This window comes from Sinohyriopsis cumingii, chromosome 13, assembly GCF_028554795.1.
Source record: "Sinohyriopsis cumingii isolate HCF-2022 chromosome 13, ASM2855479v2, whole genome shotgun sequence".
Classification (NCBI taxonomy): Eukaryota; Metazoa; Mollusca; class Bivalvia; order Unionida; family Unionidae; genus Sinohyriopsis; species Sinohyriopsis cumingii.
This window is the reverse complement of record NC_142973.1, coordinates 58,069,543-58,357,900: the sequence shown is the minus strand read 5'-3', so window position 1 is coordinate 58,357,900 and position 288,358 is coordinate 58,069,543. Positions and strand designations below refer to the sequence as shown.

The 288,358-nt window shown below is 36.5% G+C and overlaps 5 protein-coding genes across 8 annotated transcripts in view; 1 reads left to right on the top strand and 4 right to left on the bottom strand.

Moving 5' to 3' along the window:
- Nucleotides 1-13,961: 13,961 nt before the first annotated feature.
- Nucleotides 13,962-56,950, bottom strand: LOC149785647 (uncharacterized). Its single transcript, XM_089979477.1, has 7 exons — nt 56,701-56,950; nt 42,242-43,794; nt 33,965-34,013; nt 30,371-30,615; nt 28,050-28,195; nt 22,818-22,972; nt 13,962-22,515 (listed from the first exon to the last, which is right to left on the bottom strand). Exons 1-7 carry the CDS (start codon nt 56,762-56,764, stop codon nt 21,563-21,565), a joined length of 3,165 nt encoding a protein of 1,054 aa, XP_089835603.1. The 5' UTR covers nt 56,765-56,950; the 3' UTR covers nt 13,962-21,562.
- Nucleotides 26,038-26,684, top strand: LOC149785648 (uncharacterized). The gene has a single exon (XM_089931223.1). It carries the CDS (start codon nt 26,086-26,088, stop codon nt 26,674-26,676), a length of 591 nt encoding a protein of 196 aa, XP_089787349.1. The 5' UTR covers nt 26,038-26,085; the 3' UTR covers nt 26,677-26,684.
- Nucleotides 56,951-116,678: 59,728 nt separating the features above from the next.
- Nucleotides 116,679-195,907, bottom strand: LOC149785646 (retinoic acid receptor alpha-like). 3 transcript variants are annotated; one of them, XM_089979474.1, is made up of 9 exons: nt 195,743-195,907; nt 191,502-191,590; nt 186,557-187,022; nt 179,223-179,415; nt 167,117-167,258; nt 134,526-134,791; nt 130,989-131,193; nt 121,744-121,986; nt 116,679-117,237 (listed from the first exon to the last, which is right to left on the bottom strand). In XM_089979474.1, the coding sequence occupies exons 3-9, from the start codon at nt 186,868-186,870 to the stop codon at nt 116,993-116,995; spliced, it is 1,608 nt and encodes a 535-aa protein (XP_089835600.1). In that variant the 5' UTR covers nt 186,871-187,022; nt 191,502-191,590; nt 195,743-195,907; the 3' UTR covers nt 116,679-116,992. The 3 variants fall into 3 exon arrangements, with proteins under 3 accessions (XP_089835600.1, XP_089835599.1, XP_089835601.1); XM_089979473.1 differs by lacking the exon at nt 191,502-191,590; XM_089979475.1 differs by lacking the exon at nt 191,502-191,590 and having other exon boundaries at nt 121,744-121,962.
- A 2,561-nt stretch (nt 195,908-198,468) lies between these two features.
- On the bottom strand, nt 198,469-221,516 carry LOC149785645 (retinoic acid receptor gamma-like). The gene is made up of 7 exons (XM_089979476.1): nt 221,237-221,516; nt 219,326-219,790; nt 215,895-216,036; nt 213,772-213,992; nt 210,214-210,430; nt 203,877-204,095; nt 198,469-200,969 (listed from the first exon to the last, which is right to left on the bottom strand). Exons 2-7 carry the CDS (start codon nt 219,779-219,781, stop codon nt 200,794-200,796), a joined length of 1,431 nt encoding a protein of 476 aa, XP_089835602.1. The 5' UTR covers nt 219,782-219,790; nt 221,237-221,516; the 3' UTR covers nt 198,469-200,793.
- A 62,185-nt stretch (nt 221,517-283,701) lies between these two features.
- The window catches only part of LOC149785644 (retinoic acid receptor gamma-like), a 32,283-nt gene continuing 27,626 nt past the window's right edge, over nt 283,702-288,358 (bottom strand). For both annotated transcript variants that reach the window (XM_089931221.1, XM_089931222.1), the window contains one exon: nt 283,702-286,835. In XM_089931221.1, the coding sequence (XP_089787347.1) occupies nt 286,594-286,835 (242 nt within the window). In that variant the 3' untranslated portion in view covers nt 283,702-286,593. The remainder of the gene's footprint in view (nt 286,836-288,358) is intronic.

Sequence of the window (288,358 nt, the reverse complement as noted above, 5' to 3'; positions counted from 1 at the left end):
CTTTAGATAAGTTTGACGAATTGTTTGAATTTGTCGTCTTGTTCGCATAAGAATTAGGTTCTAAGAATTTCATGCATTACATTAGTTAATATGATTACGAGAATCTGTGTAAATTCACCGAATTTAGAAGGTTTCACGTATGATTAAGGGAGAGTGTGTATTGACTGAAATGACGTAGAAAGGCATGTAATGTATCTCATTTATTCACTTGTCTAAATTGAAGCCGGATCGGAACCGTTATACTTCGTGTGGTGTTAATGTGTGATGTTAATGCGTGATGAATTAGCCATTAAACTAACTAGGGTTATTATAGGCCGTGTGGAGCTGACCGATAGCCTTAGCATCTGTTTAGCACCGATAGTAAGATCTGATAACGAGTGGAATAATGCAAAAGCCCCTGTATTCATAAACAACAGGAAATTTAGGTTGTCTCTATTTATATTTTTTACAAGGGAGAAAATAGCTCCTGCGACGTATGGTGCGACGTGTTAATCGTGCGACATATGGTGCGACGTATTAATCCTGCGACGTATGGTGCAACGTATTAATCCTGCGACGTATAGTGCGACGTATTAATTCTGCGACGTATGGTGCGACGTATTATTCTGAAAAGTACAGTGAGACGTACTTATCCTGAGATCCAGGTACTGTGAATCTACGTGCTACACACAGAGTGAGGACCGAAAGAGGCAAGACCGACGAAAGTCGAAGGAACAGCTACAGTGGAAGTGGAGTGAACGAAGAAACAGGTTATGCAATTGTACAAGGCATTGACTTCGATTGTTCACTCGATCCTATAATGAACTAAATCTATCAGTAAAACATATCATCTATTTTATTTAAATATATTTGTGTTTTTTTGTGGTAATTCCGTGAAAGTTTTATATCTAAAAGCAGAGTATATTCCTGATGTAATGAATTCTCAGTTTTATGTAATTGATTAAATTGTTTTTTTCCATGTACGGGGATTCGTGTTGGTTTGTTCTATATATCTGCTTAGATCTCTATGTATTCCACCTATAAGTTTCACCACTTATATTTATATTTACTCGAACCAGGCGGTCAACCTCTAAATAACGAAATCCAAATTAAGCGGTCACCTTGAAAGAAGGTACAATCCGCCACCCCACACCTCTTGCAAGAAGAGGCGACTTTGTGTAAGGTTTCTACAAAGAGAACCATGGGTAGCGTGACACCATCACTTACATAGATGAAGCAGGCACTAGGGCACCTTTTCTAGCCCCTTCCTCAGGCTATGGAGGTAAGCAGCGCTATCCTGTAGAGGTCTGCTTAGTCGCTCAGACGGCTGCCGACATCCATTTCTGCTTCAGATCAATGGAAGACGACCATATGGCCTGAGCCGCCTGAGTGCAGGTCCACCACTACGGCTGCCAGTGTACTCGCACCTGGCGCGTCGCAGATCGCCCATCGCCGCAGGACTTGGGCACGGATGATGACATAAATGACTTGCGCGTGAGTTGGATTGAAGAGAGGAAGAGTTGCGCTGCGTCAGCCTCACTCTCTCGTTGAGGCTCCGCTTTCTCCAGTTGCAAGACGTAGTCAAGACGGCTGGAATGGATACTGGATGCAGTGGATGACCAAGGTGTCCTACGTGTCTTGCTGTGCTCTTAGCGCTCCACATCGCTTTGCTGGGTCCACCTTCCTGCCCGTTGACCAGCTGCTGGTTCCTCTGGGCAGTCCGCCAAGTCCACTCTTCACATGCAATGGGTGACAATCCCTGACTCACCGGGGGTTTAAGACCCGTTGGTTACCCTCAACCTGGTATGGCCGGCCAGTCGAAGCCGTTGCCCGTGGTGTGGCCGCTGCGCATGCTCAGCTTCTTGGAGCCACAGGTGAGAGCTGAGCGCCAAGTGGAGACCAAAGGTGGACTAGCTACCCCCAATGGAGTACGACTGCTACCCACCACCAGAGGTGCTACGCCTCCATGAGCACCCCTTACACCTCTTTGATAAACTATTGCCCTGGTGTAAAACTACCAATTTGTTCTCTGTAAAGAGCAGTCGTCTTGAGCCCTAGCTTGGGTGAACATTAAACATTGGCTGGGAATATACTTTGTGTTGGATGTTATTGTTTGCACCTTTTGTACCCCGTAACAGTGGGACTCATGTTACATGTCTGCGGCATGATGCCCCGGTGCTAGATATCACTATAAACTGTCACATAGCAGACATCGTAGCGATATGATTGAAAAATTGTTAAAGCTACATTAAAAATCCAGATTACACACACCCACGCAGACAGAGGTGAGATGGCAGTGATCCTTAACGGTGAGTGCTTTAGACCACTCGGGGCCAAAGACGTCACTGGGGGGGGGGGGCATGTGCCCCTCCCCCCCCCCTCCGAATTTGCATGTGCTGTAAAATTGCTGTAGCATATATACGAAAATTAACAAGCCCGTCAAGTTTTGCCCCCCGAACCCGGAAAAAAGTTAAAATGACGTCCCTGCTCGGTGCCTCTTCTATAGGCAATGAAAACGTATGTATGTATGTATGTATGTATGTATGTATGTATGTAACACTAACTATATGAAAGGTGAAATTCTAGCAATGTAACAAACGGAATTGCTGAAAAATCTATGAATATAAACACCGTAAAAGAAACATACAAATAACACAAAATATAAAAAAACAAGTGAAGATGCTAAATGTAAGTAAAAGGTATCAAAGATTAAAGATAATGGAAACAATGTATAAAACCCTTAAATATAGTCAACAATTTTAATAAATCGCATTTTTGTTTTCAAACTGTTCCCGGGCATTTGTTAAAAATGTAGTGATTGGTTACATGTTTCAAATACACAAGCAAAATAGCGAAGTATCGACTGAAATAATTCTAGCTAAGGAAACCACGTTTCTAGTTGAATAAATCAAGACGAAGACGTCTATACTCAAGAACCTAATACCGAATTCATTTAGAAAGTCACTAGAACGGAAGGGAAGAACGCTTTACTGTTCGAAGTTGACAACCCGAATATCACAAGAGGTATTTTGGTGAAAACCATCTGTCGATATGACTCAATTCTGGAAAAGTAGCGATAACAAGATTGTCATCATATTAGTAGCGATAACTAGATTGTCATCATATTAGTAGCGATAACAAGATTGTCATCATATTAGTAGCGATAACAAGATTGTCATTATATTAGTAGCGATAACAAGATTGTCATCATATTAGTAGCGATAACAAGAGTGTCATCATATTAGTAGCGATAACAAGATTGTCATCATATTAGTAGCGATAACAAGATTGTCATTATATTAGTATCGATAACAAGATTGTCATTATATTAGTATCGATAACAAGATTGTCATCATATTAGTAGCGATAACAAGATTGTGATCATATTAGCAGCGATAACAAGATTGTCATTATATTAGTAGCGATAACAAGATTTTCATCATATTAGATGTCACACCAGCATTGTTTTCGTTCACGATTAACAAGACACCAGCAGCAATCTTCTGATGAAATGAATTTCCATTTAGAAGGAATAGGAACAATACAAATTTGGAGATGGTTGCATTTGCCACCTTATTTTATATCAACTCGACCCCATTTTCATTCAGAACTAACCAGATATAATAATCAGTCGTCTTGTGAAAATCCGAAGTAGATTTGTTTTTCCATGTGGGAGGAGTAGCAATAACATTAGTTTTCAAGATGTCTTCCCTGACAGTCATACCCGATGTCAGATCGGCACAGTTTTCATTTAGAATGAACTAGACATCATAAAGCTTGCCAGTAGCTTCTCGTGGGTCGGTGGTTCTTCCTCCACCATTAATACTGGCCGCCATGCATAGCCTATCATGTGCTGAAAAATGGCGTTAAACCTCACAAAAACAACAATACGTCATAAGAAGAGTTCTGGTGAAAACCCAATGTCGATAAGACTCTCCATTAAGGTGTAGCTATAAGATTTTCAAGATGATTGCTTTTGACGGCCATATTGGATATCATATCGGCGCGATTGTATTTGAGTCCATTACGACATTATATGAAGACCTATCCAAAAATTAGCTTGTATTTCAAAATTCTTTTTCGTCAATTATAAATTTAGATGCTTCAGATGTATCAGTTACCAAGTAACCATATGTATCAATACTTTTATTAGTGTCGTCTTTGGTTACTCCAACTAAACTTGTGTAAATTGGCATGACTATTGTTATTGTATCTATCAATTACCGTTGTTAAAAATGCAAAATATATTTTATGGTTTCAAGTGAGCGAAATACTTTCACGTTTTTGTAAAAACATTTCCACCACAGCTGCTTTTTAATACAAGATTTTCTTTTCCAATAAATCCTTTTTTGTTGCAAAAGTCTCTTTCCTCACAAAACTAAATATTATCAAGTTTTTTCTCTCTGAAGGTTCTTTACTTTCTTTTTTGGGGGGGGAGCCTCAAATAGATCTCCCACCTAATTTTCAAAAAATAATAATAAAAGTGTTGTTATATGTTTGTGTATCCCCCAAAGGTGTGTATGTTTGTAAAATTTTGATAAATATTTTCACATTTATAATTTTTGATGGGGCATTTATGTCCCTAGTGTGATCTATAGGGTTATTCATCCGACTCTGGGTTTTAATCCCCAGTGTTGGAATTCCTTCCCTTGTTTGATTGGTGATCTTTGCCAGAGATCTCCTTAGTCTCGTGTATGCTATATGTGGTTGCTATATTGTGTATGTGTGCTATATATTTCTATGTTGAGACGGCAGACATTATCAAATTATTCCCAGTTGTCTTATCATATAGTATGTTTTTTAATTATTTGGAATTTTTTTCCAGATTATTGAGGTTTGCTTGGATTTTAATTAGTTTGATTTGAATTATAAAGAAAGTTTGAATTTTGTCGAGAAAACGGTGTAATATTTAGTTTAAAAAAGAAACTTATTGTTTTAGTTGAGTGATCATTGTGTGTCGTTTTCTCGTTATATCTTAAGTACTTCAGACTGAGGGGCTATATTTTAGTAAGGATCCACATTTTTCTTTGTTTGTTAATGTTTCTCCTTTTGCAGAAGTTAGCCTTCTCTTTTATTTATGAAAGGTTATACAATTTCCAAAAGTATATTTTTTAAAATTATTTTTTTTTAAAAAAAATGATGTTAGTCCTTACAGGTTAGTATGGGTAGGTTCTTATTTATTGTAAGTTTTTACTTCCCTTGTTTTATGTTCTGTTTGTACATTTCCGCCATATGGGTTTTTCTGTTGCTCTTTCGCAGGCCTGTTCACTTCGCGTAGCGCTTTGTGACATAGCCCTATGGCGTCTGTGCAACTTACTTCACCCATATGATGGTTCCCTGTTACCCTTAATCTATTTTATATAGTGGGGAAGAAAAAAGAAAATTCAGTTCTGTATTTGAGTTTCATATTTTGATACTTTGAGGTGAGAGATGGGGGCCGGGCTCCAGCTCGCTTTTGCGTTACTCGCCCCATACCAGTATTGCCGAAAATCCTCCTCCTCCGTATCGAAGCTTCACCCTTTTTTTAATATTTAAAAAGTCGTTTAGACAAAAATGTTTGTAATAGCATCAATTATTTGATAATTTTTATCACCCGACCACAGGAAAGCATTGTTGTTGTTATATAATCAATTATTTTTGAAACCACTTTATTTTCATAATCCACATCTATATATAATATATTGTTTCTATGATATTTGTATTTTTTTATACATATTTCCATAATTAGTAGTATCCTATTATTTTTTGTTTTATCACATTGGGCAATGGTATGTAGTTTGGTAAAATTTGCTGTTTTACTTAAAGGCATTTCGGTATTATCCTAATCATACGACGTTTTACAGCTTCGCCTGTAATCCAGGCGTTGTGTAGATATTTAAAAACAATACTATGTGTTTTACAGATCTTATTTGCTCCCAGTTTTTCCAAGTTCTTACCCGGGTTCTTTACGAGCATCATGCATTTCGTCTCCACTTTCTGTTACTTTTTTCAGTCCAAGTGTATTTTGGCAAGACATCACTGACTTGTTCTTGCATATATCGTATTTTTCGGACGTTGATGCGTCACCTGTGCCTGTTATTGGTTATTCACGTGGCTAACTCTTTAGAAGGGAAATATTTTTTTTTTCTCGTTTGATTTTGTAATGTATAGGTATATTATTTTTAATTAAACATTTTATTTTTGGTTGTTGCCACAGTTGATTGAGATTTTCATAAGCAGCTGGACAATATAGGAAAAGAATCAACGTATCTTAAATATTGTTCTTTGCAAATCGTTGCGGTGGTATTTGGTACATCATTAGAAGAGGTATTTAAAAAATCCAGAAAATATTTATTTCTTGATAAGCTGTATTTTTGTGTTATCAAACCATCGGGAAATCCTGCTATAGCAGGTATAATATTTTCAACAATATGCAACGTTTCTTCAATTCTTTTAAAGTCTGGAATTAATTCTGATTTTTCTCAAATTTTTCCATTCATATCGTTGATTCTGAAATAAGTATTTCATAAACTGGATCACAACGTGTTTAAATATAACGTTGTTCTTTAAGAATAAAATCTCATGCTGTAAATTTAGCCAAATACAATACTGCGTATTTTTCTCATGTCATATACATATTCCTTCCTTCCAAACACTCCAATTTATCAACCATTTTTCTGTTACTATCAATGCAATTTGCATTAAATGAAACAAATCGGGATACCTTCTAAAAACATTGCACAATATCCGTTTCATGTTTGAAATAAACAAATGAACATATTTTCTCCTCTATGCTTTTCATCAATCAAACAAGCTTCAATCACATTTTATACTATCTAAACTTGTAAACAAATATGCATCACCAATTGTTATCATTATTGTTGCAGTTATAGTAGCTCATCAAATAACGTGTTTCGGTCAGCTATCTGAAAATTTGAAATCAATACACCTAAGATGCATGCCGTGAAGAAAACAGACAACCAATGTTGTGCTTTGCACGAGTTGTCATATTTACTGGCTAAATAATTTGACTGGTCTAGTAATTTTAATGACTTTCAAAATACCAAAATATAGTGGTGGCCGAGTGACATCAAGTTTTCTATTTAAATGTTTCAGTATTGGTGTTTAGTATTCGGAAATCTCAAACAAGCATGGTGTTACAGAATAAGGCAAGAACTAACTTGGTTTCGCCTTAGAGCGATTTGATCATTTTCGTCGTACATGCGTACAACGTTACCTAGGGTGGCTAATTGTTTTTCTAGGAAGCGATTGAACGAGCATGTATCTCGTCGTAGGTCGCTTGCGGCGAGAGACACAAAAAGCACGGTATGCACGGGTATTTTTTTACCCTTACTTATAAGGTAAGTCATTCTCCAACTGACAGATTGGTCTTTTGGATCTTGTCAAGGAGTGTACGTTCTCCATTTATGTTATGCAGCCATAGAGGTAAATGTTGCATTTTTATTTTATTTGAAAAGTGATGCATATTCAGCATTTAATGTTGTAGCGTGAAATGTTGCCTTTACCACTACGCGGATTTGAAATGTTGTGAACTTTTGAATTGTTACAAGTTGTTACTAGGAGTATAATTTAGTAGCATGTATCTATAGATTTCAATGCCAACCTGTTATTATGACCAGTTTGGTTTTATTGTAGCTGTCTCTGTGTATGTGTCTGCGGGTATATCATGCTGTTGGTCTGCCGTCTGTATGGGGATGGAAGCTGGTGTGACCATCAAGGCTATACAAGGATGGAACCGCTGATTTGTAAACTTGTGCGCATGGTGGATCCACGAAGGGTGTCCATGGCCAGTACAAGTGTAGACCAACCCAAGAATTCAGGAGAACTGTGTGGTTTGTCAGTGGACACGTTTGCAAGTTTTCACTTGTTTGCAATTGAGTACAATTGAGGCATTTTCATTACATGAGATTATTTGAATCTTACTTTCATTACATGAGATTTTAATCTTGGTCAATGTCAGTGAGCAGTTCCAACTCGACATGGGGTTTTACAACAACTGATTCCAGTCCATTTATGGTGGTAAGAAATATTGTGCGGACTTGAGACTGTATATGTGCATGGAAGTATTGCAAAATGCCTCCAAGACATCCGTGAGTAACAACATGTTGGTGCGCAAATACAAGACATGGTAGTCACCAAGGCTTTGACAACTGAACGCAGACCAGTTGTTGTGCATGCATGCATAATTGTCAGTGGAAATGCTCTAACGGTGAAAAAATGTCTCATTTAGTGACAACTGAGTTTCAGAAAACTTTTTTCCAGTTTTTTCATTTACTTGTATGGGTTTATTCATTTGTGAGTGAGCAACTTACACGTTTCATTGTCATTGGGGGCAGCAGCATGGTACACATATGAGTGTTTATTGCAATTGGAAGCTCTGCTTCCTGTTGCAAATTTGCCCATAAGTTTGTCCAGACTAGATTTTAGGAACTGCAGTGAGCCAGTGAACTGCAACTGACCTAGTATTGAATACGTTATGCATTTTTCCATGATGTTGAGACATTTAATAAAGCATTCGATGCAGCTGCGATTCCTTGTTTGATCAAGTGACCATCATCATCATACTCGTGCGGGTTATGAAGCACAACTTGAGAACCATGACCACGCTAGGTCAGAGTATCGGTATCTTGATTGGTATGCTACTGCAAACACTGATTATGTCCAGACTAGATCAACTGTTAATTGCGTTACAAAGTTGACTAAGTTGACTTCGCAACTTTGCGTGCAGTACGTGCGGCCTTTATCAGTGTTTCCAATTTACCAGAGAATATAGCTTGACAAATTCATAAGAACGACCTTAGGCCTGAAGCGCAGCTTCCTCAAGAGCAGGGCCTGGGGTGGTCGCCCCACTTGCCACCCCCAAACGCCGTTCATGTTTGCAACTATAAGTTGCACGTGATGTGTGCAGCTCCTAAATGCACAAGTGATGTGACAGTAATCATTAAGTTTTTTGTTTGTAAAGCTGAAACCTCTTTCACAGATCCAGCAATGCATTGCTGCAGAAAACTCGCAAATGTTATCACGGGTCATAATCATGTAAGCATGTGAGGAAAGTTGCAGTTGAATCCAATCCACTGTAGCATCATTTCGCCATTGCTTTATTTCCTCACGTGCATATTGTGGTACATGGATGATAAGGTCAGGCAGATAATCCAGATTATAGTGTGGAATTTTATGGAGTCCATCAAGTGATGCACAATATTGTTGTTTCATGACATTTTGAAATTTTAAGTCAGGATTGTGCAAATAAACAGGCTTGTTCCTTCCAGGATCTTTCATTAGCAACTCTGGTTAAAGTAATAAAGTTGGTCTTGGCCCAAATGATCCATCACCGAGCTTTTACCGGTTTTGTATTGTTACCAACAGCATTAAATGTGTTGGAGTGCTTATATCTCAGCCATGGTTTTTGCTTCATTGGACTTCAACATATCTTGAAGAATTCTTTCAAAGACCTGTGTTTGTTCGATTTTTTTTGTTGTTGGTGTTGAATATCAGCTCGTACATCCTCTGAAACATGGTGACGTTGGATCCCATTTATATTTCACAAGGCATTTTCTGATTGATTTGTCTCTGGCGATCTTTGCCATCTTTCTCATCTTCAATGGGTATTTTGCTGTGTTGTGGCTGTGTATTTTGTTATCTATGTCATCAGTGGGTAACTCAGTCGATATCAGTGACATGAAGTTTCCTTGCACAATATCATAAAATGAGTTTTCACAGTTTTTTATATTTTGATCAGAGCTTCCATCATGATTGCTTCAATCTGATCCCTAAACCAGTTCACTTTGCAATGTGTTCCAGATATATCTTTGAAGTATCGCACAGCATAGTTTGGGCCTCTCTGACAAAGCAATATGATGCATTCAGGATAAATGCACCACTGGGTAGGTAATTGAATTTCCACATCAGCTACGCTTATGAATTTTTGGTAAGTACTATGCATGCCAATATATCTGCATTATATAATACTCACTGGGATCATTTAATATAATAATATTATATGCTCATTTTTGTCTCTGTTAATTTTACATTGTCATAATCATACAATATTTTACGATATTGCACACCGTCAATAGCACTCACATGCACGACACGTGTGCCCAATAGTGTATTAGGAACTACTTTGTAAACAACTCCTGTACACTCGTTTAGTAGACTCTCTATGGTTTGGTTGATTACATTTGTTTCTGAATTAACTAAAGCAGACGTTTCGTGGACTGCCACATACCAGCTGCTTTGCAATATTCTGCGTGAACTTATTTGATACAATGTTTCGGATTAGGTTAGCGATAGATCCTAGACAGTTCATACATTTTCTGTGTCCCTACAAATAACATGCAAGTGAGAAGGCATAAACATGTCTTCTTTAGCTGGTAATAAGAATGGCACGAATATACTTAGTTTTACATCCTGAATTTCCTCAAAATGTACTTTCTTAGTTCTGTAAATCCAATATGAGCTATGTCATGGGTTCTAAAGCTTGATTACACATTTCAAAATTTGATTGTAATTTTGACTACATTCCAAGCGCAATTACATCCTACTTACTGCACTCAAAATAAAATGAACATTGTATTCCATAGGGCCTTTTTGATAATTACAATTGAAAGACTTCATATTTTTCCCACATTATGATTCCAAACATTCAATAACAGAACAGAAACACACTTGCAGATCTCAACATTCTGCTGAAATCAGGTGTACATCATGTAGAATTGACACATAAATCCAGTCCATAATCAAGAAATTTAGTAGAATCAACAAAAATACCAAAATGTATTTAATTCCAGACCAAATGGAAAAGTTTTTCTATTCCTTTCGAAAGTGATGTCAAGCCAAATTTATCTGGGTGGAGTTATGTGCACATTAATAATGTTGTGTACTGATGAATCTGTGCTTTTGATTTAGTTTGGAATACAGCATAACTTCAGTTACTTTGTTTCTTGTAGTGTTATATTTGTTTATATAATTAAGCCTTAGGTGGAATAAGAAAGTGAGCATACAATGACAAAAGGTTACTGCATTTGTATGGGAAAATATGAACTACTAAGGTCATGCAGCAGCATATCCATCCAAAAAACTTCACATTTTTCCATACAAATACAGTAACCTATAATTCTCACACATAAGGAAACAGTCTCCATTATGACCGCGCATGTTGATAGCATTTCTTAGAGATCTATCAGCACAGACCCGCTATCTGAAACTGTTGTACATATTTTTCTTACAGTCAACAGATGGGATCAGTGTCATTAAGCTACTATGTGTGTCTAGTAAGTAATGAATACCAATAGTACATAATCAAATTTAATTTTCATATTTCATGTACAATTCAAGCCAAGCTCCATGTTTCCTCAAAAAATAAATAAAAATGATTTTCTATGAGGGTGATTCGAATCTGAAACGTCTCGATTAGCAGTGTAACACACCAACCAATTACACCATGGGGAACACCAATTACACCATGGGGAACCTTGGGTATGAAGGGAAAGTCATATAAACCTAGCACCACTGGTGAAAAAATGAGTGATGCACTCCTCCCTATTTTACTGATGTGAAACCAAATTTTAAAATTGTGGTCCATCATGTTGTGTTAATTGCAATAACGCTTTCTGTAACTGTAGGTTAATTTCTGCCTTAAATTATTAAATTAGCATGCCAACAAAGAATAATTTGGGTCAGTTTCACATTTGCATTGATCGACTGTTGTGGACCTTAATCTAAAAAATTTCCATCCATCTTTCAGAATTACTAGGGTACATGGACTACCATCTTTTTCAATGACATAATTAGCCTTTACCTCAATAGTATCAACAAAGTTTTCCACATTTATGTTAGCAAGTTTACAGATATGCTAGCCCATCATCCAGTCCAGTATGCCTATCTGATCTCACCCATATGTACACACCATCTAGAAACTTGTGCCCCTCTTCTGACTCGTATTCTCATTCTTTTCACTGTTAAAGCCAAGTCATGTGGATGTTCTTTTGTGTAACAGGGCCCTACCTCTTGGAACAAATTGCCCATTGATCTAGGATACAAGGACAATGTGATCTCATTCTATAATGCACTCATAATTCACCCATTTCAACTTCATGAACAGATATAAAGACAATAATGTTTACTTAGTTTATTTTTGTTAGCTTTTTTAATTTCATGGTGTTTATTTTTGTAATGTTGTCACTGTACATGTATGTTTTTATGTGTTACCTAATATTGTAAAGTGCATAGAGCTTCTAAAGATTAGATGTTGTACTAAGTCCACATTATTATTAACTAATTAATTAATAAAGCTCACAGGAGGAAAAATGTTTCAGATTAATCCAGCTACCATGTAACAAACTTGTAATGCCATTCTGGGAATTCAATTGCTATCATGGAGCAGTCCAGAGGCACTCTTTGGGCAGCATTGCAAACTGTGTTTTGTATATGTATGGGAAATCCATGTGCTGCACCCGTGTTGATCATGGGGGTAAAATTGTTGGGAGTAGAAGGCTGAAGGCTACTAATTGCAGTCTCAAAGCCAAAGTATATATGCTGCCTTCATGTCAAGATCAACACTGTACTTTATGTCAGGATGCTTTCTGCAAAGTCTTATTGAAACTGGTCGAGAAAATTCAGTTTCAAAAATTTGCAAATAGTAAATTCTGATGGAAGGCTGAAGCAATGTACAATAAATACATGCCGGGTGCACCATAAGCTCACACTGCCTCATGGCCAGTCAAGCCAACAAGTCAGCTGGAAGCAATGCAACAAAAGGCAGGAAAATGGGCTAAAAATGATTTTTGAAAGACCCCGACAAGAATGAGATGATTCACTCTTTAAATTGGAGATAAATTTACCTATGGTATCTTGACATAGACTGCTACACAAGATCTCTAATGGACTGTTAGACATTCACAAAAAAGTATCTGAATCCAACCAACGGAACATCAAGACATTATTTTCCTCTTTCCAAACCTTCCAGATTTGGACCAGTTCAATAAGGCTCTCTGTGGAACTAAACAGGTCTTCGTCCCTCAGTTAGTATCTTTGATTTTTTGCTTTTATCATCACTAACACCCTTAATCATCCTTCCTTTTTCATTCAAAATTTTGTCAGTTATATGCACACACTCTTGATCACCAGGTCAGACAATATATATGGAGAGATGGATAGAGAGATTAAATAAATTGTATCTAGTAATTGTTGTTGTTATAGGGTTTAACGCCATTTTTCAGCACACGATAGGCTTTACATGGCGGCCAGTATTAATGGTGGAAGAAGAACCCGAGAAAACCCCGGAAAGAACCACCGACCCATGAGAAGCTACTGGCAAGCTTTCTCACATACCCACATTGGCTGAATCCGAGACTCGAACCCACGCAGACAGAAGTGAGATGGCAGTGATCCGTAATGGAGACCGCTTTAGACCACTTGGGGCCCCCTATATCTAGTAATAAAGTAAAAGCTGAATACTGTATGCCAGAAATAAGTTATCCACCAGAAAGCACCATGCAAGGGCAGTTCCGAAGGGAATTGTTCCAGTCTTGTGTGGTGAGGTATGCCCCATCAGACAACACTGCATGAGGAGTTTCCAAGGAGAAGACAATAATGGATTTAGTACATCATATGATGTCACATCCTGTGCATTATATAATGGTAGATCTGGGTCTACGGTATTGCAGTCTGAGTGCATGTTACACCCAGATACAAGCTGAATCTGATTATCCAGTACATTATGTTGTGGTAGATCTCAGTCCATGATATTATACAGCAGTTTGAGTATAAATGTTATATTCAGGTACAGCTGGAAATTGGAGTAAAATAAAGGAAAGAAGAGGTAGCATTGCAAAAAAAAAATTATAGAGTGTAAACAGGACATAATGCAATGATTTGCAATTCATTCATAAATTATTAATATACTAACTTACTAAATATAATATAGATATTAACCATAGTATTCGGATTGTTATCTCCACTCCACTATAATAATATACACATTGCAACTTGAGACCTAAATTTTATTACATAAACTCTATAAAAATGTTTACATTCAACAGTAGATGAAGTTATTGGATTTGTAGAATGAGTTACTTCACTTTCATCATTTTTACAAGTCATGTTATATATTGCCTAGCTATGTCAATGAAATACACTTCATGTTACTACAATGGTTGAAGAGCACATGGTTATACAGCACATAAATGTTGGGCTGAAACAATATGCCAATACATATATATTGATATTAATTGCGATATGCAACCTATGATACGATACACACTGATATATGTAAAAAACAGAGAGCCAACAACTAGTAATTATTCATGGGAACTAAGATTAATATTAACTATTAAATTGTTATATCATTCTGAATAGATTCTCCATCCTTAGTATCAATGTGTATCAACATGGATCAATGTGTATCAACATGGTAAAATTACTGATATATAGGTGTATTGTGCCACTCCTATTAAACTGTAGCAAAGAAGTTCTGTGAATCATAAACTGCTCATACAGTAAAATATATCATGAGGTATATACACTGTAATACATACGATAGCGGGACCTTTATATTAAGATATGTATCATAACATATTTGACATTAAAGAGCTTAGTTAATATCGAGGTGCTGAAGTTGGTGCAGGAAAACATTTATTATCGAGACTCCTCAGAAAATGTGGATTTCATCCCAATAACTGGTTTAGATAACCGCTCAATTTATACAAATTACATTAGAATTATGCAATAAGAAGTAATCAAAAGCATAAGCTATTAATAGCATCATTGTCAATATTTTAAAAGGAGCTATAACAAGATGCCAGCCTTTCTAGTGGCCTAGTGCTACATGTCTGTGGCATGATGCCCCAGTGCTAGACATCACTTTAAACTGCCACAGTGCAGACATCGTAGCAATATGACTGAAATTTTTTTAAAGCTACGTTAAAAATCAAAATCACACACATTTAACAAGATTCCAAATCACAAACCCTTCTGACTGAAAAATCTAAATAAGTGATATCTAAATTACTGATGTTTAAATGCACTAGAACACATCAGGAGTAAACCATGAACTCTTCTATGCTTTACAAATGTAATCTAAAACTGAAAGAAGTTTTAAAATGTAAAAAAAAAAACTGAATCCTCAGTTGCCAAGCAATTTAATTATCACTTTAGACATGTACCTATAAAACAACAAATATTCCATTATCTGTGTATGCAAAAAGGTAAAACAAACAACAAAAAGTCACAAGTAATTGAGAAGCAAAATATTAAGAACTGCATTTTCTTTATGCGGACTACTCAGTAATTGTAAATGGTAGCTATGAATACAAAAGAAATAATTAAATGAGCTACATTTTCTATATTTGAAGAGAAACCATAAAAAGAAGCACAAGTGGGCCTGGTATTGCTCACCTGGCTTAAATAACTTAACAGCTGACAATTTCATTAAGCATGCTTAGTTAGAACTGTAAGGATACAACTTGTCCAAAATCTACATCTCCTGAAGTTTATTTCTTGTTCAATTTACATATTTTACATTATCCTGGTAAAACTTCTTTAAAAAGACAAAGTTATACCTAATATAATAGAATAATCCTCATAAAATCAAATGAAAGATTACCTCATTAACATTGTGGATCTTGCTCATTACAAAACTTGTCGAAGACCATGAAATTAAAAATCCACATTCCAAGTTTGATCAAAACTGGATCAGATCATGACTTCTAAACTGGTAAAATGATCAGCCATTCAAATGCAAGATCACTCCATCAGTATGCATGGATTTAGTCCATTACTGAACTCATCCAACAGCTTGATGATATAAGTATATATTCCAAGTTTTATCAAAATCAGACCAGAAACATGGTTGCAAGTGTGGTAACAAGTTCAGTCATTAAAATGAGATCTAAGATAACTCATTATTATCAGTGGATCTTCCTCATTTTCAAATTCATCTAAGGGTTTTAATGATACAAGTCAATATTTCATGTCTGAAAAAAAATCTGAACATTATTATGAGTGGATCATTTTTTAAATAATACACAATTGTAATGATGTAACCTGTATTTAAATTTTTATCAAAATTAGATATTTCATCAAAATTTGGTTCAAAATACTGCCTCCTGAGTGGCTATAAGTTCAGCCAATCATATGCAAGATCATCTCGTTAGTATGTGTTATCTCACTTATTATCGAACCTGTCCAAGATTATGATGATACAAGTGCATGTTCCAAGTTCAATCAAAGCTTGATTAGAAATGTCCCCCAGACTCCCTTAGGAGTAACAAAGTCAGCCAGTCAGTTGTAAGATCACTTCATTAATTTCCATGAATCTTTACCATTACTGAACCTGTTTGAGAGTTTGATAATATAAACATACATTCCAAGTTTGATCAAAATTGAATTGGAAATATGGACTCCAAAGTATTATTACAGAAAAGTGCCGAATGACACAGAGCCATACCATAAGCTCACTTGGTATTAAGGCCAGGTGAACTAAAAATACAGTGATTGTATTGCATACAGGATAATTCAAGTGAATCTACTGTCCTCTATCAGGCGGACAAGATACTTAAAATATTTTGCATCACACAAACACTTCAAGGAAATACCACTAAAATGTGAAGAAAAATTGTCCTCTCTTTCTATATACTTAGTTAAAATAAATATTTATGTCACCTTATTTAGGTCATAAACTATCTAACACTTTAAATAGGTAAAATGAAGTACCATAAGACATCACAAACAATAACACCCTTGCCAAAGAAAAAAAGGGATAGTAAGTAATGTACATCAGCAATAAATAATACTACAAAGCAACAATTTTAATGAAAAACAAAAACTAACCTTAGTTATGACTAATAAAAGTCATTACTTAAAAAATTCTAGACATAACTTTCTCTATGACGTGTTCTAGTTATTTAAAAAAAAGGATATATATATATATATATAGTTTTAAGCAAGAAACCCCCTTTCCCAAATCAGATATGGTTGGTATGCACACACACAAAGAAATGATTGTATGGCAAAGTTAAAATCAATTAGCAGACCAATGTGTGTATCAAGTTACATGCATTACTTTTCTTATTATTAGAGTTACAGAATTAACTACAGCTATCACTGATGGATACATCACAAGGGAACCTGCTCAATAGGGGGCCTTAAATGGACATATGGCTGTATGAAAGCAAAGCTGGAATCAGCATACAATTCCTCTCAATGTTAATTTCAAGTCTACCAATCATTACTACCAAATTGCACAGACCCAGATCTGCCACCGCATAATGCAATGGCAGATCTCGGTCTGTGCAGTTTGCAGTTAGACTCGACTTCTAAGTAAGTACATGTGGTAATTTAAAGTCTACTAATTACCCTTAACAAACTGCACAGAGAGAGATCTGCTGACACATAATGCACCAGCAGATCTGGGTCTGTGAAGTTTGTGGTTTGACTCGACTTATAAGCAAGTACATATGGTATTATAAAGTCTGATCATAAAAATGCATGATAAATTCTGCAATAATCCAACATTCTTTAGGTAAATTTATTGTGCAGAAAGCAAAAGAAGGATGGGCAATCGGGGAACATAACTGTTCGAAAGGTCAAAGTGGAATGCTGGAAATTAAGCTGATACGCTTGTACCAAAGTATGAGATTACAATCAATTCTTCCAACACTATTGAGTGGAACCTTAAGAAAGTGAACTTTGGGCTGGGGTTGGAAAATGTTTATGATAGAATGTGTCATAATACAGCTGTATATCTAACTCGAGAGAAATGTGAATTTATAAATGATATCTCATCATGATGCCATGGTTGGATTTATTTTAATTAAGAGAGTGAACAGTGTTAATAGTACTGAAGATTTCACATATCCTCTACCACACACAGGCACACACATATACAAAGTAACATACCTATATATACACACACACACATACCATATATACTTGCTTATAACAGTCCAACTGCAAACTGCACAGACCCAGATCTGCCATTGCATAAAACACAGCAGATCGGGTCTGTGCAGTGTATTACGAGTAATCAATAAGTAGAACAATCAACATAGGCCCTAATTTGCAGGCGCATTATGATACAGCAGATTGGAATATTTGTTGTTTGCAGTCTGTCTTGACTTATAACAGAAAATTTTGGTGGTACAAACTCATACAGACATGGAATAACACTCAAATTCATAAACAAAGTGAAGATATTAGTGACATCACCAGTAATACAATGCATATCATTTATTTTAAAATACTGTTTCCCGCTCTTCTCATTCATCATTCTCAGCATTCAAAGACAACAAAGTACATGGCTGCATTAAGAAATAAAGACACACACACGTAACTTCACATCATTAAAGATAGGCATGTATATTACATGGTATGAAGAAACAATAAGTTACTATTTTTGTTGTGTCTCACAATATCAATTTTGTGTCTTCCATCATGAAATCATCAATAATACAAGAAGGAACATAATTAGCCCAAGCAACTAATATTGGTATAGACAGACAATTTTTAAGTTTTGCATAAACAAAAAAGAGTTTTCCTTGCACTGGTCTTTTCAAGGATCTGCAGGTACCCCATGCTGAGATTGTTTTCTCATGTAGTGCTCAGTCATCGAGTAATATACATATTTTATGACAAGTGTTTCACAGACTCTGGAATCTTGCATATTGCCGATGCAGCACCAGAAAGTTGTTTTTGAAGGAGTTTTCAAAGAGTTTAAATAGATTTTCAAGAAGAATATTTTCTTAAAGAAACTGAACTCAACGTTCTACTTTATTACTGCATAAGTACAAAAGTAGAACTCAATCACTAAACCTAACAATAAATAAATAGAAAAAAAAATTAAAATCACACTTCCTGCTAAACAGGTCACAGAGGCTCTTACGAAAAAGAATGGAAAAGATGTTATTTATGATGATCAGTGTACTGTTTTAGTTATACTTGGAGTTCATTAATCAAGCCAATTTACGCTGAATGGATAATTGCAACTCGTACAATGAGTGAAAGAACGAGCCTAATTATCAGTGGTTTAGAGAAACCTGGATTTTGGTAATTCTGCAATTTAGGGATTATTTACCCGACAATCAAGTGTGTAGCACAAGAACTGATTGACACGATGTTGATACAGTGGCTCTGTCCTAAATTATGTGAAGTTGGAGCTACCATATCGTACAATAATTAGTGTATATACATATAGTTTAATACTAATGGTGTTTCAAGCTATAGCTCTAGCATTTTACAGGCTCTTTATTCTCTTTGCTTCTTGAGGATTTAAATTTTAAACAGTTGCTCTCAAATGAAGTATCAAGTTGAATAAGTATTAAATTGAGTTTTCATAAGCTAGTATTTTTTATTATTCTTTCTTTCATTTTCAGTTTTACTAGTATTTGAATACCTTACGCTTTTTGTTTCTCTCTATTCGTATCAGCTTAAGGCAGTGAGTTGAAATTACAGATGCTGGATACATAATTGATATATGTGCATTCAAATTAACATTAATTCTTTTTCCAAAGGGTTAAAATAAAAACAAACACATGCAAAAGCCAATACTTTATTACCAGTTTACATTATTGATATTGATTTATTAAATACTAGTACCTTTGTTAATCTGTAGGAATAAAACACAATTAGAAAATGGGGGGGGGTAGTCATTATAAAGGGCTAATTTTTCTGGCCTTTAAATTCTTGGTTTGAAGCAACAATAAAAACAAACAAAAAATTGTCCCCCATGTATATTTATGATATTAAAGTATATTTTATTCAGTTTTAAATGTTTTGTGGGTTTAACATTTTTTCAGCACACCATTGGCTATACATGGCAGCCAGTACATTTGGTGGAGGAAGCACATTGGAAAGCCTCAAGATGAATCACCAACCTGAGGGAAGCTACTGGTGAGCTTTAATGGTCTGTACACCTTATATACACTCTTGGGAAAAATTCAAGTAGTTTTTCAAGAAAGTTTAGGATGTATCATGTGTAAAACCAACATTTTCAAAATTCAAGGAGTTTTCAAGGCAATCATTAGAATTCAAGGATATTTCGAAGGTTGTTTGAACCATGTCATATGCATCGATGTGTCCTTTACACATCATACTTGAAAAACTTCACCACAAAACTTTACTGATAACACTTCCATTGGAAAAGTGACATGTCTGTCTTGCTATGCTAATGCACATGAGACAAAATCTCGTCATGCTAACATTAAGTGAGACAAAATTTTACCATGCAACAAGTGAGACATAATCTCGTAATGCTAACATGAGACAAAATCTCACCATGCTAACATAAGATAGTCAAAATCTCACTGTGCTAATGGAAGTCAGACAAAAATGAATTAAGAGCTCTCACATAAATACTGTGCTGCAATAGGGTCTATTCAGGTATGCATGACTGAGATTCATGCTAATATCTAACCAGGAGACCCAAGTGGGCCTGATATCACTCACATGTATTACATCACATGATAGTTCAACATTTCACTAAGCCATCTTATTTAGTATTTTAAGAAACTACTTCACAGACTTTACATCACAATGATTTTACCTATTGTATTATATGCTGATAAAATTTCTTTCCAAAGAAAAAGGTATAATCAATATGCTGTCTCTTGCACTTATTCCTAAATGAAGACATCCAAGATTTGTACGAAAAAAACACAGTAACTAAGTTTTACAGAATTAGGTGAGAAATATATTCTCTAGACGTAGACTTGTAACAATCTCAGCCAGTCAGATTCAAGGTACTAAACTCGCTCATTTTAAAACCCATGTCCTATTATAACCTATTTCAATGACATACGGTTATGGTGGAGCAAAATGGTATTCAATTTCCAAAGTGACAACACACTCAGCCAATTAGCCAATCAGATATAAAGGTTACATCATTAAAATGCGTGTAGTTTTTTCTCATTATCAACTCTTGATTATACAAAACTATTTAGCAAGTTTGATCATGAATATCCTTACTTGAATGTTAACAAGCTCAGTTAATCAGATCTGTCATAACAACCATGAATTTCACTTATAACAACCAACCAAATTCTTTTTTTGGGTAAATATGCATAGGTCTTACTTGTAACATAAATCATCCAACTTATTACCGAGTCGGACTAAAATTAGGTTGGAAATTCAGTCTCTTAAGTGGTACGAAGCTCAGTCAATGAGATTTAAGATCGTCTCATCAATCTTGCTCATAATAAACCATCCAACATCTCGAAGATATTACCCTATTTATCAGTATGGCTAATATAAAGGGCAACAACTCTTAAAATCCTGATCAGACAGACTCCACATTTTACAGGACTTGATGTTTAGGAGGCAATAACCAATGTATTTCATGACATTATGTCACAGAGTTCTAGAGATATTAAGTAAACAAAAGTGTGATGTATGGGTGGACAGATGGACAATATCAGTATATGCAGAAACTTAATTTGCATTGGGTAAAATTATATGATCTTTAAAAATTTGAAAAAAGAGGAATTTGTCTGTCAGTGGTCATCAGTTTTATAGATTATATGGCACTTAATATGATGGAAATCATGGTTAAACTAAGCAAGCATTCAATTTTATCACATTTTTATGCCATTTAAGATTGGTCCCCACTTGTGTACTCTATTAAGTAATGGGGATATGCTTGTGCACTGTCAAATATCACAAAAATCTGTGGGAGGTTTATATCATCTACACAGGAGTCGTAGCACTTTCCAAATGGATCATTCCTAGGATCTAATGGTGGTGGCTTACGATAGGTGCTATTTCCTCCTACACACTTTCCAACCAGAACCTGCGCAAGAAACATTTTGCAAGTGTGTCTGTCCTCCATCATTGAATGCATGTCACTGGGACTTGTGAAACCTGTTGTTGCTGATGTATTTGCTCCATTTCCTGGTTGATGGTTTGATGGTATGTTGTAAGTTCTGGGACAATGACCAACATATGCATTGGATTGTGTTGGGATCATTTTGTATCGTGGTATTATTTTGGTGGCAAAGGTATCTGCTGACAAGCTCACAGACATCCCTGGATGCAGAAGGGATGTAGAACTCATGGTTCCAGAAGATGAGGTTGGTGCCCCATTAGGTAAACTGCTTGCCATTGTTGCCATGGACGGGGCAGCAGACATGATTACGGTTGTTGAAAAACCAGAATTGGATGTTGATAGTGATGTCAGTGCCAGTGGCTGATGCTGTACAGACCCTGTGTTTTGTTGGGACATGGTATTAAAGCTATGAGGTAGGGATGGAACAAATGAACTGAGAGATATTACAGGCAATGATAATGCCCCCTGAGGCTGGGATAATGGGGAAGGGGCAGAAGCAAGAGGGGGAGGGGCTGCAATAGGAGCAAGTGATGAATGGGAGATGGAAGTTGAGTGGTGGGCTGGTATGAGCAAAGGCTGAATAGTACTAAATGTAAAAAAGGAAGATTGAAGATTGTTGTACAAGTGGCCAATTGCAGGGGCCAGTTGTCTGGTTCTTGGTCTTAGTTTCTTGTCTGTGTACTGGTGGGAGTACTTGGCCTTCACTGCAAAGTAGGAGCCTGTAATGACAAAACAATCAATTTTCAGATGAAAAATTGTTCTGAAAAGGGTAGTTACAGCTAACTTGTAAACTGGGCTGGCAACTGTAATACATTACCTTTTATTTTTTATGTTGCTCTGTACAGCACTGTTTTAGTGATAATGTTATCCAAATATTGCTTTAAAACAATACCTTGGAAAGGGGGATAACTCTATTAAGTATTTCTGAAATCATTTTCAATTTAAATTACTTAAATGGAGGAACCAGTCCAAGATTTGCTGACTGATCTGTAAAATTTTCATGCCTTATTTATTTACTTACCCTGACCAAACATTGTGCCATTTTTCCCACTAACTCTCCAGTCAAATCCCTTCTTGCAGATGGAGTCAATGACAGATGACACTGTCCCATGAAACAACTGTAGCTCCTCCACTCCCCCAAAACCCTCATTGTCACTCAGCATCTCCATCTTCTTCCTACAACCAATCAAGTGACATTATTCTTCTGGCACAAACAATGAAACAAGGTGGTTATGACCTGCATGTTGAGGCCACCCCAAACATTGAAAATGAGGATATTATTCAGCTGAATAAAGTAAGTACATAATTAATCTTTTTTCTCAATCTGAATGGAAAGAAAACACTTTAATATTGTTGTTAATCAAGGATGTGGATGGATCTATGATGAAACAGACATGCCCAGAGATACTAAATTAATTGCTATTATAATCTGCCATCAAGTTGGGCTCGACAATAAAAATGTTGACTCAATTCATATATTACTTACAGTGTCACATATAATGACATATCAACCTGTCATGTATGTGTCACATATGTTGATTGATGATACTGTTGAAGTGTTCTGAACATCTTTGAAATATTTTTTCTTTTCAGCACAAATAGACAGGTGTCACACCAGTTGTCCACACATTAAGTAAATTAGTGTGAGTATTGTCAGAACAGTCTTTGTGCACATTGAACAAACCTGGTTGTGTCACTGACTCAACAAATAATCTTTAATTATACCAAACAATGCAGTTTAATATTTATATCACTGCTTAACAAACATTCAATGTATTGTGCGGTTATACTTATAAACATTTGAAAATATTTTTGGAAGGTGTGCAGCTACCACTGAAACAAGGTCCTTAACTCACCAAACCTTCGAGGTTTATAATCCAAGAGATACCATCAACTTGTGGCAATATTCATTGATGCATCAGATATAAAAAATAAACGTGAACTTCCAACTTTCAATGAGTCTTGTTTGTGTGTGTGTGATTTGGATTTTTAAAGTAGCTTTGAAAATGTTTCAGTCATATCGCTACGATGTCTGTAGCGCAAATTTATAGTGATGTCTAGCATTGGGGCATCATGCTACAGACATGCAGACTAATTATTAAATATTGAATTAGAAACTGAACTGGTTTCTGTTTGATTTTAACAGGATCAATGAAAGTTTGGCAAGACCAGCAAAATTTTTTTTTGGTTATCATATCAGTTAGTGGAAAAGATTTAAACTGTATGCCTTGTACAATGCACACAAAAGAAAATGAAATCACACAAAAGATATTGGTCCATAAAGAATGACACATGGCCCTTGAAAAAATAATGAAGGACCGTCAGTCCTATGTCACTTACTATTAAACTGAACGATACACATTTTTCATCAAGCATGCGTGTCACTGGCGGTGACTGGCGAGCTATGAAATATAGTGTTATTCAACCCCTTGCATTATGGCATCATCCAACCGTTAAAAACTTATTTGAACTCGTCAAAAATATGTATGGCATCATAAAATAAATCATGGATGATGTTTAGTAAAGAATAATAGAGCATACAACAAAAAAGAATAAAAGAGAGTTATAACAGTGTTTGGAGACTGATAATTGAAGCTAATAAAGCTGTTAAAAAGTACCTGAGTACATACCTGTTCATAATCATCCAGGTAATACAAATGAGCTATAGGGTACAAATTTACCGTATACAAGTTTTTTGCCAGTGCTTATTAAAGCAGCACTCAATTTGTTTTCAAGTTAACCCTTTACCTCATAGAGCATAGTGACAAAGTGCAGCACGCTATAAATAGAACACCTGTTACCTAGCAGACCGCATCCGCATAGGCATGCCTGTGAATTGTTAAGCAATGTAGTGGTGTTACGTTTAACAGCAGTTTTAACCATTTTACGTTTTAGGTAGACATCTATTATATGTGGAAAAATTGAAGAGTAAAGTCCGATTGTTATAGCTGTGTAATTATTTTTCACAGAAGAATATTGTATGTGCTATAAAATTGAGAGAACTCGTTCACCGTCATGTCAGTGAGGCCACGTGACCGACTGTAGCTGCCATTTCCGATACTCGAAATTTACAAGGTTTTCATGTGCGTCTATATCACTAAGTCATCTGAATTTGATAATTTATAAAAACTAATTGCTGCCTACATCAGCATCAGAGACTTTACCTAATTTATTGAATCTTTCGTGGTTGTTATTCTAATCATGAAAACTTCTTACGTACTGAATGAAATCCGCGGCTGCCATTTTGAAGAGTGGAGATTACGACCCAGTTACTTTAAATAGCAGATATCGACCAGTGCATGAATAGCGACCACGTGATCTGACATAATTGTCATTCGCAGAAATGAATGTAGTATGTAATAGGGGGGTTTTCCCTGAAGGTGGCGCTACGAAAACTAGCTCAAAATGGCTGATGTTTGCTGCAGGCGTCAAAAGGCGCTTCTATGCGAATCTTGTAGAGGCGTCAAAAGGCGCTTCCATGCAAATGGAGTAGAGGCGTCCAAAGATGCTTGTATGAGGTAAAGGGTTAACAGTCCTCTTGATTAAGCCTCGAATATGTGTACCTTTTTAGTGCCAAGGTCTGACTCTCACTGTAAATACCTGAGCTTAATCCAAGAGCTTGTGACAATCCGTTGATCGCACCATAAGTGTGGTTCAGTGGCAAGTAACAGAGAGTGGTTATTCGATCTTGCCACACAATTGACATGTCTTCAGCTGAAACCTTTATAGCTTTCACTATGATTAAAGTGTTACTTACAAAGCTCAAGCTCAGTCACTAAATAAGCAGCCTTCCTGAAAGCCGTCGGTCCGTCGGACATGACTGACAAATTTTTACCCGGACCGACAGTTTGTTAGTTGGCATTGGACTGACTGTCAGGCAGTTTTCTCACTCTGCACCGCTCGAGCAGTCGTTCTTGAATCTAGTTTGTTAAACAGATTTTCATTGGTTACAAGCTTTTCAGCGATCCAATCGCTACACCTGTTATAAACAGTTATGCGGCTCACCTGTCATCATGGCATCGTTGAAATATTACGACGGAGCGAAACCAGGGAAAAAAAGAAAACTATCTTATGAAGAATTGAAAGAAAAGAAAAAGGATTATGAAAAACATAGGGTTGAAAGAACCTTTAATGATAAATAGAAAGAAAACAGAGACTGGTTAATATTTGATGAAATAAAGCAAGTTATGCAGTGTGCCATGTGTCTCAGTTTCTACGGCGAAAAAGCAAGGTCGGATGAAAATTTGCGAAACACAAACGCGTTTATCGTCGGATGTACAAATTTTAGAATGTCAACAATAAATGATCATGAACTTTCCAAGTCCCACAAAAAAGCATCAGAGTTTGTTTCAGGCAGACAGAAAACTGCTCAGGAAAAACTAGGGTCAGAAGCCGGCAAAGCACTTAGGCAATTAAAGGCAGCTGAAAAAAGTAGATTAGTGCATTTGTTCAGAAATGCACACGCAGTAGCCAAAAATAATCGTCCACTATCAGATTATACATGGCTGTGTGAAATTGACAAAGCTAAACAATTAGACATAGGCAGTACATATATTAATGACAAAGCAGCTGCAGATTTCATACACAGTATAGCACAGACAGAGAAGCAAAAAACTATCAATCTTATAGGGTATAATCCATTTTTTGCCTTTATGATGGATGGAAGTACAGATATCTCAGGAGATGAACAGGAGACCATATACATAAGAACTGCAATGAAAGGTGTTGTTAAAGAAAGGTTCCTGAACATCAGCACTCCAAACTCAACAAAGTCTCTGGATCTCTTTGAGAATGTTATGCAGGTCTTCAAGGAGAACAACATCAATGAAAGTATGATTCATTATAAAAGTTTAACAAATTCTGTAAATTTGATTAAATAAGATCAGATTTTTTTTAATTCTACAGAGTAATGAATTTGACTTAACTTTACTTGATTAACATGTGTTATTTATACTTAGAAAATAGAAAACAAAACACGTTACAAAATACCTCAATTTTGTTATATTTTGTCGGTCTGACAGATTTTTTTTCGGTCTGACAGATTTTCAGGTTTTGTCAGACCGAATGTCTGACACTTTTTTTTAGCTTTCGGGAAGTCTGAATAAGCATCTGCATATGACAGTAAGGCCAAGGAAAGGGAGACACGTTTTTTAATAGAAAAGTATTCTCACACCATTCCATTTGTTTGTACCCCCTTAACAATTATAAAAAAACAGAAGGTATCAAGAACATAAAAAATGTACAAAACGTAGTCATTTCATCTATTGATTTATAAGTTCTAACTTGATTACTGCCAGAGGGTCAAAAACAATGTCAACTTGTTGGTGTTTCAAATCAAAAGGGAGTTTCTCTGGCCACATGGTTGTCATATTTGCTTTGGCCAGTCTATGTTTTCATGCAGCCGATGTGATGTAGTTCATCATTTTTGAAAATCTCAATAATTCCTTAAATTTTGGATTTACATCTCTTTGTAAGCAAGAGTTCCTTGTAGTATTTGTTCAACAGTTTTAGAAATATTGAAACTAGACATTGCAAATATTGGATGCAAACAACAAAGTTCTTACTGAAATAGACAATTCTAGAAATAAGAACTAGACAACAAGCAGTCAGTTTCCTTGTTCCATTTGCATTGAAACACCAATAATTAGACATTGTTAGGGACAAGAAACTGCTAGAATTAAGACCCAATACTGACTGAAATAGGAGCATTACTTTGCCCATAAAGAATAAGAAGGGAAGTTCGTACACAGTTTTACATGACACTGAATTTTTGACCAATGGTAACTCCACAATGTTGGTTAAAAAGATAGTCTGAACCATTAATTTTATTTCTCTTAGATATGGTGGCTTACAAACCTGGCTGTGTTTAATTTTGGCTGGATTCACCTTAAAAGAAAAAGTAAAAATGCTGATCCTTGCATTAATTCATGCTGTGCTGGTCTAAGGTTATGACAATAATGATGATACAGTAGAACCTGTCTTGAAAGACCACCCTTTCTGCCATAAAATTATGGTCTCTCAAGACAGTGGGTCTCTCATAACAGGTCACAATGCTATATAATCATTATATTTGTGCAATGAGAATACGGTTTCTCATGACAAGTGGTCTCACATAGCAGTGGTCTTTTAAGACAGATTTCACTGTACTTTATGAAAAATGACACATTGTTTCAAATCTTGCTTTGCACTTTTTCAAGACAAGATAAGTGTGTATGTGTGTATGTGTTTGCAAAAGCAATAATTCTCAACTTACACAGAGTAGTACCTCCAGAGTATAGGGTTTTGTATCCTAGTGACTTTGACAACATCATAAATTGGAAAGACCATAGTTTGGTGAAACTTTAGGACGACTTGAAGGTACTCTTCAGATTCAGGCTCCAGTGTCACCAGCTCAAAACCCTGTCATGAACAGTCAGGAAAAGATAAAAATTACAAGCATAAACCACACCTGTACACAGGAACACAAATGATAAAAATTACATCTGTAAATCACACCTGTACACTGGAACACAAATGAAATAAATTAATGTGTAAATCACACCTGTACACAGGAACACAAATGATATAACATGTATAAATCACACCTGTGTACAGGAACACTGATGATGAAAATTACATGTATAAATAATACCTGTGTACAGGAACACAGATAAAAATCACGTATAAATCATACCTGTGCACAGGAACACAGATGATAATTGGGAATAGTTCTTTGTAACATTTTGCTATTCAAATAAATAAGCTATAATACTGGCTAGGGTTCATCTCTCAAAGATTAGCTGGAACATTATTTATATATGTACTTAATCAATATGTTGCTTTTAAAAACCTTGTTTTTAAAAACCACTTAAAATTCAATACATACACGTAAAGTTAAACCTGTGTATTAAGATATATGTATGTTTCCATTAGTCATAGCCAGTGCAGTCACTGGCTACTACATTTTCTCTTAAGGATAATAAATTTCCTTATGTGGCTACTAAATTTCCTTACATGGCAACTAAATTTTCTCATGTGGCTACTAAATCTCCTCATGTGGCTACTACTTTTTCTCTTAAGGCTACTAAATTTCCTTATGTGGCTACTACCTTATCTCATCTGGCTACTAAATATCCTCATGTGGCTACTACTTTTTCTCTTAAAGCTATTAAATTTCCTCATGTGGCTTCTGCCTTTTCTCATCTGGCTACTAAATTTTCTCATGTGGCTGTGAAATTTTCTCATGTGGCTTCTACTTTTCAACAGATGGCTATAATATGTTACAAAATAACCTATTTAGGTTAGTACTGGTTTCCCTTCTTGGCTCTTTATAAAAGACAGACCTGTGTTATTATTACCTACAAAAATGTAGTGTAAAGCTAAACTGATCACTCAGAAAACCAGATGAAAGTGGTCTGTATATACAGGTTGGAGTTAAGTGTTCAAAAATGAGGATGAAGAACAGATAGAGAAATAAATAAATTGGTATGTAGAAAGATCTACAGATAAACAAGAATAAAGATAATTAGAAAAACAGTCAACAGAACTAACAGAATAACAAGAAAGTCAAAGTAAACATCCCTTACATAATTTGATGATTGTCTGCCTAATACTGTATACAGGACAAAGGAATTGAAAATATAGGTCACTACACATACTGGGTTAACTATGTCTCATACATGTATATATATATATATATATTTACATACACAAACAAAGCATATAAAAAAATTGAAGGGGGTTTGAAAATCTTTTGTGCAGATGTGGTTGCACTATTCTGTGGGTATTTTGACCAAATTATAAAGTAAGTCAGAATAAATTTGTTTAACAGAAAGCAGGCAATCTTTACAAAATGAAATAAGATCTGTGTTTATCAGTATGCAGGTTAACACTGAAAATTAGAATGAAATTTTTGTTTATCAGAAAAACGGGTTGTCACTACAAACAAGAATGAGATTTGTGTTTATCAGTATGCAGGTTATCACTGCAAAATAAAATGGAATGTGATTTGTGTTAGTCAGTATGCTGATTATCACTGCAAAATGGAATGCTATTTGTGTTTATAAACTGTCCATGCTCCCACAGTGAACAAAATATTTAAGTAAAATAATATTCAATTTTAAAAATGAAAAACTTGTTAAGCATCACTTTAGTAGCAAAAGTATCTTATCAGATTATCTAAATAGATTATGAATAAACACAATTTCCTTGTCTACTTCAAGTGGTTTTCTAGTCATAATAATGAGGTTTTGATTAAATGCACAAGTCCAAAAATGTATAATACAGCAGCTGGAAAAACCAGTTTTGTGGTTCTAAACATCTAATAAAGCTATCTCATAAAATTATGCAAACAAACATGCCATTCAAATTTCTTTGCCTACATAGTGTTATTTTTATGAAAACTTACTAATGATGTTTTCCCCTGGGTTCTTCGGTCTCATGCATCCCACATCATGATGACATCTGAACCATCCAAAGCACATTCAATCAGTTCTGAGAACTTAATGTAAAATCAATTTTATGATAAAGTTTTCAAACTTCAAACCTACACTTGATAACTGATTTTTCTTTGAAAACATTCAGCATATGACTTACAGTTTCTTTCTCCATGCGTTTCCAATTAGCTGGGAGATCAAAGTTTCTACTGGCATTGCATGATGTTCCCAAATTCTGGATCCCTTGTTTACAATCTGATTCCATAGCAACTGATTGGTCTGGTTTGCTGTTCTCATTTGTGTCTCCTGATAACATCATGTCTGACAAGAAATCAACGTAGTCCTGTTCCAGTCTGTCCTCCAGTATTTCAACAACCATGTTAGGCAGTGAAAATTTCAACTCACCTGGGAAAGGATTCATGGTAGAATCAACGCAGATATAAATAATAACATACATGTAAGACATTAAGCTTTTTCTACGCACTAGAAGTAACCATAAATATAAGTATTACTGATTTTTCCTTTAACACAGTATCTCAAGGTATATAAGTAACTACCGAGTGAAAGATCTGATGAAAAAAGTGAAATGGGGAACAAGGCTGAACCTGAAAGTTTAATTCCAGTTATTCCAATGCCAGTCAGTCCCACTACACCTCTCCAATGATAACTCTAGTACAGTGCAGCCCAAAACATTGACTGAAGCATAAGCAAGGGCAAAAGTTACAGAGGGACCTTAATAAAATTATGAGATGAACATAAATACTGAGAGTTGGATTGGGTGGGTGTGTTAAGTGGTTGAGTACATGTACTTGTTTAATAATCAAATTGGGGGAAAATTGTCAATTAATAGCTTTTGCTCATCAAATTATTCATTTCTCTGAACAAATTACTTTTATTTCAAATGTATCTAATCTCAGAAAGATTGTTTAAAGCATAACTACTACCATGAGAACCAGCAAAAAAACTTGGTGTATTACATCACTAATTTCAATATTTAAAAAACGTTCATAATAGTAAAATACTTTAGTTGCAACTTCTTTGCTAATTAAAGCAAAATTTCTGCTCATCCTTGTGCAAGCTTGTGAGTGTCAAGTTGGCAATTTTAAGTTCAGTGTAAACATTGGAACTGACTTTTCTATAATGAATCCTAGATGTGAAACTAAGTTTTTCATGAAACTAGCACACCTTTTTTATGGTTCCTTTGCTATTACTGATTGATAAGCCATGACTAATGTGAGACTGCTATCTCTTCTTACACTGGTAACACTGGCCTGCCTTTTGACTTTGTTTTATTTTACCCCATTTATTTGATTTTATGTAAATGACTAACAAGATCATTCAATGCAGGTCAACTTTCACTTGACTGTAACAATGCAATCAACACTTCTACAAGTCCGAGATCAAAACACATTCAATACTTAATTAGGTTGTCATGGAAACGCAGGTGTTGCCATGATGGTCGATTGTGACTCTTCAGAATACTGCATTTATGATGATTAAACTGAAACTGAATTTAATGGCAAAACGTGAACACAAATTTCACTTGACAAGACTTATTTGATTGGTATTTATTTCTTAATGTACTGTCACCAGCAGGCACTACTGACATTTTGTCATTTATTGCATACCCATTTAATCTTAAATGCCTGATCTGGCATTTGATATAACTGTTGTTCAATCCATATTGTTGTATGACTCACCCGATTCAACTACTTAGGTGTTCTCTTTGATGTCCACAGGTAGATATTTTTTGATGCAGTGAATCAGAACTTTTATAAATACCAATTCATTTGAAATTTCATTCATACAGTAAAGCTAAATATATTTGGAAAGCATAAAACAGTGGATATATAATAAATACAAAAATGCTTTTGTTTTCTGTTCTGAGTTGAGGGAGAGAACTTGTTTGATATGGCTTACAAATATGACTCTACCTGACATACTTAACACATCCCTATGTCATATCAAATTTGTTCTTTCCATCAAATCAGAACAAAAAATATATGCAGTTTTGTGTATATATTATTTACAGTATAATGAGAATTGTTTTGCTTTCTACAAGAAAAGTTAAGAAAATATAAGCTTTTATTAAAAGTTGCATGAAAAAAACACCATTCTGATTCAAATTTCCAGGAACTAACTGTTTTTTCTTAATCATATAATAATATATAAAAGATTTAATTTACAATTTTTGATTATGATTTTATTCACCATAAGCAAATAGGGGCTTAATTTTGGTGTAGTTTTAATAAGAAAACATTGGATCTGTACCTACCTCTATATTATGAGCAGGTTCACAAGTCATCTGGGTCTACTATAATGAGGGAGCAGTGTACGCATGGGATTTCAACATTACCCATGTTGGACTTGCAATGGTTTGTGGAGCCTCTGACGCAGTAAGAATGTGCCCATGGCAACAGTAAAATTTTCTTCAGAACAACCAGTTCCTTTACAAAACTGTCAGTGAAGATAGCTAATGCTTCCCAGACACAAGAAATTACATTGAAAGCCCTAGTAACTTATTTAAATGACAAACAGGAACATCCAACCCCCACTCATTTTTCACTTCATGCATATTTTTTAATTGGAGAAGTAATCATTTCATTGACTTATGACTTTATAAAAATAATCAGATGAAGAACAAATTTTGAATTGTGTATCTCTAACCCATAATGACAGGGAACATTTACTACTTTAACACATTAACCCATGGAGGTTTTTGACGTTTTCGTCTGAAATTTGAGTAGGAAACACATTTTGAAAGCTATTTCTGAATACATCCTAAAATACCAACTTCCAGGTGATCTTCCAATAACATACTGCCTAGTTGTGTTAGAAACATCGTTTTTCATTGGCTATTTGGCTTGTGCATGAGCAGAAGGGTGAAAGTTGGAGTTCTTTTATTATTTGTTTTATTTTGCTTAACGGACCCATTATTTTTGTATCGAGACCACTCTTTATTCCAAATGCCCATCTTATCCTACTTTTTGAAAAGGTTCATCTGTCTGTTTGCAGTTCATACCAGTCTGCCTTTGATCTGAGACCAAAAAAGTCTAAAATCCAGACACAAATCAGATTCCGACCATGGGCGAATTTTGGGTAGAAAAAAAGAGGGTCCAAAAAATGAGGTTTTTCCCTCTGTATTTTGTAGTGCAACTAGAAATTCCAGATTTTTTTGGTATCAATGTAGAGCTACATCTGTCTACCTTTCTATAATACCACCCACTTTAGTGTATCATACATGACCTTGATGCTACAGAGCTCGGCAGTAGGCTACTACCTCCTGCCACTTAAACTCGTCACCAGAGTTAAGTGTGTTAAATGCATAAGATTACCATATATACTCACTTATAAGCTGAGTCAAACTGTGAACAACAAAGATCCTGACTGTCCATATGCCTGAAGATCCAGGTCTACCTCATTTGTTCCACTGACAGCTCCTAACAAACTGTAAAGACCCAGATCTGCTGGCACATTATATGATATAGCCAATCTGGGTCTATTCAGTTTGCAGCTGGACTTGTCATAACAGTGAGTACATATGGTAGCTATATTGCTTGTGACATCGCCAAGAGTGGATATGGTTGGCCATTGCAGCATGACAAACCCTATTGGCATCATTTTGTGGTACATGCCACAGATCACTTAAAAATCAAAATTTTCACATTTTCTTTAAGAATCTCATTCAAGGTGTTTGCATTTACTTTACTAATGTCATCCATGAAAAGATAAGTAATTCACAAGTGGTACTTACTGATGGGATAAAAACTATCACAGCTGCGAACAACACATCTTATGGACTCCTGAAAGACAATGATTAAATTGAGAATGTATTGAAAGATAGAAATATGCTGAACAAGGATACTGTAAACAGTACATTTTATGCCTGTCCGGTGCTTTTAGAGTTTTCTATGTGGGCTCTAGCGGGGGCATGGTTCAATTGCAAAATTCATTATTTTCTAATTTGATGTACCATAACACTGATTTCTGACTTTAAGATCACAGCATATAAAAGTTTCTTTCTTATCCTAAGCAATAGCATTCTTTGGTCAAGTACTGTGCAAAAATGAATTTGACTTTGAGTCACAATGACCTTGATTTGACTAAAATCAGATAGCATTATCCTTATCCTAAGTGCAAGCCATCCACAAATTACAGTCCAGATTTGTGACATACAAATGATGTCATTATGCACAAACTATTTTTTTCAGTCATAGTGATCTTGTCTTTTGACCTTATAACCCCAAATCAACATGCTTCTTGGACCTTTTAACCCAAAATCAGTTGGCTTCTTTGACTTTTTAATCCCAAATCAACAGGCTTCTTTGGCCTTTTAACCCCAAATAAATAGGCTTTACTGACCTTTTGATCTCAAATCAATAGGCTTTTTTGACCTTTTTAATCCCAAATCAATGGCTTCTTTGACTATTTAACCCCAAATGAATAGGCTTCTTTGACCTTTTAATCCCAAATCAATAGGCTTCTTTTGACTTTTTAACCACAAATCAATAGGCTTCTTTGACCTTTTAACTTTAAATCAATATGCTTCTTTGACCTTTTAACCCCATATCAATAGGCTTCTTCCTTAACCCTAGTGCAAGTCATCCACAAAGTTAGGTCAAAATAGACTGTGTAAAACTACAAACAAATGTGTCATAAAGACATACAGTTGGATAGACACATGGATCTGTGACACACAAATATCAAAACAATATATGCTCTGCCTTTTTTGTCCATGTATAAAAGCAATTAGGTGTATAACCTGATTTTTAGTTGTTTCAGTTAATGCCTGCCTAATATTAGTTGCATATACATCCAAAGTAATAAACACATAGTTGGATTCACAGCACAATGTAGGTAATTTAGTATTTAAACAATGGGAATAAAGTGCCATGCCCAAGGACGCACCATGGTAACCAAACAGGGCTGATGGACAGATAGATAAAAGGACAACAATAGACATTGTAGAATACACTTAAAGTATGTGCAAAAGGCATTCCAGATTATCTAAATGCCTGTCATAGTTAGTTTGGCACAATTTTGTTTTCCTTTAAGCTTTATGCTTTGTAGAAAAGCTGCCATTCAAACAACACTACAGTCATTCTGGTCTAAGAAAAATGAATTATTAGCAAGAAACAATGTTGTGAATTTTACAATTGCTTTCACACAATGTACCAGGGTTTGCAAGAATTTCACATGAACTCCACATTTCATTGAATCTTTTCCATAATATACATCAATAACTGACTGTCATAATTACTACAAGATAGATCCAAGCATAAACAGTATTGACCATATATACTTGTGTACAAGTCGAGCCCAACTGCAAACTGCACAGACCCAGATCTGCTGGCACATCATATGCCAACAGATCTGGGTTTGTGCAGATTATTAGGAATAATCAGTAGAACAAACAATGCAGGCTCTGATCTGAGTCATATTAATCTATGGCAGATCAGGATCTTTTTGTTTGCAGTTTGCCTTGACTTATAAGTAAGTATATACACTGTATGGTTCAAAGTGTCTTCAAGGTTGTATGCTGGTATTGTAAAATTTCAGAATATATGCCAAGTAATACATTCCACAGGAATACACAGTGACTATGATCTGATGATAATTTGTAGGGTTTCATTTTATTTTTCTCACTCTTTAGGCATTTTAAGATAAGTTATTGAAGCATTTTTTAGCATTCAGATGGTATTCTATTCCAAAAGTTTGTGTATATAGTATGACAAGGAAACATCTACTATAGCTGCATCTGTCAAAAGGAAAATAAATTAAAGATATTGTAAGAATTTTTTTGGAAAATAAGCCAAACTCGAGAAAAGGAAACACCAAAGTGAAAAAGAGACAAAAAAAACGAATATGAAAACAGAATTGCATGTTTTGTTTGAAAATGAAAGCAACAATTAACTGTAATAAGAACTTTGTACAAGAATGATACTGAATCAGTGGATTGAGTTTTGTGAAAAAAAATGGAGCCAACATTCACTTCAACTTATTAAAAAAAAAGACCTTTTTGGACCCATTTTTGAAATATTTCACAATGAAGGACTGTTGTTGATGGTGGAGACAGGCATACATTTTTCTGGGACAAATTTTCATTGAGTGTCATTCAATGGACAAAGTGTTTCATTACCTTATATATGAAAAACATCTGTGATAGCAGCCTGTGGTGCAGATAAGAAACATATCTATAAACAGGCTATAAATCAGTGTACAGAAAGTTAATATTTTTATGAGTGGACCAATGTGTACAAAATATTACCGTATAAACCTGCCTAAAAATCGAATTCATCTGCAAGTTGCATAGAATCAGATCTGCCACTGTATAATGTGCCAGCAAATCTGGATCTTATCAGTTTGAAAGGAGTAATGAGTTGAATGTGCAACACACCCTGATCTGCTAGCATATTATGTGATGGAAGATCAGGGTTTCTGTTTGCAGTTGGATCGATGGTAACTGCAAACAGCAGGAGGTTAATTTCATCTTTTGCAGACCAAACTTAACCTTCCCACTCTGAATAAATCATTTACACCATTCCTGATCCACATAATTAACTATTAACCTTTCCCCTCTATGCAAGTCACTATTAATTTTCCTGTAAGCAACTGACTAATAACTTTCTCACATCAAAATAAAACACCATGAACTTAATGTTTGATGGAAAGTATTAGAAAAAAAGTAAGGACTGACGCTTAAACTGGCCGAAATAATTTCCTGGATAGGCAAGAACAAGAAGAAAAGTATACAGTCCTTGTATCAGCAATATCTATGATTACCCCTATGGATGAGCATTCACATGAATATAGTCAGTGTATCAACAATTTCTTTAGGTATCCCCTATGGATAAGCAATGACATGCATATAGACACTGTGTCCACAATTTCTATAGGTATCCCCTATGGATAAGCAATAACATGCATATAGACACTGTGTCCACAATTTCTATAGGTATCTCCTATGGATAAGCAATAACATGCATATAGACACTGTGTCCACAATTTCTATAGGTATCCCCTATGGATAAGCAATAACACGCATACAGACACTGTCCACAATTTCTATAGGTATCCCTATGGATAAGCAATAACATGCATACAGACACTGTCCACAATTTCTATAAGTATCCCTATGGATAAGCAATAACATGCATATAGACACTGTGTCCACGATTTCTACAGGTATCTCCTATGGATAAGCAATAACATGCATATAGACAGTGTCCACAATTTCTATAGGTATCCCCTATGGATAAGCAATAACATGCATATAGACACTGTGTCCACAATTTTTATAGGTATCCCCTATGGATAAGCAATAACATGCATATTGACACTGTGTCCACAATTTCAATAGGCATCCCCTATGGATAAGCAATAACACGCATACAGACACTGTCCACAATTTCTATAGGTATCCCTATGGATAAGCAATAACATGCATATAGACAGTGTCCATAATATCTATAGGTATCCCCTATGGATAAGCAATAACATACATATAGACACTGTGTCCACAATTTCTACAGGTATCCCCTATGGATAAGCAATAACATACATATAGTTATTATATCTACAATGCCTCAAGTTTTCACCTGTGGACAAGTAATAAGAACATAACAAGTATATAGTCACTGTATCCTGAATGTATTTAATTATCCTCTGTGGATAAGCAATGACAGCAAATAATAAATGTATAGTTACAGTATCACTGAGTAGGAAATCTTAAACTAAATAATTATTTTGAACATTGTTCATACTGGAATTGAAGGGTATATATTCAGTTATAATTAGTAACAATTATGAAAATAATGTATGCAAATTATGTCACTTAACACTAATGAATGCTTCAGTGGCTGTTATATACCTAGTGGTAAAAATGAGCATTTCACAGCTTTTTTTCTCTTCTGAAAATAAACTTTTGCTTGAGCATACAAAGATTTTTTCTGTTTTATAAGGGTGCTGAAAACCTAAACATTAGATACAATCTCTCAAGTTATTTGTAACCATATTATGCTTTTCCGAAATTTCAAAGATGGTAACAATGTGAGTGCTCTGATCTGTGTTTCACAAAGCTTTTCAGAAATGAGGTCAAATTAAAAAAAACAAAACAACATTGATTGGCGTTGAGTGAAACATCGCTTCATATACCATTGACTATACTCATCTTAACTTACTGGATGAAAAGTAAATCTGGCTTAGAATGGATCTATCCAACTTTCCAATGTTGGGCACAAAATTTAAGAACTGTTTGATGAAGTTATTGCCAGTGTCTAAATGGTCAACATTCAAATTTAATTATTATTTTGATTCTTTGGATGTCAACTTATGCATCAGGTTCTTCTTAAACAACTCTCCATATTTACATGAAACAACTCTCCATAGTTACAAGAAACAACCCTGCATATTTACATTAAACAACTTCCCAGATATACCAGATACACAAAAAAGAACTCTACATATTTATATCAAACAATACTCCATATTGTATCAGACAACTCTCCATATTTACATAAAACAACTATATATATTTACATAAAGTAATTCTCCTTACTTACATCAAAAAACAACTCTCCACATCTACATGAAACATCTCTATATATTTACATGACACAACCCTCCATATTTACATAAAACATCTTTATATATTTACATGAAACAACCCTCCATATTTACATGAAACAACTCTCCATATTTACATGAAACAACCCTCCATATTTACATGAAACTAATCCCCATATTTACAAGTAACAACCTCCATATTTACAAAAAACAACTCTATATTTACATGAAACAACTCTCCATATTAACATGAATTAACATGAAACATTTCTATATATTTATGAAACAAACAGCCATATCTACATTAAACACCTCTCTATATTTACATGAAACAACTGTACATAGTTACAAGAAACAGCTATCCATGTTTACAACAACTCTCCATATTTACATGAAACAACCCTCCATATTTACAAGAAACAACTCTCCATATTTACAAGAAACAACCCTCCATATTTACATGAAATAACTGTACATAGTTACAAGAAACAACTCTCCATACTTACAGAAAAACAACTCTATATTTACATAAGACAACTCTCCATATTTACATGAAACAACTCTCCATATTTACAAAAAAATTCTACATATGTACATGAAATAACTCTCCATATTTAAATGAAACAGTTCTCCGTTATTACAAGTAACAGCTCTACATATTTACATGAAACAACTATACATATTTACATGAAACAGCTCTCTATGTTTTGCAAGAAACAACTCCATATTTACATAAAACATCTCTATATATTCACATGAAGCAACTGTCCAAATTTACATGAAACAACTCTCCAGATTTACTTGAAAATATTTTCTTTAAAGTATGCATGATTTTCACAATGATATTGAATAGGGGCACACAAAAAACCCTTGTCATCAGATGGTGAAAAGAATTGTGGTATTGGATTGCAAAAATGATTGTGGCATTGCATGGGGAAAAAAGTTGATGAGAATCAGCTGTAATCACATTATACAACAATTAATTTACAATCAGGTTGATTTGATAATAAGATTTTTATTCAGTGTACATTGTTTGCTAATGAAACATATTTGTTTAAAAAAACTTTGATTAGTAACATTATATTTTAAGCAAGCAAGCAAGCATTGTTATAGGTGTTTAAGCCACTGTATAGTTTCATGGTCATTGTAGATCCTACAAAGCATCCCTACCACATGGCCACACAGAACATAACAATATTGCAATGATCTTAGGGACGTCTTTTCTAACTTGCAGTATATAGTCAATAAAATCATATCTTACATACTCAGTCCTGTCATAATAAGAATCTGAAGCTATACATTGTAAGGCATGCACATAAGAGTAATCACCTGTTCTGTAAGCCGAATGTACAAATGAGGGAAAGGTTGATTTTCTAACAGTTTTAATGAAATGGCTTCATTTTTGTTATTGAAAACCACATATACATTTAGAAATGTTGGTAAACATTGCAGCCTTACCAATAGCAATAGATCAGGGACAGAAAAATTCTGAAAATCGGTTTGTCCCTGGCTAACCCACTCTAAAAACCAGGCTGCCACTATGACTGCATATGTCTAGTCCTACAAGAACACAAAACCGGAAACTTTTAATCAGTCTTGCCAATGCAAAACTTGTGTCAAATAAGCTTACACATTTATTTAATCCATTTAACAGGAGGCAATAAAAAGGATAACCGAGCACAGTTGTTTTGCTGTCGATCAGCTTTCTGTTTGCCATCCCTACCACAAATGTATCCAAAGTTTACATTTATCTGAGTTCACATCTATCTTTACAGTTCAAGTTATTGTTAATCCAATGATATTAATCCAGTGTCTAAACTGTCAGGAAAAAGTAATCCACATGGGATATCTGTTTAGACATTAAACAAAAATCCAACACAGCATGCAACAGCAACTGTGATTGGATGATTATTTAAACCTGCCATATTCCTTTAGCTAAAGTTAGCCAACAGTAAAATATGTCATATGCTCTAAAGCAAATGCCCATTTCTTCAAGGTCAGTGAGGATGCATACTAGATCATAAGCACTAAGCATGTCAAACCAAAGATGAAATATACCAGTACCATATGTTGGTGTATTGACAAAAGTTGTTTCTGTAAGAGTTTACCCATCGGGCTGGTAGAATGGACTGTGATTCCTTAATCAGACACTGAGGACATGCGAGGATTAGTGTGGCCTCTAACTGATCAACCATAGATTTATATAATTATATAAAGATGTTCATAGACGTTGCTGTTGCAGACATGCCAACCTTTAGAGAGGAATAAGTGTGATTATTACTGGTATAAGTGGCAAGAAAACATAAAAAGTGTAATCTATATATCACATACTGTAAGCACAGGAAACTGAAAAATGAATATTGAGTTTGCTATTAACCTGGTTAAAAGCCACAATTGGGAAAAATCCATATGGATTAGTAATAGAAGCAAAAACAAAACATACTGACAACTAAAAAAAGGCAGTTATGCTTTCTCCCAATAAAATCTGGCTCAAATTGACAAACATAAAAACCCAATAAGAACCTGATGCAGCAATGTCCAACAATGGAATTACATGAAGGTGGGAATGCATGGATTGACTAATTAATAATCAATTAAAAGAGTTTAACTGAATGGTCAGAAGTCAATCCCAATCAGTTTTATACAGCGGAAGAATACTATTTCCTGTTTACGCAGATATCGGTTTTCTTTGTAATAAACTGTTTTGAATGTCAAAACTTGTCAAGTGTTATATACGGCTAATATAATAGAAAATACGGAGTATAGAGGGAGGTCTACAATAGAAAAATGTACTCTTACACTATCCTTTTAAATCAGTCTTCTTTTTTTTAGAATATTCATAAATTTATAAGACGTAAGAACCTAAAGATAATAATTACATTATTTTATTGCTTCATTTTATTTTTATGTACCAAAAACAAAAAAACTTATTAAAAGGCAAGCATAAGACACGGATGAAAAACTTGTAATCATTACGACAAAAGCGCAATGGCTGGCAAAAAATTTTTTAACCAATAACAGCTTCCTATGACCTTGACCTTCAAAACTTTTACCATAGGTTGACTCCAGATGGATGGATAGATGAATGCTGTATTGCCTTTTGCCAAAATGAGGTAAAGGCCACAGAAATGTGCAAACATTTTAGAAGGCAAAAGATTCTTGGCTGGAAGATTTAAAGTTGAAATGTATTGATATAAAGAAATTGATTTACATAAAGTCATGGGTTCTGTAGAACACACAGCCTCACCTATGACCTGTGCTATGATGTCTCTGACTCACAAATATTAATATAGAATTTTACATTGATGCAGCTACTGCTGTCACAGTTTCTACCAAAAAAGTGATACATGTGGCTCACCATGCAGCTGCAGATGGGACAATGACAAAGAGTATGGTAAATGTAAGCACAGAATTAAGGAATATTAATACAATTCTGGCAAATATATTAAAATATTTTGAGGCAGACCTTAGTTTTCCCAGTAAGAAGCAGCTTTGCTTTTTCCTCCAGGCACTTAGCACAAGTAGCATGGCCATTCGGACACCGTGAATACTTCTCATAGGTCAGCGAGATGGAGCACTGTGCACAAGCAGATATTTCAACAATCCTGCTCCCTGAAGCCATATTTGCCCTACTGGGGCTCGTGGCTTCCTTGGGATCACTGAAACACCTCTTCTGTTTCTTTGGTGGAAGATGGTATGGTTTAGAACTCTGAGTATAATCAGGGCTTAGCAAATGTTTTGTTGAAAAAAAACCTGATCTGTCCTTAGATGATGATGCCAACACACAAGGACTGATATTTTCAGTTTTGATGCTGACTGAGGTTACCTGAATGTTGAGTGAGGATGCTGAAGTAGCACTGGTATTAATACCTGTACCTGAGCACGACACACCTGGGTCAATTTTATAAGGGTTTGAAAGACTTAACGACAGTTCTGTTTGCATTGGCTGCAAATTCAGATTTGTTGCACTTCTCCTGTCAGATCTTGAATGACAAACATGACTTGTGAAAGCACTGTGGGTTGAAAGACTTGTTGGAGTGACTGAACAGAGACTAGACATGCTTCCGCCTGGCAGGCCAGTTACGGTCTTGGTCAATGGTGGCATGGTGGCACTGGATCCAGCAGAAGAGGTTGCAATTACTGCAGTGTTTGACACATCGGCTATTTGTGATGAGGGCTGCCCACCATCACCCATAATGCTTCTACCAGAGCTGCTTCCTCCTCCAGTTCCTTGAGATAATGTTGTTGACCAAGAAGGATCTAATGTACTAAGGAGAATATGACTTGCCGTGAATGAGTCCATCAGAAAACTGTTGCCTACTGAGGTCTTTGGAATAGTACTAGATGGGTTCAGAGGATCTGCTAATAGAGAGTCAATAGTAAAACTAGCAGATGTTGATTTTGAATTAGATGTTTCATTTCCTGTTGATGAACTGACAGTTCTTCCAGTTGTTGAAGACTGTGGAAAATGTTGCTGTTGCTGAAAGTGGGATAGGTTTTGGGTCAAGAGCGAAGAACTGCCTGTTGATGAAACATCTGAACTGTTTTCTAACTGGTTAACATCAGACACAGATGCACTTGACCCCAATGAACTCTCCCCTTTGGAACTTGACAGCAAATATTGAGAGAGTATAATTTTATTATCAGATGATGAAACATCCATTGATGTGTCATTACTACAAGATGCAATATCTGTGTTTCTTGATGCAGACAAATTTTTAACATCCTGGTTTTCTGAACTAGTTATGGGATGCTTGGATGACAGATCCAATGGTGAGGTGTCCACATGTACGTTTGTGAGAGAAAGACTGGTATTAAATTCACTACAGAAGCTGAGATTATGGCCCATGTGTTGCTGTGCAGCACTACCTGAAGAGGAGCCAAATTCTGAGGTTACAATAACACCAGTGGCCATTGCTGAAGACTGTTCACTTTTGATTTCTGAGAGAAAAATGACATCATCACTGTCAAGTTCAATTTCTTCGCTCACAAACATAACATCATCATCATCTTCATCATCTGAAATGAGAAAAAAGTTTACTTATATAACTTAGCAGTGGTGGCTTTCAGTCTTGAAGCTTCTGATTAGAGTGTTCCTGCTAGTCAAAAACAGAATCCGACTCTTGTTTCTTCTGTGTACTAGAAATGTGACCCTAAACTTTGCTTTTAAAAATTCACTGAGATATACATGCATGATAAACATACATACTAACCTACAGTAAAGTTATAACACACCAAATAGACCAAGATCTGCCGCCATATTAAGTGAAAACAGCTCTGGGTCTGTGCAGTTTACAAATGGACTTAACTTATAAATAACACAGTAAATAATTGTACATGCATCTCAGCAGTGGAAAATACTAACTAAATGATTGTATGTATTGTCTGCAATTTTTCGTAAGATATAAAGTTTTATACACCATTTCCATTAAAGTACTTCATAAGATATGTTTTATACACCATTTCCATTAATGTACTTCATAAGATATAATGTTGTAAACACTATTTCCATTAAAGTACTTCATAAGATATAATGTTGTAAACACCATTTCCATTAAAGTACTTCATAAGATATAATGTTTTAAACACCATTTCCATTAAAGTACTTCATAAGATACAATGTTGTAAACACTATTTCCATTAAAGTACTTCATAAGATATAATGTTGTAAACACCATTTCCATTAAAGTACTTCATAAGATATAATGTTGTAAACACCATTTCCATTAAAGTACTTCATAAGATATAATGTTGTAAACACCATTTCCATTAAAGTTCGTCATAAGATATGTTTTAAACACCATTTCCATTAAAGTACTTAATAAGATATAATGTTGTAAACACCATTTCCATTAAAGTTCGTCATAAGATATGTTTTAAACACCATTTCCATTAAAGTACTTAATAAGATATAATGTTGTAAACACCATTTCCATTAAAGTACTTCATAAGATATAATATTGTAAACACCATTTCCATTAAAGTACTTCATAAGATATGTTTTATACACTATTTCCATACTAATTCCTTTTAGTATTCTAAGTTTTCACACTGAGAACATTTTTCCCTTTCAAATTAAAAATAAAATAGGTGTCAAAGAAAATGATTTAGTTTCCAATGTAATTAAGGTGCACTTGCTAAAATATAAACTGTGTGTGAAAACTAGATATGAAAAGTATGACAAATGTCCACATTTTTTTACATTAAAATACAAGTGTGCTCTTTATCTGACACCCCACCCCATCTCACTCAATCCCTTTGGGCTGCATCTATGATGGATCTGAAACTCATGAAACATAATACCAAATATGATCACTCTCTCTTGATCAATGTGGATGGAGTCCATATTACAAGCTTTACTTTCCTGCCACCCATCCCATCCCCTTCCCAGCCCCAAGCTTCATCCTGGACCCAAAACTGTATTGCTGTCTACACATCTTGTGAAAACACCAGCCAAATATAAACACTCGGAAAGGAATCTGGGGTAGACATAAAACCGACATATCAATATTTCACATGGAGAAAGATGCAATGACAATGGATGGACAAGATTCACCAGTTACCACAATATATTTACTGTACAAATGTGCATGAATAATGAAAGCTGAAGAAAAATAAATCCAGACAAAAATTTTAGAAATGGTGCTGTGGAGAGAACTTTTATTTATCTATTTCATGCCAAACTGGCTGGCAATGAACAATCTCTGAACTCACCCAACTTCAATACTGTATGCAGAATATACCTTGATGTACTACCTAACATCAAATCAGTGAAGATCTTAACAGTAGTTTGAATCACGGATAAGCTGCTTAACTTAATGGATTAAATGAGTCTCAGAAACCCATCATACATGTATTCCTTGGACAGGATTACACTAAAACAGATGTAAGCCAATTGGAGAATACATAATACACAAACAACAGGAGCAAATTGTTCTGCATGTACCCAAATGGAGCTAATTGTTTCATATGTAGATTAACATTATGGAGCTATGTTCATACAATTTTCAGTGTGCTCTTATTCTTATTAGCTTTAATCATATGAAATATACTCTTTATGATAAAATTTCAAAAGCACAATGGCTATATTAAACTGAATACGAAATAGTACTACCATATGTACTTGCTTATAAGCCGAGTCAACCTGCAAAAATCAATGTTCCTCATCTGCTGAGGCACAATGCACCTACAGATCCTAAAACACAGGCATGTTAAAAAGAGTAACTTTCGGTGACCCAACAATTATTAAACTGTTATAAAGTACTATGATTGATTTTGTTATTATTTTGCATATGCATATTTTCTGATTTCTCCAACACGAAGTTAAATAAAGGTAAATACAGACTTCATAATTCGCAGGTTGGTTGAGTTCACCAGGGAGACCATGCTGAACTATAATGTACAGTACTTACACAGTGCAAAGCATTCACAGCGTCACTTAAATCCTTACTTATTCCCAAACATATTAGATGCATATTATGTTTTATTCATTGTTTTGACCAAACTGCATTCTTCCAGATAACATTTCAGCTAGTCCTTAACAGCTGTTTTATTTACGATGAATCACATGCTCACGATTGACTCATTTTCAATGATATAAGCGATGCTACAAATTGAGGTAATATTTTTAAAAAGGTATGTACGTTTAATTGTACAAGGCACATAACCATCATAATTTACATGTACACGAAGAGTGGTAATAATAAAGGCTAAAATTCTCATAGTTCAACTAAGATCAACATCAATCAATTTTAGTTTTGTGTTTTAGCTGAACAAACATCATAACTTTCCATACAATGGAAAGCTTGATGTTTCGACGAATCCTATGTTGATAATCTGCTAATTTCTTTCGTTTTGCGACAGAAGTACAGGCAAGATAATCATTAAAACCCTGAAGCTGGCTCGTGATAAGCAGGAATTTTGACCAGTAACTAGTCAGGTACACTGATGTGTAATTGCCTTTTATTCCTTAATATTAGTACAACTACTGTAGTTTTGTAAAATGGGGTCAGAGGCATACCTATGAACTTTTCAAAAGCCAAGTAGGGAGACTGAATAAAATTAAACAGAGACTTGGACCTAAAATTGGGAGGTTTTTCATGGCATTTTTAAAGCACTGTTTTCACTCAGTATTGATCGATCTTCCTGGTCCAATATGCATGAAATTTGCAAAAAGACTTGCTGTTTCTCCCTGTGACGTGCCCTATTTTCATATTCTGGTCAGCTGTGGTCAAACTGCAGAATAGCTAAAGATTATCAGTAGTCTTAAATAAACAAGCAAGAAAGCCAGAGCAACTAATTAAAAGTTAATCCCTATCCATGTAACTATTTTGTGAAAACGATTGGCCCTCCACCGTAATTCAAAGAAACCACGTTCTACACTATTGTGTTACGCAAGCACCAATAAAGCAATAAAGGATTCTCAATTTTGTTGAACTAATGGTACTAAAATAGCCAGCCTCATGGTACCATACTTTTTTCCCCTCTTTGTATATCCGACCTAATTCCCTTATTGTCAAACTTGTAATGCATTTAGTATTGTTTATTATACAACATGTATTCTGAATTAGTTTTTTGAGGACACATTTGCTGCGTGGTATTTTCATTCCTTTTAATTTAACGATGGTAATTATCATTGGTATATATGGTATAAAAATGCCAGGTGTTCACCCATGCAAGTTTCTTTCATGGGAATGGCACTATAGCAGATGGACAGCATTCATAGTGACCATTCTTGGGTATGAAATTAATTGTGGAAGATTTTAATGTTGTGGTTTACTTTTCTGTTCTGGTTTTTTTTTTATTATTGTAGTGGTAAAAAAAAATCATTAATTTATGTGAATACTATTTAAACTTAACATTCTATTAGTGAAAAAGCCAATTCTTTATAGAAAAGTAATTATTTCGTCACAACAATAACTCACAGGTGATACAACAGAATATGTCAGACTTTTCTTGTTTAGAAGAAATAAAGTCGAAGACATAATGTAATAATCGAGAGTTCTCTGCAAAAATCAGAAGTTATTATGAAATCGGGACGTAGACGTGGAGCAACCCCAAAAATCGGAGTTTTTTCCCCTCACAGTGTGAAAGTTAACAAGTACGGTGTAAGGTCGCTGACATCAAACTACAACTCAGCTTTTACAGTATTAGCACAGAGCCGTACTGTTTGTTCGTTGTATTGTCATACTGGGATTACATTTAGGTATGTACAACTTCAAAGCAAAGTATAAATGTAATTACCGGTGCACTGATATAAAATGTTCAATGCAATATTGCATAAACAAACAATAATCAAGTCAAATGGGAAAGACTTGTTACAGCAACTCGCGATTGCTAAATTCTTGTCATAGTTCCATCAAATTATACACAATACTAAATTAGGCAGAAACAATAAGAGAACAGAAAATTAAATAAATTACTTTTCAAACAAGTTTATACCATTTCTTTTTAATTATCATGCACAACAACCAAGATAAGTATACATGTATTTTTTAAAAAATATAACTTTGCCTAAATAAATTGATTTAGAACTTGTGCATCTTGAGATGTCTCGAGGTTGTAGGTCGGCTTATACGCGGGTCATGCACTTTTCAGTGTTTATACCTGTTCAGCTTGGGGGTTGGCTTATACGCAAACAGGCTAATATGCGAATATATATGGTACATTAAAAATCCAAATCACACACACAAATTGTTTGTACCAACCAATATCTTCTTTTGATATGTGTAATAACATCAGAATTAAAATCAACAGTCCATATTGACTGCATTTTACTGGACTGCTGATGAGATGCATGAGTGATGCTATCAGATGGGTAGGTGGAGGTTTCAACACTGAGGAACCTATAATGCTATTTAAAGAGGGCTTTTGAAAAAATGAGAAGTCACAAGCAACATTCATGTCAGGTCTCACTGGATAGTTTCATATTTTGACACCCCGCTAATTTTTAAGGTAGAAGGCATGAGCCTAATTATTACAAGCCTAGCATTTATAAATTCACACATAAGCTAAATCTGTAATGTGGTTTAGATTTACTTTGAGTTAGGCTTGGAAATGGGTTGGCTTGTTGGTGACTGCCTGTCATAGTTAGATGAGCACTGGAGATCATATGCGTAACTTGGCTTACGTATTTACATGTGTCTGCTACAGAGGTATGCTAATTTGTTATAGTACTAGTAAACTTTAGTCATGCATAAGGCACATACTGATTCTTTTAGCTGCCTTGTCATAGGAAAATATTCAAAATAGCTGTCTCCTGTCAAAAATGAATGTAAACTTATAAGGTTGGTGGCAGTGTTGGTTCAGTATAAACACCACTAGTTGCATCAGGAATTAACCTGATTACTGCAGTCCAAATCTCACACATATGCTTTCTACAAAAATCATTAGTTTGTTTTTATTTGTATCTCCAGTGTAAAATTATTCTCATTTTTCTGCAATAGGCCATTGTTGGATGAAAATTCACCAGATAAACTGTCCAGTGAGACCTCAGTTACAGACACTTCTTATAGTGTCAATGAGAAATACTGGCACAGCTCTCTGTAGGACTTTAAAAACAGAAAGCCATGACCTAAATTCCTCATATGGTACAGTAAGTAGAGTACGAGTCCATGACATGGAAAACAGAAATTCAGGTCAAAATTTCCCCAGAAACTATGCATGAGACCAGTATACTGAAAACAGACATGCAGGGCCACATAAAGCTATTAGTCCAGCATACAGAAAGCAAGATCAAATCTTGAAAACTTGGAGTACCCAAAACTGAATGTCCTGGAAGCACGGACTTTGCACAACAGAAACCTCTGCATGAGTATATTACTGATTTACAAACTTAATGTGGTACCACCTAGATAATTAATAATTATTTTAAAAAAATTAATTTAAAAAACTGTTTTACCCTTAAATACTCACATGCAGATATATGTTTTCTAAAGTTTAGAAACACACAGGGTATCAAAGATCTGAATTTCACCTGATTAATTAATTAACTGTCTAATGTAATGTTTATAAATTGACCTGACTCAGCCAGAACCATTCAATTATGTACAATGATTCAGTGACATCATTGAGGTTCTGTCTGATTTAGCCAAACACATCAAGTCCTGGTTGATCTAATTTGGTACCAACTATGCACTGGCATTATGTTTTGATGAGTGCAAAGGAAAACAATGATTCACTTTTACAAAATAAAATGAAATAAACTTAAAGCCTTGTAGTACCTCTATTTGCTTATAAGTAAACCCTGATTGCGACTAAGGAACTGATTATACATAAAGAACAGGGCACAGGAATTATCAAATTTCACCCTTATGTGCAGCAGCTTGCATGTATGTACTTGAGGTTAATTTCAAATATACTCTTAACAATAATTCTGAGGTTGCCCCATGGCAAATTTCTTAACTTAGGGCTATGGTGTGACTTTTTCAACTATTATTGTTTACTATCTAAAGATAGGCTATATTTGTGAACTAGGTGTTTCGGGCTTGTGTTGTTCTTGAAGTTGATGTCAGGCATGTACACCATCCATAGTTACTCTGCAGTATGTTGATAGGGAAATACCAATAGTCAGTTAGGAAGAGATAGCCTCCCATAGCAGTAAACACATGGGTTTGGGGCAAGTAGAATATCTCAAATACGGCTTGGATGACAACTATTTTCAGTTGCATCAGTCTGTTTAGTACATACTATTTTGCAGAAATATCATCTAGGAAAAGGGCTTGTGTTTGTACTGTCAGCATCACATAGTGTCCAAAAATGACCTTTGTTTTAATATAGGTATCCAAAAATATGGACCTTTTTGACCTCAATTGTGTATTTGATTTTTTATGATTTTTTATACTAGGTCGCTGATTGTGGCATTAAATTTGTACATAAAAACTGGACCCTGTCCCCTAAATACTAGTGGCAGTAGATAGGACTGATGTCAATAAACATAATTATTTTGAACAATTTGATAAGATATGCATTAATCAATGGCTAATATCTCAGATTCAGTTACTATATATACTTGCTTATTCCAACTGCAAACAACAAATATCCTAGTCTTCTGTAGTATAAAGCACCTGCAGATCAGGGTCTATACTGTTTGTACTACTGGTTACTTCTAACAAAACTGCAGTGACCCAGATCTGCTGACATAAAATGTGCCAACATATCTGGGTCTGTGCAGTTTGCAATTGGACTAAACTCATAAGCGAGTGTATACGGTATTCACTTATCAATGTCTACACATGGTTAGCCAGGTAGGAAATGACATGAAAGTTAGCATTTTTTTCTTTATTGGATATTGTATATTAATTAACAGGCACAATTAACTGACTCTAATGGCAGAGGTAAGTTGCATTTTGGGACTCATGGGATGATAGGCTTAGTATTTGGCACCAAATAAAATGCATGTCTTTAGGCTCTCCAGTGGTAGAAGTTTGTATGTCCTTTAGACAATTCGTCCCCAAGTAAAAGCACATGCCTATACTGATCAGTGCCATCACAAACCTACCTAGGTTCAAGTAAGGCCTGGCCAATGTCGGTATATGAGAAAGTTTGCCAGTAGCTTCATGTAGGGTGGTGGTTCTTCCTCCACCAGTTACATTGGCTGCCATGTACAGCCTATCATATACTGAAAAAATGGCATTAAACCAACAAAAAGACCAAACCAAACCTGGAGAAGAAGTCAGGCATATAATATGTTGAGATGTCTGCCAATGGGAATGCTGTTAATTGATACTGTTTCATACTGCTGCATGTAAGTACTGAAATTCTGTATTAATTTAGCCCTTGTACTAAATGTTATATAGTCTTGGTATGTGCATGATTCAAAGTAGGCATTCAATACAGTTGTTGTACATTTCTTTAATAACGTCAGGCTGTTCACTACAATTATTTCTCTTCACTTTTTTTATTTCACACAAGTGATTTTCAACTGGATGCTATAAACGGCTTTCCCAAGTCAAGCTGACTAGAAAACTGAATCTACCTTTGGATGATTTGAGCTTGCCCCAAAGTGAACCTGCCCTTGGGTGAAGTGAGCTTGCCTCAAACTATGGCAACAAAATATCACGATCAAGGTAAAAAATTAAGTAAAATAAAGTTGAGGTTGTTGAAAGAAAATTGCATTATACTTTCTTTTTTGACAGTTTTGTTTGCACCTTAAATAGGACATGTAGGCACGATATTATAACTCCTAACATCAGGTCCGGCATGCAGAATCGGCTGGTCCACTGGAATCTTATTATGAAATATCATCAGGACAACCAGGAACCATTCTCAGTAATGATTGTAATATCAAATGCATACCTTTGAGATACACATTTCTGTTGTTCTTGGCTTTGGGGTGAAACATGTCTTTGTTGTTTTAGGGTTTGGAGTAATAGATGTCTTTATTATTTTGGGGTTTGGAGTAATACATGTCTTTGTTGTTCTTGGAATTGGATTGATACATGTATTGTTGTTCTTGGCTTTGGGGTGGTACGTCTTTGTTGTTCATGGGTTTGGGGTGGTACATGTCTTTGTTGTTCTTGGAATTGGATTGATACATGTATTGTTGTTCTTGGCTTTGGGGTGGTACATGTCTTTGCTGTTCTTGGGTTTGGGGTGATACATGTATTTGTTGTTCTTGGAATTGGATTGATACATGTATTGTTGTTCTTGGAATTGGATTGATACATGTATTGTTGTTCTTGGCTTTGTGGTTACACGTCTTTCTTGTTTGTAAGTTTGGAGTGACACATTTCTTTGTTGTTCTTGGGTTGTATGAGTGATACACATCTTTGATATTCCAGTGTCAGTGCAGAAGGCTTTGTGGTTGTATATATGCAGATCTTTTTTCCACTAGTTACCTTGTCATTTCTTCTTGTTCTTTTAGTAATTATGTTTTGTTGCAAATATGCACATTTTTCTTCTTTTTCTCTAACTGTGGGTGCAGGTGTTTCTTGGACTTAGTGAAAGGGTCCAGGTTCAAATTTGGGTGTTTCTTGGACTTAGTACAAGGGTCCAGGTTCAAATGTGTGTGTTTCTTGGATGTAGTACAAGGGTCCAGGTTGAAATTTGGGTGTTTCTTGGAAAAGTACATGGGTCCAGGTTCAAATTTGGGTGTTTCTTGGACTTAGTACAAAGGTCCAGGTTCAAATTTAGGTATTCTGATTCTGATGCATATATATGTTCTGTTGTGTCTCTTTATTCAAGATCAGGGTCATATGATGGTCTGGATTTGGGTCTACATCGAAGTATATGCCCTATCATGTGTTCTAACCATAATTCCTTGCTTTATTCAGTGTAATCTTTTCATATGTATTAACCACCTATGAAGAATGTTTCCACTTAGCATCGGTCACGTATCTCTTTCCAAACTTCCTGAGTACTAGTTTAGACCATTCAGTGTCCATCTGTTTTGGATCTGTCTTTGATGGTACTTTCAACATGTAATCTTTCCAGTTGGGGAGCCTGTTAACAGTCAAATACATTGAATTCATTAAGATCACTTGATGATTTGGTTCTTTAAAGTACTGAGGTCGTGTTTTCATTGCTGACTTGGGTGGTGCAATACTTAAGACGTCTGCATCAAGCCCCTGGGTACTTTCTGCAGTCACATCAACTTCTTTTCCCACTTTCTCAGATGCCCTCCCTGGAATCTTTCCATCTGTGCTTGCAAGTGTTTAATGACATAGGCTGACCTGAAAATTGGATAAGGTTCTTCTGTTCCCACCACTGCTGCTGTGATTTTCACAACTGTCTTAACTTCTACAGTTTCTGTGGTCTTGGCTACAAGTTCTTTTGTTTGTTTAATTAGTGATGCAAATGTTTGCTCAAAGTACTCAATGAAGTTTTCCTGTGCAGTTTGTCTTAAATGTAACATATATTTGATATGTTTACAGACAAGTTTATAACCGCCAAGAAGTTCCTGGTGTTCACCAGCACAATTTATACATTTACCATCGTTGATAAATTGTCGAGTCCAAAACCCACATGATATTATCTGCAAGTTCAGGTCAAGTCATTTGTGAGAAAACTATGGGTCCTGGGTGACCTCTGCAAACACATTCCAAAACTCATCCATGACGAGTGGTTGGCAGCACACCCGGTCCAATGGCTGTTTGCAAGGTTATGCATATCAATACCACAAAATATCAACATCTTGCAGTTGTCCCAGATCATTGTAGATCACATCTGTGTTTTTGTGTCAATCTTGGGACTCTGATCAGTGACTGACAAATGCAACACAATGACCGATGAAGAATATGCCCATGTCTTTGATCGACTTAGGTGGTGCAATGGTATATACATACAGTATAATTCTGCCTCTCTCGTCCCTTTGATACCAGTTTTGTCATGTGTAGTTGATTTCAAAACAAAGCCTGAAGCCTTTAAAGAGATAAGCTCATTTTCCTTCCAGTGCTGTTGTGTGACTAATTGCTGGTGCATGAAGCAATAAGAATTAGGCACACCTATTTCTTTTTCATAGATGTTAATCCAAGCTATTTTCTTGTTGCTCAAAACAAACAAATAACCTTTGTTTTTTTTGGGGGGGGGGGTTGGGGGGGGTCCCTGAGGGACTAGCATGGTTTGGATTTTGCTGCTTTTGTTTATGGATGAGTCGTGTGATCTTATGAGCCATGTTGAAGCTGATGGCATTCACTCAAAATTTTACGCAGTGCATCTAAATAAATTCAATACCTGTATTTCTTTTATAAGTGAACTCTGAACCTAAGTTGTTAAATGTGCATGGCTTAAGTTGGTGGATGAGAGCAACAGTGGTGGAAAGGGATTACCAAAATGAGAGTTTTCTCTGACCCATCCCACCTCATATATTTTGACATTTATGTCGGAGAGCCATACGCTCAGTGAAAAGTTGGAATTCGCTGTCACCTGAAGAAAGTCAGATTCATGAAGCATACAGCACTTGTCAGCAACATATTTTTTAATCATGTGACTGGCATATGATCTCTACACAATGAATATATTTTTCTCCAAGTTGTCCTAACCGCAACATGTTTTGGTTGTTCTTGTTTGAATAATTATGTTGAGAATTAAATATACTTTAGTTCCTTTTACCAACATACTGTGACTTTCACTTAATACTTTCAAACTTTTTGAACAACAAAATTGCAAAGAGATTTGTAACTGATATCAAGTGATCCATGGACCTCAGATGTCATAGACATGTAGGTTGCAAGATTTTAGTCATGTGACAAGCAACATGTGACAAGCTGTATGTAAATGAGGAGTACCAGGTCCAATTACATCAATGCTAAAAGTTTCATCTCATCTGTTGGCAGACTAAAGACACAGCGAATATTATAATAAAAATGTCTGAGAAACTAAATCAGCTCCCTATAAATTTCATGTAAGTATGGCTTGCTGTAAGGTTATTTAAGTTTGCTATGCCAATTAGTAAACTGATATCTTAAGCCACCACCATACCATGGTGGCAAGTTCCCACTTTCAATATGTAATTGGGTCTGACCCCACACCCTACTATATTGAAAAGGTTCAGAGAAAACTCAGACTATGGATTACAATACTGTTATGGTATTGATATGTGATGTTGTTTAGTATGAACTCAGTTCCTGTAAATATCAGAAACAAATCAATAAAAATTTCTTGCTTTAATGTATTGTTTACAGAATAATTTCCACTACTTGATGCAAACGATAAACCAAGCATTAATGATATTAGTTGATTATTATTTGCACTGGTAAAATCTGATGTTGTAAAAACTTTTTACATCCTTGCCGGTATGATGTACTGGCATTGTGCAACCCTAGCGTAATCTCTGATTTGGTGTGAATGCACATACCACAAAGAAGACTTTATCATGTCTTCTAAAATATTTATTGATTTACTGAATATAGGCAGTTGCTAGTGGCAACGTTGCCAGGGTAAATCCCCAGACCCCAGCACCTAATGATATCAATGATGTATATATAATTCAAAGCAATTAAAGAAACCAAAACCAGCATACTTTCTTGTCGTTGTCTTTTGGGTCTATCACTCCCATGACTATTCTCTTTCCATATATATATGTGTGTGTGTGTGTGTGTGTGTGTGTGTGTGTGCATGTTAACAGAACCACCTAGTCCTACAGTGTAAGACATAGCACATGTTTGTTTTGTTTAAGTGCTGACACCCAAAACATAAATATCAGTGTCAAGGTCTTACCTGTAGGGCCAAAGAACCACCATGCTCCCTCAATTTCTAAATGTAGTACTATGTTCATGTCAGGGTTTTAGTTTCCAGGAATCATGTGTTTATCTTCTGGGTGCTTAAGTCTTGATTTTAACTCGTTGAGGTAAAAGTACACTTGCATCCAATAACTGGAGAAAAGGGTGGTTTTTAACTGTACTCTTAAAAATTCCAAAGCCTGGGTAGGTCTTTAGTCTCTAATCTGAAGATATCCTAAATGTGTCATTTAAATGGGTCTCCCCAGCGATGAATATATCGCCAGTCGTATTAAACTGTTTATAAATTCCTGAGTGAATGTTCTTAGGGGTAACTTAGGGGCCTTTTAGGAATGGTTATCAAACATCATTTTTTCATTCCAGAGTGTACTTTTTGCTTAAATGTTATTGTTTGTATGTAATGACATAAAACTCAGCGAATGAGAATACTACCTGTTTATATTCATGGTGATGGAACTGTTAAAATCTGTCCCCCATAATGACCCCCACCCACCTCACAGAAAGCCCACATTCTTGTTTACACTTCCTCGACACAATTTTCCCCAATCTAAAACCAATTCTGCTGTTACAAATATATACAATATAAAAATAAGTGTGTATGTATTTTCCGACCAGAATGGCCACCGACTTCTTCCATATAGATGGACTGGGGCCTATGGCCTAATTACAAAATCGATACGTCATCCAGTTTCATACAAACAATAAACACAAATCCAATAAAATAAAAAAAGGAACAGGAAGATCTCACCGTCAGATGCAACAATAATCGGGCTTGACTCAGAATCTATTGAACTGGATTCTTCTGCCGCCATTTCTAATGTCTGCAAACTACTTCATCGCGTTAATCTGACAGAAAAATACAAAAAGGTTCAACACTATCAGGCATACACAGAACTTGAACTTGAACCATTAGCCTAATCATTAGGGGGTCATTTTACAGGAAATAACGTCTACATTCGGGCTCTCTCTGCTATTTCTGCGAGACAGTAGATACCAAGATATGACCCGTAGGATTGACCTCGAACTTGCGAATAAACGTCACAGTGGGACAAAAACAGTCGCAACTTTGAGGTCGATCCTACGGATCATATATCGATACTGTGTCGCTAGCTACCATTCGAACTACTTAAGATATTTTCGAAACAAGGAAGTTACGAATGTTGAACTATATTTGTATTCGTAACTTCTGGGTTAATCCTACTTGTTTTTTCAATCGTATAAATAGTAGAATTAATCCGAATAGCTCAGCTTTCCTTTTTAAGTGGAGAAACTTTCAGCGAATAAAAAATGTATTATTTTTCTGTAAATTACTGCGTCAACAGGTATCCGAGGCATACTATTTTTCTGGCAAAAATAGCTAAACATCTTCCGAATGTGTGAAACATTCCGACTGAGTGAAAAATTAGCTTACTGAGAAATTAGAGTTGTTTCCCTCTACAAATGGCAAAATCGAAAGTATATTTCCTCTCCGATAAATAATAATCTGTACATTTCATTTCTTGCTGGAATAATCTAAAATAAGGATATCAAATTTATTAGTTGGTATCCCGATTATTTCATATATTATAAACTTGATAACTTGTTAGGGTTTTTTTTGTTGTCATAATTGTCATGCATCATTATCAATAAACATCTTAAAATCGAAACTCGTATGCATACTCAATATTTTTTTCAAATACTATCGTCACTAACAATCGCGTATTCAAGTTAATAGAGATGTTTGGACGGTACAGTCGAAGAAAGAAATGCTAATGAAGTTGTACTACTGAGAAGCGGGGGTGGTGTGGGGTGAACAGACCACTTTTTGGAAGGGTCCTTTTTTGAAAATAAAGCTTCCTACGAAAATGAAATTACAAGCGAAACCGGAACCTCTCTAACCGGATTAGCTCGTTTTTGTTATTTTTTGCTTTGACGTTTGTATTATGCGTTCTCGTTTACCTCGTAAACAGCAGCAGAGAGGGCGGGCAGACCTCCATTATTTTACACTCCGGTTCGCAAAATAAGCCTTCCTCGAAAATCGCACCCACCCCCCCACCCCCCCCCAAAAAAAATCGCGATTGTCTCAGTACCTGGTATGAGACAACCCTGTCAACGAACTTAATAAACTCTAATTGACTTACCCAGCCTATCTCTGATAAGTTTTTCTGATCGAGAAAAATCGCAGGAAAAGTCAGCGATCGCGTCGGTGCCAAGTTGGAGGCAGCGCCCTCTCTGCTGCTATTATCCAAAAATTGTATCAAGACCAGTTCGATAACATGGCCGTGGGTCATGTAAATTTATCGTGATAAATCCATGCGGGGTTAACTGAGCCTGACTAAATAAATTTCTAAACTTATTTATGTCCATATCACCGCTGCACCAACTCTGATGAATATTTCGTAACGTGTGAGTGTCAACTCCGTTAAACACAGCAAGAATATTACAATTATCCCTGATCACTTTAGGAATTTGTGTATACCGCTGGGTTACATAAATCACATCTGTGTTTTTATGCTTGCCTCGGGAAAATATCCGAACAGGGTTTTGCCTGTTTATCAAACATTACATCATCGTTCACGACTAAATTGTTAATAAACCCATCAATATCATCATTACCTGGTGCTTCATCGATATCAGTGATAAATTCAACAACATCGTCTCCGTTTTCATTTAACAATTTTGCATTTTCATTAAAATCCTTAAGTACATCATAGCACCGCTGGTCATCTACAGACGGAGCAACCAGGTACAACTTATCCCACTTGAACAATCTCATTATCAAATTAAGTAACAGTTGCGTCTTACCACTTCCAGATGGACCTATGATAATCATACGAACATAATTTGGTAGCGCAGCATGATGCTTGGCCGGCTCTTGCTTTCTTGTTGCAGAAAAATCAATTACATTCATGTTATATAAAAGATAAATAAATATGGATTTATATTGTGTGAAATGCATTGCGCGTACCCCAACAAGTACACTAACAACTATTACAACAAAAATTAACAGATCAGCACTTACAGGTAAGTGAGAACGATGTGGTACAAAGAAATTTAAATTTATTCCTGCTGACATGTCAGGTGACAAGTCAGTGTCAAAAAGAAAAAAACAAAAGCAAACGAGGAGGTGATATTGCAGTAAAATTAGGAAAAGTACCCGGGACTCCGTGGGCTAAATACCCAGGAGAAAAAACACCTTCCAGGATATAATTATTGTGGCCCTGGAACCAGACTTGATATCAAACTTGATAATCAAGATCAAGCAAGACCTGGTGAATATCCGATAAATGAAATTGATAAAGCGTGTCATGCTCATGATGTAGCTTATAAAGGTAAAGATCTACAGCATAGACATATCGCAGATGTAAAATTAATTCATGCGCTAAATTCCATAAAAAAATAATAAATCTTTCAAGGACTCATTAGCTAATTGGTTAGTAAGATCCGTGATGAAAGGTAAGCTTGTATTAGGAGCTGGTAATTAATCAACCGATTATTATTATAATGGAATCAATTTATTATTCTCCAAGAGGATATTGGAAAGGTAGAGCAGCGATTAGTAAACTCGCCGAATCAGCAGGTGGCGAACGTTCTACTGCTGAAGCGTGGTTAGCACGACAGGCAATATGGCAAATTTATTCACCACCACCTAAACCAATTCACTTTGCACATTTTGATGTCAGCGTGCCAAATGAAGTTCATCAGGCTGGTATATTATTTTTACCACATGATACCATTACAATACGAAGACGTCAAATAACATACAAATATGCGTTAACTGTCGTTGATGTTGCAAGTACATATAAGGAAGCAGAGCCGTTGTCAACAAAGACAGCAGCTGAGGTAGCTTCTGCGTTTAAACGAATTTATCAACGTGGTAGTCTACGATGGCCACGGCTGCTTCAGGTTGATCCTGGCAAAGAATTTCAGGGTGTAGTATCATCTTTAATGAAAAAACATAACGTCATCATCAGACGAGGACATACTGCAATTCGTCGTGATCAGGCAATTGTTGAACGATTTAATCGAACACTTGCTGAACGGTTATTTGAATATCAATATGCGAAGGAATTCATTCAAGACAAGAGACCTCGCGAATGGGTTGCAAGATTACCAAGTGTGATAGCTGCGCTAAATAATGAAATATCTCGAACAAATGCGTTGAAACCCGTTAATGCAATCACAAGCGCGCGTACATCAATAAAACGACGTGATTTTTCAAAACAACCTGTGCTGGGTAATGTGACTGTAAGGTCTTTATATGAACCTGGTGAACCTGAAGGTGGTAAAAAAAAGAGAGACTGATCCTATTTGGAGTATCACATCACATAATATTTCCAGCGTGGTAAGATCTACTGGTAGACGTGCAATCTACAGATTAGATTCAACTTCTCCTCAACGTGGATTTACACGTGAACAATTACAAGTAATTCCCGAGGATACGCAATTATCACCCCGATCACTTAACTAGCATCTCGACGCCGATTACATTCAAGACAGGTCAACATCGTATTTTCGCGTGTATGACCGCGACTTGTTATCTTTTCTATCCACGGTAAATTGTCTTAAATTATTACTCGAGTACTGCAACAACATTATACAATTACAACGTGCACAATGATTATTCTGCTGTTGTTTCAGCGCGTTGATAAATTCAGCGTCAAGATCAAAATCGCGTTTATTTTTTTGGCTACATTGTTTATAACTATTTTTTTCATATTATATCGTTGTCAATATCATCATTGATGGTTTCTAACGCATTCATGACAATTCTCCGCAGCTGAGAAATTCTTCTGACTCGAGACACTGCGAGATAAATTAAGTTCGATACGATCATCAACAATCCAAACAACTGTATCAGTAATAGTTAACCCCTGAGATGAGTGAATTGTCATCGCGTATCCTAGCGTCCACGGAGATTTGTCAGCGTGTAGCGCATCCTCAACAACATTAACAGGGACTAAAACAACATCATTTATTACAAGATTCTGTTTTTCAGTCTCTCCTGGTATGTCAACATCGATATTCTATCGTCGCGTATCAGCTGGTCTATAACACAACGGTACACGTAACGCTGAGAATGTTTCCTTGTGTAACTGAAATAACCGCTGTTGAAGCGTGTCTCTGACTATCTTTCTACTTGCCAATATCAACTCGTTTGGTCTCCAACTTTCCCAAAAGGCGTTCAAAGAAGTTTCTGGAATTATTTTACGCGCTATTTCACACTGAATATTATTCGGTTGTAGTCTGATTAATTTTTTAAACTCCTTTAATTCTTCATCAAGAGATATGTGATCATCAGTTATCTCCAAGTAATAATCTTCAAAATTCTTCAACCAATCGTGTGGAGATAACCCAACAAACGGTGGTGGTTGGCCGTGATCGCCGCACATTATCACAGCTGTATTTTTCAATAACAACCAATCAAGATATGTTTTTAATGTTTCTAAAGACACTGTACATACTTCATCCCAAATGATGATCTTTGGAATATACTTCTCTCCCATTCGGTCAGGAGTCCATGTGCCACCGCTGTATCGAAAAAAGCTGTGATAAGTACATGATTGCACTCCTCGTTGTTTCATTTCTCTCGCGAGTCTGTGTGTAGGTGTTAAAACAACCATGTCATCGCAATTCTGTCGAAATAATTCGATCACTCGAGTCGTCTTACCAGAACATCCCGGCCCGTTTAGATAAACCGTCTTATGTCTGGATACCGGATCATACACGGACGCTGCATATGATAATTCTGATGTCTGATCGCTGCGATAACTATCTTTAATGTAACATCCGCGGATTCTGAATAATCACGTAACGTTTCTTCTTTTATTCTCAACGAACCCCATGATGCATCAATACTTGTAAAACGAGCCAGTAATTCTATAATTTTTTATCGATATTAAATGAATCCGTGGCAACTCTGACCGCGGTGCGAGGAAATCTATTTATCATTGATAATAAATTTATAGAAACATAAGCGAGCGTTGAGGATCGTAGATGTGTATATTGCGGTGATTCTCCAACAATGTAACTAACAATTGTGCCTAACTTTTTCCGTTGGACAAGTAAGCGTTTTCTCGACTACAATATATATTTCTCGCTGTTGCATCAGCGATTATAGAATCATATTCAGCATCATCTAGAATTAATCGTGCGTGATGCCGTCGGTGATCATCTGCTCCACCTTGGGTAAATTTGCCAATTATTTTTCTACCGAGATTCTTTGCAATGTTTTCTTCGGTGGTATTTTTCGCGAAAATGTCTAATCGCGCATCAAAGTCGTCAGCGTCAGCAGGATAAGGGAGTAGTTGAGGTGTAGGTAACCAAACTTCAGTTTATTTCCGATATGATATAATTGGTTCACTGACCGTCAACGATATCAGTATTGCATTATCAATCATATATCGTAATAACACTATTGGTGTCCAGCGTTTTCCTGAGAAGTGTCTATCAAACCAAACATAATAACACGGGTGAAGATCTTTAGCTATCTCAAATGATAACACACGAGCAAATCCAGTTAGATCAATATCAGGTAATGGACCATTAATTGCCACTCTTACCATTTCATGACATGGATGTCGAAATCGCTTAAAATATCCAGAACAATCACCCGCTCCAAGAAAACTTCCTGGATAACACGCGACCATATCCACCGAAATAACATCATTGTGCTTGTACTTGGTATTCCACAAACCGCCATGTCCGTATTCGATACAACTTAACTGCACATCTTTAAGAAATTCAAATTGCGTTGGCTTCCATGAATTTCTCTCTCTGGCAGTGTGGGCAGCAATTGACGGAACTGTAAAACAATTTTTTAATAATTGCTCAGTATTTTTTGAATATCTCTGCGTAAGATTTCTCATCGTTTCATGAAGAGATTCTTTACGGTATAAATCGCCGTTGGGTCCAACAAATTGATCATATTTTTTATCATCTGAGCTTGAAAATAACCATACCGATACAGGATCGTTTTTACTTATTTCGTGAACAAAATCAAATAGATTCCCAGAGTTCTCTGGGTAAAATTTTACAGTTCGATCTAGTGGAAATATTGTTACTGCGTTAGTCCACTCGTGCGCATTGTGATCAATAATTTCAATTGGAGTTCCCTTCGATTTATTCTTTGAGTCATATAAAAATCTCTCCGGTTAACGTTTTTATTATCATTGGAAATTTTAATTTACTTGATAACACAGCGACATCATTTATTGTAGCTCCGGTATCCTTCACCGATTCAGCCCATTTATTTATTTTTTTCGCGTCGCTGATTAGCACGTACTGCATTTGTAAAATGTTCGATTACTCGTTCAGCCACACAATTCAGCGATGAAAATCTCATTGGTGCAAGATATCGATGTTGGGTTTATCATTTAGCTGATAAATTCCGTAAATAACCGGGGTCACAGGATACGCTCGAGCGTAATATGGTCTGTCAATACCAGTCAGTGTTCCTTGCTTGGAATTTTTACTTAACACAACAGTTTTTCCATTAGCAAGGACAGGGTCAGGTTTGTCACGGATAATCCACTCAGCGGAATCTGCTAGCACAATAAACTTTATTCTGAAAATATATTTCTGATCGTTGATATTATCGATAATCGTTTTCGCACGTGTATCGTTCATTGTGGCATCAATGACAGAGTCCTTGATAGAGTCAAGGCGTATAATTTTAAATGTCGACCACGTGTGAGATGCTCCATCATCACGAAATTCTTTTTTTAGCACCCCTGATACTATTAATCAGATTACTAGTCGGATCAGTCAGAGTTCGCCTCCGCAAGTTAAGAGTTAGTCTGTCAAGATCGAATCTGGAAGTTTTCCAAGGCTGGATTGTAGATAATCTCGTAAACTCATCCATGCTATAATTAAGACAAGTATTTAAATAAAAAATATTATATATAATGACTCAAATAAGAAATCAGTGCAGGTGGCTGATGATAGGGTCTGCAACTCCTTGTAACAAATCCTGAGTAAATGAATTTTGCGGACAACATTCGCCAAGCGTAAAGCGAGGGAGTCTAGGTCCAAAACCCTGCTTACGGTGTGGTGTTGGAGTTAGAGGTAAAACACAGCTGTGTGTGCAGTGTTGTGGTAAAAGATATAGGGAACTGAAGCGATATTACGATAAAAAATAACAACTCTGTCATTGATAAGGTAATAAGAACCCCGAAGACTATATTACCAGATTTGGAAAGATAAGTTATAATTTAGACAAAATAATATTACATATAAATGAAGCAAAAATAATTTGTACGACATCCTATCATTGAGAATTATGAAGCATCTCGTGATAGTACAATAGAACACTGTCAGCGGAAAAAAAACAGTTGGTGCAGGTAATAATGGTGGTTATCTAACGTTTGCCGTTGGGAAAAAGAAGCATTACAATCATTGGTTCATATTCGAGGTTTTTTACGGGGAGATCAAAGACGGTCTTGTGATCGATCATATTGATGTCCAAAAATTTAATAATAATTTATCTAACCTGCAAGCTATCAAGCAGAGCAAGAATTCTGCACGTGGAAATACCGGGAGATGTAAAACAATTACTAGGAAAGCAGTAAGATCTGTTAATATTGAAACCGGCGAAAAGATAATATTTCAGTCAATGAACGCGGCTGGCAAATATTTCGGTACTACCCCGCGTTCAGTCCAATGTGTTGCAGATAAAATAACCAGATCATCGTTTTCATACCTGTTTGAAAACTGGATTTGATTCTCTTATGTCCCAATAGTGATAGATACAGATAACGGAGATAACTCTGCCGCGATTGTGTAAAAGTTGATAGAATTCTCTCCCTTGACTTTCAGAAGATTGCACAATAAGGTTGAAATACACACCATTTCCTATTTTATAGGTATTATATATTATCCCAAAAATAAATACATTTTCAAATCTGACTTGTTAAGTAGAACTAAATTCAAGTTGTATTATTTTTTGGCAATACAAACGTATCTGTATTATTTTCTTGCAATCCAAAAGTAACTGTATAATAATTACTGAAACATATATCAATAACAAGGTTCCGTGGCGCATTGGTAGAGCTCCGAATTATCGTTCTCGATGCTTCGAGTTCGAATCCAGTGATTGGCATATTGTCGACGTATGCGATATTTCGCGATTTTATATATAATTGAGGGTTTACTCCAAGCTCGAACTTAAACAGAAAAAATGCACACTCTCCCACGTCGTCATCACGGCGTGGTGCTCTTTTGCACCCGCGGGGTTGATTTCTGGTGTGTGTGTGTGTGCAAAAATCTGTTGAATGTAGAGAAGGCCTCCATATGTTGTGCTGTCCTTACAATTAAGTTATAGTTAAAAAGTACATGTTGTGTTGTCCTTAGGATAAGTTAGAATTAAGATTATATGTACCTGCTGATCCTGCTAGCATATCGTTTAGTAAGCTAGGTGATCACATACGGTTGTGCTGTCCTTAGGATAAGTTAGAATTAAGATTATATGTTACCGTCAAACCTACTAGAATGTCATAAGGCAATCTAGGAGAGGTACGTTAAATAATGCAAATATATATGTTGTGCTGTCCTTATGATAAGTTAAAATTAAGATTATATGTATTCCTCTGAGCCTGCTAGCACATCATTTCATAAGCTAATAGTTCACATGGGAAATGTTTTGTCCTCGCAAACACACCCTCCGGAGCCTTCTAGACTGTTGTTTGACAGGTTAGGAGATCACATGGGGGTTGTGTTTCCATGCCCCTGAGCATGCTTTAATATCATAAGGCAATCTAGGAGTTCACATGGGGTTGTGTCGTCTTTAGTGTAAAACAAAACACAATTATGGACTTGCTAGGATGTTATATGGCAACCTAGAAGTTCACATAATGGTGTAAAATATTTTTCTTTCAAATATATATTTAGTAAATAATGAATTACGAAAATATCAATGATACTATTTCTGCTATTAAAAAAATAGAGCGCGACGGCATAATTTTATCCGATGAACTAAATCCTGAAAAAAATATTTCTGATTTTGAGACACTGCAGGAAAGAAAAAAAGACGGAGCATACAAGCTGCCATCTGAGTACAGAAGCGAAAAGAAAATTCAGACGGCAATGTGTCAATCGCTGGCTACAAATAAAGTGAAGTAAAGGAATTTGTCAGTCTCTCTCGGGCCATTCAAAACATTAGATCAGAATTATCTCGTGAATATGAGGTAAAAAAGACAATTAATTCTCGCTTGAGGCAACTAAGAAAGATTATATCCGGAAATGAAAATGAAAGTTAGACTCATTCGAGAAATAAAAATGAAAGTATGGCCCTGACTGTCAGGAGAATTTCGTCTTGTCCTTCACAACTAACCAGTTTTCAGTAAAATGTGTTTTTTATGTGAAATCTGTCAGTTTTGCACGATTTTGACTACCTATTACCCTATCAGAATTGAGAAATCAGTCGATTTACAAGATTTTTACTACCTATTACCCTATCAGAATTAACAACCAGTCGATTTACACGATTTTTACTACCTATTACCCTATCAGAATTAACAACCAGTCGATTTACACGATTTTGACTACCTATTACCTTGTCAGAATTAACAAATTCGACAGATTTGCATCATATTCAACAAAATAATTATTTTTATCACCGTGATGAGTACAATATAAAATTATTGTGGTTTTTTTCTGAAATCTGAGCGACAGCTTGGGTCTAGTCCATTTGTCAGTAAAAAAATATCCACCTTGACTATCAAGAACAAGGAGGAGAATTATTTTGTTTGATACTGTTTTCTTGATAACACTCTTAGAATCCTTAGGATTTTACATATAAATTTATACTTAGCGTTACAAGCCTTAAATCCAGCAAATGCCCGGACTGGTCAGTTAGTTTAAAATGTATTCTTGACAACAGTGGATTATGACATCGGAGATAGACCGGATTGATCGGTTTTTGTACAATCAGATATCCGGGTGGTTCTTTCGGTGTGAACGAATAAAGAATAAATCCTTGCTGGGCTTGATTTGATAATGTTGTGTCTGTGTTGTAACTTCCATCAATTACATCACACACAAGATTGACCGCGACCGTTGGAGTTATATTTACGATTTCTGGAGATACATAGCGGCCTTCTCCGTGTGGATTATTGTTGTATCGGAAAATATTTGCCGCTGGTAGTGTTTTTTTCCACTGTTCAAGTATATCAGAAGAGCTCATCAATGATATCGTTGACGGATTTTCTTAATTCGGTTGCATCATACCAAGGAAATTTATAATTCGGTAGATCAGCTTCTGTTATCTTGCATGCAGTTAAAAAAATTTGTTTGCTGTCTATAAATCTAGTATTAATTGTTGCCCGAATTATTATCTGGTTAATATATTCCTTGTCGTATACGAGCTGATTTAATATTTCAATTTGTTTAATGATTTCACTGCGTGAACTTGTTAGATTAAAAAGATGTTCTTGGAAATTTTTCCGTAGTTAGTCTATTTCTCATTTATGATTTTGATTAATTTCTTTAAAATTTTCAATAATATTATGTAAGTAAATGCTTATATATCTAGCTCCTGTTGTGGATTCTGGTCCAGCATAAAAAGACCACCATACATTATCCTTATCACTGAAGGTAAAGTTACCAACCTGATTGTATAGTTTTATGTCACTTAGTTGTATTCTGTATGATGGGTCAATTTCGTGGTATGATTGCTTATCCGTGGTATAATCAGACTTTTTTGGTTCGGGTAATGGCGGTGGTACTTCAGGCAAAATTTCAGGCCATCCTAACACTGTTCTGACCGATGACTGATATATATCCACGACATAGTCGGGGGAGTTCATCTCTATCGCGGCAGACAGTGTTGGTTCATGGGCTGTTATTGCTATCTTGGATTCCTTTCCTGTGATACATTTTATTCGACGTTGGAATTCCTAATTGATTTCTTCGATTTGATAGCACCCGGTGGATATTCGAAAACGTTGCAGTCAGGTGTACCATCTGGTTTATTTTTATTTGCAAACACCAACGAATTATTTGCTGGTAATCCACCAAACGACGTTGATCTGATATTTGGCCAACTATGGTATACTCGCAACTTAGCTAACGCGATCTCGCTTACCGGAATCGCAGTTGGAAAATTAATACCAAATTCAGGCTTATTTGAGCTTACTGTTACCATTGTTGTTCTTGCCAGATTTGTATTTGCGGCTATCTGCTGAAGTAGTTCTGTCATTATTATTTTCATTTTCTTTCAAATGGTGGTTTTCTGCCTCGATTACTTCATTGTATGTCTTAACCATTAAGATAAATTTGGAATCTGATATCGTTATATCGTCGAGGCTTGATGATATCAGCGACGATAATTTCGAGAATGCGGCTATGGCTGTGTTTAATTTTACAACGTATTCTTTGAGTTTTCTGCTCGTGCACGTGGATATCTTTTTCCCAATAATATTAAAAACACCTGCAAACGCCGCTGATGATGAAACGCATATTGTTACTGCAACTGCAGTTGTTACTGGCGTTAGCGCTGATAATACTACCCCGGTGGACGCAACTAATGCAGATACTGAATAAACTATAGCATCCAAAGCAACTACACGCCGCTTATATCTTTTTACTTTCAACGTATACTGGTCAATGATGGTTTTTAACGCTGATTGCCATTCACGTACTTGATTGTATCTATATTGTTGAACATTTAATGTTGTTGTTGACGCTGTCAACGACATTATTATTTTACGCAGTAACCAACTGAGGTGTTTCAGCTACAAATTCTAGACACCACCAGCAAGATGTTGCGGTTAATTTCTTATCAGCTGCTTCAAGAATAAATATTTCTTCGTTTCCTTTATTTAATATGATAGACACAACTCCAGAAAATTTGTCGTTTGAATGACGCCAGGGATACTTTGTAAATATCTCAAATTTTGCAGCACTGAACACAGACAGCCTGTAAACACCAGTGACTGTTGCGGTATATTTGAGAGTTTTATTTTGCTGTGACCATGTTGCGAATCCCGATGACACCGTTTATACTATGTTGGTTATCTGTTTGTGTGGGATGTTAATCAGACTAATTTTGTTAACGATCTCAGGAATCCCACTTACGACATCTTCTAGTGTTTTCTTAATCGTATCAATGTTTGTCTTGATATCAGAAAGTTTCACGTCAGCGGTGAGCGATGTACCAAAGAAAACATCTGCGGTTTCATTAATTTTTCTAAAGTTTCTGCGAAGATTTCTAAACATGTTTACGTGAACATCATACTCGGCCCGCAACGTGGATAATTTACCATCTACGGTGCTGTAGTTAACGTCAACATATTTTTTTGTTGCGGCATCTTCATCAGATGTTGGATCTGTTACGGCTACTATTTTATTTCCGTTTATGCCGAGTTCACCTGTCATTGTATCGCCAGTTGAATTTTAAACGATTAGCAACACTTTTTGTGATTTCATCTCTGATGGTTGTAAATGATATACTTGAGTCCCTGATTTTTTCGCTGTCAGTAAACACAGGGATGTTATCCGTGACTGCACCGAGTACTCGTCGAACCATGTCATTCCATTTGATATTGCTGGTTTTAACACACAATATCAGTCCTGAAAAACAAAAACCTCATCTCGGTCAACCCCGGAGAGGTTCATAAGATTGTCGATTTCATCTTTAGTCGCATATTTTGATAAATCAATATCATCGCGTTTTTTCCTTTACTTTTGCTGAGAGATCTTCTGTAAATATCAACCATATTATCTTTAAGGGTAGTTTAAAAAGACGACCTACCTGCGGTATACTCGTGCACGACTTTGTGAGGTTGTTTGGCTGATTTTGATAACGCGTTAAGTACATTAATTACTTCACGGCCACATATTGGTGGATCGGTTAATGTTTGTGTTGGTAGCGTTGAGTACCAAACTGGAGTTTGAAATCCGTTGATGTATTTTAGAAATTCAACTGGTGGTGCTAACCCATACGAATCGAAATAAACAATTCCACGTGGATCAATCGCGTAAGCAACCCAGTGAGTTCCTGGACCATCGCTGTTATCAAGAATAATTCCTGTTTTTTACGCTGTTTGGTTTAGGCGGTAAATGATCTCGCATAAAAACACCTCTAAAATTCTTTATCTTGAGTTGCTTAGCAGCATCAAGTAAATCAAAATTTGACATCGGCGTCAAAAACATTTGGGGTACCATGAAGGCGGAGTTCCTGGTAGTCTTAGTCCCGCTCCCTTTTTTTTATAACCTTTCCCAGTTGCTTTCTTTAATGCCATTCCAGCAGCGGTTCCAACAGCGCCTAACGCAGCTGCTTTTGCAATAGCTGGGGCCGCAGCTGCAATTAATGCTGGTATTGCTGCGAGAAGTGGAAATAAACCACCGGTTTTAGCCATTTTTTGACAGCCCTTGGAGCTAAATTATGTTGAACTCCGGTTTTTGCTTCTCGTACTTTATTGAAATATTTTAGTTGAGTGTTAGTGAACGATAACTGGTTTGGACCACCATTAGCAATTTGTTCTGTTATTGTTGCCCCACATATGCTTGCGGTTTTTTTTTATTGCAATTTTTTCACCTGACCAGAAGTAAAAGTGATATTGACGTTAGTATATGACATTTTTATAATCAACATGATTGGTCTAATTGTCTACATGTTTTCTACTGGCGCGTCAACAACTTGCATTCGACCACCAACACCTTCAAGTAACATTGCTTTATCACTGAGTATGACCGCAATTGCTCAACCACCGCCACCTATGTCATTTAAGCGAGCTCGAAAGGTTACCTCAACGACAGATTGCTTAAATAAATCCAGATTTTCCAACGAAAAGTAATAGTTCGGATACAACTTTGTAAAATCAAATTGAGATATCTGCAACCAGTGTCAATATTTCACGCCCCAAATAAGACATCAATCGATAGTATGCACGTGAAACATCATTATCTGCAAAATTTAGCGTTATATCTTCAGAGGGTTCTTGATGTCCGTTTATCCTTAAAGAGACTTCAGAAGCCCAAAATGTGTCAAATGCCATTGAATTTCTTTCTTGATTATCTCTTCTGTTAGCTTTCTGAAATGCAACAAATATATGTCGTGGTGCTGAAACTCCTCGTTGTGTTGATAATTGCCACGTGAACAAATTAGTGTTAACTGCGACGCTATCTGTGCTCATTGACAACCATGATAATTTAGCGCCCTTTTCCATAAAAGCAAGTAATCGCTGTTCTACATCGATCGATGGAGTCAATTTTGGCATCCACAAAGATATTTTGTTAGTACTACTTTACTAGCAGCAACTGCTTTATCTCCCCATATTGCATTATTGCTAGTGCCTTTCCTAACAAGTGAAACTTCGTGCTTAGCACCAAATATAACCTTTCGAACATCTCTGCAAAATCCAGAAATATGAGACAATGAAATCGTGCATGAAAACTTTCTCTCATCACCTTTTAACATTGATGTACGTGCTGCAAAACCTAAGTTAAAATTTTCATTCATTGATACTACTACAAATGTTACTGCAGTTCCAGCCTCATTTCTCACATTACCTAAGGTCACATTTTTGTGTTCTGGATAATCAGATGTGTCTTTTGCAAACATTAACGCTAGACCAGACGATCTTGTGTAGTCATCGGAATATATTGCACGACCAAGGATCGTCGTGGCAACGTCGACATCTTCAAGACATGATTCAATCTCCTTTCCATCAATAAAGTATGTAGCTTTGCTAAAAAACGCCATTACTCCGTTGTTAACAAAACCAATTTTATCATCACCTGCATAATTAGTATTATCTGTCTTTACGATTCGACCCACGACTTCAATAAATGCTTCATAAGGCAAAAAATATCTACTTGTATCATGAACTTGTAATTCAATTTTTCCTTGCTTGTCGGGTGAGCGCTCAGTATAAGAGTAATATTGATAATCACGCACAGACCGATCTTTTTTTACTGATGCTTTATGAGATGCTGTATCAGATACGCGCGTAAACATTTTTATTATAATTACCATGGTTTAATACCAAGACCACTTCCTGCTATCAAACTCGAAGTTATATTTTTTCTATTTCTTCACCAGCCACTACTGCTAATGTTTGATTTGCGGCTTGATTTATTATTTTACTGACATTTGCCGGCATATCTTCAGTGCTCGGTAATTTCACTGGTTGCGATGGTCTGCATATTAATCGTACAAATCTGTCTTTGATTGCCGAGAGCGCCTTACCAGCAAAGTCACTGATTGTACTAGGAGCTTTTTCACGAACAATATTCATGGCTTTCATTGATAATTGTTTTGCAATTGGGCCTGCCTTTGGAGCTATCCTTGTAAACAACCCCTGAATAACATTACCGAATCCATCCCCTTAATACGTTGTGTAAACGGGGTATCGTGAGTTTATTACTCTAACCATTTATGCTTTGCGGTGAGAGTCATGTACTATCATCTTATCTGATAGTTATTAGTCTAACAATTAGTCACTATAGTATCCTTCCACGATTTCATCAACAAGTTTTCGGTAAATATTAATATCCATGATTCCACCTTGAAATAATCGTTGGCAAATATCAGCAGCTTAATTAATTATTTCCGGAGAATTATTTCCAGCACGTACTCCTCCTAGGAGAACTTCTAACCGTTGCACATCCCCGACACTATTATTAGGACAGTCAATAAGACCACTTCCAGTAAAACCACTTCCGGTTACACCTTCAGGTGATGGTTGTCTTCATGGTCGAAATCGCTGCCTTGTTGGTGTTGAAACAACGTGTTTTAGAGGCAGACTCCATAGCTTCAGTTTTTTGTTTTGGTAATGTTTCGATAACCTTCTGTGATGCTGTTGCAGCCTTGGCGATCTCTTTGGTTGGTTCAACAATTGGTTTAAATAATTGTTCTGTAGCTGTAACAAATTCAGCTTAAGCTTCCTGACGTGCTTGTAATTTTTGTCTGACAGTATCTTTTAAAGGTATATACTTTTTGAGTGTTTCTAGTCGCTCTCGAGTTAATCGAGCGGAATATGGTTCTCCGATGTTTGCCATTATTGAATAATACCGATTTAATTTAAAGCAGCAGAGAGGGCGCTGCCTCCAACTTGGCACCGACGCGATCGCTGACTTTTCCTGCGATTTTTCGCGATCAGAAAAACTTATCAGCGATAGGCTGGGTAAGTCAATTAGAGTTTATTAAGTTCTTTGACAGGGTTGTGTCATACCAGGTACTGAGACAATCGCGATTTTGTTTGGTTTTTTTTTTTTTGCGATTTTCGAGGAGGGGTTATTTTACGAAACGGAGTGTAAAATAATGGAGGTCTGCCCGCCCTCTCTGCTGCTTAAACACACTACCCCACCCCTACCCCGCTGCTATGTGTGTGGCTTAATTAAATCATTGTTATATAAATAATAACGCTAACCATGGAATCTCACACATATAAACTAGCTCGACAGTGACTAGAGGCGATTAAGAAATGTCTCCCCGTCCGTGATTCTGTCAAGATCAACTACAAGCGCGTCAGGAGTCTCATGAGGAATTTACAGAAGGTTCAGAACAGTTACTCAAACAAATTGTTGAACCAACAAAACAATTGTTACAGCAACTGAAGCAGCACAAAAGACTCTTAAGACATTACCTATTGATATTGCTGGCCGTCGTCTAGCAACTAGACCACCACCCCGGCAACCTCCTCAACCTCAACCTGAAGTTCAACCACAACCTGAACCGCCAAAAGCTAGAACCAAGATAATAGATAAATTTACGGCCTTATGTATTGCCGCTATCCATGACCCAGACCAAATAATTATTATTGCCGGGTTTGTATATCGTGATAGAGATAGGTATGTAAAACCCGAATATGTTAAAACTATAAAAGCTGCTGATTGGGCCAAGGATTTATATCGCGTCGTTACTGATACTCCGCATATCAGATCTGGGGAAGATGTTAATCAGTTTGACATTTTTAACCAGGCAGTAGGTGAGTATATTAAACAAGCAAAGCAAGAAAGGAGACTCAAAGAAGAAGAAATGAGGCAGGAACTCGTAGATGCAAAATCAGAAAGGAAATTGGCCTCAAGAGCAGGGAAGAAAAAGCAGACAAAACAATAGATGAGGGAGAGGAAGAATGGCAAGATGCAAGTTCTGACACCCCCGGTGCCATTGGAAGTGGTATTCCTTCTCGAGGAAGTGGCCTTATTACCTTATGCCCCAATAATGTCCTTGATGATGTTAATCGACCAGAAACGTTGATTGGTAGAAGAAGAGCTGGCAAGAATTCCCCAGAAATTATCAATGATGCAGCTGATATTTGTCAGAGATTATTTACAGGTGATATCATGGACATTGGTGTTTATAGGTCCCATATTGATAAAATCGTTGATGATTACCACGACGATGAAATCGTTGATAATTGATGTAACTAGATCAGTGACAAGAAAATAATATGATCATATATAATGCTCAACGTAGACCTGTAATGGTCAGAGTGATAAATTCACGATTACCAACCTATAAAGCAATCTACGGAGATGGACTTGGTGATGTTGCTCAGGGTCTTTTCAAAAGGATAGCCGCAAAAGAAATGCCGTTTGCAAAACAGTTATCAATGAAAGCTATTGAAGTTGGTCGTGATAAAGGTATTGGTGCTGTTGGTGATGTTGCAAGTAAAGCATTATCAGCAATCGGGGATAGACTAGAATGATTAATACGCAGACCGCCGCAGACCGCCACCAGCGGTCCGACCTCAGCCAGTAAAACTGACAAGCACTAAAGTTATGTCAGCAGGTGTCACTAAAATAATAAATCAGGCTGCAAATAAAAAAACTAACAGAGTTGCTGGTGTACCCTTATCAGAAAAAGAATAAAGATATAACTGCTAGTCTGATAGCATACTGTGGTATTCGTGTTAGACCATAAAAAGTATAATAAAGATGTTCAAGCGTGTATCTGATCCAGCATTTTACATGGATGCCCCTGTCTTCAAAGATGGATCGGTGCGTGATTATCAGTAGTATTCTTATGACGCACGAGAGCCAAATCAGCATGGGAGAATTGAGCTGCAAGTTCAGGATACAAGTATATTTCTTACCCGCTGAGGCATTTGTTGAAGTAGAAGGTAAAATGTTAAAAACAGATTATACTGAATATGGAGCTAATATTAGGGTTGGTTTTGTTAATAATGGCATCATGGCGTTGTTCGACAGTGCCATACATATCACCAGTGGAAGAAATATTGAATCAATTCAGAAAGACGTCGACGTTGCCACGACGATATTCGGTCTAGCAAGATATTCCGATAATTATTCAAGATCATTTGTTCCGTCAATGATGTTTGTGAAGGATACTTCTAACCACCCTGTCAAGAGACAGTATAATATGATACGACCAAGAAACAATGCCGACGCCGCTGACCGTGATATGTGGCCGGTGGTTCATGGTGTTAATCCAGAATTCAACTTATGATTCTCAGCACGTCGATTCAATTCTGAAAGATGGAAGTAGAAGATTTTCATGTGCAATTCCACTGTCACATATCTTTGGATTTTGCAGAAATATCAGGAATGTCATTCTCGGAGCCAAGCATACAGTTGTACACGTAAGAAATACTACTGACGATGATGCAATCTGGCGGCCTGCTAATGATGGTGGTAAAGTAATACTAACTAAACTTTTAATGTGGATGCCAACAATGATGATACCACCACTCACTGAAGAACAACGGCTGCACTCTTTTATGGATTCAGGTGATAAATCAACATTATCATGCTCGAAGATGACCACAGATAGTATTCAGAGTACGACTAATGTTTTATTCACATGACAGATAGCGTGACAGCAAGGTGTCTCTGCGCCGCGACATATATTTGTTGCTTTCCAAGATGCGGTACGTTAAACTAACAAACACACAATATAATGAAATTTGACAAATTTGGTGTTACTAAAGTTTCACTGAAAATAAATAGACACCAAGAACCATCCGAAGATATATTATTAAAGTTTGATAACAATCACGTAGCACGTGCATATCATCGTTTGATGACATTCATGAGATTTTATCAAAATATTGATTCTGGTCAACAAATATCACAGTTGGATTTTACAACGCTATACTCGGTTTATTACTTTTCTTTGGATCATGTAGATTTATTTAGACATCGAGCTCGTGTGGCAAGAAGAGCTATTGCTAATTACAGAGCAATCGCTGTTATACTCTCAGACAAAGCAATATTGCTTGAAGGTGTTGGTGGACGAATGAACCATTGATGCCCCACTGGAATACATGTAATAAAATCGTCTATGTTATTACAATGTCATATCATCATGCTAGTGTCAGTCTGATTCCTGGTCTGATTAAAAAGCTACAATCAGTACCAAAAAGGAACCGTGGAATAAAAATATTACTGAAATCAGAACAGATAGCAGATGGTCCAAATAAACTATCATTGACTGAGGGTCAGCTCAAGCACTTAAATGACTCCAAACACTCGAAACAGGCGCTAGATTTAACCTTTCTGCGGGTGTCATTAAAGACGTAGTCAATACGGGTGGTATATTTCCACTTCTCTCAGCTATACCAGCGTTGATAGCCGCTGAAGCCACAGATGTTGCAAACGCAGCTGCATGTGGTGCTGTTGGAACTGCCACTGGGATGGCATTAAAGAAATCATCAGGCCACGGACCAAATACTTCCATAAGACTGCCAAAATCCCATTATTAGTGCCACGGTCAGTCCACGGGGAAAGGCCTTACACTGCCCGGGATACTTCGTTGATACTTCCTATGTCCAATTTCGATTTACTTGATGTTTATACAAATTACACATCAGAGGTTTTTATGCGTGATCAATTACCAAAACAAGCAAACCGTGTAGAAACCGGTATCATTAATTCAAAAGAATCGGAGATATTATTTATGACGATCTCAACATGAGCAGAAATACAACTATTAATGTGAGAGAAGGAAAATCAGGCGATGATGTGGCAACAAAAAGATACTTAGACACCAACAAAAACACAATCAGAACTGAGATCAATAATCGTTCACTATCCATCGGTGATACAATAACTAGTTCTCTCAATATAGCTAATAATAAAATTACTGGTCTTAGAGAACCAGAATCAAACGATGACGCTGAAACGAAGAAAGACGTTGACAGTAGCAACATCCCGACGATGACCTCGTTAATTACAATCAATGATGAAATGACAACATTTAGATCTGATTATACTAATCACGTAAACCTGTTTTTGAATTTTCGTAGAAACGTAAATAAAGCTATTAATGAATTTTTTTAAAGTCCAGCAGTCATCGACATTAAACTCTCTGACATAAAAAAGATTACCGATAGTGTAGCATATACAGTAACGTCTGGATCAACATTATGGACACCACTCAATAATTCCATCAAACATCGCGCTGGGGTTACCGGCATATATAGATTTCCAATACTCGGCACTACAACATTTACAGTATCTACTACAATTTCGCGGCGTTATCCAGTGAATGGATCTTCTGTATCTACGTTAGTGATATTGGATCAAAATGACGAAGAAACATTAGTGGTGGAAACCGAAGAAAAAGACCTCGGCTTGTTGCATTATTGGTGTCTTGAATTAGTCGCTAAACTACCACCTATTTAAAGTAATTGGAATCTACGTAATGAACCAACTGATGGGCGTTCTTGCAGCGCAACATTACATATACGAGCTAGTGTGTTTGTTGCTGACCCAACTGAAAAATATGATTGATGGGTATACAGTACAAATAAAAAAATACCGCATACGTGCCGAGGTTACTGACATAATTGTATATTCTGCCTCTACCGTAGTCGCTGAAACAGCAATTATAATCGGATCATTACCAGTCACATAAATAATAACACCAGTAATAGGAATTGGTGTTCCAGTTATAACCGGTGTTGCTGATATTCTTAATATCATCGCAAATATATCCACGTGTGCTGGTGATAAACAACACAAGTATACAACGTTTCTATCAGCGACAACGCACGCACACGCCAAATTATCTTCACTGATATCATCAGCGCTCAACGATGGAATATTATCAGATCAGGAATTCGCAGAAATGATTAAAGTTTATTATAAAGCAACTGGAACCCAAACCCCCTTTGACAGAATCAACGACAAAGTCAAGGACAAAGATCCCTAATTCAAATCAGAAAGTAAATAATAATGTCGCAAGAATTGCTAGCACAAATTGTTGATAATATAACACCACCAACAACCACGATGCTATTAGCAAGCTTAAACAATCCTGAATTTGACGTTAGCTTTCCAACGGCAATTTCAGCCGAAGAAATAGCGTTAGCACAATTGCAAGCATTTTACAGCCGGCCAAATATTGGATCAAAGTCATTCGGCGGGAGGCAAGCAAATAACTCATTAGTGTTTTCGCATAAAAATAAATCTGACGAAACCTCCGATTGGCAAGTTGTAGGTATTCCTACGGTCAATATCAAATAAAATAGATTAATAGTGAATTCAAACGCAGGATTAAATATATGACAGTAACAGATAAAAAAATGGTTATTACGGTTCACAAACCAACGTTATTTGCCGCGATATAAATATCGACACCCGACTACGCCGTAGATACATATCAGTCGTCGATTCGAGCTGTGTTAGGATGGCCAGAAGTGCCACCATAATCAACTGCAGCAATACCATAACCTCAACGCGGCGATTATATCTCAGACGAGCTTGTGTACCTGGACAATTTTCCAGAGTCTGATACGTGGAGAATAATTTAAAAAAATAAAGGTAAATTCAAACTTGGTACGGTATTCTCACTTTTTCCAGAAGGAAGATCCCTTAGTTACGTGACGTAGAATCGTGACAGAGTTATATATATGGAACATAATATCAACGATTTGTTCGATAAAATTAAGAGCGAACATAAACTAGTCAGAGAAAAACTGCACCAGTCATTCATTAGCCATATAAACAATCATCTCGCCGACTCCAAAGAAATTATCGGGAAAATAACGTATCTAATCAAAGTCGGATTATGACATTTTTTCATCAGAAAAGTATTCAAGCGGTAATTGAATCCACAGGTGGAAAGAACCAATTTTTCCTGGAGAAACATAAAATCGCAGAGGCAGACTTGCCAGCATTTAAACTTCCGGAATTTAACGTCTATGAGATGAAGAAAAACGTCAATGATATTATCGATGAATACTATCCCCAGATTATTGCCGCTTGGAGAAAAATATCCATAATGGCAAACTCGGCCGCTTCAGTTATTCTCAAACATAACAATGATCCAGACAGCAGTGGTCGTCATATATCACCATGTGTTGTCAATATTACATCAACGATCGCCGTCAATCTTGTATGTGATGCAATCCATGGCAACTATCAAGTAGATCTAGAAAGATCAAGGCAGGCACACCAGGGATATATCCTATATTCACTCACCTCCGAGGTACCTCCTGGATTTTTCATTGTGTAAGTACCTGTTAATCCATTTTATCTTATATTTATATTTCAGAAGAATGAATCTGAACAAAATCTGAGTCAGAATACTTATCTGACAAGAATAAAAAATAAAAATAAATCTGACAAGATTAACTTTAAATCAGTCAGAATAAAAATTAAAAATTAAAAATTGGCAAAAGGGAGTACCTGACGTGCAAGTTGAATGATGTCGAATATATCTCATCTTGGGCGAGTCGCTAATTGCGAAACGATTTTTTTTTATAGAGATTCAGAGGGTTGTCTAGGTTGAATCGCCAAGCGCTTTGAGGTTCGGGGGTGACAGGCGAGTTACACCTAGAATTATTTGTGTTAAAAGAATTTATATACAATTTTACAGTTAACCGTACAAGTATGTCTCGTCATCAAATGATGATAGGAGCCTCCCTCCCAATTATATTAGCATAATGTCGCCGAATGCAATACAATATGTCTATCTAATTTTTCGAGACACGAACATGTGAAGTAGTTTCCACTAGTCGATCTAATGTTGCCCGTACGCCTTAATACAGGACTACCGAGCTCTTACATATATACAGGTGACCGCGCGTTCATTTTCACAATCCCACTTGACTCTGTCATGGTGTTTGCAATCGTACATACATTTTTTCAGTTTTCGCACACGTGAACTCACAATCTTTTTTGTTTCGTACTCGCATGATAACTCTGAAACGCATTTCCTGATGTTTTTATCATCATCAACATAAAGTAACGATTGTTTCATGGCTTGCTGTAACAATTTAATAAACCTTTATGCAGCTACCAGAGCGTATCTTCCATTGGATCTCCGTTCCTGTAGCGCTTTAAATCATTTTTGAATTTCTCAGGATCCAATTGATCAGATAATTCTATATCATCATGATTTAAGTTTTTTAATCTCAGGAATAATTTAATTAATATTTTCGGAATTAATTATGTAAGAAATATTTGTTCAGATAGACTGTTACACGTGGTCGCCCACGTATACCTAGAAATCTGAAAATAACATACCTGGATTACATACAGACGTTTTATACTATGCATGAACGATAACACGCGAACCACAGAAAAGTCGTAGCCGTCGTAGTTACAAGCAAGGCTACTGATTAATCGCTCTACCATAGTAAGTTTACCTGACAGAGTTATCTCCCTTCATAGGGTGTTTTTTGCATACAATTTAAAGACAACTACAACAAAATTCAAAATTGAGCTATAGTAGATTTAGCGTCTGTTAGAAAATACTTAAATGTTATTTTTTGTTCATATTTCTTTTTAAAATGCCGACTTGTATATTTTATTTGCGACATTTTGTACCGAACGCGTGCAAATATCAAAATATTTGGCAGCTGCATTCATCGATTGAAATTATTTTTTTTTCGCCCGTCTCCACGTTCATATATATAACTGCTCTCGGATATTTATTATATTTCCCAGTAACTACACATGCAGAATTCTGACTTTGTGTACTAGCTCGTAAATTACTCAAATAATTATTTTTCGGATCTGAATTAATATGAGTAATCACAAAACCATCTTCAATCATTCCTTGGAAATATTAACATACAAACCTATGACAAAGGTATATTTTCCCTCAGCATTGAACATGAGATACCCTGTATTAATGACAGCACCGCCTGTTTTTCTTTTAGTCGACATTGCCTGATTACATCAGTACAAAATGCCCCCATAATTCTTGATGATAGGATGTGCTACAAATTTATTTTGCTCCATTTATATAATATTATTTGTCTAAATAATTATTTTATTACTCGAGAAAAAGGTGTTATGGTGAAAATATGGCGAGATAGTCTTCAGCGATTTAATGGGAGATTCATTACAGACGCCATTGGTGTTATTTTTATATATCATAATATCGTTTCAGCTCTCTGTATTTTTACCATCGCATTCTACACACATCTGCGTTTCTGTTTTAACCCCAACACTACATTTAAAACACGGTTTTGGTCATAGACTGTGTACGTCGCACGCTTTGCATGTGATATCCACAGAATTCGTTTACGCGAGACCGATTACAAGGACTTGCAGAACCAATCATCAAACACTTACATTTATTCTTTGCTTAAATCATTGTATATATAAATTAATCTTCAATTTAAATATATATTTGCCTTAATTATAAATGGAATAATTTACGAGATTATCTGTAATTAAGCCATCTAAAGCTAGAATTGATATGGACAGAATAACCCCTGAATTGCCGTGGCGAGCTCTAGTTTGTGTTGATTTGAAGAATAAGACTTTAATCAATCGTATCAGTGGCACCAAGAGAGAGTTTCGCAACGAGGGTGCGGCTCATATGTGCTCAACATTCAGAATTATGCAAGACGTCGATGCTGCAATGAATGACAAGCGAGCAGCGATGATTATTATCTCGTCCAACAAAAATATATTTTTACAATAAAATGTATTGTATCGGTACTGTTAGATTATATAAGGGTGATATGGTCGATTTTATCAGAAATATCAGTAAGTAAGAGCGACCCTGTATCCGTAAGGTTGATTCAAAGTTCAGAATCAGTGAACTATGATCAGTTTGTATGGCCTAATGTAGATATTTATCGTGCGGAATCTCTTTATAACGAAATTAAAAATTTGCGTTGAAATACTCGAACGATACTGATGTTATCGAACGATTACTCAATAATTGCTTCACCGTTCCGTCAGTTGCTGCTCACTTTACTCAGAAAGATAATTCATCGAAACCAACACGATTTAAATTTCGTGAAGATATAAAACTCAGCTGTGTGGAATACGGACACGGTGGATTGTGGAATACTAAATACGATTATAAGGATGTTATCTCAGTTGATATGGTTGCATGTTATCCTGGAAGTTTTCTTGGAATGGGAGAGTGTTCTGAGTATTTCAATATTTTTGGACAACCAACACACGAGATGACCACAGTTGCGATAAATAGACTCCTACCAGATATTAACTTAACTGTATTTGCATGTATTGAGCGAATCGAGTTTGTATGTAATCGTATTCCGATTTTTTATATTTAGTTTGGAAGACATTTTAACGAAAAGGTTGGGGTCCAATAGTTTTATTACGATATATGCTTGATGCTGAAATTTTAATATCGTTAACGCTCAGTGAAGCAATAATATTGTATCGTTCACAGAAACAAGTCTGTTTACCAGAAGAAAGGAAATATTCCTCTGATGAAAATTTGGATGTACCGACTTTGACAATAAACTCCTAAAAGATTTTGGCAGAAAAATAATTGGTAAAATTACCCAAGAAGGATCATATGATCTTAAACGACATTGTACATGATTAATTATCGACGATGCTGAGCTCGATTTTATAATTGCTGATACAACAGAGAAAAATATATTTATAAGTCGGAATAATGCTTACTTGCCGGACTGAACTAGATTAGTTACAATTGTGAGCTACATTGATAGTGACTCACCACATTTTGCTCATTTAAGATCTTTGATGCTCGCTGCCGTTTGGATAAATTTGTTATCGATGATAAATAGATTTCCTGAAACCGCAGTTAGATTCATTCATTTTATATCCACCAAAAAATACGCAGGATCACTAAAACAATTACATGTCGGCGCTGATGCATCATGGGGCGAATGGAGAAATAAAAGCGAGAAAACATTCTCAGTTATTCTGAATCTGCTGATTATATTCCCGAGGATATTTACTATACAAATAGTCTTACGTCAGCGTCGTCATCTGCCCCATCTGTTTATGATCCCGTAGCTAGACATAAAACAAATTATCTTAACGGATGAAACAATGCGTGCGATTGAATTATTTAAAAAATCAGATTGAGTAATGTTAACCCCCACATATAGACTCGCCAGAGAAATGGGCGAACGTAGAGTTAAATCTCATACTTATTACAGCTTCTTTAGATGAATAGGAGATGCATGGACTCCTGAACGAATGGGTGAGAAATATATTCCTAACATCGTTATCTGGGATGAGATGAGCACGGTGTCTGTGGAGGTATTACAAATGTTTCTTGATTGGTTGTTGACGAGAAATACTGCTGTTATCATGTGCGGCGATCATGGTCAACTACCACCCTTTGTTGGATCATCTCCGCATGAATGGCTGAAAATGTTCGTAGATTATTATGAGGTGATAATTGATGATAATAGAGTTATTGATGAACCCATGAAATAGTTTAAAAAGTTAATCAGACTGCAGCCAGGTAAGATTCAATGTGAGATAATGCGTGAAGTAATTCCAGAGACTGTTGTGAATGATTTTTGGAATTTGTGGAGGCCTGCTGATTTGATAGTTGCAAGTAGAAAGATAGTTCGTGATACACTTCAACAGCATTTATGTTACATAAAGAAAAGTTTTCAGATTTACCTGTGTCATTGTGTCATTGTGTTATCGGCTAGCAGATACACGTAAACAAAATATTGAAGTTGAGATTTCTGGAATTAATAAGAAAAAAAACCTCATTCTTAATGATATTGTTGTTGTTTCTGTGAGTGCTGTTGAGAGCGCGTAAACGATGGATAAATCTCTGTAGACTCTAGGATATGCTATAATGATTCATTCGTCACAAGGATTAACTATTTCCTATACAAAATATTATGATTGTTGAATATAGGATATAATGATCAAATTTAGTTTATCTAGAGTGTCTCGAGTCAGAAGAATGTCTTAGTTACGGAGGGTTATCGTAGATTGCGCAATGACTCAGGAAACCACTGCTAGCGATGGTGATGATATGGTAAGGAAAAAACTAGCTGGTTATCAGCGATCTGACAAGAAAAGTAAGCGTGACTTTGATCTTGATACTGAATTTATCATGACGCTGCAAAAGCAAAAAAGATCACTGTGCTTGCTATAACACAGTAATGTTGTGGCAGTATTCTCGTACTGACCCACGACAGTTTACCATGGATAGAATTATAAGTAGTCTTAGCCACGCACGCGAAAATGTGATGCTGACCTATCTTGAGTTTAACCGACGTAGGGGTTCTGGTGTCTTTCTTTTAGAGAAGTGAAGGCGGTGGTAATTGTGTATCTTCAGGAATTACTTGTAATTGTTCGCGTATAAATCCACGTTGAGGAGCAGTTGAATCTAATCTGTAGATTGCCAAACTGGAAATGTTATGTGTGGCTACACTCCAGATTGGACAAGTCGCTCTTTTTTACCACCTTCAAGTTCACCAGATTCATATAAATATCTGAAGGTCACATTACCTAATACTGGTTGTTTTGAGAAAGGCTCTTGTCGCTTAAATGGTATATATGTTTTCGTATTCGCATCGATGGGTTTCATAGAAATTGCACGAGTAATTTTAGTACACACATGGAAATCTTGCAACCCATTCACGAGATCTCTTCTCTTTCTGAACCTTTTTAAGGATATTTCCTTCGCATATTGATATCCAAACAGTCGCTCAGCAAGTGTTCAATTAAATTGCTCAACGATTTCCTGATCGCGATGAACTGAGGTGTGTCCTCGTCTGATCTTGACGTTATGTTGTTTCATCAGAGATGTTAGTGCACCAAGAAATTCTTTGTCAGCGTCAACCTGTAGCAAATGTGGCGATCATGGACCACCTTGTGGTCCGGGTGAAAGTTGAAAAATTCGTTCAAACGCAGATGAAACTTCCGTTGCTGTTTTTGTTGATAATGCTTCTGTTCTTTATATCTACTTGCAACGTTAACAACATTTAACGCGTATTTGTATGTGCGCGATTTACGTCTACCAGTTTTAATAATATTGTATGGTAAAAACAAAATATCTGCTTGATGAACTTCATTGGGAGTACTGACATCAAAATGTACGTGCTGAATTTTTTTAGGTGGTGGAAAATAAATTTGCCATATTGCCTGTCGTGCTAACACCAATTTGCAGCAACGGAACGTTCGACACGTGCCGCATCAGCAAGTTTACTAATCGCTGCTCTACCCTCCAATATCCTCTTGAGCTATAATAAATCGATTCCATTATAATAGTTATCTGTGATTAATTACCGGCCCCCAGCAGTAGTTTACCTTTCATCGCAGATTTTACCAACCAATTAGCAAGAAATTATCTGGGATATTTATTTTTTTACAGATTTCAAAGTATGATTCAACTTCAGGTCTGCAATATGTCGTTGTCGTAAGTCTGGATTTTTATACGCTACATCATGAACATGGCACGCTTGATCAATCGCATTTATTAGATACTCTCCAGTCTTGGCTTGTCTGATTACTGTTTTGGAAGTGTATCGTTTCGTCCCACGGAGAACGCGTCTCTGAATAACGGTTTGGTCACAACACTGGTAGTCGAAAACCACTTTTTCATATCAGCAAAAAGATTTGTGGAAAATCAGTTCATTATCAACTGCATACCAAGACAAAAAAAATGCATTTCACAAATTCTCTCGTTTCCCCAATCTTTTTTTGTTTTTGTCTTAAAAGTTCTAAGTAACTACGCTCTTAGGTCAATTCAGCTCTGCTAGTTCTTAGAAAAACCAGCGACATAATTATACTTGACAGAATATTAGTTCAAAGGTAAGACGTTGTACTAAAAGTTATTTCATTATCGCAAGTTTATTTGTCTTTGATTCTGTTTCTTTTCAATGTAATTCCTTGGGGAAAATTATTTTCGGCAATGGAATTTCTCAAAATGTATCAAGCGTAAAGCGTAAAGATCTGTGTCTCTGTCTACGTTTGACGGTACTTTCTATTCTTGATCTTTTTACCACTGTGTACCTTGCTTCTCTTTTCAATAATTGTTGTGTTATGTGTTTAGGCTCTAATAAACAGGAACAAAAGAAAGAGTGAAAACGACAAGCTTTGAAAAATGTAACAAATAATTTATTTCCCTGGAAATATACTGTAAAAATGAAAAAATAATAACTAACGGTTTTAAGAATCAAATCCAAAAATAATCCAGGAATAATCCATGAATTAAATTTTAGAAGTCCTAGTAATGAAATGTTCTAATGAATTCAAGTTCGAGTCTCTACGAGAAATCCAAAATGGAAGGCGATGACGTATACTGTAGCCTTTATGGTGCTGTATCGTCTACAGTTCTTTGTTTTTCCACAGTCAGTAATATTCCTGTGTTTGGAATTCCAAATAAAAGTTAAATTAATGTCTTTGTCCAAGAATTCTGTATGAGCACTTATACATGTCCAGGAAAAAGAATTATTCTTTCAGAATCTAAATAATTTGAATGAAAATAAACATATAATTCCAAACTGGTCACAAACAAACACTTTTCCAGTGTCTAAGGTAAAAGCCAAAACTGAGAAAAATCGCTATAAACAAAGGTTATACAGAAACTTTAGACGCAAGACAGATTCCCGGATGAGGGTCACGTGACCATATTCTAGAATGATTTAGAAGGTATCATCAAATCTAATGGCACGTTGCGCAGTACAGCCTCGATTTCACCACCACCATTCGCATACCAAACATGAATAAATAAAAAAAAAAGAAATTGCTTACTTGACCACCAATCAAGTCCAGAAACTAGGTCAAAAATTGAAACAGTGTTTCTATTATTAGGTATTTATGAAAAGATTCAGGTCAAACTGAATTTTCTTGAAAATATTAAATTTCTAGTAAAGAAAATTAGATTACATTGGCATGTAATGAAATTAAAAATAATTTTTTTTAAGAAACTTACAAACAACCAATTAAATTAAATCAACTTTAAATTAAATCAAAAATACATAACAGTTGTTTCAGCTAAAAGTTAATTTTCATTTTAATTTATAAGAAAAAAAGAGTTTGCTTATTAGACTGACATATATTTGTTTTCACTGAATCCCTAAGTAATTAGATCTCGAATAAAAAGACCGACTTGTATAAATTCTACATCGATTTACTTGTAAATTCTTTTGCTCTACGTACAACTGCTCTCGTCCGGAGAAGCAGTAGATTTAATAAAAGATAAGTTACCCCCCATCGTCAGGGGTCATGTGGTTGAAATGTAAACCTCAATCGAGAAAAACGAATTAAACTCTGACGATTCATATTTACTTGAACAAAATTATATAAGCTTTCAAAAGAATTCTTATGAATGTTAATATAACACGTCTCTGTATTAGTTCAGAAATAGATTACAAAAAGTACATATCATAATGTATAGTGTTCTACAAGGTACTGATTAATGGCAGTAGTACGGCCTAATATAGAAGCCTTGGATTGTTGGCAACACGAGGGCCTAAGATGGAAGCCTTGTATTGGTGGATGTAGGTGGGCTCAATGTGGAAACCTTGGATTGGTGGCAGCAGGAGGGCCTCAGATGGAAGCCATGGATTGTTGGCAGTAAGAAGGCCTCAGATGGAAGCCTTGGATTGGTGGCAGCAGGAGGGCCTAAGATGGAAGCGTTGGATTGTTAGCAATAGGAAGGCCTTGTATTGGTGGCAGCAAGAGGGTTTAAGATGGAAGCCTAGGATTGATGGATGCAGGAGGGCCTAATATGGAAACCTTGGATTGGTGGCAGCAGGAGGGCCTAAGATGGAAACCTTAGATTGGTTGCAGCAGACGGGCGTCAGCTGGAAGCCTTGGATTGGTGACAGTAGGAAGGTCTAAGATGGGAGCCTTGGATTGGTGGCAGTAGGAAGGCATAAGATGGAAGCCTTGGATTGGTGGAAGTAGGAAGGCCTAAGATGGAAGCTTTGGATTAGTAGCAGCAGGAGGGCTTGAGATGTGATCCCTTTTTTCTCATTTAGTTTCATGATTTCTGCTGTACCTCTTGTTGACAGTCTGTCATATTGGTCTATTTATTTTGCTTGCGGGTAGAAATTGTTTTGATCTGAAATCGTAGATCACAGATATTTGATTTATAAGCAGAACAAGTACTTATTTTATACCACCATTTCTAATATAGTACCAAAAATGTACCCCATGCAATGACAAATCCAGTAAATCACTGTATTGTTCTTCTCCCACCCCGGATCTGTGCATTACATCAGGGAGATATTTTGAAAACTTTTTTCATTATGTGTGCATAGTTGACAACTTCACATACACCTCTAAAGCGGAATACTTTTATTTAACGTAAAACTTAAGAAGTAATGTATTTTTTTTTCTTCTTGAGAAATGTGTACTGATATTTTGCTGTAACAAGTTTGGTTTTTGAACGACATATTTTGCAGTTAAATTCATTCTTATACGTGCATGGAATAAATTTATATAAATGAGTATATATTCTTCAATATCAGGTTAATTTTATTTATTGTGGCTATTTTCTCTTTTCATTCATTATTAAATAACTAATGCTAGGAGGAGATAAGCAGAGGATTTGGGTGACATACTGAAGTAACATTAGTCCATAGGTTTTACATGGGTGAGAGACAGGGGAAATGCTATGTTGAAATTGTCCATAGGTTTAACATGGGCCTGGTAATATAGGGACAAAGGTTTTATGGAGACAAAAGTTAATAGGGAGTAAACTTTTATAGGTTCATAAGCTTATAGGGACAAACATTTTATAGGTTCAAGGTAAAATATCACGTTGAAATTTGTAGACAATCCATCAAGCACTCCTTCTATTCAAACACACATCCTTACCATCCATCAACCGCTTTTTGATTACAATCCAACACACACCAATACACTCTTACTCAACGGATGGGAGTGTTTACACACACACACACACACACACACACACACACATATACATACATACATACATACATACATATATACAATTACACAAAGCAAGGAGTAGGATGTAAATAAAGAGGGATGATCTTTTTAACCAGATATGTAAATATCAGCTCTTCACGCGGTAGCATGCATCTTAAAACCAATGACTGCATGCGTTAAAGTATACAGCTTTAGCGCAAGAAAAATAATTTCTTCAAAGCGTCCTTATTTTCAAACACGGTAATAAAAAAAACTTTCATGAAAGCAGGAAGCAATGTTTTGCTTCAAACTAGGAAAGACATTGTGGTCGTATTGAAACCCTTATAAATTCACTTCATTTTTCTGATTGAGGCATTATTTACTTCTCCTACTCCACAGCAAGGACAAAGCAGAACAATACGTTGAACCCTCTTGAGATCAAATAAACACCTTCCAAAAGCGAATAAGAAAAGCATAACATTTCCAATACTGGCAATTACATTACCTTAGGGAGGCATTGGACGTCGGAGTAGGTTTTCAATGTAAATCTACCAAACTTCGGCAAAAACACAAACGCAAATAACAATTAGCCTTAAAAAGTAGGACACCGTTAAATTTTGTTTATAAAAAAGAAAAGAAGGAACAAAAACTGTAAAAAGGAAAATTGTAAAACCTAAACGGATCGTTAAAGGCCCTCAACGTTCCACTCCACAAGTTCGTATTTTGCAGTGTTAAGTTTCTAAATAACAAGTAATCACAACATGCTTAACTTGGTATGAATATATTATATTTAAGCATCCAGCACGCATGATAAGATGCAGGCATCCAGCTTAGTATATTGATCACAGAGATCGAATGCGATATTATGCGCTCTGAGTTAATGCCCGGTTTTATAAAGTAAAGCGCGTATCAAATGGCTGAAGTTTTATTTTCTTTTTCGGTATAACCTATATGTATAGAAAGGAAAAATCAGCTACGTAAATCTCTATGTAAATATGGTTATAGTACACAGTTTGTTTTTAGAATAGGAACTGGGCTAAAATAGCGTGTTTCTGATATTTCTGAAGGATGTTTGTTAGTTCAACCGAATGCGAACTAATTCTGAGAAAAATACGATAAAACCATGAGCTAGATAGAGAAAAAAAAATCTGTTTGGATCGTTATATATGAAAAATTCCCAATGTTTAATAGTTTTCACCTCAAAGATAGAACCTATGAAGACGACGACATGCGTATAATAAAGGAAAATTGTGTCAAAACCCTAGAGCGTAAATTAGTGTTGTTCAGTGTGAATGGTCTAAAGAGTTGTTCATTTTTCTTTTTAATAGCGACAAACGAACAATTGAATGGTTTAGTCACGTTTTAATGATTTTGCGAACAATCCAAAATCTTTCTGGTCGAGAAAAATTATGATTTTTAATTTCTTGTTTATGGATACAAGAATGTGGTATACCAAAAAATGGTCAAAGATTTTTTTAAAAATATTTGTTATTTTGGTGTTATTGTATAGTGATGGAATATGTTGATTTACAATATATTTGTGATCCAGTGAATTCCATTTTTGATGTTTCGCAGGCTTGGATATACTGATTAACAAAATATTTTTGGTCTAGTTTATTCTCAGTTTTGATTTTTCGTATATTGATTCGAGATAGTGATACACAAAATCTGCATCCTCCCGTAATTTCTAATTTTGACGTTTTGTATAGGGCTAGGAAATGTTAATTCACAAAATATTTGTGGTCGAGTTTTTTAAATTTTGTTTTTTCGTATAGGTACGAGATGGTGATACACATAAATGTGAGTAGTTATGAAGTGTCAAAATGTTTCCTTATTGGGGGAGGGGATGGGCTATGAACAGTTTCAAGTTACAATCCAGTGACCAATCCTCAAGGAGTTGCGAAACCACCGAGGTTAATACTAGCTGCGTAATAGTGCGGCCTTTTTACAGCGAGAAAATGTAAATATGGGTATAAGGTGGGGATCTCAAAAGTTTAAAAATTATAACTCAGGGTGTGGGCAGAGGGTATGAACCGTCGTAAGGAAATGACTCACGGGCAATATTGTTTTGAAAAAAGAAGCTCAATTTCGGTGTATGCAATATTCAAAAGACAAAAGCACACATAACTGTAACTATGTATGATATATGGAATTAGGAAGTGCCTACTGTCCACCACCAGACTTCCCAGTGGGAACAAAATCATTGGGCTGGAGATATAAAAAAGCCATGGCCCCTTTCTTAATCAATAATCGAAGCATTATCGTGACATTCCGTACAGACGGATATGGTCTTGAAAAGAATTTTGCCCATGGGCGCGCACAAAAATCTTTGAATTCGCATCATGCCGCCGCATACGACGATATCAAGATTGTAATGTCTTGTACTTTTCTCCAAAAATGATGAGACACAAGATAAGGTAAACCTGCCCATAAATGTATTTAGATTAAACAGATTTAGGACAGGAACCACTGGATAATGAGTTACATTTTTATTCACTAGTTATACAAATATTTTATAGTAAATATACTACATAAACTTACAAACAATTTTCTGAAACACAAGCGACAAACGTACAGGGAGAAATTCTCAGAAATTCTCTCTCTCTCTCTCTCTCTCTCTCTCTTATATATATATATATATATATATATATATATATATATATATATATATATATATATATATATATATATATATATATGTGTGTGTGTGTGTGTGTGTGTGTGTGTGTGTGTGATATCTAAGATATAAAGTTCTGAATTGAATTGTAGTCTTTGTTCGTACTTTTGTGTTTATTACTGAAAATTAATAAAACCATGTCCGTCTAATTGAAAAGATTTTGTTATGACCATCTTAATAGTCAAAGCAATGAGCTATGTAACAATCCTTAAAACTATAACAGGACGATATAACGGTAATAGGATGAAGGTGGGTGGGATTGAATTTAGCGAAAAACATTTAACACAGTTACGTGATTTGGATGCATATTCTTAATGCATTTAACTGATCAATGAATCTTACACCTTACCTATGCACATAAAGAGCAACAAAAAATGATATCGTTCCTAAAGGAAACCGATCAATGCATTGAAATTCGACATATAATTACAAACTACCCGGTATGCCAACGGACATGACCATCAGTGTATGGAAATTATCAACATATATGATTGATGTATAGTCAACATTTGTGACCATCAATATATGGAACTTGAACAGATATAATTGATGTAGATCTATCAATATTTGTGACCATCAATATATGGAAATTATCCACAGATGTGATTGATACATGTGATTATAAAGACGTCTGATTGAAACATGGATCTATCAAATGGTCCAATCAATGTATGGGATTATAAAAAAGTATGGTCTATGTATCATTCATCAAGAAATATAATGAATATAAGATTCATTTTCACACTAATCTTGACATTGAATATTATTGATTTTCATACAAATACCGACATTGAATATGATTGATTTTCATACAAATAGCGTCATTGAATATGATTGATTTTCATACAAATAGCACATTGAATATGATTGATTTTCGTACAAATAGCGACAATGAATATGATTGATTTTCACACAAATAGTGACATTGAATATAATTGATTTTCATACAAATAGCGACATTGAATACGATTGATTTTCACACAAATAGTCACATTGAATATAATTTATTTTCCTACAAATAGCGACATTGAATATGATTGATTTTCACACAAATAGCGACATTGAATATAATTGATTTTCATACAAATAGCGACATTGAATATGACTGATTTTCACACAAACAAATATCGACATTGAATATAATTGATTTTCACACAAACAAATAGCGACATTGAATATAATTGATTTTCACACAAACAAATAGCGACATTGAATATAATTGATTTTCACACAAACAAATAGCGACATTGAATATAATTGATTTTCACACAAACAAATAGCGACATTGAATATAACTGATTTTCACACAAACAGATAGCGACATTGAATATGATTGATTTTCACACAAACAAATAGCGACATTGAATAAAACTGATTTTCACACAAACAAATAGCGACATTGAATATAATTGATTTTCACACAAACAAATAGCGACATTGAATATAATTGATATTCACACAAACAAATAGCGACATTGAATATTATGGATTTTCACACAAATAGCGACATTGAATATAATTGATTTTCACACAAACAAATAGCGACATTGAATATAATTGATTTTCACACAAACAAATAGCGACATTGATTATAATTGATTTTAACACAAACAAATAGCGACATTGATTATAATTGATTTTCACAAAAAATGGCAACATTGAATATGATCTATTTTCACACATGTAGTGACGTTGAATATAATTGATTTTCATACAAATCGTGACATTGAATGTAACTGATTTTCACACAACTCGTAACACTGAATTGGATTGATTTTAAAACAAATTTTGACATTGATTATGATCGATATTCACACAAATACTGACGTTAAATAAAACTGATTCTCCCACAAATAGCGACATTGAAGATGGTCGATTTGCATACATGTAGTGACGTTGAATTTGATTGATTTTCACACAAATAGTGACGATGAATATAACTGATTTTCACACAAATAGCTACACTGAATAAAATTGATTCTCACACAAATCTTGACATTGAATATTATAGATTTTCACACATATAGTGACGTTGAATATGACTGATTTTCACACAAATAGAGACATTGAATATGATCGATTTGCATACATGTAGTGACGTTGAATTTGATTGATTTTCACACAAATAGTGACGTTGAAGATAATTGATTTTCATAAAAATCGTGACATTGAATGTAACTAAGTTTCACACAACTCGTAACACTGAATTGGATTGTTTTTAACACAAATCTTAACATTGACTATGATTGATTTTCACACAAATACTTACGTTGAATATGATTGATTTTCACACAAATAGTGACGTTGAATATGATTGATTTTCACACGAATAGTGACGTTTAATTTGATTGATTTTCACACAAATACTGACGTTGAATATTTGTAGGTTACTGCATTTGTATGGGAAAATAGGAACGAGTTTTGGGATGGAATACTGCACGACTTTGGGAGTGAAGTATATCCTTCCGACAAAACGAGATCATATTTTCCCATACATATGCAGTAACCTTTTTATTATATGCTCATTTTTTTAATTCTACCTAAGGTTTAATTATATGAACAAAATACACTAAAAGAAACCACTATAATGAATGAATGCCGTATTCCAAACAAAACACACAAGCTCTGATTTGTCATTACACAATGACATCATTATTAATGCGCACATAACTCCGCCCAGATAAATTTGAACTTAGTCGCGCGCTCGACATAACTTTCGAAAGAAAATGGTGTGTCTAGTTAAAATTGAAATTTGCAGTCATATTGTGAATGAATGCGCATTGCAACAACTTTTCCATTTGATCTGGAATGAATATATTTTGGCATTTTGTTTCGATTCGACGAAAGTTTGTGATTTTGGACTGGATTCATCTGTGCAAATTATACATGAAATACATCGGATTAAAGTGGCGCGGGAGAAACGTGTTTACGTCTGCAAATGTGTTTCTGTTTCTGTCATTGAATGTTTGAAATCATAATGTGGGGAAAATATGAAGTCTTTCAATTGCAATTATCAAAAAGACGCTATGGAATTTAATGCTTATTTCATTTTGAGTGCAGTAAGGAGGATGCAGTTGCACTTATCATCGAAATTATAGCACAATTTCTAAATGTGTAATCCAGATTGAAAACCTATGACATGGCTCATGTAATTCGGATTTGCAGAATTAAGAAAATACATTTTGAGGAAATTCAGGATGTAAAACTGTAAGTATATTTTATTTTGCCATTCTTATCACCAGCTAAAGAAGACAGTATATTCCTTGTCACTTGTATGTTATTTGTCAGGACCTTATCTTCCGTCTTTTATATAATGTAGCTAGCCTAAATTCGTAACAATTGTATCAACGCGGAATGTGCCAAAACAGTTTTTTTGCAGGTCACGAAACATGTTTTAGTCCATTCAGAAACAAATTTAAACAACCACAACGTAAAGAGCCTCTTACGCGAGTGTACATGATTTGTGTACAAATCAAAAGTGCTGGCGTCTGCGTCCATTGTTTGTTTACAGTAGAAAGTAGTTCCTTTATGCACGTGAATGCTATATGTGTATTGTCGCGCGCGTTCAGTATCGGGGAATATTGAACGATTCTGACAATGTAAAGCTAAAGGGGAAAAAAGTGAGCATATAATAAGATTTATTTTCACACGAATAATGGTGATGAATATGATTGATTTTTCACACATATAGTGACGTTGAATTTGATTGATTTTCACACAAATAGCGGCATTGAATTTCATTTCTTTTTACACAAATAGTGACGATGAATATGATATATTTTTCACACATATAGTGACGTTGAATTTTACCGATTTTCACACAAATAACGGCATTGAGTTTGATTGATTTTACACAAATAGTGACGTTGAATACTATTGATTGTTACACGAATAGTGACGATGAATATGATTGCTTTTTACACAGATACTGACGTTGAATATGACTGATTTTCACACGAAAAGTGACGATGAATATGACTGATTTTTTACACATATAGTGACGTTGAATTTGATTGATTTTCGCACAAATATCGGCATTGAATTTGATTGGTTTTCACACAAATCGTGCCATTGAATTTGACTGATTTGCACACATATAGCAAAATTGAATGCGATTGACTTTTACATACATAATGACATCGAATATAATTGATTTTTACACAAATCGTGACATTGAATTTGATTTTCACACAAATATTGACATTGAATCTAATCGATGTTCACACAAATAGTAACATTGAATTTGATTGATTTTTTACACAAATAGTGACATTGCGTATGATTGATTTTCACAGATATAGCAACACTGAATTCGATTGATTTTTACACAAATAATGACACTTAATATGATTGATGTTCACACAAATCGTGACACTGAATATCATTGATTTTAACAAAAATAGTAGCATAGAATATAAATGATTTTCACAGATATGGCAACACTGAATACGATTGATTTTTACATAAATAGTGAAACTAAATATGATTAATTTTGACACAAATTGTGACATTGAGTTTGATTGATTTTCACACAAATCGTGATATTGAATTTGATTGATTTCACACAAATAGTAACATTGAATATGTTTGATTTTCACACAAATAGTAACAATGAATTTTATTTTCACAGATAGAACAACACTGAATACGATTGATTTTTACATAAATAGTGACAATAAATATAATTGATTTTCGCACAAATCGTGACATTGAATATCATTGATTTTCACAAAAAGAGTAACATTGAATGTGATTGATTTTCACAAATAGTAACATTGAATGTGATTGGTTTTCACAGATAGTGACATTGAATATGATTGATGTTCACACAAATCGTGAATATCATTGATTTTCAAACAAAAAGTAACATCGAATATAATTGATTTTCACACAAATAATAACATTATATGTGATTGGTTTTCACAAATAGTGATATTGAATTTGGTTGATGTTCACACAAAGCATGACATTGAATATCATTGATTTTTACACAAATAGTAACATTGAATATGATTGATTTTCACACTAATAGTGACATTGAATATGATTGATTTTCACAGATATAGCAACACTGAATACTTTTTACTTTTACATAAATCGTGACATTGAATATGATTGATTTCCACAAAAATAGTAACATTGAATATGATTGATTTTCACACAAATAGTGACACTGAATTTGATTGATTTTCACACAAATAGTAACATTGAATTTGATTGATTTTCACACAAATAGTGATATTGAATTTAATTGATTTTCACAGATATAGCAACACTGAATACGGTTGATTACTACATAAATATTGACAATGAATATGACTGGTTTTCACACAAATCGTGACATTGAATATCGTTGATTTTGACACAAATAGTGCCGTTATAAATCATTGATTTTCACAAAAATAGTAACACTGAATTTGAATTTCACAGATATAGCAACACCGAATACGATTGATTTTTACATTAATAGTGACGTTGAATATAATTTATTTTGAAACAAATATTAACATTGAATTTGATTTTTCACACATATAACAACACTGAATACAATTGCTTTTTACAAAAATAATGACGAAGAATTTTAAGTTTAGAACATATGTTATTTCTCTCGTCGGACCCATCTTTAAGATTTTCAAGCAATATCGATTTATCAACAGTTTGTAACATAATCACAATTAATCATCCTTGTCTGGAAATGATATCAGAAGTCTACGCTCGTGCCTGAATTCTTCTCAGCTCAAAACGTAAGTTTTTAGAAAGTAAAATACTCTTCGATAGCTTAACCTAAAACGGCCAGTTCAACTAGATCTAAAAGATCTTATGGTCTTTTAGGGTCTGTGTCAGTGTCACGGCGCATTTTAAGGGTCGATCCCATGTCAAAATCAAGCAAAACTTATCGGTTGTAGTAGTGATTAGCTGATTCCATCGTTACTTTTTGACCACTTAATAGGAACAAATGGCTCTGATTTAAGATATTTAGCGAAGAGTGGGATTGGTTTTTAACTGGTTACGAAATAATGACATAAATGTTACCAAACACAAATGTCAAACAATATAGCCCGTCCCCAACCCCGAAATCTGATTTATATCTTAATCATTTGAGAGATAATAATCCATTGCGTGCACTGTGGTGATGATATAGAAAATACATTATTACCTATTTACTTGTAAATACTATAACATAACATAACACAATATAATAATATAATATAATATAATATAATATAATACAATATAATATAATACAATATAATATAATATAATATAATATAATATAATATAATATAATATAATATAATATACTATAATATAATATTGAAAAGTATAGGATATTGGTCCAATATATAAATCATCTGTATATAATATTTTTTTCTCTGACAATTAATTGCTGCCAATTTTAATATAGAATGATATCATAACGTTAATGTTTTATAGCCAATGTTATAATTTTGGTGTTCGTACTCTCGTCTAATGTCTGCCACGATCATCATTTTATTAATTTCTTTATCCCTTTCGGTCTGTCTCTCTCTCTCATACCTATATTTCCTGAGTCATGTTTACATGTAATTGTATGAAATCATGATAACTTATTTCTAATATCCAAATACATTGCTTATGCATTGTAAGGTAAGGGTTTGTTCTAAGTTATGAGAACTTGTAGCCCGACACCATTTGTTAACATTTATGGCAATATAATATGTTTCAAAAGAAAACAGATAAGGAATGGAACCACTTTTCGAACGTTTTGTGTAAAACCTGAGATGGTGTCTTGATTGAGGACACCTAATAATATTATGCCTAACAGTTTAGGCCACAGAAACTTTAAGGTTACGGGAATCCAGCAACAAACGTAGTGCAAATTGCCACAGAATATTGCGCTGATTTATCAACGTGAAACATTTGAAGAAAATGTTTAGACTTTGTTCCAAGAAAAGCTATATTGGGGCTTCGTGCAGCTGAGAATGAAACTGAAAAACACGTTCCTTGCTATTAAATTTAGCTTCATTCATAATTATTTAAAAACTGATATTTCTCTTGGTGCTTGCTCAATCATGCTACATACGGTAGAGTAACCTTTTAGCCTTTCACAAATATATGCCTACCTAAAGTATGAATGAATTATGTTTTTGGACATATGGGATACCTTTTGCTGGTAATACTGGATGGTTTGAAGATAACAAATTATATTTTCATCAATAGTTACCAATATCGGAGCAATATTTTCCTTACATTGTCCATAGTAATATTAACAATTGAAAGGAATACAATTCAAATTAACATCTGTGGAGAGTAAGAACAACATACAAATTAAGTATCACAATCATTTTCAATATAATATTTGCAGAAACAATGAGGTCTGCAATCAGAATCTCAGATAGCAAAAGGTAAGTGAAGATTCCAGCACTCATTTTCTTGCGTGTTAAAGGGTAAAAAACAAAACAAATAACGAATAGTGTTTTACATCGTATATAATTACCTAATTAGCGTTTAAGAGGTGTCTGGATGAACTCCAGAGTGATGATTTTATGTTTTAATGGTTGTCTTGACGAGCCTATGTTTATGTTTTTATACGGTTGAGAGCTAGTCTTTAAAAGCTCAAGAATGATGTTTGTATTCGTTTAGAGAATAACGAATGATATCCTTATAGGGTTTGAGATGGTTTAAAATGATGTTTATACGCTTTTCAGAGAATGGTAATTGTTTCGTTGGTTTTCGGAGGGAAAATTATGATAAAGCGTTTTAGACGGTCAAGGATGAAATATTTGTATGGCTTGGAAAACATAATCAATTCTGATTTAGAGGCTCAAAAATTATTTCTTTATAGTATATTTTTTAGCCACATGAACTACAACTTATTTTAAAGTTATCTCTAAATAATTTTCTATTTCCGGAATTTATTAAACGTTATCATGAAAATGTCTTATAGAGGGATATTGTTTCAAAGAATTTAATATTTGCAAAAATACGTTTGTCTAAATTTCAAAGGTTTTCTTAAAACATTATTTTTCAGAATGATTTCTTATATTATTATGTATATTTAAATTAATTGTTTGTCTGTTAGTTTTAAAATTTTATTTTATTCCATTACATGATGTTGGAATGTATCATTGTTTACTTTACTTGACTTGACCATGTCCAGCATTGAGTAAATTAAGCATTGTAACTTGTTGCTGACCTTGTACCAAAATCAGTGACAGTTTTGGTAAACAACTGTTTTTCTTTTCTTTTCTTTCGCAGAGTAAGAATCATTAAAATGAGTCAAGTTCATACCTGGACGTCATGATTTTAAGCACATGTCAATTGGTAAGAAACTTCTATTCTTTCCAGCGGAATCAACTTTTCACCCTCATCCGGGAACCTGTTTTGCATCTTAGTTAGTCTTATAACTTATCTTTTGATAGAGGTTTGTCGTACGTGCTTTAACATCTGGCACTTTAAGTTGTGTTATGTTGTGACCAGTTTAGGCTGAATTTTATTTTCTTCAAATTATTGAATTCAAGTGATTATTTACCCAACAAACAAAAAAGTGCTCTGATATACTTCTTGGACAAAGACAGTCACTGAAATTTATACAGAATTAAAAACTGGAATACAATTTTCTGTGATTAAACATGAAGCTATTGACACATCCACACTTCGCATGTTATTACAGACGTCATCGCTTCCCATCTTGAATTTCATAGGGATTTAAACTGAGATACACTTAGAATTTTTCATTGATAGGAGTTGTGTTTCTTAATTCTTGGATTGCAATTTGGACTTAATTCGCAATACAGTAAGTTCTTTTTTCTCATTTTTCACTTTGTATTCTAGGGAAATAATATATATATATATATATATATATATATATATATATATATATATATATATATATATATATATATATATATATATATATATATATATATATATATATATATATATATATATATAGATAGATAGATAGATAGATAGATAGATAGTAAACTCTTGCATTCTTGAAACTGGGGAAAAATATCATCCAGAATGTTTACTTTAATTATCTTATGTATTTCCACTGGAATATAACCATACTCAAAGTGCTAACAGATTGATAATAATGTTTTTACGTATGGTGGTAACTTTAAAAAATATTTTGCATTATATATAATTTCTGTAAATTATAACAGCTCCAGTGAAGTTGCTTGTAATTTATAAAATACAAATTTAATATAGGTTCCTGAAAATGGATTAAGTTACCTATTTTTCATGGAATTTACGTAAATCGTTGGTACTGAGGTTATATTTAGGCAAAGTATTAATATATTCATTACGTTGTCTAGATGTATCGTTTCTATTTTACGCTGACTTAAATGAAATTTTAATAAGTTAATAAGTGTTGATATTTCTGGTGGTATTGTTCTATTGTTTATATAATTGTTATTTATATTGTTAGTTGTCCATGATTATGAGTTGTAAACAGAATGTTTACGTTGCAATAATTCGAGAGTAGTTAGACTATGTATTTCCATTGGAAACCTTCACATTTTATTAGGATATAGGTTGAGTGAAAATGTGAATAAATACGGATTTGATAAACAAATGTTTCATTATTGTTCAATATCAGTCGGTGGAAATCCTTGATCAGAGTTTGCATTGTTGTTGTTGACATCAGATGTAAATCGAGAGGAATTAATTTGGTAAAAAAATATTCACTGTGAATAACAAAGTGCTCATTAACGTTTAGATTTATACATAATATACATTGTACATACCTTATACATTCAAATACATGATTGGGTTATAACAGGAGTGTCAAGACTATTGTAATTCATTTATACGTTTTATATTTGTGGACTTGTGATAGGACATTAAGGATTATATGAGGTTTAATTCACAATGCTGTAAGTGATTCTTGAATTTTCACTTTGTATTTTAGAAACATAAATTGCTTCTTGAATTTGCTTAAAGTTGTTGGCTTCACATTATTTTTGCTACATAAGTTAAGACCCAGAATCGTAACAATGTTATTATTACATAGGTTAAGTACTTGTAAATTGATTATATTGTCTACCTCTGGTGGAACTATTTATAATTTAGTGCTACTTAGATTCAGCAATTTTAAATTAAATAACACTGAAAGTTTAGAGTTTAAATAAGTGACTATGTATCTAGTAATAATTCAATAATGAGCAGTTTCAATTTTAATGGATTTAAACAAAACTATTATACGTTTATTGCAATAAAACAAATTCAATCAGGGACTGATAAGAAGTTTCTTAATCATCGTATCAAATAACTACTGGAAATTAAGTTTTAAGCAGGGAAGTATCATAAGAAAAAATACGTAATCTTTGGCATAAAAATTATATCTGAGCTTTAAATAAACAATTCAATTACCTGAAAGTATTAAATAAAAACAAAACAAAAACAAAATCAACACCTAAGAGTCCAAAACCAAAATCAGCTCCAAAACCAGTTTAAAAATTACATGATCTAGAATTTAGCTGAGAAATTACAAAAAGGGTAAAACAGAAAGAATAAAATCAAATCAAACTCCCAAACCAGTAAAAGTGTTCTGATAAAATACTACCTGAGTAACTAATACACATAAATTTAGTTAACAACATTTATGATGAACGTGTGTATAACACTAGTAAACATGATTTTAACAGCCTCTTTACTCACATAAAACGTGAAGTTATAGATAATAGTAGCGCCATTGTATTATTTAAAACAAAGCTGGAATAAAATACAACATTAAATGAAAAGTAATCATTTACAAAGGGAGACTCTTAAGGGGACACTAATGGAAATTTTACTAAAAAAGCGTCTAGCATACTTAGAACATTAGTATTAGTTGTGAATTTCAATATCCGATCGGAAACTAGATAGAATTATGTATGTCTGGATACGTGTAACAAAATTTCATCCATTTAGCAGGAATGGTTATGCAACATTATCAAAAGAATCAGAATAAAATGTCTGTTTCAATATTACTAATGAAGATAATAGATGTTTTGAGTGGCTCGTATTAGCAACAAGATATCTAACAGACCGTGATAGAATGCGAACATCTAAAATAAAAAAGACACTGGTGTAGTCAGCTCTGACAATATTACATTTTTGCTGTATTACAAGAGCCTCATAAATGTGAAAAAATCAATAACGAAATATTTCTTATGTTTTTGGTTGGGAACATGGATTATATATATATATATACTCAAAAGAAAAAAAGAAACAAACAAATAATATCTCCTGGTCAATTATTAACACTGAAAACCTTCGTTATTTTTCGATGAAAATATTTAAAGGTTATTATGTTCATACACACAGTTTGGACAACATGTCAAATATTATAATCCAAATGCATGTAATCAAAATATGAAAGCTCTAAATAAAGTAGACTGAATCACTTTAAGCAGCTCGTATAAGTAATGTTCTGTCTGAGTTTGGATTTAGCCACACACAAGCTACGTTAAAAATCAAAATCACATCACATCACATCACATACATACATACATACATACATACATACATACATACATACATACATACATACATACATACATACATACATACATACATACATACATACATACATATATTGTATTGAATATATGGACCTATAACCTATATTTATACTGAACAATGTTATTGTTACATTTGAAAACATGTAAAATAAATAACCTTGGTGAACATCATGATTTATATTAGAAGCAGATGCCCTATTAGTTGCTGGTGTTTTCTGTATTTTTTTTATAAACATGGCTGCAAAACATCATGGTTTAGATACTCCTCATCAATACAGTAGTCCTTGGGATGCATTACTAAAAGTAACCAGATTCAAATCTGAATTTTTAACAGATACTGTTATGCATTTATTTGTACAAATTTTTATAAGGAGTGGTATTTCAATGATGTCAAAAGGCTATATTATTAAATTATCATATAATATAGACAGAAAATGTATTAATTGTGATAAACTAGTACCAAATTTAGTAAAAGAAAGGGAAATATATGGTCTATTACAAAAACCTAAAATTGTACTCCAGACTTGGTATGAAAGTATTAAAGTTCATGGAGTACTAGAGTTAAAAAAAATATAAATGGATGGCTCCGTGTATCCAACTTAATACTATTTTAAGATAACAATCAATATATTATCTTGATATTAGCAATAAAATGGAGAACTTAAGCAATATAGCAAATATCTAGTTAGGAAGAGTGCAATGACAAAAATAGACTGATACCCGACATAGAACAGTATTTAATGAGCCAATGATCAATTAGCAGCATTTCGACAACATATTACAAACTGAGTGGTTAACAGACTAATGTACTCATGCCAGCTGATGCTAGATTTATGCATGCTACACATGCTCAGCTTTTAATAACTTGTAAACTTATAATACGAATACTATTAATATATGTAATTTACATCAAGTTACGCCTTAGCCCTTAAACCTGCAACAATTATAGGTTACTGTATTTATTATGGGAAAAAATGAGCTAAGAACGTACCATTTGAGGAAATTCAGGACGTAAAACTGTAAGTATACTTTTCGCCATTCTTATTACCAGCTAAAGAAGACATTTTTATACCTTGTCACTTGCATGCTATTTGTAGGGACCGCAACAATTACATAAACTGTCTGGCGTCTATCGCTAGCCTAAGTCCGAAACATTGTATCAAAAACGTTAACGCGTAATATTGCAAAGCAGCTGGTATGTAGCAGTCCACGAAACAATTGCTTTAGTTCATTCAGAAACAAATTTAATCAAATAAAACGTAAAGCGCCTGCTAAATGAGTGGTCATGATTTGTTTACAAAGTAGTTCCTAATGCACTATACTTCTATTTTGCACGCGTCTCGTGCACGTGCGTGCAATATGAAGGTGTTAAATATCGCAAAATATAGCACGAGTTTGAGCATATAATAATAAATAAATGTTACAATATAGTAAGTATTTACAGTTATGGACATTGGAAATATTAATTATGATACCTGAAAATTATTCATTAGAAAAGTTAATGAAAAAACAGGTAATATGCCTTACTTTTATAACATTCTTTACCCTCTGGAATAAATATTAAAAAATTCTGACAACACTTTAAAGTCCCTCGAAAATTTCAAACAAAACAGTAGTGATATATGACTTATTTAGGGACAATGGAGACATACTGTTAAAAAGGGGTATATCAAAACTTGGGAAAATGGGAATTCAACATGGGGAATATTGGGCCACTATAGGGACAAAGGAAAGTTGATCACAGGTTGGGCTTGTATAGGGACAATATGAATGGATCAGGTGGGGTGACGTCACGGTGCTGGACATTGGCAACAATAAAGTAGCTAACCTCAGTTGGGCTAAACAGTGACAGCAGGAAAAAGCTATAACGCTTGGCGGGGCGGGGCATATAACTTGATATAATGCTTGGCGGGGCGGGAACGAACATCCGCGCGGTACTGACCAACAAACAAAAACATAGCCTGGTGGGGTGGGATCCCGTACCGTTTCGATAAAAAAAACCCACAAACATCGCCTGGCGGGGTGGAATGTAACTGGATAGACATAAACAAACAAACAAAGACGTACATATGGCAAGAGACAATAAATCTTTTCGAGGCAATGGAGTGGTTTTGAAAAGGGCCTTTGGTTTGTTTAGTTAACACAATTTAGTTAACATACCGGGCATCTCACGGATCTTCTTCTCTTCCTCAAGCTTTGTCTGACCTATGGACCTTATACCAAGACTCTCTTCAGACAGCTTTGTCTTTCCACATATATCCTTCGTTTCCAAAGGATTGTATCAGTCATCTGGGTGATAGCCCATGATGATTTGACGTACACTGGATAATACGGGTTGAACAACATCGACGATAGGAGGGTAGACGATTCTACGTTAGTCCACATCTTGTGGCAAGAAGAGGTGAAGGAAAGGAAGTGAACCGCTTTTATTTATAGTGAAAGAGCGGATCGAAACGGATTGAGTTTATTTCACCAATCCTAACACGCGTTACAAAATTCGGTCACAGTGCGGAGTGTCTTGCAATCCGAACAGAGCTGCATATATAGGTGAGCTAGCGTCTGTGCGTTGTGAATCAATGCGACACTGTTAGAACATGACGGAAACTAAGAAGACGATGAATTGGGGTCCACCGGCCGTGGAGAGGAGAAGTGATGGTATAGCAGCGGATACCAAGGCAAACACGATCCTATTTCCAGAAGAGACCGATTTTAATTGGGATTGAATGGATTTTCTCTCTTCTTCCCAAGAATGTATTCCCGTACCAGCACCTTCGCCTCCCTCTCCTTCCTTATCACACGTCAAGGATAGTAAACAGAGACAGAAAAAATAGTTGACATTTTTGCAAAAGCAGAAAGAAGCAGAGCCAGCTTTTCTCCTTCAACAGCAACAGCGAGAAGAAGATGCAAGAAGAAAACGACATGAAGAAGAAGCAGAGAAGAAACATGGTCTAGGAGAGAAGGAGGGCGGTGAAAGTCAAACGGTGACTGTACTCTTAGACATTTTGGAAAGAGGTAAGGAGTCTGAAACAAATGTATCAGACTTTTTTTATTACGACCCAAGAGAAAAAGACCTTCCCGAGCCAAACATCCCAACCCTATTCACACACTTAATACGCCTGAGATACCAACCCTAGTGATTTCTACCAAATCATCGACAGGAGCAGGTCCAGAAATAGGCAATGGCTGTGGCAAAGGGATAAAGCAGTTAAAGCTCATTCCTTCCCGTTCCTGAGTTTGTGTTAAAAAAAAAAACACCCAACGGTCCTTTTCAGGGCCACCCACCTCTTTCGAAAAGAGATAGTATACATTAGCCAAAATCAATTAAAACTCGAACTCAATTTTTCGCCCTATGATGGACGTGTGTGTGTGTGCGTATGTGTGTGTGTGTGTGTCTGTGTGTGTGCGTGTGTGAGAGAGAGAGAGAGAGACAGAGAGAGAGAGAGAGAGAACCCCTCTCCTCCTCCTGTTCCTGTTGATTTCTTAGGGCAATCTGAAGACCGATGTTCATTCTCTTGACAATGATAACAGGCATGTTGACTTTTGTCTCTTTTGACGATTGTTTTGCTTTGACGTTGTGGACACTGAAGACCAATTCCTTTATTCTGACAGATATAGCAATTATCTTGAATGTTATCTCGAAAGGAGGGGAGTAGTCCGTCGGCTTCTCTGAAGAAAACGTTCGTATGACACCTCGCAAAGCTCTGATCAGAGGTTTGATGTGTGATGGCTCTTCCATCTTTCTGGTCGGGTTGAGTGTAAAATGAATACTTTGAGGGAAGACACTGGTCCTTTATATACGGAAGGACACTGACCTAACATTGATAGAGGGGACCAAGGCGTTTAAAATGTTGCCATTTGGCTTTTTGCGCTTAAGATGAAACGATCGCATCATTTCGTGGAGAAAGGAGAAGAAAGAGGCAGAAATGTGACCTATCGCTTCGCACAGTAGTTAAAGTCTTCGCTCAAATTCTTGCCAGTGATTTCGAAGATGACATGAGTGATCCTGAATCCAGGCCCACAGAGTCTACACGAAACAGTCCACCACAACCAGTAAACACTGCAAAGTGCTACCAAATTCAAGAGACGGATGAGTGCTTATCTAGAAAATTTAGAACGACGGCCTACACGTACAGAGTGAACTTTAGAGATTTTAAGTCCGATGTACCGCTGGAGAAAGCAAACTAATTCATTAGTGATGTATGGGATTCTTTGTTAACCAAACTGAAATAGCAATGTACAGCCAAAGAAGACGACTGCTTTACACTTTACATGTATCATGACAGTCTGAAGTAACCGTTTTGGATCTAATTCAGCAATCCATCAGAACTGACACCTTCCAAAGTCACCAACAAGATTCAACACGTACAGCAATCCAACGACATGTTTCACATCATTAACAGAAAGGCGACACTATACATGGCCCACGTTTCTCGTACCCAAGTGACAGGACACACAAAGGTTTTATTGGTGGGAGACGTTCGCAGCACCAAAACGAGCATCGTCCTAACTAACAACCCTCAAGAAAAAATGTGTGTAACCAGAGCCATCGTGGTGGGACGAACGTATGCCGACAAGAACGACACGGCAGAATGGAAAAGATCCAGTGAAAACATTCGAAAATCTAGCCGTGCTAAACATCAAATAAAAGCAGAACTTCCGTTACAACAAGCGGGTTTATCTAAAGACACACCCTGTCTCATTCCTGAAATGCAAAATTTGCAAGACGTCTCCGCTTCACGCTACACGCTAAAAGTACACCCTGAAGAAGTGCGTTGACCTCTGTTGTTTCGAGGCAAACATTTCAAAGACGGAAAATACATTCAAGTCTATCATCACGAGGAACACTTCAATGCCGTCACCAATAACACCGGATTCATGGGATACATATATTATTGTGAGAAATGTGACTATGGTTATAACAATCGAGAGAAACACATGCATTGTGGATCGAAATGTGAGGAATGTTTGGCCTCTAAACCCCGTCTTCACGAAAGACAACGACGAGTGCATTGCCCAGCTTGTAAGCGCACCTTTGTCATCCCAGCTTGTTACCAATAACATCTGATGACGCAAGGTTCACAGCAGAAACGTCCTTGTAAACTACTCAGATTGTTCCTTACTTGTGGACAAGGCATACGTACCAATAGTGCCAAGCTACACGTATGTCGAGGAATAAACGATGTCCCATTTGTCACCAAATCGTGGAATTAGAACACGAAAGCTACATTCAAAAACAACAATTCCAAATATGAAGAAGAAGATGACTAGAAGAAGGGCAATTTCATCTTTTTCTATTTCGAATGCATGCAAGAGACCGGCATTCACATTCCTTATTTCTGCGTGGCTCATCGAGCGTGCGAGAAGGGCACCCAAGAACCTATATTTATTCATTGTTGCAAGATTCTTGGAGGACGTGCAAAAATCTTTTGAAGACAGAACACGCTGACCGATTTCACCCAACGGACCTTATACCCTTTCGACGATACGTGGAGTGAAGAGGCCACGGCGATGGCTCTAAACTTTTCGGGATATGATCGTCAATTTCTTCTCAAATACGAAACAAAGTACCCAACGTTCTAAAGTCACCTTGAACGAAGCCAAAATCATTTCCACGCAAGTGGGACAAATGCAGTTTAAAGATTGGATGAATTACTTGGCAACGCCAATGAGATGCACGCCTACAACGTTTGGAATGACAGAAATGTTCAAAGGCTATTTCCGCAATTGTTGAATACCGAAGCCAATTAGCACGCCGTTCTGCCCCATTTGCCAGATTCTCACTACTTCTACCCCGACAACATGTAAACCGAACAACGCGAAGCTTTCTACACCTGGTACAACTCGAACGAGTCATACCCCTTCGTCTTTTTTGAAGAAATGTTAAAGTATTTGTCGATCCTACGTGGACATGTTACGGCGTTGCTGTGGAAAATTTCATGAACTGCTCATGGAACACAGAGGCATAGATCTTTTGAAAGAAGCCTGCACCATTGCCAAAGCGTGTTCCGTAGTGACCATCAACGTATCATGCCCGAAAAACCCCTGGTTTTCATCCGCCCTCAGACGACCAATTTTGTCAAACGTCAATACTCAGTCAAAGCTCTTCGCTGGCTACATTATGCGACAAGGAAGAGAAATGGATCCAACACGCCCGAAACGGAGGAGGTGAAAAGACTATCGGAACGAATTTGGTGGATGGATGGGACTTAGAAAACCCCATGATCGTCAACGAGTTTAACCGATGCTTATTTCACGAATTTCCAATCTGCTGCTCTCAACGTGACACTAAAACCAGAGGAAGACTTGTGGCAGGCCACTTGTCAAAGGCGCATAAAGTTAAAGAACAGCAAGGATACCAAGTGGTGGAAATGTGGGAACACGAGTACGATCACCGTTTGAAACAGATCCCGAGTTTAAACGTATCGTGGAAAGTTAGAAGCTGGTGGACCCTCTGAACTCGAGGGACAGTTTGTACGGAGGACGGACGAATGCCACCTGTTTTTTGTTCTATGCAGACGAGGAGAAAGGAGAAGAAATCATATACTTGGACGTGTGTTTGCCGTATTCTCACGTGTGCAAATATTGTCACATTACCGCAGGTCACCCGAGTTTGCTGCCGCAACACATCGACGTGAGAAACGTTCGACAATATGAAGGATTGATTAAATGTAAAGTCTTGCTTCACACGGACTTGTGCCATTCAGTTTTATCTCACCATTGCCAAGAAAAACTGATGTTTCCCTTGTGCCTTACTTTGTGCCGAAACGTGAAACCAAGACCAAACTTGTGAGCACACCCAGGAAGAACACACCATGACATGAATATGGGTCAGCGTGGAATTGTTCAAACATCTAGACCTTGGATACTAACTATTAGAAGTCTACAAATTTTACAACTTTCCCAAGATAGAACAATACCACGAGGTTGAAGAGACTCAGAAATTCATTTTCGCATACTAAGTGGAAGCCGTTTTGAAACTGAAACAAGAAGCCTTCGGTTATCCTTCCTGGTGCCACACTCCTGAAGACCAAATTCAAAGAGAAATAATTGGAGCAGAAAGGCATCACTTTAGCCCACGTGGAGGAAAGCGAAGGAAGGCGATTGTTTGCCAAAGTGATGTTAAATTGCTTCTGGGGAAAAATGGCACAACGACCGTTTTTACCCAAGACGGAATATTTGTCCGAACCTTCCCGCTACTTCCAGATGGTTCACGACAAAATCAAAACCATGAAACATTCCTGACAACTTGATCCTGGTCAATTACGAAGAACTGGGCTTTGTAGAAGCGGACGAATTTGGAAATGTCATCATTGAGGCCTACGCGACAGCCCATGCTCGTTTAAAATTGTACGAAGTGTTGTACCACTTCGACACAACAAGAATCGATCGAGGGACCCACTGAGAACTCGAAGTTCAAATCATACAAGTTTCCTGTCATCTTGTCTAATTATTGTGATTGTTCCAGTCGATTGGAAACGTTTACATTTTTAAACAAATGTCCTAATGATAGTGAAGGATTACCTACTGTGAATGGTTTAGGATTTGTCTACTTGGGTCCTAAGCCTGTATTGGGATACAAAGTACAATGTTTCAGTTGTGGTCTAAAGTTGCGTATCGACTGATGATGCTATAAAAGTTCAGCTATTCTGAAACATACTCGATGGTCTCCGCACTGTCCTTACCTTTCTATGGCCTTTCCACCCATCACACTTTAGTACCTTTATGACGGTACCTTAAAGAAGGTACTAACGTATTCCAGGAAGAAAAAAAGGAATATTTCCAAAACTAGACAGAAAAAGGAAAGATTTACGAGCTCGAGACTTCATTACGACTAGTTTGAAAACGTCCAAGAACGATAGTTCATTGTAACTTCAAACACAAAGCGAGAAAGATGAATACTTTTAAACAGACATTATTCAAGTTCGGTGATTCTCAAGTGGAGTGCGACGCTGTACCTTGCGATGTCAGGGATGACGTACGCTGTGACCACAGCGATTCAGTACCACATCATGGGAACTTTCCTATGACCACTATTACAATAATTACCATTCAAAATGATGCTTGTTATAATGAATCTTTATTGGTTTTCATTGTTAATGTCATCCTCCACGCGAAACCATGCGACTAACACCCTACAGATGTAATCTAACCCTGCGCAAACTGCTGCCAATTTCACCGTACTCCATCGAAATGAACCTGTGAAAGAAGAATATTTGTTGCCTGCGCGCTTGCGTGAATGCTGCGACTTTGAAAGTCGTTTGCAAACCTTCTAAGGAAAATGATCTAAATATATGGGAGGACCTACTTCAGAAGAATTTGCCAGTGCCGGATTTATTCACTTTTGCGAAGGTGATGAAGGAAAGTGCTTCAGTTTTGGTGTGTCACTTCATCAGTGGGAACAGAAAGATTACGCTTACCTGGAACATGATCAATGGTCTCCGCACTGTAATTACCTACCTCTAGTTGGACCCTAGTAATCTCTGGATGGATACTTTACAAGTGAACGTTCGTGGGATGCCTGTGGAGATAAAAGAGCACATATACTGAGATTTGGTCAGAATACAAGTCCAATGCAAAGACCTATTGCATCCTTTACGTTACCAGTGTTTAAACCACTAGTACATGAATGCTATAAGAGGACTGATCCAGATGAAAGCGTTACAGGGGTCAGATATTGATCAACTTCCTAAGGACGAGACGGATTGGTTTGTTACTGATCCTATTTACTATAAGATAGAATTACTGCAAGGAATTCCAGAGGAGGAGTTAGAGGGTTACCAAAATCTTTTACACAATCTAAACTTGGTTCAAGAGGAAACTTCTATAATATGCGTGATGTGCAACAATTTAGATTCGCCATTGGAGTAAGATCAGCTCCGTCCAGAAAGTATAATTATTGTCTCAAAAAGAGGGTATAAAACTGACTTCTATGTCACGACCTTTATCAGTCGCGACACAACAGATTCCGTGGAAGGAAATCAATGAAATTATTCAGACTGTGGAGGATTACCAACACTTATTACGAGAGCTATGTCCATTGAATTGGGGTCGACGTGTGGTGTGTGTATTAATTGCTTCCTTTCTGGGATTTCGTTTATCAGCCGATTTTTGTGGACTCTTTACGAACAATACTTAACATCCAAAACATGAGGATGGTACCTTTAAATGCAAACATGAGGCTATTTCTGTTAAAAGCCTCGCGTTTTCATCTCGACACTTCTAGAAATCTACGGGAAAAAAATTCGTCAACTGTTTGATACTGAAGATGTTTAGCTTGTGAATTACAGCCTCACAAGACAGATGTACGTGACTGTAAAAGTTTGGATTTCGAGGCTTGGACAAAAAGGTGGCAAATTGCCAAAGATTTGTGATCATAAAGTCAAACGTTCAGTGAAAAAATAACTGTTAAACCTGTGTTAGTTACAGTGCCAGAAGAACCAGCCACCGAGGAACACCTATCCCATCAGGACAGCGCCGTCATCGACATTGACATTCCTGAAATTTTCATTTATTGAGGACACTTGTTTGACTGTGCCAAGTGGTGTAGAAACTCAAAGAATACTACAAACTGTCCCTAGGACACCAAGCCTTGGTCTACAAAAATGTTTTTTTATAAATATTTTAGTGATGTACTTAAGCCTTTGGTTTTTGTGTATTTTTGTCTTGTATGTTCTGTTAAAAAATGTGTTGAAGTAAACCTGTCCTGAGAAAAAGCATAAAAACTTTTGTCTCGTCTGTCTTCGTGTCTAAAGTGACATTCCATGCACTATGGCTACCTCTGCTGTATCTGCTCCCTCTTCATCAACCTTCAAAGTCATCGATGAAAACTTAGATCGTGCCAGATGGGTGGCCTTGGGTCCTCGACATCACTTTAACATGTTAATTCCTGAACCGAGCGGTTCAGGCAAAACCGATTTGTCAAACGTTGGACCGAACATAAACATTGTTTGATCGAACGTCCACCTCAGCGTATCGCGTGGTGTTACAAAGAATGGCAACTGGCGTACAGCCTCCTGCGAGAAAGTCAAGACGATTCGTCGTGTTTGTGGAAGGCATCCCTGGCAAAGACGACGGGATCGTGTCTGACCCAAGTCAAACTCATCTGGTCATCTTTAACGACATGTTAGGAGAAGACGAAGGAGAACTTAAGCTGTGGTTTACGCGCAAAGGGGATCATCGTAATGCCAATGTCGTTTATATCATCCAAAATTCGTTTCAACAAATTAAAGCGCATCGCACCATCAGTCTCAATGCTCATTACGTTGTCTTGTTTAAAAGTTCTAGAGATGAATCGCAAGTGCAAGTGTTAGCCAAGCAGTTAGGAACGCCCTGGCTGACTCATGCGTACAACGATGCCACTCAAGCCCCACACACCTATTTACTCGTGGATTAAAGAAACCTGACCCCCAATTATTTGCGATTTCGTACCCATCTGCTTCACCACTGGTGCCAAGATGGAGGGCCTGTCGTGCACATGTCCCTGTCGACTTAACAACAACAAAAAATTCTATAAAAAATTTCGGGCACTTTTGGTCCGTCTCACACATCGTCAACATGGCGTCCCTTCAGTCTCATCTTCCCGTCAAATTGATTTGTGCCTTGTAAGAAATCAGTCGCTAACAAATCCACAAATACGTGCCCGTGTCTTAAAAACCAGTCTCAGAGAAGTCTTACGATGGTTTACGGTGACAGCATGCCAATTACTGCAAGGCATCATTCACATCCCTCATCAAACCAAACGCTTTTTTGAGAGAAACAAAGTAACCTTGATGCAACTGGCAGATACTCGCATCGACTCTCAAACTAAAAAGCAAATCGTTTTGAAACCTGGAGGCAGCGGTTCTCAAGGAGAGGTCATCATTCGCCCCCTCTTAAAATGGGATCCCAATGTCCCCAAAGTCATCCCCAAGAAAAAAAAGCAACTCGCCGACCCCAACGCACCCAGAAGAAAAAGAGCAGAGGGGTTAAGACCAGGTCACAGCCCAAGAACAATAAAAGTCCCCCAAAAAAGAAAAAGAAAAGCCCCCCCCCCAAAAAAAAAAGACCTCAGGAAACACTGCGGCTAGGGTACAACCTTACATTCCCAAACCAAGGTATGCAGCGTCACCAGTAGCCTAAGGTGCGTGCACTTCTCCGTTGCTGGCGGTTCCAGCCAATCCCAATTTGACACCCGTTCTTCTTAATTTGATGAACCAGTGGAAATCCGTGTCTCCAAGAACCTCTCCTCCAGTAGTGACACCCTCTTTCTCTTTAGCTGCAGTGGTAGCTGCTCACAAAGTACCTGCCTCCAAAATCAAAGTCCAAGAGAGGTCGGACATGTTACAGAGTTTAATGGATTTATCCAAGCAAGAACTCTCCCGATTCAGTCCGTTGCAAACCCTTCATTAAGTTAGTGCCTGTCATTAAGTTGATACGACGTAACGACAATCAGTGGCGACGCATTCCACTCTTTAAAAAAAGACCTGATCAAACGTTGGGTATCAGTGTTTTTGTGCTCCTGAACATCAAAAGATGTCGCCTGAAAGAAGTGCACACCCCTACCATCGTCTTTCTCCTGTCCAAAAAGGAAAAGGTAAAATAAAAGGACAGTCTCGTCATCCGAAAAAACGCTTAGCCAAGCATCAACGTCTACCCCAGAAAAGAGACAAACGTCTAAAGAAAAACAAGAATAACTAAAGGGAGGATTGTTTGGCGACATAGGAAAAAGTAGTCACACTTTGGACGAAGCGATAATCTAAAAAATAAGATAAGTCAGCTACGTCAGTGTGTATTGTGTGTGTTCCGGAACAAATAAACAAACAAATATGACATGGCCGAGAAGTCATCTCTTTTCAGCCCCCTTAAGGAAAGAAAAGGAAAGGACTTCTTCCTCGTTTGGCCAAACAATGGGACGTGTGTCCGATATCGTGTGCGACTGTTAAGTTTGTCTCCACATCAAAACAAAAATGCTTAGCCACGCATCAACACGTTCTTCGCCAAATGGTCCAAAAGAAAATACCGATCCGCCAAAAAAAAAGATGTTAGTACAACGCGGAGGTTTTGTGCACCTGTTGTTAGCAAACTTGCTAAAATCCACATTTGGTACCAATGATTACAGGACTCATGGGAGATACTGCTTCACAAATGACTCAAAGATAAAAAAAGACCAAGAAGATAAAAGGTCTCTGGAGTCAAAAGATCTCAGACGCGACCTTTGGAATCTGATGGAAGGACGAATACTGAATTTAGTGCCGTACAAACGATGGATGGAATTCCATCGTTGGCAAGAACAAAGGACCCCGCATTTACCTCCCAATCCTTATTTGATCGTAGGTATTTTGAATAGCACTTGTAATTTCCTTTATCTTGGTGTATGATTGATTGGTGCAATTTAGGCTATAGTGCATTTCGGTTAGTGTTACTTCAGATGCGTACCTCTTGAAAGACTGCTAGCTCTATTTTCTTATTTTCACTTCTTGGAATGCAAAAAGGTAAATTGGAAGAAGAAAAAAATGACAACAACAACAAAGCGAGCTGATAATTTTTCTATTTTTTTAAAATATACTTTGTAAATCATTTATTGCACTTACTTTCAGAACCCAGTACTGTCTAATCCGGCAAAATTTGTGTTTCTATTGTAACAACTGCTGAAGTCAGTGTACTTTGGCTTTAATTGTTTTTCATGTTAGAACAAAATTATACACGTTGACCTTCTGCATATAATGCATTGGCGAATTTAAGCCAATGCTGCTGGGAGAAGAAGGTAAATTAACTAAGAAGTAAACGACCATGTGCAACATGATAAATCTAAGAAACAAAATCTTTAAAGAATTTCTGACAATTTTGATCAACACAACGTCTCGAGAAAGATCCGATCTTTGAACCGATAACTTTGATCATCCTGAAGCTTATGAATGTATGCTGGCAAAGTATTATAGTGTATTTAGGACCCATAACAATCATGAAAAAGGTAATTCATAACAATAGCTGCCAATCAATGTGCATATTTAGAACAAAAGAGCTCTACTAATAGGAATTACTGCAATTTTAATGGCTATCTTTGGAACAATGGGGTGTTACTTTAAGAAATAACGGCCAATTCAATCGGTATCATTTAGACATCAGAACAGTACTGAAAGAAATGACGAACTATTCAGTGCGTACCGTCTAGACAACAGCGCCGTGCTGAAAGAAATGGCCAACTATTCAGTGCGTACTGTCTAGACAACAGACCCGTACTGAAAGAAATGACTGTCCATTCGATGGATATCTTTGAAGCACATGATCAGCATTGTAAGAAATTACTGCCCATTCAAAAGGCATCGCAAGGGCATTGGAGCTATGCTGCAAGAAATGCTCGTCCATTTAATGGGTATCTTTTGAAATACACCAATAGAGAAATAAGTTAATTCCCATTCAATAGGTATCGTAAAGACCTTGGAGCAGTACTGCTCAAATTGGCTGTCCATTCGATGGGTACCACTAGCGATATGACTGAAAAATTGTTAAAACTACGTTAAAAATCCAAATCACACAGAGAGAGAGAGAGAGAGAGAGAGAGAGAGAGAGAGAGAGAGAGAGAGAAACTGGACCCATATTATGTATCAGAAATTTCTTCTCGTCACATCGTTTACAAAACATTAATAACGTTAAAAATTGTTTCGCTTTATATGTATTAAGACTCACCAAGCAGTCACTAGAGAAATAATATACAAAACCTTTCTTTTAAAAGAAATCATTCATTTACAAATTTTACACCTGCTGTTAAATTCTCGCGCAAAGAGTCTTTTCAAAAGACCCTCGAATTACAGAGACACTATTCGGTTGTACACAAGGATGTTCCCGCTTATTCACTGATAAAATATTTCCCCAGCCAGTTCACCGCAAAGCACTTCTTCCGCTCAGTCACTAAAAAACACTTCGTATGCAATTGGACTGTTTTGAACAAATGGCCAGACCATCTTCATCTCTCCGTTGGTCTTGAGAAATTGCTCATTTAAATCTCTCATTGTTACTAAGCAATTTATGAGCTGAGAGAACCGAAGTCCAAAATTTGGAAAACGCTGCAGTGTCAGGTAGCGAAAACACTCCACAAATTTCCAGTGAAGCTCTTCAACCATTGCTCGATTGTGCAGCTCTACTCGATCTAAATAATAATAATAATAATAATAATAAATCGTCAACAACAACAACACATCCTCCACCTTCTTCCAATAATATTATTAGAAATATCACTGGAACGTTTGTCTCAAAAACACATTTGAAACAGAAAATTTCGAGGCACGTGATGGCCACTGGCCAATATTACAATTAACATAAATAATGAAAAATGCTGGTAAGATAAAATATGCATATTGTATAACGTGGCATATAAATTCGTATATAGTGTTTCTAATACCAGAATTTTGAAGCTATCTCTTGTATATTAACGAGTACAATCAAGATTTACAGGCTGAAACTAACGTGCTAGTTTTACTTTGCAAAGCATGTTACTTTTATGTCTTCAGACTTATGTTAATGCAAATTTCATGGTGCATACAACTTACTTCTTTGCTGTTCAAATACCCTACAGATCTACCATGCAGTTTGATCTGAACATCTGAATTGCAGAAGCAACATATACTTTCTCAGGTACAATGCATGATCATATCATCCAGTGTTTACTCGAAGATTCAGAAGTATGCCTCTTAAATTTACAAAATGAAGGTAATGTTCCGTGTTTTTTTCAAAATAAATATCTGGACGTGTTTCTCTATCAAACTGATGCTTACTTATTTTACAAACTTCTAATCTTTCTAATTAATTTATTTAGTGTTTAATATTTGAATGTCAATAAAAATACATCTCTGTTTGGATAAATATATTATAACTATTATCGTCTTCATTAACAACTTAATTACACCTTACGTTTCTAAATCCTGCAAAATATGTAACTTTTTAATTTCCCAAATCCAAAACAAACTTCCACAGTCATCTCACTAGCATTTGATATTATAACAACAGTAATTAATCCACTATAGGCCAGTTGAAATAGTATCATTGCATATTTACTGTATGTACCCGCTTACAAGTCAAGTCAAACAGCAAAAACAAAAATCAAGAACTATCATAGCATAATGCGCCTGCAGATCAGGGTATATGTTGTTTGTTCTACTGATTATTCCTAACAAACTGCACAGATTCGGATCTGCCAGCGCATTATGCGACGGCAGATCTGGGTCTGTAAAGTACATTCCCCTTTTAAACGACTACATACGGTAATCTGTTTTATGGTGTGTATGAATATCACCAATTCTACATAGATCAATACTAGGGCACAATATACATTTTAAAAATTATTTAATTTAAACTTCGACCGTCTCCCTGAACCAGAACCTTCACAAGATTAATGAGCCAACATTACAAAAATTAAGAAATTGTCATGTGTTGTACATTTGTAATTTCATGTCGCATATGAGCGGTTAATTTTTCAGGTGTAACTAAAAGACATTTTTGTATCCTTCCTTTCATGGATATTTATAAATAGATGTATATACATTTAACAGACATTTCAGCAATAATTTGTAAGCGTAAGTAGTGGTATTCCAAACGAATGTACTTATAAAGTTTTCGCCATTTCGTGCCTAAGATTATCTAGTTTTCCAAATTTTATCGAAATCCACATCACTAGCCATACATTTTTTTCATCATTTATTTGAAAAGAAGACAGGGGCCTGCGTGTTTAGCTCACAATCAAAGCCTTTCTATTAAACGTGTGACCATCATTTAATAACCAAAACATTAACATAACTTAACGCATATTATATATGACAGTTACCTTGCCCGCACAATCAATCAAAGGAGTTAGCGAGAGTATGGCAGAATGAATTGCCTTAGCGTCACAGTCATGGTTTCAGATATGAAAAAAATCCACGAAGGGATTTGAAAAAAGTATAAGCAAATGAAAAACTATGATCAAAACCTTAAAGCAAATTTTTATGACAATGGCCTTAATATCAAGGTCATAGGGGCAATCGAGAGCACTGCATAAGGAATTGAAACAATTTCATAACGATTTGTCCTACATATGAAAAGAATCAATCTAGGAGATGTAGGAAATATATGAAAATGAAAAAGGCTTTAACCGAAGCCTTAAATGTGTATTCAATTAAAGTGGCACAGACTCTAACATCATTGGGACAAACGAGTGTTTCGCAGAATGAAATGTTTTAGTTTCATAGCGACTGATGCCAAAGGTGACAAGAATCTATCAAGGAGTTTAGGAACTAAATGCACATGAAAAAAATACTTGACCAAAAGCACAACGCACGACCTATGATTACGAACCTGACACTAAGGTCAAAAGGACCAGCAGACCGGTCTCAGAATTGTCTTACTTTCAAAAGGATTCATGCCAAGTACGATAAGAATTTATTATGGAAATTAGATAAAAGATGCGAAACATTAATAAAAGTTGACGTTGCTGTAGCTGCCCACCTATGTATACTAGATGAAAAGATTATTTCTAAGTTGTGTACAGTTTGCTTAAGACTGCGTTCATTCTTTCTACGTCTGTCATGTCCACTCTAATCGACAGTCAGTTTTGACCACCTATTAGAATGTATATTGCTTTTTACCAGGGTCTGAAGGGTAGTTAGACACTTCTGATTCCGTTGGAGCAGTTAAAATAGAAAGGGATAGGATAGTTATATATAATATAAATAAAAAGTGGCTTGCGTTACAAAAGCTCCTAAATCAAATTCACGTCGTACTATTTGAATATATAAATCGGTTTACGTGAATAGAATAATAATACAAGTCATGAAATAGAAAAAGACACTTAGCTAATGAAATAAATTCTGCCCAGACTCTCCTTGATTATGACACAACCTGTAGAATGCCTGTACTACAAACAGGTTCATGACTTGAGTGACGTGTCCTCAAATTCACGGCAGTTCCAGTTGACGTAAGTAAACAATAGCATTCGTATACGCCTTTATTATAATTTGGCTGTCAGAAAATACACTAATCCAGAGAGTACCTTTAGCTATTTTAAGGTGCATGCTTACGTAATCACCACTTTTTAATGCCCATATTATTTTAAATCAAGACAACACACACTATACACTGTAATTCATACTATGTGCCAGTAATACATTCATTACATGGTAGTTATTGCTAATGGGTAAACTATTTCAGAAGGCCAAGACAAGGATATTTAATTTACGGTTGAAGCATTGCTTAAAATGTGTGACTTTTACTCTAATATCAAAATCTTAAGAAGGTGTGTTATAGCGTGAATAGAATATTTATGTTCAGTTTTATCGCTACGATGTCTGCAGTGTGGCAGTTTATAGTGATATTTAGCACAGGGGCATCATGCCACAGACATGTACCATCATGTCCCACCCAGCCACATTATCCTGATACCAGGACAATTTTCATTATGAGTCATCGCAAGTATGAACACAATGTCTTTAGATACCTAAGACATACCAGCAAATACAAATTTTCCACCAAAACCCACACACAAAGTTTCTATCACTTTCACATTGAACCCCAAAGCCAAAATAGCAAATAAGCCAGTCGCAAATGAATGATCTGAACACCGTAAGAATTCTTCCCCCAAAAATATCAAAGGATTCCGAAAATACAATCAATCTAAGACTTTATTAATAACCTTAGTATTAAGTTTATAACATTGTGATCTTGACACCAATGTTCAAGTTGCTAGCGGCAGTGTTACAGCTTGAATTGTCTCTTTTTCATTATGACTGATGACGATGGTGATGACGTGGCTGTTTGTGTCTGATTTTGGATTTTTAACGTAGCTTTAACATTTGTTTCAGTCATATCTCTACGAGGTCTGCAGTGTGGCCGTTTATAATGCTGTCTAACAATGGGGCATCATGCCGCAGATATGTAGCATGATGTCCCACCCAGTCGCATTATCCTGACACGAAGGCCGATCAGTTCTAACACCAACCTCTTAATGCTGAGTGCCTAGAGAGGCAGCTGTTCGTTCCATTTATACAAGTCTTTGGTAACCTTAAATTTATAAATGTGTGTTAGTAAAAAGTCACTTAAAACACTGATTTTCCTGTTTCAGACTTTGCCAAAAACATTTTAAGTTTTAAGAAAATAATAGTAACATATTGTTTGTTCTAGTGGCAACCGATTAAATATGTGTTTACCTATTTGTAATTATCATAATATAAACTAGGTAACACATGCGGTTAAAATAGTTTCATTGTATAGTTTCTGCTGTGATCTTTGAAATCGTATGGTCAAATTAAATGTGGTAATGACCAAAGTGTGAACATAGACCTCATATATAGAAAACAAGGAATAAACAAATAGTTACTGCGTCAAAATATATTGTGCAGTTATATACACATATTAGTTAAAGTATTGTAGGCCATGCTAGGAACCAAACAGAAAATATACGTTAAAAACTGGAGAATAAAAGGCAGGAAACTATGGCCTGATTTTGCATTGAGTCAGTTGTGTTTGTCATGATGATGATGAAATTCAATGACTTTACATTCTATATAGTCAGAAATGGTAAAATGTACTAAAACTTACCAATGACGCCTACGTCACCGACGCCATCAAAAGTGGTACCTCTATATCATGACTATGCGACTTACGCAAGGCGAAACAAACTACTTGCCTGCAAACGATAGACATAGTCCTCTTAAGATCCCCATTTCTTGTCTTGACAGGTCTAGCTTCTGCAAACATTCCAGAACGTTGAAGAGCTTGTGAATGAAATCCCTTCCCCAGAGAATGCTAAGCTCATCTATGTGCATTGAATCCATCCCCGTTATCACCGTCTTCTCACGGTCCATACATTTGTGCACTCCTATCAGCCAGATCTCGAACACGGCGTCTCCACGAAAAGATGAAACGATGACTGATTAGTTAATTCCAGACTATGGTTAGTCTGAAGTGTTGTTTTTTTCTCTTATCATGCATGAACATGCAGCCAAACTTTGCCAAATCTACCCAGAATCAAAAAAGTTTTGTTTGGAACACATAATCGTATCTACTAGTAGTCGTTAATGGTACCACGCAGGCAACTGTTTAATGCGACGTAGTATTCAATGCCTTGATGAAGGTCAAGAAAGTTTACGGTATAAATTTTCACGCTTCTTTAAGGATAGAGGAACACAAAAACATGCTATAAAAGAAACCTGCATTAAAGACAGGTAACAGTTGGCTCCACAAATAAACAACGGTTACTAAAAGCTTCATAAACGTGCGAGTATTCTGAGACCAAAGAGTTACAATGCATAGTCTCATGTCTGAGGTTTACATATGACGTATATAGCTGCTAAATATATATCTGCCAATATAAATCAAGACAAGGAGATATCATAAGCATCAGATACAGTATGCCACGCATATATTTTCCCCATAAATGGCAGGTATAGCTCGTTAGTTCTTTGCTCTGCCAATGTGTATTTCCATAATAGTTGAACAGAAAGAGAAAAGGCACATCAGGGATGAATTTAATTAGGCCTCAAACCTTGCCACATTTAAATAGGTGACATACTGAGGTTTGCTATAATTGCGTTCGTTGCAAAGCAGTTTATATTATTTATCTCTTCTAATATAATTTAAGATGTAATATATTTGCGAATTTCAGAACTAAAAGAGGCACAAACTGTCCACTTCATTCTGGTATACATTTGTGTATGACAGTAACAAAGATACTGTCATTGAAAATATTTCATTTTGCTAATTAAAGCCTGATATCAATTTGTTAGTATCAAAAATGGTAAACATGACAAATTAATTAGTTAAAATTAGTAATAGTGCATTTTTTAATCTTTGAGAGTACATAAATATCAATATTATCCGTATATCTTCCACAAAGATTATTCAAAAATATTTACAAAACAACATGGTGTTCTACCAGTATATTCGACATATATTTAAAGTATATTATTTACTTACCTGGTAATTAATGATTAACCATACTAGTTATAATCTATCATCATAATCGATACCAATAGTATTTACAATCTATGAAAGGTCTTACTAAACATTTATGTTGAACAGATAATGACAACAAATTTCTAAAGATTTCTTTTATATTCCATTTGAATATAATCAAATGCAAAGTTTATACTGTTGCAATATAGAACATGACATATTGTAGTAGCATGAGGTTCATTTTAGAACATTTATTATTCTGTTTAATACTTACAATATTTATTACTCAAACACGGATTAGTTTTAGCAGGTTCAAAATATTTACCTGGATATAATACATAAAGTACATAAATATTTTGTATGCATGTACGTTTTCTTTTCTTTTCATCCGCATGTGTATTCCTTTCTAGGCATTAGTTAATTCAAGTCCCGTTCCATGAACTGTATTATCATGTGTACAAGCTATATGCAATAGTGTCAGTGCACATTATTGGGACTCCTCTGGTGGCCAAGTGGTTAGAACGTCCGCCCCTGATGCGGGAGGTCGCGATTTTTTAAATTTCCTTCCGTAATATACGTAATAGCTTTTGTATCAGTGTCCTTTGCTGTAGCCACTCTTTCTTTTAACTTTTTCAATGGTTTTATTAGTGATACCGTATTGTTTTGTTTGTTCTTATAGAACTGGTAGCCACATATCAACTTGAATACTCGCTAATAAGTCGAGGCAAACAACAAACAACAGCGATCCTGATATGCCATACAATAATTCACCTGCAGATCAGGGTCCATGCTGTTTCTCGTAATGATTTCTCCTAACAAACTGCACAAACCCATATCTGACATATTATGCAACGGTAGATTTGGGTCTATGCAGTTTGCCGTTGGACACCACTTATAAGCGATTATATCCGGTATGGTAAGAAGCTGTTACGTCACTAATGAGCTTTGGTTCCAAATTTCCCTATAATCCTTACATCATACAAAAGCAAACTACGACTTACACTCGTAACAGGAGGCCCTAGTTTAGGCATCGCCACCAGAAACATATGTTCAGGTTTTATACTACTTGGACACTGTGCAGCAATGTAATGATGTGTTGGATTATGATGTTTCAAACCTTGTGTTTTTTATTTCCTGTTTGTGAGGAGTTAGATATCTCTCTCATTGTTGTTACAAAGTTAACAATATTTGTAATCGTCAAAAACACTGTCGTCCATTACAGTTGCAATCAATACAGACTCATAAGTCATCTGCTTGTAAGAAGGCTGTTAAAACCATTTAGTGAAAGTATTCTATATCCAACAGCATCAGGATGAGTAGAATAATACAGAGCACAGAGCTATTATTTGCCTGACAAACCAAATATTCTTTCCTCAGTTTTTCATTCGGATCATGGATTGTCTTTGCTCGGGTTTCACTAGACACTCAAGTTTATTTCTGCAATTCTTACTGATTTTTTATTCTTTGATCGTTTACCATATTCAAATTAATGAAAAGTAGTTAAAAACTGATGTGCAATTTGATCATGTCTATTAGTCATAAAAACCGAATATATATGTATTATTCTCTGTTCTAAACCCATCGTTCTTAATCTAAATCATGTCATAGTATATCATTCAAGGAATATAAAGCACTTTATATCTTGGAACGTTTATGTGTTATGTGTTAATTATCCAATTTAGTCAACCGGTTACTAATCTAATGAATTGTATTTGCAGTAGGTTGTATTGTTTATTACTATATCTAGTATAACTGTATCAATTTGTCCACAGATTGCTAATTAATTTTGTCTTTTTTAGCTTTAGATGAATGTGCAAACATTATTTCAGAATCATTAAAATCTTAATCGTTTTAATTCTTAATCTAACTCATTAGTACTTCTGTGTACAACACCGTCATTTTTAACCAGTTTTCGATCAACGGATTAGTGGGTGAATGGTTTTGATTATGCTATTCTAGCGGTAGGTTTACTTTCTATAGTTGGTTAATCCTGGTTCTTATAATTTGTTGTCACCTAAATCCGTATTTGACAAATTGTTAGTTGTTCTCATAATCTAATTATACCTTTTCTCGCATTTATTTTCTTTAGGTTTTCATCTATCTGTTTATTTGGTTTTGCTAAATCGTTATTTATGTGCAGCTGTGATGGTGTATTAGTGGCGGCAGTTATCATTAATTTCTGTTGCAATTTTTCGAAGTCGTCTTTTAACAGTTCTAACACTGATGCTCTATAGTCGTCTTTATATTTATATCTGAATTTTGTTCCACTCGGTTGCAATCATTGTCGAATGCTTGATATTCTTCTGGTGTTTCTCTTATTTTCGTTAATATATTCTTGCAAAAGTTTGAGTTTTAATAGTTATTTCTGTACCAATCTGTTCTATAGATGATGTTTTAATCCATTTTATTAGTATTATTATTATTGTTATTATTATCCAATGTCGTGCATATTTGTGCATCTGCACGACTTTGTACAAATTTCTGGGTACCCACATCAATTGCTTTATCTGGTTCACCCGCATGGTAAAAAGGTTGTTATTCAAGTTTAAGTCATCCATTACTGATTAGTCTATTGACACGCTTTTGTAATTCCTATGAATAATTTAAATAAATAAATTAAATTATTGGCATGCTTTTTATTCTTTTTCGACGGATTTTAAAATGAAAATCAACATGACCTTTCAAAGATTTTTCTTTCGACAATGTATGTTTTGCTAATTCTTCGAACCTAGCACTATGTTACAGGAATACCATGATTATATATTACGTTATTATTTTCATTTTTAATGTATATTTTCTGTATTTTTATACTTTTTGTAACTGGAGGCAATTTCCAAACATATTATGGCACAAAATCATGGAAAGAAACATTTTAACAAGCAGAGAATGTAGTAAACTTTCATGGTATCTTTTAGAGTGATTTTGATATTTTTGTTCCAGTGAAAGAAAAAGCAATTATGTTTTAGTTTATAAAGCTACAAACTGTAGATGTATGCATATGATTCTGATTATCGAATCCTAGTACATTAGAGTTGTAGTTGTTTATATGCACTGTGTAGTTACCGCCCGGAGTGACTTAAACTTTTGATTTGTGTTTCAGGAACTCAATATCAATACTTTTTCATTCTTTTTTCATTTGAAGCCATTCCTTCTTCGATTTAATTAATGTACATTTTAAGGTACATAATGTCTCTGGAACTAAGAACGTGTATGTTTTCATATTAACGTTGATTTAATATAGTAGATTGTTTTTCATCTTAACGTTGATGTAATATAGTATATTGTTTTTCATCTAATGTTGATGATATAAAATATATTGTTTTTTATCTTAACGTTGATGTAATATAATATATTGTTTTTCATCTTAACGTTAATGCAATATAATATATTGTTTTCATCTTAACGTTGATGTAATATAATATATTGTTTTTATCTAAACGTCGATGTAATAAAATATATTGCTTTCATCTTAACGTTGATGTAATATAATATATTGTTTTTATCTAAACGTCGATGTAATAAAATATATTGCTTTCATCTTAACGTTGATGTAATATAATATATTGTTTTTATCTAAACGTTGATGTAATATAATATATTGTTTTTCATCTTAACGTTAATGCAATATAATATATTGTTTTCATCTTAACGTTGATGTAATATAATGTATTGTTTTTATCTAAACGTCGATGTAATAAAATATATTGCTTTCATCTTAACGTTGATGTAATATATTATATTGTTTTTATCTAAACGTCGATGTAATAAAATATATTGCTTTCATCTTAACGTTGATGTAATATAATATATTGTTTTTATCTAAACGTTGATGTAATATAATATATTGTTTTTCATCTTAACGTTAATGCAATATAATATATTGTTTTCATCTTAACGTTGATGTAATATAATGTATTGTTTTTATCTAAACGTCGATGTAATAAAATATATTGTTTTTCATCTTAACGTTGATGTAATATAATATATTCTTTTTCAGATCATTGAAATATAGCATTAACAGACTACAAAGCCCATTTTTACAATAAACATTGATAATTGCTCATGAATATTATCATATACTGGATTTATAAGCGCATTTTCTTGTCCGATTGCCCTTCTACCATTAGAGAACTTTTCATATGCATTAAAAGATAGTTCAAATCCAGACCCAAATAGATATAAGTTGCCATTTAATTTGTCATCTGACTCGCTTCATATGACTCTAAGATCTAATTTGATTTTTTAAATTTATTTCCTTTATCTAAATATATTTTTATTGTAAATATATAATATTTAAAAATTTTATTGTCACTGTTCAGTATTTTGACTACAGTAGTATTGACGTCCTTCCTGATTTAATTTGTGTATTTCCATTGATCTGTTGTACACAGCAACGATCGTACATTATTCATCATCACCTACTTTATTATCGCTTATATCTTTACGCGCTAAGTCATGAATATAATTCATCTTACTTGTAGAAGAGGTTAGAATTTCCTCGTGTACTAAGACATCATTTGATCACTTTATACTGGCATTTCTTTGAAAGATTTTGCAAAAAGTCCAAAGAATATTACACAAAACCCAATTAAAGCAAGGATATTTTAATTTAATTTATATTACTATCCCTTAGGCTCATAAAGTGGCAGCTGCAACACCCATGACACCTGAAGCATTTGCCATGCTGACCTCTCACCATTTAAAAGTTTGTATACTTTTACGTTTGTCTGACCCCTCGGTGATATTAAATCTCTTTACCTAAATAATTCCTAATTTTAATTGATTTTTCTTAACCTGTAATTAATGTATGTTTCTAGGTATCTAACATCAGTATTGGAAATGTTGATGGTACACTTAATAAATTTTCTTATATTGATATGTAAGAAATTGACAGCATTATAGTTTCGCTCTACTTTAAATTTAAGGCGTTATAGCAGAAATTCGTTTTCGAGCTTGATCGATTTATAAATCTTCTCGTCTCTCAAAAGTACACTCATTGTTTTACTGCCTGTTTGTCATTGATCATATTCGTTTTCTTTGACTTTGATCTAAGCAAACATATTTAACCTCATAAGGCAGAATACACCATTTCTTTAAAATTTAGCTATTTTGCCTGGTAGCGTTATTTGCGCTATCAATTAATCATTTGAAAACTTACTCTAAGACCGGAAATAAGCACCTTCACGAGTTCTTCAAAGATCATTCGTTTGGTCATGTACAAAACATTTGTTCACTCCTCAGACCCAATCTGTATCATAACAAGTTGACATGACACAAAGGCATACCAATAAGAAACAGGAGAACACAATACAAGTAGCTTTGAAAACTATTAATACTACAATTGAGCCCGTTTTAATCAGCGTTTCATTTGTATTTTAGTCTCTCTTTTCTCTCTAGTTGAAACGATTTTTAAATACATTACAAATGTACACACCTATAATCGCAACATGTTTACAACCTTAGCCTTCAGAGAATGGCGTAGATTACAAAAATTTCAAAAACGTCCAGAGCAAATTTATTGTTTATTACTGACCGTGTTTTTCTTTGCATGAACTTGTTCACTATGCTCTAAATGTTTGACGTTCGTTTCCTCTGCTCTTGTTTAAATATGCATGTGCTTAACTGTGTTTAGACGATCATTCAGGCAGGAAAACACAAATCGCGACATTTGTTTAAAACACTCGGTCAATTATTTAATAGCATTTGACGTCATATAACATTCTTTCAACTATTTTTGTAATTTGTTTAACGTATTCATTGGAATAAATTTACTCATCATGGATGTTACATCTAGCATTAGCATATCTAACAACGAGTTTGTTGCTTTAGCTGATCTCGCATTAAAAAATGTGTAAGATTTCTTGGTTAGTTTTCCATCCATTTATTCCAAACCCTTACAAGTAAATGTTTACTAGTTATTTCTTGAATGTCCCGCTTGTTTTACTAATTTGTAAGTTCTGGTTATATTACTCTTCTTGATTGCTTTGTTTCGTTTAGCTTCTAACAAAATTGTAATTTGTATCTATTACAAAACCCAATTCATTTTAAAGCTACCTTTTATCTATTTGAACAGCTTCAAATATCAGAATTTGCTGACATGATATTATAATGCTTTCATCTCTAAGTATTGTTCACCTCAAATTAATATCTAAAACAACTTTGCTACAATGTCTTGAATAGGGATTGTTTAGCACTGCGTAAAATATGTCATATTTTTGATCAATTAAATATCACGTTGCATAGGACCTACTACTTTGAATTAGTCGGGTCATTTTGTAGAAAATATTATCCCATTATTATATTACGTCAAGTGTTGTCTTTCAGCTATTCACGTCACAGTTTGCTCCAGTATCCAACTGTTTCAGAGTCATAATTACAGTACCGTCTGTATGCATTCGTTAGATAAGCTGGTGAAATTTCTATAAAACCCTCATGTACAGTTTAATGTTATTGATGGCTATTACCACTCAAGTGTTTATTTTATCTATTAAGCATCAAGAGAACAGATTATGATATAGCAATTGCAGCTGCATTAGATGATATGTGCATGGAAGGTTTCTATTGGTTAAAACGTAACCATATGATCAGGCAGTACTGAGAGCATCAATGACAGAAGGAAGCTCATCAAAAATGAAAGGATGAAATACCTATCCTGCTATTTCTGCGCAAGTTAAGCACTTTTATATCCATATTTATTGTGCTTTTTGTCATATGTAAAATACGTTTTGTTTTGTATAGTGGTACAGTTTCGTGAAATATTGTATACTAGAATTGTACCTTTTAAAACAAATATCCCCCATGCTTTCATTCCAAATTTCCTCCACATGGTTTGAGCCTGCTGATCCCTGAGGGTAAGGACCAGTAAGTAGTTATGGGGCGGAGATCTTAATAGTTTCACAGTTATAACCGTAAGGTTAAATTCCCGGGGAAAGGGATGTGCCACGGGATCAATGTCATTTGATCGTACACATTTGTACTTGCAATTTCCAGTGAATGTCTGTAAGATTATAGAATGGGAATCCCAGTCTTTTACGAAATACGAAATTAGTTGCTCGCTGCCCTTGTTTGGCTTCTTACTCTTTGTTAAATTGTCCGACCTTAGGATTATCTTCCGTTTTGCAATCACTATTAAATTCCCGGGGAACGGGATGAGCCACGAGATCAATGTCATTTGAACATACAAAATTCTACTTGCCAATTTACGGAGAACGTGTATATGGTTATAGAATGCGAATCTCAGTCTAATAAATGTGAGACACCATGAGTTATCATCAAAACCATAGGGAACGATCACGGGGAAAACTCGTGAATTTCGTTTTTTGTATTCACATGTGATGACAGAGTAAAACTTAGCAATTCTCACGACATATCAGACGAATAACGCCAGAGTTACTTGAATATGATCACCTCTTCCTCTCTACACCATCCAGACACCGATGGGCAAACCCAAACTTCTAAACTGGCGGCAAAATCGACACCCATCGTACTATCATTAAACAAAGTTTCATGCATGTAGATTGAACGATGTATGTGTGTGTGTGTGTGTGTGTGTGTGTGTGGTATTTGCATTTTTAATGTAGTTCTCACAAGTTTGCAGTCATATCAGTACGATGTCTGCAGTGTGACAGTTTATAGTGATGACTAGCACTGGGGCATCATGCCGCAGACATGTATCACGTTCCACCCAGTCACATTATCCTGACACCATGCCGATCAGTTCTAACACTAACCTCTTAATGCTGAGCGACTAACGAGGCAGCTGCTAGTACCATTAGTATAAGTCTATGACTCGGGCGGGGTTCGAACGTGTGATCTTCCGCAACCGAGGCGAACGCTCTAACCACTAGGCCACCGGAGCTGTCGTTTAAGGGGAGATTGAAGAACATTGGACACAACAGCTCATGCCTGTGCATTTAAATAAAATGAACTGTATATTGTAACTAATTCATCAAAATATTAAGTCGAGAAAAGGCTTACTTTTGATTAAACTCGCCTTGTCATCTATGTGCAGCTTAGTGAAGTCGGGAACTTGTTTACAAAAAGCCACAACCCCCTTGATGCCGTTCTCCATGTATGTGATGTAGATTTGGAGCAACGTCTGACGCTGCTCCCAACTGAGTTCTATGGTGTTTTCACTCAGCATTGTGACGCCCAAGCTTTGACAGAATTTTCTGTACCGGTCCTGAAAAAGTATGCTAAATAAAGCGTTTTCAACCGACAGCTGTGAACTGCGTGTTACTATAAAACAAATGCGCGGCTTGATGATAATACAAGTATTGTCTATTTTTTTCTTCTAATTTAAAGTGGTAAGCAATGTGTATACAATACAACTGTTTAAATAAACGTATAATTTTAGGATCTGTCATTAAGCGCAGAATATATATATATATATATATATATATATATATATATATATATATATATATATATATATATATATATATATATATACATCTTGTAAGCGACCTGTAATTCCTGTCTGCTAGGGAGGGTTCATTAAAGAAGTTCCACTCAACAGCAGTGTCAACCAAAAATTTTTAATGAAAGTAACATCACTAAGAAACTGGAATTTTAAAAATTTTAAAGCACCTCAATATTAACGTCACCATGTTGTAAAATATGTTACAGCACATATCGGGCGTGGACTCGTAGGCTCTTCGCCGAACCTCGGATACTGATTTTTAAATAATTATTGTGGTCATCATCTTCGTTATCAGTTTCATTATCGGCGCGTTCATCATTATGATTATCATCATAAGCGGCAACTTTTAAAAGGATCTTGTCATTTACGCCAGATTTCCCAAAGCCCCAAAACGCACATTTTTTATAATATTGTAAGCGACCTCTACTTCCTGTCTGCTAGGGAGGGTTAATTGAAGATGTTCCAAACAACAGTAAAGTTAACAAAAATGTTTAATGAAACACAGCTATGAAACTGGCAAGCTGTCACCAGTACATACTATTCATTGGAATAGGACAAACATACTCCTGCAAGGAAACGCTCGTTGCTTGCAGTCTTGTATTGTAACAATTTTTATGCTGACGTTACTTTTCGATGTCTTGTTCCTGGATCATTTCAATAAAATGCCTCAGCACATAATAGACTGTTTCAATGTTAAGTAAATTAAATAATGATTGGAAATCATAGTGACCCCAACAGACGAGAGTTGAAGATATGCTTTTTATTCGTTTAACCCAGGTTATCAATGTGATGGGAGATAACTGCACGATAATTTGGAAGATTAATTTACTTCCTCAAAGATTTCTTACCTAAGTTTCCAAAATGCTTGCGTCTGTATACTGTTAAAAATACGGACGTTCAAATGTTCAAAGTATTGCTTGTTTACTAGCTTCTCACCTAATTAATGTCCAAATAATTCAGAGTATTATTATTACTTTGTCATTCCTATACTATTATTATTTAGCAATTTATATATGTCATTACCTAAAAGGGGTATTGGACTTGACAGGTGTTAGTCTTAGTTTTGAATTTGACTGTGCTCTGCAGTTATCTGACAAGTACTGTCTTCCACTCCAATATATAACCTTCGGTTTTATACCACGTGACAGTAATGAACCAATCAGAATTGGCAGACCGAATCCGCCAACGAATCAGATGTGGCAAAACTGGCAAACCTCAGTCTAGCGCAAATCTTGCGATATGAACCACATATGAATAAAAGTCAATATATTCCAGCATATAAAACATTCTCCCATCTTATTTCTTATTCCGTTAAACAACTCTGACACAACAACTCGGTATCCTAATTTGTCTATATAGTCTTCAGTAGCAGAGCAACAGTTCTCGAATGGATAAACTGTGGCAAACCAATGACAGGGTATAATGATACTAAAATAACTGCGGTTGCTGGGGAGGTTGCAACTATGCACAAAACACATTGCTTTAATCAATAAATCTAACAGTTTTTATATAAAGTCAGTATATTTAAGATATTACTTTCGGCAATAACTTCACTGTGACTTCATCTGAGTGTATATGTATGTTAATCACATACCTGTAATATCTAACCATCGAGGTCATGGGTCACAAACGAACAAAAATGGCGTCCACAAGAACTTGACTCGATCGTTGGAAAGTTCTTTTACTGCGAAACACGAACAGCCTGAAACTTCATGTTTAATACACGTGTCGTGATGTTTTCATCAAGCAACCACGTGATGGAGAAACACATCTGGTATTAAATGAGGCAACACAGACATGTAATTTGGGCAAGAAACGGTACGGTGATGAGTGTAAAATGTCAAACCGTGACAAGCCAAGTGTAATATAATGATCAACATGGTAATAGCTAAAACTTATTGACAGAGATTTCTTACATGCATAATAAATATGGGATTACCTAACTAGTAATTCAGTATAATCTGACTCCATGGACCGCAGGAAGTCTGAGAACATGCCTATGAAGTGGCGCATTATCGAAAATAGGAAGAAGTTATACTTAAAATTTCATGTAATCACAAAGCAACTAATTTGCTACAACTACACGCTCTTGCACTGCCCAAGGTCCAATGAGCTAAACATGCATCACTAATATCTTAAAAGAAACATCTCTAATAACATATTAAAATATGAAGAATTCACATACAGTAGTAAAAATCAATCCCAACTCCATTATGGTGCACAGCTGGGGCATCCTGAGTCTATTACACTATATACATATAAGTGTATTTTTGTGTGTAGTGTGTGCATATTAATATGGTTAATAAATATGGTTGTAACATTACACTTGTCTTGTCTCCAGAAAATCCCATAATGTTAATCATGTGGACCATTACCATTCCCCTCGTCCCCAGAAGATAATCCTTTGTTAATGGCGGCGCAGTAATATTTCCCTTTGTAACCAGACAGTTACATCTATCACCAGTGTATCGCCTACTACTAGTGATAAAAGAAATCAAGGAAAGAACTCCAAAATAAATGGAACATTTTTAAAAGTCAAAGAAAAGGCATTCTTTCATTTGATTAGCCTTTAAAGTGTACTTCTGCAGGTTCGATACGGAGGCCAATGCCTGATTCTAATGTTCACATGTTCACTCGCACGCGCATGTGTGTTCATGTGTCTCGTTACGTTCAGAAACTGAATATATTGGAGAGTTCGCCTTGGTACAGTCTGGACATAGCAATCATGTTGGTGTGTTTGTGCGTGTCTGTGTATACTTTCTTTTACAACGTAGATTAACATTGATGCTAAAGTCTTTTATGAGCCCTTTATTTCAATACTGTTTCGTCGCACCCTACTTAGATATTGAAATATGGAATAAAGTTCGATAACCCATGTCTAGCTTTTTACGAGCGCGCGTGTGTCTCGAACGTAGAAAATTTAAGACATCGACTATTCTCATACTATGCATTGCTTGAATGACTCGTTTAGTCATGTGATTAAATATGTTATTGGTTGCACAGCACGCTAGCGTTTTGAAGTAGTAGTTATTATGTGTGTGCGTCTGTTTATACGTGAGAGAGAGAGAGAGTATCATAAACAAATGACATACCTTACATTTTTGTTGCTTTTCTGCCATAATGTCCTTGCTGAAAAATGTATCGAGATCCTCAAAAAGTAAATTCTGAGCCTCGTCCATCTTCTCAATCATGGCCTCTGTTATGGGGTCTTTGGTTGGTGACTCATCGGTTGATTGGCGACAGATATCCTGGGAGTTTGGAGCAGATTCGCTGAAATCCGCAGCGCCGAGTACATTTTGTTTTACTTCCATTATGTTTTTCGAGCGAAACTCGTGTGTGTATCGCCCCGTTTTAATAGCTGAAAAAGCAACAACTGCTATACAATGAGGCAACAGTGAAACTGTTTAGAGTCATAATCACTTATTATCAAATAGTCATACTTTGTGACGATATCAGACATTCGAGAATCATGCTACGTCTAGAAACATGGATGTAAGAATAGAAAATTACAGATTTATTATTAAATTTGGGCTAGAACTAAAATATAGTTTATGATTCATCCGAAATAAAGCGTGTTTAGGGCGTGAGTAGTTAAGTGGGGCACCCTAGCGACAATGGGAATTAGCATTACAGAGACCCCTGGGCAACTCTAGCGACAATGGAAATTTAACATGGAGAAAAATCGTGGGCAAATCTAGCGACAAGGGGAATTTAACATAGAGTTTGGGTCTGTCTAGGGACAAGGGAAATTAACATGGGGAATAGAGTTTGGGCTTGTCTAGGGACAAGGGGAATTGAACATGGGATTTTTTTTTTTTTTAAAAAGTTTTTTTAAATTTAAATTTAAATTTAAATTTAAAAAAGGGGTAGGCAATTGAAAGGCTATCTCTTTTTTTTTTCGAGAAATATGGCTGGCCCTGAAAAGGGCCTTTGGGTTTATGTTAATGTATTCATTAACATAAAGGGCACCGCATTGGTCTTCTTCTTGTTCTTAGGCTGCGTCTCACTGTTGGTCCGTAAATCAGCACTCTTTTTAGGCATCCTTGTCTTTCAACGTAGATCTTACGTATCCACAGACTTGTGTTTGTCCTGTGGACAACGGTCCACTTGGATCGGACATACATGAGCAAGTCTGTCCGAAACATCATGGAAGACACAAGGGTGGATGACTCAACTGTGGTCCACATCTTGAAGCGACGAGAACAGGTGAATCAATGTAGTGAACTGCGCTTATTTATAGGCAGAGGTAGGATTGAAACGGATTGAGTTCATTCACCAATCCGAACACGCGTTACAAAATTCAGTCAGCTCGCATCCAATCCGAAGAGAGCAGTTTGTGACGTCACGTAGTCTATATAGATTCGCTAGCGCTTGTGTGCAGTCAATCTATGCGACAGTGATTGAAAATGACGGAAACTCAGAAAACGATCCATTGGGGTGCACCAACAGGGGAGACCGCCCAAGGGAACCCGGACTTACTTTCAGAAGAGGTGAATTGGGATTTTGTGGATTTTCTTACCTCGCAAGAATTTGTTCCGGAACCTTCGTTACCTTCTTCATTACCGCAAGTGGAGAATTTTAGACAGAGACAGAAAGAAGAATTGGAGAAATTTATACAACGACAAAAGGAAGCGGAACAAACTTTTCTCCTACAGCAGCAGCAGCAGCAAGAAGAAGAAGAGGTAAGATAAAAACAACAGCAACAACAGCAAGAAGAAGTAGCAGCAAAGAAACAAGAGGGTGAAAATCAAACGGTCACGGTACTGTTGGACATTTTAGCGGAGTTAAGAAGTCTGAAACAAATGTATCAGACTTCTTTATCCCGACCGAAGAGAATACGACCTTCCCGAGCTAAACACGTCAACCCTGTGACTAAGCCTGCCGTACCACCCTTAGTGATTTCAACCCAATCATCATCATCATCAACATTACGCAGTTCAGAAGTAGGCCTTGGCCGTGGCAAAGGCTTAAGGCAGTTAAAGTTGATTGGTTAAACTCACCCCTACACCATAAAGAAACAAGGCCCTTTTCAGGGCCACCCACATTTCTCGAAAAGAAATACAATTTCAATTTGCCAATAACTCAAAAAAACTCCACCCATTTTACCCTTATAGTACGTTTCTGTGTATGAGTGCGTGAGTGTACGTTCTAATTTTAAAATCAGAACTCAAAGACACTTACCTTATATCATTAATTTATTCTTTTCTCCATTTTTTTACAATCCAATTCACAATTCACAACACAACACTTTAATAAAAAGTTCATTGACTTCTTCTTTCTCCTTGTTTAGTCTCTCTGTTTTTTGAATTTCTTCACCGTTTTTTCCTCATTTTCTTCCCTTCTTCTTTTCTTCTCCTGTTTCTTTGCCTCTTGTAAATAGAATTGTCTTCTTTCTTCCTCTTCTTCCTCTGAAGAATCCCTCTCTTCTTCCTGTGAAGAATCCCTCTCTTCTTCTGAAGAATCCTTCTTTTCTTCTGACTCCTCTTGTTTCTTTTTTGGGCAATCTGGAGACCAATGTCCTTTTTCTTTACAATAATAACAGGTATCTTGACTTTGTCTTTTTTAGCCCCTGTTTTTTTTTGACGGTCTGGACACTCTGAAGACCAATGCCCTTTCTTCTGACAGATATAGCAAGTATCCTGACTTTTATCTTGAAAGGAAGGAGAGTAGTCCGTCGGCTGGTCTGAAGAGAATTTTCTAATGACCCCTCGTAAAGCTCTGACGAAACGTTCGATTTGGCTAGTCTCTTCCATCGTTGTGCTCGGTTTGAGAGTGAAATGAATAGTGAAAGGACAAGACACACACCCTTTTATATACGCTGGTCTGCCATGACTATAAATTAGTATATGGTGTTTACACTTGAGTCATTTGACGTTTTGCACTCAAGATGAAACGATCCCATTCATTCGAGAAGAGAGAAGAAGAAAGTAAGAGGCAGAAACGTGATCTATCGCCTCGTACCAGAGCTGAAATCTTGGCACAAATTCATGCCAGTGATTTTGAAGAGGACATGAGTGAACCAGAATTTGAAACCTCTAAACCAAGTTCGTCACCCTTAGTCAACCCTGAAAAATACTATTCCATTCGAGAGACGGAAAAGCGCTCCTCTAGAAAATTTAGAACCACGGCTTACACCTACACGGTGAAGTTTAAAGATTTCAGGGCCGACGTACCCTTGGATAAAGCAGAAGGGTTTATCACCGAGATGTGGGATTCTTTGCTCACCGCACTCAAGCGACAATATCAACCCAAAGAAGACGATCGCTTGACACTATCCATAGATCACGACGGTTTGAAATCCCCTGTTTGGATCGAGTTTAGCAGACCCGCAGAACTAACCCCTTCCAAAATCATGGACAAGATTCAACACGTACAACAATCTAATGACCAGTTTGACATCACCGATGGTAAAGCCACACTGAAAATGGCCCACGTCTCTCTTCCTCAAGGGACAGGACGCAAAAAGATGTTATTGGTGGACGATCTTCGCAACACCAAAACAAGTCTCGTCCGAATTCACAACCCTCAAGACCAGATGTGTTTAGCCCGTGCCATTGTGGTGGGACGAACCTATGCCAACAAGAACGACACGGTAGAATGGAAAAGAACCTGGAAAACTATTCAACGATCCGATCGAGTCAAACAACGAAATGAAGCAGAACTCCTGTTACAACAAGCCGGACTGTCCAAAGACACACCCTGTGGCATTCCTGAGATGCAAAAATTGCAAGATGCCCTAGCTCCACGATACACCTTGAAAGTGCACCCTCAGGAAATGCGCGGGCCTCTGTTGTTTCGAGGCCAACATTTTAAGGACGGAAAATACATTCATGTCTATTATCACGATGAACATTTCGATACCATTACCAGTATCACCGGATTCCTGGGATACAGTTATTATTGTGAGAAATGTGATTATGTTTTTAACAATCGAGAGCAACACAAACATTGTGGATGGAAATGCTCAGGATGTTTGGCCTCTCCACCCTGTCTGAGCGAAGAACCAGTGCCTTGTTCAACTTGTCTGCGTACGTTTGTCAGCCCTACCTGTTACCAACAACATTTGAAAACACAAGGTTCACAGCAGAAATGTGCTTGTCAACTGGTGAGATTGTGCCCTACGTGTGGACAAGGCATACTTACCAATAATGCCAAGGCACACGTATGTTCAGGAAAGAAAAAATGTCACATTTGTCACCACATCGTTGACTTGGAACACCAATGCTACGTGCAAAAATACCAACCCCCACCAGAGAAAGAGGACGGTCACAAGAAGAAAGGCAATTTCATCTTTTTTGATTTCGAATGCATGCAAGAGACCGGCATTCACATTCCTAATTTCTGCGTAGCTCATCGAGCGTGCGAGAAGTGCATTCAAGAACCTATCTTCAGTCATTGCCCTCACTGCAGCAAAATTTCCGGAGGGCGTGAAAAAATCTTTCGAGGACCGAACACGTTAGCCGATTTTGCCCAATGGGTCTTAGATCCCATCGACAAGACGTGGAGCCAAGAGGACATCGAACGTTACGGAGATTGTCATCGTCATGCCACAGTGATGGCTCACAATTTCTCCGGATACGATGGACAGTTTCTTTTGAGGTACTATACGGAACATGGCACCGAACGTCCTAAAGTGACTTTGAACGGAGCCAAAATCATTTTCATGCAAGTGAGACAAGTACAGTTTAAAGATTCGATGAGCTATTTGGCCATGCCTTTGAGCCGAATGCCTAAAACGTTTGGAATGACAGAAATGGCTAAAGGGTACTTTCCACACTTTTTCAATACGGAAGCCAATCAACACGCCGTTCTACCCCATTTACCTGAGGCTCACTATTACGACCTCGACAACATGCGTACCGAACAACGAGAAGCTTTCTACGCTTGGTACCAGGCTCACGCCTCGGACCCTTTCGACTTTCAGGAAGAAATGCTAAAGTATTGTCGTTCCGACGTGGACATTTTACGACGTTGCTGTGGAAAATTTCGAGAACTGTTCATGGAACACGGAGGGGTCGATCCTTTGAAAGAAGCTTGCACCATTGCCAATGCGTGTTCCTTAGTGTATCGACAACGATTCATGCCTGAAAACACCGTGGCTGTCATCAGCCCTCAAACGACCAACTATGTCAAACGTCAATACTCGGTCAAAGCCCTACGTTGGTTACATTACTTGTGCGACAAGGAAGACAAATGGATTCAGCATGCCCGCAACGGAGGAGGCGAAAAGACCATCGGAACGTATTCGGTCGATGGCTGGGACTTAGAAAACCCCAAGATCGTGTACGAGTTTAACGGTTACTTATTTCACGGATGTCCCGTCTGTTACCCTGACCGTGACACTAAAAATCATTTTTTACAACGGACCATGGAAGACCTGTACCAGGACACTTGTCAGCGGCGCCTAAAGTTAGAACAGCAAGGATACCAAGTGGTGGAAATGTGGGAACACGAATACGATCATCGTATGAAAACCGATCCCGAGTTTAAACGCCTCGTGGAAAGTTACCAGTTCATGGACCCGCTGAACCCGAGGGATAGTTTGTACGGAGGAAGGACCAATGCCACCTGTTTGCTGTACCAAGCCGACGAAGAGAAAGGAGAAGAAATCAAATACTTGGACGTGTGTTCGCTGTATCCCTACGTGTGCAAATATTGTCGCTTTCCTGTAGGGCACCCGCAATTGTTAACGGAACACATCGACCTGAAAAACATTCGACAATACGAAGGCTTGATCAAGTGCAAAGTTTTGCCTCCCACGAACCTATACCATCCCGTCTTACCTCACCATTGTCAAGGCAAACTGATGTTTCCCTTGTGCCGTACTTGTGCCGAAACGTGCAACCAAGATCAGCCTTGTCATCACACCCAGGAACAACGGGCCTTGACGGGAACCTGGGTCAGCGTAGAATTGTTCAAAGCTATGGACATGGGATACCAACTGTTAGAAGTGTACGAAATTTGCCACTTTCCCAAGACACAACAATACCACAAGGGTGACCCTACTCAGAAAGGCATTTTCGCCGACTACGTGGATGCCTTTTTGAAACTGAAGCAAGAAGCCAGCGGCTATCCGTCCTGGTGTCACACTCCCGAAGACCAAATAAAATTCAAAGAGAAATACTATGAACAAGAAGGCATCACTTTAGACCACATCGAGAAAAACGAAGGCAGGCGATCGTTTGCCAAAGTGATGTTAAATTGCTTGTGGGGTAAAATGGCACAACGACCGTGTTTACCCAAGACGGAATATTTGACAGAACCTTCCCGCTACTTCCAGATGATTCACGACAAAACCAAATACATGAAACACGTGGACGTCGTTCGAGAGGATTTGATCTTGGTCAATTACGAAGAAGATCTGGACTTTGTACAAGACGACCCTTTTGGAAATGTCATCATTGCGGCTTACGTGACAGCCCATGCTCGCTTAAAATTGTACGAAGCTTTAGAACTGTTAGAAGAACGCGTCCTGTACTTTGACACGGACAGTTGCATTTACATCCATCACCCGATTCAACATCACCCTGACATCGAAGGAGACCGTTTAGGAGCCTGGACAGACGAGCATCCCGACGACAAGATTCTAAGTTTCGTCAGTGGTGGTCCCAAAAATTACGGCTACGAATACCGTGACAAAGAAGGAGAAGTGCACACGACGTGCAAAGTGAAAGGACTGACTCTGAATCATCGTACCAGTCGAGTGGTCAACTTTGGGGTATTGAAAGAAGCCTTGCAATCGGGAGAGGATGGAAACTTTAAAGTGACCACCTATCAACCGAACAAGATTGTACGTTTACCCACTCACCACATCGTCAGTCGGCCCCTAGAAAAAGTCTATCAAATCGTGTACCAGAAGCGAGTGAGACTTCCCAATTATTTCACCTTACCGTATGGACATGTTGGTATAAAACATTGGTTGTAAGAGGATAGTTACCCTACCAGAAAGATGACTTCGCCACAGCAAGAATCGAGTGAGAAACCCGATGAGAACTCCAAGTTCAAACCCTACCATTTTCCAGTCTTCTTACCTGACTATTGTGATTGTGCCCGTCGATTGGACACGTTTCAGAAATGGCCTACGGATAGGGAAGGATTACCTTCTTCGCATGTTTTAGCTAGAACAGGATTTGTCTACATGGGACCTGAGTCAGGATTGGGATACGAGGTACAGTGTTTCGCTTGCGGACTGAAGTTACGAATGGATCTATGTATCTATAAAGATTCAGCTATTCTGGAACATACTCGATGGTCTCCGCACTGCCCTTACCTTTCTATGGCCTTTCCACCCATCACACTACGGTACAATGTTGACGGTACCTTAGAGACGGTACCTTCCAGAACAAGACATAAAAAACGTAAAAATGGAAAGATGTACAAGTTGGAGACTGCAGTGCGACTAGTATAAAAAGGGGGCTATGGTCAAGATCGATAGTTCATTGTGACTACCAAGACCGAGCGAACAAGATGAATACTTTCAGAGAAACACAGAACAAGTTGTTTAGAAAGGCACAATTCGGAAGTGGAATGCGATTGTGAGCCTTGCGATGGGTACGATGCTGTACGTTGTGACCTGAGCGATGCCGTAAAGCATCATGGGAACTTTAGTGTCACTACCCCTATCATGGAAAGTGATGCTGTGCGTGTCAAACCTGAGGGATGCGAAAGTGATGACGCTCGTCCTCTTGGACATTTCACTGGGTTTCGTTTAAAAAGGGGAATGTTCACCTTCACGTCTACCCCCCAACGGATGTCACCCAGCCCTGAGCAAACTCCTGCCCATGTCACTGAACCCCCATCGAAACGAACCTGTGAAAGACGAATATTCGTTTCCTGTGCGTTTGTCGGAATACTGCGACTTTGAAAATCGTCTTCAATCGTTCAAAGGAAAATGGCCTAAGTATCTGGGAGGACCGATCCCCGAAGAATTAGCCAGAGCCGGATTTTTCTACTTGGGCGAAGGAGATAAAGTCAAGTGCTTCAGTTGCGGTGTGTCACTTCACCACTGGGAACCGCAAGATTCGGCCTACGTTGAACATGCTCGATGGTCACCGAATTGTCATTACTTACCCTTAGTGGGACCGAGACATTGAAGTAACTTATTACCATCATCTGTTCATGGATACTTTACAAGAGAACATTCGTGCTTTGCCTGTGGAGTTGAGAGAACGCATTTACCGAGAGCTGGTCAAAATACAAGTGAAACGTAAAGAACAATTGCATCCGTTACGTCACCGGTGTTTGAACCACTGGTACCTGAAGGCTATACAAGGACTGATTCAATTGAAAGTGTTCCATCGGACAGACATTGATGAACGATCCTCTAGTTTTAAAAAGGATTGGTTTGGTATGGACGATTCTACCTACATCATTGTAAACGTACTGCATCGAATTCCAGAGGAAGAGTTAACGAATTACCAACATCTTGAACACAATGTCAACTTGGTGAAAGAGGAAACTTCTGAAAGAATTGTAATGTGTAGATTAGTGACTGAACGATTTAAATTCGACACTGAAGTAAAACCATGTTTGTGCAAAGAGTACATTTCTTGTGTCAGACCAAAGAGGATTTAGTATGACCTATTCATGGATACTTTGCTAGAGAACATTCGTGCTTTGCCTGTGGAGTTGAGAGAACGCATTTACCGAGAACTGATCAAAATACAAGTGAAACGCAAACTCAAAGTGATTCATCCGTTTTTAAATTATGCTATGTTCCAAAGTACAAGAAGACTGATTATGAGTGGATATTACATTAGACACAAAGTTAAACGAGGCTATTGGCCACCACCCAACGATTCCAAAAACAGTGTATATACTTATGGATACTTTACAAGAGAACATTTTGGGCTTGCCTGAGGAGTTGAGAGAAAGGATTTACCGAGAGCTGTATTGCTTCCGAAACAAAGAGACTATAAAATTAGGCTGCCATGCCACGGCTTATGTCACATATCATTCAACAGATTCCGTGGAAGGAACTCAATGACCATATTCAAACCGTGGATCATTACCATCAATTATTACAAGAACTGTATCCATTCAATTTGGGACAAGTGGTGTGTGTCTTAGTGACTTGTTTTCTGGGATTTCGTTTACCAGTCGATTCTTTGTGGACTCTTTACGATCAGTACTTACCACCTCAATGGCCTTAAATGGTCACGAAAAACTCCTTTTGCTCAAAGCCTTGCGTTTTCATCTGGATACTTCTCGACCTCAACAGGAAAAATAGATTCGTCAACTTTTAGCTACCCAAGACGTGTATGACGATGTGTGTGTAGCTTGTGACTTACATCCCAATTGGACAGATGTCCGTGCCTGGAAAGAATGGGGTTTTGAGGCTTGGACCCAAGAAGTGGCCCAGTATGCACGAGAGTTGTTCAAGGAAAAAAGTTACTTTTCAACCCGTGTTAGTGACGGTGCCAGAAGAACCCGTCACCCAGGACAGAACTGTCATGGACATGCCTGAAAGGTCATTCCGGGAGGACACTTGTGTGACAATAGCTCATGTAGAGACTGTAAGAACATTACACACTGTCCCTAGGACATCTTGGTTACCCAAAACATGTTGTACAGACACTTGTTTATATTCCACTTTGATCGTTTTAATGTGTTTTTTATTCCTGTACATCACTATTTGGGTTTTATGTATTTTTGTCTTTCGTGTTCATATTTGAAACATTCAATAAACGTGTTCTGAAAAAAAGTATATAAACTCTTGTCTTGTTTGTTTTCGTGTCACAAGTGACATTTCTCACACAATGGCTACCTCTGCTGTCTCTGCTCCCTCTTCCTCTACTGTCAAAGTCATCGACGAACACTTAGATCGTGCCAGTTGGGAGGCTTTGTATCTTCGCCATCCCTTTAACATGCTCATTGCTGGACCTAGCGGTTCAGGCAAAACCGAATTCGTCAAACGTTTGATCGAACATAAATATCATTTGATCGATCGGCCACCTCAGCGGATCGTGTGGTGTTACAAAGAGTGGCAATCGGCGTACAACCTCTTGCGAGAAAGTCAAGGCGATTCCATCGTGTTTGTGGAAGGCATTCCTAAAGAAGACGACGGCATCGTCTCTGACTCCCGTCAAACCTATTTGGTCATTTTCGACGACATGTTAGGAGAAGACGAAGAAGAAATTAAATTGTGGTTCACGCGCAAAGGGCATCACCGTAATGCCAGTGTCGTTTACATCACCCAAAATTTGTTTCAACAAAGTAAAGCCCATCGCACCATCAGTCTCAATGCGCATTACGTGGTCTTGTTTAAAAGCCCTCGAGATAAATCGCAAGTGCAAGTCTTAGCCAAACAGTTAGGAACGCCTTGGCTGACTCAGGCGTACGAGGATGCCACTCAAACGCCACACGCCTATTTACTCGTCGATTTGAAACCTACGACTCCTGAGGATTTGCGATTTCGTACCCACTTGTTTCACCACTGGTGCCAAGACGGAGGGCCTGTCCTGTACACGTCTCCGTCCTCGACTTCATTTCACTCCCCATAAAAAAAATCTATAAAAACCTCAGACCCTTTTCGTCTGTCACACACACAGTGTGAACATGACGTCCCTTCAGTCGCATCTTCCCGTCAAATTGATTCGTGCCTTGTATGGCATCAGTCGAGAAAAAAATCCACAAACACGAGCCCGTGTCTTAGAAGCTAGTCTCAAAGAAGTCTTACGATGGTTCACGGTGACGGCACGTCAATTACTCCAAGGAATCATTCAGATTCCTCATCAAACCAAACGCTTTTTCGATCGAAACAAAGTCGCTTTGGTCCAACTGGCCGATCCCCGCATCGACACTCAAACCAAAAAACCAAATCATTTTGAAACCTGGAGGGAGCGGTACTCTAGGAGGAGTCATCATTCGCTCACTCTTAAGATGGGATCCTAATGCCCCCAAAGTTCTCCCCAAGACAAAAGTCCAACGAAGCCCCAAGAAGAAAAACAAAAAGACCAGGTCCCCAAGGAGAACTTCTCCAGTGGCAGGACCCTCCTCTTACCAGACACTACCACCCCGGAAAAAGAAAAGAAGCACCCAGAAAAAGAAACAGAGAAAAAGTCCCCAGAAAAAGAAAAGCCCACAGAAGAAAACTAGTCGCAAGAGAGGCACTTCGGCCAGGACGCAACCTTACACTCGCAAACCACGACCTGCCACGGCAGTGACTGCGTCTCCGGCATCCTCACGTTCATCCACTTCTCCGTTGATGACACCAGGAACTGAAGAGTACTTGGAGACGTTGATTACACCAAGAACTTCTCCGTTGATGACCCCCAAAAGAACTTTCCCAGTGGCAGGACCCTCCAATTTAGTGGCAGTGGCTGCTGCTCACAAAGTACCTTCTCCCAAAATCAAAGTCCATGAAAGATCGGGCATGTTACAAAGTTTACTGGATTTGTCCAAGCAAGAACTGGCTCGATTTAGTCCGTTACGTACTCCTGCACGACGTGTCATGCCTGTCGTCAAACTGATACGACGTAAAGACAATCAGTGGCGACGCGTTCCAGTATAAAAAAGGCCTGTGACCAAGTAGGGTATCAGTGTTTTTTTGGTGCTCCTGAAGACTCAAAGATGTCACCCTCCAGAAAACCCCAAGGAAAGAAAAGGAAAGGACTGCCACCACGTTTAGCCAAACATGGGGACATGTTATCTGTCCTGTCCAAAGCTTCTCCACCCCTATCAAAAAAACTCATTCAAACAGCCTCCAAAGAGGTCATCGATACCGTGTGCGAATGTTGTTTGAACGTCTTGAAAGGCACGATCCCTTTGTCCAAACACCAGAAACAATGCTTAAGCAAACATCGTCACGTTCTTCGCCAAATGGTTCGAAAGAAAATTCCCATTCGTCAAAAAAAGAAGATGTTAGTGCAACGTGGAGGCATTTTGCCTCTCTTGTTAGGCCCCATACTGAAAGGAGTCTTGGGAACCATGTTGGGAGGACTAGTGGGAGCAAGATAAAAAGGCCTTCGGAAGTCCCAAGATCTCAGAATCGACCCCTGACAACCCCATGGAAGGACGAAAACTAGCTTTAGTGCCTTACAAACGATGGATGGAATACCATCGGTGGCAAGAACAACGCACCCCGCATTTACCTCCCAATCCCAATTTGAGCGAAATGTCCCAGTTACAACACGAATTGCAGTCCTTGATGGATCGCCAAGATTTGTCCGAAACAGAAAAATCGCAAAAGTACGGTCAACTCTTGCAACGACTGCAACTCTTTCACCAGAAAGCTTTAGACGAAACAGCTCTACCCACTCTGAAAGATTTTAAGACCTTGATGAAAAGTCCAGCACCATCACCAGTACCAGTACCAGTCCCACCACAACCAGTGACCAAGACAGAAAAAGGAGAAGAAGAAGAAGGGTTTCAAACTCCACCAGAAAAAGTACGCAAGTTAACAACACCACCTACCTCCAGAATTGGATGGATTAAAAAGATGATGGCCACCCCTTCTTCATCACAAGAGAAAAAGAAAGTGAAGACAGAAGTGAAGACAGAAGTGAAACAAGAACCGATATCCCCCGCTCAGACATCCTCCTCTTCAACACCTATTGCCGGTCGCACACGCAAAGCATTGCAATCCAAGAAAATACCCCAAGAGAAAAAGAGTAGCATCCTCCAAGAGTGGGTGTCTTATTAACACACCAACCAACCAACACAAAAAATGGAAAAAGTCTTAGCCAGCATTTACTACGATCCCTCCCATCCTGCATGTTACGCAGGAGTTCAAAAATTGTATCGTGCTGCCACAACGCGACTGAAAAGTCTCCGTTTACCTCAAGTGCAACGATGGTTACAAGAACAAGCTACCTACACTTTACACAAACCCATTCGACGCAAGTTTGCCAGAAGTCGCACCCGAGTGGAAGACATCGATCATCAATGGCAAGCCGATTTAGCCGATGTCTCTCATTTGGCCAGCTACAATCGTGGCTACAAATATGTTTTGTGTCATCGACGTCTTTTCCAAATTTGCCTGGGTCGTGCCCTTGACTTCCAAATCGAGCAGCGAGTTAGTGCGAGCCCTGCAACGAGTGTTGAAACAAAGTGGCCGTCACCCTCTTCGATGGCAAACGGACAAAGGTACCGAATTTCTGAACCAAGCTTTCCAAAAAGAATTAAAGAAACGTGACATTCATTTTTTTACCACCGAGAATCCCGAAACCAAAGCCAGCATCGTGGAACGTTTTCAACGCACTTTGAAAGAACGCATGTGGAAATATTTTACGCATCACCACACTCTGAAGTACATCGACATCTTACCGCACCTGGTGCAAGCGTACAACCAATCTTACCATCGAAGCATCGGACGTGCCCCGCAAGACGTGACTCCCGAGAACGAAGTGTTGGTGTTTGAGCGCCTGTTTGGTACGTCCCCGACGAGGGCTGTCCCCAAGAAAAGTGGAGAGTTGGCCGTAGGAGATTGGGTGCGCATTGGCAAAACCAAACGTACTTTCGACAAAGGTTACTTACCTAACTGGACGACCGAATTGTTTCGCGTCACTGGACGAGTGCATGGTCGTCATCCTACCGTCTATAAATTGGAAGACATGAACGGAGAAGTGCTCAAAGGAACGTTTTATTTGCCCGAGTTACAACGTGTGACCAAAAAAGAAGACGACGTGTACGACATCGAAAGCATTCTCGAACGCAGAAGCCGTAAAGTGGGCAAACGACGTGTCAAAGAAGTCCAAGTACGTTGGAAAGGATATCCGCCCAGTTTTGATTCTTGGATCGACGCTTCGCAAGTCATCGACTATAAAAAGAAGTGACCATCATGCCCTTTCACACAGCAGACGCAGCTACGTCAACCACTCCTCCTTCACCTAGTTCTTCTGTGCAAGATTTACAAAAACAACCCTTGTGGGTGTGGTGTGGAGAACGTGTGCCTAAAACGCAAATCGTCTTTTTCTGCCAAATCTTCGTGGTGTATTGTGTCATCGGGGCAGCCATTGCCAATTTGAGTTTGCAACAAGGAGACAAACAATTGTGGACCATTTTATTGAGCAGTTGCATCGGTTACCTGCTTCCCAATCCCTCCCTGAAATTCTCCTCGAACGGGAACCACGGGAACCTTGTGTCCAGTGCCAGTGCCAGTCACCACTCCAACCACAATCAGAACCCCATTTTGGGCGGAGACACTCCTCTGACGTCCAGTAACCCCTCGGACAGCCACAGAACTCTGGAATTATGAGTCACCAAAACCAATTTTACTTGACCTTACCCAGTGACAGTTCCATGGAGGTGTTCCCCAACAACACGTTGTGCTGTTACACGGCCAAATTACCTCAAGCCATCCAGTTAGATCACGAAGCCCATTGGGAAGTGGCTTTGGTAGAAATGATTCACCCTACAGAAATCCAAAACATCACCGAAAAGCAAAACTTTTTTGAGGTCGAAATCCTGAACGAACAATTACAAAAGACCATGAATGAAATCGGCGGGTTTTCAGGGATCACAACACAAGCCAGCAATCCAGCCTTCAAAATCTACACCTTGAAAATTCCACCAGGGTTTTATTTTAGTGGCCAACATTTGGTGGACACTATTGCGGACAGGTTCGAGTTAGCCTTTGGCAAAGCCCTGAACAAACATCCTAAACGTGTCACCCTGGAGTACCATAAAGTGGCTCGTCGCTTACTGATGAAATTTCAGGATACTCAACTATTGTCCTTCAGGTTCAATGGTAGTTTGTTTGAAATTTTGGGTGGACATGCAGAAATGGTCGCACACAATATGAGCCCCAAGATCAACAATAATATGGATTTTTACAAAGCTTTTGGAAAACCGGTAGAACTGAACCAAGGACTGAATTTAATGTTTGTGTACTCCGATGTGGTGGAGTACAACGTAGTGGGACACACCTCTGTGCCATTACTGCGTGTCATTCCTTTCAAAGTGGATAGTACCACGACCAGTGACCAGGAAGGTGGGAACACTTACCACGTCCACCGCGAATTTGTCCATCCTCACTATTTACCCGTCAGCAAGTCGTATTTGGACACGGTCAACATTGCTATAAAAGGAGATTTGGGACAAAATATTCCATTCACCAAAGGAAAAGTCACGGTGAAACTCCATTTTCGAAAACGGTTTTCTCACGACTCGTAAGTAAGTCATGTATCCAGTGTACCGAGGGGTTGCACGACAGCGAGGACACGGTTTAGGAGATATGTTAAAATCGGCCTTTCGTTCGGTGGCCCCGGTGTTGAAACCGATGGTGACACGCGGATTGCACGCCTTGAAAGATGCGGCACTGACGCAAGGCAAAGAATTTCTCCAAAATGTCATCATCGACAAACAAAACCCTAAAGAAGCCTTCATGAGGGCAGGCAAAAATGTCTTGCTGCAAACGGGTAAAGACATTTTAGGCCGCCGAGACGCACCTATAAATGCCGTGCACGCTACCGAGTCAGGCATTCAGCAAGGACAAGGCAGAAAGAGACGACGAAGAAAACACCCTTTCACCAGACTTCAAGCTAGAAAGGCCAAGAAAAGAAGAACCGTTCGAGACTTAGACGTTTTCGATTATTGAGAGAGAACAGAACAAAAAAATGATGCACCGAGAGTCTTGCGCTTGTTCCAAGACGGAACTGGACCTGTTTGCCATGCCACCCACCATGATGACGATGCAAGAATCCCAATGGGTGGAATTTCACCCCGTCTCCTCATTGACCGATTCCGCTCCCATCGAGTTTGAAATCAAGGGACAGCCCGAAGATTACATCGATCTGAATAGCAGTTACTTGTACTTGAAAGTCCAAGTTCTAGATAAGGATGGTAATGGAGTAGAAGACACTGAGAATATAGCTCCCGTCAACAATTTCATGCATTCCTTGTTCAGCTCAGTGGACTTGTACTTGAATAACAAACTAGTCAGCAGCAGCATGGATACTTACCCTTACCGTGCCTACCTGGAAAATCTCTTGACGTACGGAATAGATGCCAAGGATACTCATCTCAATGCCTGCGTGCTGTGGGAACCTGACGAAGCGACCAAGTTCGACACATTGGATGGAAGCAATCCCGGCTTTGAGGAAAGATAAAGCAAAATCTTAGATAAGAAGAGTTTAGAACTGATGGATCGTTTGCATTTGGACATGTGGTTGCAAGAGAAATATTTGCTGAACGGAGTCAATGTCCGCTTGAGACTGAATCGTAGCAGTACCGCTTTCCATTTGTTGGCTGATACTACTAAGACTGGCATTCCCAAAAGCAAAATCGAGGAGGCCAAACTCTACGTACGACGCGTGGAAGTGCTACCCAAAGTGGGAAACGACATCAGTCAAACGTTGAGCAGAACGACCGCCAAGTATCCCATACGACGCGTGGAAGTGAAAACGTTCACCATTCCCGTTGGACATCATTCCATGATCGAAGATCATCTGTTCCAAGGACAGTTACCCAAACGTTTAATCCTTGGTATGGTCGAGAATGAAGCCTTCAACGGAGCTTTGGGTAAAAATCCTTTCAACTTTCAACACTTTAAGGTCAAGAAAATCGAAGTCAGTCGCGATGGCAAGACCTTGTGTACCCGACCTTTCGAACCTGACTTTGCCAAGAACAATTACTTGAGATCGTACTTGTCCCTGTACGAAGCCACGGGCCAGTTAGGAACCAAGACCAGTCACGGCATTACGTACAACGATTATGCAGGAGGCTATGCTTTGTGGGCTTTCGATTTCACTCCAGACCAAGGCAGCGACGAGGGACATTTCCACCCTATAAAATCCGGCCAGATTCGTGTGGAAATTCAGTTTTCGAGTGTTCTAACAGAGACGGTGAACGTCCTCCTGTATGCAGAATTCGATAATACGATAGAAATCAACAGTTTGAGAGAAATCATCCTAGATTATTAGAAGCCATGGAAGACTGTTATCCCTCTTTACCTAGTGGAGAAACTTTGGAGATGAAATGTGAGGAGACTGTGGAAGAAGTGATCATGATGAAGTCAAGATGGCCAGAACAAGAAGCCCATTTAGTCTCCTGTTTTGCCAAACACTTGGTCGAAAAAATGACGGAATTGATCAAGAAAGATTGTTATGGATGTCAAAACGCTCATCCCAGTCAAATTCAACACGATAAATGTCTGATGCTGAGTCAAGAAGAAAAATTGGACGAGTATCTGGACGAAGCTTGGAGTCTCATCTCGAACAAAGACGTGTTGCATCAGTGGTATAAAGACTTGCGTGAACATTCTTGTCCACCATTAACCACTCAAGAGATCCATCGTATCGAAGCTCTCCTGAATCAGAGTGAGGAAACAGAACGAATAACCGTTTATTCTTCAGACACTTTCAAGCAAAAAGTCAGGATCGAATTGACGACTTATTATTACCTGTGAAGAAGAAAAAAGCACACACAAATCAATGGATACCTGGGAACTTTATTACCTTTTGAACCACAGTTCGTATACAGCTTCTTGGAATCCTGTCGTCTGTGCTAAAGATGAACTCCCTCATCGCAAATCTAAAGACCATCAAGCTTACGTGATCAACACGGACGACAGTCATCTCCCAGGAACCCACTGGGTAGCCGTCTACTTTCCTCAAGAAGGATGTGTGGAATATTTCGATTCGTACGGATTGCCCCCTTTGGAAGACGATATCATCGACTTTATGAGAAGAAATGCTCAAACCACCCGATTCAATAATGTGAAATTACAAGGCACAGATTCCTTGGTGTGTGGACAATATTGTGTGTATTTTCTGCATCATCGCAGCCTGGGCTATTCCTTAGAACATTTAGTGACTCATTTTGATCCTCGTTCTTCTTCAAGAAATGATGTGAAAGTAGATCGATGGCTTTGTGACCATTATGCTTATCTTTTGTCTCAAGCTAGGAAACGTAGTGTCCATCAATGGCCTAATGATTTCCAAAAGTGGAAATCACAATTTCATTCACAACGTTGTCAGCCCTGTTTAAAGTAGATTGTCAATTGAGAAAAAAATGTTTGTGATTTGAAAAGATTGTTTGATGTTATATTGTTGGATTATTGTTAAAAATGTTAGAGTTGTTGTTGTTAAGTGTTAAGTGATTTTTTGAATAAAAAATGTTGTGTTTTAAAAAAAATGCCTTTGTCTTTTGTTTAGCTATAAGAATGTTGGATTGATATTCTTTCATTTCTTACTATCCCTCTCATGACACTCACTGAACGTTGCGGCTCGAAAACCGTGTGGGGGATGTTTTCCTTCACGTCCGCGCTTTGACTTTAAGAACCGGGGGTTGTTTCCAGTCTAACCATCCATTGTCGACTCATCCTCCTAAGAAGATGTGCTCCAAACTAGCTAAACTCAACGAAGCCTACGTGAATTTGCATAGGGTCAGACACAGTCTGATACCGAAGCCAGAAGAAATAGAGAATGTGAGAATGTTAAAAATCACTGAAGACCTGATAGAAGAGCTCTTCAGAGAAGAAATGAACAGGGAAAAAGAAGAATGGACAGAGAAGTACAGACTTCAGAGACAGCAGCAACAACAACAACAACAACAACAGCAGCAGCAGCAACCTGAAGCTGACAGAGGCTTTGTCGATTGTCGTATCGACACCAAAGAGTTCTTCTTCTCTTTCCGAAGAAGCAGACCTATCGCCAGAAAGTCTATCCTCAGAGGACATCGCATTCTTAGAAACTAAAAAAGAATGCCATAGCAAACAAAAAACAGCCCTTTTCAGGGCTACCCAATACTCTAGAAAAGAAATAACCATCCATTTGCCAATGTGTGTAGGTAGAGTAGTGTGAAAATAAACACTAACTCTTTTATAAAAAATGTGAGGGTATGTGTTTGTGTGTTTGTAAGTGCTCACGTAAGTTGGTGTGGATAGTAGATTAAAATAATGTTTTTGGTGTTTGAGGTGTAGATTTGGAGTTAGATTGGATTGCTTTGCGTATGTGGATAGTCTATTGAAGTGATTTATACAAAATTTTAAAACAGTGATGGGTAGCATAAAAAAGTGAGTGTTTCTTTTAGGTCCGCGCGTTGTTGTTTTTTTGGTCATGATCTAGGTAAGATCAATTTTATGTTTTTAGGGGGATGTTTTCTATCACGTCCGCGCTTTCAGTATAAATTGAAACTCGTTCGGCAGTCTAACTACCCTTGTTGATTGATCAACACCAAAAATGAACACGATACTGGAGAAACTGTTGGAACTTCATGTGCATCTGGAATATGCCAGGCGCATATTAAATGAACTGGCCGCGGAAGCCATTGTGGAAGAGGGAAGGATAAAAGAGGAGGAGGAAAGAAGAAACAAAGAAGAGGAGGAGAGAAGATATAAAGAAGAAGAGGAAAGAAGATACAAAGAGGAAGAGAGAAGATACAAAGAAGAGGAGGAGGAGGAAAAGGAGAGAAGAAGAAGAAATTTCAGAATCCCAGAGAGCGAAAATTGGGATTCTGAAGCCACATATCCTGCCTCTGCTCTCTCCCCCCAAAAGGTAAAAAGTAACTGGGGGATAAGATGTGTATGTGGCGCCAGGCCTGGAAGGTGCCACCATTAACCAGGTGTCCATGAAGTTCAAAAAAAAAAACAGCCCTTTTCAGGGCTACCCAATACTCTAGAAAAGAAATAACGATCTATTTGCCAATGAGTGTAGGTAGAGTAGTGTGAATATAAACACTGACTCTTTATTGATAGTGAGAGTGTATGTGTTTGTGTGTTTGTAAATGCTGAAGTAAGTTTGTGTGAATAGTAGATTATGGGTTTCTTTATTGTTTCTTAGCGTATGTGGAGAGTATAGTTTGGGTTATATTATATGAAATGAGAAAAGTGGGGATGTTTTCCTTCACGTCCGCGCGTTGCTTGGTCATGATCTAGGTAAGATCAATTTTATGTTTTTAGGGGATGTTTTCCATCACGTCCGCGCTTTCAGTATAAATTGAAACTCGTTCGGCAGTCTAACTACCCTTGTTGATTGATCAACACCAAAAATGAACACGATACTGGAGAAACTGTTGGAACTTCATGTGCATCTGGAATATGCCAGGCGCATATTAAATGAACTGGCCGCGGAAGCCATTGTGGAAGAGGGAAGGATAAAAGAGGAGGAGGAAAGAAGAAACAAAGAAGAGGAGGAGAGAAGATATAAAGAAGAAGAGGAAAGAAGATACAAAGAGGAAGAGAGAAGATACAAAGAAGAGGAGGAGGAGGAAAAGGAGAGAAGAAGAAGAAATTTCAGAATCCCAGAGAGCGAAAATTGGGATTCTGAAGCCACATATCCTGCCTCTGCTCTCTCCCCCCAAAAGGTAAAAAGTAACTGGGGGATAAGATGTGTATGTGGCGCCAGGCCTGGAAGGTGCCACCATTAACCAGGTGTCCATGAAGTTCAAAAAAAAAAACAGCCCTTTTCAGGGCTACCCAATACTCTAGAAAAGAAATAACGATCTATTTGCCAATGAGTGTAGGTAGAGTAGTGTGAATATAAACACTGACTCTTTATTGATAGTGAGAGTGTATGTGTTTGTGTGTTTGTAAATGCTGAAGTAAGTTTGTGTGAATAGTAGATTATGGGTTTCTTTATTGTTTCTTAGCGTATGTGGAGAGTATAGTTTGGGTTATATTATATGAAATGAGAAAAGTGGGGATGTTTTCCTTCACGTCCGCGCGTTGCTTGGTCATGATCTAGGTAAGATCAATTTTATGTTTTTAGGGGATGTTTTCCATCACGTCCGCGCTTTCAGTATAAATTGAAACTCGTTCGGCAGTCTAACTACCCTTGTTGATTGATCAACACCAAAAATGAACACGATACTGGAGAAACTGTTGGAACTTCATGTGCATCTGGAATATGCCAGGCGCATATTAAATGAACTGGCCGCGGAAGCCATTGTGGAAGAGGGAAGGATAAAAGAGGAGGAGGAAAGAAGAAACAAAGAAGAGGAGGAGAGAAGATATAAAGAAGAAGAGGAAAGAAGATACAAAGAGGAAGAGAGAAGATACAAAGAAGAGGAGGAGGAGGAAAAGGAGAGAAGAAGAAGAAATTTCAGAATCCCAGAGAGCGAAAATTGGGATTCTGAAGCCACATATCCTGCCTCTGCTCTCTCCCCCCAAAAGGTAAAAAGTAACTGGGGGATAAGATGTGTATGTGGCGCCAGGCCTGGAAGGTGCCACCATTAACCAGGTGTCCATGAAGTTCAAAAAAAAAACAGCCCTTTTCAGGGCTACCCAATACTCTAGAAAAGAAATAACGATCTATTTGCCAATGAGTGTAGGTAGAGTAGTGTGAATATAAACACTGACTCTTTATTGATAGTGAGAGTGTATGTGTTTGTGTGTTTGTAAATGCTGAAGTAAGTTTGTGTGAATAGTAGATTATGGGTTTCTTTATTGTTTCTTAGCGTATGTGGAGAGTATAGTTTGGGTTATATTATATGAAATGAGAAAAGTGGGGATGTTTTCCTTCACGTCCGCGCGTTGCTTGGTCATGATCTAGGTAAGATCAATTTTATGTTTTTAGGGGATGTTTTCCATCACGTCCGCGCTTTCAGTATAAAACTAACAGTGTTGGCCATTGGAGCCCATTCTACGGAATAAGCAAACAAGAAGATGCCAGCAGCTTCAGCTTTATACAACGATCTTATGGGAAGTTGGTATTGTATGGTGGATGGATTGAGTGTAGTAGAAAGGGTTGAACAGGAATGGAGGTATGCAGTGACAAAAGACTTGGTCTCAAGACAAGTAACCAGCCTCCACTTATCCGTAAATATTGTAAAAGAAATGATAGAGGATGAGGAGAAGAGAATCAGAGGTTTAATTAACCCACCGTATGTGAAAGTGGGTAAGTTAAAAGAAGCGACAGTTCATGTGACGAGTGCAGGGTGCTTTCTAGAAGACATTGTAGAATGGACAGATTGCTGTTTCGCGAAGTGGGGGTTAGAAAAACTTAAGAAAGCGGAAGAAATAATGAGGAATGTGCTGACCGAAGAGGTCAAGAAGATCAAAGAAAAGTGGTCAAAGGAAAGAAAAGAAGAAGAAAATAGAAAAAAAAGGAAGAACTAGAAAAACTAAACACAAACTGGATGAAAATCCAAGAGAAGTTCAGGGCCATGAGCCACCCGGACTGGATGCCGGAAACAGAAAAGAAGAAGAAGGGGTTGATGGACAAAATAAGAGGATGGTGGAAGAAGTTAAGAAGTTAAAAGAAGAAAAACCCAAAGGCCCTTTTCAGGGCCAGCCATATTTCTCGAAAAGAGATAGTCTTTCAATTGCCTACCCCTTTTTTTAAATTTAAATTTAAATTTAAATTTAAAAAAAACTTTTTAAAAAAAAAAAAATCCCATGTTCAATTCCCCTTGTCCCTAGACAAGCCCAAACTCTATTCCCCATGTTAATTTCCCTTGTCCCTAGACAGACCCAAACTCTATGTTAAATTCCCCTTGTCGCTAGATTTGCCCACGATTTTTCTCCATGTTAAATTTCCATTGTCGCTAGAGTTGCCCAGGGGTCTCTGTAATGCTAATTCCCATTGTCGCTAGGGTGCCCCACTTAACTACTGGCGTGGTATGCACGTCTCGTTATTAAAGCGAAGTAGTCAGTCAGTCGACATAAAGGATTCTGACGAGATCAAACAATTTATATAATTTAAATTACAGGTCATTATTAGTTACACGAAAACTTATCTTTCTTTACTTCTTTAATGCAGTTAAAGAACCGCAAATACCAGAAGTATGAGCTTTACAAATGCATCGAGCAACCGATTAAATTATATTGCAACGAATCACTTGACCACACTGTCGCGAGTCTTGCCTTTTCAGGATCTTTGGATAGGTATTTATGTTGGAGTAAAACCCCTTTACCTCCGTATATGATGAAGCACTCCAGAATGTGGCAGATCTAGGGTTCAGTGGGACGTATCATATTTCTCCTTACATCTCGTCGCAAGGTCGCCGACTATGTTGTTCTCTGTGTCATTGACTTCGTCGGATTATACAAACCCAGTATGGAAACCATTTAACTTCTTGGGTAATTTGCACTTTATCCTTGGTAGCACATCACCTGATGCTCGTGACTCTCCATGTCAATCCCAGTGAGAATTCCCGTAAAGCAGTTAATGGGGTAAGGGATAACACCAACTGGATCGTCAAGATCAGCGTTTCAATGACTTTTACAAATGCGTTAAGATTTCTCATATTCCAATCGCTTTGTCGGCCAGTGACTTCATTACATACCCGTTGCCTTATAAGCGATCAACGTGCAGTGCGAGATACGTCCTCTAATAGTCACATATAACCCTATAGTTAACCTAATTCAGCTTGTCAGAAAAAAACAGACAAGATGGCTTCTTTGAAATAATTCCCATCGTAGTTCCCATCGGGTACTTCTAAACTAACAGTGCTATCTCGCCCCATGTTACAGGTATATTCTGGCGAAACTATGGGACATTTCTAATCATCTTTTGTAATGCCAGAACACACCTGTGCAAATTGTTTGTAAGGCCGATTGGGTGGTTTAAGAACATAACCTCTAAGGGCAGATCAGTCTCCCTTCACATCATAGTGTGTGTGTGTGTGTGTGTGTGTGTGTGAGAGAGAGAGAGAGAGAGAGAGAGAGAGAGAGAGAGAGAGATTTAACCTAACTCTAACAATTTTCAGTCATATCGCTACGATGTCTGCAGTGTGTCAGTTTATAGTGATGTCTAGCACTGGGGTATCATGCCGCAGACATGTAGCATGATGTCCCACCCAGTCACATTATCCTGATACCAGGCCGACCAGTCCTAACACTAACCTCTTAATGCTGAGCGCCAAGCGATGCAGCTGTTGGTACCATTTTTACAAGTCTTTGGTATGACTCGGCTGGGGATAGAACCCACGACCTCCCGCATTTGAGGCGGACGCTCTAACCACTAGACCACCGGAGCGGTCTCACATCATAGTGAAACTGGTCGTAAAAACTGACGTTCCATGCACTGCTTAGCAGGACGTTCTAAATAGGTACTTAAGATGCTCGTTCTAATCTATTTGTCGCTCTAAGAGGAAAAGAGATGGCATGCTCCCTAGCTTTCGGTTCATCCTTTCAACCATGCCACCAGTCTGCACAGGGTGTGAACTGGTCCTAGTTTCCTCGATTCCAAGGATTCGACAGATTTTACGACAGTTCATTCTCTAACTGCTGACCTTTCTCCGTGTGAATCTGTCTTGACATGCCAAAAATTGTGATGACTTTCTCTGCTATCAGCTTTGAGATCACCGTAGCATGCTTTCAAGGCATATTTGATGTAAACGTCATCGGAAGTGGCCCCATGATATCAGCAGCGCTGAGTTTCATCGGAATATCTGACGAAGTCATCTGCATTCAGAACTCTAGTTTTCTGTCCTAGTTACTTCCGCTTCACACAGGCTTCACATCTATGGCACTTAAATCACACCTCTTTATGATGTTCGACCTAGTAATAACCTTTCATGATCTTTACTAAAATTTATTTGTTTCTGATTCTGAGGTGCCATACATAGCGCGAATTGTATGCCATAAAATTCTCTATTCTCAAGGAACAATGGGTCGGATGTGAATTTCTCGCCCGTCCTGCAACTTCCACATGCTACAGAGTACGTCGTTCTAGCTGACTCCATATACTCTTTTCTAACAGGTCACATCTTGTGACTTCTTTCCACGGTTGCTTGTTTTCATTTCATCACTACTGCAAAAATGGTAAGACTTCTGAATCTTGGCAAACCTGTTGCAGCCACAGAACGTGTTTCGCAGCTACTGACATCAAATTGCAACACTCTGTTCATTGTCTGTTACCGGAGCGTTGTTGCTTAGTTTGGTTTCTTTCTTCCTGGTTGCCATGCCTCTATGAAAGCCTCAGTATTTTACATCAAACTCTGGAAAGTAGGTCGTCATTGCGATACAGCCTTCAAGGATAAATGCTAATTCTCAAACTAACACTACAGCGAATTTCAATCCATATTGCGAGTTGTCCTTCTGGTTTCTTGAAATGCATAAACACATCAATTATCTTTGGTCCGTCCTGATCAAGAAATGCCTTTCATACAGGTAATATTAGAAATACTCCATGAAGAATACAACCGCGAATAGATCAATGAAAGGCTTTCTTGGGTCTGGGAATGCCTAACAGTCGTTAATCGTTTCTTCAAATTGTCGAAAGAAAACTAAACATTCTAAGTCCAGACAAAAGGTCGGTCCTTTTCTGTATGCTAGTGTACGCCGTCAACAATACAGGCATCGAGTTTTATGAATAAGCAATAGTATGAAGATGTTCATAGGAATATGCAAAGGTCGGCCAGCGAGGTCGGATTTCTCCAGCTAACGATGGCGGATACTTCTTCTAGATCTGCACGTATTTGCTTCTTGGACACGATGTGTCCCAAGTAGTTTAAGTCTTTGCAGGAACAAGCTACATTTTGGGGATTGAGTTTCAGGGCAAATCAAAGCAATCGGCCCAAACATCATCTTTGAACGTGCGTCCAAATATTATTATGTTCTCGAGGTATACCAGCCATATGTGCCGATTCAGTCCTGACAGAACTCGTTCCACTAGTCCCTTGAATGTTACAGGTGCATGACCGCCAAAGCGGCATCATATTGAACATGAACAAAACAAAAAGTTATTGTGCATGTGTTTTTTATATTACATTCTACCATTTAGTACGTCAGTAATAAATAGTTGTATTTTGACTGGCTTGAAATACAAATAAATCGCTGTGCAAGTAGGTGAAGTTAAATCGACAAAATACTTTTACTTTCTCTTTCATCATAAAATATGTAAATTTGTGAAATTTCCTCTCAAACATATTAAATTTATTTTAATAAGAATGCAGACGATAGTAACATGCAAAGTGATATGGGCTACTGAGACTTTAACATATCAGTGCAGCGGTCTATGAGGATTTTATATCACGTTTTATTTGGCTCGGTATCGGGGCTGTATGGGAATCTAGGTTGTCTATGACATTTTAATAGAATGGAGAGACAGATAAATACACTGAATGACAGATAACATATACTTTTTGGAACTGGAAAAAAACCCGGAGATACAGAGGTATGGTTTTATGTTCATAATGTAATTTTAGAACTTGGAAGGTACCGTAGAATTTCCCACAGTCAGGTTGACTATATTCTAGAAATGCAGATGCAACATTGTATAAACCTAGTTTATGTTCGCTATGGTCATGTTGCTGAGAGAGAGCGAGTATATAAAAGACCATGTTATTTTTCTCATTTTTAGAACTGCTCAACATTTTGATTGATTTCTACATTGTCAGATGGAGGATGTTAAGGCAGTCCATTCACTTTATGTACAATGTCTCAGCTCAAACATGAGAAAAATCTTAATGGACAAAAAAATAAAATAACGTATATTGCAACACAAACATTATAATATTAATATTTTTAGAAATGTTATGTATATCTGTGTTGTTTGTTTGACTTTTGGTCCCGAATTTTTATATTTTTTTTTTTTAGAAGAGCTATAAATATGTATTGACCAGTTTTAAATTCAGCCTTATAATGAACCTGTTGACAAGTTTGGGGTCATTTTCTGATTGGAATGTTGAGTATTGTGACATACATCAGGCGGGATGTATTTCGACATAAGTCAGGTATTGTGAAATAAGACACATGGATGAATTGCGAGACAGAGTCAAAATAGATTCGCGGAGATTTATACAAAGAGCTTTTTGAACAAATGTTATAATTCCTAGTTACCAGGTATTGTTCTTATTCTAATATCACTATGCAAATGTATTTAACGTTGTGTTTGGATTTAATTTGAGAGGAATCATTTGCTAGAATTATTCATTGGAATTACAATGTGACCACATGAGTGTTTGGACTAAGTACGATTTTGGCATTATTGTTAATTCATTCTAAGGAGTTTTATGACTGTTGGCACTTCAGCACATTCAGGAATCTTGGTGCATCAGCACATTCAAGACCTCAATTCACTCGGAACACTCTATTCTTTTGGATTTGTGATAAAATGTTCAGGACTATGTTGGAATTAATTCACAATACTGTAAGTTCCTTTTAAATTTTCACTTTTTAACTCAATTATTTGTTAAGTTTTACAAAACGTATTGATTTCGCTTATTTATGTTACTTAATTTAAGACATTAAACTTGTACCAGAGGATTCATCACGTTGGTTAGTGACATGTGGGTAGTGTTCTACGACGGCGCTGTCGAGCTAAAGAAAAGAGATAATGACAAGAACCAACATTCTAATTTCATCGTTTGTATAGGGCATGCAAGACTTTGTTGCTGAAGAAACTACAAACAATGTTGCCCAAATACCACTGAATATGATCTTTGTATTCGCGATGAAATGAGTCAAAACGTTCTTTCTTCTAAAATCTTTGTTGACTTTGTTACATTGTTGTCAGTGACTTCGTCTCGTAGTAACTTATTTGTAACTGTTAAGTAAGGTGAAAGGTACAGACTGTTTTCACTTATTTAAAATGTAACAGATGGATTATGTTGCAACGTTAGCAATTTTTTTCAAAAATTGATTTTCACGTTATACGTTTACCTCAATTAAACGTATAAATCAAGAGTTTACAAAGAAAACTGTCCTGTTTTTATAAAGCCAATTTTCCGCAAGAAAAGTATTTTAAAAGTTAGAATTTGAACTTTGGTCACTTAAATGATAACAACAGTTATTGTTGCAGAGACATAAATATAGAGGTCTATTTTGTATTATTAGATAATAAAATACGTACCTAGATTAAAACAGAAAATGAAAATAACTGCTAATGTCTAACTATGGTTAAAATATGTGTTACAACAGTCTATTACGGCTACACACACAAATATATGCATTTAGATTAATTATCGATATTTTCGTCTCAATTTTGTATTATCCAATAAGATATTAAAGTCTTACAGTTTCAAATAATAAGTACATTTCACTGGAAATGTTTACATTATGACAGACAACTAGTTGCATTTAGAGATCACCACATTCTGACACTTAGGCCAGCTCTTAAATTCTTACACCTTAATACACCAACCCTTAGAATTTTGTACACTTTTGATACACTCACCCTTAGAATTCATACACCTTAATACACCAGCTCTTAGAATTCTTACACCTTAAAACGCCAACCCTGAGAATGCTTACACTTCAATAAACCAGTCCTTAGAATTCTTGCACCTTAATATGCCAGCCCGTAAAACTCTTACACTTTAATATGCCAGCCCGTAGAATTCTTGCACTTTAATAAACCAGCCCGTAGAATTCTTACACTTTAATAAACCAGCCCGTAGAATTCTTACACTTTAATAAACCAGCCCGTAGAATTCTTATACTTTAATAAACCAGCCCGTAGAATTCTTGCACTTTAATAAACCAGCCCGTAGAATTCTTACACTTTAATAAACCAGCCCGTAGAATTCTTACACTTTAATAAACCAGCCCATAGAATTCTTACACTTTAATAAACCAGCCCGTAGAATTCTTATACTTTAATACGTCAGCCCTTAGAAACTATGATGCACATTTTACTTCATTCTTAATATGCTGTGTCTATTTTGCAATACTGAGTATGAACAAATGTTTAGTCTCAGCAGATGTAATATCAAAGACTTTCACGACCTAACGACAGACAGACGCTTACTTTTAAGGTGTTATATCTCTAAGCTTCCACAACAAAAATATATGCATTTTGCTTAATCCTCAGTTTTGTGTGTCCATTTTGCATTAAGAAAATAGGTGCCGGATTCAAAATGGCGTTCGAAAAGACCGATACATTCTACCTAATGAGGGTTAAAAGCCGTTTTTTTTTTGACAAATATGTATTCGTACAATTTAATACTCCGTTCACATACATAAAACTTATGGCTTAATATTTCATACTAAAAAACTAATATAAGCATTTTCTCATTTGCTCCTTTCTCAGATTTTTTGTTTTTTTGGAAGAAAGTTAAAGTTTCTTTTCTTACAAATAGGAAGCAAAAGCACTCTAATCAATTAGAGAATAAAGAAAACAGGAATCATGTCATTAAAACAAATTAATCAGAGTGAGTGGATATGATGTGAGATTTAAATTCTTACAAGTCAAAAACACTCATCACGAACTAAATTTAAGAATATGTTATACATGTTAAGATGACAAATATTTGTATTACAAACCAACGTAAACACTTACAATCCTATACTCATTCTTACGCTCTCTCTACGGCGTGTAATAGTCCATTTCACCTTTATGTGCAAATTATAGTTCAGATAAAATGCCATAATGTAAATGATAGCAGACCACTCTACGCTAAACCATAGATACTAGACACTAGTTGCTAAAGACAAAACAACAAAAAAAAGTTGTTCGTATGTATATGCATAAATGAAAATCGTTCATTATCCTGATAAAAACTGAATATATCCACATATGAACATGACTTGGGATGGTAAGAGGTTAATAAAAAAAAATCGAAACCGCGTGTTTATCACTAACTTTTGGTATATTGTGGTGAATATGTATGAAAATGAATTCACAGCACTCCATTACATAGAGGCCATTTGTTTGTTTTCATTTTTTCGGAGCATCTGGCGATGCATTGACTGCAATTTAAAAATATTCTTTGAGATACTGGCTTTTATTGTTTTGAAACATCCACTTCTCATCTTCATCATAATCCACATTTGATTTACTTCCCCTTTGTTTCAGCGCTCTGACCTGTCTGAGGACGGATATTCTAAAACGTGACACAACTTATTCATCACTACTCTTGTCTCTACATCAAACTGCACATTCCTTTATTTGAGTGGTGACTTGTCTTTGACATTGTAAATATTCTGGTGCTCAAGGTCACATCTTTTGACATACGTAACAGGTGTCCACGTCGTTGCCTCTGGAGCGGTATTTAGTTTCTACATATATCTTATTATACGGCGAATAATTTGGAATATTTTACCAGTTGAAAATCTATACTGAACCGAGCGATATAGTCGTGACGCGGTAACGGACGTAGCATCCCTTCTGCTCAATAAATTTAAAGTCGAACTAATAGAAGACGTGAAATTACAAATTATAAAGAAACAGAAGAATTGGAAGAAACAACATACAGGCAGTGAACTTTGAAATCAACCGCTTACGACAGGAATTAAACAACTCAAGGAAAGAAAATGAGAAGATAATGGAAGAAACTGCAAATGCGGGAGATCGCTCCAAGGAAACCATCAAGATTGCAACATCCAAGGAAGCCATCAAGATTGCATTATCCAAAGAAGCCATCACGATTGCAAATCACAATGAATATAACTCACGAAAACAAACCCCATCAAAGTCTTCAACTTGCCTGACTCACAAAACGAAATGTTCAGAGTTAAGTTCGCAGAGATGGTGAGGAATGTAAAAGGCCAAGAAGCAGATGAAATCGCTACTATTGCAATACATAGCATCGCTGGGAATAGTGGAGCTCCAAAACAATTAATTGTAAAATTTTGGAATCGAGAATCCAAAGTCAATACTATTAGGAAGAGAAGGGATTTGAAACGTAATTATACTATAAGAATAGTGGAAGATGTCACTCCTCAAAAGATCGGACTCTTAAAAAAATTGTTTATTCATCCAAATAATGAATCTACCTGGTGTTACAACTGCCGTATGTACCCAAAACAAAAGCTGGCAAACGGTACAAATATGACTTCTTTGACGACATCTATAAAACAATCAATTCCACTCCAGAAGTGAAATATTTGACGTAGTGATTTTAAACACAACTGAAAGTATAATACTTTCTATCAAAAGATATAAAAAAATGTTATTCTCGCCAATATATATTCTGACTTGAATAGAGCGATACAGCCTGCAATGGGTAAGAAATTCATATGATCTAATATCTTATTTTTGACTTCTGTCATAATGGTACTTAAATCGCTTACATCCTGAACACTGAGTAAAAGACCTTCGTGTGGTATGTATGTATGTATGTATGTATGTATATTTGCATGCATGCATATATATATATATATATATATATATATATATATATATATATATATATATATATATATATATATATATATATATATATCTGTGTGTGTGTGATAGCTTTACAATTTAGGGTAAAGGAAGAAAATATGCAAAAGTGGTGACTTTCTGTGAGATGATTTATAGTTATAATGTATTGATGTAAACACTTTATACCATCACCCTTCTGTAGAACAGACCTCGTGTGTCTATTTTACACCACATCACACATATACCCAGTGGTGCATGACATTGTACTACAATAATCACTTTTTAAATTTATAGTGGTTAAGCGTATGAAAGTGTATTCCAAGGTGTATGTGAGTGATGTTTACGGTATTGGTTGTGTAATACATAGTTATTTAAGCTCTAGGATAGTTCTACTAAAAGCAAACCAATAATGGGGATCCATGTTAAAATGTTAGGGGTCTACACAGTTCCACTTTAAATGAAAGAGATTTTTTTCTGCTGGTTAAAACAAAAGAATGCAATAATTATATGTCTATAGGAGACACACAGTACAGCAGAGATTGGAAAACACTGGGATGCTGAATAAGTGTATTTTAGCCATTTATATGCCAATAATGCAGGTGTTGCTATCTTATTTAGAAATAATTTAGAATTATGTATTAATACAAACGGTTGTGATAAACAGGGCAGATAAAATCTTTTAGATATATCAGTGGATGGACTGAGATTTACTCTAGTGAATCTATATAGGCATGTTATTAATAATGAGCTTTGCTTTTAGGAATCTGAAAGAGGATATTATTAATTTTGGCAGTAATTATATTATTACTTATGGTGACTGGAAAGTTGTCCAGGACATGGAGCCTGACTCTTATAATATCCTGCATGATAAACACTCCATGACCGGGGCAGCAGTCCAGGGCACCAAGTATCAACCTGACTTACTGGCTCCATGGACAGCTGTGAATCATAAGAGTACAATATTTACCTGGCGATAAGCAAATCATTTGAAACAAAGTAGACATGACATTTTTAATCCCGAGGACGTGTTTTCAAATTATATTGACGGATCTATTATTCCGGGCTATAAAAAAAGATCATTCAGCATTAACACTAAACTCATCGATATCCGCAGTATCCGAAGGTCCCGGGTACTGGATATTGAATAAAAGCTATTAAGGCAACATGAATATATTCAACTGGTTCAAAGATGTATGTGTAACGGTGTAGAATAATACTATTGTAAAGATGATAAGAAAAGCCCTATCCGGGTAAAATTATTTTGTAATAATCACTTGTTGTTTGAAAGCCAAAAAATGATTATAAGATCAGAATCAATTAGTTATTCTCAATTAGTTATTGTTTCGAAAAAGAATTTCTAAATGTGATGATTTGGTGCCGCTAATAGTCGTTATAAGAAGCTATATCTTGTAAAATATTCACGACAATTGAAGAGTTATACATTATGCCTGATAGTTCACATGCATATATCAGAGCCCACAAAACCCGAACAAAAGCATCTTCATTTTTAGAAAATATTTTCAAAGGTTACAAACAAATGATTAAAGGACCAAAACTAATTTCGTTTACGTTCAAAATAATTCTTTTTTCTTTACATACAATGAGAAATGTCATTTTAATGGGGACAACCCAATGCCTGCTTTGAATTCTTTACCCCTGTTGTATATAACCTGCAAGGATCCTCTATTTGTTTTACATTGAGCCTGGCACCATATACGTCACACATTGGATGCAATGTATAAATAAAGGGGACAAACGTTACACACCTGTTTTTGACATCCCAAGGTCAGTGCATTTCTTGAATCTACAGTAGGAACATGAACTTCGTCGTCTGCTAACCACATCACACTTGCCATATTTCATGCATTTGTACGTCGTATTCCTCTTAAGAGTGCGGCGGAAAAATCCCTGTATACAAAATGTGAGTACTGTTAAATCCTTAATTGGCAAATTATACTAAGTATTAATTAATTTTTGTCTTTTTGTATCTATTTTGGATCTGACTTTTTATCTGTATATATGAATAGTTTTGACTGGAGAAGCAATACGTCTAAACAAGTTTATTAGGAACAATATATGGAGATAATGTTTTCATTGGTTTACATGATCGGCCTGTTTTCTTTTACAAAAATGCCAATACGTAAATCCGTGATATAACTTATCATATTGATCACACTGAAGCAACAAATTCCTGAAGACGTGAGGAAAAATTATTAGATTAAAAATAATTGACAGCAATTAAATGTAAATATGTCTTCAGCATAGGTTGTGATATAATGCCGGATCCACTTGATTTCAAACCACACTTCTGACTAATACTAGAGGTAACGCTTTCAAATATTAAGTAGTGATAATCGAATTTGGAATGGTTTGTCTGCTTGCCTGCTGCGAGCTTAACGGCACATCAACACATGAAAGATAACATCATCGCGAAGAAAATGAAGTAAAATAACACGCCTAGAGACTCACCTGGTCTGGTGTGGGCAGGAAACGGTAACGCACCCTTTTGGTTGCTAGAGTACAGTGATATATATATATATATATATATATATATATATATATATATATATATATATATATATATATATATATATATATATATATACACACACACGTTTAGTATTCATTTTCGCGTGGTGCACACAGGTATTGCAGGTACTAACCGTCTCATTTTTGGTTAATCGATGCTGTTTCCTCCAACAAGAAGGGAAATTCGTTTGTAACCGGTTTAGAGTTTCACCAGTATCCCAGATCAACTTTAGTCAACAGGGCAATGAACCAGCGATGTGGGCTCGCCAGCACCCTGCGAAGTCTCTGCCAGAACTGATAACAAATATAAGGGGAAACATGTTCCTCCTGTAGATTCTCTTTTCGCAGTAGGACATAGGATATGTAGCCATGGTTGTAATTCGTTGTGGAATTTACGCAACAAAGCAAGTAGTCGCTTCAGTCAATGTTAGCAATAGTATTGGTAGCTAGCTCATGGCTTAATACTTCAAATATGCAGACCATTTAGGACGAGGGCCAAGGCGCGTCAAGGAGCCTGCTATTTCTTAAACTTACTACAAATGCAGGACCTACAGAGCAAAAAAGGAAAGGAAAGATGGTCATTCCATGATCTCATATTCATTTGTCAACAAATAAGTTGATCGGTTTAAGAAGAAAAGCTGACAGACGACAAAGAAACAAATTCTTGTAGCGTACAATCATTATTAATGCAAAAAGTAAAATAAGAATGATGAGGCTGAGGTAGATAGGATGGGTAATAACAATTATATTGTAATCGTGTGCAGTGCGTGCTCATCTATTTAACAATATCATCAGCAACGTGCAGAGCCTGCAGTCCACCGGGGAACTTTGTCAGTGGACAGTTGTTCACAATGTATGACATGGTCTGAAGAGCTCCACAGCAACAGGAAGAGTTAGCGGCCTGGCCTCATCGGACAAGGTTGACTGCATAACGATCCTATCCTGTCCGAAGGCGGTTCAATGTGGTTCACAGATGACGTGGTAGGTTGAAGCCAGGAGAGCAGACAGATAGCTCAGCTACGAGGGAGTGGTTTACACCATATGTTGATGACCACTCAACACTCCATGTCGAAATAGCTGTCACATCGTCCGGAAACGGACATAACCAGATTGGGCGTCTCTAAGTCAAACGGACTGCTGGATGTGAGGCGATGTCCATGTACAGTGGAAGTTTCTCACTGGCATAGACCTTAACCAACTCTTTTGTGGTTGCTGCCTGGCGACACAGATGTGGAGGAAAAATATTGTTGAGTACTAGCAGCCATGGTAAAGGAGTAGGACATAGTGTTCCAGATTATGCGCATTGTTGTGTTGAGCTGGGCATCCATTAACTTAGTGTGCGACGATCGAGCCCAGACAGGAGCGCAATTCTCGGCTGTCGAATAACAGAGGGCCAATGCTGATGCTTGATTGTCTGAGCACTAGCGCCCCAGGTTGAGCCAGCCAGTTTGCGGAATATGTTGTTTCGAGTACTACGTTTTGCTGAAGTTGTCTCCAGGTGGTTGTAGAATGCAATAACAATAGCTGAAGACGCCGGCGAGCAAAGTTGTTTTGCAAGTGCTTTGACACACACAAAAAGAATCAAGGAATGATGATAGTTGTTGCGATATACTGTATCGCCTGTTCATATCATATAGAAATGTTAGCATTGGGAAGCTCGCAACCAAATGTGTTGTAAAAACTACCACTAGTGTATGAAGGGTTCGTATATGAGGTGTCACGTATTAATCGTATCGGGCACAAAGGGAAAGGAGTGAAATGTAATTATGCCCTTTTTAACCTCGACGAGAGAACTACAATAGCGAAATGAAATGCGGCTTTCAAAAATCTTAATGTGAATGCAATCGTTCGGCACACACACATTGATGCTCTTCATCCACACAGCTCGGTCGTCTCCCTAACGCGATCACATACGAATTCATCTTATTAACTGATAAAATTAGCCATTATGGTAATAACATAGGTCATCAGAACATAAACCCCTAAGCGGTCGCTGTCAGATTTTCACGTAGGACAGCGGAGATATGATTTTAATATGATTTTTGTTTCCCTTCAAAACAGCTTGTCTGTTGAGAGCGAAACGATAAATCAACACAAAATATGAAAGAACTGGAAATGTAAAGGAATAATTTATATTTAAAACAATATGGAGGTTAAAAAGCAACACACGAGTTAGGAGAGGAATGTACTATAATACGAATAGAACAGGCTGAAATACGTCATAAACGATTGGAAAACAGTTTAACCAGCTTTGTTCCCAAATGAATAATGAGCCATAGTTGTTGAAATGAAAGCTGCTAGACGTTATTTTGTTTTACGTCGTGAAAGTGAAATTCCTTTAATACTATAATGTATACTAGTGTTACCATTTAAAAATATGATAATCATATATATATATATATATATATATATATATATATATATATATATATATATATATATATATATATATACTAGAAATGAGTGATGCGAAATTAAATGATCATTATCTTTTCTATGGATATTTTTGAAAGAATCTGCCGAAGACAAAATATCTCCTGAGGAGATAGGCGAGGAAAAAACTGCGATGAGGAAAACAAGGGAGAGAGAGAGGGGGGGGGGAGGCCGGACGTACGTGTTAACAAGCATCCCCTTCATCGTCGATTAAAGTTATACATGTACCATGCATCAAAGTGGGTATGTGATAAAAACTATAGATGTATCATGTGCCTAGGTGGATATGTGAGAAATGTTATGCATGTATTATGTGCCGAAGTGGGTCTGTGAGAAAGCTTGCCAGTAGCTTCCCTTTGGTCGGTGGTTCTTCGCTAAGTTGTCCTGGGGTTTTCTATCACCTGATATACTGGCCGCCATGTATAGTCTATTTTGTACTGAAAATGCCATCAAGCCCACAAAGCATCACCAAAGTCACCATTTATCTATGTTTGAGTGATGGCTATTTACATAATGCTCTTTCGCAGACTATTCGCAGCGTATATAACCATGATGATGCATACGAGGAATGCGACCGTTCAAGAGGAACCCCACATACATTATCTGATCTACTTGAAAGTGGACAGAAGATGCACCGTACATTCTCACATCCGTACATAATCGAATGACTGTACGTTATTAGTATTCACTACAACATTCCCATTAGGTACCATGAAAATAAAAATGTTTCGGTAGCGACGAACGGGCCAACAGAAGAAAAAAAAATAGTACAATTTATTTTCCTTTGTTATTGGGTAGACATATAGTTTTACGTTTTGTAGATCTTTTGCTGCCTCCACCCATGTCGCTATGACTGGGCAAGTAAATAAGTCGACAAATATGGAATATAAATTGGTCATGCCACTTTGTCATGTTACCGATTGTCTGAACGACAGAAAGAACCACATGAAAACGTGTTCAACTGGAAGAAGGCAGTTGGGTTATTCTTAATGCACGTTCCTGGCACCTATTACCTGTTGAAACCTCGTGTATCATGTTATTGCCAGAACATAACATGTGTAAACAAATTTAATGTTGATGATCAGCACAATGCTTCCGGGATGAATAATGGTACCAGGGCAAACATCTACCGATGGAATTATCCAAAAAAATGAGCAGGTTGGTATTTGAATCAAGCAACGGTTATGATGTACAGCCATTTCCCTGGACGGCAGAAGAAACATATGCTGTTATACTAAATAAGCTCATTCGAGCATGTACAACACAATGGCACCAGGTTTACAGCAAAATATATTTGATAACTGGCTTTGGTCCAACTACCTTTGATATGGCGATAGCTGGATTTATTTTACAGACATAGATTGTGCCTAATGGTATACCATAAGATCCCGACATCGTTATCTTTATCCATTTCCGCAAGTCCTATCATCATAACAGAACAGAACAGAACATAAAGTTTATTCAGTAACTTATGTCTCTGGTTCATAACATAAAATATATCAAATGCAGATTCATATACTTTTAAATACAGAGTAATATACAATGCGTCACCGAAAAATATACTGGTTTAGTGTTCACGTATATAAATTTTACCAGCTGTATAAAAGCGAAAATAAACACGAAAACCCCGTTGAAACCAATTTAATAAGACTTATTTTCTGGCTGGACATTCAATTTTAAATATTTAGGCAATAGCGCTTTGATATAAAACATCTCGTCGAGATTTTTCCATCTGGATTCGTATACATAAAATATAACACTTGTCGTTTACGCATCTGATATTTTTTAACCAAAGTGTTGTCAAACTTTGATATTTTTTTTACTTCTAATGTTTATTTCTCTTTCAGTGATTGCACAGTGTTTCCTTTCTGAAAATTAAAGGCGGATCCAATGATAAATATTCTCTCATTTCCCTTGAAGACCTCTGCTGGCTATAGTGTCCATTTTCGCAGAATTGGTTCTCTTACATGATGTGATCTATACTACTGAATCAAAGAAATGCCGTATGAACATAGCTAGAAAATTGGTGCTTTTAAGCTTTACTGGCGCTTGTCTGTATCAGCCAATACATATGGCGTAATATAACAGTGAAAAGGAGATCTACTTTCAACATATGCTGTCCATTAATTTACGCATCTGAATATAAAAGTTGTACTCAAAAGGTATCGCCCATATTCACCGAGGCTTGCGTAATACTTCATATTACATGGTACGTTAAGATATCTTTTCAAATATATTTGCTGAATTGCTTACATTACTAGCGGATATCCAAACATCCATATTTCCGAACCGTTTGATACCAAAGCTGCTAGATACTTCGAAGATTAAGAAGCCAATTTATTATAAAAATATCAGCGCTTATAATTTTTCTTAACATTTTTGCTACATTACAAAATTCATATATAGCATTTATTTCTTGTTGTAGTCACGGTACAGATTTATTTTAATTAACTACATTATCTGCATACAATAAGGCAAAGATCTCTGCTAATATTATGTGATGGCAATACCCGTTGTTTGTTGCTTCGTATCTCAATTAGAAATTAAAAAAGGAAACAAACTAGAGCTTAGAATTCATCATTGTCGTCTCCCCACAGTGAAAGTAATATCTGATTGGTCTATTTTTAGTATTTGTGCACAGCACTCCAAGAATAACGTTACAGATTCTTTAAAACAGTACTGTTCAACCTTTTTGACACCATGGGCCACTGAAAAATGTTGTCTTGTTGTTGTTGTTGTGGGGTTTAACGCCATTTTTCAGCACACGATCGGCTATACATGGCGGCCAGTATTAATGGTGGAGGAAGAACCCGGGAAAACACCGGAAAGAACCACCGACCCACGAGAAGCTACTGGCAAGCTTTCTCACATACCCACATTGGCTGAATCCGAGACTCGAACCGCCGCAGACAGAGGTGAGATGGCAGTGATCCGTAACGAAGAGCGCTTTAGACCACTCGGCCACTCGGGGCCCCAAAATGTTGTCTTGAAGCCGAGAGCCGCAGCAAAAAACTGAAAAGCAACGACTATATAGCTGCTCAAGCTCTGGCAGGCCATTTAAAATCAGCCTTAAAACATCAAACCTTATTTATATTAATACCTTTCTTACAAGAGAATACCATAGCTAAATATGTTGTACCTTACTGAAAGCTTTAGACAAAACTTAAACAGTTAAACCTGCCACTAGAGTGTCATATCTACTTCTGAATAACTGCATGCAAACTGAATATGTTATCACAAGTACTGTATTGGTTTCAAAAGCCAGCATCAGACTCATCTATTACATTATTGCTTTCTGTTCATCAATACAAGCATTTATTTTCTCAAAATTATATAAATATGTTGCACAATGGTTGATTTAATTCAAAATTGTCATTCAAATTTCTCATCGTGGCCCATATGTTTAGCTCTATTAGACATTTTTACAGAGTTTAAATATTCTATCCAGCTCCTGCATGGTATATTAGTGTCTCTTTAACACTTGCCCGGATATGAACGTCATTTCTTGACAGCACACGTGTATTACTCATTCAAGTTTTATGTAATGACTTCTTTTCAATTAATCAAATATTTTAAATGAGTTTCTACCTTGAACGTATGCATCTAGACGTCTAGCTTGTTTTGTAAATCTATCATTTCTCAAAGATTTGAAATTTATTTTGTTCATCATAATCACAGTCTTGATCCCACGATGTGTGCTGTATCCTCTGCAATTTAACCTGGGCTTCGGCTGCTAAATTTCAACACAAATTCCCTTATATAAAGACCCGAACTGTTTTTACACAATCGTTGATATTTACATTAAACTGGTTATCCTTTAATCACATTCAATAAATTTCTGTTCAGTTTCCCAATTTGTCTTTCAGTGGAAGAAATGACGATTAATATCATTCGTAGCGTCATAACCGTCCTTAGTGCTGTTTCTAACGTTACAATCACTGACATAATTCCTTGTATTGTGATCTTTATTACAAATATTTAATGCACCCACAACTTTCATGTTACAATATATCTGTCAAACGGAAAGATTCTTCTAAGTCACCAATACCAGATTTGAACATAAAGGGAAACAACTCTCAGAAATAAAACGTACGCCACCGTGCTGCTGCCATTATTCGCAATGTGTGTTACATTGTCTTAGATGTACAGAATATTCAGACAACATATCTTGGTACTTCCACTGTGTACTGTTTGTCATGCAGTTCTGGCACGGCGCAAATGGAATTCGATACATTTCCAACAAAGTTATGAGTTGTACCTAGCGTACATTATGGCTGTGTTGGAACGCTGTTCCGCACTGAGCAAAATAAATGTGTGCATGAAAGCTGTAGTAGCGTTGGGACGTTATGCTTTAAACGAAATCTATGATGTAAATGTGTCAAACGGACGAAGTTCATTACAGCTTTTCCTTCCCGCAGCATCAGTTCGTGGCACCAGCGCATGCTGTTTGTCGACGGCAGCCAGCTCTACCGCATAACTGTGGCGAGTCCATGGTGCGTGCGAAATTTTTATGTGCCACGAAAAACATGCGGGAACGTGATTCCACGACATATCCCTGACTGATTCTCCTACTCTCTCACCTTTGATCTGAGGTCTTAGGAGATCTCTGAAGACACTTATCGACGATTTACACTTTTTGCCCATGGAGCCGCCACACACACACACAAAACCAAAGGCGAATGTCAGCTTTTGCTTTGTAACGAATAATGTGCGTGAACGAGTCACAGGTACCTCCCTCTACCTCTACGTGCACCACGCGAAAATGACATGTGAAGTCTGTTACTGGAACGTTTCCAAGTTAAGCAAGACCACCGTTTGGGAAGGAGGTAGAAGCGATTAGAAAGAAACGAAGCTCATGACAAATATATTTAACAAAGAATGCGCTACATTTATACATCTATTTAGATAATGGAAAATAAAAAAATCTCCTGCTGGTATAAAAGGAAATCGTGTGATGAGTTAAATTAAGTGTTTCTAGAAGAGGCAACATGTTCGTATAGGTAAACAAAGTATGTGTGCATGATTTTTAACAACTTTTTCAGTCACATCGCTACGATGTCTGCAGTGTGGCAGTCCTTGGTGATGTTTAGCAGGGGGGCATCATGCCGCTGACATGTAGCATAATGTCCCACCCAGTTACATTATCCTGACTCCAGGCAGACCAGTCCTGACACTAACCTCTTAATACAGAGAGCTTAGAGAGGTAGCTATTTGCATCATTTGTATAAGTCTTTTGGCATGACTAGGCCGGGGTTTGAACCCGCGACCTCTCGTATACGAGGTGGATGATCTAACCACAAGGCCACCGGAGCGGTCGGTAAACAAAGAAAAGTCTGAAAAGAATGAAACATTCATAATGAGGGTGAAGAAGAAACTGCCATTGTCAGCATGTCAAGCTCTAGTCCTTGTATAATGATGACGCTTTATATAGCAATACAAGAGATACATTAAGCAAGATTCCACTAAGATTCCCGAAGTCCAGCTATAGATGTTTATACATGCAAGGAAACTGAATGATGCGTGATATATGGATCAAAGTGAGATACTTTTGGCAGAATGATGTTAAACACAAATGACTGTATTGTAGCATTAAGTTGCACTATTCTGTGTCCGATGGTAGACTTGTAACAAACGTAAGTGAGAAAGCAATAAATACAGGTCGTACTGACCTACATTAGTGCAAAGCGTTGTGTCAACGAAGATATACTAACCTATACATTTAAATGAATATATATGGTCAATACTAGCCAAGACAAAATGATTATAAAGTCTGGTCAGTCATATAGAAAGTATGATGACGGTCATGGTACATAAATGTAAAAGGTAATAAGGTGAAAAGGTAAAATAAAAAGTGATAAAATGTCAATTATGCGTCAATCCGTGATTACTGAAAAGTGACGGGGGCAGGTCACATTTGTAATTTAAACCAAATTTTCCACTTCTTTCTAGTTGTATAATCCAGGTTCAGCTCCGTAAGTAGCATCTGAAGGTGTTGCTGTCTGGCTGAGTTCTTGTGGTTGTCGAATTTTGTATTAATTTTAATTAGGATATGTCTTTTGCTCGTTCTTTTTCTAGAGCCAACAGTTTTACCAAATTACTGGACAAGTACAGAACTTGCAGGTCAGGATAGACAATTCATATCTCGTTCTCTGAGACTGGACAACAGTATCACAGCCTATACATCAAAACATTTTTATGTAAGGTAACGTTTTTGTTTGCTGCTGTGCCTTTTTCATTTTTTTTTTTTTGTAACGGAGTGAAGAAGGCAGGGTGTCAGACTACGAAGCCTACTTACATAGTGGATGTTCTGGTTCTGCTCACTTGTCCGTATGCAGATTAATTTCCTGAGGTAGGTTGATCAAATCTAAGCGTATCATGTATCAACCAATCCAAATGCAACACTGCGTGTGCCGTGACCAAGTTGTTGTGAAAAATATAATTACAACGATCAAGAAAGGCAGAGTCCAGAGAAGGATATAGCTCAGTATCATGAGAGTAACATGTGTTGGGTAGACGTGTAGTCGCAAATTATGTCAATAGTGAAACTTTCTTCGCTGTTACCATTACTACCATCAATTACCCGATATTATCTTTAGCCTAAATGGATTTATTAGATTTCATTATCTCGGGTATTTTGTCAACTCATGGATTTCAGATGTCAAAAGCGGTACTTTCTTCAGAATGCAATGATCTAAAGTGAGGCATGAAAAATAACAGTCGCAGAAGTGAAAACCTGTGTACAAAACACAACACGAAACGAAAAGTGGTTAGAGCGTCCACCTCGGATGCTGGAGATCGAGGGTTCGAATCCCGGTCGAGTCATACCAAGACTTACAAAAATGGTACTAACAGCTGCCTCGCTTAGCGCTTAACGTTAATAGGTTAGTGTTAGGACTGGTCGGCCTTGTGTCTGGATAATGTGACTCGGTGGAACATCATATCTACATTTCTACGGCATGATGTCCCAGTGCTAGACATCACTATAAAATGCCATACTGCGGACATAGTAGTGATATGACTGTAAAAGTGTTAAAGCTACTTTAAAAATCAACCCAAAAAAATCCCACAAAAGGCAAACACCATTGGTCAGCAAAATTAGACATGTGATTGGCTAGCCTCTGAAACCACATCCATTCCTGGCCGAACTTAAAAGAGATGAAAATAAGCATCATCTTTTGTAAAGTCCCAGAGAAGAAAGTACCAGACCACCAACGACAAAAAAACAAGAACAACTATGACGATGATGATGGCAGTGACCCTTTTTGAGGGAAAATCCATAAATTCTTATATGTATGCAGGACAGTTTTCGAAAGACCATTTGAGGCAATTTAATAATTTTATTATTATGTTTAATTGAGAGTATTTACTTAAAATCGTATAATGTTTGTCATAGAGTGCAAAAGGTACTGAATGGGTGATAATGAATAACAAATGAAAAAAGTCATGCCATTTCATCCGACGAATACTATTTCTTATACTGGCCTTCCTTTGCAGCACCTCCTCACTAATTACATAAGTGTATACCAGTCTGGATATTTTACGCACTGAATATCGTAAGGGAGAGAAAAATAGAAGTTCAGCAAGTTGTATCGCCATTGTGGTGATGAAAGTGCTATTACCCCTTGCCGATGTCAATTTTCTCAAAATTATGCATCTCTCTATAACAATATGAAATACATACTAAAAGAATGTATCCTCGAGATCACAAATAAAGGATCTCAGATGGGTAATATTGAATACTGAATTTATACTGAGAGTTAAATAATTTCAAATTTCGCGAGCTTTGGCGAGCAAACGCTAGAATATATTCAACAAGCTTAAAAAAATTAATATTAAATCTTTACCAATTTAAGATTCTGCTTTATCGCATAGTTTTTTTAAATTTTAAAACGTTTAGAGAGAAAGAAGAATAATTGATTTTATTTGTTCTGGCTCAGTGGCTGCACCTTTCAATTCTTGTCCATGCAAAACTATAGGCTCAGATGCGATTTTAAATAATAATTCATAACCAGTAATATCTTTAAAGCATTTGTTTTATGAATTATACTTTCAAAGTGAACTGTCCTTCCAAATCAATATGACACTGGACACAAGCAACATTATTTTTCAAAAATGGATCACTGGTGAAAATTCCTGTGTGATGTCACATAGTTCGCTTGGGACAGGTTAGTGTACTTGACGTGACAATACATAGATTTTGATGAGATATTTTACGTTGTATACATCTAAAGTGTGTCGATTCTACTAATGAGATTCACATGCAGCATTGGGTCAGGAAAGTACCATTCCATTTGTTTGTTACTCCTGTGAATGGATGCTTACTGGATGCAGACATTGTACTAAATCTAAAGATGTAGCGGAATATAGCAAGTCCAAATTTAATATATTAGTGGCCGAATATTTGCGTAATTTGACGTGGAATAAAGCTGTAGTTCCGTAACTTTGTGTCATTTTGGGAGACTGGCATTGGCGACATTCTTTTCAAAAAAGAGATGTGCGCTTATTTACTGTGATAGATTGACATTTAAACCACGCTTGTAATGTGATGGACACCCTCCCACGCCTCTAGCCATTGACCTATACTCTTGGAGCTAGTCGACTTTTTTCCGTGTTCTTTTTGGAAAAGAAATGAACTCACATTTTCTCCGAATTATGCAGCCAATATTGTGTACAAAGTACCTTTTAAAAACCGACTTACCATGCAACAGACGAATAATATGTGTGAGAACAGGCCTGGCTCTGAAAAATAAGGTTACTTCAATTTGTAAAATGAATCGAAACGACCCATAACTTAACTCTTCCCCAATTATTTCGAACGACAATACTTACGACTAACAAAAGATAACATGGAAGGTAGGAAGAGCACCGAAATTTTGCATTCGTTCTCTCGTTTGCTTTTTAAATCTGTACCTTGCAAGCTTCACACGTATTGAGACCATAATGTATGCCAGACGCCTTTTCATGGCATATCCGGCATGGCGGTAGGATCGGCGATCGTGTCATCTCTGAAGCAGAGCTTGATTCTTCCGGTAATCTGTTGTCGGGAGAAGAGACGCTTGATTCACTCTCCACAGTAACTTGATGTTGGAAATCGGAACTACAGCTGAAAAAAGATCTTTGAAAATTAAGAATACGTCTTCCGTTATGTTGAAATGAAAATCGACACTTAACAGGGTTCACTTTAGAATTTTAAAAATGGAGACCCAGTCCACATTTCCAACTCATCAGGGTATAATCAACGATTAAATAGCACACCTCTACTTATAGCAGGCGCAAACATTAATTATTTTGCCGAAATAAAAGTTTTCCTGAAAACATAATGCAGGCTATTCTTCTAGCTAGTCTTTTAGTTGCAATTTTACTCTGACATTTTTACCTTTATTTTTTCTAAAATGCAAAATGTTAACTTTTATTTATCTTCTAAACTACCTCTACCTACCCAAAAAGCAAAACAAACTCGAGATAATGAAAAAAGAATATTCTTTTTCTAACAAAGTAGAAGCACTATGATGAGTTGAAAAAACGACAGAGATTAATGTTTTATCTGTATTATGTAATTTTCAATCATTGTTACTAATGTCTAATCACAGAGCTATTATCATACTTGGTGAATGTCATTGGCTTTGAGTAAACTAGGACTTCATGTGTAGGTTATAATTCCATTGATTATCTACATCTGATGATTGGGTCCACTAATCGAATTCTTATACTTATTGACACGTACATTGAAGAGTTAAACTGTTGAGGGGTAACCTATTACAATTTAAAATGTACAGTTATTAATATTTCATAGATTCAGTGTTAACTAGCTGGGTACCATAATATGGTTGAGGGTGGATATTGACTACATCATGTGAAGTCTCGATTTATATGTGATCAGAGGTATTATCTGGATTAAAATACTGGTATTAAATATTTAATCTCTTTGGACCTAGGGTAGCAAGAAATTATGTGGTAGTGACGAGTTAGGTGCTTTCTGATCTCAGTAGTTTACCATTTGAATAACATCTCCCTATTTTGTCGTAACATATCCCTTTACAGTCACATTTTAAAACTTCCCGCGGTCCAAGAAGTCAAATTATAATGAACTACAAGTTGAATCAATTCAATTCAATATTTGTTTGTGATACATCTCTGTCAATGAATTTCAAATATTTCTCAACAGATCACTATATAGTTCTTTGCACGTCAAAGTTCGACGTTTTACAATCAGTACCGTTTACTGGGCAAGCTGGATGTGTATATTACCTTGTTTAATTCCAAGCGTGTTTTTCTCCATGCTGTGGTTTATTCATACAATCATCGTGATACATGTATTAAATATGAAGTCTCAGGTTATTTATGTTTCGCAGTAAACGAACGTTTATTGATCGTGTCATGCTCTTATTGACGTCATTTTGTGTTTGTGATTATAGACTCATGACATCCATGTTGAAATATTACAGGTATGGAAGTGATAAACACTCAAATAAAATGACACTGAAGTTATTGTTATCACTGATATATGAAATATGTTGACTCTCTATAAATCATGTTATATTATTTAAGCAATACAATATAGGATGACACTATTGTTTGCCTAGTTGCAATTTCCCAGCAACAACGTTTATCACAGTTATATTCTGTCGTTGCTCTGCCATAATTTATCCATTGTAGGAATGTTGTTTGGCTGCTGAAAACCATATAGTCAAGTTGCCATGCGGAGTTTATACATAGTAATATATACTGAAAGACGCTGAAACTTATTCATGTACAACTGCTAGCCTAAGAATAGCAGCAAATATAAATTTGCCAGTTTGCCACATTCGACGTTTTTGGTCGATTCAGGGGCCAAATCCGATTTGTTCAGGACTGTCATGTGGATAAAAACAGAAGATTAAATACAGGGATGACTGACAATACTTCACTAGATAACTGCTAAGCGCGATCAAGTCAGAAACTTCAAGGACTATTGCTTTCCTTATAAAGCGTATTTCTGGCAAGTAATAGTAGCTTTATGTCTACCAACATTTCAGGTAATAAAATTTCCTAAAATATTCAAGTAAATAATAATAATAATAATAATAATAATAATAATAAAGATTATTAGAACAGCATCGATGACCTAAAAAGCGAATGAGACCGCGTCATCGCTTCATGGCGACGTTATGATCGATGGGAAAAAGAACTATACAGGTCTCAATACCTGTGGATGGCACAAAACTCAGAAGTGTTGTACCAGGCTCCGTATTACCAATGAAGATAATTCGCGACAACACATATATGGTGATCCACTTACATGGCACAAGCGTAAATGACATGTGGAACAATACATCACATGGTATTCCGCTAACATTGACTGACACCAATTTCGTCGCTTTGTTTACAAGGCAAGGTCTAAACCAAAAAGCTTCGCACAAATTCCTGGCCAGCACAAACACAGACAAGTTTCAGGCTGGCCACAATAAGGCGAAAATTATATTAAAATAAAGTATTACTTTGCACTGAAATATTTTAAATGACGTTGCTTACATGTCAAGCAGGTACAATCAGATGCAATTACTGGAGAAATACGTGCCCCGCTGAAATCCAGAAGCCCGTTCATTAAGGTTAATGCCACCCATGAATTTAAAAAGAGCTTTTCATTTTTCTAAATTCAGCAATGGTCACGGCCAAAACCACTACCCGAGTCGCGAAAGCCATAGAGAAAACTGGCAAGCATGGCAGAAAAATTAATTATTATGCTATACAAAATGAAAAACCAAACAACATAATTTGGATATAAATTATTATTTCAAATAAAGTAAAAATGTGACAATTCGAAGTTAGGGGACAGCACGCTATTTCAGAATGCGTGACACAATTTTGAGTGGAAGAAAATGCGGTTGATTGCGAAACACCGGAAGGTAAACTGCGGAATTTCTGTACAAGTCCAATGTTCATAGTCACAAATTTGTCCAGTCATGCATTATTGACCTTTTGACAATTGGGGCCAACCGCATTCACCATTTAGTTATTGTGAGCTTTAAAGCGCCCAATTTCAGCTTTGCGCACTGGCAGCACTACACATTAGACAATATTGTCTGTTGATAAAGGTTCATTATTTATTATTTGCTCCCGCTTGTGCTGATGGCAAGCACTAGTGCTAGTTAGAGACGACAGACCCTGTTAGCCTAATGTAGACATAAATCATGCTTCCAGACATCTATGGATGCTCTGCTATTTCAAGTGTTTGCAGCCCGTTAGATAATTTTTTCACAGTATGTAAACAAGACCGTCCTTGCACCATTTGCGGCTGTGCTATTAACATGGTGGGGTCCTTAGATACCACTGGAGATCTTAAAGACTCGGCCGTGGTCGTGTGTATGCTCCACGACAAACAAGTGGACTTCATGGCCGGCCACATTTTAGTCTTCGATGCTGCTGATGCAAGAAGCGTCGATACTGTGTCCGTAGAATATATCAAATAGTATATTGATGATGCCTTCTTGAAGGTCTAAACAACCGGCAATACAATGAGCGAGCTGATGAGGAACAACAACTTCAGCAAAAACGTACCTAACCCAGTCGACCCTCAAAACGCTATCTCACTGAAATGTTTCACTAGCATGTTATCGGACGCATTAGACGATGTTGCAGCCAGAATGTACACATTAGTAGACTCATTCATGCTGGCTCCCGCCTTCTTGGCTTCTAAACGTAGGTTTCCGGTAGCAGATAACTTTGGACAACTCGGTAACCACCGGAATGACTACAAGGACGGCGTTCATAATTGCTTCCAGTTATCGCGGCCAGCAGTTTAATGTGACACTTCAGGCTCTACAGAAATTATCATTACACTGTAGGTTTATGTTAAATGACACTGGAAACCCTCTATAGAAAGTTTTCATAGGTTTAATATTAATATGCCACTTGCGAACCCTACGAAGATTGAACCTTGAGGCTAAAAATTTACTTGTATACATTGTTACTTTGTTAAAACTGGCCAACAGGGAATTAAAATTAAGCCGTAGGTATACATTCTAAGATACTTGAACGATCAGTGTAACAATCCAGGAAGGGTGTGTTCTCTCGTTGCAATCGGAACACAAGTGTCGCGTTGAGTCCCTTTTCATACACACAAACAGCCGGAGTAAAATACCTATAGATAATATCATGAACACGATCTATACTGGCGAACATACCGCTGATAGAACCTATACACGGAGTGATAGCACCATTACTACTACTCCTGCCGATGTGGCAAGGATTCCGTCAGAAAATGAGTACCTCAACTTGGATTTTTGCGCGATTTTCTACCGTTTCTGCAAGAATTATTACGGTGGTGGTCCCCATTTCACCTCCATCTCCATCACTCTTAATGTATGATGAGTTCAGAAAGAAATTAAATGAAGAACTGAAGTTAATTTTGTAGATTTTTAAACGTCAGTAAGAAGAAAAATAAATCTTTGTTCAACAATAGCAACTAAAGAAGTGAGAAGAAAGTGAGATGAAGAAGAGAAGGAGGAGGAGGAAAGAAATCGCTAAAGCTAAAACTGTGAACAGAAGGAAGAAAAAATGAAAACAAAACAGTACAATGGAAGACATGTAGCATAGTTAAAACATGAGAGAAGTATATCAGACTTCTTCAGCCGAACTCCAGAGAAAAAGATCGTCACCTTCTAAGACTTCTGAAGCTTGTGTCTACATCAACGCTCATCACACCACTACGATGCCAGCAGCAGCAGTTACTACTACCACTATCACACATCCAGCAGGAGTTTGAGGAATCGTCAGAGAAAAGTGACTGAAACAGTTTCAGCTGATGATTATAATTCGTAAGGTTTTCCATTTGTTATTTAAAATAAAATTTTAAAACCCCAACAGAACTTTGCAGGACCCACTATATCTCAGTGAAAGAGACCCTAACGTTTTCTTTAATGGAATATTACTCTAAAATCAGAATCTCAATGAAAGTTTATAACAAGTCACGAAAGTGCATATCTTAATTATTGCAGAGTCATTTTTACTTTTGAAATCGCTGGCAAGCACTTGTGCTAAGACTTCAGTTAACGTATGTGGCAACACCGGAAGTTGTTGTCTCTTGCCTTTTTCTTCAGGCTTGTTGCTGAAACAGTGCGATTATTTTATCCAGAGAGAGAGAGATTATCATTCAGTCTTTAGACTGTGAATAAGGTGAAAGAGTAACAAAATATCACCCTTCTCGCCAGGAACGTACAGCCATTTGCAAGTATACTTCCAACAAGACGTAGAACTACTACACTCGAGATAAAAGGTGTCAAGATACTACATGTATGTCAGCAGAAAGGACATTATAATCAAACTGTCCACGGCCATGTTCTACTCCTCCTGCTGTCGATATTGCTGCTTTGGTAGTGGTAGTAAAACCTACTGCTGCTGGCTTCTCAGTGGCAGTGACAGTGGATGTAATGAATGGAGATTCAGAAACCTTTTCACGTATAGGTATCTTTTTCTTGGGTTGAACTAATAAATCTGATATAACTATTTTAGGTGCTTTAACTCCTTAGACATGTCTTGTAATAGAATGACTTTCGTTTTCACCTTCTTTCTTCTGTCGTTCAATGTTGAAAAGATTCAACTTCGCTTCTTCTCGCATTCGTTTATATTCTTCTTGTTGTTGAATAAATGTTTCTGTTTTTTCTGTCCTTGCACAAAACTCGCCAATTCTTCTTTCTGTTTATTTCAGAAATCACTTCTTATAACGATAGAGGAGGTGAAGTTAGTACTATTATCACATGCAATAATTTTTGCGTATAGCTCAGGAAATTAGCCAACGCTAAACTGAAGCCATCCTCTTCTGGAAGATTAATACTGGTTATAACCGCAGTAGCAATCGTAATCACGCGGCTATATCCTCTACTATACGAAGAATCCGCTGCAAATGCACTCCAATACGTTGTCTTCTTTTAAAAGTCATAGATATGGCACTAAAACTGTTCTGCAATGGTAAACCGTAGGAACGCTGATGTACCTATATGAATAGAGGGAGAGAATCCCCATACTCTATTTGAACTTAGTAACACTTGTTTTGATTAGTGGAACCTAGCCCTCCGTTTTCAATCTGATCCTAGACTACATATGTAAGTGCACACTTCTGAGGGGTCACTTGTTCGCAAGACAACTCAGACAAGATGTGGACAAGCGTAGAGTCACTAACCATCGTATCGGGTATGCTGTTCAACTTCGACTACCCCATGTATGCAAAGATATAATGGGTCATCACCAGGATTACATGCAAAGCGATATGGAAAAGGCGTATTTATATGGAGAGGCAAGGGTTTCTGAAGCGGATCTTACAATAAGAACCCTCCATGAGACAAAGTTTGTGCAAAAAGCAGACTAGTGAAGCGAAGCCACTTATGTTAGCCGCCTTTAGTTAATATATCCCGATGGCCTAATTTCAGGGCCACCAAGATCTCTAGAAAAGAGAGATACTCATCATATTTGTCAATTCTTTAGTGCTTTGTTGTTTTTTTTTGTATCTCTATGTTTTCCACACAACCCAAACTTTATAACCCCTTTACTGCTCGCTTGTTTTTGCATGTATGTGAGGGTATATTGTTGTGTCAATAAACACTTCCTAACCTTCTGTAAACATTTAGACATCCTTTCCCTTTAACAATTTGAGCATAACATTTGCCCTTGAATTATCAATTTATGTCGATATAAACACTTTTGACCATATAAACACTTTTTCACCATAAACAATTTTGTCCCTTAATGCTATTCCCATGTTAAACCTGTGAATAATATTAACACAGGATTTTGTATTGTTACCCCAATAGTCACAGCAATGTAAATCTATAGCGTAATTTTAATTTCCGTTTATCCCCCCCACCCCAAAGACTATTGATCACAAACATAATAAATATGCTTGCTATGCAATTCTACACTGGGCCATAAACACAATAAATCATAATACTATACATGTCAGTCCTGGAACAGGTACAAAATGAATCATAATGCTATAAATTCAACACTGATCCACAAACATAATAAATCATAATACTAAAAAATACTACACTGAGCCAAAAATATAATAAATCACAATGCTTTAAAATTTCACACTACGCAACAAACATAATATATTTATAACAATATACACATGTACTTTCACCAAAAAAATGAAGCCAGTGAATATTGTCTATTTGTACAAAAGAATTTTTAAAAAAAAACATTTAACTGGGATAAATTTCCATAAAATCAAATAAAATTATGTAAATACAAAAGAAACAATAACTAACCTGTTTTCATCTGTTAATTCCTGTGTGATATTTACTTTGTTGTGCAATTTAGAACGCAATGTTTTGCCCTTCTTAAATCCTTGAGATGAATGTTGAGTGGCATTTAAGGAATTACCCTGCGTTTTTTCATTTGGATCTGTATCACTGCCGATTATGATATATCCGTTTGTTTTGTCTCCATGTATACCATTCTGATCATTGTTTTCATTTGGACAAGAATTGTTTGGGAGTCCAATAGGTTTTCCTTTCGGTGTCGGATCGAACATTTCATCTATTATAACGCTGTCCAAAGTTAATGTCGTCAGAGTTGTCATATTTCGGGAATGAGACTACCAGCTAGCGTTGTGGTACATGATAATCCAGATCTGCCTCCTAAACTTTAAAATCAATCTCGCATCCTTTTAGTGCACGATAAACTTGAGGAGCGACGGAAATCCTTCGAAAAGATTACGTATGCTAGACAGACCTGAAAAAGAGCAGAAATATATCATATTTTGTCACGAACATTTTCATCCGAGAAATGGGTTCGTTTTTTTGGTTTCAACGGTTCTTTTAGCACATTATTGGCTATATCATGCCGAGGAGATGTAATCTTCAAAGAATCATAAAGACGTCATGATACGTATCCTTAATAAAACAAATAAATAAATGGATAGACAGAACTAGAGCTACTAGAAGACTCCCTCTGAATCGATACTATATGAACTAATCTGCCTCCAGTTCTATGCAACAAAATACAAGCTTTTACACCTATACGTATTTCAAATCATGTTGTCACGAAGATTCGCAGCTTATTGTAGTGACCGACAGCTGTATGATACTGAAACGAAAGTGAAAGACTCTTCTGAGCGAGAAATTCATAGGAATCAAATTGTATTTCTCATTTATTTATTATTAAGTTACATAAAACTGGCCTGTTCAGTGTTGTTTATGGTAATTATATGTCACATGCATAATAATATACGTATATATCCGTTCAATGTGCATATGTGCAACCTAATATAACATTTTATATTCTTAAAACGACAAGAGTATCGTGCAAGTATTTATTTATATATATATATATATATATATATATATATATATATATATATATATATATATATATATATATATATATATATATATATATATATATATATATAAAGAGAGTCACACAGTCAGACAGACACAGACAGATTCACTGTTGTATCCAGGTCCAGATTAAAGCACTTTGCTCTCTATTGCCTATAATGTTTCAAAAACAATTTGATGATATGTTTATCGTTCACATTGAAGTCATAACAGTAACAAGTGGAAGCTTGTCGTGTTGATCTCTTGGTCGGTACATCAACAGGGAGTTAACATTTGCCACGCCCTTAGTCAATTACACATATACAATATTAGCGAAAGAACCACACCAACAAAGTAGATACTTGTGCATACAATATGAGAGTGATGATAAAATGAAAATTAAATCGAAATAAAGCCCCCTTAGCAAAGAATAAATGCGGTAGGAAAACAAAAAAATTATGTCAGTTCACAAAATACAAGAATGTACAGTACAAAACCAAAAAAAATCACACACACACACACCACCACCACCCAAAACAAAATAAATACAACGAAGTTTAAAAATTTCTTTGAAGTAACTTGTTGAGAGAGACAGAGAGAGAGAGAGGTATGACTTTTACTTATAAAACTAGGATTACTTGATGAAGAAATTAATATTTAAGTTAAATGACACATAAAATCCAAGTACTGTTTATAATTGAAGAACCGGAGGCACATTTTAAAAGACAAGAAGTATCGGTAATAGAAACAATTTATTAGGTCCAGCAATGACTAAGATATTGTATGCTAAAGTAGGTCACAAAGCACCTGGTGGATGAGTAGTCAAAGGGCTCACCTTTATAGATCACTGCCATCTCACCTCAATCCGAATGTGTTAGTGTCTCGGCTTGGACCGCGTGGGTATGTGAGAAAGCTTGCCATGAGCTTCTTGTGAGTCAGTGGTTATGTTCGGGCTTTTCCTTGGTTATTCTACCAAATATACTGGCCCCTATATGTAGCCTAGCATGTGCTGTAAAATGGCATTTACTCCATAAAAAACAACAATAGCAGGTCACTCTTACCAGGTATATTATTTGTTATACCTGTGAATGGGACGGACATTTGCCGGCACACACTGACATATATGCGTCGATTATTTCGTTTCCCTCATTACTATTGGGTGACAAGGTTGATTACCTGAAGCAAGCTTCTTATTGTGGCTGTATTGACTATTACTCCAAGTTACTCAATGCTTTTACTACCACCGAGTAAATATGAGTTGTAAAGACGGAAAATAATGATAATTAGAGAAGCTGAATTTAACCTAAATTAGGAAAACAATTACACTAAAGTTCGAATCCGTACGTTAAGGTCCGCTTTAACGGTTTGGCTAACAATGATCGACCGCTCCTGTGGCCTACTGGTTAGAGCGTCTGCTTCGGATGCGGAAGGTCGCGGGTTCAAACCCCTGCCGAGTCTTATCAAAGACTTATAAAAATGGTACTAACCGCTGCCTCGCTGGGTGCTCAGCATTAAGAGGTTAGTGTCTGGACTGGTCGGCCTGGTGTCAGGATAATGTGACTGGGTGGGACATCATGCTACATGTCTGCGGCATGATGCCACAGTGCTAGACATCACGATAAACTGCCTCATTGCAGACATCGTAGCGATATGACTGAAAAGTTGTTAAAGCTACGTTAAAAACACGAAATCACTTGAACAAATTATGATATATATTATTGGTTATGGTTTTTATGCCTAGTCACACCTGATGCACGTGTTTTCAGGTTTGAGTAGTAATCGCCTTTGATACACACATGGAACTCATGAGAAACCCCATCAGCCAATGAGAAAGTAAGCCTAGTCACTATATAACCTTATTATTATAATTATCGACGCATACGTCACCATCTAAATATAGATCCTATGTTGTGCTATGCTTTTAACAGACTCTGGTCACTTAAGCAAAATTTAACTAAATATATTCTGTACAATTTACAACCATGAACAAGACTTGTAAAAATTAGATAACATAATATACCAGGACTTACAAAAATAAAAATAAACAATGTTCAATTTCTACACGTTTTATTCAAATTCCACTTTTCCTTGCCGCTAAACGGATTATTCCTATGTGTCAATGGCATTTCATTGTCACCACATGCAGACTCCATATTGATATACACTGCATCGAAGTCGGTAGACAAAAAAGTATGAAATGGTGTTTTTTTTATTGTTATTCTTTCGCACACTCACTGCTTAATGGTGCCTAGTATATAAATGAAAGAAAAGGGACATCACTATTACCATAATCGTAGCTATTTCTTCAAAGTTTCATCCTCCACCCACCTATACTGAATTGTGCATTACCAATAGCCCTTAAGCACTTGTTGTGGATCTATCTATCTATCTATCTATCTACCTACCTACCTACCTATCTATATATTTATCTATCTATCTTCCTATCTATCTATCTATATATCTATCTATCTATCTTTCTATCTCTCTATCTCTCTATCTATCTATACAACATTTGTATTGGGATAAACTTACATCACAACTTCAAGATTTTCTAAATTGTGAAATGCAGTATACAACCAACCATTCAGTAATAGGGATGGAGTTTATGGAGACCTGAGTGTTTGTTTAAGAATCAAATATAAGAATGGGAAAACGTTTTGACATAAATCTGAAATCATTCCGGCGTTTGAAGGATTTTTAAAAAAAAATCATACTCAAACTTCTAGAAATAAATGTTGATATTTACGTAGATGTACAGTTAGTTTCTTAGCAACACAGACGTATCATCAAACATGAAATATTTTTCGAGCACTTTTTGAAAGGGGCTACCGCTTTTTAAAAAATTACTTTGCATATTTAGTTAATTATGTGCATATAATATTGTAAATAAACTTGTAATTAACCTTTTAATCATGTTTAAAATATGATTATATGATTTACAAAATTTCCTTGTAAACTTAATGGGAGAGAGAAAAGATAAAAAGGATTTTAATGTTAGCAAGAAACCCTTAAGCGTACTCCAAAAAACCCCAAAAGTTCGTTGCAAGAAACCCAAAAACTCAAGAAGACCAAAGTGGAAAGTTTACGGAAAGAATAAGAAAACGTTAAATCATTATAAGATAAATCAAATGATACACGAGCAAAAAGATCAACTAAAATGTATCAGATAAGTAGAGGCTGTTTCGGGTATCGTATTCGTTCGGACAAAGGTAAAACTGTATCTTTTTAAGGCTGAGACAACAAAGCTCGTACGACAAAAGTCGTTAGCGACCACGACATTGAATATGTATCAGTAATATGATGACAAGATCTTGTCAACATATAATATTATCCCTGACATGCTTGAACTTTGTTTTTGGATAATAATAACCGATTTTTTAGAAGCATACATGTGTAGACTGAAAGGAAGAATTAGTATCAATCCTAGTCATGATGCAGCAATAACACTCTGCTCTTGCGGTAGCATTGAGCAGGATTTAGGAAAATCGACTAGAAGATTACAAATGGTCCACACTCATCCATAGTAATTAAAGAATTTTGAGGGGAAAAAATCCAGTTCAGTTTATCTGAGCCAATTCAGTGACTGTCAAAGACATTAACTGTTATCTGACAAAATCGTTACTCGTTAAATAGCGTAACATCTCATAAGGAGAAAATTTGCATCCTTAATGCAACCTTTCATTGTGTCCTATGGCACGCGGTAAATAAGTACTATTGGACCGAAGAATAATCATAATTTTATGCTGTTTAAGAAGCAAGTTAAATTAAAGCGTAAATTACATATCGTCTGTAAAACAGAAAAAAGTGCAAAGCAACACGCGTACAGATACAATAAAACCTGTATATATATATATCACAGGTACTTGTGGAATGAGAGAAATATGGAGATTACCGTTTCGCCTGGGACAACACCATCACTATAATATCCGTGCATGGAACGTCCGGTGAGATGCGCTTTTCGTGTCACCGTTATATCCCACACTATCAATTTTCGATTGGAAAGAAAAAGAATAAGCCAGATTAGAAATGATTAAGTCGAAGGAACTGAACAATATAGAAGAGTAATCATGAAATGTAAGCTCAAATTAAAACGTTGAGGGAGTCTAGAATGGAAACAGTCTCAAAACAACGGGCACGAAAAACGCTGGATTAGGTGAAGCGGAAATACATATTTTAGCCGTCATTCCTTTAGTTCTCTATCTATCTATAAATACGTTGACGCAGACACACTTGACTATTAAGCAACGGATGGTGCATGGTCAAAGATAAAGTAAAGACGGAAGTGATAGGACAGTCAGAAGAGTAATGATAGGAAAAGCAGAAATAAGTAAAGGAGTGTTAGTATACGTTTTTGTCCCTTCATATTCAGACCAATCCGGCTACAGAAGCGGCGATGAGATAAGGAACCTCAACCTGCATAGCCCTAAGAATCACTAGGTCTTACTTGTAGCTGACTAGTTCATTAAAATGTGATTTGGGAAAGCTCCTGCTTGTGAGATACCAGGTCAGGAGCTTCTGCAATTGTTGATGGTAATTTGTTCCAAGTCCCTATTGTACGTGGGAAGAAGCTGAACTTGAAACAATTTGTTGATGCTGACTTTAATTGGAACTTTTTCCTATGGTTAGCCCTAGTTTGGCTATATGCCAGGGTCAGGTATTTGTCCGCTGGTATTTCCATTAGGTTGTTCGCAATATTGTACATCATGGTCAGCTGGGCCTTGGTTCGCCTGGATTCGAGCGATTCCCACTGGGGATGGTTCAACATTGCACTGACACTGCTAGTGTTATGATATTTATTTGTGGGGAATCTAGCAGCTCTCCTCTGAACCATCTCTATCTTATATTTTTAGATCTTTATTATGTGGGCTCCACAGAGTCAAGCAATACTCAAGACCTGGTCGAACCAGAGTGAAATATTCCGCACTTTTTACATCTTCGTTGTTGATTTGGAGGTTGCGGCGCAGGAAACCAAGGGGTATCATCAGAGGGGTATGATCAGGAGCGCTAGGGTTCGGTGCAAATTGTCTCGAGGAAACATTTAAAATGCATGTTAGACACATAGTGAAATAGTATCATTACATTTTAGTAAACAATACATCACTGTCGACATTGAAATCAACCATGTGGATATTGGTTCAATCATAAAAGAGTACAACTGAAACAAAACCAGAGAATTTTGTGTTTCAAAAATGCAAAACATAAATGAAGCAAACCAATATAGAAAGCCACAATATAGAAAACCACAATGTAGAACAACATTTAACAAGTTTTGTTTTAACTGGACAAAACAATGAAAGAAGAAACAAATCGTGACAGCTTGGAATGAAGTGTAATTTTTTGAAAAATGAGCTGCAAACTGAACCGAGAAATTATAATGTTTGACTTACTGAACGTCTGCTGTAGAAAAGGTTATGTATACACTCTGAGTCATTTCAAGACTAATACAGAGCAACGTTTCACCTGCGGATGAATAGAATGTTATATCACGGCTTTCCATTTTGGTTGCAGAATTATATAGTTCAATGATGTGTGTGTGTGTGTCCATATTACGTGCCCAAATTAAAGTTCCATTTTACATGCCCATATTAAAATTCCATATAGCATGCAAATATTAAAGTTCCATATTACATGCCCATATTAAAGTTCTATACTACATGCCCATATTAAAGTTCCATATTACATGCCCATATTAAATTTCCATAGTATATGCCCATATTAAAGTTCTATACTACATGCCAAAATTAATGGTCTATATTACATGCCCATATTAAAGTTCCATAGTACATGCCCGTATTAAAGTTCTATACTACATGCCCATATTAAAGTTCAATACTACACGCCTATATTAAAGTTCCATAGTAAATGCCCATATTAAAGTTCCATATGACATGCCCATATTAAAGTTCTATATTACATGCCCATATTAAAGTTCCATAGTACATGCCCGTATTAAAGTTCTATATTACATGCCCATATTAAAGTTCAATACTACATGCCCATATTAAAGTTCCATAGTCATGTCCATATTAAAGTTCCATATGACATGCCCATATTAAAGTTCTATATTACATGCCCATATTAAAGTTCCATAGTAAATGCCCATATTAAAGTTCTATACTACATGCCCATATTAAAGTTCCATATGACATGCCCATATTAAAGTTCTATATTACATGCCCATATTAAAGTTCCATATGACATGCCTATATTAAAGTTCAATACTACACGCCCATATTAATGTTCCATAGTACATGTCCATATTAAAGTTCTATATTACATGTCCATATTAAAGTTCCATATTACATGCCCATATTAAAGTTCTATACTACACGCCCATATTAAAGTCATATACTACATGCTCATATTAAAGTTCCATATTACATGCACAAATTAAAGTTCGTTACTACATGCCCATATTAAAGTTCTATACTACACGCCCATATTAAAGTTCTATACTACATGCCCGTATTAAAATTCCATATTACATGCCCATATTAAAGTTCTATACTACATGCCCATATTAAAGTTCTATACTACATGCCCATATTAAATTTCCATTCTATATGCCCGAATTAAATTTCAATACTACATGCCCATGTTAAAGTTCCATATTACATGCCCATATTAAAGGTCCATAGTATATGCCCATATTAAATTTCCATATTACATGCCCATATTAAAGGTCCATAGTATATGCCTATATTAGAGTTCCATATTACATGCCCATATTAAAGTTCCATACTATATGCCCAAATTAAAGTTCAATACTAAATGCCCAAATTAAAGTTCAATACTACATGCCTATATTAGAGTTCCATATTACATGCCCATATTAAAGTTCAATAGTACATGCCCATATTAAAGTTCTATACTACATGACCATATTAATGTTCCATTTTAATACCCAAGTTAATGATCCATACTGCATGCCCATATTAAAATTCAGGTGTTGTTATCACGAATTCCCGATGTAAACACGGTCTTTTAAGGATAACGTGTATTCTGAGAGGAAATGTAAGTTTGTCCCCATCGGCAAAATTCGCGCAAATGATACATTTCGGAGATCGTAACTTCAGTTTGGTTCAACGCAGAAAAATAAATATAGCTTGATGAATAGAAAAATGTCTCAGGAGTAAAACAAGTTGTAAATTATGGTCGCGTGCCTTCAACGACAGAAATAGCAGAATGAAATCGAGGGTTAGGCGTGGAACGAAGTTTTGGAAGTCACTTACCTTGCCTCTTTTATAGTATGATAGACAGTTCTTTGTCAGATTGGGTCATGGAGTTAATCTGAGATAATTTTGTCACGCGGTATGATTTTTTTCTTATTCAGGGTATTGCTTTTTCTCAACATCAAGCTCGCGTCGAGTACATGTGCCCAAAAACTGGATTAACATGTCACTGTGTCTAAGCTGACACGATGACGCTATATTAACCGATGTAATGCAGGTACTGGTGCGCTCATCCAACATCGATTCTGCGGTAGAGGTTGGCAACTTACTTACACACCTGGTTTAAACAATAATTGAAATGAGATACATAATTTTCTCTATTTGAAATTTGTATGTACCCAAAAGAAATAATGATTGCAGAAGTTTGCTTAATTAAAGGTATGATACTCACCTAGTCTTAACTATTAAAGAAAACAAAAAAACATTTACCCCAACCCCTAAACCCCCCCCCCCCCAACAAAACAATTCAATAATTGGTTTCTTATGCACTTTCTAATTAGTGAGTCTGCCTTTCTGACATTGCTTAGAATGAATATTGGTGATCTGATGGAGCAAATAGATTTGAATAAAAACTGAAACGCAATGTTTTCATTGTAAACATGAGCCAGTGTGTCCGAGTGGTCTAAGGCGCTCGCCTTTATAGGCACGATCATGTGAGAAAGTTTGTCAGTAGCTTCCTGTGGGTTGTTGGTTCTTGCTGGGGTTTTCTGGGCTCTTCCTCCAATAAAAATACTGGCTTTTACGGAGAGAAGGGACCAGAATTAGATTTTCCGGGGTAGCCCATACTTTTTTACTACGCTACTGGGACAGATACACAGAGGTATATCCTTCACAAATATCAGTAACCGTACCCAACTATCGCTATAGGTAGTTAATTGTTAGTGTTCGTAAGCTTATTTACCTTCTAAAGTACTGTTACCACTTCACAGAATAATGCCTTGTGGTCTGGATCACAGGTAAAGACAGGTAAACGTAGGTATATCAAGTCACCTTCCATGGATACAGAAATTCCTTACGAATCGCATGGTACCACGGTAAATGCGTACTGTATTTTTTGTCTTGTTTACTTTAGACAACCGACATGTACGTTTTTCGCTGACCCGGTTTACGACTAAGTATACATGCAACAAGATATGACAATGCTAAATATAGTTGAAGTTTATAAATCAATAGCTAAACCTGGCTAAGAAGCTTACAACTATGAGGCGCCGAAGCAGACACAATCAGAAAGTTGCCGTTGAAATTTTAATGTCATATATCTGGAATTCCAGTTTCAAGTGTTGTATCAAAAAATGCTTGTCCTTAAAGTTCTATTTTTTAAGTAGAGGTTTTAGATTGTTTCTGTTGAATTAAACAGTAGTGGTTGAAAGTTATATTTCTATGTCGAAGTTTTAGATTGTTTCGTTTGAATTAAACGGCGGTGGTTGAAATTTCAATGTCATACGTTGAGAATTCCTAATTTTCGTATTGGTCAAAGAGTTTATGTTGAAAGTTCCATTTCATATGTTGAGTATTTAGATTTTATCTGTTGAATTACACAGCACTAGTTGAAAATTCGATGTCCAATGTCGAGTTTTAGGTTGTATATTTTGAATTACACGGCGGTTGTTGAAATTTTTATGTAATGTGTCGAGAGTTTCAATTTAAAATGTTGAATCGCATTAAATGTGCTGAAAGTTCCATTTCGTATGTTGAGTTTCTAGATTGTATCTGTTGAATTACACAACGGTGGGAGGACATTTTATTGTGCTTGTCAGAATTGCAATTATTGTATGGCCAAATGATGTGTTAGAAGTAACATTACAAAATGTTCACTTTAACAATTCAAAATAATATCGAGTATTAAGATACATCATTCGTGTATTCAGTTATGAGGCGCCATTACATTTTATGCATTTACAGCTTGAAATTTACTATTCACAGGCTGAGAACTACTATGGATGTCTTCGATAGAGGTCACTCTCGTGAACGGACCGCGTTATTTTTAAACAAGGAGGCTGCTTCTCGTTGCTGTGAAATTAAACAGATAAAATCTAAATATTCGCCATATGAAATGGAACGTTCATCACAAACAGTTACATACAACGATATATGATATTGAAATTTCAACCACCGTTGTGTAATTCACAATATACACTGTAAATCGTCGACATAGGAAATAGAACTTTAAAACACCACTGTATAATTCAACACATAAAATCTAAAATCTCGATCTAGAAAATGGAACTTTAAGGACATGCAATTTGATCCAACACGTGATATTGGATTTCTCGACATACGACATCGAAATTTCAGTCGCAATTTTCTCATTGGACCAGCTTTTGTCCGCTACGACGCCTCATATACAACATTAGCCGTCGCGTTGGACTAAAGACCTACAGTTTGCACAGTTCCAATTCGGACTTAGAAATTATTTCACATGTTCCATATACTGGAGGAACCTAAGCGTTAATTTAATGCAAGCATATGAGGGTGATCATTATTTTAGCCCATTGTTTGACACGGGGCATACATCAAAGAAATCGGATCATATTCCGTACATTTTCTAAATGAGATGAATTGTTGGTAAAATGCTCACCAGAGCATGTCAAATTATTGTTTAAAATCATGCCGATGTTAAATAAATCTCATCTTATCCTCCAAGGCCGGCCTTAGACCGATTAGGCCCCATCGGGCCCCGCGTGTTAGTAATTTTAAAAATATATCAATAGAGAGAAAGCCATTTGAAACGTTGGAAGAAAATTTTAAGTTCAATATCATATTAAACACGTTTCAAAGTTTATTTCCAAATGCCGTGCTCAAAGTGGGCGCCACGCGTACAGCAAGGGGGCCCCGCCAAAACGATCCAAATCAGGCCCCGCGTTTGCTAAAGCCAGTGCTGTTATCCTCCATATTCCATCTGGGCAAATGTTAATGTAATGCACATCGTATAGCTCTTTGACAATAAACATTATTTTCATTACATAAATTACAGTATTAGAGTTGTCGGCACCTACCTCAGAGCACTTATATTTTATGGGATGTCTTCTTTACTCCAAAATGTTATTGTAAAATTTGAATTTTTATTTTAGAGAACATATATTCAATCCAGCCCGGGTCCTGCTATTTTTGTTTCTTCAGCACGACTCATTGGCTTCTCCCACAATGCCACGTGACTATTTTCATATTACGGCTTTCCTTTATACCTAACGACGAAAAGTTATAATGGCAGGACGAAGTCAGGTCTAGTTTTATATGACCTTTTATCCAAGGAATGGATTTCGTTTTTGCGTTGCTAGGAAACGTATTAAAATTTCTCCATTAACCCAATTGTATGTTGCTCCGATTTCCCTTGAATAGATAGATAGATAGATAGATAGATAGATAGATAGATAGATAGATAGATAGATAGATAGATGGATGGATGGATGCAAATGCTTCTAAGATAATACATACATGTAATGAAGCACGATATACGACATACATTTTAAACATTTAACAACATTTATTAACTAAATCAGTTTGAAGTCGTGCAGTATGCAATTTTGAAATGATTGTACATTGAGCAATATATATATATATATATATATATATATATATATATATATATATATATATATATATATATATATATATATATATATATATATATATATATATAATGAACTTTGGAAGATTTAGGCTTACGTGTCGATGTAGTTCTATTATTAGCAAATAAATGACGATAATATAATACTATTATTGCCACCTATAGTGTAATAATAGTATTTATAGATTACTGCATTTGTATGAGATGGATGCTGCACGACCTGTGGAAGTGAAGTATCCATCCAAGAACACGAGTTCACATTTTACCGTACAAATGCAGTAACCTTGTTATTAAATACTCATTTTCTTATTCCACCTGAGGCTAAATTATAAAACAATACACTACAAGAAACAAAGTAATTGAATTTATACTGTATTTCAAAGTAAATACACAACCGTAGATTCATCAATACACAACAATATTGTTGCACACAGTAGCACCGCCCAGGAAAATTTTAATTTAGTCGCACGCTCGACATCACTTTCAAAAGGAGTTGTCGTTTTAGGTCTATTTAAAATTGAAATGTTCAGCCATAATGTACATGAATACGAATTTCCACAGCTTTTCCAGGTAGTCTGGAATAAATGAAATATTAGGGTTTTTGTCGAGTATACTCAATCCTCTGATTATGGACTGGATTTAGCTGTGTCAATTCCTTATGAAGTATATGTGATTTGAGCAGGGAGGAACGAGTCTTGACTCAGCTGCATGTGTTTTTGTTCTATCATTTAATGCTTGGAATGATAATATGGGGAAAATAAGAACTCTTTGATTTGTAATTATCAAAAAGACGCACAGCAATATCACGTTCATTTCATTTTGAGTGCAATAATGAGACGGGTATTACAGTTGGAATGTAGTCGAAATTAAGTACACTTTTGAAATGTGTAATCAAGATTTAGAACCCATGACATAGCTCATGTAATTCGGATTTTCAGAAGTAGGAAAGTTCATTCTGAGAAAGTTCAAGAAAATTTAAATACACTTTTGCCATTCTTATTATCAACTAAGAAGACATGTTTATGCCTGGTCTTTGTAGGGACCCCAGCTATGCTATGACATGTATGGCATCTATCGCTAACCTAAATCCGAAACATTGTATCAACACAGGTAACGCGGAAAATTGCAAGCAGCTCGTGTGTGACAATCCATTCAGCAAGCGGAAATAGGAATTCTTCGTCTTGACTTCTCGGCTTTGAGGCCCTTACTTTTCTACTAAAACTTTCATTTGCATTATTTCCCACAATTTAGTATTTGCACTTATAAAATGGTACGTCTCTGAGAGATATGTGATAACCCTTGCCCTCAGTATGCTTTTCTATGCCATTTTTATATATCCAAGAGTGCAGTGGTAATAATCTGAACAATGTCATTAACGAAAAGTTGCGAACATTTCTCCGAAATAACTGCTTAAATGATCAGAATGGTATTTTCAATACTGCGTCTCTCGCGTTTGTTTTGGACATTGCGAATATCACGTTCATTCATTTGCTTATTTGAAAGTTTCATTTGTGAATCCGTAAACTTGTCTCATTGCTCACTTTATCATCTCTACTTTCAAATAGATGAAACAACTGATTTAGTTCATCCAAAAACAAATCTCATAAACTAAAACCTGAAGTGTACTAAATGAGTGTCTATGGTTTGTTTACAAAGTAGTTCCTAATATACTATTCTATTTTTAGGCACACGTGTTGCGCACGTGCGTGCAATATCAAGGGTGTTCAGTATCGTAGAATACTGCATCATTCTGACAATGAAAAGTTAACGGAGAAAAAAGGAGTATATAATACCCCCATTTTACTATAAAGCTACTCAGAAGTTGTAATACAGGATGGAAAATGTGTATTCATTTCATACCATATGCTATCATAAAAGAGTCTTTAATTCTTCGAGATTTTAGTCAAAATTAAATAATTGTGACAAATTCCACGAATCTGAGACAAAATAAATACGTTCAAATTTATACTGACCACACAGCCATACTATATTTGCAGTGCGCAACAACAATTTTTTACATACCCCAACGTCCTCTGTACGTAAGCGAATTCGTGACGTTTTATGTGGTACAATTAAACGTAGATTTCTCGTATTACACATAAATATCCAGAAAATGTACGACACGATTCAACTTCTTGATCACTTGACTTGTGAATTTGTGATCCATCTCACGTATGACCTGAAATCTCTCTCACGGTTTTTATTGACATATTATCATACTGTACATGGCAAGGGTACAGTAACTACACACACACACACACACACACACACACACACACACACACACACACACATTCATACATACATACATACTTGCTGAAGAAAACCAATTTTGTTATTGATTTAAACTGTAGTAATTTTGGCCAATCTTTGGCACTTTCAGTTTAGTTTGAGCTAAACAGTTCACAACAATCACGCATTGAGATCATGACATCTATCACTTTTGGCAAACGTTTATCGAACTGCAGACCACGCTCACGACTCAGATATCTAAAGCATTCTAAATATTTCCAGTTTATCTTCTCCAGCTCTCCAGGATTTTTCAATTTCAATCCACGGCCTGAAATAGCAAAAGCAAAATAAGAATTGGATTTCGGTTGTGATGGCGTTAATGAAGAAGACGAATATAACTTATATCAGGTTGAGTTATACATATGTATATTTATATGAATCTGCACAAGGACCCACTATATATATATATATATATATATATATATATATATATATATATATATATATATATATATATATATATATGATATTTTCTTTTCCTAAGTTAAAACCAGATATATTTCATCACGTGGTAGAAACGTGATATTTTAACGAGTGGCAAAGCCACGAGTGAACATATATCGTATTTGGTGCCGCAAGAAATTAAGACTATCTTTTTATCATATACCAAACTTAATGGAAGATTAGAAGATTAAACTACCTAACAAACTCTCTCTCTCTCTCTCTCTCTCTCTCTCTCTCTCTCTCACACACACACACACACACACACACACACACACACAAATTACCTCACTTTTATATGCTGATCATATATATATCTGTGACATGAAAGAGAGGTAGCACTGGGTTGACCTAATTTGTCAAAGCAGATTATACTTGTGATATTTTGTAAACTATTTGACTCTATATATAGAAACATAGCAATTCAGATCCAGCAATGCATCACAACGGTTTTAACGTTGTTGTCAAAGGAGTAATGAGAAATAACTTCAAAGAGACGCTAACGGCGACTGGTCTAGTTTCTTCATCAAAATAATTATTTCAAAGCTTGTAATGTAATGTAGTGTCTATTTTTATGTTCTACCTCACAAAGCGCTCATTGTTGTTGCTTCAGGCATAACTTCTTCAGACACACACAATTATACGTCGCATGTCATTCTGTTTCACATTCACACAGAAGGGTGATACTAATTGCTGTTTTTCATTGCAAATATATTGATCAGGTTAATGCAGAAGACAATAATATTCGGTACTTAGTTGCACCATGAAATTTAAAATATATATGTTCCATTTATCTATACACTGATGTCTCAGTACATCTAACATTGAAATTCATGAATCCCTATCGATGACATATACATTTGCTTAGTGGTGTTCTGCTGGTAGTGGTGCCATTCGCTTTGGTCCTAGCAGTTCTCTAACCTATTATAGGAATTGATTGTAGAATTTTAACAGTATGACTGGGTCCATGTCTTTCTATGCAGTGCCCCTTTCTGGTGTGCGAACCACTTTCTAATGATCAGGACCGCTCAAGTGGCCTAGTGGATAGAGCGTCCACCTAAGATGCGGGAGGTCGCGGGTTCGAACCCCGTCCGAGTCATACCAAAGACTTATAAAACTGGTACTCACAACTGCCTCGTTTGGCCCTCATCATTAAGAGGTTAGTGTTAGGACTGGTTGGCTAGGTGTCAGGATAATGTGACTTGGTGGGACATGCTACATGTCTGCTACACATCACTAAGAACTGCCACACTGCATATATCGTAGCGATATAAAGCTACGTTAAAAGTCTCTCTCTCTCTCTCTCTCTCTCTCACACACACACACACACACACACACACACATACACACACACGCGCGCTAATGATCAGTATTTCTTGAACAAGATCACGCATGCCCTCTCTGTTTTGGACGTCTGGCATGCCATACAATCGTTCATCTGTCCTGGCCATTTCCTATGCGTGTGAGTATTCACTAGGTCTGCTGAATAGTATTTTCGTGTTGTCTTTAAGCTAGATCAGAAGTTGTGTTACAGCTGGTCAGTGTAAGAACGGTATAACATTTTCTTGAACAAAGTGCACATGTAAACATGCCATGTATTTGTTTAATACTTTCAGCGAGGACTACGCTGTCATTTTTGCCATGAATATGGTTTAACATAATCACTCTATCTGTCTTCCATCCCCTACGTTTACATTTGACTAATATGAATGGAATCATACCTTGGTGACAAAAAAGCATATCTGAAATATGAGTCTACATCAAAAGGACCAATACTCTTTCTGCACACTATCCCCGAATACTGTGGTGGTCATACAACGTGTTAGATTTACTTGAGGTTTCTGTGTCTATATTGATCACTAAACCAATTATGTGGGCAATATGGCTTCTAACCAGGACAACAGAAAGTATACACTGCAAATAGTTCTAACTCATAGGAGTATCTCGAGCAGATTAGTGTTACTGCAAATAGCCGCAAATCTTCAATAGATTGGCACTAGAACAAACAATCTAATTTTTTTCGTTTATAAAATTCACCAAAAAACGACAGTAATATTTTATTATCACTTGGTAACTTCATCATCATTGTTTTTCTCAGGTACTTAGTCTGCTTAGCTTCGTGGGATTTGAAACCATTTTTCAGCAAACTATAAGCTATCCTTGGCGGCCAATACATTTGGCGCAGGAATAACTTGGAAGACCTCAGGAAGAACCAGCACTCAAGAAAAGCTGGCGATAAGCTTCCTCAAATACCCAAATCGGCCGAGTTGTGACTCGACCTCAGGCAGACAGAGATTAGACATGGTAATGATCAGTAGGTTCATCGATCACGTGGGATGTCTGTTTACTCACTTGATTTCACTTGATATATCATTATGTTCAGAATGGAAACGAGGGAAAAAAATGATTTTAAAGTAATTTCCGTAGGTCGCTTGCAACATCAACCTACTATTTTAAATTAAATAATAGAAATTTGAAGGAACTTTAGCATATTAATGCATTGCTATGTTGTTACAACATTAGACTAGTACATACTCTTCCAGATTGTTTTTAAATCAAACGTTGCCCAATTAAAAGTCAATGACTTGGCCCTAAACGAGAAAAATGCACGATGACGATATCTGTGTGGAATCTTAAATAAACTCTTTTCGTAGATTGTCAAACAAAAGATTAATTTTGCTCTCCGAGGATATCATAATTATGTATGTGTGTGGGTACATAAATATACATTTACCTCCAGATGTAATACATATTGCTCTAAATACTGCCATCTCCTCTTTGGTCAAACTAAGTTCATTGATTCTCTCCAGTAGCCTGAAAGTCTGCTGTTGCACCTCCTCTCCAAACAATGTCCTAACTGCGTCCAAGTGGAAAGTCAGTGGTCCGGATAGTATCCCCAGTTCTTTGTTATAACATCTTGAGTTACTTATCAGCCATGACTCGTGCATGAATGCTGAAATAAATAAATAAATAAATAAATAAAGGCATTTTTCGAATATGCAGGTATGCAGAAAAGAGAACTCTGTCTTGTTGTCGTTACTGCTACTACTACTAACGATATTAGGACGTAGTACTGTGCTTGATCTGTAAAAGTTCTAAACGCTTTACAATGTCTGGTATATAAAATCTGATCTTGCAGTCTAAATAGTGAGTTTGTAAAGCCCGCGATTGTGATCACAGTGTTACTTTGTCTAAATTCAAGAAGCAATTCATGCTGGGCCCTGGTATACAAAAGAACGTTGGGTCCAAGGATTTGGTTTTGATAGATTAATGAGAACACGATTGTCAGAAGAGGAGGGTACATATCTAGAAGTGGTGTACACATGGGTAAGGTCAGATACATATTTTGGGCTTCAGGCAGATAAAAACAGATTTTGTATTTGAATATGGAGTGAAGTACCAATGGGCAAAGGGCAGAGGCAAGAAGGAGTGCTCGCTTTGTCTGTACTGTGTAAGGCGATCTGAGTTGTGTTTTGAACTTGTTGTAGTTTCTGTAGTAGATGAACAATATAGAAGATAATTGCAATAGTCAAGTCTAGAAAGTACTAATGAACACACAAGAGTTTTAGTGGCATCGGCAGAAAGAAAACAGCTTTCAATATGAAGTCTTGTATATGCTCATGACATGCTGTAATGAAAAACGTACCGTGAGAGTGACACCTTGGTTTCGTACTGATTGGGTTATTTAATGTTGGTGTTGGTAATACTTTCTGATTAGGAAAATGCTATGAATGGCAAAGTCTTTATGTGGTGATCAGAATGGAATTAGTTTATCATCATTCATATGCAGCAAGTTACGTGTCATCCATGACTTCACATCAAAAGGGCACCTATCAACGCCTTCAGACATATGATCAATTTTAGTTGGGTGCCTTGAGTTGAATATTTGGGAATCATCAGCGAACAGTTGGTGGCACACCGAATGACGATTGTATCAGCTTGAGAGAGGTGCAGAGTGGAGAGAACGAAACAAATACTAGAACCCCGTGGAACACCAAAACACAGATGAAACTGGTCTGGAATATTTTCCAATTACAGACACAATTTACATCCTTTTGAGTTAAAGCATAGTAAAGCTGTACCAAGAGTGTCATGAGTGTCAAATACACGCTCAAGATGGTGAAGTAATACATCATGGTATGTTGTGTCTAATGCTGCAGATACGTCAAGGAGAGTGATCTTTCCACCACCCAAAGTCGAGACTATGTTATTAACTACTTCATAGAGGCAGTTTTTATACTATGGCGAGGACGATATTCAGACTTAAAACTGCTGAAAAGATTATTTAAATTCAGATGATATAAAAGTTGGGACAGAACGTTTTCTAAAATTTCTGACATAAATAGGAGGTTATAAACAGGGCAAAGGTGTTGTGCTTTAAAATCGTTAAAGTCAAACGTTGTTCTCTTCAATAACGGCTTAACTATGGCAGTTTTGAAAATGACGGAAATATCCTGCATGAGATAAATGTATTATAAATGTATTTATTCAAGGCAATAACACTCAACTCAAGCAGCAGTGATGAAAGAATCGGATAACATGACTTTGGGGCGCTCTTTATTAGAAACGTTTAAAAGAAATCAGTAGATACATGCTCAAATGCTGTTAAAGGCTGAATTTAAAATCCTTTATCACAATGATGTGGTAACGTTGAGTCAATTTAAATTGTGTTGTCAAGGTTTGACCTTTACCATGGACGAAATTCGCAAACAGGTCTGGAAGGTCGACCTGAGAGGAAGTCGTTGGAAGTGATCTACATTTAGTCCTTGACATTAGCCTGTTTGTAATATGGAAGAGTTCTCTGCGGCCGAAACTTCCAGTGATCTAAGTACTGAAAGAGGTTGATTTCGCTTCATGAACTATGTTTGTTGCATTCTTCTTTGTGGCTTCATAATAGATGTGATTATGAATCGTACGACCCGGTGATAGCCCAAGTCTTTCAACCTTACGACGTTCTCTTTTAGCAGCGCGGCGCTGGTCCATGACTTTACTATATCACGAAGATAACTTCTGAATGAATACTCTGCTGTTAGTTGTCTCGGCATATATGTCAAGCAATGAACTCAAGCACTTGTCAGTTTGTTCAGCTTTGGGATGTAACAAAGTTATAAGGTTTGCTTGGATGTATTTCATTAGTTGGATTAAATTTATCATACGGAAATTTCACGCAGCAGCAAAGAAAGATGGCGGATTAGGGACTGGTACGTCAAGTTGAATATAACGCAGAGGTGATCCGATGCATGTTTGTGGGACTCCAATAAAGACTGTAGAATATTATCATCAAGTTTATGAAGAATCCAGTCTAAAATGTGAACACGTTTACGGGTGGATTGGCTAATGGACTGTTTGAAGCTGAAAACGTGAATGGAATCTTAGATTGTTTAATTTTATGGACTTCCAGGATGCTAAAAATAAAAGTTGAAATTGGTACGATTCTACGGTCTTAAAATAACGAACAGGAAAAAGCTAAAACCAAAATGTTTAGTAAAATTCAACAAATATTTTTTTTAATACAAAGTGAACATTTAAAAAAATCAGCTTAAAGTAGTGTCAATCAAATCCCTAATAGTCATAAAAGTTGTATTACGAGTCCGAAAGTGTGGAGTATTCCGAATGAATTCCGGTGTTCTTGCGAATGAATTCCAATCTTGAACATGTTAATGTACCAATAGCCTGGAATATTCTTGATGTGGTCAGAGTCTTGAAACATCACAACGATATAATTAATTAATTCACAATAATCCAAAAATAGTAATTAAGGCCTTAAGTCTAACAGCACTATGCAATTCCAATGAAACATTTAAATAAATCCCTTCAAATTAAAACTGAACACAACTAAAAGACTAAACTACTGATTCCACTAGTCAGAAGTTAAAGCAGGAATAAGTAATTTAACATAAACAACTCCAATATAAAACCTAAGACACAATTAGATGACCAGGATGAGGGTCAACAGTTTATTTCTAAAACATTCTAGAACATTCTAATATCAGATCTATTACTAAAACTACAGCAAATAACATGGCAAACAGCAGGTGCCCCAGGAATTTCCAAAGGGAAAAACCATTGTTCTGAACTAAAATCCAATAAACATTTTCATCAACAAATAATAATAAATGTGATATATACTCAACAATCATTATATGTAATATGTTGTTATAAAAATGGCCATACTCAGGTAGGCCGAAACTCCTACCCTCCATTAGGTACAAAGGTCAATAACACAATACAAAATAAATATACACAACACATAATCATGGACAAAAGCTAACACACAATACAAATTAAATATACATAACAAAATTTTCAAGAATATTAGCCTGCCACCGATTAAATCTCCATAGTCCAAGAGGTTATGAAATGACTACAAATGGAGACATCCAGTCATCTTGTTTTTTCGACTAGGAGGAGGGCGGTGGAGACAGAAGAAATTCACAGACATTCGTTATATTGTGATGGTGGCTACTCAAACAATGTATGATCCATACCGACGGTTGTAATGTAGTTTAAGCCCCCAATGACGCCGTTTATCATAAATTTCACCATTATTCCAATCTAAAAAAAGTTTGGAAAGAAAGAAATGATTTGTTAAAAAAGCTATCTGACATAAACCGTTCTTTGAAATAATCAAGATGTTACGTTAAAACGAAGTTCAAATATTCGGTTAGAATTAAGAGGTGCCACCCCTTAATTCAGTCACCGGAGTCACTCGTAATTCTGGTCTTTAATGGTAGTGCTCCAAACGTAGTGATGTGATACATTCGACAAATTCCAGTAGCGACTAATCTATTAACAACAACACTCGGACGTGACTAGCAAATGGATTCGAGAGGGAATGAAAAGAGGCAGGCCCGCTATTTTAAAGCGGATCTGAAAAGATAAAGCGTGCATTAGATTAAAAAAGAAAAGGGTGAATAATGATGATCAGGTGGGGCATTGGAATGCTTTGAAGAGTGAGCTTGGGCTGAAAACAAACATACATGTTGCTGGTTTCCATATTGATTGACACGCATGCGACACGAACTTGGAAACAAAATGTAGGTCAGTTAAGCTTTTGAAGTAAAAAATGTAATGCATCATATCGAACGCAAAATAAGAATAGCGTATCACACAAGGATCACCTGCAGTATCCGACATAGCGTGGTGTCTGCTTATAATGTTTAAAACGGTGATGTAATAAGCTTCAGACAAAAATCAGCTGAGCCACGGATGTCGCCGATAAACATCGGAATAATTCTTACACATGTGAAAAATTGCTGAATTTCTCAGTTCAAGGCAGAAATTAAGTGACACATAATGTGATCAAAAGTAGATTTTATCTGGTTTTAATGTAACACAACGATGTTTAGGACCAGTATCTTTCAAGATTCAATATTATTCAGATGAATCGACATATAAGACCTTTGCACGGCGGCAAACACATTCCAACAGAATAGCCACTGCATGACGAACACAGCAACATACACGAAGACATTCAAGGAGCATATATATCGCAAATATAGCACAAAAATCGGTACAGTTTCCTCAAGCCTGTTAAGCAGTGGCGGTCATTACTAAAAAATTGTCATTCCGATATTTTTAATTTTATTTTATTCTTTCTCCCTCTAGATATAGCATAACAATTAGATTTGACAGCGAATTTCACTTTTCACTTTTCAAGGGATATCTCCCTTACAATTATTATTTCTAAACATCTAAGCAAGTAAGTTGGGCCCTTATGTCAACGGCAGCGAATTCAAAATATTGCCGTTTTATTTACAGAAGACATATTGAAAGATGCCACTTATTGCCCTCGGAAAGCGCAGAGCTTAACCTGCATGAATGTGTCATTAGGATGGATTGTTGGAGCATTAAATACTCTCATTTTCACAGAGAACGACCTTTTTCAAAATTTCCTAGCAAGTAGTGGTTACGTAACACCACACACCATGTATTTAGTACAAAATAAAAATTGTGATTTCTGAATTATGTTTGGTGATATTAGACTGCTCCAAGCACCTGTGTATACTAATTGAATACAGAAGCACGTGGAGTGTAGGGATATCTGTAAAATAAATGTTTGTATGTATTCCACTAAATGTTTCCTGTCGGCATCATTTGGCATTTATTCATGCCAGGTTTCCAACTGTAAAAAAAATCAAGTTTTAAGAAAACGAAAAGCATATAATTTTGTTTCCAGTCACACAGAAAACATAAATTTAGAGTATAAAAGGTTACCTTTGTAAAATAAATCTTTTAACACTCGAGAACCGCTGGCAGTTTGTATATCAGTTTGATTTATTTATACACGAACTGCTACTTTTACGAGAGGTTCTGAAATCGGTGTGTCAGACATAAGCAAGTGTGATACCTTATAGACTTGTTCAGATACATGATCAATGCCACGGCCAGAAGCAAAAACAAGTAACGCACTTAACCTGCATGTTATACGCCAGCCACAGCTTTATGTTTATGTTCGATGGACAACGTCAGACCTGTACAAAAATGGGTCGGTGGTGGGTAAAATTAACTCCTAGAAAACGTCAGATTTTCAAGTTATCGTTCGAGAGTAGAAGTGGGATCGTCGATAGGGAGGATAAAAACCGATTGCACTACTAGCATGTAGGGTGCCATTTGATAAGGAGAAAATGGGATTTTCGTTTTAGAGGACCATCAACTGGTTCAAGTGAGTGAAGTTCCTCTTTTTTAAATCCCAAAGTCGTATGCTTGTGGGATATTTGATACTTGTGGGATATTTGATTTTTAACTATCTGATTTAAAACTTTCTCTTTCATTATATAACATTTTTGAGTACATGTAAAGAGCCTGTTTTATGTAATACATTAGTCACATATAAATCTTTTGCATTCTCATTGCACTTAAAACGATTACAGGGTTTTGTACCTAACGTCATATCACCTAGAGCAGTATTATTTTAATGTAATATTTTTATTGAAACTTTGATCGGTCAATAATCCGATTCAGTTCTCTTTTAAAGTCGTTCCAAATGTATAAATGAATCTGAAGACAGTATTATATAATCTATTTGGATCCTTCCCCCGTTTTGCAAGACATGTAATCAAGCCTCTCACCTCGTATCAATGACGCTTGGTCCTCCACAGATAAGGATGAAAAACCAGGAAGCAGTTTGGAAAAGTTAACAACTCTTCTGATACCTAATTCCATATCCTCAACAATCAGCGTCTCCTCGTCCTCTGTGCAGTCTTCATGGAAATTATCTCTTTGTCGACTGTTTATCGTGTCTTCTTCGGCGGTTTCCAATTTTCGACTTCTCAAACGACATTTTATCTGTTTTCAAAAACAAAATTACATTTAGAAAAATCGGTTTTCAAGTTGTTTGATGAGGTCACCGAATTCTGAAAGGCAACTTTGCTAAACTGAATCGAAGGAGATTTTATTTGTTAAATGCTGTAGACCAAATTAATACCTTAGCATGACCACACTAAATTATCATTTATTTTGTTCTATTATGTTTAATCGGTAACATGCGAGACTTTAAAATAATCCCAGTTGATGGAAACTACTGGGAATAATCCGAGTCAAAGGTGCCGATTTAAAGCAAGCCCCTGGGGTAACAAACTCATATTACTTTATCAGCTTATGTAATCAATTCCATACCAAACATATACTTAACTATGTCTACACCTCACTCACATGCAAAGTTCACAGGTCCGGATCTGCCGTTGTAAAATCAGTAATTTATTCCAAAACAAAACCTACTTATTATTCACGTCTAGCACTCAACCACATGAGAACCGCACGGAACCAGATCTGCAGTCGTAAAATAAGTAATTCATTCCATAACACGAACATAATTGTCTATGCCTAGTGTACCCTAGCACTCAAACTGCAACAAGGCAGGTTTTAAGTCTCAAATGAAGTAATTAATTCCGTGACAAACATATGCGTATCTCAGCATCAAAACATAAAAAAAACAGTCATTGAAACAGATTTTAAAAATAGAGTGAATACATGACTTAATAAAGTTTTGTAAAGATGACTTTTCAACATATGTGACATTGTACAATAAAGTTGACTGTTGAAATCAAAAGAATTCCTTCAAAAACAAATATGGATGAATCCTGATATCATTATTGGAAATGCGGTCACAATGTACAAACATTCGATTTAGAAAAAAGAATTCTGTGTCGACAACTGTACGATGGGAGATGATTTATAAATCAATTTTGATAACTGTCATAATAAATATGGGTTTCATGCGAACCTCCTAGAATTTCAGACGCTTTTCAATGCCATAAAACTGTACAGAAGTAAATTGTATGTCTGTATCGATTCTAATATGATTAAAACAACAAAAACGAAAGAGAAACAAAACAAACAACAACAACAAAAAAGCAAACAAACAAAAACTTCCTAGAAAAATAAGTAGTACTATTAAAATTCTAAAACAAACACGTGATCGATATATGAAAGCGTTTCGGTGATCTGAAGAGCGGCAGACGGTATATATAGTTTTTTGTGAGGGCACAGCGGCGGACTGGACAGACACTGAAAGCAGAGGTGGAGGAGGTCATTCTACACTTGCGGGTCCGCGTTGAGAGTTTTGCACAGAATAATGCATAAAGGTATGTATGTATGTATGCATGTATGTATGTATGTATGTATGTATGTTTTACAGCACCTCAGCAAAATAGTAGTTGAATGGTGCCAACCTAGAGCAAACTTCAAATAATATAAAATGAAGAATTGTAGAAAAGGGATAAAACCCTTCCAAATACACGTAAATATAAAATACAAAACCAAAAATGCAAAGATGCTAACATTCTGTAATATGTATATACATATATTCATATGTGTTGAACATTCTCTTCCTAAGTATCTTTCTCTCTCTGTTTGTCTCTATCTCTGTGTCTCTCTCTCTCGCACACACACACACGCACATACACACAACTTCAGACATATTTATACTAGCTGTACTTTAAGCTAGTAGATTAAACCCACTATTTTGTGCATATTGCATAGTTATATTGACTTTTAAAACTGTTAAGGTGAATTTAAGGCCCCCAGCCTTGTCACAATAACGTAAATACAATGAAACATAAATTACTGGGCAGCAGGCTGAGTGACTGTGGACCACGGTCAGATCACGTACGAGTTCAAGAGGAGTCCATGCCAGCAAGTATTGGCATGCAAGTCCTGGCAAAAGTGGAAAACTGTTCTTTTTATATATAAAAACTAGCTCTAGAGTATTGGACTCTCAATGAGCATTTGTCAAAGGTACTTGTAAAACAGGGATAAAGAAGACAGTGAATATAAGCATGCAGACACACAGACACACTGTTGAATTTATAGACAATTTACAGGGTATTGATCTAACAAGAAGTATTTATTATAAAAATTATTTAAAAAAATATGCACATCCCACCTTATTGGTTTGAATTCTGTTGATCAAATCTCTCTCTCTCTCTTTCTCTCTCTCTCTCTCTCTCTTTATATATATATATATATATATATATATATATATATATATATATATATATATATATATATATATATATATATATATATATATATATATATATATATATATATATATATATATATATATATATATTTGTGAGTGTATGTGTGTGGTGTGTGTGTGTGTGTGTGTGTGTGTGCGCAAGGGCGTGTGGGTGGATGGGTGGTGGGTGCGCACGTTTCACTGCTTTGGTAGCATATATAACGTTTGGTCAGAAAATATATGAAAATATCGCAATTGACATTTATGTGCATCTGACCTTTAACTATTTTCCAGTGACTCCAGAAACAATAGCGAATAACAACCATCTTCTTGCATACTGCCACCACGGGGACGAAACTAAGGCTGCGTCCAAGTCATGTCGCCATCAGTCATTTTTATTACATTTTGCCACCCCGCACACACCCTTACCCCAGACTCAGACCAAACCCAAGTTTGGCAAATTCCTACGAGGAGATGGTTATGAACAGACATGCGGATAAACTAACATACAGGCAGACGGAGGGTGATACAATATTCCCGACTCTTTTAAAAAAAGATATTTATAATAATAAAAATGGTACACAATTAGAAGCAAACATCAATCGACCGTATGCATAGCTGCCTTTGGGCTTTTAACACATAAAGTTCGCATTCGAAACATCCTCGGCTGTTTTCATCATTTAGAAAATGAAATCTCGGATGCAATTCGCCGTTATTGAAAACTGTATTTGGAACAAACTTTGCTCACATGACACAATATTGCGGAAGATGACAAAGTCACAAATGAAACATTGCTGGCCTTTTCTGACACAACATATCTGATGACCTCTGTCGGAGGCGACTGACCAAGCCTTTGAAATTTACGTGTATTCCTACGACTACGTAAGAAGTTATTTCTTGACTAATTGCATTTATTTGTAGCAAACATGTTGAAGAAATTCATTCCTTGACAAATTTGGTAATTTTAAGTATGTCACGTGACTCCAAAGTTCAATAAATATTGTAAGAGTGTAGCCAAAATAATATTCAACATAAAACTTACAGCCAGTACATTATGGTCAACGATAATACCAAGGAAGGTTGACCTTAAAAATGGCACACACATCTGTTTCCAATGAAGATACATCTCACTGAAACAAAAAGTAATAAATGGAGAAAATCTTACGTGGTATTCCTTAAGTCTTTGTATTTGTTTCTCGTCATCAAATGTTTCATTGACATCCGCTAGAATTTGGTTCTGTGCGATGACTACTTTCTCAATCATCGTTTCAATTTCTTGGTTATCGATGACCTCTATTTTGGCAACCCGGCTTTTTTCCTCTAGTTGCTTCACCTCAAGTATATTTTTGGATCTGACTTCATGCGTGTAGCGACCAGTTTTTATTGCTGACAAGAAATATTTAAAGAAATTATATTTTCATCATCCATTTTATATAAATTTGTCTTAAAAGGACACCTCGCGATAAATGACACGTGTCGATAAAGGACGCATTCACCCCCCCCCCCAAAGACAATGCCTACATGTTAAGAAAGGCAACACCTACGTGTTCGTGATCTGTGTAAAGGGCACGTATATAACATGGACAGATGACTTTAGCGTTTGGTACCTTCTCATCACATAAAATTTAAAAATGCATTTTGCAAAGAAAACAAATTAAAAACTGAAACTACTTAAATAAACATTTTTGAAAACACATTTTCACTCGTCGCAAGACTTTCAGACTTAAATTGAATGAGGTTACTGTAGAGATATGTATAACCATGACTCTTCTTAGGAAAGACTAGCCTGTATGGATAGGAAATAATTTTCATGTACACGTATAATTTCTTCTCTGTCCTTTATAACGGCAGGTTTTAAAGAATAAATATAATTGTACAGTAACACCATTTTCCGATATAGTTTTCAGTTGACTTCCAGAAAGCGTACGACAACCTCCATAGACCCACCTCATGGACCATCATGTTGTCATTGTAGCGTACCAGAAATAAAAATCATCTATATCATCAAAGTCTGACTCTACCTGCACAATTCACATACACAACAGACTTTCAGAATGGTTCAGTGTTGAAACCTGGGTTAACAGGGTGTATCCTGTCTCCTCTTCTGTTCGGAATAGTGAAGGGCTGGATCATGAAAAACTACTCATTAGATTACCATCTATACTGTCATGGATAGATAATAAAGTTATGCGTACCGGACTTTGCAGACGATATAGTAATATTAAGTGCCACATATGAAGAATTGCAAAAGTTAAACAGACAACCTGAAATATTGCATTGAGCAAACTAGGCTGAAGGTCATTGCAACAAAGACAAAGGTACTTAAAAGACAGAAGTCTGACTCGATAATCAAAGAAGGAAGTCAAATAAATGGAAAAGGTCAACCAACAACTTCATTACTTGTACATGGGCAGCGTGACGACAAAAGATGGGGATTTTAAGGTTGGGGTAAGAACCAGGATTGGCACAGCAGCAGCTTCCTTCAACAAATTGAAAATCATATGGAAATTCAGAATTATAAACCTGTCATTGCCCTATCAGTATTGATGCATGGACTGGAATCGTTTGACAGAAAATGCCTCAGAACAGATAAGATGAACACATTGGAAAGAACACAAAAGTAGCAACGAAATAAGAGAGGAGTGCCACCAAGAATTTATCTCGACAATAAATAGAAGAAAGAGACGGACATACCTGGTCAATGCGTTTACAATGTCAACAGAGAGACCAAAACCCACTTAAATGGAATGGAATTTCCAAAAAGAACATTCTTAAGATAGGTGAGAACCTGAAACACTAGTCTAGATGACTGTCATGACCCAGGACACAGGAAGATGGCGTGTGATCGTTTTCGCACCATGCAACGCACTAGGCGCAAAACGTAGAATGAATGATAGTAATGAATAGCAGTTTCACTTCGTATTGTTCAGAAGAGGCAATGTGTATGACTTTGTTCAAAACATCCAAAATTTAATGGTTGTAACTGGCTCGATATTAGACACAATTACATGTAAAATATCACATTTGTGTTCAAAGACACGTTCCTTTCCTTTGGTTCATTAAAATAAAGAAAACGTTTGCTGTCAAACTCAGAATTATCGAAGATCATGATGAATTAAGACTTTATTAGGGACAAATGACGTGGACCTTGTTTAATGATAATTGTTTTCGTACTTTATATTAATTATATTGAAACCTTAAATACATTTCACGCAATGATCAGCCACAGTCTTTACACATATATATATATACATAGAGAGAGAGAGAGAGATGGGGGGGGGGGAGTACCTGATTTAGCCATTCCTGCTTCCTTGCATTTCTTGTACCGGCAGTGAGGACAAGAAGATCTTCTTCTCGGTCCTATGACGCAGTTGCCGTCGCCGATACATTTATATGGCGTCGCTCTGTTAATGCTTCGTCGGAAGAATCCCTATATCGCATGACAAGTAAATATTAAACAGCATGGCGATATAAATTATCTTACCATCTCTTTCATCGGTGATATTGGCCATCGGCGTTATATGGGTGCATCTGTTAATTTGTGCATTCGATTTCGACAAGTGGAGCACTTTTTTCATCTTTTAGAGCTTCCGTTTTTAACCAAAATCATTCCATAGTGTGTTTATACTTTAATGATACACGTGTATTATCTACTTCCAAAATGTTCATAAATTTTCATATAAAAAGTCAGCAAACTAAAATATTGATTACCAATGCTTGTCTATAAATACGGAGAAACAGAAGGAATAAGTGTTAGTAAATCAAATCTGCAAAACAATTTCAATATTCAGAAAATATGGGACCCCGGGTAATCGAGTGATCTATAGCGCACGCTTTTAACTATCACTGTCATCTCACCGCGTAGGTTAGCGTCTCGGGCTCGGACAATGTGGGTATCTGAGAAAGCTTGCCAGTAGCGTCCTGTTAGTTGGTGGTTCTTATCGAAGTACTCCCAGGTTCTTCCTCCACCAGTTATACTGGCCGCCATACATAGCCTAACATGTGCTAAAAAAAACGGCGTTAAACCTACAAGAACAACATCCATCAGAGATATTATTCAAGTTGGAAAATACATACTCGTCTTGCTTGGGTGGGACGAATTATGGCTCTCAGTGCAGAATGACTATATCGGTGTCATTTTCATCTATATTATTGTGGTATCTACTATTTGTGTTTACTTCTCCGTTTATAGCTTTATATAATCTGAGTGATTATTAATTATTATTACTAATTCTGGGAGTCTTGCTAGGAATATATTTTTAAAACCGAATAATTAACAAATCTCTATTAGCAAACGTCATAATTCACGAATTTTATGAGTGTGGAATAGTTTCGTAAAAGCTCTCAAAAATATTCTAGGGCTTAAATCATAAAAGTTGAGATAGGACTAATTCTTTGTAATATATCTTTGGGTCTTGTTTTGTGATGCATGACGTTAGGTAACAATATTCGGCTTGGAGAGGCTTACTGATGGGTCATACCAATGGGAAACAAGAATATCATGCATGTGTTAAATTAATGTATCCTCACTTTGTGGTTGTTAGTTGATTAGAAGTAAATTCCTTATGGTATTTACTCTAAGAACCATTAAGTTGACAATGACTGTTGTCTTGGTGTCCATGAAAATATATCAAGCATCGACCTCAAGTCATACTCAAGCAGGCGTTGTTTGATTTGTTGAGTTGTCAGCCCTGTTGAGTGTTAAAATATTGATTTGCGTGTGTCTCCTGGCATAGTCTACTACGTTCACCACTACCTTCGGCGGACCGCGAAAACAGGTTTGCATTACGCGAAGTTAAAATTAAACTATGGTGTTCATATTGGCGCGGATAGACGATGGCCTAGTATCCATCCATCCATCCATCCATCCATCCATACATACATACATACATACATACATACATGCAATCATTTCGGTCACAAGTCCAACATATTAATCACTAAACTATCGTGGCACCAACCTCCATTAATTACCTCGTACTACATACATGAGAGGCACTCCATCCATCCATCCATCCATCCATCCATACATACATACATGCAATCATTTCGGTCACAAGTCCAACATATTAATCACTAAACTATCGTGGCACCAACCTCCATTAATTACCTCGTACTACATACATGAGAGGCACATCGGGCATACTCCACCTCATCTATCCCGCAAAGAGGAGGGGGAGGTATTGTTTTGAAAGCATCATCAATGCGTTTTAATTAAACCAAGGTTCTTTGCTTTTAAACAGCAATGGAACCCTTGTATAAATTATAGATCTCATAACACTGTGTCGACTTATGGAATTGTGAATCAGTTATGCAAATTTTGTTAATATATAAAAGGTTCGAGCTATTTTATCCGACGCATAGAGACGAGAAAAAAGAAGCGAACTTTGAAAGATTTAAAAGCCCAGTTAATATAAGGCCTATAAAACGTAACACACAGACCATCCATACTGTGTTTACAGTAATATTTAACTTGGATTTTATCATTTTTGGACAAAAATATAAAACATGTTCTTTGAATGCTTATTTTTCTCCCATATTAAATGTTTATGAACGTTCACTTTGTAGTCATCTGCTGGCCCACATAATTCACGGGGCCCCGAGTGGCCGAGTGGCGTAAAGCGCTCACCGTTACGGATCACTGCCATCTCACGTCTGTCTACGTGGGTTCGAGTCTCGGAATCGGCCAATGTGGGTATGTGAGAAAGCTTGCCAGTAGCTTCTCGTTGGTCGTTGGTTCTTTCCGGGGTTTTCCAGAGTTCTTCCTCCATCATATTTACTGGCCGCCATGTATAGCCTATCTTGTGCTGAAAAAATGGCGTTAAATCCTACAACAACAAGAACAGAATTTACAGGGCGCATAGGAAAAAAAATATTGTGTCGAGGCTTCCACTTAATTTTTTCTGGACTTGAAACCATACTGTCTTATGACAAGAGCAAACATTATATTCGTAAACAAAAGCCGCGTGCTTGAAGGATCATATAAATAGAAGTTTATCAGGTGAAGTTTGCCTGACACAAATACGGCCAGGTAAAATTTACCTGACACAAATACGGGTATTTTCTAGATCAAGGCCCAATTCGCTATCGTATGAACGCTACTCACCTATGATTGGAAATTTTCTTTATGCTAATTATTATCTGCTTTGTTTAAGATGCGAAATCATAACGGTTGTTGAATCCGGTCAAGATAATTTCTGAGAAAGTTCCACACTGCTTGCAACATAGATTGCGTTTCTTTATCCTTTCGGGGTGGGGATAGGACTATCATGTGACATATATAACTTCCAGTTTGTATAGAATTTCAGCTAAGTAAGCAAAATAGCACTAAGTGGGGCATATTTTGTCTGATTAGTATTTGCACACGGTTGCCATGGCAGCTGCAGTTGGAGCAGATAATTCTACGATAATCATGCATAATCTAAGCCGTCAGACGTCATCTTATTAACTGTAAGTATGGCTAATTATTATATTAACCGGTTTTATATTATACAGCTGCTGATTTTCTTTTCGAATTATTCAGAAATCTGCAATGAAATCACCTGTATTATCTACATACAAGTATTTTATGTTGGGAATGAACTGTGACCAGCGATTGCAAATCAGTTTAGATCTTGCATTTAAAATTAGTATACCATACTTGCACAATTATTTATAAACATGGGTTTGAATAAGATACAATCTCGATTTCTACAGAAGAAACTTTCGTATCTAACTACCTTGCACGCTTCGCATGTGTTCACTCCATAATGTAAACCAGAAGCTTTTTCGTGACAAATCCGACAAGGTGGGAGAATATTAGTGCGTTTATATGACGTCATTTCCGTCGTGTCTGGAGTGTTTGAGGATACATCTTCTACCTTGTGCTGGTTTATTGCAATTTGACTTGTACAAGCATCTTTCTTTTGGGTCAGATTTGAAGAACCGCTTGAATCTGAAGTCCATGAGTCACGATCTATAGAAGGAACCTCTGGAAATCCTTCGTAGTACTCACAAGGTGTGGAAGCGGTATCTTGAGCATTAACGTACACATCTCCCAAGTCAGATATATAGTTCGTGATATCGTCAAAATATTTCTCTTCCTTTATAAACGATTCGTTCTGTGATGTAAAATAATCCTTTGATACAACATCCACTATATCCACAATATCTTCTGGAAGCATGTCACAATCCATTTATGTAATCTAAAATGCACAAATCAAATCATATGATTAGTTAGTGCCTTATATTAACGAATGCAAACCCTATGTTGTTGTGTATGTGTGTTTGTGTGTATGTGTGTGTGTGTGTTCTTCAAGCAAAAAACAAGGAAAACTGTATTGCTGTCGGTACTATATTCACCCCTCCTTACACTGAACACAACAGTATAATACAATAATTCCCTTATGAAAAAGCAAATCATATATATATATATATATATATATATATATATATATATATATATATATATATATATATATATATATATATATATACACACATCTTAGAGTTATGACTGATTTTTTTAAAGCTACGTTAAAAATCCAAATCACACACACACACGACCATAACCAGCAGGGACATATAGTTTTGCGAATAAGTTGTGGTATGTTTTACGCAAGCAGTGAATATTGTGAAGATGATAAACGATATATATATATATATATATATATATATATATATATATATATATATATATATATATATATATATATATATATATATATATATTGCAGTGAACGTGTAAATAACAGAAGGTCAGTTCTACTAAAATCCCTTCAAGAAATGATACATATAAGTAAAAGAAGATCGTGTACATAACGTACCAATTATTCCAATGTCCATGGTTCAATAAGCCGTTCACATTACCAAGGTGTATAAGACATTTGTACACTATGTCTAATATAAGTAAAATTATATATAATGACCATAGTCGTTATTCTTGTTTCTGAAGCTTACTGTGCGAACGCCTAATTCAGTCTAAGGTTCTTATAAGAGAATGCCACATTCGACGTTACAGTCAGAGTTCATTGTTTATGGTGTGTCCTGGGGGTATTCTATAAGACATTTCATCCTCAAAAAGGTGCATATAAATGTGTTTTCAATCCAATATCGAGTAGCCACAGTAGCTCAGTAGGTTGAGCGTTAGACTGGTGATCCTAGAGTCAAGTTTTTTTTACATGTTCTCTAACCAATCTGAGTCGGCTACAATGATGTTTCCTTGGTAATCACCGAGCTACTATTTTCTAAGCATTATAGCCAATATAATAAAGAAACTGGCGTCAAAAGCAACTAACAAACAATCCAATCTGAAACGACAAATCGTCTGCAGCAATCAAACGAGAAACATTTCCCAAATCATAGCAGTTCCACAGAGAAGCATCTCAGCATGTCATCCAGCAACCATGCATAGAAAAGCATATAAGAATTTCTACAACCAAACTAAATTGTACCAGCTAAAATTTCGATTAATACATACAGTCTCACTTGTGATACTTAAACTCTCGGCAAATAAGAGAGATAACATTCATAACCGACGTCATCGCTTTACTACTACTGCAGTATACGAATTCTGCATCAAAGACATCTTTGTGAATCTCCTTAAGGCCTACATGTGCTTTATCAGTGAAGATTTTACTGAATATACGTACCGTGTGTGACCCCGATTGTTCTCCCCTAGGTTCCGATGGTCAGTGAGACTTTTCTATACCTCTTCTCTTTATTATTTGTGTCACTGTCACGACGCTCTATTCATAGATAGGAAAGGTAAAGATATAGGACATCCCATACCTTGCTGACGTGTCATTTTTAACTTAGTGAAGATAATGCTCTAGATCGAATACTACCGTCACTACCTTTGGTCCAGCTTGTTAAAGTATCGTCCAGGGAGATCTGATATCTAAGTAAATACATGTGCGTGGACTTGCATATAATTCACCGATAAGCCACACTGTTAAGCCTGTACAGGACGTGTTACCTTGAACTTCGTGTATGATTGCCAAATGCACAGTCATTCATACCTAACCTATATCCCTAATACGATTGCAGATTTGGTTATAATGTTTCGTCTTACCCTTCAGCCTGTCCGTCCGTTCATTCAATGGCCAAGCCGACTGCATAAGTAAACAAAATACTTCTCAAAAATGCACCAACGAAATTTATATACTTATAGTGTGGGGTGTGTGTGTGTGGGTGGGTTGGTGGTTTGGATTATGAACGTAGCTTTAAAAAGAAATCAGTCATATCGCTGCGAAATCTACAGTGTGACAGTTTATAGTGATATCTAGCACTTGGGCATCCTGCCGCAGACTTGTAGCATGATGTCCCACCCAATCACATTCTCCTGACACCAGGCCGACCAGTCCTAACACTAACCTCTTAATTCTGAGCGCCTAGGAAGGCAGCTGGTAGTACCATTTTTTATGTCTTTGGTATGACTAGGCCGGGGTTCGAACCCGCAACCTCCCGTATTCGAGGCGGACGCTCTAACCACTAGGCCACCAGAGCGGTTTTTATAGTTTGCACACACATACACACACAATAAATATAAAAATAAAATCTCAATCAGCACAAAATATGTACGTCATTTAGACATTCTGACACAATCTGACTTTTATTTGATTTAAATAAAATAAAAAATCCCAATTCTTATTATGTAGAATGCATGCATATTCGTATACCTTGGGTAGTAGACTAGACCCCAGTCAATCATTCTACTCAAAGCGCAAACCATAGTGTTACACTGCTAGAGTTAGACGTATCGTTCCCTCGCCAACGAAGCTGGGGTGTGATATAGCGTATTGCCCATTAATTCCGGTGTTCGCTCGCTTGTATATTTTTTCTTATCTTCATTCATTTGTTACGCCCACATATTTCGGGACATAGTTTGTTAGCTTTTATGAAAAGTAGGATGCTTGTGCATTGCATGAAGAAGATCTCAACCGTATAAAACTTAGCGTGCCTTTAATTTCACCTACACGCATGTAATCGAATCCAGATCGTAACACATGAAATCAATCATACGAAAACAAACTCGCTGCGACCACATGTTCACACTTTTATACCATTTCTATTTTCAGCTATTTTTTCATAAATGTGGGTATCTCAGCCATACTCAATATATTGGACCTATTTTTCGACCTATATTCATAACTATTCTTAGGTAGATGCGTCTTTAAAGAGTAAAGTAATTTTACCAACACAACGTCACTGTGACTAGATTTTCACGCTTGAGTGATTTTGTTTTTATTTTTCACCGTTCGTTTGTTATGCCCTTACTATGTTGGACCCTGTCTGGCATATACTCATGGAAACTGGTGGGTAGGTGCATATGAGTGGGAGTGACTCGTCCATACCAAAATCAGCTCACTTCGCATTTTGCAAACTTTTAGTGGCTTGTGTAATTTCAGCTATTTTTTCGTTACATTCTCAATATCAATATTTTACATAATTTCAGTTCACTAATGGAATTAATTTTATGTTACTGTGGATGTATTTTACAAAATTTAATATTTACCTGATTTTCATGCTTGAGTGACTTTTGTATTTTCAGCTTTCCAATAACTTATCGTAGAACTTACTTTTTACATACACTTATGAGTTTAGTATGTGGATGTATGTTAATGTGCGTATCTCAGCCATATGAAAATTAGGTCACTGTCACCTAATTCCACAGTTGATTAACTTTAACTTCTGTATTTTAAGCTTTACAGTCGTTGCATTCCCAATATAATGGACCCTATTTTATTTACGCTCGCTAAAATTGACATGGTGATGTATCTCAATTATCTTAACTCGTCTGTATAAAACTAGGCCACTGTGACCAAGTTCTTAAACTTTAATGTTGTTTGTAATTTCAGTTACTTTTTGTTATTACTTCTGTACCTTTAACCTCTCGACATTTAGACTAATCGAACTTTTTTAACCCTACACTGATGGAACTTGGTTTTTCAGTTTCTTTGCTACTCGAAATGTACTAATATTGAATAAATAATTTGTTTACATCTGTACAAGGATGAAATTTGAGCCGATTTTGCGGGCAAATAATGGCATCGCTAAAAGTCAAAGTAGTTGTATTGTGCTTCTTTAAAAACAGAGCAAAAGAAGACTTTATACACATGTAATTTTCTTCTTTTTATTTCATCATTTTTTTTTTCATTTTTTTTTTTTGTATATGCACTTGTATTACTATGTTGTACTGACATAGTACCCGTTGGCGTGTAATGTAAAAGAAGATGTTAAAAGATCTGGACTACGCCTCGTGCTAATATGTTAGAAATAGTTACCATAGGATGAAAGAATGCACAAAAATAGCTTCCTACGATTTCAAACACTATGGGGGATTAGATTTCCGTTACGTCGGGGTGAGGACAAAGAAACGCGCGTCTCGGTAGGAGTAACGTATCTAGAACGCGCATGTAAATAACTGTATAGAGCGGACATGTTCATACTTTGTTCGAGTGCATATATTTAAAATAAATGATAGCACTGTTTTACTTATATGAAAAATAGCATCGGGGAAAATTAGTTTATCTTTAATAAATTCGAAGTTGATGTTGGATATTTTGTTTACTAGTTTGCACTTTTCTACATATGCGTTTGAATATGTTCGAAGTCGATGATGATGGATAGTTGTACTCATTTGCACATTTCTGCATGCACGTGTTAATAATTGATACTGGATACTTGTTCTCGTTTACATGTTTTTATATGTGCACATTCGAATACATTAGAAGTCGATGCTGGAAGTTACTCTCATTTGCACTATTCTAGAGGAATATTGTGAATAAGCTCAAAGTCGATGGTTCTTGATAGTTGCACTCATTTACACTTCTCTATAGGCACGTTTTAATAAGTTTAAAGTTGATACTAGATACTTGCTCTTTTTTACGCTTTGCTACATACACGTTTGTTAAACATGTACTATAAGCAAATTCCAAAATCTTAAAAATATATTTTAAATGTTTAGTTCCGGCTGATGAATTATATACTAGAGTAAAATCTATATAACGATCACTACTATCAAACAGCCGCCTGTCTTTCAAAACCGCCATTTTAAGATTCATTGTTTCAAATCATCATATTAACAACTGCTACTAAATAACCATACAACATTAATCGATAAAGTTATTTTTTCACCAGAAATCCAAACTATTTCTGATAATACAATAATATATTGTTGTGAAAGAATGCTTCCCTGATGTACATAGTACTGGAAAGTGCTGCAATTCTCTAAAAGTAAATCGCGAACATGACTAATGTTGGTAAAATTGTTGGTTATGTACATTTTTGGACAGGCCACACCATAAGTACTTTTGATGGGTAGCTTAACGTCAGTGAGTAAGCCGAGATGCTTAGTGAAATGTCCGTAACATCTATGTGCACGTTTTTAACAAGTACTTAATATTAAAGATATACAGGTTTAGTTGATATGTTCCTTGGTAGTAGTGTACTACTGCAAAATAGAAAGGAGATTACGAATACTTCTTTGATTGCAGCTGGCCACACCTAAGTGTCATACAGGGATCCTTGTGTACCTTTACTCTTTAAAATAACAAGCCTTTGTGTCCCTCTTTCCCAAATATAACTATCCCACAACCCCTAAACTTGTGCTCTGTTGCTGCATAAAAAGAAACCTTTATCCAGCGTATACAGAAACTAAACAGTATTCTGATACCGGCGTAAATTTCTTGAACTTTGATTGGTTAACAAGAATGGAACAAACTTTGATTGGTTAACAAGAATGGAACAAACTTTGATTGGTTAACAAGAATGGAACAATATTCATTTATTCCCCATGTGTGTGGAGATCATTCAGAATTAGTCCATCAAACAACACTAATGAAAGCCTAATGACAAAACACCTTCAAAACGCAATGAACTCAGTCAAACTAAAATGTTACCTGGTGTCTCAGATGCACTTTAATACGTTTAACTAAGCAGTGTGTATCATTCCAAATGTGGCAAATGAGCCCCAAAAGACCTGCCATAGATTTAAGCCACTTGCTAGTAGCTAATGTAAACAGTAGTACAAATATTATCTCTTTGGTCATTACTCGCATTGCTGATCCAGCAATTCTAAACTAATCATGGTTTTGTTTATTCAAGGTAACACTTTTTCTTTTCTTATTCACTTATCACGCAATCATCACGCTAAGTTGCCCCAGCATGGAAAATAAAGAGAGAATAGTTTATATTCTGCAGCTAATGATTGCATACATCATATGTATCGAAACTGTTTAGGTATGCTCTGAAATAATTAGGTTTAAAATTCAACGGGTGTTGTCCGGGATAATTTGTAAATATCTGTGTTGCACAGTAGTCTCAGGAATCCAACCTTATGACAACGCCGATAATTCCAGATTGAGTTAGATACACACGAGAGTTGATTGTAACGAAAGTATGTATCATTTGGATCGTCTCCGTTTGACCCTCCAGTAGTTAACAATTCGCGCTGTGTAATTCGGTTCCAACCCCGTCGACAGAGTAAATGGACGCCAACTTTTCAAGATTATCTTACACATTTAGCAATCTTTATTGACACTGTTGCACACCTTAGAGTGTTATTGCTTTATTTGTTCTATACTTACTCTGATGCTTCGTTGTTGTTGTAGGGTTTAACGCTGTTTTTCAGCACTCGATAGGCTATACATGGCGGCCAGTATAAATGGTGGAGGAAAACCCGGGAAAACTCCGGAAAGAACCACCGACCCACGAGAAGCTACTGGCAAGCTTTTTCACATACCCACATTGGCTCTATCCGAATCTCGAAGCCACATGACGCAGACAGAGGTGAGATGGCAGTGATCCGTAACGGAGTGCGCTTTAGACCACTCGGCCACTCGGGACCCTCCACTGATGCTTCGATTTTGATATCGAAGTAAATCCAGGCACGACAAAATGTTTGCATTTTTAAAACTGTGTTGACTGCAGTTTCAGTGGTTGAAGAACTAATTGTAGCTGAGAAATGCCGAATTTGGCAACTGTTATATTTCTTTAACGAAACGAATATAACTAAATTGCTTTTGGTTGAATGTGACTAGATATATTCATTCTTTTGCACTCATATTTCCATAGGCATGACGTTTTGTCTCTTATTGCCCACCAAAAACCAACCAGATTCACAATGCAAAACAACTCAAAGTGGGCTTAACCCAACCAAATGAAAAAATGTTTCGTGCATCTCTGGTGCACAGTAGTCAACTGGGGTTGTTTGCGTTGAACAAACTGGGGAAGTTATGCAAATATACATGAAGTCCAGGCAATGTTATGCAGCCGCAGACCAGAGGTTCTTCAAACTATTAGTGATATGTATATTTAATTTATATTGTGTACCTGACTTTTGTCATATTTTTAAGTAGTATACAAATTGTTCATTCCTGTTTCATATCAGTCTTTGGAAATATATTGTCAGAGTTAATAGTTGTGCTCAGGTATAATTTGAGACTAATTATTTATTTTAATTATTTATGGAATTACAAAGTACTAGTTGACTTTTAGACCAAAGAACCGTACTCAAGGGTTACTGAGAACTCATTCAAATACATTCTGGATTATATCATTGTGGTACATCAGGACATTCAGGACTATTAGAAATCATTCAGAACATTGTATATTTTTATACTTGTGATAGGACATTTAGGATTACATGCAATTTCATTCACAAATCTGCAAGTGTCTCTTACATTGTCACTTCATATCTTACAGCAATAAATTATTAGTTAATTTTAATAAACTTATTGGTTTCGTTTCGTCATAGTTTAAGACGTAGAGTCGTAACATTTTAGTGTACCGGGAAGTACGGAAAGTTATTTCTCACCCATGCGACAGAGAAATCTAACTGTTTTGCTAACCTTACTTTTCTTATCTTAGTCTAGTCATCTCAGACCAATCGTCTCAGTCAAGGTGTCCACGCGCTCAGGACAACTTTTATAAAAAGAAACCCTTCTTGTCTTCTGCTGTGCCTGACGTAGTTGTACTAAAATCACACAACAACAACAACATCAACAAATATATAACAAAAATATAGTAATTTAAGGTAAATCAATCTTTGAGAACACACCATAGAAACAAATTTCGAGAGAAACAAAGACACAAACGCATACGATGTCGAGCTTTTTGGTATTATGCTAGTTCGTTCCACACAGCATGGTCAGTTTTATCCTATATGCAGGCCTAGCTCAGTACATTTTAACGTCGTTAAATGTAGCTAAAGCTACTTAACTAGTTTTAAATACTTCGTGTGAAACAAATTATATACTATTAGCTACATTTAATGACGCTGGCCTGAAAAATGACTGCTACAGATAGGATTAAATTCTCAATGCTGTGTGAAATGAACTATGACAGAAAACACTGATCTATGCACACAGACTATAGACCTATACACTTCATAGCCTCTCAATTCTCTTAACAACTGACTATAGACCTATACACTACATAGCCTCTCAATTCTCTTAACAACTACGGACAACTTAGTAACAGCCAGAAAATGTTATATAAAACATGCTTTCTTCAAATTTTATTAAGCATATCCATTGTGCCCCGGTTGAATAAAAAATATATGTACAATATTTAATGACCAATAATGCGTTTACCAGCCAGAACGAATCATTTATCCGTCAACACATTAATCCATAAGCAAATTTCACTGTAGCACTTGCCATATTTCCAGGACAGAAAAATAAATGTTCAAAGAATCCTTGAACTTAAAAGTTTAGCACATGGTTTACCGCTATAGTCCGTTTTTGGAGGGTATATTATACATGGGGGTAATTTTACAATCAATATTAAGGACAACACAAGTATGTCACAAACAGTTTCACCTCCTCCTAAGAAAAGAATACTCATATACGATAGTGACACATATCTCTAATTACCCAAGAATAATCTAAAGCATGATGTTACTCTTCGTTACAGCTTGTACGAAGTACAACTACAGTAGAGCTGAGTAGCTATTATCATTTTATTATTTACAATATAACTTTTCAAAATTGGAACTGATGAAAATAAAAAATTCTTGTAATAAATATTAATTATTTATTGTCAATTTCATATAACATCCATATATTAAATATGATAATACCTCATTACTATGCAACGTTTTATGTTGTTATTTTTCTTTGCTTACGCGTATAAACTGTGTACTTCGGAGGCAATGGTCACACCACAGCTCTCATTAACATATTTATATTCATGCGCTGCATGCAAACATTGGATGTGAACACTAGTGAAGAATTCTTTTTACTGTAAAGAAAAATATTGAGTGAGAAAAATAATCTACGTTGGGGTTAGGACCGAGACGAGGAAATCCCAGTCGCGGGGTTACATTATATCTCTACCCACTCGAGCAAGCCTCCTGGGGCAGACAAATAATATAACCCCTTGACTAGGATTTCCTTGTCTCGGTCCAAACCCAACATCAATTCTATATAACTATCCTGAACGTTATACACCCGAAACCAAAGTCCATTCACCCCAAGTCGAAGACAAAGAGAGAATGGAGCTCAAGACGGTCTTAATATTATGTAATCCTGGTAGCTAATATGTAATGAATTTATTACATTATAAGCCTTAAGTCAACTTATTTGTTGGAGAATAACACAAATGAATCTTTTAGTTTTCATTGTTGGCTATGCAGACCATTGGGTACAAACTGCACGCTATTTGTAGCGGTTGCATCCCTTGAGCCTAAATACAACTCTCCAGACGACTAACACATCAGCATTGATGTGTATCTGTATGTGTGTGTGTGTTTGTATGTGTGGTTTGACTTCTAACATAAATTTAAAAAACTTCAGCCATATCGCTACGATATCTGCAGTATGGCAGTTTATAGTGATGTCTAGCACTGGGGCATCATGCCGCAGATATGTAGCATCATGTCCCACCTAGTCACATTCTCCTGACACCATTCCAACCAGTCCAAACACTAACCTTTCAATGCTGAGCGCCTAGCGAAGTAGCTGTTAGTACCACTTTAGATATCAGCTAAAATCTGACTGCTTAAGTAGTCTTTGTATTCTTTACCACGGTATTATCTATACGATTTCCAATAAACTTTAGAAATTCAATTGTTATTGTTCAAAGCTCGAGTCATAATGTAGAGACAGAAACAGGTCGAGATCAAGATCTCATGTGAAATTTACTAAGATATCTTTGAGAATATTATGTGCAAAATAATGTCTTAATAATGGATTATTCATATTATTTTTTTGTTAATCGTGTGCCTAACGATAATCTGGGTTCCTTGACAAGTTGTAGGTACTATTGTATTCCATACCTTCACAAAAAGGGAAGGTCGATGACGTTTGTTTTGATCTGGGTACTGTGTGTGTAGCTATGTTATCAACATATACATATATTCATTTGTAGCTATATGGCCATTTTATACATACATGTATGTGTGGCCGTATGACCATCTTATATGTACATATATGTGTGATCATATGACCATCGTATACATACATGTATGTGTGGCCGTATGACCATCTTATATGTACATGTACGTGTGATCATATGGCCATCTTATACATGCATGTACGTGTGGTTATATTGCTATCTTATACATACACGTACGTGTGGTTATATGGCCATCTTATACATACATGTACGTGTGGTTATATTGCTATCTTATACATACATGTATGTGTGGTTATATGGCCATCTTATACATACATGTATGTGTGGCCGTATGACCATCTTATATGTACATGTACGTGTGATCATATGGCCATCTTATACATACATGTACGTGTGGTGATATTGCTATCTTATACATGCATGTACGTGTGGTTATATTGCTACCTTATACATCCATGTACGTGTGGTTATATTGCTATCTTATACGTGCATGTACGTGTGGTTTATATTGCTATCTTATACGTGCATGTACGTGTGGTTATATTGCTATCTTATACGTGCATGTACGTGTGGTTATAGTGCTATCTTATACGTGCATGTACGTGTGGTTATAGTGCTATCTTATACGTGCATGTACGTGTGGTTATATTGCTATCTTATACGTGCATGTACGTGTGGTTATATTGCTATCTTATACGTGCATGTACGTGTGGTTATATTGCTATCTTATACGTGCATGTACGTGTGGTTATATTGCTATCTTATACGTGCATGTACGTGTGGTTATATTGCTATCTTATACGTGCATGTACGTGTGGTTATATTGCTATCTTATACGTGCATGTACGTGTGGTTATATTGCCATCTTATACGTGCATGTACGTGTGGTTATATTGCCATCTTATACGTGCATGTACGTGTGGTTATATTGCCATCTTATACGTGCATGTACGTGTGGTTATATTGCGATCTTATACCTGCATGTACGTGTGGTTATATTGCTATCTTATACGTGCATGTACGTGTGGTTATATTGCTATCTTATACGTGCATGTACGTGTGGTTATATTGCTATCTTATACGTGCATGTACGTGTGGTTATATTGCTATCTTATAGGTGCATGTACGTGTGGTTATATTGCCATCTTATACGTGCATGTACGTGTGGTTATATTGCCATCTTATACATGCATGTACGTGTGGTTATATTGCCATCTTATACATGCATGTACGTGTGGTTATATTGCCATCTTATACATGCATGTACGTGTGGTTATATTGCCATCTTATACATGCATGTACGTGTGGTTATATTGCCATCTTATACATACATGTACGTGTGGTTATATTGCTATCTTATACATACATGTACGTGTGGTTATATGGCTATATAAAATACATACATGCAGTGTCCCAGCTAGGATTTCAAATGGCAGGAGTGTTGAGCACGGCACGCTGAGTGCGGTTGAACAATGTTTCAAGGTCAGGGCACTTCATGTGTGAATAGATGCCATATAGTAGCCAATACAAAAGAGAAAAAATAAGTAACTTTGACTCAACATCATTTATTTCTTAAACTATACACTATTTCAACCAATATTTAACTAAAAATTATGATTCTTCTTCAGTATAAATTATAGATTTTGTGTCTGCTGCCGTCTCATCTGTCCTGGTTTCCCTTGGTAGGTTCATTCTGAGTGAATCTAAAAAATACAAATGGTCATTTTACTATTCATGCTCCAATAATAATTATATAATTCAAATTTGCGCTGAAAGTAATAATAACAATAATAATATTAAAACAACAACAACAATAATACAAATAATATTACATGATCTTATGGTTCACACACTATATGATAACTGGAAAATTAATTTCATAAAAATTAAAACCATGAAACTTAAAGTAAAATTATTTTTCTCTGTATAATGGAAATTTACACACCATTCTTGTGTCAGATAGTTAATTTCATTATAAAGGCAAATCATTGTACTGACTTTGAGAAAGAAATATGTCCGTCTATTTATCATGCTTTCTGAATAAATTAGAGTTAAGTGTAGAATGAATAGACGATGAGTGTAAATGAAAAAAGAATAAATTAAATTAAATCGAGGACTACTGGTCGTCAATAATTATGTCTTTATATACACATGATTAAGAGTATATGGATAAAAAAGGCTGCGGTTTTCTGTTTTCGTATGCTTTAAAGCAACACATACAATGCTTTCGGGCATTTCTGCGTACTTAAGGTTTCCGTCTCCAATACTGAAGCAAAACGCATTCCTAATTCGACCGATTGACCAAAATAAAATACAGCAATGCTTACCATTTTAAAAGAGGCGATTGTCATCAGAATATTCGGTACAAATAATATTAATTTTGGACACAGGGGATACCAACCCCGTGTTTTCCTCACTCGTGATATGTCGGCCTATTTATGCGCACATCATTGAAAAAATGTAATGTTAATCCATCGGGCTATAGATATGAAATACATTACTTTGGTCTGTTTCTGTCAGCAGTTCAGTCGAGTAATTAGGTCAGGTTTATAGCTAGTTTTATCAAATTCAACGTAACAATGCCAATAAATGGCAAGAGATATTAAGCAAACTAAACCGATCTTGTAAAAAAAAAGTTAGTAAAGTTCAACATTTTAATAAAAAAATAAGCTATTATGTGGAAGAGAAACAACAATGAATAGGATGTAAAGTGTTCACAACGTCTTGTTGATGGGAAAAATTACTAAAGAATTTAGAAACAGACTATACGCTGGGGAATTTTCTTGAGAAATTTGGTTCTAGCGGCTAGATGACACGTTGGGTAACAGACGATTTTGGATGTGTGGGAGAACTTCTTACATGATTGGAAGCTTGGATTGAAATGCAGTATTCTTTTAACGTATACATTTCCATCTTTTATATAATGTATTTATTTGTATGATTCTAAAAGATACATAGTAAATCGAATTTTCTGGGTTACCAGTTCAAGAAGGTTATGGAGTGGGTCTTCATGTTGACAGTTAGAAATCACATTTTCATATGCATTTCGAGTCGAAATGCGGGTTATTTTTGTTACACTTTATGAATATCACTTTCCTTAATTAAAGTACTAGCGTTTTTTCTTGATACAAAATGGATGTTTGAACAAAAATAGCACGTGATTCAACGTTTACAGAAATGACTTATCGTTGTGCAGAATTACCCGACGCGCAGAATTAGCCGACATGGTGGTACCCAACAGAAACGATTTTAGTTTACCAAGACAACGGCTCTTGATGACGGTGCACGGATAGGGGTATCAATAGGAATACAGTAAACATGTCGACCTCATGAATAAATTAAAAATAAAATGCACTTGCTGATAATATTCTGTCAATATCCTCTTTCGCTTAAATCCCGTCTTTGCTAGTGAATTACGAACTCTGTGGTAGGCATTTCTCTGTGGTGATTGCGCGCACATCGATAATGAGCCTTAACGATAAAAACCGAAGTAAGCCAGTTGCACCGCTGTGGCAAAACCAGCCAAAAGTGTGGTGCAAGAACATATTTAAATTTCAAAAAGCGAATGATCGGGGCGCTTTTAAATTGTATAGGGGTGTTCAAAGGCATCATAAATTTGACAGGGGTGCTAAAAGGTTGGGCAGGGCGTAGCGCTCCTCTATTCATGTTTAGGTGGAACACTGTACATGTATGTGTCGCCATCTGATGTGGTCCTCACAGAGGTACAGAATGCATCAAGTACGACGAATATGGTCTTCATCGAAGTACATTTCTTGGTAAGTATGAAGAATGCATCAAGAACGACGAATATGTTCCTCATCGAGGTGCAAAACTCGTTTTAATTACTATTCTCTACACCTTTTACGCCACGAGTTTATCGTGTGGAAAAAAGTTTTCGTGGTCATGCGATTGCTGCATGTGTTATTCATAAATTGTCCACATTGAATTTGATGGTAAACGAAATCAGATAAAAGTAGTCACACACACGCACACACACACACACACACACACACACGACTTGAGGAATCAATTCTTTGAACAGTATTTCTTTGTACAGGACTTGGTAATTTACTAAATATTGCAGACTGTCACTGGCTTCCTCCCACAGAATTTGCTGCAACACTTTTGACAAAAATTGCTGAAGAGTAAGTCTTTCTACTGTCTTCTTAGGTGATCCAACGTCTGATCATCTGAACATTGTTCAAAATACTCATCCTTCTTCTAGCATTTAGATACGAATGATCAAAAAGTATATGCAGTTTCTGATAGAATTTTTTTTTCCTTTTTTTTCTCAATCCCAATAATTTCTCTTGATATGCGTATCTGTAACTCCAAACGTAGACTGTGAATCATCTCCTCTTCTAAAGTATCCTACGTGAGAATCCTAACTTGGACTCCGCTAATGAAGATAGTGAGTGGGCGGAGATGAGCTGGAATGTTCCAGGTAAACTGCATCATTATATACATTTTTTGTGAAGCTTAATGCTACTGCGGAAACACTATACTATATTTCCTTCAGCAGGTAGACAAATCCAGTTCTAGCTAAAGAATTGAGACTAGGTCCTTATATATATTTTGGTCATTTCTCTTTTGAACAAATCCATTTTACTTTGAAAGACACAATATCCACCCAAAGTGACAGGAAACGTGTACTCTTTGTGATTCTAGATTAAGTTGCTATGGTAATGTCGTACGTGCGTTGTGAGTGGTGCATGAATGATATCCATAGACGAGCACACGAACGGCATCGCTTTTACTAGTGAAGCAAAATATTTGTGCTGCATCACTGTTGTTAGTAGAGGGTTAAGGCCGTGTTCCATCGCTTTCGATAGTAGAACGCCAGGGCCGAACTTCGTCACTGCTGTTGCAGGGTACATCTTTATTCTGGTCGCAAACAAAACACCCCACTCGCAGTGAATCCATCACACAGCTGCTGTGTTGAATTCGTCATAATCGGTGAAAGTTTGTACTCATATTTGATCTTGGAGTCAACGTGTCCATTACTCGGTTGCTGTGTTGCATTTATCTCTCTAGGTCGTCATATGTACTTGCAATGATCTTTGTGTTATGGGACTCTCCCTTTTTATAGTGGAGAAAGATGCTGCCATCACGGCAATGTATTGTGATCGATAGAACAAGCAAACGTAGTTAATGATAGTACAGAGACTATCTGGCATGTTTTGGGATAGCTGAATATTTCTTGCCCGTATAATTGGATCCTTCCACCACACACAAATGAAATACTGTACATATATTTTCTGTCCTATGTAGACACATTATGCTTTGATTAAACAGTAGGTAGTCCATTCAAAATGTACTAAAATGGTTAAATTCTCTCTTTAAAGTTGGTTTACAGTGGGACGAGAAAAAAAACATTCAAAGAAAAGTCATTATTAAGGATTAATATGAGAGTGACGTCAATTTGTTTATGGATTCCATTATAATCTTGATCAGCTGCATAATTACTTTTTGGCCCAAATAGAACATTTGTATTTATCTTTCTTTTAAATTTTACTTTTTATTTATTATTTGTGATTTTTAAGGAGTACTTTTCCCAAAAGAAAAAAGATAAAAGTGTTGTTTTTTCTCACCTGGAATAGGTTTTGGATAGATGTTTCTTGAGAACAATGTAAAAGTGCATATGAAGTTTATTTGGACAACAAAGTGAGATAGTTTCCAACAAAAATATGGATAACATGTATTATTACAAATGTCATCAATGGAAATTCTGGTGCATTTTATTGTAATATGATTTTTCTTTTTATAAATGAGGATGGTTCAAAGATCCATTTTGATCGATTTCGTAATAAATTTGGATTCCACATAAACTTTTCAGAATTGTAGGGATTTTTAAATGCCATCAAAGTCTAGAGAAATATATTTCAGGTCAATATCGAATCATTTTTATATCCAAATTTTCTTCTAATGCTAGTTTATTCTATTATAATAAGGAGCACAAAGGTCTGTAAAAGACTTACTCAAAACACTTATCTGGAACAGTTAGCAGCCAACCTCTGAGGTGAAAATGACAAAAGAATATGATGATTTTGTGGGTATAATTGTTGTTTGCCTTGACTAATAAGGTAATCATATATCACAAATGTACACAGCTTATCAAGTGTCACAAAGTGATCAAATATCCAGAAAGTAGACAGTTTCCCGTGCCTCACAAGGTAGCCACATATCCACGACATAGATAACCCCCCTTGCCTCACAAGAAATCTTATATCTCCGAGGTAGATAGCTTCCCTTGCTTCACAAGGTAGTCACATAACCCCGATATAGTGTCACTTGCCTCACATGGCTATCACATATCCCCGACACAGACAGTTTCCCTTATCTCACAAGGTTGTCACATATTCGCGACACAGGCAATTTGCCAAGCCTTGAAAGGTTTCTCACATATCCCCAAAACAGTTCTCCTTGCCTCTCAGGGTAATCTGATATCCTAGGCGTATTTAGGTTCCCTTGCTTCATAAGGTAGTCAAATATCCCCAAAGCAGACAATTTCTCTTGCCTCACACATTGATCGCATATCTCTGACGTAGATAGCTTCCATTACCTCATAAGGTCGTCACATATTTTAAACTTGAATAGCTTTACTTGCCTCACTAAGTAGTCACATATCTGCGAAACATATAAGGTAATCAGATATCCCAAACATAGTTTGCCTTGCCTCACAAAGCAATACCAGAGGTATATGGTTTCACCTGCCTCGTCTGCCTCACGAGGTAATCAGATATCACACACGTAGTTAGTTCCCTGTGCCTTTTAACATAAAATATTTCAAACCAATAATTTCCAGAGAATTTTCCCAAATCCAATGTTCTGAACAAAACTGTATTTTGATATTGAAATTTTTCGTAGTATTTAAAATCCGAAGCAATCTTGACTATCACTGGAGAATAATTGCAGCTGCGTTAGTTGATAAATGAAGGGAAGAACTCCATTGGTCAGAACATAATCATGTGATCAGACCCAAATACGTTTATTTCTGTATAAATTGTACGGAGAACTACTTTATACTAACTTCTATAAATAGTCACGTGCAAAGTAACTAACGTCAACACTGTACTGGAAGGCATACACTATACATGCCTTTAAAACGAAATAAAAACGATGGGTTTATATTTTATTTAGAAAATTGAATAAATTGATTAGACAGAATCAAATAACACATCTTTGCTGTTTTTCTGAATTTAAATAAGTTTTCGTTTGACTATATTTGAAAAAGAAAAGCTGGGAAACCACAAATATGCCAAGAAAACTGGAGCTACAGCACTTTCACAGCAGCTCGTTACAAATGAATTTAAAAATATAGGTAAATGGATGTGTGGATTGAGAGGAGGGGGTCAAGGACTAACATTATAACAATTGGATGCACGTCCTACAATGTAAGACGCCGACCTTGATAGTTACGATGTGGGGTGCGTGGGTGATCCGCTGCCACCACCCCCAAAGTAACTGTAAGTGTCGATGTCTTGCACTGTTTGACTATTGGACCCCCGCCCTATCACTATAACCATTTACCGATAGTTTTAATTTCATTTGTAACGAGCCCCTGTAGGTAGCATAAACTGTTAATCAACACGAAAATAGAGACAAAGGCGCGAAAATTGGTTACTCGCGTGTCTGGACAATAACGAATCGGTCAAGTCACAATGAACTCATAATGGCGTCAAATCCAAGTCATTCGAATGTCAAACAAAACAACACATCCTTTGCTTTAAATATTGAACTTCTACTCAGATGACATCTGCCAATTTAGATAAAAGATTAAGACCATGCTGTGGAACGTTCAAAACTGAAGGTCGCCTACCATTGGTAGACTTTTTAGCTTGATATTGACGTAGCTATTACGTTGCAGATGGTGAATCCCATATTCTATTTGAAAAAAGTTACGCAGCAGACGCCTCAACAAGAATTCATACGCTTAAACGGGCTATAAAATATCTTGAAAAACAACAAAATAACAATAATAAATAAATCAAATTATAAATAATTGCAATTATAAGAGTTTAGCATATTTTTTTTCTGAGTTTATTGTGGTATAAACTGTCATTTGCCTGCTCACACAGCTTACATAATGCCCTTCGGGCGTTACTTGCTGTGTGATTCAGCAACTGATAGTTTATACCACGATAAACTTAGAAGAAAACAACATTAATATATTCGTTGGATGAAGATAGAATGCAATCTTACATGCAATTTGTGTGTTGCAAAGAGATAATTTCACCTATGTAAAAGAGAGAAAATAGCATCTTATCACGTGATTAAATTATTTAGATTGCATTTAAATTAAATATTTGTAATAGTAAATTTAATCATGAATAAAAGAACTATACCTTCCTTTTTCAAGAGTTGAAAACTACTCTTTGCACAAATTGTATGTAGATGGAAAAAAGTTTGATACCAAAGTGCGACTATATAAAAAGCTCATTAAAAAATGCTATTTATTTAATTCAGTTTAGCCCCCTATTAGTAGGGCGGTATTTGTTGCCATCTATGTATGCAGTGATATGTTATGTACATACTATCAAACCCATACCCTCCGTATGTATGTATGTATGTATGTATGCATGCATGCATGTATGTATGTATGTATGTGTGTGTGTGTGTGTGTGTGTGTGTGTGTGTGTGTCTATGTATGTATGTATGTATGTATGTATGTATGCATGGATGCATGCATGCAGGTAGGTAGGTAGGTCGGTAGATATGTAGGTATGTATGTAGGTAGGTATTTAGGTAGGTAGGTATTTAGGTAAGTAGGTAGGTAGGTAGACAGGCAGGTAGGATGGTAGATAGAAGTGACTGTCTTTGTAATTAGTTGACTAGATTTCGTATTCATTTCACCTACACTCTCCAATAATTTCCGTCAGCTAAAGAATGCTTTTAATGCGATTTCGGTGTCGAATGTCATTTGAAGGCTGTCGCTGGGGACGGTCAATAAATCCACAGTGTTACTTCGTTTTCACCCAAAATAAAAGATATTAAAATATTTTTAAAAATGGAGTCAAGAAAGTAAAATTATATGAGCCACATGATTGTCATCAATTTCCTGGTGTACAAGCAGCACATGCACCGACACACATATTTTGCAGTTATTTTTATGGACTTCACTACAGGTAACTTCTCTGTTTACATCAACGATGGCCTTCATTAACAAAGACAAATTGGAGAGAATGTTATTTTGCAAATTACTGCGTTTTTAATTATGATCATTAGGAAACCTGATCTGATAGTTTGATTTCCCTTTGGCATACTTTTCCAATTTGCCGGCACGTACAAAAGGCCATTGGTGCGAAATAATTGGAAGTAATAGTACTCCGTGACATTTTATAGTAAAAAGAAAGGCATAGCTAATGATTGCAGAAGGATATAAATTACGGTCTTTATGAAAAAAAAGACGAATAATTATTATCTGTTAGATGTCTTGCTAAATTATGTTGATGTGATTGGGGTTGGGGGCTAGGGGGTAAGAGAGGGAAGCCACTGGCGCTAAATAATTGCAAGTAATAGTACTCCATATCAGTTAATAATTGTAGAGGATTGTAAATTACGACCTTTATGATGGAGAAAAGCAAATGATTTTTCATCCTTTACTTGATTTTACAAAATTCTTTTGATGTGTGTGCGTGTAGATTGGTGTCTAAGAGAGAGAGAGAGAGAGAGAGAGAGACTGATTTTGCTGTTCTTCAAATCGATTTTAATTTCTTGTACCGTCACTGACCGCCAGATAATCTTTTGAAGCCATGAATAGCACGTTCTTTGCAGATGAATTTGTTGGGTTTCACTCTGCTTACAACTTCCTGGGAGAATTCCAGTATTTCAAGAAAACACTTTTACGCCTACAGTTTTTTTTTTCATACTGTTTCTTTACTACAGCTGTTAACCATGTATTTCAACATTTGTCCATTTGAACACGCGATGCATTCAGTGTTAACATAAGTTCTTTGTTATATTTGGATGGGAAACCTGGTCTTAACAAAATACCGTTCTTTGTTATGGAATCTGGTTTTTAACATGTAAAAGTGAGGCAATTAAATATTGTTAGTTCCAAATTCTTAAGTCATAACGGACAATATTTAAAACTCCATCGTGATTATATTTTCTTCTAAGACACTTTAATATTACAGCATCAAAAGATTTCATTAGCAAACGTTCATCTCGTTTGATCTGACTGGCTGACATCCTGGGTTAACAATATCATTATGTGCGTGTATATGTAAAGCTTGTCCGAGGTACTGCGCCAGAATACTCAAGAAGGCATGTGGATTATATCTGATTTGCTTTGGCGTTTTAAAGCATAGCAACACAAATAGTTTATTAAATACCCTGGCAATTTGAGTAAATAGCTTTGTCCAAGGACACAACACGGTAGCCACGCCGGAGTGATCTGATGGTGGGATTTGAATCCGGACCATTGCGGTCGGAAGTCGGGCACGCTAACCACTGGGCATCGGTTTTATTCGACCTCCTCGACTCCGCAAAGGGCGGCCTTGTTAGACCGGGTAGTCAGTGTATTACGACTCTAGGACTTTAAATATGTAACAGAAAGAGGAGAAACCAACAACATAACTAAAGTCAACAAGGAATTTATTTCCCTTAAAATATAAAAATGAACATTCCAAAATATTTACAATATTTCGAGTATAATTCTAAATAATCATGTATGACCTATTACAAGTCCAAAATATAAAATGTTTCAGAACTACATAAAATTCCAAATGAATTCTAATAGTCTTGATTGTCCTGGTGTACCGCAATGATGCAATCCAGAATGCCTTTAGATGAATGCACAATAATCCAAAAGCAATAAGCACTTTCGTGATTTCAATGAATGATTTAAATAAATAATTCCTATTGAAAATTATATGATTATAACAATACAACTGCAAACTCTGATGATGGATTCTCATAGATTGATATACAACAGGATGGAATTAATTATCCAACCCATATTTACACACATTTCACTTGACCTATAACGTTAAAGAATGTGAAGATTTCCAACCGAAAAACCTAGTCTAAATGTAAGCATGACTGAACTTAAACTCTTACTAAGTAAAGATGTTATTACAACATACAGTAATGGACAAAGGTTAGCTATGTAAACATGTTGTTTGCAGCTTACAATCATGGACAAAAGGTAAGCGCAGAATATAAATCAAATATAGGTAACAAGTGTAATTGGTTCTTTCTCTTACTTACGTAGTAGCAGATGTTTTAAATTTATATAAAAATGACGACTATAAAACATATTTCAACCTGTAATTAAATAATTATAATGCCTGAGTTTGAAACCAACTCAAGTCAGCTTCAAAGATTTAGATTTGTTCTGTAGTTTTCACGTTTTCCCAATGTTATGAGAAATCATTATGCAGAATAGTAACTCTAAATACAACAAGGGGCATTACTATAGAGCATTAAATAGTTGGTTGGATACCACGATATCCGTCAATATTGTTTGTTTTTGTTTGTTTTTAAAAAAAAAATAGAAACTAGCACCTTTCCAATTTTACGACTTTCCTATGGTTTCCTGTTGTAAAAACGAAATGGAGCAGTATATTACCTATTTGAAAACGGTACAACACCTTAGACAAGAGGGTGAGGAACAGACATTCATATATGTAAAGGATTCCCGTTCTTTGATTGGCGAATATAAGTTATTAATTTAAGGTACACTTTCTGTCCAACTTGAGGTAAAAACTCAGCTTATATGTTAAACATCCCTTCTCCATTCTCTCGTCTGACATGACATATCATTTGCAAAGTGGCATTCATCAGTGAAAGCCAACGACGTTTTGTCGAATATATACCAGCAGTTATTAATATATACTAAATACGTTGAATTAAACCATATACAATTGTAATATGGTGATGTAAGATTGAATATAACACTACAGTCACAAACGAAAATGTTAGATATATTGAAAAAATTAAAGTAATATTAAATTCGTAATTAAAGAGTTTTAGAAGCATATTAGGCAAAGTTCTAATAGCAGAAGTTTTTCTGCTGTCTCAATTTGTGTATATAATGCAATACTTTTGTATTAAAGTGACTATTTTGATCAAAAAATGAATATAATTGTTTGAAATTTAAATGGAAATGACGACAAAGCAATTAGAGAGAACTCGAAAGATGAAATTAAATATTTTCTCTGCAGTTAAATTGAGAATGGAGGTTTAAATCGATGGATTTTAGGGTCATGCATTTTTGTTTTTAATATTCATTTGGATATCCAAATATGACAATTCTAAAGTCACACTTTTAAGAGAATTCCATTGGATTATTATGGATTTGGCACACATGTTGACTGGTTTTATAACAAATTCGGTAAAGTATATTAATTGAAAAAATGTATAAAATGTATTCATCCTGCAGAGAATGGTTTGCTTCAACCAATATCGGATGACTGTTAATTGTTGTGTCATGGAAACGTTTTCATAATAGCTGATAAGAAACAGCATCACATATATATATATATATATATATATATATATATATATATATATATATATATATATATATATATATATATATATATATATATATATATATATATATATATATATAGCAAGGGATCACGTATGGCAGGGCTTAGGATAAATGCAATAAACTGACAACGAACAGTACAAAACTAGTATTTAACTAGCCTGAGAGTAGAATAGTGGGGCCCATTACGTCAGTGGAAATCTCAGTCAAAAAGGTCGCGGGCACGTTTAGCGTCAAGACTTTTCCTCACCCCCTGGGCACGTTTAGCGTCAAGGGAAATTGGACATGGGAATATTGGGCCTGTATATCATCAAGGGAAAATGGGGTTGTTGTATAGGGGATACAGGACTCGAACAGGTGAGGTGACTTCATGGTACTGGACATTGGTAACAAATGTGGCAAGGGTTTGACCTGAATACACGCTACTCTAGGTAGAGACAAATACCGTAGAGATATAGACATAGACATGTACAACAAACATACATTCATAAACATCACAACACATACAACACACCCGAACTATAAAATCGACTAAAACATTTTTAGGCAAGAAAGCAAACCTTTTCGAGGCATATCAGTGGCCCTGAAAAGGGTCTTTCGTTTTTTGTTGACACCATTCCGTTAGCAAAGAGAACATCGCAGAGGTCTTCTCTTCCTCAAACTTCTTTCGTAGATGAGGACGCTCTTCAGATAGCCATGTCTCTCCACATGTATTCTTCTTTTCCAAATGCTATTATAGGTGATCCGGATGATTGTCCACGATGATCTGACATACATGTGTAAGTCCGTACGGGGCAGCATTGACTGTACGAGGGTAGATGATTCAACGTTGTTCACATCTCGTGACGAGAACAGGTGAAGGGAATGACGTGAACCGCTGTTATTTAAAGTGTAATAGCAGATCGAAATGGATTGAATTTTTCACCAATCCCAATATGCGTTACGAAATTCATTCAGAGTACAGAGTCTGCCTTCCAATCCGAAGAGAGCTGCCTGTGACGTCACATTTCCTATATAGATGCGCTAGCGTCTTTGTGGAGTGAATCAATTCGACAGAGTTTTCAAACATGACGGAAACCGGCCGTGGAGACGAGAAGCGATGGTATAGCAGTGACTACAAAATCAACACAGTCCTATTTACAGAAGAGACAGATCTTAATTGGGATTTTAGGCGATTTTCTCTCTTCTTCGTAATAATTTGTTCCGGTACCAGCACCTTCGTTACCTTCTCCTTCTTTACCGTACGTCAAGGATTTTAAACAAAGACAGAAAGAAGAGTTGGATAACTTTTTACAGCAGCAGAAAGAAGCAGAAAAATCTTTTCTCCTACAACAGCAACATAAAGAAGAAGAAGCAAGAAGAATGAAACTACTGGAAGATGAAAAAGCAGCAGAGAAGAAACAAGGTCTAGGAGACAGGAAGGACAGTGAAAGCAAACGGTGACGGTACTTTTAGACATTTTGGCAAAGTTAAGGAATCTGAAACAAATGTATCAGACTTCTTTATTACACTGGACAACAAATTTTTACAAAAGTCATGTTACTGAAATAAAATTAGTCAATTCTTATCAATTTTTATGTGCTGAACACGAATATGACAGTCAAATTGCAAAATTGGCTCTAGTTTTTTTGTAATCTGCAAGAAATTAATGTTTACATAACGAAATGCATTCCAATAGTAAAAGGTCAACTGTAATAGCCTACCTATAAAAAATCAAGTCATTGACTACATCTTAGATTTCTTTGCCTGTCTCTTGTATAGCTGTTCGGGAGCATCTCTGAGGAGTGTCCAGCAGTAGTCAGCCAGCATTGTAGTGGACCATTTTCCCTGGTATCTTTGTTCCATTGTTGCGATATCTTGATGAAAACGTTCGCCGTGTTCATCACTAACAATACCACAGTTGCTAGGAAAGAAATCCAAATGGGAATGAAGGAAGTGAATCTTTAGAGACATGTTGCAGCCAAGTTTCTTATACTTCATCAACATGTCTTCTACTAGTTCCTTATAGTTTTCTGCCCTAACATTTCCGAGGAAGTTTGTAGAAACTAGGCGAAAAGCATTCCATGCTTGTTTCGCGTCACCTTCCAGCAAGTTGTTGAACCGGTCATCTTTGAAAAGCTCTCGAATCTGAGGACCCACAAAAACTCCCTCTTTAATCTTTGCTTCGCTGAGTCGAGGGAATTTTTCATGCAGGTATCGGAATGCTGGCAAAGTCCGGTCAATGGCTTTCACGAAGTTCTTCATCAAACCTAGTTTGATGTGAAGGGGTGGTAGCAAGATTTTCTGAGCCTCAACCAGAGCTGGGTGTTGGATATTCTTCTCTCCAATGGCTACATTCTGCCTGTGAGTCCATTCCTTCCTCATGTAGTGCATTTCCCTTGCTCGGCTATCCCACTCGCATAAGAAACACATGTATTTTGTATATCCTTGCTGCAGTCCCATTAAAAGGGCAACTACCTTCAAATCACCACAGAGGTGCCAGCTGTACTTGTTATACTCAATGGAATTCAGTAGCTGCCTTAAGTTATCGTATCTCTCTTTCATGTGGACAGCATACGCTACTGGAATAGATGGAAGAATGTTTCCATTGTGCAAAAGCACAGCCTTGAGACTCAGTTTCGAAGAGTCCACAAATAGTCTCCATTCTTGTGGGTCATGAGTGATTTTTAAAGCATTCATGAGGCCCTCAATATCGGAACAGAATATCAGATTACTTTCCTTTCTGAAGAAAGGCTCCAATTGCTGGTGGCGCTTTCGATATGCAGTAATTGTGACATCTTCTTCTAGAAGATTCCATTGTTGGAGTCTTGATCCTAGCAATTCTGCCTTGTTCTTTGATAAGTCCAAATCACGAATCAGGTCATTTAGTTCTTCCTGTGTTATTCTGTGTGGGGTTGATGATGCACCACAGTGAAAATCTGGATCACTGCATGCTGATGGACCAGGAGAAGAACAGGTCGACTCACCTTTGTCTTCGTCAGATGAATCAAGAGAATATTCTGCTGGAGGTTCTGGAATAGGAAGTCCCTCACCATGTGGAACTGGTCTCAATGCAGACGGAATGTTTGGGTAGACTATTTTCGACTTCTTTCGCTTCGTTATTCCGCCGGAAAGAGGAGGAACCAAGCAGAAGTAACAGTCATTTAGGTGGTTGCTTGGCTCTCTCCACACCATTGGGACTGCAAACGGCATTGATGACCTTTTGCAATTCAACCACTGTGAAAGCTGTGTTGTACATGTAGCACAGCATATATGCGGAGCCCAAGGCTTGTCTTGGTCACCAACCTTGCATCCGAAGTAAAGATGATATGCCTTCTTCACTTGAGAATTGATACTTTTCTTCTGGTTGGCAAATGTCACTTCCCCACAAATATAGCAAAAATTGTCCGCGGTATTAACACACTTTCGAGGCATTACTGTTCTTTATTGTACGTAAATGGATAAAATAATAAGTTTTATGTAACAGTAGCTTGAACTGTCTCGCACAACGTCTAAAATATTTTAAATGCTGAACCTATCTGATTGGGCTTTATATAGTACACTGCTTACGTCAGCTTCAGCAGCCGCCTGGCATTAGTATAATAGGCCTACACATGTATAGTACACTGCTGACGTCAACTTACTTCAGCAGCCGCATGGCATTAGTATTGCATTGCATCAGAAAATGATGCAATCAACTGTGGATGATGTGAGCATGATGGTATTATGCAATGTTACATCATTATTCCGGATGTTGCTGCAGTCCTACTGGAGAAATTTACACAGTGAAACATAGAAAATGAGGTATATGAATATCTTCAAAACGAGAGCCAATACAAATTTTTCACGGTTATATTCGTGTTCGGCACACCAAAATACTACAGATTAGGGCCTTTTCAAGTCAGTAATGATTTCACTGTTGACCAGTGTTATGACTCAAGAGAAAAAGACCTTCCCAAACCAAACAGCTCAACGATGTTACTACACCAGAGATAATAGCCCTGATGATTTCTACCAAATCATCATCGACAGGAGCAGGTCCAGAAGTAATCATTGGTCGTGGAAAAGGATTAAAGCAGTTAAAGCTGATTGTTTCCCGTTCCGGTGTTAGTTTCTTAAAAAGCAAACATCCAAAGGTCCTTTTCAGGGCCACACACCTCTCTCGAAAAGAGATAGCATTCATTTTGCCAAAATCAATTAAAACTCAAAATCCTTTTTTTTTCATGATGTACGTGTGAGAGTGAGTGCGTGAGTGTAGATCCATAATCTAAATAACTAAAAGCAAGAAACACGTTTTCTGTCTGGTCTATTCTGGTACAAATTTTACAATTCAATTCACAACACAACACTTTAAAAAAAATATTGACTTCTAAGTTTTTGTTCACTCTCTCTCTGGTATTTGAATTTCTTCACTTTCACAATTGTTTCCTTCTTCTCCTCCTCTTATTCCTCAATTTAACTTCGTCTTGTTTCTTCTTTTTTCTCTTTTTGGACGTGTCTGGGTTCTTCCTTTTGGGAAGTAACCTATTCTTCCTGTTCTGAACTCCTCTCTTTCTCTTGATCCTGTTGTTTTTTGTAATGTCATTTTGAAGACCAGTGTACTTTCTCTTGACATTGATAACATGTATCTTGACTTTTATCTCTTCTGACACCTGTCTTGCTTTTTTGACCCTCTGGCCACTTGTAGCCCAATGCCCTTTCTTCTTACAGATATAGCAAGTATCTTGAATGTTATCTCGAAAGGAGGGGGAGTAGTCCGTCGGCTTGTGTGAAGAAAACTTTCGCATGGCACCTCGCAAAGCTCTGATCCGAAATTCGATATATGGGGGCTCTTCCTTCGTTCTGGTTGGTTTGCGAGTGAAATGAACACTGGGATGGAAGGCACTGACCCTTTATATAGGGAATACATTGGTTTGACATCGATATAGGGTCCCATGGCGTTTCAATGTAGTTATTTGACTTTGTTGCAGTCAAGATGAAACGATCGCATCATTTCGTGGAGAAAGGAGAAGAAAGTAAGAGGCAGAAACGTGATTTATCGCCTCGTACCGTACCTCACACCGTACCTAAAGTCTTGGCTCAAATTCATGTCAGCGATTTTAAAGATGACATGAATGAGCCACAATCCAGACCGAGAGAGTCTACACGCAACCAAAATCCACCATTAACTTCTCAAAAGAACTAACACATTCGAGAGACAGAAAAGCACTCATCTAGAAAATTTAGAAGCACGGCTTACACGTGCATGGTGAAGTTTAAAGATTTCAGGTCCAACAGAGAAAGCAGAGGGTTCATCACAGAGGTGTGGGATTCTTTGTTAACCACACTGAAAGGACAATGTAAAGCTAAATAAGACGATCGCTTGAGACTTTCCATTCATCACGACAGATTGAAGTCCCCCATTTAGAACGAGTTTAGCAGCCCGGCAGAACTGACACCTTCCAAAATCATTGACTAAATTCAACAAGTACAACAATCCAAAGACAAGTTTCACATCACCGATGGAAAAGCGACACTGTCCATGACCCACGTGTCCCTTCCCCAAGGGCAGGACCCAATAAGGTGTTTCTGCTTGACGACCTTCGCATAACCAAAAAAGAGTCTCGTCCGAATTAACAACCCTCAAGACCAGATGTGTTTAGCCCGTGCAATCGTGGTTGGACTTACGTATGACGACAAGAGCGGCACGATAGAATGGAAAAAGACCTGGAAAACTATTGAACAATCAGACCGAGCCAAACAACGAAGAGAAGCAGAACTCCTGTTACAATAAGCAAGACTATCCAAAGACACACTCTCTGGCATTCCTGAAGTTCAAAAATTGCAAGACATTTGGCTCCACGCTACACCTTGAATGTACACCCTCACAAAAGTGCGTTGACCTCTGTTGTTTCGACGCAAAGATTTCAAAGACAGAAAATACATTCACGTCTATCATCACAATGAACATTTCGATAACATTACCAGTATTACCGGATTACTGAGATACATTTATTATTGTGCGAAATGTGTCTATGGTTATAACAATCTAGAGAAACACAAGCATTGCGGATCGAAATGTGAGGGATGTCTGGCCTCTAAACCCTGTCTGGACGAAGGACAAGAATGGGTGCATTGACCAGCTTGTCAGCGCACTTTTGTCAGCCCTGCCTGTTACCAACAACATCTAAAGGTGCAAGGTTCACAGAAGAAATGTGCTTGTCAACTGCTGAGATTGTGCTCTACTTGTAGACAAGGCATACGTACCAACAATACCAAGGCACACGTATGTTCAAGAAAGAAATGATGTCACATTTATCACCAAATCGTAGGTTTAGAACACGAAGGCTTCATTCAAAAGTACCATTCAAAACATCAAGAGAAAGACGATGACCAGAAGAAAGACAATTTCATCTTTTTCTTTTTCGAATGTATGCAAGAGACTGGCATTCACATACCTGATTTCTGCGTAGCTCATCGAGCGTGCGAGAAGTGCATCCAAAAACCTGTCTTTAGTCGTTGCCCTCACTGTAGCAAGACTCCTAGAGGACGTGAAAAAATCTTTCGGGGAACAAACACGCTGACTGATTTCGCTCAATAGACCTTAAACCCTATATACGAGACGTGGAGTCAAGAGAAAATCGAACGTTACGGAGATTGTCATCGCTATGCCTCGGTGATGGCCCATAATTTTTCGGGATACAATGGACAGTTTCATTTGGGATCCTATAAGGAACAAAGCACCGAACGTCCTAACGTGACTTTGAACGGAGCCAAAGTCATTTCTATGCAAGTGGGTCGAGTGCAGTTTAAAGATTCAGTGAGTTCCTAGGCCATGACTTTTAGTCGAATGCCTAAAACGTTTGGAATGACAGAAATAGCCATTGGCTCTTTCCGAACTTTTATAATACTGACGCCAATCAGCACGCAGTTCTACCCCATTTGTCTGAGGGTTACTAGAACCCCGACGACATGCGTACCGAACAACGAGAAGCTTTCAACGCTTGGTACCAGACACACGCCTCGGACCCCTTCGACTTTCAGGAGGAAATGTTAAAGTACTGTCGTTCCGACGTGGACATTTTTCCGAAGATGCTGTGGAAACTTTCGAGAACTGTTCATGGAGTACGGAAGGATCGATTCTTTGAAAGAAGCTTGCACCATTGCCAAAGCGTGTTCCTTAGTGGACCGCCAACGATTCATGCCCGAAAACACCCTGGCTGTCATGAGCCCTCAAAAAACGACTTTGTCAAACGTCAATACTCGGTCAAAGCCCTACGCTGGCTACATTAGATGTGCGACACGGAAGACAAATGAATTCAACATGCCCGCAACGGGGGAGGCAAAAGGACCATCGGATAGTATTCGGTGGATGAATGCGACTTAGAAAACTCCAAGATCGTGCACGAGTTTAGCGGATGCTTATTTCACCGATGTCCCCTCTGCTACCCTCAGCGTGACACTAAAACTCTGATTTTACAACGTACCGTGGAAGACTTGTACCAGGCCACTTGTCACCGGCATTTGAAGTTAGAACAGCAAGGATACCAAGTGGTTGAAATGTGGGAACACGGGTATGATCACCGTTTGAAAACTGATCCCGAGTTTAAACTCATCATGGCAAGTTACAAGTTGGTGGACCCACTGAACCCGAGAGACAGTTTGTACGGAGGACTGGCAAATGCTACTTGTTTGCTGTACCAAGCCGACGAGGAGAAAGGAGAAGAAATCGAATACTTGTACGTATGTTCGCTGTATCCCTACGTGTGCAAATATTGTCGTTTTTCCGCAGGTCACCCGCAATTGCTGATGGAACACATCGACCTGAACAACATTCGACAATACGAATGATTGATCAAATGTAAAGTCTTGCCTTCCACCTACTTGAACCATCCCGTTTTACTTCACCATTACCAAAGACAACTGATGTTTCCCTTGTGCCGTACTTGTGCCAAAACGTGCAGTCAAGACCAGCCTTGTCAGCACACACAGGAAGAACGTGCCTTTTCGGGAACGTGGGTCAGCACGGAATTGTTTAAAGCTCTGGACTTGAGATACCAATTGTTAAAAGTGTACGAAATTTGCCACTTTCTCAAGACAGAACAGTACCACAAGGGCTACGAGACTCAGAAAGGCATTTTTGAGGACTACGTGGATGCCTTTTTGAAACTTAAATAAGAATCCACCGGCTATACTTCCTGGTGCCACACTCCAGAAGACCAAACGAAATTCAAAGAGAAATACTGAGACCAGGAAGGCATCGCTTTAGACCCAGTGGAGAAAAACGAAGGAAGGCGATCGTTGGCTAAAGTGATGTTGAATTGCTTCTTGGACAAAATGGTACAACCACCTTGTTTACACAAAACGGAGTAATTGACAGAGCCTTCCCGCTACTTCCAGATGATTCACGACAAAACAAAATACATGAAACACGTGGACGTCGTTCGTGAGGACTTGATCTTAGTCACTTACGAAGAAGAACTGGACTTTGTAGAAGCCGACGAATTTGGAAATGTCATCATTGCGGCTTTACGTGACAGCCCATGCTCGCTTAAAATTGTACTACGCTTTAGAACTGTTAGGAGATCGCGTCCTGTACTTTGACACAGACGTTTGAGGGATATGTATTGATAACTACACACGGCGTGTTGGATGGGAAGCGTGGGGTGTTGGTCACTACATACGGCGTGCTGATATTATAGTGTGAGGTATTGGATAATAATGGATATTGGTCAGTATACATGCCATATTGGATAGTATATGTGGAGTGTTTGATAGTAGACAACTAGGTGATGGATAGTAGGCCACTAAATGTTGTACATAACTATTTTACATCACAGTTTCCGTCTAAACCTAGGGCGGAATGTTAAGTTTGCCATTTTACAAAAAAATCTCTTCAAGGGACAAATGATAAAAGATTTAATTTTAGCACTGTATTACATGTAAAAGCCCCATATTGACAACCTCGCGTAAACCTACACTGTTATGTTAATTCCCGTAAAGATAAAAAAACAACTATTTCAACTATTGCCCTGAATAATTTCTGATAATATAACAATGTAACCCTATCTGAAGTCAACAATCCTAACACTGTAACAATGTACTTTCGATGTAAAAATTCCTGGTGATCGCTAGACTGCCTCCCACCCCCGTTGATACCTGTAGATCCCTATGGTGTTCCATATTACAGCTGTTGTTAAAGACATGACAACACAAACCGCTTTCCAATAAATAAAGCAGTAGTTTACATCCTATAAATGGTAAAAATTCCTCGAGCGAGGGTGATGCCAACCCAGGAGAAATATGGCGCCCGATCAAACACAGATTGCATATATTTAAAAAAAAATAGCTATCCCTACAACACACGCAGTTTTCTACATTTATCTAATAAAACTCAATATAGAATAGGAATAACCACAAAGCAAATCCAAAGCATTCCATTAATGCATTATATTCATTCAAATACATTATCTTTTGATTGACAATATCGATGAAATGTGAAATCAGGGATTACAATCCACGGATAACGTGCCTTTCATTATGTGAAAGACGTTGTTTGCAGACAAGACAACACAAGCCGCTATCCAAAACTGAGTAACAGTTTACGTTTTCTAAGGGAGGCCTGTTCCTCAGTGGAGAATGATGTGAATCTGGGAAGAATCGTGACACATCGTGCAATTCCCCTAACGGTGCCCTCTTATGTCAGTTAACGTCAAACAGATCAGACACATCCTTTCTTCCTCATCCAATAGGGTTGAGGGTGGAACGCCGCAGGTCTCTCAGTTTTAACTGATATTTATTATGAAGAGAAAAAAGCCATTCTTGATTTCAACCCAGATTTAATTGCGTATTTTACTGTGATTGTGTACGAAACATGCCTTCACCAACCAGCATGGTGTCATTTGGGCATTAATTGTTCATTAGCGAGAAAGTAGGAATCAAATATGGTTTGTTAAATCCAAACGTTTAACAGGAGCACAATAAAAGTGTTTGAGCCATATGTTTATCCCCAAGGGTTCGTCACGGTCATTGATGATTTTGCCCAAGGGTTCCTCAGAGCCTTCGATGAGCGATAACAGAGAAGGATGAATTTGGCGGACCGTGGAAAATAATTTATTCTTACATGAATAACTACAAAAATATATAAATTATTCACGAATCGCGTACATAAGTAATGTATCAAACAAGCAGTATTCTGTAATCAGCCTCGATGTTTTAACGTAATGGCTCTTTCGTGTAGAAGAAAGTGTAGAAGAAACAAACCTGAATTTGTTCCATATGATAAATATAAACTTGCGTTTGTGTTCATTTGATATGATTTATAAAACTTCTTGATAAGTATACTCATTAGCTGGCCAAAGCTTGCAAACCATGAATTTGTTCTTCTTGCTTCATAAAATTCATTAATCGTGTAAACTCTATTTCTAATCATAAAAGGAACATAAAGCTCCTTGCGTTTTCTTCATTCGTCAATTCACCCATCTATCACATTCATTCAATAATTTTCATGTATCAATTCACTGTTTCATCCATTTATTCGTTTATTTGTTTTTTTTTCATTCGTTCGTTCATATATAGATTGCCAAAATAAGCTTTATGTTTGATAGTGTCAACATTTTTTTCTGAAACGCACCTTAAATATAGGGACGGAAACCGCCATCTTAGCTCTCCCAAGGTGCATTCATAACGACATAATATTCTGCCTTACATCTTTTTAGAATAAATTGAACGAGTATACATCAGTTTAACAGCTCTTGCTATGTATCAAGGAATGTCACGGGCTTTTATTGCAAAATGCCACAGTGAAAACCATGCATCGTCTGGAAACACAGAAAAAGAGAAGAAGTGTCATCGCATAAGTACCCGTTTTGCACATAATGGAATCCTCTTCTTGCAGACTCAGTACCAGCAATAACAAACGCGGGGCCCGATTTGGATCATTTTATCAGGATCCCTGGATTTATGCGCTGGGGCCCCCCGTGAGCACGGCATTTGGAAATAAACTTTTTCAACAAGTTTTATATGAGATTGAACTTAAAATTTTCTTCAATCGCTTTAAAATTACTTTCTCTCAATAGATATATTTTAAAGTTACTAACGTGCGGTGCCCCTCTCAGCGCTGAACCCGATTGGGTCAAATCAGTCCAATGGCCCTAAGGCCAGCCCTGCTTGTAGTCGTCAAAATCATGCACTATTTCAAGTTACTATCTGCAGGTACATTATAAAATCAACGAGTTTGGTATGTACGCGCGACACGTGGAAAAACGAAAGTTAACCACATAAAACCCGGAAAGAAATGCGCGGTTATGCAATAAATCAGTTTTGAAAATATTTCTTGCGCTATAACAGTATATCATATGGTGGACGAATCAAAGGGTATTTATCGAGAAAGCGGTAAAGAGACACGACTTTTCGACACCACAGGCGTTGTTTACTGTTGTATCCCACTCGTGCATATCGTCTAATACTGGTAATGATTTGACCTGAAATTTTCTTTCTGAACCAAGCTGAGTGACCGCTTGCCAAAGCAATCGTCAAAGTTTTGTCTCGAAGTGTTGTAATGGCAACTAATATGTAGATTACTCACAATCAAGAATGGTACAAATCCTTGAATATTAAATTTTAGAACCAACATTATATTATTTAAGATTAGTCAGGGCGACTACATGATCATGTTGATATACACTTTAAGCGTCAAACTCCTTGCTATTTCAATATAGAATGTTCCTTCTCGAAGATAAAATACGATCATTTTTATTTTATATTCAGTGGACCATTAGGAATTCAGGTTCTGTTCGTTCTTTTTGTTAAGAAACTATATACGTTGTTTCTACATTGATACGTCGTATAATACTCCCTTGCACAGATGTAAGTCTGTAAGATTACGTTGTCCAGTTAAAGAAGTAAATTGAATACCGTTTGTTACATTTTTCAATGATTTTAAATAATGGTTTACCTTTGTTATGTACGTGTCTCAGTATAGCCTTGCCACCAAATGTATCTGGCCTTTCTCGACTTCTACGTTCACCATTAATATTATGAAATCTACTTAGTTCTTTTAAGCGGGTAGGTGAGACTTTTATTTTTTGTTGTCGATAACCAAAATATACTTCATGCATGAGATTAACAATATTGAGAAGCCTTTCTGGTGTTTATAGAACTGACGCTTTCGTATATCGATTGACATATATCTGAAAGTAGGAATATGAGTTAAGTCCATTAACACAAGCTCAAAGGTTGCTAGAAGTCACGTACAACACGTTCAACAAGGTGTTTATGCTCAAACTATGCATCAATATGGTATTTGAAGTTGCACAAGAACACTAGTCATTTTATCTATAACTATAGCGCCGGAATTCTTTCAAAAATGGAAACCGTAGTATCCTTATATGTCAAATATGGAGAAAATCTTCAATTAGAAAATGTATTAGTTTAGCAAATCAGTATGTACCAGTTCAAAATTCACTTTTCTCGGTTTTCAAGTTTGAAAGATTCAAACACGTTTAGAGATTAATTTTCATGTTTGGACCCTAATGATATTTGCCTTATGGAACCCTTTGGTATATATAACAAATCGATTGCAATGCAGTCAAAATGTCATTTTAATATAGTCTGATATTTCATTGATTACAGCCTGCTTTCGCCATACCTACTTCCATGCATTTCTGATATCTGTAACAAGAACGCAATGATCTGCCTATGCCATTGACGCATTTGCCAAATCCATTCAATTGTATGGCTTATTCCTTGAGATACTCTTTCTAAGCATTCCCTATAAGGAACATATAAGACATTTTAGAGCTGCTACATAAAAGCTGGGTGGTAGTGTTGATGGGGAACGCATAAATAAACCGTGATATTTAATCAAAAACAGATATTAATATATGTTCTTTTGCAGTCACAATATGACTGAAATCATTTCTCATCAGGTAACACTAGAAGACACACACATATACACCAAGAAAATACTAATCAAATAAACCTATTTATACATCGCTTAAATTGACTTGCATATTACTGTCGTCGAATGGCAGGAACCATCCGCACATGATTGGTTTATTGCATTGAAAGTAGTGAAGTGGGGTGATTCAGGGACAATGGGAGAATACATTACAGACCCACCCACCCCCGGGCCTGTTCAAATTCGAAGTAATGTTTCCAGTTCTGCATGGGAAGTCGCATGTGTTTTTCATCCGTACTTCACTTTGGGGGAAAAACATGCGGTCCTTCATTTTGGAAACTGAGCTTGCCTTTTCCTCAGACATTACTGAAATCTCTAAAAAAACAAATTATTGACCTTTAATTAAACTTTAACATTTAAAACAATGACTCATAAATTTCTGCTAGCCAGTGTTCAGTTATTCCTTGTGTTTTCTATTAATCTGAAATAGTAAAATATAATTATTCGTGTCAATATTCCCAGCTAGTATGTACAGGTTAACGTACATGATGACTATTAAATTAGGGTCGATTAAAGAATGTTCATTTTCGCACTCAGTAAAGCAAGGAATTTTTTTCTTTTATTTTCTTTAATAAATAATTCTTTTAAAATTATATCTAAACACAACTTAAGATCATGGAAAGTTCCAGCTGCAAAGAGCTCTTCGAGATCACTAACAAGCTAATGTCAAGGAACAAATCTACACCACTTCCAACTACCTTCTCTCCAGTCGACCTTCCGTACATCTTTGCAAATTTCTTCCGTGACAAAGTATAAATAATTAGAGTCCTCACCCTCCTTGATTTATCTGCAGCATTTGACACAATAGATCATGATATATTACTTCACTGTCTCTAGCATGTATTTGGCATTCATGATACAGCCTTACTGTGGTTCAAGTCCTACTTGGTCAACATGACACAAATTGTATCTGCAAATGGAATACACTCCAGCCCAGCTGATCTACGTTGTGGTGTTCGACATGGGTCTGTTCTTGGACCTGTTCTCTTCATTCTGTACACTCACTCGCTCTCAAGTGTCATAGATCATCATCCAGTGTCTAGCCAATTGTACGATGATGACACCCAAATATACAAATCTAGCCACCCAACTGAAGTTGATGCTACCATCCAAGGTGTAGAGAGGTGCATTTCTGATGTGAAATCATGGATGACATGTAACAAGCTGCAGATAAATGATGATAAAACTGAGGTCATTCTGATCACAACATAAAGACTTTCTCATTCACATCCTTTACCTCAAACAATAAATATCAGCAACACCAACGTTAAATTCACACAATCAGTATGAAACCTAGGTGTTACTTTGGACAGTACTCTCACATTGCACCAACATGTCATGAACATATGCAAGGCTGCATATCTTGAGCTGAGACGTATCAGCTCAATTCGCAAATATCTTTCAGTTGATGCCACTAAAACACTTGTGTGTTCATTAGTACTTTCAAGACTGGACTATTGTAACTCAATTATGTCTAGTTCATCTCAATATCTGCTCCAGAAACTTCGAAAAGTTCAAAACACAGCTGCTCGGATCATACTTATAGTACCACGATCAGAGCACACCTTCCCGCTGCTCTGTAACCTACACTGGCTATCCATTCGATCCAGAATCAAACACAAGATTTGTTCTCTGTGCTACGTTTCACTGTCGGACTCTAGTCCAACATACCTATCTCACCCATGTGTACACACCAGCAAGATACTTACGCTCCTCTTCTGATAATCGTATACTCATTATTCCCACTATGAAAACAAAGTTATATGGACAGCGTTCTTTTGCATACCAGGGTCCAGCAACGTGGAATGAATTGTCCACTGAACTTAGACACCAAGACACAATGATCACATTCAAGAGAGCTCTCAAAACTCACTTATCTCGACTGCAAGAACAAACTTAAAGACCTAATAATGTTTCCTACCTTAAATGTACTTAGCATGATTTTTTAATGTTTTCTAATTTCATGGTGTTTGTTTTTGTAATCATATCATTATATGTTTTTTATCTTAGGTGTTGTCTAATGTTCTAAAGCGCTTAGAGCTTCTATAGATTAGGCGCTATACAAAGTCCTCATTATTATTATTATTATTATTATTATTATTAGTATTAGTATTATTATTATTATTCCACAGAGACTGATATTAAGATTGGAAATAAGAATATAATAATAATAATAATAATAATAATAATAATAATAATTTATTCAGTAGTTTAGGCCACTGGCCCATATTACAAAATACAATACAAGTAAATATAATGTGCGCCATGGTTTAAAGAAATTAAATATCGTCTTCATCATGAGTATAGATACATAATTTCCAGTAATTGGTGCATTATTTTATAACGATGTTATTATCTCTAAGTATAATATCCACCATTCGTTTAAGTTATCAAATATTTTCTTAGACGAAAAGCCAAACTGATGTAAGAAAGATTTTTTATATTTAATATATTGCTATGACTCATTCGGGACATTAAAAAATCTCTACAGACGGAAAGAGATAGACAAAAACTTAAAACTTCATTGAATTATTTCTTTTTTATATGGTCGTAAGCTGGACAAGCACAAACAAAATGGAATTCATCTTCTACCAAATAAGCATTAAATTTCCGGCATAGTTCACAATACCTATTATTTCTCTCAATCCTGATATGCCTACCTGTCTCTTATTTCAGCGCGATCGCGGAGCATCTAAATTTACAACTAATTTCCTAAGAAAATACGATAATCCACATGAGAGGTATTTTTCCGGTCCTAATTCGGTATTATGCATGTTATAATACCTAAATTTATGTGAGTTGTTGATATCACTTTGCCAGTTTTATATTGTTTAATCCTTAATTCTTTTCAAAACTAGTGCTGAAAATTGTTTTTCGTCTCCAACATCTTGATTTAGCCAAACATACCCAAAACCGAAACGAAATAGCATGTCTTTAACCATGATAAACCATGTGTCACGGTTCCTTTCATATAATCTTTACAACATTAAATAACATTAGTGTGGGTATCGAGTTGAAGGCATTCTTACGACCATCAACGAGTATTTAATGCAACGTAAAGAAAATACGCAGTAGAAAGTGGGTATCTTCTGCACTACCCTAACACAACCGCATTATTGGTAGATTTAGGAACACCTAAATACTGTTTGCAAAAATTGTATTGCACAATTTCAATATCTCTACTAAATGCATATCCCCAAATTTCTGACCCATAGCAAATAATTGGTTTTGTTACCGAATGAAAACTTTTAAAAATAAATTGGTTTTATTACCGAATCAAAATTTTTAAATGCACCCTCTACACTAAGGCAGTCGAAACGTTTTTGATAATTCAAAATACTTGAAGTTGCTTTCTTTGTCTGAGCTGCTAGTATCTGCTCTGCTTTTATTCCAAACCAGCTTTGGGGTGAAAAATAAACCTGTGTACATGTAATAAGGCACACATTCAATGCGACTTTCATTGCTTGAGATATCCCCCATTTCTGACAACAATGGTTTTACTTTTATTGAGATTAACCATCATACCAAACTTATCACAAAAACGTTCGATAACATTTATTTGGTTCTGAAGTAGCTTTGCTGAATCGGCGCAGTTAGCAACATCATCAGCGTAAAGTATTGCAAAAATATCATCGATATCTTCTGTGATAAATACACCTCAGCTTTAGCCGTGTAATCAAATCATTAACATAAAGGAAAAGATGACAGGGCTTAAAACACAACCTTGCCTTGTACCTAATGTACATTCGAAATAAGTAGTCAAACTTTTGGGTGTTTGGACACAGGTATTTAGATCTATATACATATCTATTAAAATGTTACTTTGTTGAATAGAGCGTTAAGGAATGGTAAGTTCGTTCGTGCACTGATTAAAACGAGTAGGTATCATATCAGGTTCAGGGATATTTTTTTAAAAGTAAACTTCTCATACCTTTACGTATACATATCATACTATAATAGTTAAAATTATATACGACATTGTCTTGTGAATGTCATAAAATATATACCAAAAATAAGGCCGTATAATAATTATATACACGTGATAGTGCATATGCAATCAGATTATCATTTTCCTTTGTGTGTTTCATGTCAAAATTGTATTCTTGCAAAATAATCTTCACTTTAATAATCTGTGATATTTGTTTCTCATTTAGCTAATGACTGTAAGGGGATTGTGATCACTAAATGCAATAATCGGAGGAGCTGAACTAATATGCACTCGAAAGTGTTGCAAAGCCAATATACATTCCTTCTCGATTGTAGAGTAATTTAGCTGGTGCCAGCTTAATTTGTTTTAGAAAAATAGCACACTGGATGATCCATACCATTTTCTCTTGCTGAATTAATAATCTACCAATCTCTACGTCATTTACATTATCAGACATTTTAAATGATTAAGTGATATCGGGAGCTGAAAGAGCTGATGCATCTTTAAGGGTGGTCTTTAATTTACCAAATGCCTCTTGACATTTGTCAGGGCAATGAAACTTGGATTTCGAACTCAGCAAACTGTTCATGGGTTCAGAAAGTATAGACAAATTTCAGCAATATTTCCAAACATATACCGCCATACCCACAATTGCGACAGTTGCACTTACTAAGAGGCAGCTGTTAATTCCATTTTGATATGTCTTTGGTATGACTCGGCCGGGTCCGTAAGTGGAATTTGCCAGTATCCTTTCAAAAAGTCAAACTTAGAGAAATGTTTTGGATTTCCAATTTTGTCAACACAGTCATCGTTCCTTGGCATTGTAAATTAATCCATTTTGGTGACATCGTTGACTTTACTATGGCCAGTACACATATCTAAAGTATTATCTAATTTCTGAACAAGAATACGTGGTAAACTCCAGTTAATGTTACTTGGTTCAGTAAAATCATTCTACAGCAACGTGTGAGGATTCTTCATGTAAGGAACGCTGTTTCACAGGTAAAGAATCTACATTTTCAAAGTCACGCTAGATTTTATCTACTGGTGTTCTAACATCTAGAAACAAGTTCTTATATTCATATAATAGCCGTCTAAAATCACTTTTTTTTCTTGTGGCTGTAGATGCAAAAGTCAGTACCAGATTGTTAAATATTTCTGATTTCCTAAGATTGGTTAATTGAAGACACTTCAGTCAGATTGTTTTCCATCGTTTATATCCGTACTGTTCGACGGATAAATCTAAATTGACTAAAGGCTATAAATCAGGGGTTTCAATTTCAACAGGGTTAACTTTTCCAAACAAGGTTTGTCAGTTACAAATGGATTAATCATGATATTATCTCATGCTAGGTCGTTGCCTAGTAATGCATGAATACCCTCGATGTTTGAACAAGTCACGTCTCTGACTGTCTCGGGTTCTTGGACTAAACTTGATGCCAAAGTTACACAATGGATAGGAACACTAACAAAGCCGCTTTCTGTTTCCTGCATATGAACACTTTCACTAGAAGAACACTCCTCAGACAAAGGCAATATACCTGATAACAAAAGACTCTGAGACTATTTAAATACGGATCAGATTAGCAGAATCACCAGTGAGTGATATAGAACCTTTCCACGTGTACGTTTCATTATTCCAAAATAATAATATTAGATTGGGGTTTGTTTGACCCCAAAAAATGTATTGATTTAAATACATAACAGTGAATTTGACCACTTTGAGACAGTTTGTAGAATAGCTCTTTCTTTACGCTATTGTTTATCTTTCAAACTGTAACAATCTAAAATAACGCACCCTTTTCTCTTGCAAGAAGTGCACAAAAGAAGATACAATTTCTGGTCAGTTTTAAAAAAATGTTCGATTCCTAAACGATGTGCCAGATTAAGGTTTGGAAGTTTTCGTATAAGACTGAAATGGCTTTTACCATAAAACTGCTGAGTGGAAGACTTACTGACAAAAGAAACTTTGTGAATGAAGGAATAATCATCAGCTGTACAAGCAGAATATGATAAAGTTAGGTCTTACCGCCACTGTGGACACAATTCTTTAACTCATCAATTAATATGAGTTGCCTGAGGTTATCGTAATATTTAGCAACTCTCTTGGCACTATCAACAAATCTATTGTTTGACATAGATTAGTCCAGTTTCTGTTGTAACAATTCCTAAATCTTTGTCGATATACCTCAGGTACCAACTCATACCTTTACATTCCTAAACTACATAACAATCAGCAGTTTGTTGTACCGACACTAAAATATAGGCTTCACAAGCTTTGCCAATAGCTACACTTTGCATTAACGAAGTCCAATTCGATATTGGTCATTTCAAGTTTCCATCCATTTTCTCAAAGTGAATGCTTGTTGATTTTACTTTCTTAAATCTGTAAAATTGAAACCTTTTCCAGGGAAAATGAAAATTCCGATCTAAGTCAATAAACATATTTTAAAGATATAATTTCTAAACATTCTCAGAAATATTTTAAAGAAATTCGTATCCCGGACTAGCTTTCAATTTCTTGTACTACCCTGTGGTTGTTAACTATGTCTTATGCATATCTATATTTTGTAACTCTTGAATTTAAAATGTTTATTCATGACTGACAGAATATCCTTCGTTATATTTTGCTTACGTGACATAAGCCTGTTAAGTCTATTACGCACAATAGGGATAAGGAAGCTTGTGTTTCCTTTGTTGTGAATAGACACGGACATAACACAAATATAAAAAAACAAATATTGTGATATGGTAATCATTAGAGTAATGTCTCTCTTTTTTAAGGAATTTTGGTGGGCCTACAAATTGGGTAACCAAAGAGGATTAATACAGATGGCATCATTTCATAGTTCCCAGACTGATACTCTTTTGATGCAACCTCACCTTTGCACGTATTTTGTCATCCAAATGAAAATGTTTGTGATGTATACGATCGTCAACGTTGCATTAATATATATGGGATACTATAGATCAGCCAAAAATGCCTGAAATGATGTTAGAGGTTTCAAATGTTGACCACATCTTGCCGAGTTGTCTTAACAATTTTTAATCTTTTTCACAAAAAGTTCTGCCTCTAATACAAAATTCACCCCTTTATTGATCATTACCAATCTATGATGATTTCAGAAAAGAAACCCAAAGGAAGAGTTTGAGAGGTATTTTGCACCATCAGAAAGAAGAAGAAACATTTGGTTAGCAGCATCAACAACAATATGGAAAACGAAAGCAAGTAGACGAACGAAACACTTTGAACAGTAAGAAGAAGAAAGATCGTAAAAACAAAACTATCAGTATGTAACAAAACACGTTGGCAGAGTTAAAATATCTGAGTGAAATGTTTCAAACTTCTCTGGCCACACTGAACAGAAACATACCTTTGTGATCCAAGACTTCTAAATTTTATCTGACTACATTGACGTTCAATTCGATCACTGTGACGTCAGCGGTAGCAGCAGTCACTACTACCATTACCACTGTAGCAGCAGTAGTCGGCCTTGGACGTGGAAAGGATTAAGACAGGTAATTTCAAATAGTCCACAACATTTTTGTTCTTTTTTATCAAAATCCCTGACGGCTTTTTTCAAGACTACCCAATTTATATCTCCGTAGGGTTTTGTGTGTGGTGTGGTGTGTGTGCGTGTATCATCTGACAGCACGTCAACTGCTATAATGCATCATTCACATACCAAATCAAACAAAACGTTCTTTTTTGGTAAAAGAAAATGTAGCTCTGTCATAACTGGCTCATTCAGGAATCAATATTCAAACCAAAAAGCAAATAATTTTCAGACCAGATGGAAGTTGATCTTAGGAAGTGTCATACATTCGTTCACTTTGAAAAATGCGATCTTATTGTCAAACGTAAACAGCCAAACAACCTTAATCAAAATGACAGATCACAAAGAAAGAAACACCAGGATCAGCCTCTTAGAAGAAGCAAGAACGAAAGAAAACTTCTTCCTTAAAAAAGAGCGACACTGCCGATAGAATGCACATGTACGTGCAAAAACCTCGATCGGTCTAATCTTATATTTTGTCTGCTTATCCGTTTTTGATGTCTACAAAACTCGATATAAGACCAGTTTTTTTAAACTTAATGGAATAATTTAAACTCATTTTAAAGGAAACTTTTATCTCATCGACGTCTTCTTACTTTGCTAGTTTACATGCTGAATCCTACAAATGTGGTACCTCATCAGAATAAAAGTACAAGATATAACGAGTGACTTACAAAGTTTACTGGATTTGTCCAGAAATAAACTCACAAGACTTAGTCACCTGAGAACATCAGCAGCACCTAAAGTCAGTTGATACGACGTACCCACATTCAGAGGAAACGAATTCCAGTAAAACAAATTCACCTAGAAAAAATGTTAAAAGGTGTGTAACATCACCATCGTCAACTTCCATAAAGACCTACTTCCGAGATAGGGAAAAAGAAGGATTCCCTATCCGTTTATGTAAACATCAAAATTTCTTGTTAGTACTTACCAATTCCAATACTCTGATGCGAAGCCATTCATTCAATATAGATCAAAAAAAAGTCATTGATGTCATGTACGAATGTTGTCTGAACATATTTTAATGGAACAGCGCCTTTGACCAATATACAGAGATAGCGATTAGGACGACATCGTTACATTCTACCCCAAATGGTAAACAAAATTCAAATCAAAAGAAAAAATGTGCTTCTTCAAAGAGGACATTTTCTGCCTATAAAGATATCATAGCAGTTAAAATTGAGCGCTTCTTTGTTAGGAAAGATCGCTGGATCTCTTTTAGTTGGACTGAAAAAATGATGAAGAAAATTATAGTCAGGGCACATATTTCTGGAACATTACAATTGTGAAATCGTATCGAAGGAAAATATTAACTTTATGTTCCTTAGACTCGATGGATGCTAGTCTAGTATCAATGGTGGGAACAACGAATACCGCTTTGACCTCCTAATCCTATTTCACATCGATATGTCACAATCGGTACAAGAATTACAATCATTGATGGATCAAACAGGTTTGACAGAAACAAAAACCTCGGAACGGTATTGACAATTATTGTAACATCTTTAACGGTTTCTTCAAAATGCTTTCAAGCAGCTAATCGTTACTCTGAGAGCTTTCAAGAATGTCATGAAAAGCAGCGAAAAGCAAGAAAATCAAAACGCATCAAAGACATTTTATGTCGGAAGAAAGGGTATAGATCCACGATACCCATAACTGTAATCATATTGTCCTACTAAGATCTAGTGACTGAATGCGTTTTATTGTTGAATTGTTCTAAAGTAAATTAAAAAAAGTTAATTGAAACAAGCATCCGTTAAACTCGTACACGATCTTGTGATTTCTTAAGTACCAACCATCCACCGCATACGTTCCGATGGTCTTTTCGCCTCCTCCGTTTCGGGAATGTAGAAATATTTTGTCTTCCTTTTCGCAAAAGTAATGTAGGCAGCAAAGGGCTTTGACCGAGTATTGACGTTTGACAAAGTTCGTCGTTTGAGGCCTTATGACTGTCAGGGTGTTTTCGGGCATGAATCGTTGGCCGTACGCTAAAAAACAAGCTTTGGCAAAGGTGAAAGTTTTTTTCAAAGGATTGACCTCCCCGTGTTCCATGAACAATTTTCCACATCAATGCCGCAAAATGTCCACGTCGGAACGACAATACTTTAACATTTCTTCTTGAAAGTCGAAGGGGTCCGAGGCGTGAGTCTGGTACCAAGCGTAGAAACCTTCTCGTTGTTTGGAACACATGTTGTCGGGGTTGTAGTAGTGAGCCTCAGGAAAATAGGGTAGAATGACCTGTTGATTGGCTCCGGTATTGAAAAATTGCGGAAAATAGCCTTTGACCAATTCTGTCATTCCAAACGTGTTAGGCATTCAACTCAAATGCATGGTCAAGCTAACTAGTGAATTTGGGTTTGTATGAAGTAAAGAAGCTGAAGTTCAGTCAACCTCAAGGATGATGACTCAAGCTGCCAGTCCATTGATACATGTATTTACATAAGAAGAAATATGACCACTAAAGTACAAAGATATAAAGCAATCATGATTAGAACGAAAACAAAGGCAGCAAAACTGTACTAGGAAATGTATATTTTCCTTCACGTCTGCGTAACTTAGAGTTTCAGTCCCTTTCAAGACAAACATGGTACATTTTGTAGAGCTTGAAAGAAAATAAACGTAACAAACTTAAGCACTTTGATATATATATATATATATATATATATATATATATATATATATATATATATATATATATATATATATATATATATATATTCTTTCGCAGCATTAGACTAAACAACATAAATATCGTAACAACAAAATATAGCCTTAACACTTCTATAAAATAGAAATTAAATCTTCAAAATATAAAATTAAAAAATTCATTAAATTATAGAATTAAAGATTAACGATAACTAACCAATAAAACCGAATTTAACAAAGGCAATGACTTGTGTAGAAATCTCTCTCACTTTGAGAAGGTATGCGGATGCAATCTGCCATAAACCAACACTTTGAAAATAAAATGTATAAACAGAGAGAAACTTCAATTCAAAATTCTTTTATTCAAACATTTTTGTTTTTGTCTTTACGGAACATACCTAAACACTAACAAACTGTGGAGCAGGGAAAATACACATAAAAGCTTTGATATTTCTAAATAAATGAGGGGATATTCCTAAAGTTCTTAATTAGCTCTGTATGCTGGGACGGGTCTGTGGGGTAAACACAAATAAAGAAGAACAAATTTCTGATCATGTTACATGGGGGTGGGGTTGGAAATGGAAAAAATTTGGGTTGATATTTTTCTCGTGACACTTGTACAGTGGAGAGTCTGTGCAAGTGTCAAAAACTAAAGACACATAACTTTGTACGGTTTGTAAACATTTTTACTTTAGATAATGTGAAGTACCACAAATCACTGTCACAACAAGAGGTAGAACATAGGGGGTTTGATAATTGTTGTGTAGATAGATCCAGTCAACTTCACAACGCACTTGCCTTGTCTTGTAATTTGGTCTTAGGAAAGATCACCGTTGTAGGTGCAACAACAGTGGTAAGAGAAGTAGGAGACGTCGTCATTGCTGTCGAATATGGGTAGTTCTGTTAAAAATGGATTTTGTACTTTTTTGAATATATCAAATGAGGAAACAAGAGTGTTAAATCATAGTTGACAGATATCTTGGTCAGCAACAAAGTAGAAGTGGCAGAGAGAAGGAGACATCGTTGCCGAGCAGTGTGGTTTTCTGGAGTACGTACGTGTCCGAACGGCACAGTACCGTCTCTAGTTCTCTTGATGACACCAACTGTATAGGGTGTTTATCGTGCAACGTTTTTCTTTCGTGGTAGGGTTTGAATCGAAGGGTCGTCAAGATGCATGAGCTGTTTAAGACGCACCATTGTCGTTCGCATAAGTCAGCCAGGGGTTCCTATCTGTTTGGCTTTCACTTGTGCTAATGAAATATATCAAGTCATTGTCACAACAAGAAGTAGACAGTGGTATATATACAGAGAGAATGAACTTGGTTAAATAATTTCTGAATCAGCAATCGATATAAAACGATCGCAAGATTTCAGTGAGAGAGAAGAAGGTAATAGGCAGCGACGTGACGTATCGCCAAAAACACAGGAAAAGAAGTGTTCGCTCAAATCAAAGACATGAGCGAACCCGAACCAATACCTTCCACGTCTGCGACCAGACCGAGAGAGCCTACTCCAAACCAAAGTCTACCAGAATCACCCGAAAAGAATGACCACATTCGAGAGACGTAAAAAGGATCCTCTAGAAAATATATAACTACAACCTACACGTACACGGTGAAGTTTAAAGATTTCAAGTCAGACGTACCGCTGGATAAAGCAGCGATGTGCTTGATTCTTTGTTAACCGCTCTGAAACGATAATGTGAAGCCAAAGAAGACGAACGCTTGAGACTTTCCAATCATCATGACAGTTTGAAGTACCCCGTTAGGATCGAGTTTAGCAGACCAGCAGAATTGACACCTTCCACAGTTATCGTCTAAATTCAACAGTGCAACAATCCAAAGACAAAGTTTCATATCTCCGATCAAAAGGCGACACTGTCCATGACCCAAGTTTCTCTTCATCAACTGACCGTACAACGCAGAAAATTGTTATTGGTAGACGATCCTCGTAGCATCAAGCGTAGCCTCGTCCGAATTAACAACCCTCAAAACCAGATGTGTTTAGCCAGGGCCATCGTGGTGGGACAAACATATGCCGACAAGAACGACACGGCAAAATGGAAACAAACGAGCCTGTAAAACTATTCGACAGTCGGACCGAGCCAAACAACAAAGATAAGCAGAACTGTTACAGCAAGCGAGGCTATCCAAAGACACACCCTGTCACATTCCTGGAATGCAAAAATTGCAAGACGTCTTGGCTCCACACTACACCTTGAAAGTGCATCGTCAAGAAGTGAGCGGACATCTGTTGTTTCCAAGCAAAAATTTCAAAGATGGAAAATCATCACGATGAACATTTCGATGCCATTACCAGTATCACCGTATTCCTCGGATACGGTTATTACTGTGAGAAATGTGACTATGGCTGTAACAGTCGAGAGCAACACAAGCATTGCGTATTGAAATGTGAGGGCTGTTTGGCCTCTAAGCCCTGTCTGGACGAAGGAGAAGACCGAGTGCATTGCCCTACTTGTCAGCGAACGTTTGTCAGCCCTGCCTGTTATCAGCATCATCTGAAACGCAAGATTCACAGCAGAAATGTGCTTGTCAACTCCTGAGATTGTTCCCTACTTGTGGCACGGAATAAGTACCAATAGTGACAAGGCACACGTATGTTCAGTAAAGAAACGATGTCAAATTTGTCACCAAATCTTGGACTTGGAACACGAATACTACATTCAAAAATGCCATTCCAAACAAGAGGAGGAAGATGACCAGAAGAAAAGAATTTTCATCTTTTTTATTTCGAATGCATGCAAGAGACCGGCATTCACATTCCTAATTTATGCGTGGCTCATCGTTTTTGCCCGAAGCGCATATAAAAGCCTATATTTCGTCATTGCCCTCACTGCAGCAACATCTGGAGGACGTGAAAAAATATTTCGGGGACCCAACACGTAAGCCGGTTTCGCCCAATAGATCTTAGACCCCATCGACGAGATGTGGAGCCAAGAGAACATCAAACGTTACGGAGATGATCATCACCATGCAACGGTGATGAGCTTACAATTTTTCGGGATACGATGGACAGTTTCATTTGAGATACTATACGAAACGAACTACCGAACGTCCTAAAGTGACTTAGAACGGAGCAAAAATCATTTCCATGCAAGTGGGCTGAGTGCAGCTTGGCCATACCTTTGAGTTGAATGAGTAAAAGTTTGAAATGATCATATCACCAATGCAGTACTAAATCTTAGTTGTCTATTTACTAACGTCATGGAAAACTATGTGCAACCAGCGTTACTTACAAACTACAAGACTTGACCTTATGGACATACTGATCTCACCCAGTATAAAAAAGGGACGACTTCCAAGAACGACACTTCAGTGCGAGGACATGCGACGAGAAAGATGAATCACTCTACGGATAAGAAAACAAGAGAAGGAACAAACATCATTGACCTCTTTCACCACAATACCGTCACAGCAGAGTGCGTCCAAAAAGGGAAAGGATTCAGTAGACCTAAAGGAGTATTTTAGTATCCAAATCACTCAGACAGCGACTTCGAGAAAATTTTGGACGACAACTTACACATACACAGTGAAATTAAAAGATGATGCGTTTGACTTTCCAGCCGAGGAAGCAGCAGGTTTCATCACGGATTTATTTGACTCACTGTTAGAGGAACTCAAACGTAAGTGTCAAGTCAAAGACCGAGATCGTTTGAGTCTATCTATGTATCACGACAGTTTGAACTTGCCTGTATGTCTCGAGTTTAGCACACCTGCAGAATTAACTTCTTTCAAACTTTTGAGGGCTATTGAAGACATGCAGACGATTAGAGAAAAATTTGACATCACCGATAGAAAAGTGACCATTCATATGGCATACGTTGTACCGCCATAGGAAGAAGACAATAGCCGCCATTGGTCTGCGTATCGATAAGTGGACCTAGAACGATGGATATACCAACAGATCTACGGATGAAAGAGAGCGCGTGATGGGGAAACATCTTCACTGGGACACAAGCGGTAGCTGACCAGATTTAAACACCGTGTGCCACTGATAAAAAGAAAAGCACGAACTTTGTCCTATTTGATTCTTAGTTTCTTGTTTTAGCTTTTTCTCAAAAAATGACATTAATTGTAGCATGAAAAATGTCATTCTTTTATGAAATGCATATACGTTGTACATGTTTTTGGAAGGCATGCCAGAGAAGCGAAACAAGAATTTTGTCCGAACATAATACAACTTTTAAACTGATGGACGTAGTAAATGTGTGCTTGAATAATTTTTCATTGCAATTTTGTCCGAACCAAATATATTACGCATAAACGCTATGGATTACCCGTATCGTATGATACTAAACAAAAATGAGCGTACCAAACGACTGGATCATGGCCTAATTTGCTTCCATGTATATTATCTTTTATAATGACTCTGTTTTAAATGTAACAGGTTCAGATAATAATGTCATAAACCTGCTAATTTTTCTTGTATGATTGAGTTGTTCGTTTTTTAGACTGCTGGCTGTCGTAAATATGTAAGTATTTTATTTTCCATGTCAGTTGGTCTGAAATAATATTGCAATATGCAGATTGTATGAGTGATTCATGGGAAACGATACCAAACCTGACATACCACACTATTAAGTTTGATATAAAAACCAACCTTTGTTGACTCGACTTGTCGACAGAGCAATGATAACCATGCCTGCTTGTTATCATGGTACATTAAATAATAAATCAAGCAAATAAATAAAGCTAATGTATTGGCGGCAGTTATGATCAAAGTAGCAATTTGAAAAAGATAGATCTTGCATTTGAGTGGACAATGTTAACGCAATAATATGGCAATAATATGTGTTTAAACCCAACGGTTTAAAGCGAAAATACATGTTAATCCTTCTCAGGAATCATCGTGAAAATAAGGTAATCATTTATTCATTTCTAAATTCCAAGAAAACATGGGGGGGGGGGGGCCAAACTTGACGGGCTTGTTAATTTTCGTATATAGGCTACATCAATTTTAAAACACATGCAACTTCGGAGGGGGGGACATTCCCCTCCCCCTTCTCTCCTTAAATGACTCCCCTGCCCCCAAGCCCGCAGAGAGAGAGGGAGAGACAGAGAGAGAGACAGAGACAGAGAGATTTGTTTTTTGTGCAAAACCTGCAACCTAGATCAACGGTGACTTCATAAGGACTTTTGCCTAACCAGATCAATCTCCTCGCAATAAATGAACAAGGGGCCCCTAGTGGCCGAGTGGTCTAAAGCGCTCTCCGTTACGGATCACTGCCATCTCACCTCAATTGATGGATTTTCAATCCTTTTACAAACTTGACTTGGCAACAATTATTACTAAACTTAACACATGGCTCCTTCGGTGCAGAAATGAAAACATGCGTTGGCAACACAGGTAAAAATAAATACTGCAGCTTTTACTGTTTCCTCTAAGCAGAAGCTTTCCTGAAGGGTGGGAGATTAGAGATTAGAATTGATTATGAACATTTGGAAATGTTAAGTTATTGACTTTTAACGGGGTGATGTTTAAATAGATTTACCATGGGAGTTGAATTAGTACCTTTAGATAACAATATCCTTACAGTGATTCCTCCAATTTAAGTTGCTACGAGTTCTGATTATATAGTTGTCATTGTTTTGGGTTTAACACCACTATTCAGCGCATGAATATGGCGGTCAGTATGTCTGGTGGAGGAAGAACCCGTGAAAACTTTGGTAAGAACGATTGACCCACTGTAAGCAACTGGCAAGCTTTCTTATATATTTACATTGTCCGTGCCGGAGACTCGAACTCATGCGGACAGAGGTGATATGAGCGGTAAAGATGAGCGATTTAGACCGGTCGGTCACAGAGCCCCCGTTTCTATAGCAGATAACAAGTGAAATCAAAACCTTTTTGTCTATTTCATAAAGATATTTAGCAGTAATTAAAAACACTCCAAATTTTGATATCTCATGAAGCAATGGGTGGGTCGTGGGTGTGAATTTGACAATGTTAGGCAGGGTGTTCCGCACATTAGTAAACTTCAATTCAACGAAATATATAAATATTAGACAGCTTTATATTTGTAGAGTAATTATGGGCACCAATTTGATATATTGCCTATCTATGTTTTGAAACATTATGTGTCAGGTACGATCACTAAGGACTCTACAACTATGTTTAACACTCATGACCTCTCATGACCTTGTTTTCCCACCAATTTCATTCATATTGGGCATTTACACGGATTAATGCCTACATGACTAGATTAAATGATATGTTCTAGAATAATGTAGAGTTATTTCTGACATTTTAATCCAGTTTTGCTCATTGAATGCATTATATGAGAAAATTGTAATATATTTCAATATTAAATTAAAGAGCTTAATGGTTATAGAAAGCTAAGCAATATTTGGTTAAAGTTTCAGCCTACACCGCCACCTTGTACCCATGTACCAATTATTTAAAGCTAAAAGAAACAAGGACAAAAATGCACAGAACGTACTTATTTCATTCTTTGTTTATAATTTCTAACTCGATTGTCACCAAGTGGTCTCTAATATTGTCTTCTTCGCGGTTGGAACAAAAGGGAAATAAGAAATGTAAACAAAGAGCCTGCTCACTGTCATTTTCTGGCAAGTTTAGTGAAGGGGTGAATGTATGATATACCTATACACAGCAAATAAACATTATGTCGCCTGTGTCCAATGTATGCAGTGTCTAAATCAAATATTTCCACCACAAAAAAGGGGGGAGTGGTGGGTGAGAAATATGCCTTTATATATCAAAATTACATGTAGCTTATGTATCACTTTCAAGTGCTTCACTCCTGTTGTGCGAAAAACACACTCGTCCAGACAAATATGGACGCCGTGTTATCGTTTAAATCCCGTTAAATCTGAAATTCTATGAAAGTGATAATGATGGAGACGATAAGAGCTGCATGGCGTAATCGAGTTAGAAATTATAAATTATTGAATGCATAGACAACTTGAGTGTTTCCATTGTGGTACCGCACTGTTTGTTTCCCCCTTTATTTTAAAACTTACATATCATAGACTTCATTAAATCACAAAGGCAAACCGCTTCTCCCATTGTTATTACATCCAGCCTGTTTTTGTAACTGTGACCACTAAAATTAAATAGAACACCACCGCAAATCGTTAAGTCAAAAAAGCACCACAGCAAATCGTAAATTCAGACATGCCTCTTATTAAAAGGACCCTATTGGGAGCAATATCCTATACAATCAAGCTAGTCCTTGTGTAACGTTTTAACAGTGAGATGTCAGTATGGGTCTTATTGGTATTAAACACGTTCTTAAACACAATCGCCTCAACATACAAGTAAAAAAACGTAACGAGGAAAATGTGGGACATGGGGGTAATGGTGACTACCAAACTGTCTTACTGGTTATCAAACGATGTTATTGACAACACACAGACTTGCTGACGAAAACACATCTTATTGACCAGCACTCACAAATGAATACATTTTTGTGTAGAAAAAGGGGATATAAAACAGATGAGGATTAACACCTACAATAATAAATTCTAATGAAAACGGATTGAGGTTGGATTTAGCGAAGACACTGAAAGCAGTCTGAATGACGTTTATCTATTATGTAATTAAATGATAATTGAATTTGACATCATACTCGTGTGCATAAAGTTCAACAATGGATTCGACAGAGTGATCTTCACCGAGTTCAACAAATGATACAAGTAAATGATGTCATCCATAAGTGGATCGAACCGGAACATTCAACTTCAACGAGTAATCCAGAATCAAACAATGAATTTATGAATAAATGTGATTGGTATAGGGATACATAAACCATTGAATATCAATCTATAGAATGAATACACATATTAACAATGTACGATTCTATCTCCAAGAGTAATAACTTATATAAATTGTACAAAAATATTAATGTATATTTGGTCCATAAATAAATAGGATGCATACATTATTGATTTTCAATCATATAGCGATATTGAAATATTGATTTCTCTCATACAGGGGCATTTAACACGTGTATCAGATCGAGTCCAGTTTCAGATCACAAGTTCATTTCCATTCCCACAACAACGCATGGCCCGCCTCTCAGTTTGCCGAAGAATCCAGTGAGAGTAGCCTTATTTCATACAGACACGTTGGTCTCGAAGCTTTGGCCCTTCACTGAAAGTTAACTAATGTAGTCTTCCGAGCTAACGCCACCTTCGACTATAGCTGCTAGGTTGCATGAAATCCCCAGTGTTCTACGATTTCTTGTCACAAAACAGCTAAAAATAGAATCACTGGGATATGTACGACAGGAGACACAGTTAAGTATGCATACATTTATATACACTACGCGTGCCCGCGCATGAATTATCTTCGTTAGACAATAAGTCACTTCACCAGAAATACTGTTAGAGGTTATCATATTTATTAAGTTATTACATTAATACATGACCGATAAGAATAAAAGAACTCGACTATTACTTGTCCTTTAATGCATGCAATGTATAATTGAATTCAATTCGTCTGTTCAGTTATAAAAAATGACTAACTTGAAACAGGCTATAGTCTATATATGCTAACTGGGCGTTTTATGACACAGGTCTTACTATTTGCAGGCCTGATATAGAATCTGAAACATCCAATATATAAAACAAGTATATCACATAACACTAATATCAGAACAAGAAAGAGTGTAATGGTATATGTCACGTATATGTTAGGTCACTGGTGACCTAAGTAATTAGATCTTACGCCTCAGATGCGAGAGATCGTGGGTTCAAACCCCGGCCGGGTCATACCAAAGACTTGCAAAATGGTACTAACAGCTGACTCGCTAGGCGCTCAGCATTAAGAAGTTAGCTTTAGGGCTGGTCGGTCTGGTGTCAGGATAATGTGTCTGGGTGGAACATGATACTACATGTCTGTGGCATGATGCCCCAGTACTGACATCATTATAAATTGCCACACTGCAGACATCGTAGATATATGACTAAAACATTGTTAAAGCTACGTTAAAAATCCAAATCACACACGCACACACACTTCTATAGCTGAATATTGATTCTGTAAAGTGGACATCTTCTGACAGAACTCGTTGAGTTCTTATAATACAGTCAGACTTTACACAATAACCATGTTTATGATGCAATCCACGGCCAGAGAACTTGAGCTAATCTGGCTTTTATGTGCAGACATTTTCCTCGTGTAGCATTGGGTGAACCGAATTTAGTATTTAAAAAATTCCTCGGTTCAAAATAAACAACCTTTGGGCAACGTTGTTCGCTGTAGCGAAACTCGAGCACATTTGCGCTCATATATGATGATAAACATTTTACTACACACAAATCCGTGATAATGACAGATAACGACACACATTGCAAACTTGATGGATGAGGGATGGGAAAGTTATGTAATGGTAGATGACATGCCTAATTACACAAAAATATTCAGCTTTATCATCCAACACCCACAACACGTACCCTTAAAAATGAAACGGATTAAGGATACTGACTTAAATGACGCTTACCAACGCACCATTTACTATCTAATATGCCATTACATGTACAGAGGGACAGCGTAGCTCATGTATTGTGAAGTAGCTACATAGTTGCAGTTTCTGGGCTATTTATTCAGTACTATCCACTTTGTTCTCGGCCATTTGACATTTTACCTTTTTCTATAACCTTTTAATCTCATACTAACCTTTGACTTTTACACATGGCTCCTGGTCCTCAACATTCTACCAAACAGACCTGAGCCAACGACCTTCACGGGCTTCTGGCTTCATCATTTTACGACTTGCGAGCACCTTAAAGTCTAGCCTGTTCTGGGGCACTTATCCTCTGACCCTAGGACAAAGTTATTTAAATCTTTTTAAATACAACAAAGAAAACCTAGGCCAGCGGACTCCAAAATAACTGCTATAACAAAACAAAAGCAAAGGGCTTTCAAATTTTTAAGCATAAAACCTGGGCCACAATTCGCCAAATTGGTTGTCTTAACAACAAAACCTCTGGCAGAGCGTTAGTTATATCAACAATGCCAGCGGCTTAAATCACATTAAAAATAGTACTTATAACAATAGCACCCAAGAACGCATACAGAACAAAAGATGGAATAAAAATGACAGCGCATGCACCCAATCTTATTAATTTCACTATGAGTAAAAATAAAAACCTATGAAACCTGTACGTAAATAAATAGTGGAATTCAGACACAGACAACTAACAGGTATCAAACATTACCCATGTCCTGCAACCCATTTTAACATATATAAGACACGACTTTAATTTATAACGGGTAGATTTTACGATGAAAAGATAGATATATATATTTCTCATAAAACTACTATTTTGAATAATGTTATGTATATTGTGTGTTTTTTCTTCATGATTATAGATTATAAGGATCATTTTGTATACAGCACATTAAATAGCTGATTTTGTCCATGATCGTGGGTTAGTACTATAAGATAATGTAATTTTGTTTGTAAACATTTTGTTTGGAAATTATATGGTCTACCTGTTTTCTGATTGTTTGGCTGCTAAAATTTCAGTACGTGACTTCACCTTGTTTAACACTTAGAATATTCTGGAAAGGAAATTATGACCTTCATCCTGATTCTGTTATTATTGTGTATTTGTTTTTTTAAATAAGGGTTGTTTACCGCCTTAGAATGACTCATTTCTGTCTTAAACATCTTTAGTGCAATAAGTCTTTTGGTTTTCTCGAATTATTTTTTGAGAGGATTTATTTCTTTAAATTCTTCATTGGAATTATAAAGTGCGCAATGATCCTTTTCGGACTAAACCACTATTTCGGTATTTGTGTGAATTCATTTAAAGCCATTTTGGATTATCTCAGTGTGATAATCAAGACTGTTAATATCAACACTTTGTCGGGCTACTTGTACATCAGTACAATCCAGATTGGACTTCATTCCCAACCCCACTGGAACTCATTTGGAATGCTCTATTATTTTGGGCTTGATAGAACTTTTAGGACTATTTGAGATTTAATTCACAATACTGTAAGTTCTTTTTAAAGTTTTACTTTTTACTTTATATTCTGTGGAAGTAAATTATTTATGTTATTTACTCCTAGAACATAGGGTAGAAACAAATACAAGTCATTCAACATGTTTTCATTATTGCATTTTAACATTTGATAGTGAGGATTCAGTCAATATTTACACGACATAATGTGTTACGAAATATTGGCAAACATCACTCTAACTGGGCCGTATGGAATGGAAAATTGGGACGTGGAAAATCATATTGGCATTTAATAAATAATATTATACAAGAGTTAGTAATATTAATATATTTGTTTCATGCATACTTTCAGATACGAAAACATCTATCTGAATGCTCACTGCCGTTTCAATATGATAAACCATTCAATACAGCAAACAAAAATATAGATTAATTAAACTTTAATTAATTTATAATAACATTTTAATATCCTACCAGATCATGATAAAAAGATCTAAAAAGGGAAGAATTTAAAAGCTATTAATGTCCAATAATCTGTTTTGAAAATAAGGCAAAGGAGACTACTAAAGATATGAGAAGGAAAAGAAAATGAAAATATCAACAACACCGGAGTATTTTATAACTCTAGCACGATAGATAAACAGGAAATGAAAGTATGGTCTTATTTCTTTCTTAAAATGAAGAAATATCGTGTCTTAATTAGATTTATAAACTTATTTCTGAGATCTATTCTCGGTGCCCAAGCAAAACAATGAGGATACGAGGTTTTAAAAAAAATATGCAAGACACTGTAATTAGTCGTTTTTGAATATTTAATTTAGGTAAACAAAGTTATGATTAACAAAATGGCATTATCGGCTACTAATAAAATCATTTTTCCGGCCTACATAATAGCCAACTTATTAAACTACCGGTGATACATGCAAATGTTTTCTGCTGCTTTTACCGCTATGTTAAATTGATTGTCGGCGCTATTGTTCATACCGTTTGTAAATTTATAAATAATAATAAAAGTTTCCCGTTGCTAGCGAGGCTCTTGGACAGTAGGTAGTAAGCTAAAGCAAATTAATTCATCCTAAATACATGGCAGAACTATACTTTATAGTTTCTAGTGATTTAATTTTAAAATCAAAAAGAGGACGCACTAAGTCAATCCCTCAATAATTACTGGATCAACAATCGTATTACAGTTTTAGAAATTTAGATAGAACAATCTAATTCAGCTAATATAGGTTGTATACAAAAACATGTCCACACACAAATGTGTCGTATTGGCAGTCATATATGTTAAACGTAGAGTACTGACATACAAAAGCATGTTGACGTCAAGCTAACGTTGAAGCTCATAAGACTTTGAATACTTTGAATGATACAAAAGAAAAATATTCTAAACTCTCAAGACAGCAAAAACAAATAGGTGATACAATAAACAGATTTCTGATGCTTAAGATATAAGCAATAATCCTATCAACTGCTTTCTACCCTTAACAGCTGCTGGAGAAGAATTAAGCATCAAATCTGTAGAAAACATAAAGAAGTTATACCAGTCGTATGGACCAATGATAAATTCTAACATTTTATTCTTAGAGAGCGGGGGAAAAAAGAAGTTCATGTAGTAAAACTCATACAGGTCATGTAGGCATTAAGAACCGACTATCTCAGTAATGGTTGTCATTTGTTCGAATTTGATTATACATACCTTTAAATAGCAATAATTCACTTTATTTGGATCATCATATATCCGTATTCCTTTGAAGGTCATTATATTGTGATCAATATATAAACCGTATTGAATGTCGCACGCTGTGGTATCACAGTGAAAGCAGCAAATGTTGAAAACAAATACATACTATTCTATTATTTGTTATACGAGATCTGACGTTCTCTTTCCCTGTCCCGGATTAGTTCTGGCTACCTTTGTAAACAGAAAGTCCGTAGTAATCAGTAATTTTAATTTCGAAATTTTGGGATGGCAATTAAGGTGCAAAGCAGTCAAAATTCGGTGTAGAATAGGCTCTACTTAAACTATTTTAGTATTAATGTTTCGGGAAAAAAATATTTTAATTTGAGCAAATCTGCGTACGTGACTTATATAACGTTCATTATAGAAAAGTGCAATACTTTCCAATCACAGCTGCAACAATTGCAGAAAAAAATTAATCGATGAGAGGAATGAGATTAATGAAGATATTAAAATGGACTTGGGATAAAATGATGGATGGTTGGATGTCTTCTTCAAAAACTGAACAGAATACAGAGAATATGTAGAGTCTCAAATAATTTTAAGATTCGAATGTCTAATATGCCGATTACTGGAAATGCAGTCCTCATGCGTGAGACGCTCGTAGCATGGTCTCAAACAAAATGGTACGTACTACAGAGGTGTATATTGTTATGAAGAAAGTTGTGTTTAGCATGAATGAAGTCTCATCTACCCTCGAGCAGCCACCTGACAATAAAAAAGGATCTTACATCTCCTGAATATAGATTTCACACAAAAATAATAGAGTGTATAACGAATCTAACCAAGTGGAAATATCAGAATCCTCTGGAGCCTCAGAACAGTTGGACTCACAAACGATGGGATTAGTGTTATCTCAGAGTTGTATAACACCCGATGACCAGGAGCTTTTGCAATACGTTCGGCTATTGTATGAAAGATTTAGTAATTATCTTCAAAATATAGTAAATCTATACTAGATGGCTTTACCACGACTCTGAACGTCATAATTACTCAGCTAGAATCGAAGAAGACTAAACACAGATATACCATCGGAAACTTCAGCTAAACGCGGACAGTGCAGAAGAGTATAGCCTCCAAACCAAGCCTACCTCACAAGAGTCCCAGAAAGCCATCGTCAGGACATTGACAATACGTTCTTAATCCCTCGTCTTAGACCTTTACCTAAACATCACGGAAAGTCAAACGTAAATTGTTATGTCCATTTTAGTTCCACTCCATTTAATATTATACTTGGCCTCAGTACCCGTGACTGTCGGGATATTAATTTCTATACCCATTGAGGGGATTCATTTATTTCCTGAAAATTTAATTAGCTACATTGGAATGGGAATTACATCTTTCTTAAGATTATCTTACACGCTGACTGAAGGACTTGTTTTAAGGAAGAGAGATCTATCCAATTTAGAAAATATATCTAGTCATTATAACAGGCTCCGAAACCTATTTTAGTCAGTAGTGTTACAACCTCTTTCTATTACTCGGGGAACGGCAATTGTATGTTCGGTGATACCTATTTTCATAAAATTTGCTTTTTACTGAGGCAAATCAATCGTAAAGCATGAGTTTAGGATTAAGTAAATGTATCTACCAACGAATGTTAGGGCAAGAAATTGTATTTTATCCAATCAGTATTTTCCTGAATACATATTCTTGGTCTACACATTTAACTTATTCTTGGACCAAGTATTCTTATCAAAGAAAATGAATGGGTTTGGTATGGTGCTTTACGGCACAGCAACACAAGTAGGTTAATTAGTGCCCAGACAATTGGAGTAAATTAATTGCAGATAAATAAAGTTACCTGCTCCAAGCCATAAATTTAGCTTCCGACGAAAATGTCAGTTTTGGCATTTTCACGGAAATGGATACCAATGAAAATAAATACTCGATTTTCTGAATCTGCAGGCGACAAAACTATAAGATTAACAATGAAAATATATGTAGAACATGCGGAGCGAGATCACGTTGCCATGAAACTGAAGTTACTGATGAAAATAAGAACATTGTATAATGCATTGTTAATGGTTTTGAAATTCAAGGTATAGAAAGCATGTAATCAAACACAAACCCAATGAGTACATTATTGTAAAAAGACGTAGACTGATACGTAGAGAACCTCAGATGGGTGTTGTGATTCATATGAAATAATTTCTATACATTATGAGCCTAGCAAAAAATTCAACTCCATTTATACATTTATTTTAAAGAGAGTAGAAATACTCCATTATATATATCATTGTTATGATAATCAGATTTTGTTTTAAATTGCCAATTAATATAGTGAAATTGTCCTTTTTCAGAACATTCCGGTTCCTCATACTTTATGCCATGCACAACGGTCAAGTATGGTATGTGCAGTGTGTAATATCTTCTAAAGTTATTTCCATTTTATCGAAGAAAATAAGTGCGTCAGCAAATTAACAACGAAACTATCAAAATTACCAATATGAAGCTCGATGTTTTCGGGTTGGTCATAATCCATGTTTAAGTTAAAAGTGTAATGTATTGGAGACGACTTTATATACAACGAAAATCTGTTCAAACTGGCACCATTTTTACAAGTAAATCTTATTGACCTTTCAATATATGTATACAGGCATCGAGAAAAGAATGATTATTTCATACGGAATATAGTATTACCATATTAAAAAATGTTCAAAGTTAAAATGCCTGAAGGTGTGAGGGATTGAAACAATTCAATACGTTGTTCTTGGTAGCGAACGCAAGGAAACTGGTAATTTTGTGTACTTTCTACATATCCACATCAGCAAGTAGGTGGTCCTATTATAGTCTTTGCAAATAAATGTTTATTAAGTTAATTGCAGTTTGTTCATAGTCGGACATGAAGAATTTGAAATTTCCTTCTACGCCAATAGCAAAATATGGGAACATAAGTGTCGAGAGTATTGAATGTGTGTTCTAAGTTGTTAATGTGGTCGATTTGACTGATTTCTGTAGATCATGTAGATAATGTAAGGGGCCCCGGGTGTCCGATTGGTCTAAAGTGATCACCTTTACCAATCACAGTCATCTCACCTCTGTCCGCGTGGGTTCGAGTCACAGGCTCGGTCAGTGTTTGTATGTGAGAAAAGCTGCCTTGTAGCTTTCCACTGGTCGGTGATTGTTACCGGTGTTTTCTTGGTTTCATCCTCCACCAATTAGTATGGATGTATATCTTTCGATGACAACTGGCGTTAAACCCAAAACAATAATAATAGATAGCGTACTCCGTTCTCCAATGGTCGAAGGAAGAAACGAACCCTAATAAAAACCTGTCCTAGCCTGTACTAATTGGAAATTTTTACATTAACTAAGTCATAGCGAGCAATATAACTAACAGCTGGTGAAATAAGAGGTGTGAGGGGGGTTGGGTTTGAAGGAGTTGTCTTTTGTACAAGAGTGTATGCTTTGCTTTTGTCGTCTGGATTCAAGATTTTTCCATTCCATTTGCTTTTGTCGTCTGGATTCAAGACTTTTCCATTTCATTTGCTTTTGTCGTCTGGATTCAAGACTTTTCCATTCCATTTCTTGGTGTAGAACTGCAATATTTACTTATTTTGTTGCACCACTCACAATTCTAGCTGTCACATTTTGTATTGTTTCGAGATATCTTTTCTTGATTTGTATAGGTGTCCCAAACTTAATTTCCATATTCCAGAATGTGTCTTATAGAAAACGTAAATATAATTTCTAAAGATTTTCCTGTCAAATTGGAATTATAGTTCATGCATTACATTCATTCTTCATCATGCCCATTCCTTTATATAGTCTATATGATTGTGCAATGAGCAGTCTTTGGAGAGAAAAATTCAGCTTTAGAAGGTTTGAAAGATACAAGCCAAACTTTGTCCATTGAGAACTTTTTTCCAAACCAGAGTTAAGGTTATGAGCCGTTACGACGGAATTACCTACGCTTAAAAAGAGATTTGTATCCTCTGTAAATACACTTATATCGGAATGCATATCATATACAGCATCATATATATATATATATATATATATATATATATATATATATATATATATATATATATATATATATATATATATATAAATATATATATATATATATATATATATATATATATATATATATATATATATATATATATATATATATATATATATATATATATATTACATAATTTATTATATATGTAATTCACCTATCTCGTACAGTTAATTTGAATTACATTTTGTAGCGCAAAACTCCTGAGATACTTTGCGTTCTACTTTGCGACCTTAACAGCTACCTAATAACTTAAAAGTTTGTTGTTAAAGATTTTATATGGCATTCATGATACAGCCTTACTGTGGTTCAAGTCCTACTTGGTCAACAGGGCACAAATTGTGTCCGAAAATGGAATACACTCCAGCCCAGTTAATCTATGTTGTGGTGTTCCACAGGGGTCTTTTCTTGGACCTGTTCTCTTCATTATATACACTCAGCCGCTCTCAAGTGTCATATATCATCATCCAGTGTATCACCAATTGTACGCTGATGACACCCAAATATACAATTCTAGCCACCTAACTGAAGTTGATGCTACCATCCAAAGGTGTAGAGAGGTGCATTTCTGATGTGAAATCATGGATGTCATGTAACAAGCAGCAGATGAATGATAACAAATCTGAGGCTATTCTGATCACAACACAAAGACTTTTTCATTCACATCCTTTACCTCAAACAATAAATGCTTGTGTATTCCTTAGTACTTTAAATACTGGGTTATTGTAACTCAGTTATGTCTGGTTCATCTCAATATCTACTCCAGAAACTTTAAAAAGTTCAAAACACAGTTGCTCGATCATACTTAGAGTACCACGATGAGAGCACACTTCCCCGCTGCTCTGTACCCTACACGGGCTATCCATTCGACCCAGAATCAAACACAAAATTTGTTCTCTGTGCTACGTTTCACTGTCGGACTCTAGTCCAACATACCTATCCGAACTCACCCATGTGTACACACCAGCAAGATACTTACGCTCTTCTTCTGATAATCGTATACTCATTATTCCCACTATGAAAACGAATTCATATAGACAACGTTCTTTTGCATACCAGGGCCCAGCAACGTGGAATGAATTGCCCACTGAACTTAGACACAAAGACACAGTGATCCCATTCAAGAGTGCTCTTAAAACTCACTTATTTCGACTACAAGAACGAACTTAAAGACCTAATAATGTTTCCTACCTTAAATATTTTCAGCATGTTTTTTATGTTTTCTAATTTCGTGGTGTTTGTTTTTTGTAATCATATCACTATATATGTTTTTATGTTATATGTGTTTTCTAATGTTGTAAAGCGCTTAGAGCTTCTAAAGATTAGGCGCTATACAAAGTCCTCATTATTATTATTATTATTATTATTATTATTATATTTTTACTTATTACACTTGAAGATTTTTATCAGTTTTATAAATATATTATGCTTTTTCAGATATTTAGTTGTGTGAATAAAGAAAACAACTTTTAGCATATGAAAATACGAACGGGTAACATTGTGTTAGAAACTCCATCAGCCTAAGACAGAATTTATTTATTGAATTATAACAAGCTGCATAAAAACTCAATGCGCTTTTTATATAAATTAGATCATAAATGTAGTACGTATCACATAAATAAATACATTAATAAATAATTCTGGAAATGTGTCATCTTCCAAGTTGGTGGTCCTAAATAAATTTTGTACATGGTAACATGATTGTCAATATGATATTGTTTGATGAGAGGTATTTTACACAAAAAAGCGCTAAAAAGGTAAGATTGGAGAAAGATATGAAGTGCAATTATATTGTCATATACAATCCTGTTGTCAAATACAATCCTATTATCGTACTTTCAAGTGAAAACTAGAATATACTCATAAAACATTCACTGGATAAAAACGTATATTCATGCGAAGTAGGTAATTATTGCAGGACAAAACCCAATTAATGCAAAATTTTCATATTTAAAATTCAATCAAACTAAAAAATATGAATAATTTTGGCAAATGAGCTGCATCAACAGCAATTGAAAATATGCAGCAAGGAAGCAAATCTTCTCTCCATCGTCAAAAAGAAGCAAAACGCCCAAACAAATTAGAAGTTCTAACTATTTTGGCACTGATTTTGTATTCAAATATCATCAACATTCACTGTGATATGGCTGATTTGAGGAATCGAGATAAAATTACATATTCATATATCACAGCAATCTACGCGTGTGTCATGAGTATTGTCAACATTGTACCAGAACAAAACTGATATTGAAAAATGTGCAATACTGAAAAACTGAAAATACTGGTTATCAGATACAGGTTTTAAACGAATATCGAGGATTGTTTTGTAATGGACAGTTCACAATGAGTGCTTGGTGGTCATTGCAAACATTTATTTGCATACTTTTAGGTTAGGTGCATGATAACGTTTTGTCTCTCTTCCTTTGTCTTTAGAGAGACACATGGATACGAATTACAATGATGACAATATGTTCAAAGGCACACATTTTGAGACACATTTTGGAACATACTTTAAAACATTGAAAAAGGAAAAGCCCTCACAAAAGCTTCCTAGACAGTTAAATGAGAAAATTAAATAAACTAAACTAACATATAAGTTCTTATATTAACAAGATCAAAAGAAAAAATTACGAAAAGTTTTGGACCTCCAGCACAATCATTAAAACTATAGGTTCAAAAAAGTAGGAAAATATTGTGTCAACAATTATCCTATCCGCAGTAGGCACATATTGAATCAAAATGTCTTTCTCAGAAGACTTACATAAAAGCATTTGATATTTAGCTAGAACGATTACCCTTTTTGAGATTTGAAATTATAATGTAAGTGATATCTCTAACGTTCGGCTCAGGTGATATCGACAAAATAATAAAGAAAATATTATATATGCAAGATCCTGTCGAGAGTGGTGCAAACCAAACCAGTGTACATGAAACTGGTTGCAAGCAAAGTGTAAACCTTATTATTGTCACATTAATTCATACAATATATAGAGGATATTTGCTTGAAACTAGTGAATAACGGATATATTTCACTGAGTGGATGAAAAACTCAATATTTTCACGAGTGGCGAATCCACTAGTGAAAATACTAGATTTTTTCACCCACGAGATGAAATGTATCCGTTATTCACTCGTTTCAAGCAAATATTCTTTTTATTTTATGCTCACACACGTTGGATACCTAAAGTTTGTAACTGTAAATTAGCAGATTTCTTACGGTAATGTCAGCTGTTTACCGTACATGTTCTGCTGTGCTATGTGTACCTGCGCACAAAATTAGTTCCACATAATAGTTCTACTGCAATTTCATCAGTACTCGGTTTTCCATTTTAATTTTGGTTGCAGACACCACAGAGATGACAATGACATGTACATAAGGAATAAGTAGTTCACCGACAGAAAATCAAAGGGAGGTAAAGATGTTCTGACTCAAAAAAGTAGCTCCTGTAGTGAAAAAATATTATTTTTTCACTACAGTGAAATATCAATATTATTTTACTTAGAAAATCAAGTAATTCACTGGTTAGCATAAAATAAAAAATCCTGTTATCCATCTATATTAAAAATTCATTCAAACGCACAAAGTTACTTGTTTAACACTTAAATCTTCACGATCACAGTGGACGTACTCAGTAATTATGCAGATGCTTATGTACACATATAACATGATGAATCGAACTTAACAAACCTTTTTAATAATTGGTTGCACTGCGTCTACCATTGCGAAAGTTTAACTTAGATCAAATTTTAAAAGTTTAAAAAATTTCTACAATCCACAAAGACATTAGCTTTCAGACTGGATCTACCAATGCTGGTCCGCACTTCCACTGTGAAAACAAAATATCGAGGTTATTCTACACAAGGACGGAATAATGTGTGTAATAGTGAGACAATAACACTCCTCATTTAATCTGTTGAGTAGTACAATTTTACTATATTTTCAGCTGTAAACATGATTCATATGACAGAAATTATTTCCATCATACAAGATCAACAGAATGAATTCCGTATGTAAAATTTCAACTGATCTAAGGATGTTTCGTTCCAAAACTGCGTGAACACCTCAAGAACACATGCAACTTCTTCCTTGTATGCACAAATAATCTTACTAATAATATTCACAGAAAGAAGAGTCGAAATGGTCAAGCGGCAAATGACATCCATCCGAATTAGCGTCACTTTTCTGTAATCATCTTGTATCACCATCTTGTCTTATTCCCTTTCCGATACTTTCATTGTCATGTCAAAGATTAAAGGAACTAGCCGGGGCTCATGGGTGTGGATGGCTAAAATGCTTTTGTTTTTTCATTAAAGAAAACGTATTTTACAACATGTGCAAATTGCCATTTACGAGCACATCCATCGGCATTTAATTTTAGAATTCATAAGATTAACTGTTAAAAACCTCTAAAAGGGCCGGATTCTGTTGAATTTGCGGAAAATCTACAAACAGTTTGGCTGTTTGGCATCGAATTTTCTCAGAAATCTCTCTAATTCTAATTAGACGACTGATAATTTTGCCAAATCTCTTTTCAAAGTTACCGAATCTTCTGATGCAGTAAAATCTGTAGCAGTTTAGAAGCCTTGAATTTATTTCTTCAACTTTATCCCGGTCTTTCAAGATGACATCGTCTGAAATAGGACAAAAGAATTTCCGTCATGTATCGTCCTATTTTCTACCATTTCGTGTCTTACTCCAGGCTTCTTATCACCACATTTATGACATGTAACACTAAAGTGTGCGTAGAATCCTATGTGTGTCTAAACATGTTGCAACACCTCCTGCCCATACCCCCTTTTTTCTGCAACACCCACTTTAAACTTGTAATATGCAGAAATATGGCAGATTCGTTTGGTTATATAAGAATCGAAAGGGAAAAAAATCTGTTCTATTACATGACTTTTAATTTTCTGATAATCTTCTGACTTAATGTAATTCAACAACGCTTGATAAAGTCATAAGAACAACATATAATAAAATCAAAATAGAATTGAACAGTAAACGTTCAGGAAACAAAAGGATTTAACTTTACTGCACTAACTGTAGTCTTTAAACGTTCATTTAAATCACAAACACGGACAAATGAAACATACAAATAGAAGGATAGAACGAAATACATGCATATACCGCTATGATGTTTCACCGTTTAAGCAAAGACAACGGACGGCATTTTAACCAATCATATTATAGCAAACTTCGAAGTCATATAACGATACAATCTATTGAGTTTGTTATAATGATTTCAGTTCTTCAAAACAAGTATTTCTCTCTCACTGGGATATTAAGATCACAGCATGAAAGTTTTGAAACATGATAATTCAGGATAATTCGCAAACGTTATGCTCCAGCAAAGAAAAATTTCTTTGCTTCTTTTATTTTTGTGTCTTTGTGCAAATAAAACAGTTGTCTCGTTTTACTGAACAAATTATATCTCACAATGTTGCTTTAATGATAAGACAATTATAGAGCTATGGGTTAATGAAAATGAAGTTTTATGAAGCCAGATCCATTTTTATTGACTGCAGGTTCTGTTCAACATAAGTTTAATATTCATATTCACCTCAACAAAGGTTAATAATTGTATAATAGGGTAAACTTTATATATAGTGAAAACTGATAGACTGAACGTATCGTAAAATTAGTATACTTTCATTTCCAGGCTATCTGAAACCTATGAGCTTATATCTTTTGCATAACGAGGTCGTATTTAATGCGCAAAATTTTCAGATTCCCTGTAATTTGCTATAAACAACGTTGTGTAGATTTAATTTATATTGACTTTTGTTATATCTGTGAGTGAGAGCTGTGAAAATGGAGTTTTTGTCTACCATATTTATCTCATGATTCTAAGAAGTAAACAAGATATTTACTAAAATTTGAGTTCAAGGCCTAACCTTGTTTACGAGCTTAGAAGTCTCTGTAAGCGAGCTTGTTTAGAGCTTGGTGTAATTTTCCATTAGGAAAATTTGATTTTCTAGAATACACTATTGCAACATAAGTCAAGTGAATATGTAAAAAAAAAGGATTTGGTAAACGGTTATTCATTCCTGTTTTATGATCAACCTGTGGAATTATTTATAGTTGCGTTCAGATGTAATTTGAGAGGAATTATTTATTTAAATTATTCACTGGAATTTCAAAGTACTGATTGACA

Excerpts from the sequence above, each read along its gene's own strand:
- LOC149785648 (XM_089931223.1), top strand. The coding sequence starts at position 26,086 with ATGTCAACAATAAATGATCATGAACTTTCCAAGTCCCACAAAAAAGCA.
- LOC149785647 (XM_089979477.1), bottom strand. The coding sequence starts at position 56,764 with ATGGCGGCAGAAGAATCCAGTTCAATAGATTCTGAGTCAAGCCCGATT. Across the intron at positions 28,196-30,370 it reads AACGCATGGAGAAAGAAACT|GGTTTTGAGCTGGTGACACT; the intron begins GTAAGTCATATG and ends TGTTCATGACAG. Across the intron at positions 22,516-22,817 it reads TGGCACAATGTTTGGTCAGG|GCTCCTACTTTGCAGTGAAG; the intron begins GTAAGTAAATAA and ends TTGTCATTACAG.
- LOC149785646 (XM_089979474.1), bottom strand. The coding sequence starts at position 186,870 with ATGACAACTCTGACGACATTAACTTTGGACAGCGTTATAATAGATGAA. Across the intron at positions 134,792-167,116 it reads CCTTGGGATGTCAAAAACAG|CTATTAAAACGGGGCGATAC; the intron begins GTGTGTAACGTT and ends TTGCTTTTTCAG. Across the intron at positions 121,987-130,988 it reads CAAGGCGAGTTTAATCAAAA|TCATCGTTTCATCTTTTCGT; the intron begins GTAAGCCTTTTC and ends TTAACTAATCAG.
- LOC149785645 (XM_089979476.1), bottom strand. The coding sequence starts at position 219,781 with ATGGATTGTGACATGCTTCCAGAAGATATTGTGGATATAGTGGATGTT. Across the intron at positions 210,431-213,771 it reads AAAGACTTAAGGAATACCAC|ATAAAATGTCGTTTGAGAAG; the intron begins GTAAGATTTTCT and ends TTTTGAAAACAG. Across the intron at positions 204,096-210,213 it reads CCAAGCGTCATTGATACGAG|CATTCATGCACGAGTCATGG; the intron begins GTGAGAGGCTTG and ends TATTTATTTCAG.